The sequence below is a fragment of the Oncorhynchus clarkii genome, chromosome 3 (assembly GCF_045791955.1).
Source record: "Oncorhynchus clarkii lewisi isolate Uvic-CL-2024 chromosome 3, UVic_Ocla_1.0, whole genome shotgun sequence".
NCBI lineage: Eukaryota > Metazoa > Chordata > Actinopteri > Salmoniformes > Salmonidae > Oncorhynchus > Oncorhynchus clarkii.
This window is the reverse complement of record NC_092149.1, coordinates 70,304,860-70,509,980: the sequence shown is the minus strand read 5'-3', so window position 1 is coordinate 70,509,980 and position 205,121 is coordinate 70,304,860. Positions and strand designations below refer to the sequence as shown.

At 43.2% G+C, this 205,121-nt stretch overlaps 7 protein-coding genes across 15 annotated transcripts; 5 read left to right on the top strand and 2 right to left on the bottom strand.

The window, feature by feature from the left end:
* The first annotated feature begins 6,206 nt into the window (after positions 1-6,206).
* LOC139402988 (exportin 4) lies at positions 6,207-56,137 on the top strand. The gene is given in 22 exon segments (XM_071146792.1): positions 6,207-6,296; positions 7,899-8,004; positions 8,442-8,583; positions 8,730-8,868; positions 34,986-35,102; positions 35,251-35,404; positions 38,302-38,414; positions 41,550-41,707; positions 42,478-42,652; positions 42,778-42,954; positions 43,711-43,853; positions 43,935-44,080; positions 44,721-44,898; positions 49,378-49,537; positions 50,090-50,259; positions 50,841-51,015; positions 51,646-51,939; positions 52,341-52,521; positions 52,638-52,759; positions 52,882-53,130; positions 53,242-53,334; positions 53,440-56,137. Coding segments are annotated over 22 exon segments (3,480 nt in total). The 3' UTR covers positions 53,638-56,137.
* A 524-nt stretch (positions 56,138-56,661) lies between these two features.
* LOC139406109 (EEF1A lysine methyltransferase 1) lies at positions 56,662-60,259 on the top strand. Its single transcript, XM_071148585.1, has 4 exons — positions 56,662-57,509; positions 57,632-57,714; positions 57,820-58,109; positions 58,268-60,259. Exons 1-4 carry the CDS (start codon positions 57,363-57,365, stop codon positions 58,396-58,398), a joined length of 651 nt encoding a protein of 216 aa, XP_071004686.1. The 5' UTR covers positions 56,662-57,362; the 3' UTR covers positions 58,399-60,259.
* Positions 60,260-60,546: 287 nt separating this feature from the next.
* On the bottom strand, positions 60,547-82,431 carry LOC139402882 (intraflagellar transport 88 homolog). 6 transcript variants are annotated; one of them, XM_071146771.1, is made up of 27 exons: positions 82,313-82,418; positions 81,902-81,995; positions 81,718-81,780; positions 81,549-81,608; positions 81,026-81,079; positions 80,825-80,888; positions 78,159-78,228; positions 77,959-78,049; positions 77,745-77,849; positions 77,503-77,605; positions 77,080-77,426; positions 76,841-76,911; positions 76,656-76,742; positions 76,448-76,553; positions 76,009-76,095; positions 75,686-75,872; positions 75,451-75,559; positions 75,196-75,346; positions 69,904-70,019; positions 69,660-69,712; positions 67,853-67,918; positions 67,635-67,741; positions 67,146-67,209; positions 65,876-65,893; positions 65,614-65,661; positions 64,448-64,561; positions 60,547-61,059 (listed from the first exon to the last, which is right to left on the bottom strand). In XM_071146771.1, the coding sequence occupies exons 2-27, from the start codon at positions 81,980-81,982 to the stop codon at positions 60,938-60,940; spliced, it is 2,544 nt and encodes an 847-aa protein (XP_071002872.1). In that variant the 5' UTR covers positions 81,983-81,995; positions 82,313-82,418; the 3' UTR covers positions 60,547-60,937. The 6 variants fall into 6 exon arrangements, with proteins under 6 accessions (XP_071002872.1, XP_071002874.1, XP_071002873.1 ...); XM_071146773.1 differs by having other exon boundaries at positions 76,454-76,553; XM_071146772.1 differs by lacking the exon at positions 82,313-82,418 and having other exon boundaries at positions 81,902-82,142.
* A 281-nt stretch (positions 82,432-82,712) lies between these two features.
* LOC139402948 (crystallin, lambda 1) lies at positions 82,713-114,882 on the top strand. Of its 3 annotated transcripts, XR_011633275.1 has the most exons (9): positions 82,713-82,900; positions 84,221-84,328; positions 88,280-88,406; positions 97,526-97,687; positions 98,573-98,767; positions 102,716-102,824; positions 111,194-111,300; positions 114,007-114,251; positions 114,291-114,498. XR_011633275.1 is itself a non-coding variant. In XM_071146778.1 (8 exons), exons 1-8 carry the CDS (start codon positions 82,860-82,862, stop codon positions 114,103-114,105), a joined length of 948 nt encoding a protein of 315 aa, XP_071002879.1. In that variant the 5' UTR covers positions 82,713-82,859; the 3' UTR covers positions 114,106-114,882. The 3 variants fall into 3 exon arrangements, 2 of the variants coding, with proteins under 2 accessions (XP_071002879.1, XP_071002883.1); XM_071146778.1 differs by having other exon boundaries at positions 114,007-114,882; XM_071146782.1 differs by lacking the exons at positions 82,713-82,900; positions 84,221-84,328 and adding an exon at positions 87,846-87,980 and having other exon boundaries at positions 114,007-114,882.
* A 631-nt stretch (positions 114,883-115,513) lies between these two features.
* On the top strand, positions 115,514-119,213 carry LOC139402972 (gap junction protein beta 8). The gene is made up of 2 exons (XM_071146791.1): positions 115,514-115,723; positions 116,714-119,213. The coding sequence occupies exon 2, from the start codon at positions 116,741-116,743 to the stop codon at positions 117,557-117,559; it is 819 nt and encodes a 272-aa protein (XP_071002892.1). The 5' UTR covers positions 115,514-115,723; positions 116,714-116,740; the 3' UTR covers positions 117,560-119,213.
* Positions 119,214-119,677: 464 nt separating this feature from the next.
* LOC139402868 (gap junction alpha-3 protein-like) lies at positions 119,678-124,993 on the top strand. Its single transcript, XM_071146766.1, has 3 exons — positions 119,678-120,016; positions 121,142-121,203; positions 122,607-124,993. Exon 3 carries the CDS (start codon positions 122,642-122,644, stop codon positions 123,950-123,952), a length of 1,311 nt encoding a protein of 436 aa, XP_071002867.1. The 5' UTR covers positions 119,678-120,016; positions 121,142-121,203; positions 122,607-122,641; the 3' UTR covers positions 123,953-124,993.
* A 9,124-nt stretch (positions 124,994-134,117) lies between these two features.
* LOC139402846 (zinc finger MYM-type protein 2-like) lies at positions 134,118-179,696 on the bottom strand. 2 transcript variants are annotated; one of them, XM_071146754.1, is made up of 23 exons: positions 179,564-179,696; positions 159,692-160,579; positions 159,259-159,547; positions 159,011-159,173; positions 155,867-156,079; positions 153,551-153,707; positions 152,896-153,011; positions 152,146-152,271; positions 151,748-151,898; positions 148,233-148,405; positions 147,967-148,132; positions 147,849-147,883; positions 147,587-147,719; positions 147,348-147,469; positions 146,959-147,106; positions 146,372-146,506; positions 144,165-144,265; positions 143,703-143,865; positions 143,431-143,585; positions 137,493-137,607; positions 136,878-137,123; positions 136,590-136,728; positions 134,118-136,113 (listed from the first exon to the last, which is right to left on the bottom strand). In XM_071146754.1, exons 2-23 carry the CDS (start codon positions 160,551-160,553, stop codon positions 135,906-135,908), a joined length of 4,116 nt encoding a protein of 1,371 aa, XP_071002855.1. In that variant the 5' UTR covers positions 160,554-160,579; positions 179,564-179,696; the 3' UTR covers positions 134,118-135,905. The 2 variants fall into 2 exon arrangements, with proteins under 2 accessions (XP_071002855.1, XP_071002856.1); XM_071146755.1 differs by lacking the exon at positions 179,564-179,696 and adding an exon at positions 161,599-161,657.
* Between the last annotated feature and the right edge of the window lie 25,425 nt (positions 179,697-205,121).

Sequence of the window (205,121 nt, the reverse complement as noted above, 5' to 3'; positions counted from 1 at the left end):
AATTCCTTTGTTTTATTGAGCTCATTTTGCAAAGTTCTGAGGAAGGTGGACTGCAAGTGTGTAATCATTGCTTTGTTACAGATATGGATCTCATGATTACATACATATTTGCTAAGCAGTCACGGCTATCCATATCTCCACACAACACATACATTACACCTGCTCTAAGACTGTCATGAACAGTGACATTACTGGCGCCAAGAGCAGTGCATTTTAGCCTCCTTGACAAAAGCCCTACCTGCTAATCCACCACTTACAAACACACGCTCAGTATTATACAGTTAATACATTGGAGTGTCCACACAGTCTCCTCGGTCCATATGGAGACAGATGTGAAAACTCAATGTCAGAAACACATGTAATAGTATGACTATGTGCAATACAGAAAATACAATATATAGTTTTCTAAACACTTACAATTACCATTTTGACCTTGTAATACTGAAACACGCTATGTACAAATATACATTATATTGGTTTATATATTTTCCTTATAGTTACATGACCCAATGCTGCTTATTATTGTGATTTAATATTATTATTATTTACATTATTTCATTTATATGTACTTCTTTCCTTTTATGCAAGTGTGGGTTTGATTGCCAGTGTGTTTGGTTTGGAAAGTGACGAACTGTGTGCCTTCTAGAGGAATGTTGGTACATATCTATCCACCGCAAGATGATGATGATGATGATCAGTGTTTGTGCAGAATAACGACAGCAGCTTTCCTACTCTGCAACCAGGCTGGCCCTGTGTGTAGGAGAGTAGGGCGGAAGAGACAGACATAGTGATAGAGAACGAAAGATGTGTTTCAGAGACAAAACAAAAGCAAGGCAGGATTGGCTAATGAAAAATATATGAATGAATAGCTTTCTCTATGTTACAAGAACAGGGGGCAAATGACCAAAACGTACACTATCAGTCAAAAGTTTGGACACACCTACTCTTCTTTATTTGACTATTTTTTATATTGTAGAATAATAGTGAAGATATCAAAACTATTAAATAACTACTTTGAAGAACCATCTAGTAACCAAAAAAGTGTTTAAAAAATCAAAATATATTTCAGATTTTCAAAGTAGCCACCTTTTGCCTTGATGACAGCTTTGCACATGCTTGGCATTCTCTCAACCAGCTTCACCTGGAATGCTTTTCCAACAGTCATGAAGGAGTGCCCTCATATGCTGAGCACTTGTTGGCTGCTTATCCTTCACTCTGCGGTCCAACTCATCTCAAACCATCTCAATTGGGTTGAGGTCGGGGGATTGTGGAGGCCAGGTCATGTGATGCAGCACTCCATCACTCTCCTTATTGGTCAAATAGCCCTTACACAGCCTGGAGGTGTGTCCCACTAAGCGCAAACCAGATGGGATGGCGTATCGCTGCAGAATGCTTAAGTGAATTCTAAACACATCACTGACAGTGTCAACAGCAAGCACCATCACACCTCCTTCTCCATGCTTCAGGGTGGGAACCACATATTCAGAGATCATCTGTTCACCTACTCTGCATCTCACAAGACATTGCGGTTAGAACCAAATTTGAACTCATCAGATCAAAGGACAGATTTCCACCGGTCTAATGTCCATTGCTCGTGTTTCTTGGCCTAAGCAAGTCTCTTCTTATTATTTGTGTCCTTTAGTAGTGGTTTCTTTGCAGTAATTCGACCATGCCTAGTTAAATAAAGGTTCAATAAAATTAAATAAATGAAGGCCTGATTCACGAAGTCTCCGCTGAACAGTTGATGTGTCTGTTACTTGAACTCTCTGAAGAATTTATTTGGGCTGCAATTCCTGAGGATGTTAACTTAAATTAACTCATCCTCTGCAGCAGAGATAACTCTGGGTCTTCCTTTCCTGTGGCGGTCCTCTTGAGAGCCAGTTTCATCATAGCGCTTGATGGTTTTTGCGACTGCACTTGAAGAAACTTTCAAAGTTCTTGAAATGTTCCGTATTGACTGACCTTCGTGTCTTAAAGTAATAATGAACTGTCATTTCACTTTGCTTGTTTGAGCTGTTCTTGCAAAGCAGAGTGTGCAAAGCTGTCATCAAGGGTGGCTACTTTGAAGAATCTCAAATATAAAATATATTTACATTTGTTTAACACTTTTTTTGGTTACTACATGATTCCATATGTGTCATTTCATAGTTTTGATGTCTGCACTATCATTATAAATGTAAAAAATAGTACAAATAAAGAAAAACCCTTGATTGAAATGTGTGTCCAAACTTTTGACTGGTACTGTATGTATTATTGGTACATTTTAATGCCTCCTAATGACCATGTGTTCATTTGACCATTTGATATTATGCTTGTGTTACTTAATTGTGTTGTGTTATGCAGTGGAGCACTGCTCAATGCAGGAAATGCTTTATTTTCTCCAATATCTCTAAACTATATGCTTTTTGACAATCAGCTATTGATGCAGTCTTGTGTGTCCAACTGAATAACTGTACAACAGTATTCCATATTTGATTGTTGTACTGACTAGGAAGGATTAGGAAGTTGCAAGTTCTGCCTTATGTCAATTCCTATACATGGAGTGCACTCATATCTCAAAGATCAAATTTGTGACAAAATGGAAGTGAGGGGAATATTTTAAACAATTACAATTGTTGTTTAAATGTGTCAATAGTTTTTTTGCTCACCTGCATGACAAAATTAATTGAAATTGACATTTTTAGAACGTGCCTCATGTCTTTAGGATTGGGCTGCAAATTCACTTCATTTGATCATCGTTTTCAGCGCAAGTAGGATTGTCAATCCACGTTCACCGGGATGGACTACTCAGTGAAATAGCTTTATAGAGACTGTGCTTACCAAGTCAGTTTTCTAGTGTTTGAGTGTTTGTGTGTGAGGTGTGCCCTGGATGACGTGTGTTTTCCCTGTAACTAAGTTTTGAAAGTGATGACTGACAATCTTTGACTGATTTGAGATCTAATGTGGTGACTCATGATGTAACTTACTTGTACCTTTTTGTATTTTTACCCTTGGGAGTTTCTCATGTCTTCGATCCTCCTTAATGTATAATACAATTCTGTTACTCTTGAATATATATATTTATACAGATATACATACTTAAAAAAAATCTTTATTCTTTTGAATTTCCTCTGAGCTAATGTTCAAACATCCTTGTCTGCAGTATTATAGACAGTATAATTTGGACAACATATATATCTCCTTTTTTACATATGTATGAATTGAGAATTTGTAAAAATGCTTTCACTGTCCTCACGTGTAAAATATATGTATAAATTAAATTAACCAGTTTCTATTTGTGTTGTAATTTCTAAGCCAACAATGTTATGTCTAAATGTATAATACGATTGATTCCTGTTGGCTTTGAATATTAGGCTTAAACCATTTTTGCAGAAAATGTAGATGTGGTTAGTACACTGTGTACAGAACATTAGGAACACCTGCTCTTTTCATGACATAGACTGACCAGGTGAATCCAGGTGAAAGCAATGATTTCTTATTGATGTCACCTGTTAAATCCACTTCAATCAGTGTAGATGAATGGGATGAGACAGGTTAAAGGTTAAAGACAGGTTATTTTTCAGCCTTGAGACAATTGAGACATGGATTGTGCATGTGTGCCACTCAAAAGGGTGAATGGGCAAGAAAAAAGGACATCCAGCCAACTTGACAAACTGTGGGACGCATTGGAGTCAAAATGGTCCAGCATCCATGTGGAATGCTTTCGACACCTTTTAGAGTCCATGCCCCGACAAATTGGGTGTTCCTAATGTTTTGTACGCTCAGTGTAGATTTGAGAAAAGTGAAACACTGATCAGTTCATTTATTTTTTTACTTTTACAGGAATTGGTCTTTTATTCAAGAGTACTGAGATTAAACAACAGAGCTATATACACAAACAAGCTGTGGGTTTACAGTAGTTATAGCACATACAGTACATGATAAATACTGTGCAAAGTCACAATGTCCACATGACTCTTCTTTCAGTCCCAGGCTACTTTAAAGTGCCGATTGCATGTTGTGCAGTTTACTGCTCCTAGGGATAAAAGGGCTCAGAGTCGTTTGTCCTAGCCATGGGGATACGGAGACTAGGACTAGTTCTTCATTGGCTTTGCAGTTCTGCATTGGGGTCTACGTGAGCGGGGTGTGTGTGTGGAGTGTGACAGGGTAGAGTTCAGAAAATAGAACAATATTCAGGGTAGAGTTTAGTGTTGTTTTGGGTAGTTTCGGGTTCTTTTGGGTTTTGTAGAAGCTTGGTTGCTTGAAAAAGCACAGCCCCCTTCAATATCGACCCTTTGTGCCTACAACATCAAGGAGCCTTTCCAGACTCTGAAGTCAGGAAAACTGAGTTTGGTGTCAGCCAGACTAGTTCTGTAGGGTTGTTTGATGTAGCTGTTTTGGGTAGTTGTGCATTTTGGGGTATTTGGGTGGTAATTATGTGTTGTTTTGGGTAGTTGTTGTTGTTTTGGGTGGTAATTTAGTTTTTTGGAGGAGCATTGTGGGTAGTTGTGGGTTGTTTTGGGTAGTTTGTGTTGTTTTGGATCATTAGAATGACCCCTGAGAGTTTGAATTGGGACAGGAACATGTATACAGGGAGCTATACAAATACTGTATCAATATTCTCTCTGTCCAATATTATTTATTATTATTTTTCATACGTTGAATGAGTTGGAATTGGAATTGGTGCCAAACATTAATATCCACAGAGAACAATGAGTTGATAGGATGTATTTTTCAACTACTGATCATACTGTTCATTTCCAGCAGATAGAGACATAGACTGTGACATGCATTTTTTTCTCACCATAATATTTATTTAGAAAATACAAATGATACATTGACGAGAGTGTTCAAATATAGACCTGAGCATTATTTTATTCAGTATCAAATTATAATGAAATGCAACAAGATATTTTCACACAGAGAACACATCGAAAGTGGTATGGTATCAGTTGTAATTTTGTAATTCCATTGTGTGGGCTACCTCTGAAGGTGTTATAAAGGTTGAGCAATATTTTTTGATGAAACATGGTTTCCATTTAATCAATGGTAAGATGAGCAATACAGTCAAATATTAAAATGGGTGTTGATTACAACTTAAATCTATGCAGGTTATTCATCTTGGTTGAAAAAGGTTTATGTGTGCTAAAAATTCAGATAAATGTAATTGCAACTTTTTACCAGCAGAGGAAGTCCAGCACACAGCCTGTTCTACGCCACACAGGCATTATATTCAGGGAGAACTAGTTATCACCAACAATAATTATGTAAGAATTGATGACAATGTCAAAAATACATATATTTAGCCTACTATGAGGTATCAAATACTTATTTTACAGAAGGAAACAATGAGATAGAACAATCAGAAGTCATACAACAAATAACAGGCTGAAATCAAATGGCAACAGATGATGTTGCGTGCTCAGATTAGGACATGGGTTTATAACTGTCACACAGTTAAATAAATATGTGGTATTTGGACATAAGCCTATTGCTGTCACATGGTTGTAAAAAACGTGGCCACTTATTTTCTAATAACTTACATATCTCATTGAAATAATTTACATCATAATTTGAAGCTATAAAATCACATGTAACACAATAGATTTTCTATGATAGGCTAGTGGGGCAAGGAATTACATTTCCATAAGGGCAACATTACTTTTTTTCCATAAGCATATCGTTTGTCTCCTATGCTATGGCAAACATAACATAAACAACAGATCAGGTCCTCTGGGTTTATGATCAAACATCCAATAATTGATCATAGACCCAGAGGACCTATAATTTATGATAAGGTAAATGTATTAACATAGATCTCTGGTAAGTAATTTATACATTCTTAATAAATAGACCTAATGGGATATAGTTTAGTAGTTAAAGTTACCACCTTTATCAATATTGTACAAATAATTTTCAAGTCAAAAGTTGAGTAAAAAGCTTTCAATCAGACATTTTGAGATGAGGATTCAGATGATTTGTGTTACGTTTTTTGGTGAGATCTATGGTGGTAGGAATAGTCACTAAAAATGCAGGTGTCACATCATATCACGTTTGCAAGCGTCTTTGGCTTGTAAAAACGAAGACCCTTACGCCCAATTTTTATGGCTATCTATTTCGATTACATAACCTCCAAATAGGCACGCACCATCCTAAAACACCCTGACAAGAGAGTCTGTCCATGAAGTCATTGGCTCCGAGTACCGCTTAATCCCACAATGCAGCGCATGGCGCGTCATTGAAGAGGGACCATGATGGCGGCGGTCGGTTCACCAGAAGTGATTTCACAGCTGGAAAGCGCTGCCAAAGTTTTAATGGTGAGAAATATAATCTCATTTTTGTGTGTTTTTTGGTATATGCTTTGTTCAGGGGTTTACTGAGAGTTATGAGACGGCGAGAGATTTAGCGGGCACAGTTATTTCTCTGAGAAAGGATCGCGATGCGTGGCGCAGTGATGTCTCCATCCCGCAAAAAATATAGGATAGCCATCATCCCCCAAAAGCCACAAGCGATGTGTGACAGTGTCTTGTGACGATTTTTTTCCTAAAAACTTAACTAGTAGAACACACATGTTTACAGGGACCCACACACTTGTTTAGTTAGTTTGATACAATATGTAGTTGTATTTCTTCCACAATTGACAGTTCGGTGAGCATTCCCATTGCACGGCGTCGTTAGACACTGTTGATTCACCATGTTCCATAGCTAGTAGTTACTGACTTTTCCCTCGATTTGTGGCCAACGTGATGCATCAGTCGATTAGGGCGCTGTTTCAACTCCCTGAATAAATTATAAAGCCCAGTTTTAGTAAAATATAAGTCATATATTGGAAACAATTAGCTAACCATGTGTTGGCTAAAAGTTATTGGATCACACACTTGGTCAAGTACCATGCTTGGGGGTGGGTATAATTCCAACAGGAACGTTTCAACAGAATACTGTTCAAAAAACGTAAATAACAAGGGTGCCAACAAACAACGCATACAACGTTGTATAGCGGCCGAATAAGATACTGGGTAGGGAGTGGGCTGTTTCATTAAGTTTTCACTTCACCACGTTTATTCGGGAAAAAAATCTCTGGTAGCCTATGGACAAACATTTAAGAATAAGCAACGTGGTGAGTTGATGCCTATTCGGCAGCTAGTTAGGTGAATTGATCGTGCTACTTTGTATGCGTTGTTTGTTGGCAACATTGTACTTTACGAAGTTTTTGGAACAGGTTCCTGATGGAACTTTCCACAAATAATACCCACCCCCAAGCTTGGTGACTGAAGTGCTCTGGAGCTCGTGCCGGTTACCTTGATTCCCTCTCATTCGAAGAAATCATAACTATTTGGCCAAGTTAATTATATTCGATACGTATTTATTTATTACTACTATTATAATCAGGTCTCACTAATAGTGTTTTGTTATGTTTCTGCTCTCCGGAAATAGGCTGATGTTTATTAGACATGAGTTAATGACAAAGTGCATTGAACTCCAGTCTTTTACCCTTATGCACCTTTAAGGTGCGCTCAACTATTCCCTTATTACACCTTCCAGGTTATAATGAGTTAAAATTGAGTTTCTAAACAAATGTCAGCGCTAGTGTGTGTGTGTGTGTGGTAGGGGGAAGGGTTGGGCATGGGAAGGAGGGTTGGGGGAAGGAAGGCCCTGTTGTGCTTGTGGTCAGGACAGATAAAGGGTCTTTTTCTCCTGCTGGCTGCCGAGTCAGAGCTGCTTTTACTGCAATTAGGCTTTACCTGGAATGTGAATTTCCTGCAGAGCTGAATTTTAGCCACACTCCTTGCTGACTGCTTGTGTATGCTTAGCAGTCCATCTGTGGAAATAATTTTAATGTGGTGTGTGTGAGACTTACTGTACGTGGTGTAATAATTGACTGTACACTAATGGTGTGTGTGTGTGTGTGTGTGTTTTAGGCACCGCCGTCCATGGTCAATGCAGAACAGAGGCAGCATGCAGAGCACATATTCCTCTCCTTCAGGAAGTCTAAATCACCCTTCGCTGTCTGCAAGCACATCTTAGGTAAGAATCACTATACAAATGCTTCAAAACACTCAATGTTTGTTTGTTTGTGTGTTACTTAATGTTTGTGTTATCTGCTGTATCTCCTGAGATTAGTTAGTAGTTTCAGTTTTTTGTTTTGTGAACTCAGTAACTTATGTTTGAGTGTGCTGTGTTTTCCCACAGATACATGTGATACTGTGTGTGTGCTATGTGCATGTGTGTCCAGAGACCTGTAATTCTGTCTCTGTGATTCATTTCTCTCCCTCCACAGAGACCTGTAATTCTGTCTCTGTGATTCATTTCTCTCCCTCCACAGAGACCTGTAATTCTGTCTCTGTGATTCATTTCTCTCCCTCCACAGAGACCTGTAATTCTGTCTCTGTGATTCATTTCTCTCCCTCCACAGATACCTGTAATTCTGTCTCTCTCTCTGTGATGAATCTCTCCCTCCACAGAGACCAGTAAGGTAGACTATGTGCTGTTCCAGGCAGCCACAGCCGTCATGGAGGCGGTGGTACGGGAGTGGATCCTGCTGGAGAAGGCCAGCATCGAGTCGCTCCGAACATTCCTCCTCACCTACGTCTTACAGAGACCCAAGTAGGCCTGTGTGTGTGTGTGTGTGTGTGTGTGTGTGTGTGTGTGTGTAAGGGGGGTGTATGAGTCAGTGTAGCGGCAGCATTAATTTGATTCTCAAGTATGACGCAATCTCACCTCATGCAGTCTCTCCTCTCTCCCTCCCCCAGTCTGCAGAAGTATGTCCGGGAGCAGATCCTGCTGGCTGTAGCTGTCATAGTAAAGAGAGGTTCTCTGGACAAGTCGATCAACTGTAAAGGCATCTTCCACGAAGTCAGCCAACTCATCAGCAGCGGCAACCCCACAGTGGTAAGAAACACAGGCCTGATTCGTAAACTCATCCCCGACGCAAGCGAGACATGTATTCTTGACTCTACTATGGTTATCAAAGTCCTATCATGTAATATGTCAAACATAGAAAATATAATATCCGGTATTGTGATGTTAAATTAGTCAGTTGAAGGTGAGCCGTTTGGCATTCCATTTCTTTAATAAAATATGCCTCTTAAATAGGAAAGAACTCGACTCTAAAGTCAAGAAATAACTGAAACGTTATATTGGTAACTGTATGTTATGGAAAATACTATATAGAGACAAACAGCGAAACAACGCAACCATGGACCAAGTAGCTGACAACTCGACTAAAGTGAGTTTAGAGGCAATACTAACAGACATTTGCACTGCCAATGACCAACTGTCTAAGCAGATTAAGAAAATATCCGATGTAAAAAAAATCAAAACTGTTATGACTGGGCAAACACGGAGACAGGATTTTAATTATTTATTTCACCTTTATTTAACCAGGTAGGCAAAATAAATAAATATAAATCAGTTTAACCCTGGAGAAAATCGCACAAGAAAAGCTCCAGAAAACCGTGGATGAACAAAAATACATCATTACGAGGCTTACTGAAAGATTCAACGGGATGGAGGACTTCAGTCGCAGTTCAAATCTTAGTTTTGTAAATTTCCCAGAAAGCTGTGGAACAACCGGAATGGAAAAATTCCCGGAAAAGGTAAAACCACAACTACTGGGCCAGGAGAACTTCACATGGGCTCCCACAATCAAACAAGCACATCGAACAGGCGGGCCGAGAGGGGACATGAGCAGCAAACAAAGGGCCATCATTGCAAATTCCTTAAATATAGGAACAAAGAAAGTTCTATGACTGGCCTTCCAAGCCAAAACGTCAGGAGTCGGACCTTTGATGAATGAGGGCTATCGGATCAACGTCGACATAAGCGGAGACCTCTACATGAAATGCAGAGAATTCAACCTTTTAAAGAAAAAGCCATGAGAAAAACGAATCACTTTTTTTTCTGGTGTACCCCACTCATCTATGGGTCAAATGGAAGAAAATAAACATCACATGGAAATTAGCGAAAGAAGCTACCCGATTCCTGGATAACCTGTACAAGGAGAACGGTGGAAATGTCAATGAATGAACTCAAATTGTATTTTTCACATGCGCCGAGTACAATCGTACCATGAAATGCTTACTTACAAGCCCTTAACCAACAATGCAGTTCAAGAAATAGTACCAAAAAAAAACTAAAGTAAATCATTCAAAAAGTAACACGAAAATTACATAACAGAAACGTGACTATATACAGGGGATACCGAGTCAATGTGCGAGGGTACAGGTTAGTCGAGGAAATGTATAAAGTGACTATGCATAGATAATAAACAGCGAATGGCAGCGATGTAAATAGTCCGGATGGCCATTTGATTAGTTGTTCAGCAGTCTTATGGCTTTGGGGTAGAAGCTGTTAAGGAACCTTTTTGTCCTAAACTTGGCGCTCCGGTACCGCTTGCCGTGTAGTAGCAGAGAGAACAGTCTATGACTTGGGTGACTGGAGTCTTTGGCAATCTTCCTCTGTCACCGCCTACTATATAGGTCCTGGATGTCAGGAAGTTTGGCCCCAGTGATGTGCTGGGCCGTACACATTATCTTCTGCAGCGCCTTGCGGTCAGATGCTGAGCAGTTGCCATACCAGGCGGTGATGCAACCGGTCAGGATGCTCTCAATGGTGCAGCTGTAGAACTTTCTGGGGACCCATGCCAAATCTTAAAATCTAATTTTATTGGTCACATACACATGGTTAACAGACGTTAATGAGAGTGTAGCGAAATACTTGTGAGTGTAGAGAAATCTTTTCAGTCTCCTGAGGAGGAAAGGGTGTTGTCGTGCCCTCTTTACAACTGTCTTGATGTGTTTGGACCATGGTAGTTCATTAGTGATGTGGACACCAAGGAACTTGAAACTCTCGACCCGCTCTACTTCAACCCCGTTGATGTTAATGGGAGCCTGTTTGGCCGCCTTTGCCTGTAGTCCACGATCTCCTCCTTTGTCTTGCCAACATTGAGGGAGAGGTTGTTGTCCTGGCACCACACTGCCAGTCTCTGACCTGCTCCCTATATGCTGTCTCATCGTTGTCGGTGGTCAGGCCTAAGATCAGTTGTCGTCAGCAAACATAATGTTGGAGTCGTGCTTGGCCACAGCAGTCGTGGCCGAACAGGGAGTTACGGAGGGGACTAAGCACGCAACCCTGAGAGGCCCCAGTGTTGAGGATCAGTGTGGCAGATGTGTTGTTGCCTACCCTTACCATGTATAGACTAAAGGATAGCTTCCCAACAGACAATGTATGACAGATAGGGCACTGGACTATTGCCTGATGCCTTCACTCACACCTATTGAAAAGACAATCACAGCACCAGTCAAGCGATCTGTCTAAATGAATAACACTTTAATGACGGTTGGCTATTGAGTCTAAATGACAACCCATTAATTGGTAGGCTATAGCCACAATCTATTTGTTTTACGTAATGAACTAACAAGTGAACAAGACTACATAATGATTTCTATGATCTGGATGATTCTTTTTTTAATTGCTCCCCAGCTAATAGGCTACAAAGACCTGAGTGGGTGGGAAGAATTTAAATCGCCCACATAGGCGCTGAAATTGTAAACACAGTGCTTTTATTTTTGTTGCTCTCTTACCCTTTTTTAAAATGGATTTGACTTTTGCCCGAATTAACGCATGATAACGGGGAAATGTATATATTAATAGAAAAATGTGTTATTAATGTGGGCAACTTGATATCTTGTTGATTATATTTTTATTCTCCCATAGAAAGTACAATGAATAATGGTAATGAATTAGTTCAAGTGAACTGACAGCGTTTTAACTATTTTGCAGATATGAAACAGACAATTATAATATCAGTAAAAAAAATACAAAAATCCCACTTTATGCTACAAAAACAACTTTATACGATGTTTTAAAAATAGGTTCAATGTGACTCAACATTCCATGACGCACACTAAGGCATTGTTGGCAGAATAGATGGATGCAGTTCAATGCATGACTAATACAATTCACCATTACATTTCTTAGCAGTCCAAAATAATATTGATTTCAGGTTGTAAACCACACCTGGTCGTTTACATTGTTAACTGCCTCCCCCCATTCGAGATGCAATGTTTCAGTTACAATGAACAAATATTTTGAACAAAAACGGACAACTGTAACTAAGGCTGGGAATGTAAATACAATCAAACTAGCAAGGGCAAGCATCACAAGTCAGTCATAACGAGGCTAATAGGCTAGCGCACATGTGTCAAGGCCCGTGGGCCGAATAGGGGACACAAGCGAGTATAAATGAGTCAACAGTTGATACTTTATGAAATTACAGCCTGTGCTCGCATCGGTGAATTCAACTTCAATTGCGTTACTTTTGTGTGTCCTGTTTACAGCGAGCAGGCAAGCAGCGGAGGGAACGTGTACAGACACATTCCACATTCCTAGCTAGGCTACTAAAATGTTGCAGTCTAGCTTCGGTTTGCAAAGCTTGACAATTACTAACAGCATATTATGCACATATGCAAGCATAGCAGCAAAGACTGGACAAGTATTATTTATGTTTTAATATGATAAAATGTTATACAGCATTTACTAGTGGACATTTATAAAGGGGCATATTTTTTTCTAATAAAACAATGGCCAGTTTGGGTCCCAGTTATGCTTTTTTTTAATGTAGAAACAAATAGGCTATGTCTGGCCCGCAAATTTGTTGTGTTTTTTCAATATGGCCCGTGCACTGATTGTTTGACACCTCTGGGCTAGCGTATCTATCTATATATGTAGGTAGCTATTTATTTAGCAAGCTAAAAACACGGAGTCTAACTTTAGCTAGCTAGCAGCCGGGAGGATGTCATGTCATTGGAGGAGTGGGTGAGTGGCCAGCCTGGTCTCATAGACTTGATGTAAATGTATATCCGGGACACTCAAATTAGTATAATATGTTACGTTTGGTAAGGTTACATAAGACAGACCTAACACGGACGTTTAGCAACCAAAGGTTGCGAGTTTGAATCTCATCACAGACTTGAGCATTTTAGCTAATTAGCAACTTTTAAATTGACTACTTTTTAGCTAGTTTGCAACTACTTAGAATGTTAGCTAAATCTTCCCCTAACCTTAACCCAAACTGCTAACCCATGCTAAGGTTAGCAAATTCGTGACATTGAACGCTTTGCGAATTCCAAACATATAATACGAATTGTAATTCGTAACATCATACGAAATGGGTGATGGACATCCACAAATGAATACATAACATAATGTAACGACCCTGGGTTTATTGTTTCATTACATAACATATCATACTAAATGTAGTGTCCTGGATTTATGTACAGAATAATACAAAATGCTGAGAGGCGGTTGGAGTGAATTTGAATGACTGTTATCAACAATTAGAGTATTTTTTGTAGTTGTCAATCCAATGTATTTGGCATCGATCAAATGGGCGGGCAGGCAAGTTTCCATTCAGTTGTCAAAACTTGGGTTGTGTTAGTGTTCAAATACTGGATAGTAGAGACCAAATCACGGACGCTGGACAGAGTGGATTTCAGTTGTAACAAAAGACAGTTTTAATGAGTCAGAGATATCTTGTCCCGCAGTTTTACGTGCACGGACCTAGTTCACATAACTCGGCAAGGAGCCAGGTGAAAAAAGAGGCCTATACAATGGTTACATACATTTTTATACATAGAATAAAGTAGGTGGAGTCTTGTCGTTTCGGTCTTCTTGACTGGTCGGAGGGTTGGAGGCGGGCCTTGCTCTAGCCAGAGCGGGCCCCATTGGTGCACAGCAAAAGTTCTTTGCTCTTTGGACCGGCCAGTTAGAGGGAGATGAGATGTGTGTTTATATAAGGAAGAGGGGGTCAGTCTTATGGCTGGGTGTATGTGTTCTTACGACGGAATGTCTTTGTTTATATGAGCTATGTGTATGAATATTTATATAACAAATCCCCCTCTTCATGTCTATTAGACGTGAAAACTATAGCAGAAAGGTGGCGGTTGCAATCGTGGGTATACATAAGGTGGTGCTCCTAACCTTGTCTGGTTTGCATGGTGGGTCTGTAGGTGTAGTGCTACGTTTGGGACGGGAGTGATTGGAGGGAGTGATATCAGGAAAGGAGTTAGGGACATGTGTAGGGGTTGGTGTATGTGATGTGGCAGGGTGAAATAGTTGTTCAATTAACCATGTGAAAGTCCTAGGGTTACTCCAAATATCAGTAGGAATATCACAAATAAGGGACCAGATATCCCCAGCCTCACCCAGAGAGGGAGAAATTTCCCTCTAACTGGGCGAGGTTCCCTTCTCAGGGGAGGCGGAGTTTGATGCCGCATCACCTGAGGAAGGAGTGTCTTCATTTGGAATCGAATTTAGGCCGCTCAAATCAGCTCTGACTTCAGTCAGTGTTCTAGAAGGAATTGGGGCTGGGGTGCAATGTGTAAGGCGGTGCCAAGGTGTGCCTGATTTACCTTTGACCTGGACTGAGTGTGAAGTAACCTCCTTCACTTCGTACGGTCCAGTCCACCTGGGTTCCAGCCACTTTCTCTTGTGGACTGTAACCCACACCCCGTCACCAACCTTTACCTTCAGTAGTGGCGTGTCCCCCGGCAGCTCCCCCTTCTGGACCTTGTGAACCTGGGTAGAGAGTGCTGCAGAGAGAACCGTCAGTTTTTTCACATAATTAGACATTACAATTTGTTGTACATCAAGGGCGGGCATATGACCTCCCTCCCTTGGTGGACCATGCATCCCTCTACCAGTCATTATCCCATGAGGCACATACTTTAGCTATCTTAGCTTTTGCTTTTGGTTTGACGTTCCACCAGATTTTGGGATTGGGGCCTGTACTTAGATCCAAATCTGTGGGTTATGCCAAATCTTTCTTCCACCTGTCTCAGGTGTTTGTTAAATGTGAGCCATTTGTCAAATTTGATTTGTCTTGGGATGCCATACCTGGGTATTAGTTTGGTTTGTAGCCACTTAAAGACTGACCTAGCATCCTCCCCTTTTGTTATTATTGCCTCTACCCATTTGGAGAACCTATCTACTATGACTAGGAGATAGTTTGCCTTTAGATAAATTTTCGGGGCCCATGTCGGTGTAGTCTATACTAATATCCTGAAAACATGCATTAGGTATTACGTATGAGCCCATTGGTGTTTGATATGGTGTCTTTGGGTTGTGTCTGTCACAACCATTGCATTCGTCACAAAATAAATCATCGTCATAAAATAAGTCAGTCATATTTTTTATGTGAGGGTGCCACCAGATGTGCGAGGCCTTTTTGGAGGGTCTTTAGTTTGCCTTCGTGTGTGGGGCCATGTGTTTCTCATAAAAGTTCTGGGTCCATCAGTGTGGCCTGCTTCATGGGCATGGGCTGAGTCTGTATAGATATTCAGTCTTTCCTATTCCTCTGATGAGGACCTGCGTCAATCCGATGATTTCAGCTAATTTGGCCGATGCTGGTTGAGGGTTGATGGCTGATTGAAGGGTGACATGTGAACCGTCTGGGAGTTGCTGTTTCCTTCTTCTGCCGTGGGTGGTGGGCATTTTTATGGCCAGGGGATGGTTTTCCCAGTCATTCCCTGGAACTGCGGTTGGTTGTATGCGGGTTGCTGATGCATGGGTGTGGGTCCTGGTTGCTGATGTTCGTACTGTTGAGGTCTATTTCCACCCCTTTCCTTCCCATATGGACCTCTCGTAGAGTTCCACTGGCGTTGTTGTGGTGTGAGTGGGTATGGACACTCGTGAGTAGTGCCCTGGAGTTCTACAGTTGAAACAAACCCCTCTTTTTGGATGGCCTGGTATCCATTGCGGCTGGTATGCAAATTGTGGTTGCGGGGGATACCAAGGCCCCGGGTTGGCTGGTTGAGGACCGGCCTGCTGTTGAATCATCTGGGAGATAGTCTGGGCCACTATTTGAGAGATGTCTGTTTTGGTGCCTGTCTCCTTCGTTTCTTCCGCCACCATCTGTTTCTTAGGTTTTTCTCCTTGTTGTGCTTCCTTCAATTGGAGTTTCAGGAGTTGTACCTGGAGGGACTGCACCTGGCTCTCAGCACCCCCTCTTTCCTTGTTGTGCTGGGTCACATGGTGGTGCACATGAGTGTTGAATTGGGTCAGAGGAAGTGCAATCAACCCTACCGTTCCTCTGAGTTTGGTTTTAACATCTCCGGGACACCCGTTGACCACCATTTCCTTCCACATGCTGAGTGTGGTATCAGTGTGATCGAATGGTTCTTCGTGGACCGATCTCCATGTGGTCTTAGCCCTGTCCAGGTATGCTGCAGGTTGCTCACCTGGGTTGATTGTAAAGGAGGATAAGGTGGCATGGTTTCTTTCTGTAGGGTATGCTCTCCGTAGAACTTCCCATAATCTGGTACGGAAGTGGTCTATGGGCAGTGTTGGGGCCCGCCATCCAAGGTCAGCTGCTGTCATGAGGGCCTCCATGGTTCCGTGGTCGGTGGCTCTTGCTAGAAGTGCTTTCATGTCTCCTAGGCAGAGTTGCAGGCCTGACGTAAGTGTCTGCAGTTGAAGTAGCCACGCTGAAGCTCCTCCATGTAGGCTAGGCATCTGTCCCATCAGTGTTGTTAAATCAGTCATTTTCCAGGGCTGGTACTCCACAGTGTGTGCATCACCTGGTGTCGGTCGCAGGGGGTACTGTCCTGCCATCTCCTGCTCTCGCTCTCTTCTATCAGCAATTCTGGAGGACCGACGGAGTGTTTCGGACCCCATTGATTCGGTAACTTTGGTTACTGTTCCTCTCATTATGCCTTCCACACGGTAGGCTCCCTCTCTGTTGTTATCTTGGTTAGCTATTAGCTCCCTGAGTTCCTTAGCTCGAGCTATTGATGATTTCAGCAGCTCCTGCATCTTAGTCACGTTTGGAGCTCCCATCGGAGCTGGGGTGAGCACCATGTCAATTTCTTCTTCGTTTTCGATATCCATGTTCTGATGACAGTCCTCCCTATCCGTCTGATAGAAGTGGTTTGAATCTAATCTTGTTTGTAGGTGTCCTCTGGTTTCAGAGGTGAGAGAGTTCACAGAGGAGCATTGCGGCCTCCGTTCCTGGGGGAGGTCTCCTGCTCCTGGAATCCCAGTTTCGAACTGTTCACATACCATATGGCCAGCCGTTATCCCCAGGGTAATTTCCCCTTTTAACTCCCCTTGGTCTATTCTCAGAACTGGAGCCTGTATTGTGGGAGGTGCCCTGGGCAGGAATGGGTTGTGTGACGGGCTCCGGTGATTTTGTCCCTTTGAGTATGGCTGGGGCTGAACTGCCTCCATTGTCAATTGTGGATATAGTGAGGGAGAAACGGCCACAGGGGGAGCCGTGGGCAAGTTCTCAGGCGGAGCTTTAACATCCCCCGACGCCACAATAGCCACGCACATCATGTCTGGTGTGTTTTTGGGTAGCACCCTCCTACTCTCCTGTATGGCCCATGTACCTATCTTGAGCTCCCCCTCCGCTCTCTCTCTCTCTCTCTTGTACCTACTTTTTTGAACCTGTGTATCTTGTTTCTCTCCGCCTCACTCGCTTTTGCATGCTCTACTGCGTCCTCTAATTCTGTCTGCATATCTTGGAGTTTTCCCCCCTGTAGGTGGTCCTCCGCTAAAATAACCTGCTTGTGTCCATCTTATCCGTAATCCTTTCCACACTTTCTCCACTTTCCCATACTGTTCTTTACCTCCCGCTCTATCAATCATACTCTGATCTAAATATTCATTGAATTTTAGTTTGGGCGTGGTGGCTGCAGACATTTTATCTAGTTCGTCTGATAATGTGTATAATGCGTTATTTAGGTATATTCAATCCTTACTATGTGGTGTTTATTTCTATCGTTGTATGCTTAGATATACTGCTGTACTGGCAATGGCTTATCTCTTCTACCCCCACCCTCGCATACCAAGGGGGTTATCAGTATGTGACGCCCGCCACGTGTCTGTTTCTCCCGTATTTTATTTGAATTTGTTCAGCGATTCGTTTAGGTATTTTCTAAAAATGATTCGGCGATTTCCTTTTGGAACAATATATCAGTGAATATATGCGGTTCTGTAACAATTTTCAGAGTAATTCTAGCTCTTTAGGAAATATAGATAGAATTTCTAGACAACTAAGAGTTGTTCAGTGAATTATTTAAATACTTTCTGTAAACAATTCAGTAAATTCCTTTATGAACTTATATCAGTAAATTCGAGCGATTCTATAGCAATTGTCAGAATAATTATATATCTTTAGGAAATATGGATAGAATAGAAAAACCCAAAAATCAGTGTGTAGCTTTTAGCGTCTGTCAAACAAAGTCTGTACTAAGCTCGGCGGCTTATTTAAATACTTTCTAGAAACAATTCAGTAAGTTCCTTTATGAACTTATATCAGTAAATTCCAGCGATTCTATAGCAATTGTCAGAATAATTTTAAACTTTAGGCAATATCAACAGGAATGAAAAAAACGAAAATCAGTATTCCAGCCCGGCTGCTGTCAATCAAAATTGCACGGCCATTCGATACTAAGGTGGCTTTGTCTACCAGCACGTGTGCCTAATAGCCCAGTTACGTATCCCAACCTACTCCGCGACAAACGTTTCTTTCAATTTAATTTCCCCCATCTCCAAATCATGGAATGTCAACTCTGGTTCATATTATGTTTATTGTTTGATGTGCAACAGCCACATCATTCCCGATCTCTGTCTTGTGGAAGGCCAAACTTACATATCCTATATCTATTCGACTACACCTCTAACATAACCAATTAAACAGTTTACAACTTATTCAATAGGATCTTTTACATGCAGATTCAGTCGATCTATTAATTAACTAAATCTCTAAACACAACCAATTAAACAGTTTAGAACTTATTCAATAGGAACTTTTACGTGCATACTACACTTCTAAGCCACAACCAATTAAACAGTAAGCACTTATTTAATAGGATCTTTTACATGCATACTACACTTCTAATAATAGGCCAATTGATAAAAAATAAAAATACAAATAAAAAATAAAAACGAGCAAAACAAGATCTCCCCGATCAATGTCTTAGGTTCTTATGTAAAAATTTGGGCACCGATTCATACTCACGCCCAGTACTTTCTGATCAAAATTTGGTTTAGGCTATAATACAATATGCAGATTTCGATATAACGGGCTCTGCTCACCTTTGTATAGAGCGCTCCGATCAGATTTCCTGAGGCAAGATGAATGGCTGGGGAAGTCACTCTTCCGTCTGATTTTTTTAGCCGTGATCAGTCTCGTCCTCTCACACTAACTTATAATAGATCGAATTCAAGAACAACCAAACTCTGCTACCAATTTGTTAGTGTTCAAATACTGGAGAGTAGAGACCAAATCACGGACGCTGGACAGAGTGGATTTCAGTTGTAACAAAAGACAGTTTTAATGAGTCAGAGATATCTTGTCCCGCAGTTTTACGTGCACGGACCTAGTTCACATAACTCGGCAAGGAGCCAGGTGAAAAAAGAGGCCTATACAATGGTTACATACATTTTTATACATAGAATAAAGTAGGTGGAGTCTTGTCGTTTCGGTCTTCTTGACTGGTCGGAGGGTTGGAGGCGGGCCTTGCTCTAGCCAGAGCGGGCCCCATTGGTGCACAGCAAAAGTTCTTTGCTCTTGGGACCGGCCAGTTAGAGGGAGATGAGATGTGTGTTTATATAAGGAAGAGGGGGTCAGTCTTATGGCTGGGTGTATGTGTTCTTACGACGGAATGTCTTTGTTTATATGAGCTATGTGTATGAATATTTATATAACAGTTGGGACAAGCATGCATTGGCAAACTGCATAAGGATGAGCAGGTTACTATTCCCCATTGTTAATCAGTACAATTTTGAAGGCCAACTAGCTGAAAAAGTTTGAGAGTGTTTATCTAACGTTCCCTCATTAGATTTTTAGCTCATCTTGCTCTGCCTAATATAGGTTGTTGATCTTGTTGATGTGCATAATAGGCAGCTGAGGGAGGGATAGCCTACCTTTTCATGGTTGTTTGATCAATATGACTGTCAAGTTCCCAAATGTAAGATGACTCTTTTGGCAGGAATCCATTCAGGTGTATTTTGTGTTCGAATTATCTACATTTGCGATGTTGCTACTGCCTGTAAACACCGTTCAGGTCGTAGTGAATGATTGCAGGCCCATGTGGCAAAAAGCCTATATACAAATAACTTTTTGCCTATATTATTTGTATGTAGGCAAGTAGGTCTATATACAAATATATGAATTGTGTGTATATAGGCCTACTGTAGCTCTGATTGGCTATGCCGCAACGGTCTGTGTAGACTCCAGTACTGGGCAAGACAGATGGTTTTATTTACTGCAGTGTCTTAATTGTCCAAACGCAAGGCTGGTTTCCCACTCTATATTATCATAGAATTTTCACAAATGCCTTACTATACGTAATTCCCAAACATTCTATGAATTTATGAAAATGTGAAAATGACCATACCTAAGTGTTCGCCTTTCAGATTTTTTTTTTATAAGTGTCCTTCTTCCTGGGGGTGTATATGAACAGATTTTAATACGATTTAATGTTGCTAAATCGCTGTCAGTTCCACTTTAAAGGAATGTTGAAGAAACATGGGCAATTGCCGAGTTTATAAACGAGACAGTTTATATGCGCGAAGCCCACAATTATACACCTTATTATTTCCAGCTCTTTGTTGAACAATTACAGTATGCATACCCATTAACTTATTCCTATTTTGTTGTTATAGCCAGAATGCAAATGGATTAAATGAAAAATAATTCTCACTCATACAGTGGTGCAAAAAATGATTTAGTCAGCCACCAATTGTGCAAGTTCTCCCACTTAAAAAGATGAGGCCTGTAATTTTCATCATAGGTACACTTCAACTATGACAGACAAAATGAGGAAAAAAATCCAGAAAATCACATTGTAGGATTTGCAAATTATGGTGGAAAATTAGTATTTGGTCAATAACAAAAGTTTATCTCAATACTTTGTTATATACCCCAGAGGTCAAACGTTTTCTGTAAGTCTTCAAGGTTTTCACACACTGTTGCTGGTATTTTGGCCCATTCCTCCATGCAGATCTCCTCTAGAGCAGTGATGTTTTGGGGCTGTTGCTGGGCAACACGGACTTTCAACTCCCTCCAAAGATTTTCTATGGGGTTGAGATCTGGAGACTGGCTAGGCCACTCCAGGACCTTGAAATGCTTCTTACGAAGCCACTCCTTCGTTGCCCGGGCGGTGTGTTTGGGATCATTGTCATGCTGAAAGACCCAGCCACGTTTCATATTCAATGCCCTTGCTGAAGGTAGGCTTTGTTACTTTGGTCCCAGCTCTCTGCAGGTCATTCACTAGGTCCCCCTGTGTGGTTCTGGGATTTTTGCTCACAGTTCTTGTGATCATTTTGACCCCACGGGGTGAGATCTTGCGTGGAGCCCCAAATCGCGGGAGATTATCAGTGGTCTTGTATGTCTTCCATTTCCTAATAATTGCTCCCACAGTTGATTTCTTCAAACCAAGCTGCTTACCTATTGCAGATTCAGTCTTCCCAGCTTGGTGCAGGTCTACAATTTAGTTTCTGGTGTCCTTTGACAGCTCTTTGGTCTTGGCCATAGTGGAGTTTGGAGTGTGACTGTTTGAGGTTGTGAACAGGTGTCTTTTATACTGATAACAAGTTCAAACAGGTGCCATTAATACAGGTAACGAGTGGAGGACAAAGGAGCCTCTTAAAGAAGAAGTTACAGGTCTGTGAGAGCCAGAAATCTTGCTTGTTTGTAGGTGACCAAATACTTATTTTCCACCATAATTTGCAAATAAATTCATAAAAAATCCTACAATGTGATTTTCTGGATTTTTTTTCTCTCATTTTGTCTGTCATAGTTGAAGTGTACCTATGATGAAAATTACAGGCCTCTCATCTTTTTAAGTGGGGGAACTTGCACAATTGGTGGCTGACTAAATACTTTTTTGCCCCACTGTATACACACAATACCATATAATGACAAAGTGAAAACATGTTTTTAGAAATGTTGGCTAATTTATTTAAAATTTAAATGCAGAAATATCTATTTTAAATAAGTATTCACACCCCTGAGCTGTGAGTGTTTCTGGTTAAGTCTAAGTGCTTTCCACACTTGGATTGTACAACATTTGCCCATAATTCTTTTCAAAATTCTTCAAGCTCTGTGAAATTGGTTGTTGATAATTTCTCGACAAACATTTTCAGGTCTTTCCATAGCTTTTCAAGTAGATTTAAGTAAACATTTTAACTTGGCCACTCAGGAACGTTCACTCTCTTCTTGGTAAGCAATTCCAGTGTAGATTTGGCCTTGTGTTTTAGGATATTGTCCTGCTAAAAGGTGACTTTGTCCCCCAGTGCCTGTTGGAAAGCAGACTGAACCAGGTTTTGCTCAAGGATTTTGCCTGTACTTATCTCTATTCTGCATATTATTATTATCCTAAAAAACGAAAATAAGAAGAGCGATACTCAGTGATGTGTTGTGTTGGATTTGCCCCAAACATTACACTTTGTATTCAGGACATAAATGTTAATTTCTTTGCCACACTTTTCTTGTTGAAGTTTTACTTTAGTACCTTATTGCAAACAGGATGTTGTGGAACATTTTTATTCTGTACATACTTCCTTTTTTTCACTTTGTCATTTAGGTTAGTATTGTGGAGTAAGTACAATGTTGATCCATCCTCAGTTTTCTCCTATCACAGCAAATTAAACTCTAACTGTTTAAAAGTCACCATTGGCCTTGTGAAATCCCTGAGTGGTTTCCTTCCTCTCTGGCAACTGAGTTAAGGAAGATGCCTTTTTTTGTAGTGATTGTGTTTATTGATACACCAGCCAAAGTGTAATTAATAACTTGATCAAAGGAATATTCAATGCCTCCTTTTTGTATTTTTTACCCATCTACCAATAGCTGCCCTTTGCGGTTGAATCTGTGTTTGAAATTCACTGCTCGATTGAGGGACCTTACATATAATTGTATGTGTGGGGTACAGAGATGAGGTAGTCATTCAAAAATCATGTTAAACACTATTACTGCACACTGAGTGAGTCCATGCAACTTATTATGTGACTTGTTAAGCACATTTTTACTCCTGAACTTAATTAGATTTCCCATAACAATAGGTTTGAATACTTACTGACTCAATACATTTCAGCTTTTCATTTTTAATTGATTTGTAAACTTTTTGAAAAACATAATTCTACTTTGACATTATGGGATCTGTATGTGTGGGGTACAGAGAAGGGGTAGTCATAAAAACATGTTAAACACTTATTGCACACAGTGAGTCCATGCAACTTATTTTTTACTTGTTAAGCACATTTTTACACCTGAATGTATTTATTCTTGCCATAAGGGGTTGACTACTTATTGACTCAAGACAGTTCAGCTTTACATTTTTTATTAATTTGTAAAATTTTGAAATACATCATTCTACTTTGACATTTATGGGGTGGTGTGTGTGTGTGTGTGTGTGTGTGTAGGCCAGTGATAAAACATCTAAATGTAATCCATTTTAAATTCCGGTTGAATACTTATGTAAATGTGATCAGTTTTAATAAAATGTGCAAAAAAAAAACAAAGTTGCAACTATTTTTGATTTGTCATAATGGGTTTGAGTGTAGATTGATGAAGGGGAAAAATACATTTTAAAATACAGCTGTAATGTAACAAAATGTGGAAAAAGTCAAGGGGTGTGAATACTTTTTGAAGGCACTGTACTCTGACAGCCCAACACACAGTACACACACAACATGCACACATATGCATACTGATGCCACACACACCACATATGCTGCTACTGGTCACTTTACCCCTACCTATACAGTGTGTTCGGAAAGTATTCAGATCCCTTGACTTTTCCACATTTTGTTACATGACAGTCTTATTCTAAAATTGATTCAATTGTTTTCCCCCCTCAATCTACACTCAACCCTATTATGACATATCAAACTGTTTTATTAAAACTGATCACATTTACATAAGTATTCAGATCCTTTCCTCAATACTTTGTTGAAGCACCTTTGGCAGCGATTACAGCCTTGGGTCTTCTTGGGTATGACACTACAAGCTTGGCACACCTGTATTTGGGGAGTTTCTCCCATTCTGCTCTGCAGATCCTCTCAACCTCTGTCAGGTTGGATGGGGAGCGTCACTGCACAGCTATTTTCAGGTCTCTTCAGGGATGTTCAGTTGGGTTCAATACTGGGCGCTGGCTGGGCCACTCAAGGACGTTCAGAGACTTCTCTCGAAGCCACTCCTGCGCTGTCTTGGCTGTGTGCTTAGGGTTGTTGTCCTGTTGGAAGTTTAACCTTTGTCCCAGGCTGAGGCCCTGAGCGCTCTGGAGCAGATTTTTATCAAGGATCTCTCTGTACTTTGCTCTGTTCATCTTTCCCTCGATATTGACTAGTCTCTGCCACTGAAAAACATCCCCACAGCATGGTGCCGCCACCACCATGCTTCACCATCGGGATGGTGCCAGGTTTCCTCCATACGTGACGCTTGGAATTCAGGCCAAAGAGTTCTATCTTGGTTTCATCAGACCAGAGAATCATGTTTCTCATGATCAGAGTGCTTTAGGTGCCTTTTGGCAAACTCAGAGTGGGCTGTCATGTGCTTTTTACTGAGGGGTGGCTTCTGTCTCACCACTGTACCATAAAGGCCTGATTGGTGGAGTGCTGCAGAGATGGTTGTCCTTCTGGAAGGTTCTCCCATCTCCACAAAGGAACTCTGGAGCCCTGTCAGAGTGACCATCAGGTTCTTGGTCACCTCCCTGACCAAGGCGCTTCTCCCCCGATTGCTCAGTTTGGCCGGGCGTCCAGCTCTAGGAAGAGTCTTGGTGGTTCCAAACTTTTTCCATTTAAGAATGTAGGCTACTGTGTTCTTGGGGACCTTGAATGCTGTAGACATTTTTTTTGGTACCCTTCCCCAGATCTGTGCCTCGACACAATCCTGTCTCAGCGCTCTACGGACAATTCCTTCGGTCTCATGGCTTGGTTTTTTTCTCTGACATGCACTGTCAACTGTGGGACCTTATAGATAGGTGTGTGCCTTTCCAAATCATGTCCAATCAATTGAATTTACCACAAGTGATCTCCAAGTTGTAGAAACATCTCAAGGATGATCAATGAAAATAGGATGCACCTGAGCTCAATTTTGAGTCTCTTAGCAAAGGGTCTGAGTACTTATATTTCACATTTTTTTTCTTCAATAAATTTGTAAAAATGTCTAAACCTATTTTTGAATCGTCATTATGTGGTGTGAATACTTTCTGAATGCACTGTATGTACAGTACATAGTGACCTCAATTACCTCATACCCCTGCACATCGACTCGGTACTGGTCTGCCTGTATATGGCCATATTATTTTTACTCCCTACATAGCCATGTTATTTTTAATTTACCTGTTATTTCTATTTGTTATTCACTGTGCCAATATTTCTATATTTCGCTGTTGTCTACGAAGCATGTGACAAATAAAATTTGATGGCAAGTGTTTTTTTTTTTTCTCTCCCCAATTTCCTGATTACAATCTTGTCTCATCGCTGCAACTCCCCAATGGGCTCAGGAGAGGCGAAGGTCGAGTAATGTGTCCTCCGAAACATGACTCTCCAAGCCGTGCTTCTTAACACCCGCTCGCTTAACCCGGAAGCCAGCTGCATCAATATGTTGGAGGAAACACTATTCAAGACACGCCCGAAGTCCGCCTCCAGGCGCCCGGCCCGCCACAAGGAGTCACTAGGGTTAGGTCAATCCCTAACCCGCACAATGCTGGCCCAATTGTACTCCGTCCTGTGGGACGGCTGGTTGTGTAACAGCCTGGAATCGAACCCCTGGCTGTAGTGACCCTGAGGGGATGACCTATCACGCTGGCCAGGACTAATTATCAATATATACTTTAGAAGTGTCTCATCTATCTCAAAAGGCAGAACCAGCCCAAGACAGGGCACCTTAATAATAATCACTATATTTACTTTACAAACAGTAATTATCCTAGTTGACTGCACATAGCATGGACACATAGTACTGGCACTCACGCCACGGTGGTTGGAAATGGGTATGGGAGCTGAACACGCAGCGACCCAGATCCCTCTACTGTCGTAGATTACACATACTGAAAAAAATAGGTGTCTCATTTAGTCCTATGGAGTCATTTAGTTATATTATAGAATAAAAAAAAATTATCCTTCATAATGCACCTTACTTAAAATAGGTGGTTGACTAGAAGCGCATTTATATATACGCTACCAGTCAAAAGTTTGGACATGTACTTATTCCAGGGTTTTTCTATATTTGTACTATATGCTACATTGTAGAATAATAGTGAAGACCTCAAAACTATGAAATAACACATGGAATCATATAGTGACCAAAAAAGCGTTAAACAAATATGTTTGAGATTCTTCAAATTAGCCACCCTTTGCCTTGATGACAGCTTTGCACACTCTTGGCATTCTCTCAACCAGCTTCATGAGGTAGTCCCCTGGAATGCATTTCAATTAACAGGGGTGCCTTGTTAATTTGTGGAATTTATATTTTGATTTGTTTAACACTTGTTTGGTTACTACATGATTCCATATGTGTTATTTCATAATTTTGATGTCTTCAATATTATTCTACAATGGAGAAAATAATAAAAAAATAAGGAAAATCCCTTGCATGAGCCGGTGTCCAAACCTTTGACTGGTTGTGTGTGTTTGTATTGCATAGAGACATTAGCCAATGACCAGTAACCTGCATTAAAGGGAATGACCACTACGGAGGCACCGATAAGGCCATTCTCTCATTTGTGCACATCAAAGGGGAGGAGGTGAAAGAGGAACATGAGAGATTTATTGTTTAGTTTAGTTTTTTATGTCTTGTTAATACATGCCCACTAAGAAGCATGAGGTTTGGCCAATACTATTTTTATTGTAGCTGTTTATGTATAGTGCCCTCCACTAATATTGGCACCCTTGGTAAATATGAGCAAAATGGGCTGTGAAAAAAATGTCTTTGCTGTTTATACTCTAGGTCTTTCATTCAAAATATCAACAAAAATCAAACCTTTATTTGAAGTGAAATTATTGAAAGAAATACATGTTAAATAAATATATTTTTCTCCGAAACGTGCCACAATTATTGGCACCCCTAGAAATTCTTATGAGTAAAATCTAACTGAAGTATATTCCCAATATGAGCAAAACAGGCAGTGAATTAAAACAAATATTTATCCTCTTGGTCTTTTCATTCAAAATATTCACAAAAATCAAACCTTTTAATTAAAGTAAAATAGTTGAAAGAAAAAATACATTCTCATCATAAAACAAATATTTTTCTCATGTGTGCCACAGTTATTGGCACCCCTTCATTCAATACTTTGTGCAACCTCCCTTTGCCAAGATAACAGCTATGAGTCTTCTCTTATAATACATAATGAGGTTGGCGAACACATGGCAAGGGATCTGAGACCATTCCTCCATACAAAATCTCTCTAGATCCTTCAGATTCCGAGGTCCACACTTGTGGATTCTCATCTTCAGCTCATCCCACATGTTTTCTATGGGGTTTAGGTCAGGGGACTTTGACGGCCATGGCAAAACCATGATTCTGTAGTCAGTGAACCATTTTTGTGTTGATTTTGAGGTGTGCTTTAGAGCATTGTCCTGCTGGAAGATCCAGTTTAAGCTTCCTAGCAGAGGCAGTCAGGTTTTGATTTAATATCTGCTGGTAGTTGATGGAGCCCATGATGCCACATGTCCTAACAGCCCCACAACATCAAAGATCCACCACCATACTTCACAGTGGGGGATGAGGTACTTTTCTTTATGGCTATCTTTCGGTTTATGCCAAACCCACCTCTGGTGTTTTTTTTCTCTCCAAAAAGCTCTATTTTGGTCTCATCTGATCATAGAACCCAGTCCTATTGAAAGTTCCAGTAACGTTTGGCAAACTGTAGGTGCTTGAGTTTGTCTTTTGATGACAGCAAAGGCTTTTTTATGGCAACCCTCCCACACAACTTGGGGTTATGTAGGTGGCATCTGATCAGAGTTTTGGAGACTTTCTGACCCCAAGACCCAACAAACGTCTGCAATTCTCCAGCTGTGATCCTTGGAGATTTTTTGGCCACTCTAACCATCTTCCTCACGGTGCGTGGGGTCAATATAGACAGACGTCCTCTTTTTGTCACACATCACCACTGTGTTCTTGGGTCTTTCCCATAGTCATCCATGACATCCTGTGTGTCACCTCATACCCCAGTGAAACAGGAAGTCATGGCTTAACACTCAAGTGTTCCTAATCAATCAGGTGACCTTAACTTAAAATATGAATGGGAATATACTTGTTAGATTTTACTCAAGAATTTATATGGGTGCCAATAATTGTGGCACATGTTTCGGAGAAAAATATTTATTTCAGTCATTTTACTTCAAATAAAGGTTTGATTTTCGGTGAATATTTTGAATGAAAGACCTAGAGAATAAACAGCAAATATTTTTTTTTTCACAGCATGTTTTGCTCATATTTACCAAAGGTGCCATATTAGAGGAGGGCACTAAACAATTTATTTTAAAGATCCATCTCAATTTCACGTGTTGTGGGTAATACTTAAGAAATGAATACATTAAATGGATACTTAGGGATTTTGGCAATGCTAGCAGATACCCATAGATTTCCAGTCATTGCGTTAACGCTAGTTAGCATTGGCTCTCTAAAATTCATATGTGACACAGAGACATAAAAGTGGTATCCTCAAGTTCGTCTGACTCTGGGGAAGTAGATAAAGGGCCACATTGGCATCCAAATAAAATATAATAATCCTATTACTCATTTCCACAACTCATTTTCAAGAATTTACTTTTGTATTATAACATTTTATTTTAATTGACCGTGTTTCTGCATGTAAATGCCTATCTAGAATAATTACGGACGACAGCCTACATTTAAGCTTTAAGATCAAACTTCCTTTGACAATAACAAAGACATGGCGATTCAACACAATGTTACTTGGGACCCTGGAACTGTAAGCTAAGAACACTGACTGAACACCTCCCTCTGCAGCTGATTCCTGGACTGGCTGCCCCCAAGTGGCAACAAGAAATCCGCATCGCTGACCCTAAACACGGGGGCCCCTCGGGGTGCGTGCTTAGTCCCCTCCTGTACTCCCACCACCATTTTTAATAAACCTTTATTTAACTTGGCAAGTCAGTTAAGAACAAATTCTTATTTTCAATGACGGCCTAGGAACAGTGGGTTTAACTGCCTGTTCAGGGGCAGAACGACAGATTTGTACCTTGTCAGCTCGGGGATTTGAACTTGCAAACTTCTGGTTACTAGTCCAACGCTCTAACCACTAGGCTACCCTGCCGTCCCGTTAAGTTTTTCAAAGACATGACGGTGGTAGGCCTGATCACAGACGAAGATGAGACCGCCTATAGGGAGCAGGTTAGAGACCTGGCAATGTGGTGCCAGGACAACAACTTCTCCCTCAACATCAGCCAGACAAAGTAGCTGATCATGGACTACAGGAAATGGCGGGCCGAGCATGCCCTCATTCACATCAACGGGGCGGTAGAGGAGAGGGTTGAGAGCTTCAAGGTCCTCTGTGTCCACATCACCAAGGACCTATCATGTTCCAAACATACCAGCACAGTCGTGAAGGGGGCACAACAATGCCTCATCCCCCTCAGGAGGCTGAAAAGATTTGGTATGGGCCCACAGATCCTCAAAAAGTGATACAGCTACATCATTGAGAGCATCTTGACTGGCTGCATCACCGCATGCTATGGTAACTGCTTGGAATCCGACCGGAAGGCATTACAGAAGGTAGTGCATACAGGTCGAGCTCCCTGCTGTCCAGGACCTCTATACCAGGCGACGTCAGTGGAAAGCCCTAAAGATTGTCAGACTCCAGCCATCAAAATCTCAGGCTGTTTTTCTCTACCACACGGCAAGCAGTACCGGAGCGCGAAGTCTGGGGACCAAATGGCTCCTGAACAGCTTCCACACCCAAGCCATAAGACTGCTGAACAGTTAATCAATTGGCAGCCCTGACTATTTGCATTGACACACTTTTTATTTGCAATGGCTCTATGCACACTCACTGGACTCTACCTACAGTTGAAGTCGGAAGTTTACATACATCTTAGCCAAATACATTTTAAACTCAGTTTTCACTATTCCTGACATTTAATCCTAGTAAAAATTCCCTGTCTTAGGTCAGTTAGGATCACCACTTTATTTTAAGAATGTGAAATGTCAGAATAATAGTGGAGAGTGATTTATTTCAGCTTTAATTTTTTTCATCACATTCCCAGTGGGTAAGAAGTTTACATAAACACTCAATGAGTATTTGGTAGCTTTGCCTTTAAATTGTTTAACTAGGGTCAAATGTTTCTGGTAGCCTTCCACAAGCTTCCCACAATAAGTTGGGTGAATGTTGGCCCATTCCTCCTGACAGAGCTGGTGTAACTGAGTCAGGTTTGTAGGCCTCCTTGCTCGCACACACTTTTTCAGTTCTGCCCACAATTAGTTTCTATAGGATTGAGGTCAGGGCTTTGTGATGGCCACTCCAATAGCTTGACTTTGTTGTCCTTAGGCCATTTTGCCACAACTTTGGAAGTATGCTTGGGGTCATTGTCCATTTGGAAGACCCATTTGCGTCCAAGCTTTAACTTCTTGACTGATGTCTTGAGATGTTGCTTCAATATATCCATATAATTTTCCTCCTCATGATGCCATCTATTTTGTGAAGTGCACCAGTCCCTCCTGCAGCAAAGCACCCCCACCACATGATGCTGCCACCCCCATGCTTCACGGTTGGGATGGTGTTCTTCGGCTTGCAAGCATCCCCCCCCTTTTTCCTCCAAACATAACGATGGTCATTATGGCCAAAGAGTTCTATTTTTGTTTCATCAGACCAAAGGACATTTCTCCAAAAAGTACGATCTTTGTCCCCATGTGCAGTTGCAAACCGTAGTCTGGCTTTTTTTATGGCGGTTTTGGAGCAGTGGCTTCTTCCTTGCTGAGCGGCCTTTCAGGTTTTGTCGATATAGGACTCGATTTACTGTGGATATAGATACTTTTGTACCGGTTTCCTCCAGCATCTTCACAATGTCCTTTACTGTTGTTCTGGGATTGATTTGCACTTTTCACACCAAAGAACGCGTCTCATTTCTGAGCGGTATGACAGCTGCGTGGTCCCATGATGTTTATATTTGCGTACTATTGTTTGTACAGATGAACGTGGTACCTTCATGCATTTGGAAATTGTTCCCAAGGATGAACCAGACTTCTGGAGGTCTACAATTGTTTTTCGATTTTCCCATGATGTCAAGCAAAGAGGCACTGAGTTTAAAGGTAGGCCTTGAAATACATCCACAGATACACCTCCAATTGACTCAAATGATGTCAATTAGCCTATCAGAAGCTTCTAAAGCAATGACATCATTTTCTGGAATTTCCCAAGCTGTTTAAAGGCACAGTCAATTTAGTGTATGTTAACTTCTGACCCACTAGAATTGATACAGTGAATTATAAGTGAAATAATCTGTCTGTAAAATATTACTTGTGTCATGCACAAAGTAGATGTCCTAACCGACTTGCCAAAACAATATGTTTAACAAGAAATTTGTGGAGTGGTTTAATGACTCCCATCTAAGTGTATGTAAACTTCCGACTTCAAATGTACATTCTCACACACTACACTGACACTCTAACGCACAGACAACATTCACACACACACACACACACACACACACACACACACACACACACACACACACACACACACACACACACACACACACACACACACACATTCTTCACATACGCTGCTACTACGCTGTTTATTTTCTATCCTGATTGCCTAGTCACTTTTACTTCTACCTACATGTACCTCAACTACATTGTCACCCTGCACATTGACTCGGTACCGGTACTCCTTGTAAATAGTCTCGTTATTGTTTTTTGGTTGATATTTTTCTTAATTTTGTAATTCTGCATTGCGAAAGGGCTCGCAAGTAAGAATTTCAGTGAATTCTACACCGAGTTTACCTCGTCTCTGTGTATTGAGATATATGTTTTGGAAATAAATAAAATAGATAAATGTAGATAATAAAGTAATAATCAAGATAATAAAGTATGCACAACTGTTGTCTGGGAAGCTCTTAAAGCATATTTGAAAGGATGTATTATGTCTTACTCTTCATATAAGTAAACATGTGAAATACTAGAACAGAAAATCAACGCCTTAGATAGAAAACACAGCTTAGACATGTTGACACCCATCAACAGTTGAACACTTGAAGCTTGAATATAATTTAATCAACACCTGCTCTGCAGAGACTGCTGCCCTGAAATCCAAACAATATGTTGAGCAAGGTGAATGTGCAGGGAAAAAGCTTGGTCACAGATATGTGAACATTTTCATATTTGATCCTACGACCTTAGAAATAAATGATTGCAACTAAAGATAATCCATAGTATTTACTACATTCCTGTCAGAATGCATGTAATGCACCCAGACATGTCATATCTCTGTTGGAGATCTAAAAAAACAAAAAGGAACCCTATTACATATGCTGTGGACCTGTGACAAACTGACGCCATTTTGGGTTAATGTCTGTGCTATCACATCATTGTGTTTAGGAATGTATATCCATCCATCTCCACGACTATGTCTGTTGGGAAAGGTAAATATTGGTGACCAATATCGAATAAACTTTTGTAACCTCGGTCTAATTGCTGCCCCCAAAAATTATAGCTACAGTGCATTCAGAAAGTATTCAGACCCCTTCCCTTTTTCCACATTTTGTTTCATTACAGCCTTATTCTAAAATGTATGAAGTGTTTAATTTAATCCATATGCACAATACCCCATAATGACAAAGCAAAAACAGGTTTAGACATTTTGGCAAATGTTTAAAAAAAAAAGAGATAGCTTATTTACTTAAGTATTCAGACCCTTTTGCTATGAGATTTGAATTGAGCTCCGGTGCATCCTGTTTCCATCGATAATCCTTCAGATGTTTCTACAACTTGATTGGAGTACACCTGTGGTAAATTCAATTGATTGGACCTTATTTGGAAAGGCACACACCTGTCTCAATAAGGTCCCACAGTTGACAGTGCATGTCAGAGCAAAAACCAAGCCATGAGGTCGAAGTAATTGTCTGTAGAGCTCCGAGACAGGATTGTGTCGAGGCACAGATCTGAGGAAGGGTACCAAAAAATGTCTGCAGCATTGAAAGTCCCCAAGAACACAGTGGACCCCAAGACTTTTCCTAGAGCTGGCAGCATGGCCGAACTGAGCAATCGGGGGAAAAGCGCCTTGGTCAGAGAGGTGACCAAGAACCCGATGGTCACTCAGACACAGCTCCAGAGTTCCTCTGTGGAGATGGGAAAACCATTCCAGATGGACAATCATCTCTGCAGCACTCCACCAATCAGGCCTTTATGGTAGAGTGGCGAGACGGAAGCCACTCCTCAGTAAAAGGCACATGACAGCCTGCTTGGAGTTTGCCAAAAGGCACATAAAGGACTCTCAGACGATGAGAAGCTAGATTCTTTGGTCTGATGAAACCAAGATTGAACTCTTTGGCCTGAATGCCTAGCATCACGTCTTGAGGAAACCTGGCATCATCCCTTCGGGGGAAGCATGGTGGTGGCAGCATCATGCTTTGTGGATGTTTTTCAGCGGCAGGGACTGGGAGACTAGTAAGGATCGAGGGAAAGATGAATTGAGCAAAGTGCAGAGATCCTTAATGAAAACCTGCTTCAGAGCACTCAGGACCTCAGACTGGGGCAAATGTTCACCTTCCAACAGGACAATGACCCTAAGCACACAGCCAAGACAATGCAGGAGTGGCTTTGGGAGAAGTCTCTGAATGACCTTGAGTGGCCCAGCCAGAGCCCGGACTTGAGCCCGATGGAACATCTCTGGAGAGACCTGAAAATAGCCAACCTGACAGAACTTGAGAGGATCTGCAGAGCAGAATGGGAGAAACTCCCAAAATACAGGTGTGCCAAGCGTGTAACAATATGTTAAAAAAGTCAAGGAGTCTGAATACTTTCTGTGTGTGTGTGTGGTGAACAAGTCCACTCCCTCAAATCCAATAGTGATAGTAGATTTTCACTGTGCTTCTGGCTTTAAAGAGCAACTGCCCCTAAAATCCATAGACCATTTTCTAAATGAGAATATGAGTCAAACATTTATTCTGTCAAAATTGACTTCAAAGTGTAAATAGGATCATTTTGATCATAAAGTCAGTCTTGTCCAAAACAAAGTTTTGTGAGACTGCATCAAAATGTAAATGAAGGTTGGGTTAGTTTCAATCCTGTCCACATGCTGGCAGCACTTAAGTAATCATGAATTTGGAGTGCAGCTAGTGCAACCCAATCGTAATACCCATGGTCAATTCGGATGGGCTTTGGATATCCCTATGGGGCTAGGTTGGGGACCATAAGTAAATTACATAATGTACATGACAATATGTTAAAATTCTAATAGCTCCAAATTTCAATGACTTAAAATCCTCAAACCAACTATAAATTGTAGAAATTCATATACAAATATTGAAAGCATTTAATGAGAACTAAAAGGTGTGCAACAAGGAAAGTGTCATTTTACATTTGTATTTATTGACAGTCCCTAACCAGCCCCGGAGATATGCTATCCAAAGTAAAAATCAACTTTGCCACGGTTGCAGAAGCTTATTGGCAAAATAATTTGGCAAACTTTTCCCATCTGTGCGCACACTAGACAGCCACATAAAAAACGAGGCCAAATCAGGAAGTGTGGTTGCCCTTTAAAGATCCATGCTGTTTCCCACTTTTCCTTTGTGATTTCTGGTCTCACCAACCTGATGAGAGCTCTACTACTGGGAGAGTTCATCTGTCTCCACTAGATGGCAGTCTGTGTCTTCAGGAGGCCAGGTAGGGTTTCAGGAGGCCAGGGAGGGGTTCAAAGCCTGGCTCTCTTTTAGATCAGGCCTCTGTAGTAAGCTGGCTGCTATTCTGTCAGCTACCCTCATTGTGAAATACGGTGTGTGTGACCTGTGTGTGTATGTTTGTGCACCTGCAGCAGACGCTGGCCTGCTCCATCCTGACGGCCCTCATCAGTGAGTTCTCCAGCTCCAGTAAGACCAGTAACATCGGCCTCAACATGGAGTTCCATGGCAGCTGCAAACGCATTTTTCAGGTCAGGCCTCTTCTCTTCCTCCTGCTCCTTCTCCTCTATCCTCTGTTCCTTTCTAAGTGAACTCTATGTTATCTCTGACTTGGTAGGAGTGTGTTTGTTTGCTTGCAATGACAGTTTTGTGTATTTTTGTCCTAATGTGTGTGTTCAGGAGGATGACCTTCATCAGATCTTCATGTTGACCATGGAGGTGCTGCAGGAGTTCAGTCGCAGAGAGAACCTTAACGCTCAGATGTCCTCAGTGTTCCAGAGATACCTGGCCCTGGCCAATCAGGTCCTCAGCTGGAACTTCTTGCCGCCCAATCATATCCTTTATCTAGTCTGCAGTGTTTCCCATTGGTGGGTTAGGACCTGTGTTAACCCAGAACGGAAGTCTTACATAATTGGTCAGTTACTCAATTAAGTTCTGGGTCCATATGAGTTAAGAGAAGAGATCCTAGAACAAGGAACGAAAACGGCACTAGGAGCGGAATCGTCTCTTTGCAAGTTTGGGGCCGAATGTCCCACCGGAGGGTAGTAGTTTGGACAGAAATGTTGGTTTTGTTTGTTTTTGTCATAGGAACATTCGGGGGTCTTGGGTTCAGTGCAAAAGGTTTGGGGTGTGATATATGGTCGTACCATTGTTTTCATTTGTTGCTCTCATATTTGGCTGTGTTTGTGTTGGTGTGTTCTAAGTCTTGTGTGTGTGTGCGTGCATGTGGGCGCATATGTGTGTCATTGGCGCGTTAATCCTACTCAGACTGGCAGCCTCTCTCCCGCCTCTCTCAGTATTTAAATGGATCTGAGGTGGCGTCGCTGCCAACCAGGGTTATGTATCACTTTCAAAGAGGCCTTGTGTGTCTGTGTCTGCCCATACCAGATAGCAGCCCAATAACCAGGCCTCTTTAAGGGGGGGCAGGCAAGGGGGTCAAGGGCCGCCAGCCTCTTTAAACCCCACTGCTTGTTGAGTGTCCGTCTGAAATACCAGACACCCTCGTGTGTCTCTTTGTGTGTGTGTGTGTGTGTTTCAAGTGGCAGTTAGTCAGTGTGGGTGCTGTCTGAATGATTGTTGGAACAGAGAACAGATTTATGAAGACTCCTGGGAAGGTAAAGTGGTGTGGCTTTCTGTCCACGTGAATCAGACATGTCTCTGTGTTTTGAATGTGAGTGTGCGTGTGTGTCAAGGGGCTGCTCCTTAATTGCATGCTTGACAGCCGTAGCCTGGCTCGATCCTTCACAAACTAACCCGCGGCATGTGTGGCATCTGTCCGCGCCGCACTCCCCCTCTGGGCCATGGCGTGTGTCACCTCAGAGCCGCGCTCCCTGTGTGTTAGTACGACAGCGCGTCTCCACACTGACATTAACCCTGAGGTCGGGTTGGGGTCTTGCTCAGGCTTCAGGCCTGCCCCTCGCCTTGACCCACTGGAGACCTTGACACACATACACCCAAAAACAGTGAGTTATGCTGTCTTGGGGGCGGATGTCCTAACTCGGGCAGGAGAGGGGGGAATTATGGAGAGCAGGGTCGAGGGAGGGGGTGTGGGGCATTCCTCCAGTGTTATTTCACATGACAGGGCTGCAAGCGAGACTTAGTGGAGGATGTATCACTTAAACCCCCCCCAACTCCTTAACATAGCTTTGTACTCTTAACACGTCCACTGCCAATGTACTGTATCTACAATCTGGACAGAAAATACCTAGATGAGTTCAATATAGACTTAGAGGAGTATTTCTGTAGGGAAAAACTCATTCTGATTTTCTCTTGGCTGCGCCCATGCTCAGTCATGTGAAATCCATAGATTAGGGCCTTATGAATTTTTAAATGTACTGATTTCCTTAGTTAATAACTCTCAGCAAAATCTTTGAAATTGTTGCATGTTTTATTTATATTTTTGTTCAGTATAGAATTATATAACAAAGTCAAAAACATTTAGCTGTTAGCGACTCAAGTTGCTGTATTTTCTTTAGGTTAAAAACAACTAAGTCGTTTTGTGGTTGGAATTGAGGTATGCATTTAGTTTGAGAAATTTGACATGAGCTAGCAACTTTTGACAGATTGGTTTCGTCTGGACAAACTGTTGCTAGTAACCAAATGAATACCAATGTGTTCTGTAGAGGACAAAAAGTGATAGTTCCAGTATTTGCATAACCTTTTTATTTCTTTTTATCCCTTTTTTTCTCCCCAATTTCGTGGTATCCAATTGTTTTTTAGTAGCTACTATCTTGTCTCATCGCTACAACTCCAGTACGGGCTTGGGAGAGACGAAGGTTGAAAGTCAATTTGCATAACCTTTTGATTTGATTATAGCTTGAAGGGTTATTGAATCTGGATCAAAAACCTTGATCAAAAACCTCTTCTACTGAAGCTGATTAATGAATGTTCATATTTGAAGATTGATGGCCAGGCTGTTTAGCGTGACATGGAGTGGTAAGAAGTTGCATGATAGCTAAACATACTGGTAACCAGATGAAAATCTGCTTCAGTATATACCCCAAAATCTTTGTTTTGAATTTGGTACATGCATGGTTGTCAGTAAGGTAAGTCTCTCACACATATGAACTCCAGTGGTTGGTCCCCGGAGTTAATACCCAGTCTCCAACACTTCCCAAGAGGCTTTTCACACTCTTTTTCTCTCCCTCTACCTCTCTCTCTTCAGGTTCACTCAGAGTTCTGGTGGACCAGGGCTTTTTATAGAAGGTCATAAAGCCAAGGCTGCTGGAGGGAGTGCGGAGAGGGACACACACACACACACTCAAGCACAAAGCTGGCACCTGTCTCGTGTGTGTGTGTCTGTGTGTGTGTGTGGGGCTGTGTGTGTGTGTGTGTGGGGCTGTGGGTCCAGCCCAGTGGAATGCTTGGCCTGTGATGGGGACTGGCTTTGATCTGGCATTCCTGTGGGAGTTTCTTCACTGGGCCTCAGCATAGAGCGAGGGAGAGAAAAAGACACAGTGAAGGAAAGAGAGAGCCTTGAGTGTGAGAGAGAGGGCAACAGAGTCAGGGAGGAGAGTGGCAGACTTGATGAGAGAGAGCTAGTGGGTGAGTAACCACAAGTTTCCACGCCACTCAGACCGCAGAGAGGGAGAGCATCGCAGGCAGAGCGAGAGGGAGACAGACCAGATTCCACTGTGACTGACAGACAGGGCTCTAGTGACAGGGGCTTTTGTGTGTGTGTGTGAGCCAGAGAGTCAGCATTCCCCATGTTGGCCTTAACTTGGGGGTCACTGGGGCGCCACTACATCGCCATGTTTGAGTCCACCCAGAACGTGATGCTGAAGCCCACAGAGACCTGGAGAGAAGCCCTGCTCGACACCTGTGTCATGGACCTCTTCTTCACCGTGAGTATTTCTCTCATCTCTCTATGTAGCTAGAACATCCTTCTGTCCAGCTTGACTGATCCTTGACCATTGTCTCCTCTTGTGGTTCTTACTACGGAGAGGGAGGGTTTGAACCGTATTTTATAATGAGGCATGTGAAACGTGACATTTTATAGTGAAGCATTTATTACAAATAATCATGATATTGCAATGTAGTATTTTTCTTAGGTGACGTTTAGATATGGCAGTGAAACGTGTGTGTGTGTGTGTGTGTGTGTGTGTGTGTGAAGCTGCCGTTCTGGCTTAGTGTTGTGAGCGAGATTAAGTGTGGAAGAAATCCGTCAGCTCTCCCTCAACATCCAGGCTCTCTGTGTGCCTCTGCCGGATACTGCTCCACTCTACTCTCACCTGTGTGTTTTCAAGTCCCAGTCTCCTGCCATATACTGCTCCCTTCTCCTCCAGCCCACATCACATCACTGGAGACTTCTCTCTATTCTGCATCGCTCAGTTTCTACAACTGGCATGAGATATAATTTTGGATGAGTGAGGTTGAGAAGCCCATAGATGTTTTGAGCTGTTTGGAACCTTAATATATATTTTGTATTGTAGAATTTTTCATTTGGATGTGTGTAAACCCCTCTCCTTGCATTGAGTGGTTTGGGACCAGAACATCTCTCTTATATTGTGTCTGACCACTGAGCAGCCTAACAAGAGTTGTGGTGTTTCTTACCTCAACAATGTGGTATTTATGGTGAGTGAGATGTTTGTTAATGTAAGAGTGTGGTCTGTCTGTGTGTGCAACAGTTTGTTTTGTCCGTTCGTCTGTGTGTGTGTCTGTGTGTGCAACAGTTTGTTTTGTCTGTCTGTGTGTGTGTGCAACTGTTTTGGGGTGCTCAGCTGCTGCTTCTCAATCCTCAGCTGTGAGGGTGACGGCCCAGGGAGGGGGACGTCCAGGCACGCGCTGCCAGGGTCAGAGTTCAAAGAGAGCGATGGCAGGATTACACCCTAACCCTGGGATTAGGGGGCCCCGTTAACAGTACCCCCCCCCCCCCACACACACACACACACCCTCTTAAGGACCCTAAGGGGGTCCATCTCCCTCCTCTGTGGGTGTCAGTCTTCCTTTAAACAACTTCACTCTGGAGGCTAAGTGGTCTAAGGAATGTTGAAGGTCAGACGTCTCCCTCCAAGTACATACATCCACTCCTTTACATTATGAAGTTGAAGCTTCCAGTTAAGTGACTGAAGGAAACAGAAACAGATCTGAAAGAAATCCATGTTGGAGGTAGACTGTGAGAGCGTTCTCAGTTACACTCTGAGACAGTGGTCTAGGCCAGGGAGGATAACTTGGCTAGGGGCAGAAGATCAGGGAAATATGCCACTCTGTTCTTTTGACACCTAGTGAAATGAGTGATAAGATAACATTTTCCCTACCAGCTGTAATTTTGCCTTCTGCTGTTTTTGTTTGTGGTTTGCTTTGGTTTTGGCTTGTAATTGGGCTTGGACTGATGAGAGGGTGGCTTTAATTTGTGATTCTGTTAGTGTGTCTGTGTGCACTGCTTCTCTTGCTCAGGGTTGCGTCTGCTTTAAGTCAGAACGTCTCAGCGTCTAGTACACTAGAGCTCTGTTTGCCCAGTAAACACAATCAGGGCTGCGTCTGGAGCGCTGGACCTATGATGTTTTGACGATGGCTGATTCCACCCTGGGCGGCAGTAACTGGATCTGAATGAACGAGAGAGCGAGAAGGAGAGAGACAATCCGACGGAAGCGCTCAGTTGATGGAAAAAAACCCAGAAAGGCCTCCAATCCCCTGAGGAAACAGACACCAGGCTTTGTCTCCTGCTATAAATAGGAGACTCATTCTCTCTCCCTCATTCTCTCTGCGCAGAGGAGTGCCCAGTCTTGTTTTGATTTACCCTCTACCCCCTGCCTGTCTCTAACTATAGTCGGACTCAAGGCGATTGGCATAGCTAGCGTTGTGCGGATGTTCGTTGGTGCAGCTGTTTTTAGAGCGCGTGCGGCACACAATCTTTGGCCTTGCACTCGCTTTCTCTCCTTCTCCTCCCTCACTCTCTCCTCCCCTTCACTTCTCTCCTCCAGAGAATGACTTCACACTCTGGAGAGGGAAGCAGCAGCACTACCCAGCAGCAGTGAGGTGTTTCGGCTGCGCTTCGCTACGTTAGCATCAGAGTCCTCGGATCACCGTGGCTGACAACCAGCCACTACAGCTGGAGAAGAGGGAGAGCGAGAACAAAAGGGAGGTTGAGAGAGGGTCTCTGAGGAAGAAGGGAGAGTGGTGGGGAGAGTTCTGGAGCTGTTTGGTGGCATGCAAATGGTTGCGTTGGACTTGTGGGGCTAGCAGGGACAATAACAGTAAAAGAAACCAAGAAAAAGCAGACTGAGAGAATAGACAGTTCAGAGACAAGCGTCCACATTGCGCTGCTTGTCAGTGAAAACACATGTTGCTCCACAGTAGAGCTGAAGCCTGCTCACCACTTGGTGTCTACGCAGCCAATTCACCATGCAACCTCTGTGACAGAGAATAACAAGTCTACTCTGACTACCAATCCGTTTCTGAGAAGATCCACTCTGGGTTTGGTTGAGACTGCCTCGGAGAGATTCAGACGGGCTCTGTTATCGATTGGAATTGTTTGTGGTGACATCCAGGGTTACTGTGTCTGGGTTCGGGGACCAGCGCTTTCAGCATTGATTCTCTGTTCTTATCGCTTCAAAAGACGGTGAGTCTGTCACTTCAATTGGTCTTAAAATTCTGTCTATTGTTCTGGTCATCAGTGGCAGTCCTCAGACCCCGGTGTGATTTGACTCCCAAGTAGCTGGGAAAAGTGTCCGGGTTAACGTGAACTGAATGGAAACCGAGAGCTGTGACTGTCCTTTGTGTTCTGGTCAGGTGTTATGGGGCATGATTGGCACTGGTCAGGTTTGTGTGTTGCTTTGTCGGAGATGCACAATACATTATTTCAATATTTCAACACAGTTTCTGCTCATTTTACCTTCATGGTCTCACAACCAGCATCATTATTGTCATCATCATTAGGAACAACTATTCTGAGGAGATAGCTGTATGTCATCACTTGCTTAAAAACAACTATTTAACACAACCCTCTCCTCTTCTCCCCTCTCTACTTGTCTCCTCAGGTGCACAGAAAGATCCGTGAGGACTCAGACATGGCCCAGGACTCCCTGCAGTGCCTGGCCCAGCTGGCCTCCATGCACGGCCCCATCTTCCCTGATGAGACCGCTCAGGTCTCCTACCTGGCCCACCTGGTGGAGGGGCTTCTCAGCATGATCAATGGGTGAGTCTGGCAGGACCTTAGACTAACTGGTTGGTTTCAATAGACCCAATCCAGGGCTAGAAACACTGCTGCCCTCTGTGTGTTCAAGAAGCTCTAAAATAGTTTTGAACTTGGGCAGTTGTTTTAAGATGACACGTAGATTAATCTGTACTGCATGTTGATCATTATGGGCTGTGTGTGATTATTTGGACTGGAGGCTGGTAGAGTAATGAGTAATGTGATTTTGTGTGTAATCGACTCGTCTGTCCATTAAAGTAGTTCTTATCTGAATCAAGAGGACTCGGCTCTAATGTATAAATAAAACACATACACACTTGTGTGCTCGGAACTCGTGACTTGCTAGGCGGAGTGAGTAAGGGTCTCTCTCTCCCTCTCTCCCTTCTCCGTAATCACCTATTCCTGGAGCTTTTTTCCAGTTGCATCATCGGAAAACCATGCGGGCAGGATGGCCAATCTGCAGTGATTGAACAGCTCTGCTTGCAATTTAAATCCATCTGATGGGGGTTAGCGAGCCGCACGGTGCTAGGCAGTAGGCTAGCTACAGCAGGCAGGCCTCCAGACAGTGCTCTAACTGGGGCTGTGGAAACATGGCCCTAACCCCAAGGCAACAGGTACTGCTCAGTGCTCACACACTGGGCAGCAGAGCACAGTGTCTGGTTTAGTACCATACCTGGTTCAAAAACATTTGTGAAATACTTTCACAAACTATGTCTCATTTGGAATCAAATTGGCCAACATTCCTCTAAGGTTGTGTTTTGTTTGTGTCCCAGGATAGAGATCGAGGACTCTGAGGCAGTAGGTATCTCTAACATAATCTCCAACCTGATCAGCACGTTCCCCCGTGTCATCCTGACCGCCCTGCCCAGCGAGCTCTTCACCTCCTTCATCAACTGTCTCACCCTCCTCACCTGCTCCTTCGGACGCAGCGCCGCCCTGGAGGAAGTGGTCAGCATTACACCTCGAACATTACTGCAAGGAACATAGTTGATCCATGGAGAAAATGTTTCACGTATTGTTGTTGCATTGAAAAGGCCTATTCAATGAGTCTCTGCCTCTCTCCCCCTGCCCAGCTGGATAAGGATGACATGGTATACATGGAGGCGTATGACAAGCTGTTAGAGTCATGGCTGACCCTGGTTCAGGATGATGAACATTTCCCCCGCGGTTGCTTCGTCCAACCCGCCGTTCAGGTCTTCAACTCCTACATCCAGTGTCACCTGGCCGCCCCCGATGGCACCCGCAATCTGGTGAGAGACGCGCACACCTGTCAACCTACCCTACATTACTCATCTCATATGTTTATACTGTATTCTATACCATCTACTGCATCTTGACAATGCTGCACGGCCATCACTCATCCATATATTTATATGTACATATTCTTATTCATTCCTTTACACTTGTGTGTATAAGGTACTTGTTGTGAAATTGTTCGATTACTTGTTAGATATTACTGCACGGTCGGAACTAGCAGCACAAACATTTCGCTACACTCGCATTAACATCTGCTAACCATGTGTAGGTGACCAATAAAATTTGATTTGACCTAGACTCATATATATAATCAGTCAGTCAATTGTTATGGTTAATTGATATGTTAATGCTTGTAAACAGTCGATCCACTATGATCCACGTTCTCAAATCAAATCAAATGTATTTATATAGCCCTTTGTACATCAGCTGATATCTCAAAGTGCTGTACAGAAACCTAGCCTAAAACCCCAAACAGCAAGCAATGCAGGTGTAGAAGCACGGTGGCTAGGAAAAACTCCCTAGAAAGGCCAAAACCTAGGAAGAAACCTAGAGAGGAACCAGGCTATGTGGGGTGGCCAGTCCTCTTCTGGCTGTGCCGGGTGGAGATTATAACAGAACATGGCCAAGATGTTCAAATGTTCATAAATGACCAGCATGGTCCAATAATAATAAGACGTTTTCTCACTCCTTTGTCGCATATTCCTTCACGCTCTCTTTTTCTGTTTTTATTTTTCTCCTGTCCTCCCCAGACAGCAAACGGTGTGGCATCTCATGAGGAGGATGAGATTAACGAGTTACAGGAGGACGACAGAGAGCTGTTCTCAGACCAGCTGGCCAGCATTGGCATGTTAGGACGCATCGCAGCCAACCACTGTATCCCCCTTCTGACCAGGTATATACACACACCTCTTGCTTTTAGATGATCTCCTAGCTCTGTAAGTGACTTTCATGATTCTGACGTGTGTGTGGTCAGTCTGTTGGAGGAGCGGGTGACGCGGCTCCACGGCCAGCTCCAGAGGACCCAGCAGCACCTCATGAACTTGTCTAACCCCGGATCAGTGGACCGCAAGGTTCTGGATGACCTCTACGAAGACATCCACTGGCTCATACTGGTCTCAGGTCAGTCAGATATAAGGGATGATTGGCAATCGCCCCATGTTGGATACACGGCTCAATTCCATCAGTGGTCCCTTGTTGTTTTAGGTATGGTTTTATTATGTAACAATTATTTTAGCATTCAGTCAATTATGTTCTGTTAGCATAAAATGAAACCTCTAACTGCATTCTGGGGGGGCGTAGACTTTGTCCTTAGATCTCCTTAGTTGTTTTTAGGGACTAAATTTAGGCAGGGAGGCAGGCTGTGCTGGTGTATCGGTGCATGGCAGGAATGTTGTTTCGGGAAGGGCCAGGCCACCAGTTGTACAACTGCTGCTGTTTAGTACATTTTAGCATTCTCAGTGGCCACAGAATTCCCCTTTGGTGCCTATCTTCATTTGGAGTCATACACCCTTAGTTGGTTCTCTCCGTGTGCTTCGAGTTTTTCTATGGGATCCTAGCGGTGCTTTGCGTAACACTGGTGAAGAATGACATTGGCTGTAATGTACCAGTGGAAAGCTCCACTGTAGGAGTTTTGCTGTGATGGAAAATGTTGTCTTCCAAAAGTACCTCCCTTAATGGATTGTTTCTGGCTAGGCCCAGTCCTAGTTGTCAGTGTGTCGTTGTGAATGTTAAATATTGAATGTGTGTGGGGTGGTTCCAGGCTACGTCCTGACAGATGACCCTCAGGGTGAGACTCCTCTGATCCCAGCGGAGGTGATGGAGTATTCTATCAACCACTCTACTGAGGTGGACATCAACACCACTCTGCAGATACTGGGCTCCCCCGGGGAGAAGGCCTCCTCTATCCCAGGGTGCAACAGGACAGACTCTGTCATCAGGTAAGGGAGGGACTATGATTGGTCAAAAGTCTGTGTACAGTACAGGCTGAATGTCTGCTGATTTGCTGTTTGGCACTTAATTGCAAACACCTGGATTCCCACATCTAAATGAGATGTATGGTTTGAAAGAAATAACTAAAACCAACCGATACTCTGGCTTCTGTCAGTGGACCAGAGTTGTCCGTCGCTGCTATAAATCCATCAACAAATGGGTCTGAAATTAGTGCTGCGCGATTACTGCTTTTTGAGGTCGGTTCGATTATTAAAAATAATCATGGTTTCGGTTTTATTTAAAAAAAGGAAATGCCCTCGCTATGCATTGTGGGATGAATGCTGTAAAAACGCAGAATAAAACAATGAATAAAAGTCCCATGATGGTAGTCTGATTATCCCGTATTAAACACATACTTTTTACATTACTTTAATCAAATATTTCCATTGTTGTATAGTACATTTGTTTTATTTGATGACTTTATTATTTCATTCCAAGTCATCTCTAGAGCTGCTGCCTATGCTGTCTGACATAATCACTATTTTAGTAGTTCTTCAACATAAATAAGGCATATTTTTATGACTGCTGAATTCCAACTATCAATCACTTAGATCATGTATTTTCAGGTAGAGATAGCTTGCGATGCAACTGCTCTCTAGCCCTCTCGATCACACATTCTTCTCTCTTACGTAGCAGGCGTAAAAGAAACACAGACCGGACAAGCAGGCGCGCAATGGATTATGATCATTGTAGTTAATCACCACGTTTTCTGCGCTAAACTATGTAGACTATTGGCCTGTTGGAAACTACAACTCCCTACGACATAAATCAGATCAAGCCCGAACTGTGCTATATCTAGAGAAGCTGCACATTGTGCGCATTGAGCCCACAGAAGAAGGAAAAAACTAAAACAATTGAACCAACGTCGGTCAATTGTTTGTTTCAAAACCAAAAAATAACAGACATTTCGATCAATCTCTTAGCACTATCTAAAATGCACTGTCTCAGTCACTGATCTAATGGACAGTCTACCCTCACTGTCTGCCTCTGATCTAATGGACAGTCTACCCTCACTGTCTGTCTCTGATCTAATGGACAGCTTGGACAGTCTCTCCACACTGTCTACAGCAGCTGAGCTTTAAGCTGTGGACTTGTTCACTAAGCCCTGGTTGTAGAGCTCTGTCACGTTCACACCAGTGCTCTGTCTGTCTGGAGTGTGTCTCATAAAACCCTCTGCCCCGTGGCATGGCATCGCGGCAGCCTTTCCCTTAGATTATTTTCCAGGCAGGGCACAACGGCCCACATAACACTACACAGGCCATCTGGCATGGAAACTGTCCATAGAAACCAATCAAAGCCAAACTTTTTTTTAGATCTAGGTAGGGGGTCCTCGCCCCTACATTACAGTACAATGTTAGGGGAAATATTACGTACAGTGCGAGGCCAATGATCCACCCGTGTGTGTGTTTTTAATCACTCTGGTCCCCAGCGATGCGGGTGTGGCTCCCTGGGGGTGTGGTGCCAGTGCCGCAGAGGGGGAATGCCCTGGCACAGACCCAGCCATGCCAGCTGCTAACACACACACAGGCCGTGGGAGACACACACACAGGCCGTGGGAGACATGATGGCGTAGCGACCTAGCCAGCCTTAGAGCAGACCCCGGCGCCAGCCCTCCCGGACCAGACCACCACTCCCTAACATGTTATTCAATTAGGGCAGGGCCAGGTGCTGCTAAGACTAGGAGGGGGCTGGGGTCATAAGTGTGTGGGCTTGGGGGGTACATGCAATCATATAGGGAATTTTGGAGGTGGTTGGGGTTGTGGAAAGGGCCTCTGGATTGTTCTCTGTGGGGGTGAGGAGGCACAGGGATAGATGATTGTTCTGTGAGGGGGCACAGGGACTGAGGATTGTTCTGTGAGGAGGCACGGGGACAGAGGATTGTTCTGCGAGGGGGCACGGGGACAGCGGATGGTTCTGCGAGGGGGCACGGGGACAGAGGATGGTTCTGCGAGGTGGCACGGGGACAGAGGATGGTTCTGCGAGGGGGCACGGGGACAGAGGATTGTTCTGCGAGGGGGCACGGGGACAGAGGATTGTTCTGCGAGGGGGCACGGGGACAGAGGATTGTTCTGCGAGGGGGCACAGGGACAGAGGATTGTTCTGCGAGGGGGCACAGGGACAGAGGATTGTTCTGCGAGGGGGCACAGGGACAGAGGATTGTTCTGCGAGGGCGCATGGCATTGTTCTGTGGGGGTGAAGGTGCACAGGGACAGAGGATTGTTCTCTGTGGGGGTGAAGGAGAATGGACAGAGGATTGGAAAAACAGAGGCAGCATCAGGTTTCCTAATAACACTGTGCGACCCCGACGCTGTTAATGTCAATGGGCTTTTGTTTTCGCAAACAATGTGAAACAGTGCACTGTGGTGCTGCGTGGGCATGTACTGAGGCCCATCTCTCACATACAGAACACTAAGATGCACTAAGCCGTATGTCTCTCTGGCCTTTAGCAGAGGTGCGTGTGTCAACGTGGTCATTTGTTGTCTGAGTGACTGATTTAAACAGACACTGAATTCCCACCTTTTTGTGCTTCCCCTCATCCTGGCCATGGCTTCTTATCACTTCCCTTGTTATCGCTCTCTCCTCTTCCTCTTTTTATTCTCTATCTCCCTCTGTCCATCTTCCTCATTTTTTATTTATTTTACCTTTCACTTCTCTCTCCCTCCTTCCCTCACACCCTCTCTCCCTCCTTCCCTCACACCCTCTCTCCCTCCTTCCCTCACACCCTCTCTCCCTCCTTCCCTCACACCCTCTCTCCCTCCCACCCTCTCTCCCTCCACACCCTCTCTCCCTCCCACCCTCTCTCCCTCCCACCCTCTCTCCCTCCCACCCTCTCTCTCCCTCCCACCCTCTCTCTCCCTCCCTCCCACCCTCTCTCTCCCTCCTTCCCTCTCTCCTTCCCACCCTCTCTCTCCCTCCCACCCTCTCTCCCTCCTCCCTCCCTCCCTCTCTCCCTCCCACCCTCTCTCCCTCCCACCCTCTCTCCCTCCCACCCTCTCTCTCTCCCTCCCTCCCTCTCTCTCCCTCCCACCCACCCTCTCTCTCCCTCCCTCCCTCCCTCTCTCCCTCCCTCCCTCCCCCTCCCACCCTCTCTCCCCCTCCCTCCCTCCCACCCTCTCTCCCTCCCTCCCACCCACCCTCTCTCCCTCCCTCCCACCCTCTCTCCCTCCCTCCCCCTCCCCCTCCCCTCCCACCCTCTCTCCCTCCTTCCCTCCCACCCACCCTCCCTCCCCTCCCTCCCTCCCACCCTCCCTCCCTCCCTCCCTCCCTCCCCCCACCCTCCCACCCTCCCACCCTCCCTCCCTCCCTCCCTCCCTCCCCCTCCCACCCACCCTCCCCACCCTCCCTCCCTCCCTCCCACCCACCCTCCCTCCCTCCCACCCACCCTCCCTCCCACCCACCCTCCCTCCCACCCTCTCCCCTCCCTCCCCCTCCCACCCACCCTCCCTCCCACCCTCTCCCCTCCCTCCCACCCACCCTCCCTCCCTCCCACCCACCCTCTCCTCCCTCCCTCCCTCCCACCCTCTCCTCCCACCCACCCTCCCTCCCTCCCTCCCACCCACCCTCTCCTCCCTCCCACCCTCCCTCTCCCACCCTCCCACCCTCCCTCCCACCCTCCCTCCCTCCCTCCCTCCCTCCCACCCACCCTCCCTCCCTCCCTCCCACCCACCCACCCTCCCTCCCTCCCTCCCTCTCCCACCCTCTCCTCCCACCCTCCCACCCTCCCACCCACCCTCCCTCCCACCCTCCCACCCACCCTCCCTCCCACCCTCCCACCCACCCTCCCTCCCACCCACCCTCCCACCCACCCTCCCACCCTCCCACCCTCCCACCCACCCTCCCTCCCACTCCCACCCACCCTCCCACCCTCTCCCCCTCCTTCCCTCCCACCCTCCCTCCCACCCTCCCTCCCCCACCCACCCTCCCTCCCACCCTCCCACCCTCCCTCCCTCCCCCCACCCTCCCACCCTCCCCACCCTCCCACCCTCTCTCCCACCCTCCCACCCTCTCTCCCACCCTCCCACCCTCTCTCCCACCCTCCCACCCTCTCTCCCACCCTCCCTCCCACCCTCCCTCCCACCCTCCTCCCCCTCCCTCCCTCCCTCTCCTCCCTCCCTCCCTCCCTCCCTCCCTCCCTCCCTCCCTCCCTTCCCTCCCCCTCTCACCCTCCCTCTCTCTCCCTCCTTCCCTCCCACCCTCTCTCCCTCCCTCCCACCCTCTCTCCCCCTCCCTCCCACCCTCCCTCCCTCCCACCCTCTCTCCCTCCCACCCTCTCTCCCTCCCTCCCACCCTCCTCTCTCCACCCTCTCTCTCTCTCTCCTTCCCTCCCACCCTCTCTCTCTCTCCTCCTCTCCCTCTCTCTCTCTCTGTCCTTCCCTCCCACCCTCTCTCTCCCTCCTTCCTTCCCTCCCTCCCACCCTCTCTGCCAGGTTGTTGTCAGCGGTGTTGAGGACATCAGAGGTGGAGTCCAGGGCTACGAGGGCCAGTCTGACAGAACTGCTCAGCCCTCAGATGGGGAAGGACATTGTGTGGTTTCTCAAACGCTGGGCCAAGACTTACCTACTGGTGGACGAGAAACTCTACGAACAGGTACAACTAACACCAGACACCACTGTCTGATTTGTCTTAAAATGGCCGTCCATAATACAAAACTTCTCACTACAACCCTCTCTAAGTTCCTAAGGCCCACAGAACACTGGCATGGTAATGTCTCGGGCATGGATTTGACAGATGACTTCATAAATAGTCTTTGTGATAGTCACTGAACCCTACTGTACACTTGAGGTGACGAGGTGGCGGATACTGTACACTTGAGGTGACGAGGTGGCGGATACTGTACACTTGAGGTGACGAAGAGGTGCTACTGGACACTTGAGGTGGTGAAAATGCTAGGGATGGTCTTCCAACACTTTCATGTTTACAACACCCGTGCTCTGTCACCTTGACACCAGTGTACTCTCTGGAAGTGTGTTGTAGAAGCTGGTTCCCTGTGGATTATGGCATTGTGAGGAGGAGTGCAGTATATCACTGGACTGGACAATGGCTATTTATGGCATCTGATCTTTTAAAGTGTTGCAGTGATTTTCATATATCCCTCCACCTTTTCACACCACTTTCTCACTATTTTCATCCCTCCTTTAGATCAGTATCCCCCTGAGCATGGCATTCGGGGCGGACACGGAGGGGGCCCAGTGGATTGTGGGATACCTCCTGGAGAAGGTGATCAACAATCTGTCTGTGTGGAGCTCTGAACCTGAACTGGCCAACGACACGGTGGAGCTACTGGTCTGTCTGGTGGAGAAGAGGGAGAGGTGAGACACTGACTGACTGGCTGAGTGACTAGTCAGGTGGAGCTACTAGTCTGTCTGGTGGAGAAGAGGGAGAGGTGAGACACTGACTGACTGACTGGCTGAGTGACTGGTCAGGTGGAGCTACTAGTCTGTCTGGTGGAGAAGAGGGAGAGGTGAGACACTGACTGACTGACTGACTGACTGACTGACTGACTGACTGACTGACTGACTGGCTGACTGGCTGACTGGCTGACCGACTGGTCAGGTGGAGAAGAGGGAGAGGTGAGACACTGGCTGACTGGCTGACCGACTGGTCAGGTGGAGAAGAGGGAGAGGTGAGACACTGGCTGACTGACTGACTTGCTGACTGATCAGGTGGAGCTACTGGTCTGTCTGGTGGAGAAGAGGGAGAGGTGAGACACTGACTCAATCTGTATCCTGACTTGAAATATGCACACACAAAAATATAGATGGGATATGAGCCTAAGCGTTGGTGCTTGAAACAACGCCCCCCTGTGGTGGAATGCTAGTTTTTTAGTTTTTCATTATCTCGCCAATGATATTAAATGCCAACAAACCTTTCTCCATCCCTCCTTTCTCAGGGCCAACATTGTGGTACAGTGTGAGAACTGGTGGAACTTGGCAAAGCAGTTTGCCAGCCGCAGCCCTCCCCTAGACCTGCTGTCCAGCTCAGTACAGAGGTCCCTGATGAAGGCCCTGGTTCTGGGGGGCTTTGCACACATGGACTCAGACACCAAACAGCAGTACTGGACAGAGGTGGGGAACCCTATAGAAGCCAGAGACAACACACACACGGAATCCACCACTGAATCCCTGAATGGAACTAACTCACACACGTCCCTCAAAGGACAATACTTGACAGCTCTCAAGTGTCATCTCCCTTCAGATTTCCTTTATATAGGCTCTCTTTCCAAATGGACTTCAGCTGGTAGCACATTGTGAGATCTCAATAGTTTTTTGAGAACTGTAACTTCCCTACTGTGGTGATTCTGTTTAACCACTCTCCACATAGACTTCAGTAGTAACAAACGGTGAAGCCAAATGATTTAACCAAAACCATTAGATTTCCCTAGAGTCTATCGTGTGATAATGATCCTCATAATGATCTTGAAGGCCTTTCTATAGTAATGCAAGATGACTCCAAAGCCATTGGGAGAGATTTAAGAATGAGATAGCAGCTGTCTTGACTTCCAGCTGCTCTGACTGTAGAGGGTGTACAGTAGACCATTAGAGAAGAGTTGGGAATGAAAATAGCCCGATCTTTCTCTCTTCATCCCTTCTCTCCTTTGGGGGTTGGAGCCACGTTACTGTGAAGCACTTTGTGACAAATGTTGTTGATTGATTGGATGTGATTGATTGATCACCTCTCTGATCCTCTCCCTCCAGGTGCTGCACCCCCTCCAGCAGCGCTTCCTCAACCTGATCAACCAGGAGAACTTTCCTCAGATCTGTCAGGAGGAGAGTGTGAAGCGGGAGATCGTTGCCACCCTGGAGGCCCTGTGTGGCATCGCCGAGGCAACGCAGATCGACAACGTGGCGTCTCTCTTCAGCTTCCTCATGGACTTCCTGTCCAGCTGCATCGGCCTGATGGAGGTGTACCGCAACACACCAGAGACGGTCAACCTCATCATCGAGGTGTTCGTGGAGGTCGCCCACAAACAGATTTGCTACCTGGGAGAGGTGAGGATCACTTTAATAATAATCACACACTTTATTACAAATCCCTCTACTTATATTCTGCGTAAAGTAATTTAATCGGATAGGTTTCAAGTTTTATTAGTCGTATGTACAGGATACACATGGTGTATTCTAGACAATAAGGAATAATACAAGATAAGAATATGAATAAAGTAAGTAGCTCAGTAGAATAGAATAAACATTTTATCATAAGTATAATATAGGAAGGCACCGTTTATAGTCCAATATTTACACGTGAATAAGAGAAAGGGGGAATTGGGGGGCAAGTGTTTAAATTGTGCAGTATTAGCCATTGTAAATAAGAGTCTGGTAGCTGTGTGTGTGGGAGATTTCACTGGGAAGACGAGTCAACAGCTACCTCTTTTCCCTCTCCGCCCCCCCAGTCGAAGTCTATGAAGCTGTACGAGGTGTGCCTGACTCTGCTGCAGGTCTACTCTAAGAACAACCTGGGCAGGAAGAGGGCTGATGTGGCTGCTGAGGAGGACCAGTACCAGGACCTGCTGCTCATCATGGAGCTGCTCACCAACCTGCTCTCTAAGGAGTTCATTGACTTCTCAGACACAGGTGTGTGTCTTCATCTCCAAAATCAGTCAACGTTTATGTATGATATTTTAGGTTCCTAGTTAATTGTCGATACTTACCAAGTCCTCTCTTGTGTTTGCGTGTTGATGTTGGAATAGATGAGGTGTTCCGGGGGCAGGAGCAGGGTTCGGGAGCGACAGGTCGGTCGGTGTCGGCTGCAGACGTAGTTCTGTTTGGGGTCAACATCATTCTGCCACTCATGTCTCAGGACCTGCTCAAGGTAAGACCCAGGGCCAATTCATGTACAATGCTCCCTTCCTTGAAGTAGTTTTGAAGTAGTGATCTACATAGTCACTGCACTACAAACGGTTGTATAACTGGTTTGTCGCTGTGTGCTTCCAGTTCCCATCTCTGTGTAACCAGTACTACAAGCTCATCACGTTCATCTGTGAGATTTTTCCTGAGAAGATCCCCCAGCTACCAGAGGAGCTGTTCAAGAGTCTCATGTACTCCCTAGAGCTGGGCATGACATCCATGAGTTCAGAGGTCAGCCAGCTGTGTCTGGAGGCTCTGTCCCCCCTGGCTGAGCAGTGTGCCAAGACCCAGGAGAAAGACACGCCCCTCTTCATTGCTACACGCCACTTCCTCAAGGTGAGGCACCCCCCTCCGGGGATTTTCTCCTAACTGCAGGGTCTGCCTCATTTAATTGTGCTCAAAAAGAGGAAATGTTTTGTAATGGAACATTTCTCTCTCCCTCTCTAGTTGGTGTTTGACATGCTGGTACTGCAGAAACACAACACAGAGATCACAGTGGCAGCGGGAGAAGCTCTCTATACACTAGTGTGCCTGCATCAAGTGAGTATACTTCCCACGCACATGTATCTTAGATCACCATAGCCAATCAAGACTATGTGGACGTTGTGCCTCATATGACGACGTAATTCCCTATCCTCTCTCCAGGCGGAGTACAAGGAGCTGGTGGAGTCTCTGCTCGCCACCCAGCGAGATGCCGTCATCTACCAGCGACTGGCTGACGCCTTTAACAAGCTGACAGCCAGCAGCACGCCCCCGAGCATGGACCGCAAGCAGAAGGTGGACTTCCTCAAGAGCCTAGAGGAGTTTGTGTCCAACGTAGGTGGGCTGCTCTGTGTCAAATAACCACTAGCCCCCAAACTCCCCTCCTCCCTAGCACCTATTTCTATGTCCAACCCGCTCACAGACTATCTACCTTGACCACGCCAAACCATGAAACAGAGACTGACAGAGCTGAGGAGCTGCACTGTTAGACTGTGACATAAAGGGGGAAGGTTGAGACACTGAAGGGAGCAGGGGTGTGGACTGGACTATAGTGTCGTTTGGGCAGGTTTCCACGCCTGCTCCTCCCCTTTTTCATCAGAGGCCCCCAGCGCACACATACAGTGGGGGAGGGGGGATCAGAGAGGGATGGACTCGTCCCCTCATCCAATCATTTTTTTGAGTTTGCCAGTGGGAGGGTTGGGATGAACACAACAGGAGTAGGTGCCAATCTGTTCTGAGAACGCTATGCCTCTCCCTCTCTCCCTGCCTCTACACCCTCGCCCCCCCCCCCCCCCCCAGAGTGCCTTTGTTTTCTTGTTTGTGTCGTGTGTCGACTCCTGTGTGTCCATGTGGCCAAGCTGAGACGTGTCTTACGTACGACTGTGCCTGTCACATACCAAGAACACGGTGGAAGCACACACACACAGATCTCCATGACACCGAGAGGCTCGATCCCGCCACCTTCGGGCTGCTGAATCTGTTAAATGGGAGAGCCGATGATAAAAAAATATATAATAATAATCACTTCATGTTCATCAAGGGTGTATATATGTTTTCAAAAAAAGTATATGTTTAAAACAATGACTGAAAAGTTTTATAAGATAGATGGCAGAGAAGCTGAATTTGTATGGTTATGATGAGTTCACTTTAAGAAAGAGGGCGAATTTGAAAACATTTTATTAGATTTCTTTATCATTCTGGATTGTAGTTCTATTCTCTGCCACCCTCTGTCTCCCTAGAACCATTTCAGTCCTGACTGCCCACAGCCAAGACAGACAATTATTGGAAGCCTTAGGCCCTTAGGAAGGTTGGGCCCCTGAAGTTTAGCATACTCTCTCTAGTTATATTTTTATATGTCACAGCCACTCTTTCCACTTCAAAACACACTGGATGGAAGTTCAAGTCCCTATAACTGAAGCAATAATGAACCAAAAAAAGGAACATATAGTGCCTTCAGAAAGTCTTCAGACTCCTTGACTTTTTCCACGTTTTGTTACATTACAGCCTTATTTTAAAATGGATAAAATAAAACAATTTCCTCAGCAATCGACACACAATACCTCATAATGACAAAGCGAAAACAGTTTGGTAATTTATTAAAATCTGTAAACAGAAATACCTTATTTACATAAGTATTCAGACGCTTTGCTATGAGACTCGAAATGGAGCTCAGGTGCATCCTGTTTCCATTGATCATCCTTGATGTTTACAACTTGATTAGAGTCCACCTGTGGTGAATTCAATTGATTTGACATGATTTGGAAAGGAAACACACCTGTCTGTATAAGGTCCCACAGTTGACAGTGCATGTCAGAGAAGGCCGCCCGGCCAAACTGAGCAATCGGGGATGAAGGGCATTGGTCAGGGAGGTGAACAAGAACCCAATGGTCACTGACCACAGAGTTCCTCTGTGGAGATGGGAGAACCTTCAACTTGGAGTTTGCCAAAAGGCACCTAAAGACTCTGACCATGAGAAACCAGATTCTCTGGTCTGATGAAACCAAGATTGAACTATTTGGACTGAATGCCAAGCGTACGTCTGGAGGAAACCTGGCACCATCCCTACAGTGAAGCATAGGTGGTGGCAGCATCATGCTGTGGGGATGTTTTTCAGCGGCGGAGACTGGTCATGATCGAGGCAAAGATGAACAGAAAATATATTGAGGGATCCTTGATGAAAACCTTTTCCAGAGTGCTCAGGACCTCAGACTGGGGCGATGGTCGACCCTAAGCACACAGTCAAGACAACCCCGGAGAGTCTTCGGGACAAGTCTCTGAATGTCATTGAGTGGCCCAGCCAGAGCCGGGACTTGAACCCGATCAAACATCTCTTGAGAGACCTGAAAATAGCTGTGCAGCAACGCTCCCCATCCAACCTGACAGAGCTTGAGAAGATCTGCAGAGAAGAATGGGAGATACTCCCCAAATGCAGGTGTGCCAAGCTTGTAGCGTCATACCCAAGAAGACTTGAAGCTGTAATCGCTGCCAAAGGTGCTTCAACAAAGTACTTTAAAGGGTCTGAAAACTAATGTAAATGTGATAAACTCTTTTTTTTTTTTTTTTTGTAAATGAGAAAAAAAATCTATATACCAGTTTTTGCTTTGTCATTATGGGGTATTGTGTGTCAATTTATGGGGGAGACAATTTAATCAATTTTAGAATAAGGCTGTAATTTAACAAAATGTGGAAAAAGTCAAGGGGTCTGAATACTTTCCGAAGGCACTGTAACCACTTGTTTTAACCATGCATTTGAGACTGACTCACTGCCCTTCCTCTGTTTAGAGCACAACCCTGGTTATTTTGGAATGCCTGAATGAATTGTATTGAAATGTAAAAGTGTACATAAACGTATTATGTAAAATACTTCGTTTTTCCTTTTCTGTTTACATTGTTTTCATTTTTGTCCATCTCAATTTCCTGTTATACAGAATATGGAAAAAGTTCCATATCCCGTTTTGATCGTGGTTGTTGAAAACAAAATCCCAAATAAAAATGGTTGAAGTTAATGTAGAAATTATTTTAATGTATTTAATTAAACAAATAATTTTGACTGTGTCATTCATGCACAGTGATGGGAAGTGAGGCTTTTTTTTATGAATCTTTCATTTCGTTAATCGGCGAACGATGAACTGAACTCGAGCCATGATTCTATGGGAGCTTTCATTTTTTACAGACGCGTAAACGTGTGCTTTAAACTATGTAACGTTACATGTGTTGATTGCTAGGCATACATGTATTATTTGATACATTTCAAACGAGGTCTAGTGGCCGCAACCAGACTAGATTGTGAACGACTCTTAACGGAATACATTGCTTGACTCCCATGAGGGTGATGAGCAGTCGTTCGTGAACTACAGCCACCAAACGATTCGTTCTAGGGGTGGAGTTTGTTGAGCTGTGTCCATCTCATAACATTCAATAATCAATTAATTGCAGTCATTCTTGTAGCATGCGATCAATTATCAGTTCTAAACATGTATTTTTATTCTCTATGCTCATTATCTATTTTTCTATGAGCATAGTCGGAGCACGTCTCTGGAGCAGCTGATCCGGAGGAACGTGTATTAATCCTACTGTAGGATTATATTATACCTCGGTGTGTGACACATTGCAGCTAGCACTATCAGGTCAAACGAACGATTACAATGAACGAGTTACTCCGAAAATTGAATCACGAATCTCGAGTCAGTAAAAATAACGAATCGTTCGCTAACAGCATATCAATAGTGCGCAGCCTGACAAAATCGCGCATGTAGAATACCATATGTCCTTCCTCGGACACCGTAACTGCAGTGTATGTTATTATTTCTTGACACGTGTTGTAAGCGATTAATCAGTAGCGACAGTTAATATTTATTTTCAGAAACCAGCAACACACCACGCAAAGTTATTACACTATTTTACAGTAGGCAAATATTTCTGTCTTGCACGTTCTGGCTAACTAGCTAGCATTGCTGTTTTCAGTAGTAACTTGTTAGCGCGTAACACACTGACGCTAACTAGCCACGGTAGCAGTTCACTAGCTAGCTTTCCAGTTTGTGTTACGTGTAGGTGGTTGTCATCGACCTTCCAGCAAGTTTGAAGCCATGAGTGACAGCGACGACGATATCCCTCAGCTGTCCGCGGCCACCCTTGCTGCCCTGCAGGAGTTTTACAGCGAGGAGAGAGACGGGCTTGTGCAGAGCACAGCACCGGTGGACAAGTACTCCCTGGGGGCGGTGGAAGAGGACTGGGTATGTTGACCGTGATGATAATGCTGCTAAACTTATCAGCTGGTTTACTGGCTATTCTCCCTCCACTTCCCTCTATTGCTACATTATGGCTGTATGTACATTGCTTGATATCTGTCCACCAGCGTATGAGCCAATTCTGGTACAGTGACGAGACAGCAACACGGCTAGTTGAAGAGGTTATTCAGGAAGCTGGGAAAGGTGGCAGGTGAGAGGGATATGTACTATGCATCTACAGAGTCGGGTGTCTGCCATGGCTGGGGTGTAATTCACTACAGACTGCCCTTCTAAAGCTTGTGATGTTACGTTCCAGGATAGCCTGTCTGAGCGCACCCAGTGTGTACCAGAAGCTGAAGCAGGGGGTGGTGGAGGGCTCTGACGGTGTGTCGGCTGTGGTTCTAGAGTATGACCGCCGTTTCGCCACCTACGGCCAAGAGTTCATCTTCTATGACTACAACGAGCCCCTTGCTCTCCCAGAGGATGTGGCCCCACAGAGTTTCGACGTTGTCCTAGCTGACCCCCCCTACCTGTCTGAGGAGTGCCTCAATAAGGTCGCCCAGACTGTGAAGTACCTGGCCAAGGGCAAGGTGCTGCTCTGCACAGGTGAGCCTCACATTGCTTTGTCTGTCCTCGGGCTTGTGCCCTTCTCCATACCGCACACAACACTGAATACGGGCATTCTTACACATACCAGAATGACATGCCGCTCTTTGTAGCTTTTTAAAATCTAATAACATTTGTTTTATCTACCACTCCATCAGGAGCCATCATGGAGGAGCATGCAGAGAAGTTGATGGGTCTGAAGATATGCAGCTTCCTGCCCAAACACAACAAAAACCTGGCCAACGAGTTCCGCTGTTTCACTAACTACCCCTCAAACCTCATGTCCTGAGGCTCTACAACCCTTCATGTATGGCCTTATTGACTTTTGATGTCTGACGTCCATCAATGCCTCAGTTCTGACTTGACCAATGTCTGTGATAGTCGCAAAGAAGGCCCATCTTGTTGGGCAACTTCCATTGCCTGTCCTTTTAGACAAGGTTTCATTTTGGGGACTAATGGTATCAGACTCTGGAGATTGTTTTTAAAATGATTTCTTATCCCATAACATAATTATGAAGTGAATAATGGTATTCATATGACTTCAGTGTAAATAATATTTCATATACACAGCAAAAATAAATGTCTAAACTGTTGTAAAAATCTGTCAAGATTTCATTTGCAGGGCCTGGGAACATGCTTAGAGTATCATGTAATACCAGCAGTCGGCAGTGTCAATTAAGTATATTACTGTGTTGAAATCCTCCTGGGTTCAAAACTACTGCTGCTTACACAGCCAACCATGCATTTTCATACATATCACACAGCCCTTTTCTATTGCCTTGCTGCCCGTGGATAGTTTGTTCTTGTCATTGGAGCGGAGACTGCTCTCTTCAAACTCAAGGATGCGCAGAGCAGCAACCAGTCTTTCTCCAGCAGAGGAACATGGGTTGACCCCATGGCCACAGATACATAGCTCTATGCATGAGTAGTAGGTTTATGACAAGAATTCATCCACCTGCGCTCAGGCAAACCCCTCTTCTGTTTCAAGTGAAGATCTGTGTTATAATGCATCTGTAAAGGAATTCACGCTGCTTGCTTAGCAAGCACCACTTCCCGATTTGAACCATATCTGGCACAAACTCGGGACCTCTGCCTTGCTAGCACACCTGACCACCCTCCTGAAGCAGCTTAACTGTTGGTGCCACATGAAAATCTAGCTATTTGCTGGCGCAAGTGGGGACAACTCAGGCTGAGAAGTAAGTTTCACATCCCCATGTGCTACATTGATCCCTCAAACTCACTCAACAGCAACCCCAGCGTGAGCTGAGTGCAACTGTAGATCCGAGTCACGACACCACTGTAAAGGACCTCAAGCTGCTTTGTTGAGGACAGGGCATCCCACTGACTGGCAGGTGACATTCTGCCACTCTTAGGGTGCAAGCTGCAGAGTGATGCTTGCTAAGCAGTACCACTTCCCATAGCCGCGGGAAGTAGTTTGGGGGTGCTGCGATTTATTATTATTTTTTGCCCAATTTGTTTTCTTGATGGTACTGAAGACAATACTGTATACTGAACAAAAATATAAACGCAAAATGTAAAGTGTTGGTCCCATGTTCCATATGCACAAAAAGCTTATTTTAAATGTGCACTAATTTGTTTACATGTCTGTTAGTGAGTATTTCTCCTTTGCCAAGATAATCCATCCACCTGACAGGTGTGGCATATTAAAGAGCATGATCATTACACAAGTGCACCTTGTGCTGGGGGACAATAAAAGACCACTCTAAAATGTGGTTGTCACAACAGTGCCACAGATGTCTCAAGTTGAGGGAGCGTGCAATTGGCAAGCTGACAGCAGGAATGTCCATAGCGGTTGCCAGTTAATTGGATGTTAATTTCTCTACCATAAGCCTCCGACCTCAACCAAATTGAGATGGTTCGGGTGTAAGTCAGACTGCAGAGTGAAGGGAAAGCCACCAACAAGTGCTCATCATATGTGGGGACTCTTAAGACTGTTGGAAAAGCATTCCAGGTAAAGCTGGTTGAGAGAATGCCAAGTGTGCAAAAGGTGGCTATTTGAAGAATCAAAAATATATATTGATTTAACACTTTTTTTGGTTACTACATGATTCCATGTGTTATTTCATAGTTTGTCTTCACTATTATTCTACAATGTAGAAAATAGTACAAATAAAGAAAAACCCTTGAAAGAGTAAGTTTTCAATTTTTTTCAGGGGGTGTTGAAGCAACCTTACTTCCCGCGGCTATGCCACTTCCTCATTATTGGGCCCATACCTGGTGTGAACTTGGGACCTCTGCCTTGCTAGCACACGTGACCACACTCCTGAAGCGTCTTGCCAAGTGGGGACACCAGGCTGAGGAATAAGTTTCACACATCCCCATGTGCTACACAGCCACAATTAACAAGGGTAAAATGTATGGTGAAAAAACATTTTCTAATTTTCAAGTCAATTGAAAATAGTTCACAAGACAAATCAGAGAGATACATGTGCTTTTTTACCTCAATCAGAACACAGAATTTGCCTGTAGCAAATTACAATAAATATTACATTGCAAAAAAATATAAACATCTGTAGCCTTTAAAGTATTCATTTAAATGAAGAGCCTCTAAATTGTGTTAAAACTATATTACTATCCTGAAGGTAGCATAGAGTTAATGACAATGGACTTTCCACAAAGTTTCAAGTTGATAAACGCATCCAGACACGCATATGGGAAAATAATCATCTCAGTTTACGCCATAGGTTTGTCTGAATGTATAAGGGAGGCTCGAGTCACACTCACATAGTTTCCATTTTTTTTAGGAATACCCGACTCATTTAATCTTCAAGGAAGAGGGGAGGAGAAAAGCAGGGAACTGCAGCTGGCTACTCCGGTAGTAGGTCATCTCCCAGCTCTTCATCAGCAAACTCGTCCTCTTCATTGCGCTTCTTAGCTGCAGTCTTTGGTCTCTCCATCGGAGCCCCCAGTGGATCCACGTAGGAGGCATCTACACAGGGACATATGTGGTTACTATTCATTATTATATTGCACACATGGGACTAAGGTGTACTACACTCCCTGCAGATACTGTGTTCCACATTGACACCCACACTAGAACACCACTGTAAGTGAAAAGTACATGCTGTCGTAGCAGAACACTCAAAATATTGTAAGGGGAACACAACACCAATCCCCTGATGAGTAATGTTAGGAAAGAGAGGGAGGGTGAGTGACTTCATGAAGATACCAGAGTGCCAAGTCTAGGTCCAAAAGGCTCCAGCTACTAACCCCAAGCCTTAAGACAGCTGAACAGTTCATCAAATGGCTACCCGGACTATGCATTAACAATGCTGCTACTCGCTGTTTATTATCTATGCATAGTCACTTTTACTCTTACCTACATGTACAAATTACCTTGACTAACCTGTACTCCCGCACATTGACTCGGTACCGGTATCCCCTGTATATAACCTAGTTATTGTTACTTTAGTTTATTTAGTAAATAATTGACTCTTATTTTCGTAAAACTGAATTGTTGGTTAAGGGCATGTAAGTAAGCATTTCACGCTAAGGTCTACACCTATTTTATTCGGCACATTTGATTTGAGCTGTGTTAGTGCTGATGAAGAGGTAGAGATGGTGGTCTATGGTCCACTGCCTATAGACAGTGGATGGTATACTGCTTCTATGGTCTGTTTAGTCCGGGCCTCTGTCATGCATCATTCCACTAGAGGGAGTCCTTTAGACACCTCAGAACAGATTGGAGAGAATGATGCACTGACTGAATCACATACTTCATTTTCATTTCAACCACTTGATTTACTAAGTGCTTTGCTAAAGATGGATTTTTTTTAAACATCAATAGGTGTTGATTCACTTGATCCCTTTTTACTGCAGCGCTCTGCCCCACTTATTGCAGAACCATTGACTGACATTTATTTTTACTTTACAATTGTTTCTGCAGTTATCCCTAAGATCTTGAAAGGAGGAGATCTTTCTGACAGATATTTACCATCCAATTTCCAAATGATTTTGCCTTTCCAAAGTTTTAGAATCCCTGGCCAACTCTCAGCTTTTACATTTTTTTCACTCTATTCTTAATTGCTAGTAAAGCCCCACCTTATCTCAGCTCACTGGTCACCATAGCAGCACCCACCCGTAGCACAGGCTCCAGCAGGTATATTTCACTGGTTACCCCCAAAGCCGCCTTTCCTTCCAGTTCTCTGCTGCCAATGACTGGAACGGATTGTAAAAATCACTGAAGCTGGAGACTCATATCTCCATCACTAACTTTAAGCACCAGCTGTCAGAGCAGCTCACAGATCACTGCACATAGCCTATCTGTAAATAGCCCATCCAACTACCCCATCCCCGTACTGTTATTTTTTGCTCCTTTATTTCACCACTGTGGCCACTAACCTCCCTTATCTTACCTCATTTGTACACACTGTATATTGTGTTATTGACTGTATGTTTGTTTATTCCATGTGTAACTCTGTGTTGTTGTTTGTGTCGCACTGCTTTGCTTTATCTTGGCCAGGTCGCAGTTGTAAATTAGAACTTGTTCTCAACTGGCCTACCTGGTTAAATAAAGGTGAAAAAAATCTAATCTAAAACAGTCTGGTTTTAGACCTGCAAACAGCACAGTTTTAGATGTGTTAAAATAGTTTAGATCATAAAAATGATATCTGTTAAAACGTGTAATATTCATCTGTATGCAGACGATACTGTTATGTATGACATTGGCCCAAATGTACTCCAGGCGTTGTTAGAGATGCAATCTGACTTTGCTGCCTTACAGAAAGCCCCGGTTGGTTAAAAACTTGTACTTAATGTGGGCAAGACTAAATATATGTTGTTCTCTCATATTCGCAAAACATTTTCAGATGGACTACATATATATTTGTTGAATGGTTATCCCATCGATCGGGTTCCCGCCTACAAATATCTAGGCATTTGGATTGACAAGGATTTAACATTTAAAAAGCATACTGATGAGCTAGTTAAAAAGCAAAGGCTTATTTTAAAAAAAAGAAAAAAAATATCTTGCCTCTCCCTAAACAGCAAGAAGCAGATTGTACAGTCAACTTTCCTGCCAGTTCTTGACTATGGTGACACCATTTACCAGATTGCAGCAGCAACTACTCTTAAAGAACGACAGAATACACCGATTGTCACGTGTGTTTTTCTGTTGCTCATTAAAAAAAAATAGATTTCAGTCTTGGAGGTGTTTCCTGGCTGATTCCGCATTTGGTTAATGACGTTTGCACCCAATGAGACACTGTAGACACAGAAGCCTATTTCACTTCCTCAAAATAGCCAGAATGAATCTTAGAACTCAAGAAATCTATAATTTTAACGTTTTTGCCAAGGATGTTTTAATTGCACAATTTTACATCTAACTAAAAAGGTGTTTGGTGCAGTATTTCTTAAGTAAAAAACATGTGCAACGTGCTGTCGTCTTATGTAAACAAAGTCGGAGCTGCTGGGCCAGTCTGTCTCATTGTCTATACTATTGGCTAGAGTGCAATCACCGCAGCTGTTCATCCCATATTGGTGGGTAAATTGACAATGTCAAATCAAAACTCAACCTTCATTTTAACCATTGTGATGCATGAGTGTTCCAAACTCCGTTTTAGACGAGACTGACTTCATGACCAAATTGATCCTATTCAACGTTATAGTACATTTTTACACTAGAATAACTGTTCGACTCCTATTGATGCCACATAGGCCATTTTCAAAGGGATGATTTGCTTTTTAAAGTCAGTTGCTCTTTAAACCTTTGTATGCCATCTACCATCGTGCTATATCACAGTTGACAGTTTTAATACGCTTCACTGCATCCTGTATCAAAAGTTTGGCTGGTCCTCATTAAAGTCCCGTAGATCACTTCACTATTCCCGTTTTGTTTACAAAGCTCAACAACACAAGCTTCCGACTTACCTAACTTCACTGTTGAAGTATGAAAACATGAGTTACTAAACTCGTTCACAGGGTTGGTTAACTCGAGGTTCCTCGGGTGTCCACCGAATTAGGTAAATCTGCCTTCAGTTTTAATGGCCCTCGTTTTTTGAATAACCTGCAGAACTCCCTGCGTCTTGATTCCCTGGTGCCGCTATGGTAATTTAGGAGTCCAATGTTGAATTTGTTAAATTTTTTTATGGGACGTTCGTGTAGATTTTTCTTCCTAAGGGCACCATTGAAAATGAGACCCTGGTGCCAATGGGCTCCCCTGATGAAATAAAAGTGTAATAAAACATGATTTTCTCCACAAGGTGTTAAGACGGATCAGAGGCCTGAGATAGAGTTGTACAATTGAAGACAAAAAACCTACACTGAAAGTCTAAAACTGTTGAAAGTGGAAGGAGGGAGTATGTGTGTGTGTGTCTCACCTATGTCTCGCTGGCTGCTGGCCTCGTAGGGTTCATTGGAGCCAGGCAGTGCCCTCATCTTGGCGCTCAGCCTCTCCCCCTTGGCGCTGGTGCCATGGCTGCTGTGTCCACTGTCTGAGAACAGACACAGGATTAACCTGCTTGCTTACTGTTGGGACCAGCCCCTTCATTGCCCTGTATCTGCATGGTTCACATTTAGCAGTGATTGTTTATCCCTCTCTAACAGAGGGTAACAACGAGAGGCTGGCTAATGTGTGTTTGAGAGAAAGAAGGAGATAGAAGGAAATAGATAGGCAGAATGTGTGTGTGACAGCTCTAGGCTCAGATGTCAGGTCCGCATAGCAGTCCATAAAAGTGGGGAACAGGCAAGAGACAACCACACTCCACATCTGGCAACAAGGTAGTCATGGAAAAAAATTCCAACCATGAAAACAGGAAGAGGCCCAATTCTGTTGTTCCTCAAATCCCAGCCTTCCCCAGGGCCAACTCCCTCAAAAATGCAGTGAGATTTCCAGTGGAAAAGCAATCCCTTTTTTTGCCTCAAAACCGAAGATTTTTTTTTTTTTTAAATTGCACATACCATGAGTGTCTAGCTATACGTTTCCCTGTCAAAGAGTCAGCTCTCACCTTTTGGGCCGATCTGACCTCCCTGCACAAGAAGAGGGCAGCTTACACTCTAGATCAAAGAGTGTAAGCATGGATTTGGAAGTATCTGTGAAATGCTTTTCAACCATACTGGATCCTCAGTGAGAGTAGTCATAAGTAGATGACTGCTGAAGTAACAACAACTCCAGTTTTTAAATAACAACCACTATGTAAACATTTTTCTGTAGTCAACAGGGCCAAAAGAGGGACAACTCTTAGATGTGCATTCAAGAAGGGAGGTTTTCACTCTTTGCAATGTGTTTAGTGCAACCATTCTCTGGAGGGTGTGAATTGCAGGAAGGAGTCATTCCTGGCCATTCACTGCTAACAGAAGATTTCTGGGACACAGTGAATTGTAAAGCTAGACTGTAGAGTTTAGTCATTTGACAATAGTTTATTGAAATGGTGGCGTTTCTTTTTTCTAACAATGTAAAACCTCTCAAACAAACGTAATGTCACCCTTTTCTTCATTGACAAATTACTGTGACAAATAGCGTTCCATTCTGTAGTACAGTACATACCTCTCCCCTGGGCAAGCAGAGGACTGTGTTTAGGCTCAGGGTGAGAGACTGATCCAGAAGAAAGACGTGGAAAGAGAAAAAGGAAAGCATGCAATAAAAGAGAGTGACCAGAGAGGACAGGGATAGTTGAGGATCAAGTTAGAACAGCATAGTTAAAGAAAAATACATTTAAAATGGCAAGAGGAGAGTAAAGAGTTGTCTGTGTTAAAAGCACACGTCTGTGTGATCTGCCTCAAACACATAATAACACTGTCCTGCTCACCTGCTTTGATATCCACCTCTGAAGTGCCATAAGAGAATAAAGCGTAAATTAATTGTAAGACGAAGTGTGTGCAGACATTTGTACAGTAAATCAGTGGTTCCTAGGAACTCAGGAGTGTCGTGAAACGTTTCCTAATCTTCATTATTTTCAGAGCACTCGCTTATAAACGTAACAACATTCCACAGATCACGTTTGTATAATTTGAGGGGCCACAATCACTGGATGCTGTTATTAAAGGGCTACATACAAATTAACCACCATGAGTAAGGATCTATGAAAAGTATGAAAATATTTCAAAGAAACCCTATTTAAATCTATAAAAAACATTTGTCACCGAAAATAGATGATTTGCAGTATGCTTCCCACAGTTGTGTCAAGTTGGCTGGATGTCATTTGGGTGGTGGACCATTCTTGATACATATGGGAAACTGGTGAGGTTGAAAACCCAGCAGCGTTGCAGTTCTTTACACAAACTGGTGTGCCTGACACCTACTACCATAAGCCATTCAAAGGCACTTAAATCTTTTGTCTTACCCCTTCACCATCTGAATGGCACACAAACACAATCCATGTCTCAATTGTCTTGAGGCTTAAAAATCCTTCTTTAACCTGTCTCCTCCCCTTCATCTACACTGATTGAAGTGGATTTAACAACTTACATTAATAAGGGATCACCTGATCAGTCTATGTCATGGAAAGAGCAGGTGTTCATAATGTTTTGTACACTCAGCGTATGTGTGCATCAGAATTGTATAACCCATCAAGGTATGCCACGGTTCAAAAAAGGTTGGGAAACACTACACTATCGAATGCTGATGGATGATTGCTGTGGCTATAAGGGGAGTTGTTTGAAGCAGCTGTACTATGGTACATAATTATTTCACCAAAAATGTCAGCATGTATACTGGTCTGGATACTGTATAACTAAGCCATTACTGTTATAACATTAGCTGACAGAGCATATCAAGTCTAAGAAACGACATAATTTGCCTGGGCATGGACACAAACTTCAGATATTCTTTGGGAGGAATAGTTTGCAGTCTTCTCTTACCACATAATCCAAATAATTGTACTTGAAGGCAAACACCTAACTCTTAATGTGCTGATGACTACAACGAATATGATGCAATAATAGTTTTCCAATGGCCAAGGCAGAATCTTGTAGCAATGGAACAACTACTGGAATAAAAGTTACCTCTATTACCATTAAATAGAAGAAGTCAGAGACAGAGTGTGTTTAGGTGTAGAGGTGTTCAGGGTCATCACTCACCACTGCTGGCGCTGCCCTCTCTCCGGGTGCCTCGAGCGCTGCCCTCCCTTGCCGACTTCACCCGCTAGAGAGGAGAGAGAAATGATGTCTGTTAAAATCCAATATCCACAAAAACAACAATACAGAGTACCGCACAGACAAAGTGATTTATCTAACTAGGTTGGTTTCTATGGTGTAAACTAAGACACTTGCAGGGAGCAAAACCAGCCAGAGACACTGGAGTTGATCTGTAATGATGATGTCAGCAAAGCCTGGGCCAGTTAACAACAGAGTAGGAATTAGAGTCACTCCTTAGAAAGACGGTTCTGATCCAAGAACATCTCAGCACTGATTTAGGAGCAGATGTTTCTGATTCACAGAGAAGTCTGTATTCTCTGTCTGTTTTCCATAGGAAAGACACAATGAAGCCAACGCCTCCAGTGGCCTCAGATCGGTGCTGTTGTCACTGTCAGTAGCCTTAAACAAGAGAGTAGTGAGTAAATAGAGTACCTGTTCTCTGATCTCTTTCATCTTCTCCACCTTCTTCAGTTTGGTGGCGTAGTCCTGGACCTCTTTCATCCCCATGTCTGTGCACAGCCTCACCAGGAAACGCAGGCCTGGGGGGAAAAAAAAAACACCCAGAGTCAGTATCAGTATATATTTTTTTAAATAAACCATTACATTAGAGCAGTAATGCTGAGAGGACAAGAAGGGATCGGGTGGATTACATTCAACGTTTTCCGGGAATTTCCGATGGATGTCTTTGTAAGTCTCCAGGGCTTTCTGGTAGTTTCCTGAGGATGAAGGAACAAAGAGCAGAAATGTTCAGGTCATTGCACATGGAATAATTAATATATATTGTCATGACTCTCCTGTGAGGATCCAAAGAACAGGTTTACAATGGAACTGCCTTCCCCCAGACCCCTCTCACCCACAGAGGGAAGGAGGGATTGGTGTGGGGGTTTGATGACACCTCACACCAATAGTAAATTGTATGCAGCAGATTACTCTTTTTGGTCTTCAGTAGTGGTGATTGGAATCGATCTTTGCTCCAGAGACATTTTGCCGCCCAAAAATTCTAACGTCCAAAAGTGAACATGGACAATATTTCTAACATTCAGATGTGGGGAATGATGAGAGATGGAATATGGGAAATTAATGTCTATTTTGTGATGGCATAAAAAAAATTGTATAAAAAAAGTGATAATGAATATATTGTGACTTGAAGAGCTTTCACACTGTGTATGTCTGGTTTACATCCTTGACATTGTGTAGGAAATATCACGGATGAAGAGAACATTTTTGGTAAGATAGGAATGTGATTTTAGTTTTCTAAAGAGATCATAGTTTTGATAATACTTTGCCCAGTAAGTAGCCACGCCCGAGGGAGCTCAGAGAGTGTGTCCCTCTGTGCGAGAGTGTAAAGGATGAGTTAAGAATTAACATACCAGAAGGACTCAAGCTGCAGCTTAGGTTTCCATTGGTTACGACCCTGAAAATCAACACGTGGTGAAGACGACAAAGTAGCCTCTCTCACAATCAATGTTACGGCTGAGTAGCTATTCTAATAACTGTATCTAAGAAAGTTAATTTAAGTAGAACCATCCTGTTACTCTCTTCAAAACATAATCGAGTACACTGCTCCCATCACCCTACTGGGGATCATTGACATGGCAGATTAGCGGTCTTCAGAGGACCACTCTTCCAGGACGGGAGAAGGATCCTGTTAGTTCTGCCTAAGACTACAGGACAAGGCATTGTAGCCAGGGACAACTAAGAAGAAGGACCTCTTGTGGATAATCAGAGCCTTACACTTGAGCTCGGGAGAAGGCCCAACGGAACCCTTTTCACAAAGGCCTGGGTTCAACAGAGATACACGATGAAGGAAGACATTCAACACGTAAATACATTCATTATTGCTTACCCAAATGGGCGGTGGTTCGGGGCAAAGTATTAGGATTACTATGAGCATAGTTACAAGTCTATAAGTGTTGTCTCCCTTTCTTCTCTTTCCTCTTTTTATAAACAAGCAGTCATGTTGTCGTTAGTCCACTAGGGACCTGTTTTCATCGCATTAAGCTTCTAATCAATAACCTATACTGTGTGTGTGTCCGGTGTTATCATTTAGTTAGTTAGTAAATAAACAATTAAATCAATTTGTGTGGTATGGAATTATAAGTAAAGCTGGGATTTGTGCAGATGCAAGGAGTATGCGACGTTCAGAATTATGAGACTGATATGAGGTAATGATTAATAAATGACTGTTATCGATAGTTATATCATCTAGAGTTTAATTTTGGGAGATGGTATCTCATTAAACAACTTCTTCCGTGGTGCCCCAAAATCCTAATGAGTAAATTGTTACATGATTAATTGAATTGAGTAACAATTAAACATAGTTAGTTGAATCGATGCATAACAGCCATTAGAGTAATATAAGTAATGTCACGACACTATAAAAGGTGAGGACCAAATCATTTGGACAATAAAAATCATGCAGTCATCATTAGCCAAAAGTGAGGTGGATAAACTCACCACTTCTTCTGTAGCAGCTGGCCACCATAAGCTGCCATTTCACCTGAGTTGGCCTGAAACCACATGACAAATTATCAATACTGCAGGGGCATGATACAACATAACCGTGTCCCTAGGCTATTGGGTGGAAGTGACGGAATAGAGGCTCAAAGAACAAAAGATATTACTTGTTACACACATTATGATGTAAAACTCAAGACTCATACATATTGATATTAATGTGAGATGAGGACTAGAGACTTACTGGATTAGTGTAGCTCTCTCAAAGTACTGGATGGCCTTCTCACAGAACTGAGTGTCAATGTAGTAGGCCCCCAGCCACTCAATAACGTCAATGTTGGAGGGGAAATATCTGAAGGACTGAACAAGGGACCACATTGAGAATGTTCAGATTTAGCACAAAGTCAACTTCTTTTTGGGACACAATGGCGCTGGCATGTATAGCGTCCATTTTACAAGCTCCTGCCCAATTAGGCTATTTTGTATGTTCTTTTTTGGTACATAATGATTCAGCCATAGTTTCCAATGACCAAAAAAAGCTTCTGGACATCAGAACAGCGATCACTAACCTCGACTTGGATTAAGTGTTTTACTTCAATGACTCGACCGCACAGGACATACTACTCACCCGGCACCAGGCCCTAATCCCGACCCTCGGAAGAGGAAAAGACTACGATATAGAGTTACGTCAGGGCACCCTGATGAAACTATGGTGGTGAGTGAATAAACCGCCTCTTCTCTCTGTTCTATTGGCGAATGTACAACCACTGGAGAATAAACTAGACAAGCTCCATTCGAGACTATCCTATCAACGGGACCTGAAGAACTGTAATATCCTGTTTCACTGAGTCGTGGCTTAACGAGGACATGGTTAATATAAATCTAGCTGTTTTTTCTATGAATCGGCAGGACAGAACCACAGTGTCTCGTAAAATCAGGGGCAGGGGTGTGTGTCTCTTTGTTAACAACATGTGGTGCCGGTCTCTAATGTTAAGGAAGTCTCGAGGTTCTGCTCGCCTGAGTTAGAATACCTCATAATAAACTGTAGACCATACTCTGTAACAAAATAGTTTTCTGGATTTTTCACAGCTGTCTACTTACCACAACAAATCGATGCTGGCACTAAGACTGCATGCAGCGAGCTATATAGGGCGATAAGCCATCAAGAAAATGCTAATCCAGAGGCAGAGCTCCTAGCGGCCTGGGATTTTCACGCAGGTAAAAGTGAAATCCGTTTTGCCTCATTTCTACCAGCATGTCACCTGTGCAACTAGAGGACGGGGACAGACAAATAATAATAAACACTCTAGATCACCTTTATTCCACACACAGAGACACATACAATGCTCTCACTCACCCTCCATTTGGCTAATCTGACCATAACTCTGTCCTCCTGATTTCTGCTTACAAACAAAACCTCAAATAGGAAGTACCAGTTACACGCTCATTTCGGAAGTGGTCCGATGAAGCGGATGCCAAACTACAGGACTGTTTTGCTAGCACAGACTGGAATATGTTCTGGGACTCATCCAATGGCATTGAGGATTTTACCACACCGGCTTCATTAATAAGTGCATCGATGACATCGTCCCCACAGTGACGTATGTATATATCCCAACCAGAAGCCATGGATTACAGGCAACATCCACAAGGAGTGGGACACTAATCCGGAGGCTTACAAGAAATCCCGCTACACCCCCCCGAAGAACCATCAAGCAGGCAAAGCGTCAATACCAAGGACCGGTTCAGGGAACAGAACTGCAAAATATATATATTTTTTTCAAGGAACAGAAACAAAATCTGGAACAAAAGTGATCCATATGGTTCCGAAACAGATCTTATTTTAAAAGCATAGAAACCGGTTAATAAAATGTTACATTCCAGGCATTTTTTCTAGTCCCACAAAAAACAAAACAAAGCGCCTATGCAAAACTCGCACTCTGTCACTCAAACATATTCCAGTGTCTGCCTGCAAGATGAAAATCTTTGCCAGTGTGTGCGCGCGTTTAGGCTACCTGCCCCTCCCCAATCCAGAGCATAGGCTACTGTACTGACGTTACAATCGTGATTCAGAAGATGGGAAGAGAGATTTTTTTATTAGGTAGAGAAGAATGAATTCACTTTTTCAATGCTAGTTAAGGATACTAGATTATATGACTAGTTATCACGTTTCAAGTTTAATTTATTAACACCCTTGAGTCGACTGAAGCACCAGTGCGTCAATCTAAGTAACATAAGAAAATCCATCAAAATCTGTCAGTTTAAACTAGAGGTATGTTTTTTGTTGTTGCATTGGATACGTCTCAATCTACCGCATCCGTCAATATTGCACTTCCGCATCTGCGGTGAAAGGTGGCAGAGCTAGAGCGGTGTTTGTCAGACCATGAGACATCGGTCTTCTCACAAAAACGTCTGTAGAGTCCGAACGGTTTCACCTACAAACTATTATGTTTGGCCCCAGTTTGGCCTGCCATCCAGGACGTCTATACCGTCAGATGAAGGCCCCAAAAATTGTCAGACTCCAGCCACCCAAGCCACAGACTGTTCTATCTGCTATCGCATGGCTAGCGGTACCAACACACCAAGTCTGGAACCAACAGGACCCTGAACAGCGTCAACCCCCAAGCCATTAGACTTTTAAACAAGACTGATATAGCTAATAGCTAATCAAATTGCTTCCCGGACTACCTGCATTTACACTAACTATTGCGCTGATTACACACACACACACACACACACACACACACACACACACACACACACACACACACACACACACACACACACACACACACACACACACACACACACACACACACACACACACACACACAATTATGTTTCCTAGTCCCTTCACCCCTACCTTCACTACAGTTTGGGGTCACTTAGAAATGTCCTTGTTTTTGAAAGAAAATATTTTTTTTGTCCATTAAAATAACATCAAACTGATCAGAAATACAGTGTAGACATTGTTAATGTTGTAAATGACTATTGTAGCTGGAAACAGATTATTTTTAAATGGAATATCTACATAGGCACACAGAAGTCCATTTTCAGCAACCATCACTCCCTGTGTTCCATTGGCACGTTGTGTTAGCTAATCCAAGTTTATAATTTTAAATGGCTAATTGTTCATTAGAAAACCCTTTTGGAATTATGTTAGCACAGCTGGAAATGGTTGTTCTGATTAAAGAAGCAATAAAACTGGCCTTCTTTAGACTAGTTGAGTACCTGGAGCATCAGCATTTGTGGGTTCGATTATAGGCTCAAAATGGCCAGACAAAAAGACCTTTCATCTGAAAGTCGTCAGTCTATTCCTGAGAAATTAAGGGTATTCCATGCGAGAAATTGCCAAGAAACTGAAGATCTCATACCACACTGTGTACAACTCCCTTTACAGAACAGCGCAAACTGGCTCTAACCAGACTAGAAAGAGGAGTGGGAGGCCCCGGTGCACAACTGAGCAAGAGGACAAGTACATTAGAGTACAACATTGTTAATGTTGATAATATTGTTAATATTAATATTTTAATTGTTAATTGTTAAATGTTAATATTTTAGCTGGAAACGGCTGATTTTTAATGGAATATCTACAGAGGCCCAGTATCAGGTACTACTCCCTTCACAGAACAGCGCAAGAGTGTCTAGTTTGAGAAACAGACGCCTCACAAGTCCTCAACTGGCTGCTTCATTAAATAGTATCCGCAAAACACCAGTCTCAACGTCAACAGTGAAGAGGCGACTCCGGGATGCTGGCCTTCTAGGCAGAGTTGCAAAGAAAAGTCCATATCTCAGACTGGCGAATAAAAATAAAAGATTAAGATGGGCAAAAGAACACAGACACCGCCCCCAGGTGGTGAGGGTAGGTAACAACATCTCCACCCTGCTGATCCTCAACACTGGGGCCCCACAAGGGTGTGTTCTGAGCCCTCTCCTGTCCTCCCTGTTCACCCACGACTGCGTGGCCATGCACGCCTCCAACTCAATCATCAAGTTTGCGGACGATACTACAGTGGTAGGCTTGATTACCAACAACGACGAGACGGCCTACAGGGAGGAGGTGAGGGCCCTCGGAGTGTGGTGTCAGGAAAATAACCTCACACTCAACGTCAACAAAACAAAGGAGATGATTGTGGACTTCAGGAAACAGCAGAAGGAGCACCCCCCTATCCACATCAACGGGACAGTAGTGGAGATTGTAGTAAGTTTTAAGTTCCTCGGCGTACACATCACGGACAAACTGAATTGGTCAACCCACACAGATAGCGTTGTGAAGAAGGAGCAGCACCGCCTCTTCAACCTCAGGAGGCTGAAGAAATTTGGCTTGTCACCAAAAGCACTCACAAACTTCTACAGATGCACAATCGAGAGCATCTTGCTGGGCTGTATCACCCACCGCCTGGTACGGCAACTGCTCCGCCCACAACTGTAAGGCTCTCCAGAGGGTAGTGAGGTCTGCACAACGCATCACCGGGGGCAAAATACCTGCCCTCCAGGACACCTACACCACCTGATGTCACAGGAAGGCCATAAAGATCATCAAGGACAACAACCACCCGAGCCACTGCCTGTTCACCCCGCTATCATCCAGAAGGCGAGGTCAGTACAGGTGCATCAAAGCAGGGGCCGAGAGACTGAAAAACAGCTTCTATCTCTCCACGCCAGACTGTTAAACAGCCATCACTAACATTGAGTGGCTGCTGCATTTCGCTACACTTGCATTAACATCTGCTAACAATGTGTATGTGACAAATAAAATGTGATTTGTTTTGTACAGAGGAACTATGCCTAGAAGGCCAGCATCCCGGAGTAGCCTCTTCACTGTTGACGTTGAGACTGGTGTTTTGCGGGTACTAGTTAATGAAGCTGCCAGTTGAGGACTTGTGAGGCGTCTGTTTCTCAAACTAGACACTCTTGCGCTGTTCTTTGAAGGGAGTAGTACATAGCGTTGCTGATAATGGGCCTATGTAGATATTCCATTTAAATAAAAACAATCTGCCGTTTCCAGCTACAATAGTAATTTGTTTTCTATCTATTTCTGATCAATTTGATGTTATTTTAAAATGGACAAAGGTGTGCATTTCATTCAAAAACAAGGACATTTCTAAGTGATCCCAAAACTTTTGAACGGTAGTTTATATGTACAGTACATAGCTACCTCAATTACCTCGTACTCCTGCACATTGACTCGGTACTGGTACTACCTGTATATTGCCATGCTATTTTTACACATTTTTATTTGTTATTCACTGTGTATTTATTCCTTGTGTCACTATTTATGCATCTTATTTTTAACTGCATTGTTGGAAATGGACCCATAAGTAAGCATTTCACTAATAGTCTACGTCTGTTGCATATCAAGCACATAACAAATAAGATTTGATTTGCACTCTAACTTTGATTCAATACCATCTACTACTCACATCTACTAGTGTTTGAATCCATACAGTTAGATACATTAACACAACTGACAGAAACATAATGACACTAGGATTCTCTTGATAGATAGATCAGTGGTGTGTTGGGAATGACTGACCTCTTGGTAGTACTGGAACGCCTGAGACTTGTCTCCCTCACTGTCGTAGAGCTCTCCCAGTTTGGCCAATACCTGGGGGTCTGTGGGCGTCACAGTGATCAGTTGCATCAACCACTCTATGGCCTGGTGAGGATCCTCCAACATCTCAAAGCTGAGCTTCAGTCAAGGATCACACTTTCTAAGTTGTAGACAAGTGCTCCTATAAGAACATTGTTTTTAGGCAAAGATTAATGACTCAGTATTCTGTGAGGATACAGGCTGGCTAGCTGCCACATGACCTGGGCGCTGTTCCTCAGGATGGCGTGGAGCTTCAGGAAACAGTCCAGAGACTCCTCCAGACGCCCCAGACGCTTATAGGTAAGACCTAAGGAAAAAGGACATACTGTGAGAATAGGAAGACTACTGTACATGATTAATAACAGCAGAGTAGACAGATCCCTGAGCTCCCAACAATGATCTTGCTGAATTAAACTCTGACGGTTAAGTTTACCTAAGTTATATAGGGCCTCAGTGCAGGACGAGTCGTTCCGGAGAGCCTCCTTGTAGAACTCTGCAGCCTTCTCATAGTCCTTCTTCACAAACACTGTGTTGCCCTTGTTGATGAGCGCCGCTGGGTTGTAGCGGTCGGCTGTCATGGCCAGGTCGGCATAGCGGTCAGCCTGGTCATAGTCTTTCTCCTGATGGGGTCACAGGTCATCGCACCAAGAGAGATACGCCATACAGTTCAAGGAAGTATGCTAATGTGATTGAACAAAGGAGGATCTCCCTAATATGACTATATAATATCATTAAATCAGAAAGAGAGAGTCTTACCAGGAAGTAGAGGAAGGAGAGGTTAGTGGCTGCAGCACTCTTCACTCTGCTGTCTTTCTTCTCAAACGTCTTCAGAGTCTCCACAGCCTGTTGAAGGAACCCCATCCCTTAGCATCATTATAACATGACACGCTCAAATAGTACACACACACACACACACACCTGACAAGGACATTACACATACAAACAAAAGAGCAGACCACATACCTCGAGCTTAAGAGCCATGCAGATGGAGAAAAGGAAAACAAACAAAATGAAGGGAGTGAAGAAGAGAAAAGCTGTGGTGAAAGTAAACCGCTGAATGGAGAATCTGATACATAGGCAGACAATATAGCAGAGATGTACACACATACATACATAATGGAGTGAAAAGGAAAAAATACATATTTTCCCTCATGTGGTACAGGTGAAGACTGTTTAGACTCGGTGACACACTCACACCAACCTGGTTGAAGTCCCTCTGTCTCAGGTAGGTGATGGCTTTGTTGATTTCTAGGTCGTTGGCCAGTTCTACGTACTGGGAACTCTTCACCATGTCCACACACCTACAGAAACAACCACACAGTATTACCATTACTTGCCTTGGGGGACTCCAGCCCACATTTACCCTGTATCGCCCTCTGGTGTTCAGGTTTGGAAAAACACACCAGTCAAATCCGGCGGCGAACGTCGCCTCGATGGCTGGGGCGATGAGTTTGGCTGATGTCATGATGAATTTCTCAGCCAGGGCTTTACTGCAGTCAAGAGAACAGGTTCCAGCGGCCACAAACATGTACAGATGTGAAAACGCTGAACAGTGATGTTTTATATAATGTACAGATAAGACAGTTACCGTTCTCTCTCCATCTGGTGAAGTTTGTCGTTCTTGATGGCTTCAATAACCAGGTTGGCATGGGTGTCATCCTGAAAACAAAACTAATGTGGATGACTTGTGAAGCATAACATGCAGTAAGTGCTACTACAATAAAGCCTAAAACTTTCCATGTTCTGAAGAGTGCACACTAGAGTGCTCTGCTAAGGACTTCACTGTGCTGACTATGTTAAGTTTGAGAACAGAATAGAAGTGCTCACGTTGGGTGGGATGTACTTGTCCTCCTCGTCGATCCCCAGAGGAACACAGATGAGCTTCTGAAAGGCCTTCTTCATCCTCTCTCGGTCTCCGATGGCGTAGTAACACAGGATCAGGTTAAAGCCTGTCTTAATATTGGGGCACTCGCTCATGATGTGTTCAAAGGAGGTGATGGCGTCAGAGTACTGGCCCATGCGGATGAAGACCACACCGATGTTCTGCATGATCTTGATCCTCATCTCCTTGTGGGAGTTGGAGATCTGGTCCAGGGCCATGCGGTACAACTTGATGGCCTTGGGGTAGTTTTTCTGCTTGAAGTGGATGTTGGCCATGTTCACTTTTAATCTTCCTGGAAAGAAAGTAAAACATTGTTTTACTGTCATGTCAGTGGCTAATCTAAAATATGACATCCTTCTCCCACCCACCTGCATTACTGAACATCTTGTTCTTTACGATGACCTGGTAAGTGTTCAGAGCCTCCGCGTACATGTCATTGTTGGCGTACTGAGTTGCCAAGTTAAACAAGACCTGGAAAAGAAAAAAATATATAAACTCAAATCACATCTGACCAACATTGACCTCAAAAGATAATGTCTGTCACAAGTAGGTGAGGTCCAAGTGATGTGGACAGAGGAGTATTTCTATTGACAGTTGTTATTGTTCTCACAGAGTATGTGAGGTCCAGGTTGATGTGGTCTGCATTGCCTGACTGCTCCCTCTGTCTGACCAGCGCTCTCTCCTTCCGCCCTGCCTCTTTGGCTCTATCAAGGGACTGTAATAACAATGGTAGAAAACACAGTCAGAGGTAAAGCATCACACATCCCTAAGTGTGCGATGTCTGTAAGTTATTCAGTACAGATAAGAGGCAGGGGGAGACTGACCAACTGTAGGTCTCCATGGCCATGTGCCAGACAGCTCTCTTCTATCAGGTCGTTCACCTTCTTCTCCAGGATTTTCACCTTCTCATCCGGCCTGAAAACAAATCGTCCTAACCTTCATTATCCTACAGATTCATAGGAGAAAACCTGAGAATTGCATATTGAAATGAGGATAAGCAGCAGAAACAGAAACAAACTCTTACGTATCTTCACTTTTGCCCTCCAATGGAGGAGCCGGTCCTTTGGACTGACCCAGTGGGTCAAATGTAGACCCTGGGAATATCAGAAACATTTTTTGTAACAACCTGCGAATGAAAAGTTCTGTACTTGCTGTCTCATTTTAACAAGCCTCTTTTTTTCTGGATCAAAAAAGGGGCTTAGGTGGTGGCAATAGGAATGAGCACGGCTGGCAGTCAGCGAGGCTACATTTTAGAGGCCCTCATCTTGGCGCTGTAGAGACATTTTTGTATTTTCAAGACAATTTCTTACGGTTCTACAAATTTCTCCATGGAGCTGAGCATTTTTTGGGGAGTTTTAAAGCTAATTTCCTGCGATTCTACATATTCTGCTATGCAGCGGAGACAAAATGTTGCAGTTTAAAAGCTAGTTTTCTGCAAATCTATGCAGGATATCTATGCATTTTGCCATGGATAATGCTGTGTTATTTTACTTAAACATAACAACAAAATTAATACTGCTAAATTCATTGTTTTTGTAATTTTAAAATTCTCCCCAACTGTCTAGCTTTTATTTTTGTCGATTCTTAGTTCTCAAAGACGTCAAGGCAAACGTGGCTACTTTGAAGAATCTAAAATATATTTAGATTTGTTTAACACTTTTTTGGTTACTACATGACTCCATCCATCCATGTGTTATTTCACAGTTTTGATATCTTCACTATTATTCTACAATGTAGAAAATAGTACAAATAAAGAAAAACCTTTGAAAGAGTAGGTGTGTCCAAACTTTTGACTGGTACTGTATATACAGTTGAAGTCGGAAGTTTACATAAACTGAGTTTAAATGTATTTGTATTGTTGGCAATGACAGTAAGTCTTCACAAGGTTTTCACACACTGTTGTTGGTATTTTGGCCCATTCCTCCATGCAGATCTCCTCTAGAGCAGTGATGTTTTGGGGCTGTTGCTGGGCAACACGGACTTTCAACTCCCTCCAAAGATTTTCTATGGGGTTGAGATCTGGAGACTGGCTAGGCCACTCCAGGACATCGAACTGCTTCTTACGAAGCCAATCCTTCATTGCCCGGGCGGTGTGTTTGGGATCATTGTCATGCTGAAAGACCCAGCCACGTTTCATCTTCAATGCCCTTGCTGATGGTAGGCTTTGTTACTTTGGTCCCAGCTCTCTGCAGGTCATTCACTAGGTCCCCCCGTGGGGTTCTAGGATTTTTGCTCACCGTTCTTGTGATCATTTTGACCCCACGGGGTGAGATCTTGCGTGGAGCCCCAGATCGACGGAGATGATCAGTTGTCTTGTATGTCTTCCATTTCCTAATAATTGCTCCCACAGTTGATTTCTTCAAACCAAGCTGCTTACCTATTGCAGATTCAGTCTTCCCAGCCTGGTGCAGGTCTACAATTTTGTTTCTGGTGTCCTTTGACGGCTCTTTGGTCTTGGCCATAGTGGAGTTTGGAGTGTGACTGTTTGAGGTTGTGAACAGGTGTCTTTTATACTGATAACAAGTTCAAACAGGTGCCATTAATATAGAAAACAAGTTGAGGATAGAGGAGCCTCTTAAAAGAAGAAGTTACAGGTCTGTGAGCGCCAGAAATCTTGCTTGTTTGTAGGTGACCAAATACTTATTTTCCACCATAATTTGCAAATAAATTCATTAAAAATCCTACAATGTGATTTCCTGGATTTTTTTTCTCTCATTTTGTCTGTCATAGTTGAAGTGTACCTATGATGAAAATTACAGGCCTCTCATCTTTTTAAGTGGGAGAACTTGCACAATTGGTGGCTGACTAAATACTTTTTTGCCTCACTGTAGATACTTTTGTACCAGTTTCCTCCAGCATCTTCACAAGGTCCTTTGCTGCTGTTCTGGGATTGATTTGCACTTTTCGCACCAAAGTACGTTCATCTCTAAGAGACAGAACACGTCTCCTTCCTGGGCGGTCTGACAGCTGCGTGGTCCCATGGTGTTTATACTTGCGTACTATTGTTTGTACAGATGAACATGGTACCTTCAGGCATGTGGAAATTGCTCCTAAGGATGAACCAGACTTGTGGAGGTCTACAAATTTTTTTCTGAGGTCTTGACTGATTTCTTTTGATTTTCCCATGATGTCAAGCAAAGAGGCACTGCGTTTGAAGGTAGGCCTTGAAATTAATCCACAGGTACACCTCCAACTGACTCAAATGATGTCAATTAGCCTATCAGAAGCTTCTAAAGCCATGACATCATTTTCTGGAATTTTCCAAGCTGTTTAGAGGCACAGTCAACTTAAGTGTATGTAAACCTCTGACCCACTGGAATTGGAATTGTGATACAATAAGTTAAATAATCTGTCTGTAAACAATTGTTGGAAAAATGACTTGTGTCATGCACACAGTAGATGTCCTAACCGACTTGCCAAAACTATAGTTTGTTAACAAGAAATTTGCGGAGTGGTTGAAAAACAAGTTTTAATGACTCCAACCTAAGTGTATGTAAACTTCTGACTTCAACTGTATAAAAACATTTACAATGTTTGGACTTAGTAGACTGAAAGAAATGTTTAGGCAGCTCACCCAAGGATTACAATGGCAGAAAAATCCCTGACAATCTCTGCATACTTCAGTCTATTGAGAGTGTATGAGACCACCACAACCCTCTCCCTCCCTCCTGCCCTCCCCAGTAAGCTCACCTCTGGTCATGGCTGAAGAGTAGCCTGCTGCTCTGACTGCAGTCATAGGCCTAGCTGCTCCATCCTGTCACAACAAATGACACCCACAGTTCAGCACATACATCAGATTTCCATGTTATTGAGCATAATCTTTCGCCACATAGTACTGGGTAAGAATCCAATAGGACAACTAGAGAAACTGATCAGTATTGATGCTCTCACCTGTACAGCTCCAGTCATGGGTCTGCCCATAGATGAGGCCATGGGCATCCTAGACTGCAAGTCACAGCATTTTAATTCACACATTTTTTAAAACATCAATGAGGTCTTGAACAGATAAAACACCATCAACTGATTCAGTCAATACTATATTATCATATAGATTTTTTAGACAAGGGTTCTATTCTCCTCTCTTGAAAATGTTCACATAACTTGCTACCAAGTATGCCATGGCTGCTCTCTCACCTTCAGAAGCCTGCTCTCACAGCCAAAACTGCTCTCTACCTGAGTGTCAAATATCAAACATGCTCAAATGCAATACTCTAAGCTGTATCTTCTGAATTATCATTGGCTATGTGCCTCCTCTTCACTCTGAACAATTTGTTTGCATCTCATACTTAGAACAACAGTAACACTTACAGTAGTTCCTTCTCAACCCTACTTTATAGCCTACCCATCATTGAAACATTGATTTACAATCAACATGTAACAAGTAAACCAAATCTTACACAATCCATAGACTTACTCCAAAAGAGGTCCCCAAAGCCCGTCCTCCAATGGCAGTGCCAGGAAACTTGGCAGTCATCTTAGAAAATTAACACAAAGAATGTATAACTCGATTCAGTTGTCATTAGCACATTGCTTTAATTATGCCATATCTTGACTAACTGTCAAGACACTGTTATAACACTTACGGGGGGCCTTCTCCCATGGCTTGTCCTGACTGCTTGCTGAAAACCAGCATCATTGTCAAGCTCCTGTTAAACACAAGACATGAATTCAACAATACTATAAATAATCACAAATTCAGTATGAAACAAAAGTGAAGATGAGGTAGTACTCTAATTCAAAAGAAAACACTAGGCTTGCTATAGCTACCTCTGAATCAAATGTTGGATTGTAGTCGTTGTAGCCAGAGTACAGGTCATCTTCCTCAGCAGCAAGATGTACATGTTCCATCTCCTCTGCGATTCTGTTAGGCCCAGGAGGAGGACAACAACACAGGTTTTAGATCTGATGAATTGCATCACATTGAGTGTCTTGCTACTGCTATAGTACGCATGAGCATAGACAGAGAGACATTAGCTACAAAGAATCCGAATGTCATTGACTCACAAAGCAAACTAGCTAGCCTAGCTAGCTACATGTTGGGCAGTTCATTAGCATTACATTAGCAAAAAAAATAAAAATAGCATTACATTAGCTAATGTAACTAGCTAAGCTGCTAGCTCATTAACACTAACGTTAGCTACAAAAAAGTAAAATTACGAATGGATACTGACTACTTACGGCCAACACTTCTATGGAATGGAGCAGATGCGGTCTTCTCTAACTAGATAATATATTGATAATATATTGCTCGGACAGTAGTCATTTTTGAGTGTTCCGATCCCACAATGCAAAGCTATATGGGCGGTATTGAATTGGTTTTGAAGCCTCGATTGGTTTGAATGTACGTCAATCATAGAAGGGTTTGGTTTTGCGCAATACAATTGGATAAGGGCGCCCAATTCCGTTGCTAGGATACAGTACGTGAGGAAGCTGCGACACCCGTTTCATACAACAACAAAAAATAAAATGTTCTCAGCTTAGAATGTAAAAAGTAACGCTATAGCTAAACAAGACCATCACCACATGATTAATAAAATAATGCAAATCGGTGAATGTACATTTTCATATGATTAATTTTCTTCGCTCGTTTTATTTGTAACATTTTGGAGCACCGTACAATCATGTGACTAGTAGGGGCGTTGCAGGATTTGCAGGCAGAGTATTCTTGGAAAAACAGTTACTGTTTTCAATGTTGCAATAACTTACTGCTAATCAAAACTGCAAAATGAGTTCCTCTGAGGAGAAGACCATTACCGTTATTGGCAGGTGAGCAGAAGCCTCACATTTCACGAGCTTTTCTGTCTAAAAAATCTTGCTCCAACAACTAACGTTAGCTAGCTAACGTTTTGTGCTTATGCATGTGAACTTCGAGCTGAGTAGGGTCAGCTGATCATTAACTAAACTTCTCTAAGTAAAGAAATTAGTTCATTTTCATGACACTGAACATTTGTTGTTACATATATTGTATTCATATTTGTTGTGCATGTGTCAAGACGAGAGAATAGCCTCTGTGTTTTCTAGCCTATAACGTAACTCACTGAATTTATCATATCATATCAGGTCAGGATGTTGTGCTCGTAGCTATAGGCAAATCATGTGATGTTATCTGAATTAAAATGTATTTTTTGTCTAGATGAAAATGTAGAATCTAGTACACATAGTTTTTCCAAACGTATATGGTCATCATATGGCTATTTTGATGGTGGCGACGGTTTCTTTCAAGAACAGGCATCATTTTTATTTGCCTTTGCTTTCTTATTCTTGCCTCCTCTAGACACTGTTTCTGGACAATCCTGAAGGATGTTGAGGGCACAAAAAATGTATGCTGTCATTGTTGAACCTTACCACCCTTTTTTGGGGAATTTAAGCCAAATCGAGGATCACTCCTATTATATGATATTGTAATGAAACAGCAGGGAGCAGGTCTCGAACCCTCGACCTTCGAGCCCGAGGTCCGGCGCGCTAATCGACTGTGCAGCAAAAGCATGCTCGTGCGGCAGAGTCGATTTCCGCGCTTATAAACCCAGGGTCGTTACACTACCCCCTCCTTTCAAAGAGCGGGGCCTCGCGCTAGCTTGCGACTCTACGTCTTACAGGAACGCGCTCACCGGCCAAGCACATGCACTGCTGTGGATGCAAGGTCCGATCACTTCTGACACCAATGTAATGAAACAGCAGGGATCAGGTCTCGAACCTTCGAGCCCGAGGTCCGGCGCGCTATCGACTGTGCCGCAAAAGCATGCTCGTGCTGCAGAGTCGATTTCCGCTTATAAACCCAGGGTCGTTACAATATATATATATATATATCATGTTGTTATAATAATTTAGTCATACATTTACAATTTAGCAGGTGCTTTTATCCAAAGCAATTTACATGGGTGGCCCCAGAGGGAATCAAACCCACCACCCTGGTGTTGCAAGTGCCATGCTCTAACAACTGAGCCATACTGGTCTATTTGGTCATTAGGGATTTAATTTCTCATAAAAAGCATGCAGCCATTCCGGGGCAAACTAAATTTCCCTCTGGGGACAGAAAAGATTGATTGATTGATAAATGTTGGCTCTGTTGTTCTGTGTGTATTTCAGTGGGCTGATTGGGCGCTCCTGGGCCATGGTGTTTATAAGTGGGGGCTACAGAGTGAAGATCTATGACAACCAGCCAGGCCATGCTGCCAGGGCCATCCAGGAGGTCAGGTGAGTCCTGGAAAACAAGGCAAAACATTACCAAAAATATCTCATGACTCATACATAATATGCATGACCAAAATACCCCTCAGTCTTCTTTTGCACTCACACCGAAGACACACCAAAACAGCATGATCAGTGAATCCTTTTAACTTTACAAACCCATCAACAACCATAGAGTGTACATTGTTGAAAAAATGGACAAATTATGATTAGTTGAACATTAGGAGGTGACGCACCGCTTTAGGTGAACATGGTTCTCTCCCCTGTGGTGTTTCTATTACATGTAAAGAATTGAACTTTAACCCAGTGTATTTTGAGCTCAAGGCTCTGGAAGATGGGAAAAGGTTCTTAGTGACATTTGTAATAATAATGAATCGTGGATTGGATAATATTATTTCTACCAACTGAGGTACTCAAAGCGCTTTACATAGTAAGGGGGAAACACACTTCATCCACCACCAATACGGCGACCATTTTTCTGCCAGAATGCGCACCGCACATCAGCTATTAGGTGTAGAGGTGAGGAGTGATATATGCCAATTAGGAATGAGGGGCATGATTAAGTGGCCATGATGGAATGGGGCCAGGTTGGGAATTTAGCCATGACATTGGGGTTAACACCCCATTTTGTAGGGAGAGGACTACTAGCCTAGTCCAGATATCTCCTGTTATGATTAATTTAGAAGGGTTTCACATCCAGCATCATACAGACACTTTGAGGTTGGCCTCTAAAAATATCCCAAACAACCTGCTAGTTGAATAAATAGCTATTTGCTACCGTATAGCCTAACTGGGACATTGTATGTCTTATTTGCTTCAAGTCTCTATACCAGTACTTCCCAAAACATATGTCAAACATCTGGTGGTCCCAGAGGAGAGTGTTTGGAAACCTGTCTCTATATACCATGCTGTTTTGAAATGTATAATGAGATTTGCTCAACTGCACATTGGTTAAAATAAATAAACCTTATTGGACTGTAGGGGGCATTCTTGATCTTTTATTTTTTACAGGTAACTGCCAAAATGAAGGAAACACCACTATTAAAGCCTTGTTCACATTTGCAGTTTGAAGTGACTCAAATCCTACTTATTTGCGTATCGGGCAGCCATCATTCACTTTGAACTGGACTGAGTGTTTACAGGCAGTAACAACAGTGCGACTTTAGATCATTAGAAAGCATTCGCCAAAAGTCACAAAATGCACCTGAATGGATTTCTGCAAATATGTAAACACCACGGGAGTCCTCTTACATTTGGGAACAGTCCTATTGATCAAACAATCATGAACAGGTAGGCTCTCTCTCCCTCAGTTATGCACATAAACAACAAGATCAACAACTAACGCTAACTAGTGTGATATTAGCTCAAATCTAACGAGGGAACATTAGATAAACCCTCTTAAAACTTTTTCAGCTAGTTGGCCGTCAAAATTGCACTTATAAACGATAGGGCCTACTCGTCCTTCTACAGCTTGCCTGCCAATGCATGCTTATCCCAACCAAGCACCCAAGCTAACTAGCTAAAATTGGCTAGCTTATTAGCTAGCTACTTCCAGACACAAATGAGAGAACACCTCACTCTGACCATGTTACTCGGCCTAGCAGAGCTGTCTAGGCTGTTTACATGTTATCTGGAGATAGCTAACAAAGCAATTCACATTTCTTGCTAGCTAACCAAATGACACCTACATCTCTTGCTGTGTAGCAAAGATTTTTATAACTAACCCAAGATAGACCACAACCTGTCGTTTCCAATGGGAACAAATTAGTCATAGTGGGCAGAACTAGCAAGGAAGTGGGCAGAGCCAAGCTCAAGCTAGCAAGATCCTATTTCTAGCAAACATTTGCATATTTCCACCAGGGAATCCCTACTCTGTGAATTGTACATGTGCAATAACTCAGTTCACCTTTGCACTCCTTCTAAACAATGCAATTTAATTTGGCAAAGGGTAAAGTCTACAAAACTTTGTCGACTCTGTTCATAACAGATTCTAGTTTTGGTTACAGAAAACTGTATTGAGATCAAATGTTTCTTCACTGAGAAAATGTGCAGAATTTCGGCCAAAATCCATCTCGTTTCATCTTCTCCCACTGCCGGCCACTGGGCTTTCTCTCGCTAACATATTTGGTAGTGATTGGAAACGCCAAGTGGATGCTTCACATTTATACACCTGGTGGAATATCTCTCATTGTTCTATCTGTGTAGCCACCGAAAAACTATATGCTGGGGTGGGGGGGGGGGGGGGGGGGGGGGGGGGGGATTCAGTCACTCACCCACTCCTCCAATGACATGACATCCTCCTAACAGCTATCTAGTTAACGCTAGGCTCAATGTTTTTAGATTGCTACATAAATAGATACGCTAGCCTATTAGCCACTTGACTTGTGATCATTGTCCTTGCTAGTTTGATTGTATTGACATTCCCAGCCTTAGTTACATTTGTCAGTTTTGGTCCCAAATATTGAAACAGTGCATCTCAAATGGAGGCAGCAAACAATGTACCAGGCCAGCTGTAATTTACAACCTGATAGCAAAATAGTTTTGGCCTACCAAGAAGTTTATTGGCAAATTATGTGAATCATGCATTGAACTGCATCCATCTATTCTGCCAACAATGCCTTACTGTATGTCATGGAATGTTGAGTCAAATAGAACCTATTTTTAAAATCTCATTTAAAGTTGTTATTGTAGCATAAAGTGGGAATTTGATATTTTTGATTGATATTATGATTGTCTGTTTGTTTCATACCTGAAAAGTAGTTAAAATGATGTCAATTCTACTTTAAATATCTTAATAGGGTTTTGGGCCACCACAAGCCACCAGAACAGCTTCAATGTGCCTTGGCATAGATTCTACAAGTGTCTGGAACTCTATTGGAGGGATGCAACACCATTCTTCAACAAGAAATTCCACGATTTGGTGTTTTGTTAATGGTCTCAGACACTACTCCAGAATCTCCCATAAGTCTTCAATTGGGTTAAGACTTGGTGACTGAGACACACACACCCCCTTAAACCCCATATGCTCCTTTGAGACCTCTATTTCTAAGTCACTAACCAGGTTTCCATCCAATGTAAAGTACATGTCAGATATAAAAAATGTAATGACATAATTAAAACAGAACATTTGTTGGTAAACTTTCCAAATGTCCACAAAACAAAATATGCTAGACAAGGTGGGATCTTTTTGTCTCAGTAAAATATATTATGCGACAAATGTTGGTGGAAGCGCTTTTATGCGCAAATATTAATATAATAACCATTATATCGAAGTAAACTTGGAGTCATGCAATGACATGTTGTGTGGTCCTGCAGTTTACATGTAAATCTTTCGCCAACTGGATGGAAACCTAGCTACTGAGATCTCTTCTTCTAGTCATGGTAGCCAAAATAATGGGCAACTGGCCATTTTATACATGAACCTATGCATGATGGGATGTTAATTGTTTAATTAACTCAGAAACCACACCTGTGTGTAAGCACCTGCTAACAATATATTTTGTGTCTCATTAATTCAAGTGTTTTCTTTATTTTGAAGGTTACCTGTGTCTTGCTTTCAACAAGCTTTCACACACCACTGAAACAACACACATTTAGTTCCTCATACCACAGGCCTCACCATAGAGCTACCGGGAAGATATATTATTTACATAAAAAGGTATTAATTTAATTCACTTTGAAAAACAGATGCCTGTTCATTGATCACTATTCAAAGCCCGAGAAACCATAGCATAGGGAATAGTTGCATTTGGTATTGGCTGGAAAACCAAGCTGTCAACATTCAGTCTCACAGTATATTCATTATGTACTAAGGTGGCACTTCATATTCCACAGGTCACTGAGTTTTCTGTGTAGTTATGGGTTATTGAAAAAGCTTTGGGGATTTATGTGTGTATGTGTGCACACTTGCTTGCGTGTATGTTTGTTAACCCCTTCTCCCCCTCTCTGCTGGCCTAGGAAACAGCTTGAAGATCTGCAGGAAGAGTGCATGCTGAGGGGGGATCGAAGTGCCTCAGAGCAGCTAGCCCTACTGAGCAGCCACAATGACCTCTGCCAGGCACTAGAGGGAGCCTTCTTCGTCCAGGTACATTAGAATGACTGGAATGAGTATCATCTACGAGAAAAATATCAATAACATTTACCTAGGGTGCACAGGGCCGTAGCCAGGGATTCTTTTGGGGTGGGGGGTTTAAGAAAGTAACATCTAATTTACTGCATTTCTATTCAATTTAAAAACTCTAAAATGCCATTTGGAGAACAGCAAAAACAAGCAAAAATGACCCTAGCCATTATCACATTTGTTGCTGTAGCTTCATTCACCTCAGTCGATCTACAAACACATAGCCTATTAGCAATACAATTAGCCGCTACACATTTACTCACATTAACTCCGAGCCAGGATTAAAACTATAATTTAATACGTACAGAGGGATCTGTTAGCAGAAAAACGATTTTATTAACAAAAGGTAAACAAATATGTTTGCTTTACCAAACTTTTTGTTGTTGTTGCTGTTTTACAGCTAATTTCCTGCAATTCTAAACATTTTGCCATTGGGTGGGGATCATTCTTTGCAGTTTTAAAAGCTAATTTCCTGCAATTCTACACAATTTTCCATGACTTATGCCATCTTAATATGTGCCCAGTCGGTAATTTGGCCATGACTACTACGAGTTCAGATAACTAACTAGACTAATTTACCAATCTAAAACATTTGAACTTACATGGGCTAATTGAGTGACTGTCAGTGAGTGACATATAACAAGAGGAAATCTGCTGATGCACATCCACGTTTCGAAATTGCACCTTGTGTATTACCTTTCTAACTCTTAGTAGTAAGTTGAGAGCCCAACTGAGTTCTCCCAAAATGTTTATATGTATACAGTACCGTTCAAAAGTTTGGGGTCACTTAGAAATGTCCTTGTTTTTGAAGGAAAGCGAATATTTTGTCCATTAAAATAACATCAAATTGATCAGAAATACAATATAGACATTGTTAATGTTGTAAATGACTATTGTAGCTGGAAATGGCAGATTGTCAAAACCCTCTAAAGAAGCAGTACAACTGGCCTTCTTTAGACTAGTTGAGTATCTGGAGAATCAGCATTTGTGGGTTCGATTACAGGCTCAAAATGGCCAGAAACAAAGACCTTTCTTCTGAAAGTCGTCAGTCTATTCTTGTTCTGAGAAATGAAGGCGAGAAATTGCCAAGAAACTGAAGATCTCGTACCACGCTGTGTACAACTCCCTTCACAGAACAGCGCAAACTGGCTCTAACCAGAATAGAAAGGAGTGGAAGGCCCCGGTGCACAACTGAGCAAGAGGACAGTACATTGGAGTGCCTAGTTTGAGAAACAGATGCCTCACAAGTCCTCAACTGCTTCATTAAATAGTACACGCAAAACACCAATTTCAACGTCAACAGTGAAGAGGCGACTCCGGGATGCTGGCCGTCTAGGCAGAGTTGCAAAGAAAAAGCCATATCTCAGACTGGCCAATAAAAATAAATGATTAAAATGGGCAAAAGAACACAGACACTGGACAGAGGAAGATTGGAAAAAGTGTCATGAACAGACAAATCTAAGTTTGAGGTGTTCGGATCATAAAGAAGATGCTGGAGGAGTGACGCCATCTGTCAATCATGGTGGAGGCATTGTAATGTTCTGGGGGTGCTTTGGTGGTGGTAAAGTGGGAGATTTGTACAGGGTAAAAGGGATCTTGAAGAAGGAAGGCTATCACTCCATTTTGTAACGTCATGCCATACCCTGTGGATGGTGCGTAATTGGAGCCAATTTCCTCCTACAACAGGATAATGGCCCAAAGCACAGCTCCAAACTCCCTGCCTGGATGGCAGGGAGCTTGGCCCCAGTGATGCACTCGGCCGTACACACTACCCTCTGTAACGCCTTGCCGTCGGATGTCAAGCAGTTGCCATACCAAGCGGTGATGCAGCCAGTCAAGATGCTCTTAAAGGTGCAGCTGTATAACTTTTTGAGGATCAGAGGGGCCCATTCCGAATCTTTTCAGTCTCCTGAGGGGGAAGAGGTGTTGTCGTGCCTTCTTCACAACTGTGTTGGTGTGTATGGACCATGATAATGGCGCTTAATTGGAGCCAATTTCCTCCTACAACAGGATAATGGCCCAAAGCACAGCTCCAAACTATGCAAGAACTATTTAAGGAAGAAGCAGTCAGCTGGTATTCTGTCTATAATGGAGTGGCCAGCACAGTCACCGGATCTCAACCCTATTGAGCTGTTGTGGGAGAAGCTTGACCGTATGGTACATAAGAAGTGCCCATCAATCCAACTTGTGGGAGGTGCTTCAGGAAGCATGGGGTGAAATCTCTTCAGATTACCTCAACAAATTGACAACTAGAATGCCAAAGGTCTGCAAGGCTGCAATTGCTGCAAATGGAGGATTCTTTGACGAAAGCAAAGTTTGAAGGACACAATTATTGTTTCAATTTAAAATTATTATATATAACCTTGTTAACATCTTGACTGTATTTCCTATTCATTTTGCAAGTCATTTCATGTATGTTTTCATGGAAAACAAGGACATTTCTAAGTGACCCCAAACTTTTGAACGGTAGTGTGTTATTTTTCTTAATTAAAAAAAATGACAGAGGCCCTGAGGGTGAATCTCAATAGTCTATAACAAAAGACAGGCGACACTTAAGACACCAAGGAGGTTTGCCCAACTCTTCACCAGATTTGCCCATCCCCTCCCAAGAAAGGTTGGCTTTCAGAGCTTTCCTGTAATGGAAAGTGTAGGAGGATGTGGTATGGGAGAGACAATGGGAGAAGCCACATGACAGTTGAATTCCTTACAGTGTGGTTAACCATCTCATCAGTCATCTGGTCTTAGTCCCGCTTTACACACGCTCACAAACACACCACGCGAGCCAGGAAGTGTGGTCTTTTAGCCAAATACAGGAGTCACATTCCATCCGACACACCAGTATAGACAACACTGTCTCTCTTTGAGGGGAAGCTAGGCCTGCTCAGTGGGCACATGGGAGATAGGTATATGGTATTACACAGGTTTAATCATTACAGTGTATCGATTCAAATCATCATGTAATACTGTGGCGGAGAACAAAAGAAGGTGTTTTAGAGAGTTACAGGGAAATGCTGCTGGGAAATATTCAAAGTATCTTTTCCTGGTTCAGATACATTTCCTTACCGACTGCAGTTCACTCAGTGTTTCCCTAGTTTCTTTGTTTTGTTTTTGGAAACACTGTCAAATCAAATGTATTTGTCACATGCTTCGTAAAGAACAGGTGTAGTTAAACAATGAAATGCTTACTTATGGGCCCTTCCCATTAATGCAGAGAGAAAAAAAATGGAAAAATAATAAGACAAGAAATAAATACACAGTGAGGAATAAATACACACTGAGTAATGATAACTTGGTTATATACACAGGGTACCAGTACTGAGTTGATGTGCAGGGGTATGAAGTCATTCAGGTAGATATGTACATATAGGTAGGGAGGAAGTGACTAGGCAAGATAACAGATAAGAAACAGTACCAGCAGCTTATGTGATGAGTCAAAAGAGTTGGTGTAAAAAGGGTCAATGCAGATAGTTAAATAGTAAAGCAATAGCTACCCGGACTAACTATTTATCAGTTTTTATGGCTTGGGGATAAAAGCTGTTCAGGGTTCTGTTGATTCCAGACTTGGTACACCGGTACCGCTTGCTGTTCGGTGGCAGACAGAACACTCTATGACTTGAGTCTTCAACTATTTTTAGGGCTTTCCTCTGACACTGCCTGGTATAGAGGTCCTGGATGGCAGGGAGCTTGACCCCAGTGATGCACTCGACCGTACACACTACCCTCTGTAACGCCTTGCCGTCGGATGCCAAGCAGTTGCCATACCAAGCGGTGATGCAGCTAGTCAAGATGCTCTTAAAGGTGCAGCTGTAGAACTATTTGAGGATCAGAGGGGCCTATTCCGAATCTTTTCACTCTCCTGAGGGGGAAGAGGTGTTGTCGTGCCTTCTTCACAACTGTGTTGGTGTGTATGGACCATGATAATTCCTTAGAGATGGGGACACAGTGGAACTAGAAGCTCTCGACCTGCTCCTCTACAGCCCCGTCGATGTGGATCGGGCCATGCTCGACTCCATGTCCTGTAATCTACAACCAGCTCCTTTGTCTTGTTGAGGGAGTGGTTGTTGCCCTGGTACCACACTGCCAGTTCACTGACCACCTCCCTACCTCCCTACACCTCCCTCCCTACAGTCTCATTGTCATCGGTGATCAGGCCAACCTCTGTCGTGTTGTCAGCAAACTTAATGATGGTATTGGAGCCGTGCTTGGCCATGCAGTCATGGTTGAACAAGGAGTACAGGAGGGGACTAAGCACGCACCCCTGAGAGGCCCCTGTGTTGAGGGTCAGCGTCACGGATGTGGTGTTGCCTACCCTCAGCACAAGTCCAGGATCCAATTCCAGAGGGAGGTGTTAAGTCGCAGGGTACTGAGCTTAGTGATGAGCTTGAAGGACACAATGGTGTTGAATGCTGAGCTATAGTCAATGAACAGCATTCTCACGTAGGTGTTCCTCTTGCTCAGGTGGGAGAGGGCAGTGTGGAGTGCAATATCAATTGCGTCATCTGTGGATCTGTTGGAGTGGGTCCAGGGTATCTGGGATGATGGTGTTGATGTGAGCTATGACCAGCCTTTCAAGGCTACGGGGCGATAGTCTTTTTTTTATGTTAATTTTTAATTTAACCTTTATTTAACCAGGTAAGCTAGTTGAGAACAAGTTCTCATTTACATCTGGGACCTGGCCAAGATAAAGCAAAGCAGTGCGACACAAACAACAACAGAGTTACACATGGAATAAACAAGTGTACAGTCAACACAATAGAAGAAAAAAGAGAGTCTATATACAGTGTGTGCAAATGGCGTGAGGAGGTAAGGCAATAAATAGGCCATAGTAGCAAATTAACACTGGAGTCATAGATGAGCAGATGATGTGCAAGTATAAATACTGGTGTGCAAAAGAGCAGAAAAGTAAATAAAAACAATATGGGGTTGAGGTAGATAGATTGAGTGGGCTATTTACAGATGGGTTATGTACAGCTGCAGCGATCGGTTAGCTGCTCAGATAGCTTATGTTTAAAGTTAGTGAGGGAAATATAATTCTCCAGCTTCAGCGATTTTTGCAATTCGTTCCAGTCATTGGCAGCAGAGAACTGGAAGGAAAGGCGGCCAAAGGAGGTTTTGGCTTTGGGGATGACCAGTGAGATACACCTGCTGGAGCGCGTGCTACGGATGGGTGTTGTTATCGTGATCAGTGAGCTGAGATAAGGCAGAGCTTTACCTAGCAAAGACTTATAGATGACCTGGAGCCAGTGGGTCTGGCGATCAATATGTAGCGAGGGCCAGCCGACTAGAGCATACAGGTCGCAGTGGTGGGTGGTATTGGACTTTGCTGACAAAACGGATGGTCCTGTGATAGACTGCATCCAGTTTGCTGAGTAGAGTATTGGAAGCTATTTTGTAAATGACATCTCCGAAGTCACGGATTGTTAGGATAGTCAGTTTTACGAGGGTATGTTTGGCGGCATGTGTGAAGGAGGCTTTGTTGCGAAATTTTGGATTGGAGATGTTTAATATGAGTCTGGAATGAGAGTTTACAGTCTAGCCAGACACCTAGGTATTTGTAGTTGTCCACATATTCTAAGTCAGAACTGTCCAGAGTAGTGATGGTAGGCGGGTGCGGGCTGCGAACGGTTGAAAAGCATTCATTTGGTTTTACTAGAGTTTAAGAGCAGTTGAAGGCCACGGAAGGAGTGTTGTATGGCATTGAAGCTCATTTGGAGGTTAGTTAACACAGTGTCCAAAGAAGGGCCAGAAGTATACAGAATGGTGTCGTCTGCGTAGAGGTGGATCAGGGAATCAATCACCAGCAGCAAGAGCGATATAGTGATATATACAGAGAAAAAAAGTCGACCCGAGAATTGAACCCTGTGGCACCCCCATAGAGACTGCCAGAGGTCCGGACAACAGGCCCTCCGATTTGACACACTGATCTCTCTGATGTCTGAGAAGTAGTTGGTGAACCAGGCGAGGCAGTCATTTGAGAAACCAAGGCTGTTGAGTCTGCCGATAAGAATACGGTGATTGACAGAGTCAAAAGCCTTGGCCAGGTCGATGATGACGACTGCACAGTACTGTCTTTTATCAATGGCGGTTATTATATCGTTTAGTACCTTGAGCGTGGCTGAGGTGCACCCGTGTCCAGCTCGGAAAACGGATTGCACAGCGGAGAAGGTACGGTGGGATTCGAAATGGTCAGTGATCTGTTTACTAGCTTTCGAAAACTTTAGAAAGGCAGGGCAGGATGCATATAGGACTATAACAGGATGACCGCAGCAGCTTTCCAATCTTTAGGGATCTCGGATGATACGAAAGAGAGGTTGAACAGACTGGTAATAGGGGTTGCAACAATGGCGGCCGATAATTTTAGAAAGAGAGGGTCCAGATTGTCTAACCCAGCTGATTTGTACGGTTCCAGGTTTTGCAGCTCTTTCAGAACATCTGCTTTCTGGATTTGGGTGAACGAGAAGCTGGGGAGGCTTGGGCAAGTAGCTGCGGGGGTGTGGAGCTGTTGGCCCGGAGTTGGGGTAGCCAGGTAGAAAGCATGGCCAGCCGTAGAAATTCTCAATTATCGTGGATTTATCGGTGGAAAAGCATGCATTTAGACAGGTTACCTTTTCGTTCTTGGGCACAGGGACTATGGTGGTCTGCTTGAAATATGCAGGTATTACAGACTAGGTCAGGGAGAGGTTGAAAATGTCAGTGAAGAGTACTCGTCCTGTTAATCCGTCACGGCCATGTGAATGTTAACCTGTATAAAGGTCTTACTCACATCGGCTATGGAGAATGAGATTACACTGTCGTCCGGAAACAGTTGGTGCTCTCATGCGTCACTATTTTTCATTTATGCTAAACTCATTCTGAATCAATAGGCTTTATAATTGTTTTCCCACATAAGACTTATGACTTATGTCCAGAATATCTTCTCCTTTTAGGCAAAATGTGTCCCACCTCAGTTGGTAATTGTTGATTTTTGTCTCCTTATGTGAGCGAGCGTCACAAGTTTAATCTGGTGACGTGCAACTTTGTCATGAAGTTAATATTTATTCTACTGTTAGTTACAGTAACTGTTGCAAGGGTGACTGACAGACACACCTTACCGCCACCTTACATTATTGACCCACAACACATCCCTGCATCCAATGTCCTCTCAAATATTTTTCGGCAATGAGCAAATTTCAGGTCTGCAGAGCACAAACTTGAATGTTGTGAAAATAAATTCTGTGCAACTTCCAGCATGCGTTTACTGTGAACACTGAGGCTGTAGCTGCTTTAAGTTAGTTTCAGACAGTGGTCAAGTAGGCTACTGTGCCTATTTGATCATCATGTAGACCTACCAGAGTGGCCTATCATAAAAAACAATGGAGAAAATACATCCCATTACATTTTAACATGGAAATAGCTGTTCTATCATTCAGTCTACAGTAGCAGCCATGTGTGGTGTTCAGTGTAGGCCTACATTCCATGAGACTTTAAAATAAAACATGTTGGCTTGACATGAACCTGTTTATGAACTTGTCCTTCAGACAAGGAAAAGGTTGTGTTGTTGTATACAAGAAACCACTTTCCAAAATAAAATGCATTATTATTCCCATATCATTTTTACTGAGACTCAGATAAATTACTCCCCTCTGCCTATTGGCAACTTAGCTTATTCCAAATACAACACTAAAAAGCTCTTACCCAACTCTCTTTCAAAGATGTGTAGAAATGTACACGTTTTGTGCTCTTGTAGGAAGCATTGCACTCCTCAATGATCTATAACTGGGCTAATAACTCACTAACTAGCAAAGGTTATGAACAAATGTGCTCACGTGGCGTCATGCAGCTCTCACTTTGATCTCAAAACAAGCGCATCTACTCACTACCGCTCATGCTGTTAACACAGTACAGTTCAAAGTAAATGGCACAGATCCATTTATGGCAATGGTCTATTTACATATAGGCCTACTGCAGCTCTGATTGGTAATGCCACACCGGTCTGTGTGGAGTATGGGCTGAGTCGTGTGTGTCAATGCATAGAATCCTACTCTGATCCATCCAGCCTAGAACAAAATCTCTTGCATATAAGTTTGGAATACTAAGTCTTGAATAGTTTGTTTTGTTTTGGTATGTTGCATTGAAAGTGGATAATATTGCATTGATTCGATCACAGTTCCCACAGTAAAGGGAAACGTTGATAGTGTCAACAAAGGGTGAAAACTCTTATATAAAGTTGAATCTCGTGCTTCTCTGCGCGGGCTGATATTTTTCTGCATGGCAGTCCTGGGGGAGTTTAGAGGGAACATTACCTGCAGCCATTATGTAGTTAATCTAACCTGGTTAGTTTAGTTAGGTGAAAGAGCATCGTGGGGAGGGAGCATCATGGCCTTCAATACGCTTGTCTGTGCATATTGGTGAGTGATGAATTAAACAGAATAAAGCAAAAGCAGTGTTCTGTATTAATTTATAAGAAGCAATGATATTATCATGTCAAATGTGTTTGTTTCAGTGTGGTTTCTATGGTTATAATGTTTGTATTGAAACACTAGTCAGCAATACACAACATTCTCGTGACCGGGGATCATGAGAGTACTGAGGGAGGTATTTCCTAAACCACCCTTCCTTCCATCATTGGAGTTGTGACATTTCCCTTACTGTTAAAATAAAGGGGAAATAATTTAAAGGCACGACCCCATGTTTGAAGGTTTTCAAGGGAAAACAATATTTGCTTTCAGTCTTAACAAATAGGCAGTCTTATAGGAAGATGTCATGACATGTCTTATGTGTTCAAGACATGACATCTCATATCATGTGCCATAGTGTAGTTAACGACAGAGCTGGGAAAGAAGTTGTTTTCCCCTTTTAATTTACCCAAATAAAAATGGTGTGAAATAGAACAATGCAATTTTCCCAGCAGAAAATGTTTCATTTGAAAGTACACCATGTTTGTTCTTATCAGTGTTTACAGTGTATTTCTGTATGTCCTAATATTTGTTCATAATTTTGCACTGAGTGTCCCTGTTCCCACTGCGATGACCTTAAATCTGTTAAATGTATTAACTTTCCTGTCACATTTTCTCTGCTTAACAAACGTGTGTGTCTGTGTACAGGAGTGTGTGTTTGAGGAGATCGAGGCCAAGCGGAGTGTCTTCCAGGTGGTGGAGAGTCATGTGGGAGAGGGGGTGATCCTCAGTAGCTCCACCTCCTGCCTGTTGCCTAGCAACATCTTCTCCCAGGTCCAGAACCGAAAGCGCTGCATTATATCTCACCCGGTCAGTACTGCGCTACCACAAACACCAAGGCTGTGTCCAATATGGCACCCTATACAGGGCACTACTTTTGGCCAAAACCCTGCACAGCATAGGGAACAGGATGCCATTTCAAATTTGCACAAGCTCTCTTTCTCCCTGTCCGAGCCAGAACTTTTTATGTTTGCACAAGGGAATGACCCATCCATTCCAGTTGTGGCATTTGTAACCTTCACGTTCTAACCCTTCTGTTACAACACTACATTTTATTGCACTCCAGTCCTTGTCTAGTCTTCCCCCAGTCTCCTAACAACTGGCTAACCACAGAAATTCCACCCTTATCATCACCTTGACGCTGAAACACAAACACGTGCAGTCCTTCTATGGCCGGAGAGAGACGAGTTCACCTTTACCTGGGAAAGTGAGCGTACGTGCATGTGTAGCCTAATCCCCCAATGGTTTTACCTCCTATCAGAGAGGCCTTCACAGAGGACAATGTGTGAGATAATCCCTGCTCATCGATAGCCCCTGTGTGTTTAATGGCTTACAGAGTAATGCGGTCCAACACATTAGCTTCCTCCCCCTTGTCTCCTCTCCCTCATCTGCACTGATGTAAGGGAGCTGTACTAGTCTTTGTCCACCGTATTTTTTTATACATTTTTAATCATCTGGATTTATTTGCCCCTCCCCAAATGTAAGCAAGGTTTGACATTATTATGTTTTAGTCAAATCTGTTTGGGCATCTTGCAGTCAATTTGCAGTCTACAAATTATTTGTAATAATTATGTTTCGGCCCGCAGCTGAATCTAGTTGATGATCCCTGGAATAGAGGAAATTACGAGATGGTCTATTGATATGGAGACGTTCTCTCTGTTGTTGTTTTGAGCTGACGAGTTTCGCCCCCTACAGGTGAACCCGCCCTACTACGTGCGTCTGGTGGAGCTGGTGCCACACCCAGAGACGTTGGCGGGGGTGATGGACACTACCCACGCCCTGATGACTGCCGTAGGCCAGGCTCCCGTCAGGCTGAAGAAAGAGATTGACGGCTTCGCCCTAAACCGTGTGCAGTACGCCATCATCGCCGAGTCCTGGAGGCTGGTCAAGGTGGGAGGCAGACTGAATACTGTGCAACATACCCTCCTCTCTTATCACTGTATTGGTCTCTTCAGTAGTTTAGAACCAAGGGATTATGTATCATGAGTGGAGGTGGATTTGGCTGATGTTGACACTGGCCCTCAGACCTAGCAGCTTTGAACTTTGGATCCTTAATACCGGTAGTTCTGCTGATGGTCGTATTTAAATAGGAGTGGAGGGGAAAGTGTCTGTCAGCTGCCTTCAGGTCTCCATGCTGTCTATCTAAAACTGTAACAATGGGGCTAAATTGACCTCCAGCTCTACATACCACCACACGGATGGAAGATGTGAAGGGATGAATCCTTCCTGGAGACACAGGCACTCAACTTAATTGATTGATTGATTTCATTGGGAGATGTGTTTGAGTTACATGTGCACATCTCAAGTCGAGATTCGTCCCGATGTGTTTTATATCCTAGTGCTTGTTTAAAGAGCTGAACTCGTAGGGCTGGTTTCAGATCTGAGATTAAGCCTAGTCCTGGACTAAAAACAAGCTCAATGGAGAATATCTATTGAAAGTGCTTTTTAGTCCAGGAATAAGATGAATCCCCATCACTTAATCACTCTGGTTTAACAGGCCTACTGTATGGAGAGCCAACAATGTCCCTTTGATTTTCTATTTACAATCCCACCCCGATAGACTATTGAACAGGTCATATCACTGTACCACCCTGATACTGAGGCTAATGCCTTGAATGGTACACCACTGTATTCTGCCCTGCTGCACTGTTCATCACTTCAGACATGAATTGTCTCAGCCACATGGCAGCAGGGAGGATAATGTGTAAGAAATCCCATCACTCATCCCAGTGTTGACAGAGAAAAGGGCTAATGGCAACAATCTAGAGCTTACGTCAATCAGAGAGCTCTATTATCTCAAGACAGAAGATCAACCACAGTCCCTCTGTCTTTGTCAGCACACAAATATAATGGAGCATTTACAATCCCCTGATTACAAAATGTTTTTTTTTCTGTCTTCTTGGGGGGGGGGGGGGGTAGATTTACAATAGACTCCCCACATTCAGCTGCCTGACACAGTACGCTTTGTCTCTGCAGTACAGTTACAGTACACCTGTATCAGATGCTCCCGGACCGGTCTGAACTGGTCTCCCAGACCCATCCAGCCCTCACGGCTCGGGTACTGCTATTATGTAAAAAAAACAGTAGCTATCCAGGACAAGAGAAGCACTTACAGCAGGAGCTGCTTTTGCCACAATAGCAGGCTAGGAATCAGCCAAAATATACATGTTTACAAAAACCACAGCTGTTTGTATGTAACCTTTACACTCAGTACAGTTAACGAGGGGTCATGGATTATGTTTATGTCTTGGTATGCAATAGCCTACCAACCTCCTCTCATTTTCACTCAAATGGACTGTGTGGGTAGAGTGAGCCAAGAGTGAGAAAGCTGTGGAAACTGTCTTAATAGGTGGGTGTGGGGACAGTAAGGGGAAGATGTGTCCTTGTGAAAAGCCTGGCCATTGACGGGACAGAACTAGAGACCGTTTCAAGGTGACCAGTCAGTCAGTCAGTCACCCTGCTTGCCTTAATCTCTACTCTGTCAACACAGGCACCGACACCATGACTGTTTTTCCACTGGCTGGCCTGGACAGATGATAAGAAAACGAGAGAGCAGAGTGGTTGTGTGTGTATGAGGATGTGACGGGTGCCTAGTTTTGGTAAGGCTGTGGTTGAGTTGAGAGTTGCACAGATTGAAGATGAAGCCTTTGAGGGCAGCGATGTCTGCAGGCTTCAGCCATCACCTGGTTCAACAAACTTTCTCCATTCCTGTTGGCCTCCTGTAATCTCCTCGTGGTTATTACAGTAGCGTCTTTGTAAAGTGAAGTATTTATTGATGTGAACCCTGGACTGTATGATGTGAACAGTGAATTGTAAGATATTCCATGAGGTGACAGTGTCACTTCCCTATCCTGGTCATCCATATCAGCAGAAAGAGAGCTAAGGTTTCCCAATAATATCATTTCCACATTCTTAAGGGAAGTGAAAGCACAAATCATTGCAGATGTATGTTACAAAAAGCAAAGATCGGAATCACATGGTAAGGAGTGCTGAAGTCACTTTGTCAGGTCACTGTCACTCATTTGGCGACTCCAATTAGCATTGATCTTCGTGACCGTTAAGAGTCAATGGACCCCTACCCCAGAGGACAATTCTTCTACTTCCATGGTCTTCCTTGACCTGAAGCATACAACAACAGGGTTTACATCCCGGTTGAATGCACACAGACCATCAGAACAGGCCAACATACTCCATTCAGTTTGGATGTGCATTAGTGTGTAACACTGAAGTTTCTTTAAAGAGTTACCCAGATGGGTTAAGTGAGCCTTCAGAGTGAAACATCACATCTCTCGTGAGCTCAGTCAGTCCACTCAACAAAGCGGTGTGGTCACGCTCCAATGGAAATCCAATGAAGTCTGTTACTGAGAATGCCAATGTTGTTTTTAGTTCAGAGAAACAGTGCAGGGAACTGAGCGTCTTCACCTTGCATCCATTCCCCACGCCCTATACATCCTATCTATGTGTAGATATTTACGTCGTACTTCCTTCTGGTTAAGGCTGGTTGCCATGTAGGTGCACCAGATTACCTACTCTGCATTAGGCCTAAGAGCATGTCCTCTAGCTAGTGATTTATATGGGGTAATGTTTAGTATCCCAGTATTGACTGAACATGACTGGCAGTTAAAGAAGTTGTATGGAACCTTTGTGGAGGAATAGTGCTATACTTAAGCAGTATGCCCTGACGAGGTGTGGTATATGGCCAATATACCATGGCTAAAGGGCTGTTCTTAAGCATGATGCAACGCAGAGTAAAGCCAGCATCAACTCAGCCTTTACCTAAATACACACACCTCATGCATGACAATGTAAGCTCACTGAGTGCGGCTCACTGTGATGTCACAGTTTGGGAATCTGGTCTATTCTGCATGGTTTGTCCTCTCATTTCGTCATAAGCACTCAGACAGAGGAAGTTGGAAACTTGTTATACTGTACTGTTAACACCAAGGGGTTGGGCTACCTGGTAACTAATAGGAAATGATATGGCATCTATAGAAATGTACTAGTCACATAGCCTACGTAGAATAATTATACTTAGGTGGTAACTACCTAGTATCTAGAGGTGCCCTCCCCAAAGAAAAATTCTTAATATGTTATAATTTTATCTTGTAAGTAGATAGGTCTACCTGGTCATTGCTGTAAAATTTTCAGAAAGCTGAGTGTTATGGTCTTATGTAGGCTTAATAATGGAGAGTTCAAGTGAAGTGTCGCTAATATTACATAGACAGACACACAGAACATGGCCTTTGAGTCCAAGCCAGCGTGGGAAAGCGGAGTGGCTGAGAAGACAGCCGGTAGCTCCCGGTGATTACAGCAGAGGAAAGGCCCCTTTTCACAGCTGCCCCCCCCCCCCCCTGGACGCCGTCTCGCGATGCCAAGATAACGGGCCCGTTGTTGGCCCGCAGGAAGCGAACAAAGACGACCCTGTCCCCGTTCCCCTCTACTCTCTAGATCTGTGTGCAAGCTTTGATTTCACCCTGGTTAGCCAACAGGTATCTGTTGAGCAGTAATCTGAGTGGAGAACAGCAGGCCCTGTCCCAGGCCTGGCACTGCCCTCACAGCCTCCTCTGTACCCTCCCATTATCCTGGGACACCGAATGGGATGATTGGGGAAACCCAATCTGGTGGGAGTAGCCTTAATGCCGCTCTACTCTGGTGAGATGAAATAAGAAGGGTCTTCTAGTCTACTGCTCCCTCAGCGCTCATGACAGACTGACAAGTCGTTGGTGGGCAAGTGGGCAGGTAGAGCACTTCAGTGGGGGGAGGGGGGGGGGGGGGGGGGGGGGGGGGGGGTCTTGAGTCTTTTGTTGAATCTGAGTTCATTGCTTCCTCTCGTTTCAGGACGGTGTCATTTCAGTCAAGGACATTGACCTGGTGATGTCAGAGGGGCTGGGAATGCGTTACGCTTTTATTGGTCCCATGGAAACCATGCACCTCAACGCACCTGAAGGTCAGTTCCTCCTTTTGATTAACACAAAGAGAGAACGCCCCCAAAGAATAAATATTTATGTACTGTCCTCTTTGTCCTGTGTGATTGTGACAAATTAACAATGTACGATGGTCAGATGGTTGTGTGAAGGGCAGAGTTTATGACCAGACCATGATATTAGGATTCAGAGGTTGCTCTGCCAGACCCTGAACAGCTGATAAAAGGAGGGGGAACTGTGGCTACCATCACATGTCTCAGTACCCTTATACCATATAATTTCACCACCAATCCAAGATGGCGTAGCAGTCAGGCGTCTTCGTCTTGTCCCTTGTATATCTTTTTATATATTTTTTCTTTGCATAGATTTTTTAAATATTTTTCTTACCTTCAACATACTCTCCTGCAACCCGCCTCACCCAATGTGGTATGGATCTGCTATTTTCTTTACTTTAGAACCGGAACCCTCAACAGAAGCTAGCCAGCTAACTAACTACTATCTAGTAACTACTAGCTAGCCACTGCTAGCGGTCATCAGCTAACCTTTATCCCGGACAACTACTGCCAGTCTGCACAGTGCGATTCAACCCAGAGCATATCGGACTTCTTCTTCTCCATATCTCCAGATTCCTACCGCAAGCTCTGAACCTTTTCACCTGGATCATCGCAGCTAGCCAGCTGCTATCTGAGTGTTTACTCCTGGCTAACGTTTCTGTCCCGAAGCAAGCACCAATTAGCCTGGAGCTAGCCTATGCTAGCTAGGCCCATCTCCCGGCTAGCTGAAGAGGTCCATCGGCCAATTTCTTGGGCTACTATACCTATTTTGCCAATTGGCCTGGACCCTTTTACTACACAGAGCCCTTCTGATCCATCACGACTGGTCTGCCGACGTAACCGCTCCGTCGCGATGTCCCTCTAAGGCCCTTCTGCTAGCCCTGGCCCGCTAACTGTCTGAATCGCCGTGCCTCCAGCTCGCCTAGCTACTCACTAGACCCTACGATCACTCGGCTACGCATGCCTCTCCCTAATGTCAATATGCCCTGCCCATTGCTGTTTTGGTTAGTGATTATTGTTTTATTACACTGTAGAGCCTCCAGCCCTGCTCAATATGCCTTAGCTAACCCATTTGTTCCACCTCCCACACATGCAGTGACCTCACCTGGTTTACATGGTGTCTCTAGAGACAATACCTCTCTCATTGCCACTCAATGCCTAGGTTTACCTCCACTGTATTCACATCCTACCGTACCTTTTGTCTGTACATTATGCCTTGAATCTATTCTATCACGTCCAGAAAACTTGCTCCTTTTACTCTCTGTTCCGAATGTACTAGACGACCAATTCTTATAGCCGTTAGCCGTACCCTTATCCTACTGTTCCTCTGGTGATGTAGTGGTTAATCCAAGCCTTGGTTTCATGCACGTTAACACTAGAAGCCTCCTCCCTAAGTTTGTTTTATTCACTGCTTTAGCACACTCTGCCAACCCAGATATCCTAGCCGTGTCTGAATCCTGGCTTAGGAAGGCCAACAAAAAACCTTACATTTCCATCCCTTACTAACATTTTCCGACAAGATAGAACTGCCAAAGGGGGCGGAGTTGCAATCTACTGTAGAGATAGCCTGCAGAGTTCTGTCTTACTATCCAGGTCTGTGCCCAAACAATTTGAGCTTCTCCTTTTAAAAATTCACCTTTCCAGAAACAAGTCTCTCACCGTTGGCGCTTGCTATAGACCACCTTCTGCCCCCAGCTGTGCGCTGGACACCATATGTGAATTGATTTTCCCCCATCTATCTTCAGAGCTCGTGCTGTTAGGTGACCTAAACTAGGTGACCTAAACTGGGACATGCTTAACACCCCGGCAGTCCAACAATCTAAGCTTGATGCCCTCAATCTCACACAAGTTATCAATGAACACACCAGTTACAACCCCAAATCTGTAAACACGGGCACCCTCAAAGATATTATCCTAACCAACCTGCCCTCCAAATACACCTCTGCTGTCTTCAACCAGGATCTCAGCGATCATTGCCTGCATCCGTAATGGGTCTGCGGTCAAACGACCCCCCCTCATCACTGTCAAACGCTCCCTAAAACACTTCAGCAAGCAGGCCTTTATAATCGACCTGGCCTGGGTATCCTGGAAGGATATTGACCTCATTCCGTCAGTAGAGGATGCCTGGTTATTCTTTAAAAGTGCTTTCCTCACCATCTTAAATAAGGTCACTCCAGACCTGACTGCCCTGGACCAGCACAAAAACATCCTGTGGCGTACTGCATAAGCATCGAATAGCCCCCGCGATATGCAACTTTTCAGGGAAGTTAGGAACCAATGTACACAGGCAGTTAGGAAAGCAAAGGCTAGCTTTTTCAAACAGAAATTTGCATCCTGTAGCACAAACTCCAAAAAGTTCTGGGACACTGTAAAGTCCATGGAGAATAAGAGCACCTCCTCCCACCTGCCCACTGCACTGAGGCTAGGAAACACTGTCACCATCGATAAATCCACGCTATGCAATCTGGTTTCCGAGCTGGTCATGGGTGCACCTCAACCACGCTCAAGGTCCTAAACGATATCATAACCGCCATTGATAGACAATACTGTGCAGCTGTATTCATCGACCTGGCCAAAGGCTTTCGACTTTGTCAATCACCACATTCTTAACGGCAGACTCAACAGCCTTGGTTTCTCAAATGACTGCCTTGCCTGGTTCACCAACTACTTCTCAGACAGAGCTCAGTGTGTCAAATCGGAGGGCCTGTTGTCCGGACCTCTGGCAGTCTCTATGGGGTTCAATTCTCGGGCCGACTCTTTTCTCTGTATACATCAATGATGTCGCTCTTGCTGCTGGGGATTCTCTGATCCACCTCTACGCAGATGACACCATTCTGTATACTTCTGGCCCTTCTTTGGACACTGTGTTAACTAACCTCCAGACAAGCTTCAATGCCATACAACTCTCCTTCCGTGGCCTCCAACTGCTCTTAAATGCAAGTAAAAGTAAATGCCGATCGCTGCCCACACCTGCCTGCCCGTCCAGCATCACTACTCTGGATGGTTCTGACTTAGAATATGTGGACAACTACAAATACCTAGGTGTCTGGTGAGACTGTAAACTCTCGTTCCAGACTCACATTAAGCATCTCCAATTTAAAATCTAGAATCGGCTTCCTATTTCGAAACAAAGCATCCTTCACTCATGATGCCAAACACACCCTCGTAAAACTGACTATCCTGCCGATCCTTGCCTTTGACGATGTCATTTACAAACTAGCCTCCAACACTCTACTCAACAAATTGGATGCAGTCTATCACAGTGCCATCAATGTTGTCACCAAAGCCCCATATACTACCCACCACTGCGACCTGTATGCTCTCGTTGGCTGGCCCTCGCTTCATACTCGTCCAAACCCCACTGGCTCCAGGTCATCTAAGTCTTTGCTAGGTAAAGCCCAGCCTTATCTCAGCTCACTGGTCACCATAGCAGCACCCACCCGTATCACACGCTCCAGCAGGTATTTTTCACTGGTCACCCCCAAAGCCAATTCCTTCTTTGGCTGCCTTTCCTTCCAGTTCTCTGCTGCCAATGACTGGAACGAATTGCAAAAATCACTAAAGCTGGAGACTCATATCTCCCTCACTAGCTTTAGAGCAGCTCACAGATCATTGCACCTGTACATACCCCATCTGTAAATAGCCCAACCAACTACCTCATCCCCATACTGTTCTTTAAAAAAAATGTTTTGCTCCTTTGCAGTATCTCTACTTGTACATTATTATTTTTTTTTTTTTTTTATTTTTTTTTTATTTATTTTTTTTACCTTTATTTAACCAGGCAAGTCAGTTAAGAACAAATTCTTATTTTCATTCATCTTCTGCACATCTATCACTCGTGTTTAACTGCTATATTGTAATTATTTCACCACTATGGCCTATTTATTGCCTTACCTCCCTTATCTTACCTCATTTGCACACACTGCATATAGACTTTTTCTATTGTGTTATTGACTGTATGTTTGTTTATTCCATGTGTAACTCTGTGTTGTTTGTGTCGCACTTTCATTTATCTTGGCCAGGTCGCAGTTGTAAATGAGAACTTGTTCTCAACTAGGCTACCTGGTTAAATAAAGGTGAAATAAAAATAAATAAATAAAAATATATTGGTGGATGACGTGGGTGTGTGTTTTAGAGAGAGAGAGTGGGTGGTTGCGTGTGTGTGTGTGTGTGTGTGTGTGTGCGTGCGCCCACAAGTGATTCTCTGAGAGTCTGAAACATCAAGTAGATGGAGAATATGAAAGGGCATTGTGAACACTAGAAGTTGACCCTGCTCTAGCAGCACCACCGTGATCAGAGAGAGAGAGAGAACACGGTTGACAGAACAGAGAGAACACAGTTGACAGAACAGAGAGAACACGGTTGACAGGAGAGAGAGAGAACACTTTGACAGGAGAGAGAGAGAACGCGTTTGACAGGAGAGAGAGAACACTTTGACAGAACAGAGAGAACGCGTTTGACAGAAGAGAGAGAACACTTTGACAGAACAGAGAGAACACGGTTGACAGAACAGAGAGAACACGGTTGACAGGAGAGAGAACGCGTTTGACAGGAGAGAGAGAACACTTTGACAGAACAGAGAGAACGCGTTTGACAGAAGAGAGAGAACACTTTGACAGAACAGAGAGAACACGGTTGACAGGAGAGAGAGAGAGAACATGGTTGACAGGAGAGAGAGAGAACACGGTTGACAGAACAGAGAGAACACGGTTGACAGAACAGAGAGAACACGGTTGACAGAACAGAGAGAACATGGTTGACAGGAGAGAGAGAGAACACGGTTGACAGAACAGAGAGAACACGGTTGACAGGAGAGAGAGAGAACACTTTGACAGAACAGAGAGAACACGGTTGACAGGAGAGAGAGAGAACGCGTTTGACAGGAGAGAGAGAGAACGCGTTTGACAGAAGAGAGAGAGAACGCGTTTGACAGAAGAGAGAGAGAACGCGTTTGACAGAAGAGAGAGAGAACGCGTTTGACAGAAGAGAGAGAGAGAACGCGTTTGACAGAAGCGAGAGAGAGAACGCGTTTGACAGAAGCGAGAGAGAGAACGCGTTTGACAGAAGCGAGAGAGAGAACGCGTTTGACAGAAGAGAGAGAACGCGTTTGACAGAAGAGAGAGAACGCGTTTGACAGAAGAGAGAGAACGCGTTTGACAGAAGAGAGAGAACGCGTTTGACAGAAGAGAGAGAACGCGTTTGACAGAAGAGAGAGAACACGTTTGACAGAAGAGAGAGAACGCGTTTGACAGAACAGAGAGAACGCGTTTGACAGAAGAGAGAGAACACTTTGACAGAACAGAGAGAACACGGTTGACAGGAGAGAGAGAGAGAACATGGTTGACAGGAGAGAGAGAGAACACGGTTGACAGAACAGAGAGAACATGGTTGACAGGAGAGAGAGAGAACACGGTTGACAGAGAGAGAGAACACGGTTGACAGGAGAGAGAGAGAACACTTTGACAGAACAGAGAGAACACGGTTGACAGGAGAGAGAGAGAACGCGTTTGACAGGAGAGAGAGAGAACGCGTTTGACAGAAGAGAGAGAACGCGTTTGACAGAAGAGAGAGAACGCGTTTGACAGAACCGAGAGAGAGAACGCGTTTGACAGAAGAGAGAGAACGCGTTTGACAGAAGAGAGAGAACGCGTTTGACAGAAGAGAGAGAACGCGTTTGACAGAAGAGAGAGAACGCGGTTGACAGAAGAGAGAGAACGCGGTTGACAGGAGAGAGAGAGAACGCGTTTGACAGGAGAGAGAGAGAACGCGTTTGACAGAAGAGAGAGAACGCGTTTGACAGAAGAGAGAGAACGCGTTTGACAGAACCGAGAGAGAGAACGCGTTTGACAGAAGAGAGAGAACGCGTTTGACAGAAGAGAGAGAACGCGTTTGACAGAAGAGAGAGAACGCGTTTGACAGAAGAGAGAGAACGCGGTTGACAGAAGAGAGAGAACGCGGTTGACAGAAGAGAGAGAACGCGGTTGACAGAAGAGAGAGAACGCGGTTGACAGAAGAGAGAGAACGCGGTTGACAGAAGAGAGAGAACGCGGTTGACAGAAGAGAGAGAACGCGGTTGACAGAAGAGAGAGAACGCGGTTGACAGAAGAGAGAGAACGCGGTTGACAGAAGAGAGAGAACGCGGTTGACAGAAGAGAGAGAACGCGGTTGACAGAAGAGAGAGAACGCGGTTGACAGAAGAGAGAGAACGCGGTTGACAGAAGAGACAGAGAACGCGGTTGACAGAAGAGAGAGAACGCGGTTGACAGAAGAGAGAGAACGCGGTTGACAGAAGAGAGAGAACGCGGTTGACAGAAGAGAGAGAACGCGGTTGACAGAAGAGAGAGAACGCGGTTGACAGAAGAGAGAGAACGCGGTTGACAGAAGAGAGAGAACACGGTTGACAGAACAGAGAGAACACGGTTGACAGAACAGAGAGAATGCATTTGACAGAAGAGAGAGAGAGAATGCATTTGACAGGAGAGAGAGAGAACGCGTTTGACAGGAGAGAGAACGCGTTGACAGAAGAGTGAGAACTCGTTGACAGAGAGAGAGCGCGTTGACAGAAGAGCGAGAGAGAGCGTGTTGACAGAGAGGGAGCGTGTTGACAGAAGAGAGAGAGCGTGTTGACAGAAGAGAGAGAGCGTGTTGACAGAAGAGAGAGAGCGTGTTGACAGAAAGAGAGGGAGCGTGTTGACAGAAGAGAGAGAGAGAGCGTGTTGACAGAAGAGAGAGAGAGAGCGCGTTGACAGAAAGAGAGAGAGCGCGTTGACAGAAAGAGAGAGAGCGCGTTGACAGAAGATCGAGAGAGAGAGCGTGTTGACAGAAAGAGAGAGAGCGTGTTGACAAAACTAAGCTGTCTTTTGATCAACACAAATGAAGGAACTGCCTCACACCAGTCATCTAAAACCACTGTCACCAGGGGAGAATACATGTTGTACAGTACTCACACATTCTACTTGACCTGTTTTGATCTCTTAATAATCATTTTATACCAGTCCTCTGGTGTTAGTCCATGGTCATATTCCCAAGTGGCAAAATAACAGAGGCCTAAATAAAAGTCACCAATTAAAATAGTAAAATATTACTTGAGTAAAAGTCTAAATGTGTTTGGTTTTAAATATACTTAAGTATCAAAAGTAAATTGAATTGCTAAAATATACTTAAGTATCAAAGTAAAAGTATAAATAATTTCAAGTTCCTTATATTAAGCAAACCAGACGGAACCATTTTCTTGTTTTAAAATGTATGGATTGCCAGGGTCACACTCCAACACTGATATTATTTACAAAAGATGCAATTGTGTTTAGTGAGACCGTCAGAACAGAGGCAGTAGGGATGACCACGTGTTCTCTTGATAAGTGCATGAATTTCACAGTTTTCCTGTTCTGTTAAGCATTAAAAATGTATGGTGTAAAAAGTACAATATTTTCTTTAGGAATGTAGTGAAGTAAAAGTTGTTAAAAATATAACTAATAAAGTACAGATACTACTTAAGTAGTACTTTAAATTATTTTTTACTTAAGTACATTACACTAGTGGAAGTAGAGGAGAGAAAGAGTCTTTGAAAACAGCCTGTCAGGTGAGGTCTCTCCCACCAAAAACAAAACTCTGTGAGAGAGCTTAGTTGGATGTAGCTGCCAGTTATCACACTGAAGTGTTAGCTTTAGTCTGTCCCTGTAATGTTCATGTACACATTCAGTGTTCAACTTGGAAGTAAGAAACAAATTAACAAGCTTTTTACACCTAAGAAAGAAGTTGACTAGATTTAATGCTTAAACCCACTTACTAAATTCATTCAAAAACACTGAACAAAAATATAAATGCAACATGTAAAGTGCTGGTCCCATGTTTCATGACCTGAAATAAAAGATCCCAGAAATGTTTCATACTCTCAAAAAGCTTATCTCTCATTGTGTGCACAAATTTGTTCACATCCCTGTGCATTTCTCCTTTGCCAAGATAATCCATCCATCTGACAGGTGTGGCACATCAAGAAACTGATTAAACAGCATGATCATTACACAGGGGCACCTTGTGCTGGGGACAATAAGGCCACACTAAAATGTGCAGTTTTGTCACACAACATGAATTGATTTAAATTGACTGATTTCCTTATGAACTGTAACTCAGTAACATCTTTGAAATGGTAGCATGTTGTGTTTTATATTTTTGTTCAGTGTAGAATACAACTAGGCCTAAATGACTTTGAGCACTTTCGTTCTTGGTCATGGTGAGATGATACAAATCTGTTTTGTTACTCTATACTGAACCAAATACAATAAGATCTGCCCTTTGCCTTAAAGTCTACCCATTCCTCTCTATCCGGTCCACTCCCCCAGGTCTGGAGGACTATCTCCAGCGCTACAGAGAGGGCATGAAGAGGGTTCTGAACACCTTTGGACCTGTTCCCGAATTCTCTGGGGAGGCAGCCGAGCGCATCAACAAAGTAAGCTTATGTGTTTATGTGTTGTACTGTTTGTACCAACGCCTCTATATTCTAGGACTAGGTGTCTTCAGATTTTGCTCATCAAGTACAAGAAGGTATGAAAAACTGGGTTAGGTCAATGAGGGCAATGAAACATTAAGTCCGGCGAGCATTCAAAAGTTTCCCCTTCTAGTACCATACCCTGTTAACTAGACGTTACTCAATCATATGCAGTCAGGCTGTTCAAACATCATTCTCCACACTCCAATGGAAGCCGTCATGTGAGAACACCCTGGCCCTAAGCGTAAACTATTTCACAAGCATAAAATATTTTATATTGGACCGATTTTTAAATGCATAGTGTAACCAAGGACATATTTCACTAGGATAACACCAAAATGAAATCCTAGCAGTTAAAACTATACTGAACAAAAATATAAACGCAACATTTAAGTGTTGGTTCCATTTTTCATGAGCTGAAATAAAAGATCCCAGAAACGTTCCATAAGCACGAAAAGCTTATTTCTCTCAAATGTTGTGCACAAATATGTTTTACACCCCAGTTAGTAAGCATTTCTCCTTTTCCAAGATTTATTTATTTATTTTTATTTCACCTTTATTTCACCAGGTAGGCTAGTTGAGAACAAGTTCTCATTTGCAACTGCGACCTGGCCAAGATAAAGCAAAGCAGGTCGACACATACAACAACACAGAGTTACACATGGAATAAACAAACATACAATCAATAATACAGTAAAAAAATCTATATACAGCATGTGCAAATGAGGTAGGATAAGAGAGGTAAGGCAATAAATAGGCCATGGTGACGAAGTAATTACAATATAGCAATTAAACACTGGAATGGTAGGATGTGCAGAAGATGAATGTGCAAGTAGAGATACTGGGGTGCAAAGGAGCAAGATAAATAAATAAATACAGTATGGGGATGAGGTAGATTGAATGGGCTAATTTACAGATGCAGTGATCTGTGAGCTGCTCTGCCAGCTGGTACTTAAAGCTAGTGAGGGAGGTAAGAGTCTCCAGCTTTAGTGATTTTTGCAGTTCATTCCAGTTATTGGCAGCAGAGAACTGGAAGGAAAGGCGGCAAAGGAAGAATTGGCTTTGGGGGTGACCAGTGAGATATACCTGCTGGAGCGCGTGCTACGGGTGGGTGCTGCTATGGTGACCAGTGAGCTGAGATAAGGCAGGGATTTACCTAGCAGAGACTTGTAGATGACCTGGAGCCAGTGGGTTTGGCGAAGAGTATGAAGCAAGGGCCAGCCAACGAGAGTGTACAGGTCGCAGTGGTGGGTAGTATATGGGGCTTTGGTGACAAAACAGATGGCACTGTGATAGACTGCATCCAATTGGTTGAGTAGAGTGTTGGAGGCTACTTTGTAAATGACATTGCCGAAGTCGAGGATCGGTAGGATGGTCAGTTTTACGAGGGTATGTTTGGCAGCATGAGTGAAGGATGCGTTGTTGCAAAATAGGAAACCGATTCTAGATTTAATTTTGGATTGGAGACGTTTAATGTGAGTCTGGAAGGAGAGTTTACAGTCTAACCAGACACCAAGGTATTTGTAGTTGTCCACATATTCTAAGTCAGAACCGTCCAGAGTAGTGATGCTGGATGGGCGGGCAGGTGCGGGCAGCAATCGGTTGAAGAGCATGCATTTAGTTTTACTTGCATTTAAGAGCAGTTGGAGGCCACGGAAGGAGAGTTGTATGGCATTGAAGCTCATCTGGAGGTTAGTTAACACAGTGTCCAAAGAAGGGGCCAGAGGTATACAGAATGGTGTCGTCTGCGTAGAGGTGGATCAGAGAATCACCAGCAGCAAGAGCGACATCATTGATGTATACAGAGAAGAGAGTCGGCCCGAGAATTGAACCCTGTGGCACCCCCATAGAGACTGCCAGAGGTCCGGACAACAGGCCCTCCGATTTGATAAGATAATCCAACCACCTGATAGGTGTGGCATATCAAGAAACTGATTAAACAGCATGATCATTACACAGGTGCACCTTGTCCTGGGGACAATAAAAGGCCAATCTAAAATGTGCAGTTTTGTCACGCAACACAATGCCACAGATATCTCAAGTTGAGGGAGTGTGCAATTGGCATGATGACTGCAGAGCTGTTGCCAGATAATTGAATGTTAATTTCTCTACCATAAGCCATCTCCAACATCACTTTAGAGAATTTGGCAGTACCTCCAACCGGCCTCACAAGCGCAGACCATGTGTAACCACGCCAACCCAGGACTTCCACATCTGTCTTCTTCACCTGCGGGATCGTCTGAGACCAACCACCCGGACAGCTGATGAAACTGTGGGTTTGCACTGAAGAATTTCTGCACAAACTGTCAGAAACCGTCTCAGGGAAGCTCATCTGCGTGTTCGCCACCCTTATCAGATGTGTTGCGCTGCATGAGACAAATGGTGGTCACACCAGATACTGACTGGTTTTCTGATCCACGCCCCTACCTTTTTTAAAGGTATCTGTGACCAATAGATGCATATCTGTATTCCCAGTCATGTGAAATCCATAGATTAGGGCCTAATAAATTGATTTCAATTGACTGATTTCCTTGTAACTCAGTAAAACCTTTTTAAATTGTTGCATTTTATTTTTGATCAATGTACAATTCAGAGAAGAAACAATGCATTCTCTCTACTCATCTTATTTCCCTTTCCCTCCCTTCTTCCTCTGATGTGTCCCTCCAGGAGATGTGTGAGCTGATCCCAGCTGACCAGCAGCACCTGTCTGCCAGGAGAGAGAGAAGGGACCAGCTTCTCATGGGCCTGGCCAAGCTCAAGAAGTGACCCCAGGACTATCACCACCACTGATGAACAGGGTGGGCTGAGGTCTGGGACTCTGCTGTCCATCACTCAGCCAAAGAGCATGGTGATGAGGATGATCTGATCTCTCAGTAGTGCCTACACTGGGGATGTTACTGAATGCTGTAGCCCTGAGTCCTCACACACAATCAACCATTCTGGGATGGTACTATAGCCCTCACACACAATAAAGCAATCTAGGGATTGATTCCCATGCCATCTCAGAAATCTAACCACCACATGTTTTATGCAATCAACACGTTGATCAGACAAGGGAATTATTGGTTTGGTCATACCACACTGGCTTCTTGAATTATGAATATGAAATGTTAATGTCAAAACCTTATGGGAGATTTCTTTATTAAAATGTTGAATTTCTCAAGAATGTTAAGATATTGTAATTTTTCAACAAACAGTATTATGTACTATATCTGGTATTTTCCTATGGTCTCCCAAAATAGCATCATCGCTAGATAGATCTTAAGTCAGCATGAGGTCATGCCTACTTTGTGGTAATCTTGATTTCACAGAGGAAATATCCATCATCACTTGAATGTACTGACTGTCTCATGACGACTTAGGCCTTGACCATGACTCTCAGTTCAGTTACATTACACAAGAGTCATTGGAGGAAGGCCTCTTCTGTAGAGGGGAGTTTTGTTAAGATTCGCAACGCTCAGTCTGAACATTAACACGAGTCCCTTGCTGTATTGGAAACATAAGGACATTTCATATCGTAAATAATAATAAAACAAAGTTACATTGATACACACCTTTTAATAGGGTTAGGGTTCCCACACGGACATATTTCCATGTTACAGCGCTTGTTTACGGGAGACGCTGGACTGTGCTAATAGCTATCTGCGTCTCTGAACACCTGTGTGTAAATGGAAGACCGACGCCACACACGTCACTGAAACGTGCTGCAACTATGCTAAACCCGGTTAACACAGTGTACACTAAGTGTGTATTTTGCATTTGTGAAATTATTTTGATGTGATATGAAAGTAAAGGGATTTATGTTTCTAGAACCATACTGCAATTGAGAATCTAGTCACGTGTATATGGAGTATTTAGCTGTTATCTTCCAGGGCCAATTCGCCCTTTAAACAACATGAAAAGTCCTTGGACTACGGAGTAACGTTAGGCTATTTTAGTCTAATATTGGGCTAATGATGACTGCGTGCTTTATAGCTCGTACAGTAAATTAAGACCGAATTCAAGTGTATCTCTCTGAATTGTCTATAAACAGTCAATGTGAAAAGGATGTGATTGTGTTTGATTCAAATAATCAAATCAGTGTATTTCAGTGAAATCAGGTAAAACTACACACTCCTGAACTGATGAGCCAATGGGGTTGATGAGCGCTCTTTTTCTTCGTCCCGCCCCCTAGCAGGTAGATTGTCCTCGAGTGAAGATCGTAAAAACTCAGGTACATCTCATCAGAGCGCAGACTTCACAGTCGGACCTACTTCCAAACAACTAAATATTCCCCTCGGCTTCGTTTGGATTTGCTCTCTCCGTCTTTGGTGTTTCTTTGAACGACGGCATTAAAGTGCACCGAAAAGTACAATTAATGGACGTTTACTGAAATTCCGAGGAGGTGAGTGCTGTGATTTGTGAATCCGATATTTTGTGGATCATACTCACCTGTCTTATTCGTCTTTATGTAATGATACAGCCACTGGTGATTGTTTTTTTTTTGTTGTTGCTGCTGATGTTTAGGATTTTATTAAAGAAATTATTGTTGCTTATTTTTTTCCCCAATATACATGTTACAATTAACAGATTAGAAACTCGACAGGGAAACCTAACGATATATGATTAATTGGCAAATTGTTATGGACAGTTTACATTTTGAATTTTAATAAAATGCAGGGAAACTCATCACTAATAATGCTGTCTTAGTAACTAGCAGCAGCCAAGTTTAGTAAGTGTATGTATAAGCAACCACGTACGAGGTGTAATATATGTCCAATGACTTCTACACACGACTCAACGCTGAGTGGCTGGATACAGCCCTTTGCCGTGGTAAATTGGAGATATACCAACAAAAAAAACCGAGGTGCCTTATTGCGATTATAAACGGGTTGCCAACGTAATTAGAAAATTACAAAATGTTTTTATATGTTCTGATATACCACGGCTGTCAGCCAATCAGCATTCAGGGCTCGAACCACCCAGTTTATCATGTATAATAAACAAATGCTAATTTATTGATTTGTCTTAACTTTCTTGTGTACTGTTTGATTATTTATTGTTTACTACACTTTTATCCATCAGTATAGCCTCATTTGATAGCCAGTGTTGTGTAAAAGTAATTACTTGAATGAAAACACTTAATCTTATTATATAGTTTGATTAAATTGTATTGGAAAGAAACACCACCTAGTGTTCAATTGAATACTTAATGTTTAGACATTTTTGGTTAGGTTTTTCAAATGTCTAATTGTGAGACAAAAGGAAACGACAGTAATGTAGGTCTACTGGTCTCCTTCTCAGTGTGCTGTTTGGGTTTCTGAAAATGAAACCTTTTTCAAGTTCACTAAGAACTGACATTAATTTGTACCGTTTCCATTATTGTGTTCTCCAGGTGGTCTAAGCCAAAGCTGCTGTAGAGATGAGTTGGGGGGCTCTGTACGCCCAGCTGGGCGGGGTGAACAAACACTCCACCAGCCTGGGGAAGATCTGGCTGTCTGTCCTATTCATCTTCCGTATCACCATCCTGGTACTGGCTGCAGAGAGCGTGTGGGGAGACGAGCAGTCTGACTTCACCTGCAACACCCAGCAGCCCGGCTGTAAGAACGTCTGCTACGACCACTTCTTCCCAGTGTCACACATCCGTCTCTGGTGCCTGCAGCTGATCTTCGTGTCCACACCGGCCCTGCTGGTGGCCATGCACGTGACTTACAGGAAGCGTGGGGACAAGAAGCACATCATCGCGACGGCCTTGCACAGTGGTGGTGATGACAAGACCAGGCAGGTGGACCTAGAGGCCCTGAAGAGTCGTCGTCTGCCCATCACGGGGCCTCTGTGGTGGACGTACACCTGCAGCCTGTTCTTCCGCCTGATTTTTGAGGCTGGCTTTATGTACGCCCTCTACTTTGTTTACGATGGCTTTGCGATGCCTCGTCTGGTGAAGTGTGAGCAGTGGCCCTGCCCAAACAAGGTGGACTGCTTCATCTCCCGACCCACGGAGAAGACCATCTTCACCATCTTCATGGTGGCTTCGTCTGCCATCTGCATGGTTCTCAACGTGACCGAGCTGGCCTACCTCATCGTCAAGGCCCTGATGAGGTGCTCCACCAGGATGTCCAAGAAGAGCCGTGCCTACGCTCACCCCGATCACATAACCACGAACAAGTCCCTACTACAGAATAAAAAGAACGAGATGCTGCTGTCCTCTCTTACAGATTCCTCCAGCACCAAGACCGTGTGAGCCCAGCATAGTGTCCATGTTCTTCCCCATTTAGACTACAGAGAACTAGGGAGTAGAAACCTATCAGTGTTTTGTTACCATGAGAAGAGAACATGTGAGGACATACCTGTAGCAGCTGAGAGGACTGGCCTAACCCTGAGTCTGCTTTTCTAGAGCAGATTCCCAATTCCAGTCCTCCAGTACCCCCAACAGCAGATGTTTTTGTTGTAGCCCTGGATGAACATGCCTGATTCAACTCATTGAGCGATTGCTAATTAGTTGACAAGTTTAATCAGATGTGCTTGTCCAATGTGTATTGTTGGGGGTACTCGAGGACTGGCGTTGGGGAACACTGTCGTAGAGGATATTTATCTTTCTGTGCCTTCCACTATGACTGACCTATGGGGTAATGTTTTAGCATTTTTTTTTAATGTATTTTTTTATTTGATTTATCTTGGTGCTTGTGTGTTTGAGCTACATGTGTGTTTGGGAGGTTGAACAGCAGTGACAAATGGGTCTAGATCGCCACCTTCTGGTTTACAATGAGCTTGCAGGAGTTTGTTTTATTGTGGAGCGCAACCAGAATTGGTTTATGTTACTACTTCAGCTTTGTGGGAAACTTTACCAAAGCAGAAACTCACAAGTGTGCAGTATAGCTCCAAGTTCTATTTGAGGCTCATACCGGTGAAGGAAATGTATTGAGTACCAAAGCAATTTTAAAACAGTGCCTTTGTCTATTAGCGGTGTCAAACAGTATGATGTAGATGCTGTATATTGAGCATTTACATTTAAGTAATTTAGCAGATGCTCTTATCCAGATAAACATACAGTAGTGAATGCATACCTTTTCACATTTGTTCGTACCGGTCCCCCATAAGCCTGACGTTGTAAGTGCCACGCTCTACCAACTGAGCCACACCGAGCACAATGTTTTTAGGTAGCATGGCTGATACACTTGAACATTCTGGACAGATTTCCTGGACCCAAATGAAGCCTATTCCTGTACTTAAAAAGCATGCTCAATGGGGAATATCCATTGGAAGTGCTTCTTGGTCCAGGAGTAGGCTTAAGCTGGGTACTGGAAACGGACCCTCTGAGCATTATGCCAACTGAGTCCGACATATAGCCTATTGTTGTCAAGACTGATTGTAAACGTGGCTACAGAGCCTATCATCTTTCAGCTTGTTCCTTATTTTAGGCACTGAACATATCACTGCACCTCTTTCAATGTGAGTTAGCGGGCTGATCTACAGGCAAAACTGGCCTAATGTGCTTTGTTCAAAAATGCATGTAGAAGTTGGACCATAACTTGTATCACTGTAGTGACAATTTGACTGTTACCTGTGAAAAGGTAAGGACAGTTTTAGTAATGAGATGCATCACACACATATGTGAAAGCACTTTGTGGGCTTACTTCCTCTCACAATCTTTACAGTTGTATGGGGGCTTTTTGGATGTTTATTTACATTGACTGTTTGGAGAAAATGCTAAATTCAGTAGTACAAATCGTTCGGGAACATTTTTGAAAGCCTCAACATTGTCACTTGCTTCTTTACAGCAGCTAGAGCCTAGCTATTAATGTACAGATTTCTAAACTGCATGTTTTTGATGTTTGTATTTTTTAGATCTGCACTCTGACCCTGAGTCTTGACTTTTAATTAAAAAAAACAAATGATACTGTCTGTTCACTTATTGCTTTCACAGTTAATGTTGTAATACCAATGTTATCAACCTCCAGCCACTGGGATGCGCTTCTCTGGACAACCAAGAGAGGGCGGGAGGTTACGTGGGTTTTGCGGTGGGTGACTGGATTTGCAGTGTAACTTTTGATAGCCATGTATCACAAGTAAATTGTATTCTTGTGAGGTGTAGAATCATACATTCCTAACTCACAATTGTATCTGTCAGGCCTATGTTCTCTTCAGCATTCCAAATTAACTATTTCTCACAGATGGGCTACCTTGTCAGAAATTGCCAACTTCCGTCACTAAAGACCAAAGGTCAGATGTAAAACTATGAAAGCAGAACAGATTTTTCCCGGATGGTAACATGCACCCCCAGACTGCATAGACTATTTGAAGCTTGATGTTTTATAGGGGCGTGGCGTGCATCGGTCCAGGGTGATGACTTACTGAATTCACTCATGCATGGTCACACAATGTGACAGTCGCGATGGCTGGGAATGGGAGTGAGCTGCGCTTCGCGGAAACCCATCTTCAAGTTCAATTCGTCTCGAAAAACTAACTTTTCTTGCTCAAATTTGGCGGCGAATCCACGTGTGAAGTTTGTGAATGAATAACTTGGCCTGGCTGCGTTTAAAAGAGTTTGGTAAACTGGCAGAGGTGCCAGGATTTGGTGAAGAGGGGAGGGTACCAACTTCCCTGGAAGGTCTGTAGGCTATCCGACGCACTCAAAATATGGCACCAATGGCAGATGGATATTGCTTTCCATATTTAAATTGGGCATCTCCTGTCTAAGGTATGATTGAAATGAGGTGCGAGTATCTTTCCTGGCCCTCGTACTGATGTGATGCTGGTTACTGGTAACTCGTATCAATGGACATTTTATTTAATGAACATTTAAATGTTGAGTATTTAATTATTAGAAATTACAGTAGTGACCTATTATAATCGGTCAAACAATACGATAACAAAGGTATATGGGAGCTAAAAAATAAACCCAGTGGACACAAAGCCTATCTGGCACCCTCTGTATTGTCGATTTGTGAGGCAGCACACTTTGTAGGTTACTGTTGGCTACCTGAACTTGATCGAGTTAATTATTATGACTTATTTAATGGTCTTCAAAACCTTCATAAATCATCTGATATTCAACCTATTCGATTTGTATTATAAGATGGGATATTTTCTGGACTGATAACGTGATTAAACAAAACAAATGTTGAGACAAAGAACATACAACATTCCAACCTTATCAGATAGGCTATTCTAATACTGTAGTCCTTATAATAGTAATAATGATAATACAAATTATAATATAAATAAACATTAAACAAATAACTTTTAAAGCATTTCGATTTTTGTATGTGTATTTTTTACTGTTTCATACGGTCATGTATTTATCCAATATTTAGGTGCGCGTTTCTTTTCGATCAAAGTATTTCTCTTGATTAGCATTTACAATTCTGATGAGACAAGCATTCATTTGGGGTATGTCACGTTTAATATGTTTATAATGTTAACACGTTTAATATATATTTCATATGTATTTGCCGTGAAGAAAAAAAAGAATCCCACATTATTTTCATCAGGATGCAAACTATGCGGTGGGATGCTGATATAGAGAGAGAAATAGGTTGAAACATCTCTCAAGTCTTGAGATTAACATTTCTTTGCATATCAATTCTGTGTCAAAATGCCTTGTTTTTCCAATCTAATTAATATCTTAATTTATGACGCCAATTAATATTTATGAATCAGGGCATGGTCATTTTCACTTCAATAATAGTTTAAAAAAATAACAGTAAACCAAAAAAATACCTATCACGTGTGTCAGTCTGCTTAAAGATAAGGGAATAAACTTTTGATGTAAATAAACCAATTAACATATTCATCCATTAATTTATATATTTTTTCTTTACAGGTGTCATATTTATTCTGAACCCTAGTCGATGGATTTATTACCCTCAATACAAGAACATTTGAGTAAGTTCCAACCATTTTATGTTTCTGCTTGTGTTTTGCTTTTGGTGTGAATAGTAGATTGATAGGCCTCTACTGGCAAATTCATGTGCACAAAGCTAACCAAGCACTATACATAGAAAAAATAGTATTTTATTTGTCACATGCGCGGAATACAACAGGTGTAGTAGACCTTACAGTGAAATGCTTACTTACAAGCCCTTAACCAACAATGCAGTTTTAAGAAAATACCTACAAAAAAAGTCTGAGTATTTGTCTTCATTCTCCTGTATTCAACAGTGTTTTTTTGTGACTAGGGCTAGCAAATGTTGTGCAATGTCTTAGTTTCAAACGTATATTCAGAGGTTAGTTAAAATCATTCTCATAGCTTGTTTTTGAGGATCACATATGGGGAAAGTGTAATCTGATTATTCCGTTTGGTTTTAATTTATGCAGTATGACAGTATACATTGTTAAATAGTTAATAGCTTAGTCAATATATGTAATTATGAATTTGGTGTCTTTGCATTTATTGGCTGCAATTTCTTATATAATTGACCATTAAATTGCCATTTAAAATAGCACACATTTTTTTTACAAGTGTGTTACAGATGTATTAGATTTAGCTAATGAATTATTAGCATGTTAAAAGAGGCCTATAGCTGTCCCTGTTCTCAATGAAAATGTAATTCTGTACATCACAGGATATAAAGGCCTATTAGATGTTGAAGATTGTATGTTATATCGTTGGACTTGACACCTAAGGCTCTGTTGGATCTGTAACAGTGGGAGTCGTGTGTGTCAGGGCCAACACACCGCAGTCCAACCTCTGCTCACTGCTGTTTTTGACCATTATAATGTTGATCTCAGCAAATGCCTGCTGGGTAGTGGAGCGAGCAGGTGAGAGACAGAGAAAGAGAGAGGGAGTGCGTGTGTGTATGTGTGACAGTGACCGAGAGAAAGTTTTAGAGAGAGAACAGGAGAGTGAAAGAGTGTTAGCATAAATGTCAGGTTCATAGTTATTGCTAAATAGAGAAATAGGGGGCTTCACAAAATTCTGTGGCATTACAGAACATTTCTATACCGTTCACTTGCTTTGACCGATTGTTCGATTCAAATAATTGATTTAGCAGTTAACGCCAATGACTTCTTCAAGGCCATTTTATGGAATTAATTTTAATAAGCGCTTAATGTGTTGTGCCGATGTGAAGTGTGATTAACCCTTTGTATGTTTGTGGGTGACGCGACCATTGCTTGCTCTCTCTAGGTTTGTAGTGTTTCTCTGTCCTTTATCCCCCTGCAGTTTATGCTGGATTATTCATGCTTTATGTTACATGGTATCACTTTAACAGGTAACTGACAATCTCTTTCCCCCCTCTCTGTCTTTTCATCCCGTCATCCTTCTCTCCTCCCTCTGTTCACTCCAGACTGTACTTTCTCCCTAGGGTATAAATCTTGAAGCATGGGTGACTGGAGCTTTCTGGGGCGTCTGTTGGAGAATGCACAGGAACACTCAACAGTAATCGGCAAGGTCTGGCTGACTGTCCTCTTCATCTTTAGGATCCTGGTGCTGGGAGCGGCAGCCGAGGACGTGTGGGGCGACGAGCAGTCTGACTTCACCTGCAACACACAGCAGCCTGGGTGTGAGAACGTCTGCTATGATGAGGCTTTCCCCATCTCGCACATCCGCTTCTGGGTGCTGCAGATCATCTTTGTGTCCACGCCCACCCTCATCTACCTGGGTCACGTACTGCACATCGTCCGCATGGAGGAGAAGCGGAAAGAGAAGGAGGAGGAGCTGCGAAAGGCCAACAGACTCCAGGAGGAAAAGGAACTCCTTTACAATGAAGGAGGGGATGCAGGGGGAGGGGGAGGTGGTAAAAAGGAGAAGCCACCTATCAGGGATGAGCATGGCAAGATCCGCATTAGGGGTGCCCTGCTGCGCACCTATGTGTTCAACATCATATTCAAGACCCTTTTTGAAGTGGGGTTCATTTTAGGTCAGTATTTACTTTATGGCTTCCAGCTGAGGCCACTATACAAGTGTGCACGGTGGCCCTGCCCCAACACTGTGGACTGCTTCATATCTAGGCCCACTGAAAAGACCATTTTCATCATATTTATGCTTGTGGTGGCTTGCGTGTCTCTTTTGCTGAATTTGTTAGAGATCTATCACCTTGGGTGGAAGAAAGTTAAACAGGGAATGGCCACCCCTGATCATGTGTTGTTGCCCCGCTCTGATGGTGTGGGGCCGGAGTCCATAACTTCTGCCCCCAGAACTGCTCTTCCCAACCTCAGCTACCCACCGACGTACACGGACGTGACAGCTGGGAGTGGTGCGTTCCTGCGGCCCAAGGTAGAGGCCTCCCCGGCAGAGTTCAAGATGGACCCCCTGCAGGAGGGGCCCTCGTCCTCCTACTACATGAGCAGCAACAACAACCAAAGGCTGACCACGCAGCAGAACTGGGCCAACCTGGCCACCGAGCAGCAGACTCGGGAGATGAAGGCCACATCACCCTCCTCCTCCCCTTCCTCCGCCCCCTCCTCTGATAGTAAGCATCAGCCTTGTAATGCTGCTCCCCCCACCACCAGCCCCAGCTCCAGCTCCAGTGGGGGCAGTTTGAGTGGGGGGGATGTTGATCAGGAGGAAGGCCACGTCACCACCACAGTGGAAATGCATGAGCCCCCCGTCATGGTCACAGACCCTCGCCGGCTCAGCAGGGCCAGCAAGAGCAGCAGCATCAGAGCCAGGCCCAACGACTTGGCAGTATAGTCAGTCCCCCTAAATACACCTCCAACCTTCCAAAGCCCTCCCAACCACCCCAATGATTTTTCTATAAAAAAAATGATTTAAAAAAATAAATAATAATAATTGGAGGCAATGTGAGGCAAGGGTCTGGAGTTGTTGCCAAATATATATATTAACAGCAGTTAATATCAGTGCAATTGGTGAGTTGTAGCATATGCATTATGATACAAAAAAAATGTGCAGTGTGATTGTGCAATGTGCGTTAAAATGGTCTCACAGGCCAAAGGCTTCAATATACTGGACATCAGGGGACTTTAGGGTTCTCATTCCACTTTAAAATGGCCAAGTAACTTTTTTGTTTGAATTCGGTTTCAATGGCCTAGTATGTGTCAATGTGCTCTTGTCAACAGTGGTTGTTGTTGTTGTGTTTATTTGATGAACATAAAAGCCTATTTATTCCAATTAGGAATGATACTGTACATTCATCAAGTCGTTGAGTTCGATTGGCAAATTGCTGAGAACCAATTTCGAATAAAACTGTAATGTGGAACAAGTACAGGGTGTTTTGAGACTAGTTGTTTGTTTAGTATATTTTCTCTTTTGCTGTTATACAAGTTGAACCTTTCTTAAAGATCCAAGGCAGCCGTTTTTATCTCAATATCAAATTATTTCTGGATAACAACCTGTGATTTTCTTTCGATTAAAACGGTGAAGAAAAAAAAAGAGCTTCTTAGCAAAGAGCAAATCCTCCAAGCAAGAATGTTCTTAAGACGGTCTGGGAGTGGTCTGAGTGGGGAGGGGAAAACTGAAAACTAGCTGTTATTGGCAGAGAGATTTGCAACGCTCTATCTTATTGGTCTCTTAACTATATCACCAGGCAGGTAAAAACTCCCTCCCACCAAAACAGGCAGAAACTTCAGGCAGTCTTTTCAAACAGCTCAACACTAAAGGGCATTATGATCGTGTTCACAACTTCACTGTATTATTCCAACCTCATAGTTTGTAAATAGAAACCACAGGAAAATCAAATTTTTAATAGCACTAGGCTTTTAAAATACTTTATTTTTAAACAATTGTTTTGGCGTATCATAGAAAGTCCATTGCAAGACAAACTAAATCAGCAGCAGGTATGCTCTCATCCTTTCTTTAGGGTTAAGTATACTGTACAATGTCAGCAATGACACAGATATGGGGATAATAACATTTGCTTGTTCATTATAGAACTTTTATCTTGTACTTTATGACACTGCCTGAATTTCACAGTCTAAATTACTTTTAGAATATTCAGGAAATAGCTTAGCTATCAGTGTTTGGAAATACATTTTTTGTATTATGTGTTTGAAGAGTAATGGTGGAATCTGTAAATGCAAAACTACAACTCACTGATTCACTAACAGGTCTACAGGTGCATTTCTTTGTCTTAGTTTTACCCAGGATCCACTTACTGAACACATAAGTTACACAAAAACTATAAGAAAATGATGGGTCAAAACTAGGAGTTGAATATATTCTTGTAGTCCACAGCTGTTATTACTGTAAGTTCCATAGTTCCAGACCCTGCTCCTACATTTCATTATCGAATGCAGAAATTAAGTAAATTAACGTAAACATTTTTTGCCTGAAATTAGAAAGCATACTGACATATGCACAATGAAAAGTTGACATCCAATTTTCAAGATGTTGAAAACAAAATAAACCCAAATGCTTTAAATTAAGAGGGAAAATAAACCAATTACAGGATATTTAAGTATCCCACATCTTGCAAATGTGAAGAAACTAGATTAACAACAGCATCTAAAAAGCTGACATGTTGAAGATTTCCAAATAGTTTGTCCAGATGTTTAGTTCAATCAAAAGTAACAAAGCTTTTTGATTTGACTGGAAAGATTTGTTTCTCTATACACTACCAGTCAAAGGTTTGGACACACCTGCTCATTCCAGGGGTTTTCTTTATTTGGACTATTTTCTACATTATAGAATAACAGTGATGACATCACAACTATGAAATGACACACATGGAATCATGTAGTAACCAAAAAAGTGTTATACAAATCAAAATATATTTTATATTTGAGATTCTTCAAAGTAGCCACCCTTTGCCTTGATGACAGCTTTGCACACTCTTGGCATTCTCTCAACCTGCTTCAATTTTCAGATAACCTTGTTAAAAAGTTAATTTGTGGAATTTCTTTCCTTCTTATAGCGTTTGAGCCAATCAGTTGTGTTGTGACAAGGTAGGGTTGGTATACAGAATATAGCCCTATTTGGTAAAAGACCAAGTCCTTATTATGGCAAGAACAGCTAAAATAAGCAAAGAGAAACGACAGTCAGTCAATCTGAAAAATGTCAAGAACTTTGAATGTTTCTTCAAGTGCAGTCGCAAAAACAATCTAGCGCTATAATGAAACTGGCTCTCATGAGGACCGCCACAGGAAAGGAATACCCAGAGTTACCTCTGCTGCAAAGGATAGTGTTACCAGCTTCAGAAATTGGCAATTAACTGCACCTCAGATTGCAGCCCAAATAAATGCTTCACAGACACATCTCAACATCAACTGTTCAGAGACTTTGTGAATCAGGCCTTCATGGTCAAATTGCTGCAAAGAAACCAATACTAAAGGACACCAATAATAAGAAGAGATTTGCTTGGGCCAAGAAACACGAGCAATGGACATTAGACCAGTGGAAATCTGTCCTTTGGTCTGATGAGTCCAAAGTTGAGATTTTTGGTTCCAACCGCCGTGTCTTTGTGAGACGCAGGAGGAGATGATCTCCGCATCTGTGGTTCCCCCTGTGAAGCATGGAGGAGGATGAGGTGTGATGGTGTGGGGGTGCTTTGCTGGTGACACTGTCATTGATTTATTTAGAATTCAAGGCACACTTAAGCAGCATGTCTACCACAGCATTCTGAAGCGATACGCCATGCCATCTGGTTTGCGCTTAGTGGGACTATCATTTGTTTTTCAACAGGACAATGACCCCAAACACACCTCCAGGCTGTGTAAGGTCTAATTGACCAAGAAGGGAGAATGATGGAGTGCTGCATCAGATGAGCTGACCTCCACAATGACCAGCTCTCAACCAAATTGAGATGGTTTGGGATGAGTTGGACTGCAGAGTGAAGGAAAAGCAGCCAACAAGTGCTTCAAGACGGTTGGAAAAGCATTCCAGAGAGAATGCCAAGAGTGTACAAAGCTGTCATCAAGGCAAAGGGTGGCTACTTTGAAAAATATAAAATATATTTTGATTTGTTTAACACTTTTTTGGTTACATGATTTCATATGTGTTATTTCATAGTTTTGATGTCTTCACTATTATTCTACAATGTAGAAAATAGTAAAAATAAAGAAAAACCCTTGAATGAGTAGGTGTGTCCAAACTTTTGACTGGTACTGTGTGTGTGTGTATATATATATATATATATATATATATACACACACAATTTCACGTTTTAATCATTGCATCTTCATGTTGAGGGTAACTCACTCTCATACATCACGTGATACTTTGTTGTTTCTCAAAAGGGTTGTTCTTTTTTTTAACATAATTTAATTATAATGGAATCTAATTTCTTAACTGTAGTCAGTTTGTGACAACCAAAACAGTTATTTGGTACAAAACACACAAAGGCAATGATGTTGCAAGTGTCATAATGCCAGGATGAAAAGTGAATTCCCATTAAATTTTTTTGTGTTTCAGTTAACATCTTGATAGAACCTCAACCATTTCTACTACACCTGTTGTAAGCAATGGCATGCACAGTCTTCTGTCTAGTTAGTATAAATGTAATATTTCACTCTGTAGATTACCTGAACCATCTTGAATAACTGAAAAACTATGCAAGTCAATGCACGACATGAACACATATATGTATTTCCTACATATTTCTTATACCTTCAAATGACCATATGTTAATAGTTTATAGTTAGAGAAGGATCTGAAATAAACACAATAACAAACAATGCAAATTAAAAACCATAATTACAACTGTTGTGAGACTACCAGAGGAGACTATGTAATGTTTTGCTTATAACAGTGTTTTACTCTTATTGGAACAATCCATTTTTCCCCCAATGTATGTTACCTTTTCATTGAAACTATTTCAATGTACCAAACCACAAACAAATCAGTGTTATTGCATTTTGGTTCTTAAAGTTTACATTTTAGTAAAAAGATCAAAGATTTGCACATTAAGACAAAACATGCTGTTCTATGAATCATATATCTATCTATAGGAGAGAGAAGTAAAGACACCGGACTGCCAATGTTTAGAATCCTTAAAAGAAAATGTCTTAACCGTTAAACACAGCGGCTCTTTGCGTTAAAGACATTATTTCAAAAATGACATCAAATGTGAATAGAGGATACATCTATAAGTTAACTCATGGTCTGAGATGATTGCAGAAAGTTTGGGTTTTCAAATATAGAAAAAAAGTGGGCTGTGAGTATTTTCTGTGTGCTCACTCAGTGCTTTCACTGTGTTTTCTTCTCACAACATTCATGTGGCTCTGTAGTTAGCTTGTAATACAATGTCACACTAACGTTGAGAGAATGTCAGCTGGGTAGCTGGCCCTTCCTCTCTTCTACACACATCAATGTGTGTATTGTTTTGAGTTGCCCGCAAGCCCCTCATCCAATAGGATAACATACAGTAGTTTTCTTCAAACTCTTGATGTGTGTCATGCAGAGCGTGATTTCTCTGGCCAGTCAGGGAGTAGGAACCATCTCCTGTATGCTCAGAACAGCAGCCTGTTTCAATTCTGTCTTAAGAGAAGTGCCTTGTGTATGACATTTTGTAAGAACAAGTTGATGTAAATGTTAATTTACCTCAAACGTTTACAAAACTGTTATTAAATAAACTTTTTGTACCATATTTCTGGAGTATGTGGTGGTCAATAAAATTGAGCCAGTATGTGGACCTTCTGTACTTGAGTATACATTTGCAACACACACACACACACACACACACACACACACACACACACACACACACACACACACACACACACACACACACACACACACACACACACACACACACACACACACACACACACACACACACACACGCGTGTACCTCCATGAGTACACTACACGACCACAAGTATGTGGATACCTGCTCGTCAAACATCTCATTCCAAAATCATGGGCATTAATATGGAGTTGGTCCCCACTTTGGTGCTATAACAGCCTCCACTGTGCGGACTTACTTCCATTCAGCCACAAGAGCATTAGTGAGGTTGGCCACTGATGTTGGGCGATTAGGCCTGGTTCACAGTCAGCGTTCCAATTCATCCCAAAGGTGTTCAGTGAAGTTCTTCCACACCGATCTTGACAAACCATTTCTGTATGGACCTCGCTTTGTGCACAGGGGCATTGTCATTCTGAAACAAGAACTTCCCAAAACTGTTGCCACAAAGTTGGAAGTACAAAATCATCTAGAATGTATGCTGTCGGACTGTTATTCCTCATCCACCAAACTTTACAGTTGGCATTATGCATTCGGGCAGGTAGCGTTCTCCTGGCGTCTGCCAATCCCAGATTCGTCCGTCGGACTCCCAGATGGTGAAGCGTGATTCATCACTCCAGAGAACACATTTCCAATGCTTCAGAGTCCAATGGTGGTGAGCTTTACACCACTCCAGCCAACACTTGGCATTGCGCATGGTGATCATAGGCATGTGTGCGGCTGCTCGGCCATGGAAACCCATTTCATGAAACTCCCAACTAACTGTTCTTGTGCTGACGTTGCTTCCAGAGGCAGTTTGGAACTCGGTAGCGAGTGTTGCAACTGAGGACAGGTGATTTTTACATGCTACATGCTTCAGCATTCTGCGGTCCCGTTCTGTGGCCTACCACTTCACGGTTGAGCCGATGTTGCTCCTAGACGTTTCCACTTCACAATAACAGCACTTACAGTTGACCGGGGAAGCTCTATTCTAGCAGGACAAAAAAGGACTTTTGTATATATAGTGTATATCATATCTTGGGGATGCTGGGGTGGATTTTGTACAAGAACTCACGTTCATTGACCTACACAACCCTTAAACTTATCGCTCCCTCTCTTCACATTCCAAGAGGGGATGTGAGAATGTGATAGTGAGCTGGAAGGGAGGAGTGACACATCCCTCCCCACAGTGCTGACTACCCTGCGTACACACATCCACGCGTATAACTAAAGTTAGACCAGCGTGTCAGTCTCACACGTTGGAGACAAACATTTATCACAAACCCATTTAGCACTGCCACACAGACCCAGAAACAATTTACAACACCCTGCTGTACAAGATGCCAGTGAGCCAACTTCCAAACATTAAACATCCAGGAAAGTTAATATGAGTTTGAGAGGTGGCATATAACAAGCAGGATAAAATCTGAGTCAATCAACAGTATTATAGTAAACTGCAACCTAAGAAAACAGGGAAATTGAAACACTTTCTCAGGGTCTACGTCAAGGTAGCCAGCTAGCTTATGAATAAGAATAGAAACATCCATGTGGGAACCCCATAAGTGTCAAAAATATCTATATTGGGCACTCACAGGAGTCAGTGTGTGATTTGTAATCTTCCTAAAAGAACAATGACCAGGCTGAGGGGTCTAGTGTACTAGAAGGGCTTAGAGTAGCACCTGGATCAGGAGCACCGAACACATGAGAATGAGGAAGGAATGACCCTTCACGCTGTTCCTGGAACTCAGGGGTACAAATTACATGGACACCTGTTTTGTACTTGTGGACATGTTTAAGAGTTGAGAAGAACAGTGGCTAGCAGCAGATGGGAAATTTAGGGAGATTGACAATGGAAAAAGAAATGTGAGTAGGTCCCGTAGAAGGAGGAGAGTGATGGGGAATATTGAGTGCATAGATCAGGGCCAACCAGACAGGCAGAGAGACAGGCGATAGGTGCAGGGTTACAGGGCCCAGTGGCAAGGACTGTTGGTAGATTGCTGGTGGGTTGGCAGGGGGATGCAGTGTGAAGGCTGCTCTGCATACAGCCAGGCAGGGCCGGATTACTGGACAGGGATGCAGGGCCCCCCTGGAGGTCGGGGGCCCCCCAGATAGCAGATGAACATGTCATAAGCAGCGGCAAAATGTGTAGAATTCCAGGAAATTAGCTTTAAAACTGCAACATTTTCTTTCATCCTCATGGCAAAATGTGAAGAATATCATGAGATGAGCTGTATTTTAAGGGGGACCTGGAGGTATTTGCCCCGGGGTCCCAACTGCAGTTGTCCAGCCCTGCAGCCAGGGCCAAGGGCCTAAAACAGACAGCAGTTATTTATAGCCTTTAATCACCTAACAAATTCACACTGGCCCCAGAGTCCGAATACCTCAGTAAGCCAGTCAGTCAGTACACCCGTTGTTTATTTCACTAGTGCCCTGAATGTTTTTATTGGACCTAGTATAGCCTTCACACAGACATCATCTTCTAATACAAGGCCTCACAATTCAGTGACAGGGGGTGCGTGGGTATGCATGTGTGCATGTGTGAGAATGAGTGATATACAGTGATGTTAATTAAACCTACAGAAAAGACATTGAAACATTTGGAACAGTGTGGCGGCTGTGGCCGAATAGTACATTCCATTTTTTATTCTGTCAAATCAGCAAGCTAATTGAAATTTGATTAAAGAATCGTATCCACATTGAAATAGAGTGAATTGAAAATGGAATTGACCCTAACCCTGGTATTGAGTACTTCATGTCCTGTGATTTTCCTACAGTGTGGCCAAACAGTGCATCCAATAGGGAGCCTGTGTTTTGACTGTCCATGAGAAGGAGGAGCTTGTCATGAGAAAGTGAGGTATGGGTCACGTTCCCCTGCTCAGACATTGCATGCATCAACCAATGGTTGCGTGCCACGTCATTGACTGTGACATCGACTGACAGATTGCTATAACATATGTGGTTAGTTTATATGTTAAATACTTATCTAGGCATTGTAAGATCTGCCAGGTGTCAGCAACGCCTGGGCAGAGGAACACGCCCAAAGCTGACAGTACATCCCAGCAACAGGAATGTGGGGACACTGGGTTGAAAAGATGGAGGCTAGTCTCAACAGAGACACCTATAGGCAAAGCCAGGGCCCAGTTTTTCAAAAATGATCTATCGGATAGGATTAAATGCATATAAATATAATGAATAGAACAGACAAATCAGTGAATGGGGACTTCCGTTCTCTTCATTCGATTACTATGGATTTAATCCTATCCAATAAGCGAAATCCGGATAGATAGCTTTAGAAAAACTCCCTGTTAGAGCGAGAGAGCTGTGTTTGTGTTTGTCAGAGGGTTACACCCACTGCTTCCAGATGTCCCCCAAATAAAGATAGGTCATTCTAAATGTAACTTATTCCACCCCCAACAACCCTTTGTTGAGAGCCAGCCTTTAATGCCAGCTTCTCAAGGTTACAGGGCTTTGTGATGAAGGTGGACACTGTCCTGTCCATCAAAGATAATGAGAAGGACAAACTAAACCCTCCATAATTTACACAGGGAGCAAAGAAGGCTGAGAAATCAGCTACTGTCAGATACACCATTGAGTATTGACAATGAGAACCAAAAGCTCAACAAGATGTCATGTGTTTAAATGTAATACTTATCTTTCTCCCTGGGCTTTTAAAAATATTTCTTCACTGGGGTCTGAGCCATGTGTTGGGAGCACAAAACGTTAGAAATGCAGTTGTCATCCACCCCCCCCTCCCACTCCCACCCCCACCCCCACCCATGGTCTGGTGCAGGTGTACGCTCTGCACCCCCCTCCACTCTGTTGTTTTATAATTAAATGGCGACATTAGTTCATATCATGTGATTCGAAAAGAATTCATCACACATTAGAGGCCTTAATCACCACCTATAGTCTGCCCGTCGCCTGGGGCGCAGGGTTCACCACATGACCCTGCTGAGCGCAGCTCTTCCTTTGTGCCCCCTGAAAGAACCGGGGATTGAGCCCAAACAAAAAAAAATACACTAGGGTGAAAAATGTTTTTACACCTGATCCGCTCTCTCAGGGCTGGCTGTGAGCGCGCAGGGCCGTTTCAGCTTTAGATCAATGGGACAAGTTATTGGAGTCTGGCCAACTCTAACCGATAGAATATAAAGAAAAAAGCTGACACTTCCCAACAACAACAAAAATGACAAAAAAAGACAAAACAAAAAAAAGAAATGAATGATTTATCATACATTTTTCATAAATGCGCATGATGAAATTGTCTGTCTTTTTAAAACACCTTAAGTTTTATGCTTGACCTTTTAAAAGATATCTAGATACATTTTACACTGATAATGCTTAGGCCTACACTCTGGTGGGGCTACAGCGGTCTATGACATACTAGTGGGGTGGCTTTTAAGGTCTTACATCAGTCACACACACAGGGGAAACACTGCAGCATCTTTCAGACACCCTGTCGTGGGGCTCAGCATAGCAGTGCTCAGGTGTGGAATGATGGGTATTATTTTAACACAGCCTTTTGCTGTGATGTTAATAAATCAAGAGTTTAGGCACCATACGGGCCTCTATGCATGGGTCAATGGCACATGTGTGCGCTCATGGCAATAGCGCCCCCCATTGGGAACATATATTCAATACCATTGTTCAGAATACTTTTCAAAACAATATGAACACTGAACAGGAATAAGAATAACATGTTTTAGAAATCTATGGACAATTCTGAGTCGACCCCAATCACTTTACATCTAACAATGAGTAATTTACTAGAATGTCATCCTCAAGATGATACTGTATGGCAAGACATTAACATTTCAATCCAGTGAGAAAATAGGAATGGAACACCAAGCTTTTCATGGAAAATCCTTACTGAACTTGAAACTTTTCATCATCGTTTCCTGTCATGTGATCCCCCCGCCTCTTCTCCTGAGCAAGTCTCAATAATCTAACATGGCTTCCATTAACTGGCTCCTCCTCAGGTGTTGCTTTTAGACTATTGAGATGCACCCCCAGAGTTGTCGACATGCAACACCCCTTTATGACTTCTGTCTGCCACCTAACAGAAATGGGCCTTCGTCAGTAGCCTGTGTTTGCCTGTCACCTTGGTACCCAGGAAACGAGTTGCCCCCACTACAGGTGAGGGCCCCTGTGTTAACGCCACAGACAGAGCCAGTGAGGTCTCACTCACATGGACACATCACACAGCTTCACAACCGTGCACATAAGAGATATATAAGCAATGTAAAACATCTAAGAAATTAAATTATTTATTTTTATCAATTTGGCAGATCAGCCCACACACTGAATTAACCTGGCATGAAGTTACACACACGTTCAGTACAAACAGGCACATTCACATTAGGCTTTGGAGCCAGCCGGCTAGTCACAGAACCAATTGTGACTCCTTTCCTTGACAGGCTCCATCCAGACATTCTCCAGCCTTGAAGCGTAGTCCACAGACAGTACATGGAAGGCAAGGTAGGTGCCATTCAAAGAAAAATCTAAATCAAACAAAATCCTATTCAGAAGTCAACGTAAAAACGAGGTATTTGCTTGTAATTTATTGATAGAAAATAATACAAATAAAATGTAAAAGGGTAACAGTAATAAAAAACATAAATAAGTTAAGGAGATGCAGAGCTTTCTAGTGTAATTTGGATGCCTGGAGATGGAGTACATTTGGAAAACGTCACCAGGCATGTCTATAATGTGCTAATCCTGAAAGAGATCTGTCCACCCTAGTTACATCACAAACAGTTGCCATGTTAACAGAATATAACTCATTAGCTGGGAGTAATACAACACCCATTATCAAGTGCTACGTTTACAACTAAATAATCAACATCAAATAGCTTCAATGAGACAAAACAAAATACACTGGGATTAAAACAGACAAAATATGTAGTCTTTAGGCAGTATACCATCTCCTTCATACTTGTACCGGAAACTTGGTCATGTAGATGGGATACAGCTTTTGTCAAATTTGCTAACCTTAACCATTTTCATAACCTTAACCTAATTCTCCTAACATGCTACGTTGATTCTCCTAACCGGCGGCGTAATTTCCCTTAAACCTGTTACGAAAAGTAAATTTGATAAAAGCTGTCTCCCCTCTAGACAAAACCCTGCAGATCTTCTGAAGCCCCAGACAATACCCCTGCAGCTACCCCTACCTCCACCCTCAGAACAAAGAAACGGGAAAGACAGAGACACAGGAGAGCTCCAGGCTGCAGCAGGTTTAATTAATCAACTAATTAATGCTCTTAACGGAGGAGAGAAAAATGGCACACGCATCACAATGGAACACGCATCCCATCCCGGCGTACAAAGAACAAACATACAATAGAACCAAGACCAATCAATCAACCGCAATAAATAAATGTCTTATCTTTAAAAGGCTTCTGGGGGTCAAAGCTGAGGAGGATTCAGTGGGATGGATTCTGGTGGATGTCTATCTGTCTCTTCCCATCCCCTACTTAACTTTCAGAAATATTTACACAGCATAGCAGCCCAATCTGGGCTTAGTAAGTAATGCTACATCACGAGAATGGACTTCCCCTACGGAAGGAAGAGCAGCAGTTCATGGGGAATTTGCTTTTCACACGACACACTCCCAATATCGCCCCTAGCTACTTGCAGACCGAGTCCCCTTCCTTGGCCCTTCAGGGAAACACTTTCCTCCGATCAGCTCTGGGCGTGTGCAGCATAGAAATAGAATGAATAGAACGGACTTGGAACCTCTAACCCTAACAATTTGACTGGTTAACACCACCAGCCCACCGATTAAGCCATTATTAACTTAAATGGGTACGCCCGTTCTATACATTCTATTTCTACGATGTGTAGTTCCTTCTCACCTGACATCCACTGTACACTCACAGCTGGCCTGAGATCGGTGAGTAATGGTGGAGTAATGGTGTAAAAGATAGAGAATGCAGCAACCCAGTTGTAATGTTGTTGAGGATGGGACTGGATGGAAGAAAAGAGGACCCTAATCCTCCTCTTCTCTGAGATGGAGAAGAAGAGTGGACTCTATTTCCCACCTCCCTCCTCCTCCTCTTCTAGATGGCGCTCTCTGTAGATGTCTTTGACCAGGAGGAGAGGTGTGAGGATGCTCTCCAGGACACTGCGGTCCAGAGGAGTAGAGGAGAACCACAGGGAGCTGTCACTGTCACTGCTGCAGCCCGATGCCTCGGGCTGCACATAGAACACATCCATACGCTGCCTCAACAACCCCGGGCTGCAGAGAGAGGAATGACCACATTAACCACAAATGAAATTATAGCTACGGAGCTACATTTGGGCCAATACATTTGTTGCAGAATGACGTTGATTGGGATGAAGCTTGTCCTAGAGGCAGAACTGAGCGATTTCCACTAGATGGGCCAGCTGCAAAGTCAAAATTGGCTATATTGTAAAAATTCATATAAACAAAAATGAGCTTTTTGGTCTTAATTTAAGTCTAAGTTAATTTAAGGTTAGGATTAGCAGTGTGGTTAAGGTTAGGTTTAAATTCAGATTTTATGACTTTGTGGCTGTACCAGTTAGTGACCACTCTGCAGACCTGCCTCCAGAACAAGATTCCTGACGAAAAACACTAACCTGCATATTTTCTGTGCAGTGGTCCCTGACATTCAACACATAAATGACCACAATGTAGTAAGGTAAATTGACCACTTGAGAAAGTCGAGGTCATAGAAGAGAAAAGGGACACACCACTTGGAACGGTAGAGCTCGTAGAGTCTGCCCTCGTGCTTCTTGACTGGACAGTGGCTGGAGCTTCCTGAGCCGTCATCTGGCTCGTAGGCCGGGTCACTGTCCTCTTTACGTTTCTTCTTCCTGGACCCTGTTTGTACTACTCACAGACACAAACAGGCAGGGAGGATTAACAACATGACAGGAGCCCTGGCACAAAAATAGGCACATCTAAAGAAATGCTGATAAAAAGATGCACTTGACCACAACAGTGTGTGTGTGTAAGTGTGTCTTAGTGGTCAGACTCACAGGGGTGTTCCTGTGAGGAGATGGAGGGGACTCGGATGCAGACAGTGGTTTCCTGTGTGGCTGGGTCTGTGTGGTCTGGCCCGTAGACGTTACTAAAGGAAAGGCACAGATGCTGCTCCACGGTGCGCAGGCCAAAGTACTTGGTGTTGAGATAGACCAGGGAGCGCAGCAATGCTGCAGGACTCTGCTCCCCCAGCAGCTTACAGCTCCACAGGCACTGCTCCTCCACACAGCCCCACCGAGCGCCTGGGGGTATAGACAGACCGATAACTGTTAACAACACTGATCATAATACAGTCCCTCTGGACAAAACATTAACACAAACACTGATCCACACAAAAGCTGTTACAAATGAATGTGGTTTTAGACTGATCATGTCTACAGTGTCCTCATATCATAAATATAGTGCAATCACTATTGTTTCAGAATGTGAACAGCAAAAATAGTTCTAATCATTGGACACTGCGGGTAGGTCTACTACGGAGTTGCAGTTAAAAACAAACACTTCCAGGTCTAAAACCTTACCGTAAAGAGCATAGATGGAGTGTGTGCTGAAGATAATTCAGTTGATAGACGTGAATTGAGCAGTGATAAAGTGTAAGTGTATTTATTTACCATCTGGCATCACGCTGGGCTGCCAATCTTTGAGGACCTTGTTGAGTTCCTCTCCAAACGGCTCGAAACACGGGTCACTGAACAGTTCATCTTTCCTGCCTTTGGCCTGCAGATGCTACAGACAAACAAACAGAGAATAACTGGACTAGGGGAAAATCTTGTGGAAAGCCAAACTTAGACCTGGTTATGAGATTGTGAAGAATATAGATGGTGTCCTCATATTATAAATAGTCAACACCATGTTTCAGGATGTGAACAGCAAAAGTTCTAATCATTTGACACGTCTTAAAAAATATGAAAGGAGAGTAGTGAGAAATAGAGGTGTCTCTTCCAAATAAAGCAACGCTTGTCTGATGAGAATGAGAACCCGCATGCCACATCGCCATGGTTACACTGTAAATGCATCATTCAGAACCAAGGCCTCTTCCATCAATCATAACTGCAGCCCTATGAAACTGTGACATCATCAGCCAGTCAGACTGACTCCCAGTCCCAACCCTGCATCTCGTCACAAACACCTAGCGCTGCCGGTGGCTACAACAGCCCTCTCCTTTCATGACTGCAGAGAGAGAGAGATATAGGGGGGCCTGGAGCCATTCTGATCCCTTGCAACTATTCAGTCAATGAATATGAATTAAGAGACAATATCTCTTTCATCATTACTCAATGCCTAGGTTTACCTCCACTGTATTCACATCCAACCATACCTTTGTCTGTACACTATAACTTGAATCTATTTTATCGCCATCAGAAACCTACTCCTTTTACTCTTTGTTCCGGACGTCCTAGACATCCAATTCTCATGGCTTTTAGCCGTACCCTTATCCTACTCCTCCTCTGTTCCTCTGGCGATGTAGTGGAGAGTCCAGGCTCTGCAGTGCCTAGCTCCACTCCTATTCCCCAGGTGCTCTCTTTTGATGACTTCTGTAACCGTAAAAGCCTTGGTTTCATGCATGTTAACATTAGAAGCCTCCTCCCTAAGTTAGTTTTATTCACTGCTTTAGCACACTCTGCCAACCCGGATGTCTTAGCCGTGTCTGAATCCTGGCTTGGGAAGACCACCAATAACTCTGAAATCTCCATCCCTAACTACAACATTTTCAGACAAGATAGAACGGCCAAAGGGGGCGGTGTTGCAATCTACTGCAGAGATAGCCTGCAGAGTTCTGTCCTTCTATCCAGGTCTGTACCCAAACAATTTGAACTTCTACTTTTAAAAATCCACCTCTCTAAAAACAAGTCTCTCACCATTGCCGCCTGCTATAGACCACCCTCTGCCCCCAGCTGTGCTCTGGATACCATATGTGAACTGATTTCCCCCCCATCTATCTTCAGAGCGTGCTGCTAGGTGACCTAAACTGTGACATGCTTAACACCCCGGCCATCCTACAATCTAAGATTGATGCCCTTAATCTCACACAAATTATCAATGAACCTACCAGGTACAACCCCAAAGCCGTAAACACAGGCTCCCTCATCCTAACCAACTTGCCCTCTAAATACACCTCTGCTGTTTTCAACCAAGATTTCAGCGATCACTGCCTGATTGCCTGCATCCGTAATGGGTCAGCGGTCAAACGACCTCCACTCATCACAATCAAACGCTCCTTGAAACACTTCAGCGAGCAGGCTTTTCTAATCGACCTGGCCCGGGTATCCTGGAAGGATATCGACCTCATCCCGTCAGTAGAGGATGCCTGGTTATTTATTTTGAAATGCCTTCCTTGTGGGCCTCCCGGGTGGCGCAGTGGTTAAGGGCACTGTACTGCAGCGCTAGCTGTGCCACCAGAGACTCTGGGATCACGCCCAGGCTCTGTCGTAACCAGCCGCGACCGGGAGGTCCGTGGGGCGACGCACAATTGGCCTAGCGTCGTCCGGGTTAGGGAGGGTTTGGCCGGTAGGGATATCCTTGTCTCATCGCGCACCAGCGACTCCTGTGGCGGGCCGGGCGCAGTGCGCGCTAACCAAGGTTGCCAGGTGCACGGTGTTTCCCTTGGTTCTCTCCAGACCTGACTGCCCCTTAACCAACACAAAAACATCCTGTGGCGTTCTGCATTAGCATCGAACAGCAACTTTTTAGGGAAGTTAGAAACCAATATACACAGGCAGTTAGAAAAGCCAAGGCTAGCTTTTTCAAGCAGAAATTTGCTTCCTGCAACACAAACTCAAAAAAGTTCTGGGACATTGTAAAGTCCATGGAGAATAAGTCCGTGGAGCTGCCCACTGCACTGAGGATAGGAAACTCTGTCACCGCCGATAAATCCACTATAATTGAGAGGTCAACAGCACTGCACCCCCCACAGCAACTCGCCCAAGCCTTCCCCATTTCTCCTTCTCCCAAATCCAGTTAGCTGATGTTCTGAAAGAGCTGCTAAATCTGGACCCCACAAATCAGCCAGGCTAGACAATCTGGACCCTTTCTTTCTAAAAAATGATCTGCCGAAATTGTTGCAACCCCTATTACTAGCCTGTTCAACCTCTCTTTTGTGTTGTCTGAGATTCCCAAAGATTGGAAAGCAGCTGCGGTCATCCCCCTCTTCAAAGGGGGGGACACTCTTGACCCAAACTGCTACAGACCTATATCTATCCTACCCTGCCTTCAAAACCCTGTCTTCAAAAGCCAAATTAACAAACAGATCACCAACCATTTCGAATCCCACCGTACCTTCTCTGCTATGCAATCTGATTTCAGAGCTGGTCATGGGTGCACCTCAGCCACGCTCAAGGTTCTAAGCGATATCTTAACCGCCATCGATAAGAAACAATACTGTGCAGCCATATTCACTGACCTGGCCAAGGCATTCGACTCTGTCAATCACCACATCCTCATCGGCAGACTCAACAGCCTTGGTTTCTCAAATGATTGCCTCGCCTGGTTCACCAACTACTTATCAGTCAGAGCTCAGTGTGTCAAATTGGAGGGCCTGTTGTCCGGGTCTCTGGCAGTCTCTATGGGGGTGCCACAGGGTTCAATTCTTGGGCCGACTCTCTTCTCTGTATATATCAATGATGTCGCACTTGCTGCTGGTGAGTCTCTGATCCACCTCTACGCAGACGACACCATTCTGTATACTCCTGACCCTTCTTTGGACACTGTGTTAACAACCCTCCAGACGAGCTTCAATGCCATTCAACTCTCCTTCCGTGGCCTCCAACTGCTCTTAAATACAAGTAAAACTAAATGCATGCTCATCAACCGATCGTTGCCTGCACCTGCCCGCCCGTCTAGCATCACTACGACGGTTCTGGTTAGACTGTAAACTCTCCTTCCAGACTCACATAAAACATCTCCAATCCAAAGTTAAATCTAGAATTGGCTTCCTATTTCGCAATCAAGCATCCTTCACTCATGCTGCCAAACATACCCTCGTAAAACTGACCATCTTACCGATCCTCGACTTTGGCGATGTCATTTACAAAATAGCCTCCAACACCCTACTCAACAAATTGGATGCAGTCTATCACAGTGCCATCCGTTTTGTCACCAAAGCCCCATATACTACCCACCACTGCGACCTGTACGCTCTTGTTGGCTGGCCCTTGCTTCATACTCGTCGCCAAACCCACTGGCTCCAGGTCATCTACAAGACTCTGCTAGCTAAAGTCCCGCCTTATCTCTGCTCGCTGGTCACCATAGCTGCACCCACCCGTAGCACGCGTTCCAGCAGGTACAGTGCCTTGCGAAAGTATTCGGCCCCCTTGAACTTTGCGACCTTTTGCCACATTTCAGGCTTCAAACATAAAGATATAAAACTGTATTTTTTTGTGAAGAATCAACAACAAGTGGGACACAATCATGAAGTGGAACGACATTTATTGGATATTTCAAACTTTTTTAACAAATCAAAAACTGAAAAATTGGGCGTGCAAAATTATTCAGCCCCTTTACTTTCAGTGCAGCAAAATCTCTCCAGAAGTTCAGTGAGGATCTCTGAATGATCCAATGTTGACCTAAATGACTAATGAGGATAAATACAATCCACCTGTGTGTAATCAAGTCTCCGTATAAATGCACCTGCACTGTGATAGTCTCAGAGGTCCGTTAAAAGCGCAGAGAGCATCATGAAGAACAAGGAACACACCAGGCAGGTCCGAGATACTGTTGTGAAGAAGTTTAAAGCCGGATTTGGATACAAAAAGATTTCCCAAGCTTTAAACATCCCAAGGAGCACTGTGCAAGCGATAATATTGAAATGGAAGGAGTATCAGACCACTGCAAATCTACCAAGACCTGGCCGTCCCTCTAAACTTTCAGCTCATACAAGGAGAAGACTGATCAGAGATGCAGCCAAGAGGCCCATGATCACTCTGGATGAACTGCAGAGATCTACAGCTGAGGTGGGAGACTCTGTCCATAGGACAACAATCAGTCGTATATTGCACAAATCTGGCCTTTATGGAAGAGTGGCAAGAAGAAAGCCATTTCTTAAAGATATCCATAAAAAGTGTTGTTTAAAGTTTGCCACAAGCCACCTGGGAGACACACCAAACATGTGGAAGAAGGTGCTCTGGTCAGATGAAACCAAAATTGAACTTTTTGGCAACAATGCAAAACGTTATGTTTGGCGTAAAAGCAACACAGCTGAACACACCATCCCCACTGTCAAACATGGTGGTGGCAGCATCATGGTTTGGGCCTGCTTTTCTTCAGCAGGGACAGGGAAGATGGTTAAAATTGATGGGAAGATGGATGGAGCCAAATACAGGACCATTCTGGAAGAAAACCTGATGGAGTCTGCAAAAGACCTGAGACTGGGACGGAGATTTGTCTTCCAACAAGACAATGATCCAAAACATAAAGCAAAATCTACAATGGAATGGTTCAAAAATAAACATATACAGGTGTTAGAGTGGCCAAGTCAAAGTCCAGACCTGAATTCAATCGAGAATCTGTGGAAAGAACTGAAAACTGCTGTTCACAAATGCTCTCCATCCAACCTCACTGAGCTCGAGCTGTTTTGCAAGGAGGAATGGGGAAAAAATTCAGTCTCTCGATGTGCAAAACTGATAGAGACATACCCCAAGCGACTTACAGCTGTAATCGCAGCAAAAGGTGGCGCTACAAAGTATTAACTTAAGGGGGCTGAATAATTTTGCACGCCCAATTTTTCAGTTTTTGATTTGTTAAAAAAGTTTGAAATATCCAATAAATGTCGTTCCACTTCATGATTGTGTCCCACTTGTTGTTGATTCCCACTTGTTCGTTGAATACTTTCGCAAGGCACTGTATATCTCACTTGTCACCCCCAAAGCCAATTCGTCCTTAGGCCGCCTCTCGTTCCAGTTCTCTGCTGCCAATGACTGGAACGAACTACAAAAATCTCTGAAACTAGAAACACTTATCTCCCTCACTAGCTTTAAGCACCAGCTGTCAGAGCAGCTCACAGATCACTGTACCTGTACATAGCCCATCTATAAATAGCCCAAACAACTACCTCTTCCCCTACTGTATTTATTTATTTTGCTCCTTTGCACCCCAGTATTTCTACTTTGCACACTCATCTACTGTCAAATCTACCATTCCAGTGTTTTAATTGCTATATTGTATTTACTTCGCCACCATGGCCTATTTATTGCATTTACCTCCATTATCTCACCTCATTTGCTCACATTGTACATAGACTTATTTTTCTACTGTATTATTGACTGTATGTTTGTTTTACTCCATGTGTAACTGTGTTGTTATACGTGTCGAACTGCTTTGCTTTATCTTGGCCAGGTCGCAGTTGTAAATGAGAACTTGTTCTCAACTTGCCTACCTGGTTAAATAAAGGTGGAGAAGAAAAAATAAATAAAATGTATAGTAGTATCTGTGAGTAGTATCTGTCAGATCTGTGAACACTGTTTGATGGGGAAGGAGCAAAGGGCTGAAAACTGAAATGGAACCAGGCTACAGAAGGTGACCGAGGAGGGGAAACTAAACAGGGAGGTGACTGACCTGCTGGATGCCCAGGCAGAGGTAGAGGATGCTGTCAGGGGCGTAGCGCTCTCCGTTGGGCCGCCGTACCTCGCGGACGAATCGGGACAAGGCCAGGCTGAGCTCTGACGCTTTTAGAGAGAGCAGGTTACTCTTCGACCAGGCCGGTGGAGATTCTGAGGACAAATAATTATAATCTCTTACCAATTTAATTATATAGCACCTTTCATACAGAATGTCCAGTGGTTCCAAGTGCTGTACGATAATAGTTTCTGTGGGCGGAGCTTACTCACCCTGCTTGAGCCTGTCTTTCCCTTTTGTGTCACCTGATTGGTCAGTCGAGGACAGCGCCCACCGTTTCCAGGCGTTGACCCCGTAGTGAGACCTCAGGGGTAGCGAGCGCCTCTCTGTCATAGGGGGAGAGGGGTCTCCCTCTACAGCTCGCCTCTTATGTCCCTGAAACAAGCACACAGCCCTATGAATGAGACTTGTAATGTCTCGTTGGAAGCCTTCGTGTGGGAGATCTTATCCACTCCACCATTTTATATGTTTATCTTCATAAGAACATCATTCATGGTTTATTATTTCATGTTCTCGTGAAAAATAACAATCACAGAGTTTATTTTCAACTGCAGTCCCTGGGCAGGTTGTGAACAGCAATAGAGTTCTAATCGTTGGGCACACTTCTGCTTCCAACTGGAGCGAAATGAAAGGTTAGGTAGATGAAAGGGGTCAGGGTGGTTAGAGTAGTGTACCTGTCTCCTGGCTCTGGGTACCTCATCCTTCTCCTCAGCCAGGAGAGGGGGTAGGTTGAACCCCATATCCACGTCCAGGCTCTCGAGTGTAGGAAAAGGGTCTGGGGTTAAAACAGGACAGACAGACAGGACAAACGGACACAGGTAAGGGATGAGCCAATTCAAAGCCCACCAGACTGGAGTTTGACAGAGGTAGGCAGAGCTAAAGTGAGCCGGACTGAGCTGAACCAATCTGGACCGAACTGTGCTGTGCCAAAGCAAGCCAGACAGATGGAGAGGGAGGTGAATGAGTGAATTAGCAATGGCCTTTACCAGAAGGGGTGTGGGTGAATTGAATCATCAAACAGCTGTTGCTACATAACTACCTTCTCTCTAATGAACACGTAGTCCAGAGCTGCTGGTCACGGGCTCAGTTAGCCAGGTTCTTAGTTGTATTATTATTGTATTCCTATATTACGTAGTTTTTTAAATTGTATTCCTGTATTAGCTAGGTTCTCTATTGTATTATTATTGTCTTCCTGTATTAGCTAGGGTCTTTTTTGTATTATTGTATTCCTGTATCAGCTAGGTTCTTTATTGTATTCCTGTATTAGCTAGCTTCTCTATTGTATTATTTGATTCCTGTATTAGCTAGGTTCTCTATTGTATTATTATTGTATTCCTGTATCAGCTAGGTTCTTTATTGTATTCCTGTATTAGCTAGGTTCTTTATTGTATTCCTGTATTAGCTAGGTTCCTTATTGTATTATTGTAGTCCTGTATTAGCTAGATTATTTATTGTATTATTGTATTCCTGTATTAGCTAGATTATTTATTGTATTATTATTGTATTCCTGTATTAACTAGGTTCCTTATTGTATTATTTTAGTCCTGTGTTAGCTAGATTATTTATTGTATTATTATTGTATTCCTGTATTAGCTAGATTATTTATTGTATTATTGTAGTCCTGTATTGTATTCCTGTATTAGCTAGCTTCTCTATTGTATTATTTGATTCCTGTATTAGCTAGGTTCTCTATTGTATTATTATTGTATTCCTGTATCAGCTAGGTTCTTTATTGTATTCCTGTATTAGCTAGGTTCCTTATTGTATTATTGTAGTCCTGTATTAGCTAGGTTCTTTATTGTATTATTGTATTCCTGTATTAGCTAGATTATTTATTGTATTATTATTGTATTCCTGTATTAGCTAGGTTCTTCATTGTATTCCTGTATTAGCTAGGTTCCTTATTGTATTATTGTATTCCTGTATTAGCTAGGTTCTTTATTGTATTATTGTATTCCTGTATTCGCTAGATTATTTATTGTATTATTGTAGTCCTGTATTAGCTAGATTATTTATTGTATTATTATTGTATTCCTGTATTAGCTAGGTTCTTTATTGTATTCCTGTATTAGCTAGGTTCCTTATTGTATTATTGTAGTCCTGTATTAGCTAGATTATTTATTGTATTATTATTGTATTCCTGTATTAGCTATATTATTTATTGTATTCCTGTATTAGCTAGATTAGTTATTTTATTATTATTGTATTCCTGTATTAGCTAGGTTCTTTATTGTATTCCTGTATTAGCTCGGTTCTTTATTGTATTCCTGTATTAGCTAGGTTCCTTATTGTATTATTGTAGTCCTGTATTAGCTCGGTTCTTCATTGTATTCCTGTATTAGCTAGGTTCTTTATTCTAGTCCTGTATTAGCTAGGTTCTTCATTGTATTCCTGTATTAGCTAGATTCTTTATTCTAGTCCTGTATTAGCTAGGTTCTTTATTCTAGTCCTGTATTAGCTAGGTTCTTTATTCTAGTCCTGTATTAGCTAGGTTCCTTATTGTATTATTTTATTCCTGTATTGGCTAGATTATTTATTGTATTATTATTGTACTCCTGTATTAGCTAGATTATTTATTGTATCCATGTATTAGCAATGTTCTTTATTATAATATTATTGTATTATCTAGGTATTTTAATGTAATTCTACACCTGGCCTTCTGAATGCACTTCTGATTATAAATATACCTAAATAAATCCCTTTGTCTGATATGCTATAATATTTTAAAAAACACCCATGTCACATGGTGATATTGTTTAGCACCTCTCCACTGTACTGAGAGACAGAGAGCAGTCAAATAATATCATTTTCCACAATAGAGGACAGGACTAGAAAGTGTCTCACAGTGTCATGGTGGTCAAATGCTGCTCAGTAGTCGTACCTTGAGGAAAGTCGTTCTCCAGGTCCAGATCTGGTTCATACTTCTCCTCAGCCTCCGATTCAGAGCTGCTGTTACTGGAGCTGCTGCTGCTGGACCTGGCCTCTCCTTCTCCTCGCTCCCTCTTCACATTCACATCTGAAACAGTCACACAACATATCAATCAACATTTCATCTGTGGCAGCTTGCAGTGATGAGGCAGAGAAGTGCATCCCATTCAGCTAGACAAAGATGCATACCGGTAGCCATGGATAAAGAAGCGCCATGGTTTGTTTCATGTCCTCATATAACAAAATACCAATCACAGAGTTTCAGGATGTGAACAGCAATAAAGTTCTAATCATTGGACACGCTTAAAAGTATTTGAGTCACGCTTGATTTAGTTTTGAGTTTGCACTTTTGGAACTGTGGATGTGAAGTCCTTTGTAGCTAGGTTGGTAGAGCATGGTGCTTGTAACGCCAGGTTAGTTGATTTGATTCCTGGGACCACCCATAAGCAAAATGTGTTCACGCATGATTCTAAGTCGCAGAGTTTGCTAAATGGAATATATTAAGTCGGTACCCGGCTTTCTTTCTGTGTGTGTGTGTACCTGGCTTCTGGTCCTCTGCAATCATCTCAGCCATGGAGAGGTCAGCCTCATGGGGGTCAGTGGGGACTTTGGCCTTCAGCTTGTTGATGGTCTGGACAATCTGCTCTGTGCCCTGCAGTGTGGTGGGCAGGAACACTGGCACTGGAACCTGGGGTAGGAGGGAGAGACAGGGACCACTGACTGGTTAGGGACTGTTTTTGTGTTAAATACTGGAAAGACTCATTCGAGAGTAAATATCTACTCCACCTTATCCATGGTTGTCCTCATATTTACAAGATGTGAACAGCAAAAGAGTTCTAATCATCGGACACACTTCTGCATAAAATTATTCCGGATTTGCACTTTTGGGACTATTCCATTGGTTCCATGGAGCCCAGGGTGTTTCTTACCGGGACAGGTAGTGTGATGGGAATGGGTGTGATCTGAGCGTAGAGGTTCATGGGGACTGGGATGAACACAGGTACAGGGATGGGCACGGGAATGTACTCCCTCTTCACCCAGTCATCCTCATCTGGAGACAGACACACAGATCAAAAGGTCAAACCAAGGACATACTACTTCGTGAGAGACATAATGTGCCGCACAGTTTGACCTTCGATTTCCCAAACAGTAATATTGAGGTGTCTACCTGTCTGTAGGAGCTTGCTCTGCATGTGTGGTTTGCAGTAGGTGGCCTTGGTCATAGTGAGAGGCTTGCAGAGTACAGCTTTATTCTTCACATCCTTTAGGATCCCTCCACCGGTGTACGGCTGACTCAACATCTAGGAGATAACAGATGATACAAGGATAACAGATGATACTTGTTAAAGAAGGACAATAATATTCCTTACCTTACAGTCAGCTGTGCTGTAACGATTATAGGGTTGTAACATTAAGTACTTTTTCCTCACCGCAATGTTGGTTGCCTCAGTTTGTATTCCAAATCCTGTCAATAGAAAACATGGTTCAGTAAGTCAACCACACAGATGCACTTGTTTTCAAAAAGTCTAAATGCACACAAATTAGTACCAAGTCTGGTGTTCTCTGGGCCCTTCTGCGTTGCCAGGTTTGGTTCATTCTGCTGGCAGTAAAAGCGGAGGAGACACTGCTGGTCACAGAAGTGCTTCATCTCTGCTCTCCACTGCACCGACTCAGTCAGGTTCCCTTGTACCTTACAGCAGTCACAGCGTGCCGCCTGGTGGACATAACAGGAAACACATAAATCACCTCCTGGATGCACAATTTTGAGAAATATGATTTTTCATAGTGAGACTGATTTAGGTACGCGTTCTGACCTTGTAGTACCACTCGTGGAACTTCTTGGCGCAGGTTTCACTGCAGAAGTCCCTGGACACCCCAGCCAACTGCCTGGTCACTCCTCTCTTACACAGCTGAGTGCAGTAGTTACAGGTGACACACTTCAGACCCAGCCGCTTGGCAAAGTCCTGCTTGAAAAGCAGCTTACAACCTGAGGGGCAATAGGGACAACAACGTTTAGAGGTTATACGATGTCAATGCTCAAGTGACAAACACACTTTATACACTCATGTGTTGTCTGGGTAAAGTAGGGCTGGGCAATACGGCCTAAAAAAAAATGTCAAACTTCTGGGCAATTCACGATATATATATACATTTAAAAGAAAAAAATTCTCTAAATAAGCTTTGTTATACAATTAAAGGTCAAATCCACTGCATTAAAAACAGTCAGCAATAATCTAATGAATTCAGGTCTTGTGAAGTTATATCTAGGCTGAATATAAGTCTTCCACAACCATAAGACCCACTCATTTTTTATTTAACCGTTATTTAACTAGGCAAGTCAGTTAAGAACAAATTCTTATTTTCAATGACGGCCTAGGAACAGTGGGTTAACTGCCTTGTTCAGGGGCAGAAGACAGATTTGTACTAATAATGTAATTATTTTATCAAAATAGATCAACCTGCTTTTTTTGCAATAATCACTGATCTGGCTTTCAAGTCTGTCCATTAAAATACAATTGTTATTTCAAATTTAACCAGAACCATGCATAATGCACATTCACTTCTGGCAGGCATTAAGCTATAGAAAATTAACCCAGATCTTAAACAATCTCTCAAGCACAAGCTCGCATGCTAGTGAGTAGCCATCTAATCTTTATATTTCAAGTTTAGCCAACTTGGATCTGTTTGCTAGCTAACAGGGTAGTACAGTTGAATGGTTATGAACACACCCTTCTGTTCGTCTCCAACTGTAAGCATGTCCACTTTGTTCAGATGTTGAAATCTAGTGGCCTGCCTTATTTCTCAGAATGAGATTGAGTGACAATTCTATATACAGTGGGGCAAAAAAGTATTTAGTCAGCCACCAATTGTGCATGTTCTCCCACTTAAAAAGATGAGAGAGGCCTGTAATTTTCATCATAGGTACACTTCAACTATGACAGACAAAATGAGAGAAAGAAAATCCAGAAAATCACATTGTAGGATTTTTAATGAATTTATTTGCAAATTATGGTGGAAAATAAGTATTTGGTCAATAACAGAAGTTTATCTCAATACTTTGTTATATACCCTTTGTTGGCAATGACAGAGGTCAAACGTTTTCTGTAAGTCTTCACAAGGTTTTCACACACTGTTGCTGGTATTTTGGCCCATTCCTCCATGCAGATCTCCTCTAGAGCAGTGATGTTTTTGGGCTGTTGCTGGTTAACACAGACTTTCAACTCCCTCCAAAGATTTTCTATGGGGTTGAGACCTGGAGACTGGCTAGGCCATTCCAGGACCTTGAAATGCTTCTTACGAAGCCACTCCTTTGTTGCCTGGGCGGTGTGTTTGGGATCATTGTCATGCTGAAAGACCCAGCCACGTTTCATCTTCAATGCCTTTGCTGATGGAAGGAGGGTTTCACTCAAAATCTCACGATACATGGCCCCATTCATTCTTTCCTTTATACGGATCAGTCGTCCTGGTCCCTTTGCAGAAAAACAGCCCCAAAGCATGATGTTTTCACCCCCATGCTTCACAGTAGGTATGGTGTTCTTTGGATGCAACTCAGCATTCCTTGTCCTCCAAACATGACGAGTTGAGTTTTTACCAAAAAGTTATATTTTGGTTTCATCTGACCATATGACATTCTCCCAATCTTCTTCTGGATCATCCAAATGCTCTCTAGCAAACTTTAGACGGGGCTGGACATGTACTGGCTTAAGCAGGGGGACACGTCTGGCACTGCAGGATTTGAGTCCCTGGCAGCGTAGTGTGTTACTGATGGTAGGCTTTGTTACTTTGGTCCCAGCTCTCTGCAGGTCATTCACTAGGTCCCCCTGTGTGGTTCTGGGAATTTTGCTCACCGTTCTTGTGATCATTTTGATCCCACGGGGTGAGATCTTGCGTGGAGCCCCAGATCAAGGGAGATTATCAGTGGTCTTGTATGTCTTCCATTTCCTAATAATTGCTCCCACAGTTGATTTCTTCAAACCAAGTTGCTTACCTATTGCAGATTCAGTCTTCCCAGCCTGGTGCAGGTCTACAATTTAGTTTCTGGTGTCCTTTGACAGCTCTTTGGTCATGGCCATAGTGGAGTTTGGAGTGTTACTGTTTGAGGTTGTGAACAGGTGGCTTTTATACTGATAACAAGTTCAAACAGGTGCCATTAATACAGGTAACAAGTGGAGGACAGAGGAGCCTCTTAAAGAAGAAGTTACAGGTCTGTGAGAGCCAGAAATCTTGCTTGTTTGTAGGTGACCAAATACTTATTTTCCACCATAATTTGCAAATAAATTCATTAAAAATCCTACAATGTGATTTTCTGGATTTTTTTTCCTCATTTTGTCTGTCATAGTTGACGTGTACCTATGATGAAAATTACAAGCATCTCTCATCTTTTCAAGTGGGTGAACTTTCACAATTGGTGGCTGACTAAATACTTTTTTGCCCCACTGTATGATTGTGTTTTATGCTTATTGCAAATTTGTAAAACACAGACTAGACAGCTAGTATAACAGTCTTCGGCTAAAATGCTGCTAGCAGTACTTGGTACCACAATGCCACGCGCGACAACCTTAGCATTCCTTTTCCAGAGTCAATGTTCATTGATACTCCCATTAGTACTGTCTGCTCTGCGCTCAATTTGAATCATTAGAAAGGTTAACTTCTCCTCTATTACAGTAAAATAATGTCTCAATGTGTTTCAGTCTCCATATGACCGATTTTGTTGGACCAAAAACTCAAATACAAATAGCGAGTTGAAACCGTTTGTCAGAGAGGAAGAAGTGATCGCTCATCTTTGTTGATGTGAGTGGCAGGAGGAAGGGCTTGGTGTGTTTGTGTAAACTGAAGGAAGAGGCAATGCGAGATGTTTCACTCTTGCTAAAATCTTTCCAAAATAAGCCCAATGCGTTTTTATGGTCTAATTTTGGACCTAATCTTGTCGCTTGCCTTCCCGCCTTTGGGACGACTGCCATTGTTAGGACAGAAGCATGTGCATCTCATCATTATATACAGATCTCTGGTGTAAATGGGAAGGTGCGTGCAGCACAGAAGGAGAGAAGGAGACGAGCGGACATAAAACGAAAAATACAACAAAACTTGATTCTTGCAATATAGGCATTTGGGACATCACGCAAAAAAACATAAATGAGAATGATTCGAATTCCTTCGACCTATTGCCCAGCACTAGGCTAAAGTGCCCAGGCTAGTGGCAGAACATGTCAGGGACATGGATAAATATGGGATGAGGACAAGTATTATTCACTCTGGGTTCTCTCACTCTCCCAATCAAAACAGACTAGCTGACAAGGACACAGGTTAGGGAGTGAGGGCATTGTCAGACCTTCGCTGCAGAAGGGCCTCTTGACCCCAGAAAACTTGACCGTCTCGTGGAGCGTCTTCTCCTCCTGGCAGTACTCGCAGAAGGTGACGATGCAGTGCAGCTTCTTGTAGTCCTCACAACATATCTTACTGCAGAACTGGTACACTTTATCCTGGGGGGAAAAATACATACCCACACAATGTTAAATGCTCCTGCATATTTAATTGAGGCTTGACCACTTGATATATATCCTGGACACAGAGGGAGAGGTTGAGCATGTACACTCACAGACTTCAACAGAAAAGGTGTATAAATAACTTTAATGCTCAATTTTCTGAAAAATGTTTAAAAAAATAAAACTAAAAATATAATATAATTGTGTTATATAAACCAAGTTCATGACCACAAAGTGAATGTACCTCCCACTCCAGGGTTTCAGGCTTCAGGCTGAATGCTCCTCGACAGTAATTACATTTGAGCTGGATGTTGTGGTTCGTTGTAGACAGGGGAGTCTGTCCATTGGTTACTGTTTGAATGTTTGCATTCTGAAGAGAGAGAAAGAAACATTTCCTTAAGCTGCAGGAAACTAGATAAGGTAACCAGAAAGTGAGGGACTTCTTAATTGTTTAGTTGCACTGCACTGCACTTTCTTATTTTTATTTACTCCTTTTTCTCCCCAATTTCGTGGTATCCAACTGGTAGTCTTGTCCTATCGCTGCAACTCCCGTACGGACTTGGGAGAGGCGAAGTTCGAGAGCCATGCATCCCCCAAAACACAACCCCGCTTGACACAATGCCTGCTTAACCCGGAAGCCATCCACACCAATGTGTCAGAGGAAACAGCATTACAACTGGAGAACGTGTCAGCGTACATTGCGCCCGGCCCAAAACAGTAGTCACTAGTGCGCAATGGGACAAGAACATCCCTCCCGGCCAAACCCTCCCCTAACCCAGATGGCGCTGGGCCAATATGGACTCCAAACAGGATCTCTGTGGCATAGCTTGTACTGCAATGCAGTGCCTTAGACCACTGCGCCACTCGGGAGGCTAGACATGTTCTTTCTAACGTGAAACCTAACTGTCAATAGGCTTTTATAATTCTTATTCAAATGTTTTGTCCTGGTTAACAAGGTGATATTTAAAAAAGAAAGAAAGGAGTTGGTACATACCTGAAACTTGGTGACACACGTTGAGCTGCAGAAGTTTAGGACATTCCCCTCAAGCAGCGTGGCCTGGTACTGAGGTAACGATGTCTTCTTACAGAAGTGGCATGTGGGCTCCGAGTCTGTAAAGGAACAAAAACACCCCTTGACACATAACCACAGTATGATCAAATGTAGGTACTGTAAGTACCAGCACCTTTATAATTGTACTTGCTGTACTGCACCCACACGCCAACGCATATGTACACAGAAGAAAATGATACAACTTCAACTACCAAATTTACCACATTCCACACATCAAAGAAACCACACCAACAGTCAGTGTGAATGACGTAAGATGTGGGCTCACTGGAGAGTGAGAGTGGCTGTGCACTAATATGTGGCAGGTAGCCTAGCGGTTAAGAGCGTTGGGCCAGCAACTGAAAAGTTGCTGGTTCAAATCCCTGAGCAGACTAGGTGAAAAATCAGTCAATGTTCCTTTGAGCAAGGCACTTAACCCTAAATGCTCCTGTAAATCGATCTGGATAAGAGTGTTTGCTAAATGACTAAAATGTAAATGTGTGAGACAGGGTTAAATTCAGAAAGTTCAACTATAATCCAAGTAAAACGTGAAAATTGAGGACAGTGATGCACTGATGGTGAGGTATAAACAACTACTAACCGAGGACAGTGGTAGCGGTGCTGGCGATCTTGGTCTTGTTCATGCAGGCTGTGGAGCAGTATGGTTCCATGGTGCCGCTGGCCCCGATGCAGTGAGTGACTTCACTAGACCTGACCATGGCACTACAGCCAGTACACATTGTCATCTTAGAGTGGGGCTAGAGGAATAAGGGAATACAAATACATTGCCTTCAGAAAGTATTCATACCCCTTGAATTTTTCCAGTTTTTGTTGTGCTCCAGCCTGAATTTTAAATGGATTAAATTGGAGATGTTGTGGTCACTGGCCTATATACAATACCCCATAATGTCAAAGTGTAATATTTTGGGGGGAAATGTTCAGAAATGAATAAAAAATGAAAAGCTGAAATGTCTTGAGTCAATAAGTATTCAACCCTTTTGTTATGGCATGCCTAAATACATTCAGAAGTAATAATTAACTTAACAAGCCACATAATAAATTGCATCGACTCAAATAATAGTGTTAAACATGATTTTTGACATACAGATAATTGTAAGGTCACTCAGTCGAGCAGTGAATTTCAAACACAGATTCACAAATATAGAATATTCCTTTGAGCATGGTGAAGTTATTCATTACACTTTGGATGATGCATCAATACACCCAGTCACTAAAAAGTGGCAGGTGTCCTTCCTAACTTAGTTGCTGGATAGGAAGGAAACCGCTCAAGGAATTCACCATGAGGCCAATTGTGACTTTAAAACAGTTAGAGTATAATGGCTGTGATAGGAGAAAACTGAGGATGGACCAACAACATCGTAGTTACGCCACGAAACTGACCTAATTGCTAGAATGAATGAAGGAAGCCTGTACAGAATAAAAAATATTCCAAAACATACATCCTGTTTGCAACAAGGCACTAAAGTAATACTGCAAGAAAATGTGGCAAAGCAATTCACTTTTTGTCCTGAATACAAAGCGTTATGTTTGGGGCAAATCCAATATGACACATTACTGAGTACCACTCTCCATATTTCCAAGCGTAGTGGTGACTGCATCATCTTATGGGTATGCTTGTCATCGTTTAGGACTGGGTAGATTTTCAGGATAAAAAATAAAAGGAATGAAGCTCAGCACAGGCAAAATCCTAGAGGAAAACCTTGTTCAGTCTGCTTTCCACCAGACACTGGGAGATTAATTAACCTTTCAGCAGGACAATAAACTAAAACACAATGTCAAATCTACACTGGAGTTGCTTACCACGAAGACAGTGAATGTTCCTGAGTGGCCGAGTTAGAGTTGACTCTTAAATCTACTTTAAAATATATGTCAAAACCTGAAAATGGTTGTCGAGCAATGATCAACAACCAATTTGACAGAGCTTGAAGAATTTTGAAAAGAATAATGGGCAAATGTTGCACAATCCAGGTTTTGAAAGGTTTTAAGGAACTTACCCAGAAAGACTCACAGCTGTAATCACCGCCAAAGGTGCTCCTAAATGTATTGACTCAGGGGTGTGAATACTTATGTAAATGAGATATTTCTGTATTTCATCTTCAATACATTTTCAAAAAAATATTAAGCATGTTTTCACTTTGTCATTATGGGGTATTGTGTGTAGATGGATAACACATATATATATATACACTACTGTTCAAAAGTTTGGGGTCACTTAGAAATGTCCTTATTTTTGAAAGAAAAGCTTTTTTTTTTGTCCATTAAAATAACATCAAAATTGATTAGAAATACAGTGTAGACATTGTTAATGTTGTAAATGACTATTGTAACTGGAAACGGTGATTTTTTATGGAATATCTACAAAGGCATACAGAGGCCCATTATCAGCAACCATCACTCCTGTGTTCCATTGGCACGTTGTGTTAGCTAATCCAAGTTGATAATTTTAAAAGGCTAATTGATCATTTGAAAACCCTTTTGCAATTATGTTAGCACAGCTGAAAACTGTTGTCCTGATAAAAGAAGCAATAAAACTGGCCATCTTTAGGCTATTTGAGTATCTGAATCATCAGCATTTCTAAAGTTCTGACTCTGTTATGTTCTTGTAGTCCCTGACATATTCTATCTATTACCTGCTTGTAATCCCTGATACAGTTCTGACTGGCTGTTACCTGCTTGTAATTCCTGATACAGTTCTGACTGTGTTACCTGCTTGCAATCCCTGTTTCACTTCTGACTGTATGTTACCTGCTTGTAATCCCTGATACACTTCTGACTGTCTGTTATGTGCTTCTAATCCCTGGTACATTCTAGTGGTTACCTGTTTGTAATCCAGCATACAGTTCTGACTGGCTGTTACCTGCTTGTAATCCCGCATACAGTTCTGACTGGCTGTTACCTGTTTGTAATCCTGCATACAGTTCTGGCAGCAGAAGCGTTTCTGCTTGCCGTCAATGATGAGAAAGTGGTTAGCAGTGGCGCGGCTGGGCAGGTATTCACCACACTGCTCACAGCAGTTCACGATGAGCCCGTTGGCCATGCGGTAACGGTTGAAACAGGCATCGCTGCATATTTTATGGGTGACCGTCTTGAAGCTCACCTCATGGCGGATCTGATATGAGGAAAAGGAATAGAAAGAATGATTTATAATAACGTGTGAAAATTCAATCATATTGAATGACTACACAGGCAATGGTGAGATCGGTGTGAGATTCTAGCTGGTGGCTGGCTGATGTTGTTGTGGTTGTTTATAAACTGTTCCATGGTCAGATGGGAACCACCCTCCATTTTGATGCCAACTGTTTTCCATGCAGTAACCATGGACACCAGGCTCAAGGCTTGGACTACACAGTGGATGAGAAACTGTGCCGTCGGCAGCCATGTTGGAGGGAGAGTGAGTGGAATATACTCTGTCCAAATGGACCCCTACCCACTTCTTTTGATCTAAGACATTGATGGGCCCCCTTTTTTAGGCCTATGGATCAATTTCCACCCCTACAAAAAAATTGTATTTTTTATTTTTAGGAATTCAGTCAGTGTCTCAACTTACTGTTGAGAGTTAGAATAGTAGAATACACAAGGTACAATTTCAACATTTAGTTGTGAATCAGTCGTTTTTCTTAAGGGTGTGCCAAATGGTAAGGCCATTTGGCCTTCAAGAGGTGCCTAATCTGCCAGCCTACCAAGGCCATCTGCTAGGGCACCAATGCCATCTGCTAGGGCACCAAGGCATCTGCCAGGGCACCAAGGCCATCTGCTAGGGCACCAAGGCCATCTGCTAGGGCACCAATGCCATCTGCTAGGGCACCAATGCCATCTGCCAGGGCACCAAGGCCATCTGCCAGGGCACCAAGGCCATCTGCTACGGCACCAAGACCATCTGCTAGGGCACCAAGGCCAACTGCTAGGGCACCAAGGCCATCTACTAGGGCACCAAGGCCATCTGCTAAGGCACCAAGGCCATCTGCTAGGGCACCAAGGCCATCTGCTAGGGTACCAAGGCCATTAACCAAAATAGCCAATTCAATTGATTTGAAAACCACAAGCTGTTTAGAAAAACAAAAAAAAGTGCATGTAAATGTACATAAATAATTTGCCTACATGTCAAAGTCTAGTGTGTATTGGCTACAGTTTGTAATGTCCAGACCTCTGCTGACAGGAGGGAGGTGCCAGACTTTAATGCGACTTTTAATTACATATACACTGAACAAAAATATAAACTCAACATGGACTACAGGAAAAGGAGGACCAAGCACGTCCCCATTCTCATCAACGGGGCTGTAGTGGAGTAGATTGAGAGCTTTAAGTTCCTTGGTGTCCACATCACCAACAAACTATCATGGTCCAAACACACCAAGACAGTTGTGAAGAGGGCACAACAATGCCTATTCCCCCTCAGGAGACTGAAAAGATTTGGCATGGGTCCTCAGATCCTCAAAAAGTTCTACAGCTGAACCAAGGCCATCTGGTTGCATCACCGCCTGGTATGACAACTGCTCGGCCTCGGACCGCAAGGCACTACAGGGGGTAATGCATACAGCCCAGTACATCACTGGGGCCAAGTTTCCTGCCATCCAGGACCTCTATACCAGGCGGTGTCAGAGGAAGGCCCTAAAAATTGTTTCTTAAAAGCTTCTACCCCCAAGCCATAAGACTCCTGAACAGCTAATCAAATGGCTACCTGGACTATTAGCATTGTCCCGCCCCATTTTTACGCTGCTGCTACTCTCTGTTTATTATCCATGCATAGTCACTTTACCACTACAATTTACCATAATTACCTCAACTAACCTGTGCACATTGACTCTGTACCGGTACCCCCTGTATATAGCCTCACTACTGTTATTTTATTGTTGCTCCTTAATTATTAGTTATTTTTCTTGTTTTTTATTTAGTTATTTTTTTTACTTCAGTTTATTTTAGTAAATACTTTCTTAGCACTTTTTTTTTTAAACTGCATTGTTGGTTTAGGGCTTGTAAGTAAGCATATAACTGTAAGGTTGCATTCGGCGCCATTGACAAATAAAATGTGTTTTGATTTGAAGTGTTGGTCCCATGTTTCATGAGTTGAAATAAAAGATCCCAGAAATGTTCCATGCATTTTAAAAGCTTATTTTTTCTTAAATGCGGTGTACAAATTTGTTTACATCCCTGTTAGTGAGCATTTCTCATTTGCCAATATAATCCATCCAGCTGACAGGTGTAGCATATCAAGAAGCTGATTAAACAGAATGCTCATTACACAGGTGCACCTTGTGCAGGGGACAATAAAAGGTCAGTCTAAAATGTGCAGTTTTGTCACACAACACAATGCCACAGATGTTTGACTGCAGTTCGGCACCGTAACCGACTCAGTGGGCAAATGCTCACCTTCGATGGCCACTGGCACACTGGGTCAAAAGGGCACTGCACATGCAATCCGTTAGAACATTTTAAAGAGGGGAGTTCTAATATGCAACAACTAGCATTGGTTGCTAATATGACTAGGATTGTGCCTTCAGCTACAGGACAATGAAAGAAAGTTCATATAAAATAATTGCCTCCTCGGATATGGTCTGATTTTGGCTGGGCTACTTTGAAGCAAGGTAAGACATACCTTATAATATATATAATAACATTTCAGATTTCAAAAAATTAAGTATATGTTTTCTAAATGTTTTATTCTTCTCCCAGACAATTGGTTGGTGCCAATTATACATATATATTTTTTACATCGGCCAAAAGCCAGCTGTTACCGGCCAACAAAAACCCTGCTGCGAGCCACTGCGGCCCCTAATAATGAGTTCAGGTTTTTTGTGACCCCCGCCCCCATCAAATTTGACCATCCCTAATCTAAGTAATCATGGTCAAATTCCCGGCCCGGGGACCCCATTCATTTTGTTAGTCAGTCTCACTCAGATATCATATTAACTCTAAAGTCTCTCTGTCAAGAGAGGGGCTGCTAAAATGTTTTGCTCGCAATGTGGTGGGGGGGTACGCAGATTTTCTGTGGCCCCCACTCCCATCAAAGTTGCCCATCCCTGGTATAGTGTGTTGCACTGACCTCAGTGAGCTTTCCGCACACAGTGCACTTGGTTTTGAGAGAGGACTTGGGTGGGTTCTGTTTGTTCTCGTAGGCTCCCAGACAGCCTGTACTGCAGAACTCCTGGAACGACTCACTGGAGTCCACCTGTGCCACTATCGTGCCCTTCATTGTAGTGATGTCCCTGGAAGACACACGTTAACACACACACACTAGAAATAAAGTAGAACATTTGATATATCAACACACACAGCGACACTTCTTCTTACTTTTTGCACATGGTGCAGCTCTTCTTGGGGGTGGGTTTGTGTGAGAAGGCAGAGAGGCAGGTGGTGGAACAGAACAGGTGAGTGGATCCTTTCCGCTGGTAGGCCGTCTGGCCTTTCTTCAGAGGCTTCTTACAATTGGCGCAGGTCACCTTGACAGTGCGAGGGGGGTTCTGGGAGCCAGAGGGGGAGGGGCCGGGCGGTTTGGGCAGAGAGGCGGTTGGCGACGGAGAGTCCACCCCTGTCTGTTTCTGGTTCCGTGGAAACGAGGCCGACTGGGATATCCACGAATCTGTGGAGAGAAAAAACACAAACAAACAAAGTTTAGCAGACCTGAAGAAACAACGTAACAGGTGCAATGTGAAAAGAAGCTGTAAGCCAGCATAGAATGGTTCAGCACAATAGTGTTAAAACCATATGCCTTTGTGTTTACTACCAGGCCTCTGGTGGGTTCCTGTGTCTCCGTTCTGTACAGGCTGACTAGTGGTGGAGGTGTTGCTGACCCTGCCAGGGTTGAAAGTGGCCGGGAGCCTGGTAGTGCTGATGGAGCTCCGGGCCTCAGGGTTCAGACTGAAGGTGCTGCTAATCTGCAAGCCCTTCTCCGCTACACCCGAACCCCCAACCCCCACCCCGCCTTGCAGCGATGTCACACTGGTGATCATCAGATTCATGTCCCTCTCAGGCTCTGCCACTGGCTCGGCTGCTGTAGCTGCCGTGGCGACGGCAGAGGGCCCCAGCGTTGTGACGTTGCCAATCTTTATCTCAGAGTCCGGCTCCGTGCTGCTCAGGATACCGCCGCTGTATGAAGAGGGGCCTCCGGCTTTGGCCAGTAAAGAAGAGCCTCTGTGCCCGGGATCCTCCTCATCGTCAATGACGATGGGCTCTGTGGATGGTGCAGATGAGGTGGCAGGTGGACTGTTTTTTTTTAAGGGGGCTGCTGCTGCTGTGGCGGTTGTCATGTTTACCGTTGCCGTGGTTTCGGTTTCTGAGGGGCGGGGCTCAGTGCAGTCTGCGGGGGTGCCAGCATGGGAAGGGGGAGTAGCAGAGGGGGTGGGGGGCTGTTTCCCTGAGGGAGATGGGGCCTCTTCCACCAGCACCACATCATCATCATTGTCATTGTTCTCCGGAACCCTGGAGGGTTCCTCTGTTACCGTGGTGACGGGAGCCTGGGATCCAGTGGGGGGTGTGGTTTTCTCTGAGGAGCGAGTGGTGTCTGTGTCCATGGGTTCCTCTTCTGGGGCTTGGGTTGTGCTCCCCTCTACTACCCCAGGCTTGGGCTCCAATTCCCCATCCATCATTTAGGCTGCTACCACCTGTCCTGCACCTACACAAACACAGCACACGTTATTAGGACTAAGCTACCATAAGCCTAGTCCATGATAAACATGTTGAGTGCAGGTATCCCAGGTACAAGCTGTATATATGTGAAGAAATAGGAACACTGCCAACCTCTGTTTAGGCTACCTGGTTGATTACAAAATAATCATTAACGAGCTCAGGTAAAACCCGGGTAATATTTGTGTGCATATTTGTGTTTTCGGTTATTGTCCTGCTGAAAGGTGAATTTGTCTCCCAGTGTCTGGTGGAAAGCAAACGGGACCAGGTTTTCCTCTAGGATTTTGCCTGTGCTTAGCTCTATTCTCCCTAGTCCTTGCCGATGACAAGCATACCCATATCACGATGCAGCCACCACCATGCCTGAAAATATCAAGAGTGGTAGTCTGTGATGGGTTGTGTTGGATTTGCTTCAAACATAACGCTTTGTATTCAGGACATAAAGGACATTTTTCTCGGTTTTACTTTAGTGACTTTAAAAATATAGATTTTTATTCTGTACAGGCTTCCTTCTTTTCACTCTGTCAATTAGGTTAGTATTGTGGAGTAACTACAATGTTGTTGATCCATCCTCGGTTTTCTCCTATCACAGCCATTAAACTCTGTAACTATTTAAAAATCACCATTGGCCTCAATGTGAAATCCCTGAGCGGTTTTCTTCCTCTCCGGCAACTGAGTTAGGAAGGACGCCTGCATCTTTGTAGTGACTGGGTGTATTGATACACCATCCAAAGTGTAATTAATAACTTCACCATGCTCAAAGGTATATTCAATGTTTGTTTTTCCCCCATCTACCAATAGATTCCCTTCTTTGCAAGGCATTGGAAAACCTCCCTGGTCTTTGTGCTTGAATCTGTGCTTGAAATTCACTGCTCGACTGAGGGGCCTTAATTGTATGTGTGGGATATAGAAATTAGGCAGTCATTAAAAAATAAAGTTAAGGGGGGCTCCAGAGTGGGGCAGCAGTCTAAGGCACTACATTGCAGTGCTAGAAGTGTCACTACAGACCCGGGTTCGATCCTGGGCTGTATCACAACTGGCTGTGATCGGGAGTCCCATAGGGTGGAGCACAATTGGCTGGCTTCCGGGTTAAGCAGGCAGGTGTTAAGAAGCGCGGTTCGGCGGGTCATGTTTCAGGGGGCATATGACTCAACCTTCGCCTCCCAAACCCGTTGGGGAGATGCAGCGATGAGACGAGATCAAAATTGGGGAGAAGAAGAGGGTAAAACACAAAAAAAGATATATATAATTGTTAAACATTATTATTGCAGAGTGAATCCATGCAACTTATTACGTGACTTTAGCAAATGTTTACTCCTGAATTTATTTAGGCTTGCCAAAACAAAGGTGTTGAATATTTATTGACCCCCCACAAAGTAAAATATTGCACTGACATTTCAGCTTTTCATTTTTCATTAATTTGTAAACATTTCTAAAAACATAATTCCACTGACATTATGGGGTATTGTATGTAGGCCAGTGAGAAGGAAAAAAATCTCATTTTATATTCCGGCTGTAACACAACCAAATGTGGAAAAACTCAAGGGGTGTGAATACTTTCTGAAGGCACCGAGTAAATCACTGCTTTACCAGTACTAACGTGGCTACACTGTTTTCATGTTACAAAACACGAAGCTCTCTCTAAAACTGCAAGTTGTCTCCAGAGTAATAAACATAGCTATCAAAGGGAATGTGTGCTTGCTGGCCAATGTGACACAAAATACTGCAAAGTAATATAAAAACTACAGTTCAGGTAAAGTTGTAAGGACAAAACATAATTATGTTTTAATTAGCAAGCTAGCTTGCTATCGATTATGAGAGATTGGGTGTATATTAGAGGTCGACCGATTAATCGGAATGGCCGATTAATTAGGGCCGATTTCAAGTTTTCATAACAATCGGAAATCGGTATTTTTGGGCGCCATTTTTTTTTTTTTTTACACCTTTATTTAATCTTTATTTAACTAGGCAAGTCAGTTAAGAACACATTCTTATTTTCAATGACGGCCTAGGAACGGTAGGTTAACTGCCTTATTCAGGGGCAGAAAGACAGATTTTCACCTTGTCAGCTCGAGGGATACAATCTTGCAACCTTACAGTTAACTAGTCCAACGCAATAACGACCTGCCTCTCTCTCGTTGCACTCCACAAGGAGACTGCCTGTTACGCAAATGCAGTAAGCCAAGGTAAGTTGCTAGCTAGCATTAAAGTTATCTTATAAAAAACAATCCATCATAATCACTAGTTAACTACACATGGTTGATGATATTACTAGATATTATCTAGCGTGTCCTGTGTTGCTTATAATCTGACTGAGCATACAAGCATACTAGTATCTAAGTTTCTGACTGAGCGGTGGTAGGCAGAAGCAGGCGCGTAAACATTAATTCAAACAGAGCTTTCGTGCGTTTTGCCAGCAGCTCTTCGATGTGCGTCAAGCATTGCGCTGTTTATCGACTCCCGAGATGAGGCTGGTTTGACCGAAGTGAAATGGTTGGCTAGTTAGCGCACGCTAATAGTGTTTCAAACTTCACTCGCTCTGAGCCTTGGGGTGGTTGTTTCCCTTGCTCTGCATGGGTAATGCTGTTTCGATGTGGTGGCTGTTGTCGTTGTGTTGCTGGTTCGAGCCCAGGGAGGAGCGAGGAGAGGGACGGAAGCTATACTGTCACACTGGCAATACTAAAGTGCCTATAAGAACATCCAATAGTCAAAGGTTAATGAAATACAAATGGTATAGAGGGAAATAGTCCTATAATAACTACAACCTAAAACTTCTTACCTGGGAATATTGAAGACTCATGTTAAAAGGAACCACCAGCTTTCATATGTTCTCATGTTCTGAGCAAGAAACTGAAACGTTAGCTTTCTTACATAGCACATATTGCACTTTTACGTTCTTCTCCAACTTTTTGTTTTTCATTATTTAAACCAAATTGAACATGTTTCATTATCTACTTGAGGCTAAATTGATTTTATTGATGTATTATATTAAGTTAAAATAAGTGTTAATTCAGTATTGTTGTAATTGTCATTATTACAAATACAACTTTTTAAAAATATATATATATATACTTTTTTTTAATCAGTATCGGCTTTTTTGGTCCTCCAATAATCGGTATCGGCGTTGAAAAATCATAATCGGTCGACCTCTAGTGTATATAGCTGGTGAAATTAGTTAATCCCGCAATGTTGCACTTCTGTGTTTAGAAGAATAACATTCCAACAGCCACCAAAATGTAAGAACTAATATTGTTGCTGCCTATGTGCCATTTTATCTTAGGCTACCCATCCCCAACCCCCCTCTGCTATGCAGGGCCACAGAAGTGAAACCATGGGGCGGCAAGTAGCCTAGTGGTTTGAGTGTTGGGCCAGTAACCGAAAGGTGGCTAAATCGAATCCCTGAGCTGACAAGGTAAAAGTCTGTTGTTCTGCCCCTGAACAAGGCAGTTAACCCACTGTTCTTAGGCCGTCATTGTAAATAACAATTTGTTCTTAACTGACTTGCCTAGTTAAATAAAGTTAAAATGGCCAGACACCTTCCTCTCCACAGAGAATGCTTGAGTATGTCATTGTCAAGCTCATAGAACTTAGGTTATACATTGATCCATGACTGACAGACTGTGACTTTTCACTAACTCCACCTTTGTGTCTGTGTTTCAGGAGTCAACAGCCTCACTGAAGTTTGTCCAGAGTGCAGGCCTGCCACTGAAAATAACATCATAGCTCACACACGCCCAGAAGAGAGGATTCTCTCTCCCAAAAAATGCAAATCAGGTCATTGTGCATGATTGCCCAACCCTGCTAAAATCCATACACCACCAAGGTCAGGTAAAGTAGAGTCAGAACAACAACAAGACTGGACAATCATGGGTGGCTTGACCCAGGTGTTTATGTGCACAGTGGGTAATGTATGGACCAGACTATATGTGTATCATGTGTCTTACAGGACTGAGTCCTCCCGGGCTGTGTGATGCAGACCTAGGACAGGGGCTGAGCAAGCAGCAATATTGTAATACTGACCAAGTGAGGATGTGGATTAAATTGATTTGGAAAAATATCACTGAATGGTACCACGTTTTGTTCTGTTTATCATTCAATGCCTGTTCTAATAATGTTTACATAACCAACTAAAATCATGCAAGCTAACAGGCGGGCCACAAACATACCAAATAATGCCACAGTATAACAGTGGTGCGCAGAACGGCATCACGGAACACACAACTCGTCGATCCTTGTCAAGTATGGGCTATTGCAGCAGACGACCATACCGGGTTCCACTCCTATCAGCTAAAAACAAGGAGAAGCGGCTTCACCAACACTGGACAATAGACGAGTGGAAAAACATTGCCGGAGCCGACGAATCCCGGTTCCTGTTGCATCATGCTGACAGCAGAGTCAGGATTTGGCGTAAGCAGCATGAGTCCATGGACCCATCCTGCCTGTTGTCAACGGTAAAGGCTGGTGGTGGTGGTGTACTGGTGTGGGTACCAATTAAGCAATGAATGAACGCCATAGCGTATCTGCACATTGTTGCTGACCAAACCCAATAGAGCATCTTTGGGATGAGATGGAACGGGCTGTTCTCAGCATGCTGCCATCGCAACTTTGTGATGCCATCGCATCAGCATGGACCAACATCCCTGTGGAACATTTCCAACACCTTATAGAATCCATGTCCAAAGAATTCAGGGGGTTCCAACCAGGTACTAGATGGGTGTACCTAATAAACTATATATATTTTTTGAACGCCTTAATGCAAGGGGCGCTGCTGCTTTGTAACCAATTATCCACAGTTGCTAACAGTTACCGGTAGTTAGCTAGCTTTTTTAGTCCAGGGAGTAGCTAGGTTAGCTAACCTCTAGCTTTGCTGGTAAAACTCCAGTATTACTGCTAAACTCTGTATTCATCCTTGATCATTAAATTCCGTTGCAGACGAGGAAAGAGGAGAGTGGATTGTCATTCACCATGTCGTAGCTAACGTTACCATTAACAGTTTAACAGTGCTGTGCTCCATAGCTAAGCTTCCCTGAGCCTGGCTGTTGGGTTTGTTTACAAATCACGGAGTGCGGGCTGTGTCAGAGACCGCATGGGCTGTGCACATGTTGCAAGGTGGAGATGTGTACGCCCGATTAATCAATATTTATAAGGAGCCATATGTCTGTCCGTGTTCCGAGGGTGGAACTAAATTAGCATTTCTGCACTAGGAAAGGAATTAGGTCGAAATAGTGGCAGCAACTTCCTCTGAAGGGGGCCTTTAAAAAAAGGTTGGTTTTTCATTCCACCTCTAAAAAAAACTATATCGGTAGATATATCGGTAACTTTAGCCTCCCTAAAAATCAGTATGGGTCCCAAAAATCCCATATCGGTCGCACTTCAGTCTCAACTGTCTCTCTCCTCGCCCCTTGTCCACCTTTACCAACTCTGTTGCCAAGAGATGCAGCACCTTTGGTTACTGACCCGTAATGGTCAGGAGAATACCATGGAGGTTGGTTTCACTCTGTAGACATTAGGGTCACGTTCAGTACGAGGCACTAGGCGCCAAACCTGGAGGAGAAATGCAGCACTACCTGGCTACACTCATTCTCCAGTTTGGGTCCATGTACAGAGTATACCAAATATTAGGAAAAACCTTCCTAATACTGAGTTTCACACGGCCCTTTTGCCCTCACAACAGCCTCCATTCGTTGGGGCATGGACTCCACAAGGTGTCAAACGTTCCATTGGGATCCTGGCTCATGTTGACTCCAATGCTTCCCACAGTTGTTTCAAGTTGGCTGGAAGTCCTTTGGGTGGTGGACCAGTCTTGATACACATGGGAAATTGTTGCAGTTCTTGACAAAGACCGATGTGCCTGGGGGCCTCCCGGGTGGCGCAGTTATTAAGGGCGCTTAATACCCTGGGTTCGCGCCCAGGTTCTGTCGTAACCGGCCGCGACCGGGAGGTCCGTGGGGCGACGCACAATTGGCCTAGCGTCGTCCAGGTTAGGGAGGGTTTGGCCGGAAGGGAAATCCTTGTCTCATCGCGCACCAGCGACTCCTGTGGCGGGCCGGGCGCAATGGCACGGTGTTTCCTACGACACATTGGTGCGGCTGGCTTTCGTGTTGGATGGCGCAGTGTTAAGAAGCAGTGCGGCTTGGTTGGGTTGTGTATCGGAGGACGCATGACTTTCAACCTTCGTCTCTCCCGAGCCCGTACGGGAGTTGTAGCGATGAGACAAGATAGTAGCTATTTAAAACAATTGGATACCACGAAATTGGGGAGAAAAAGGGGTAAAAAAAAACATTTAAAAAAAAACGGTGTGCTTGGCCACCCTTCAAAGACACTTACATGTTTTGTATCTGTGCCATTCAGAGGGTGAATGGGCAAGACATAATCCATCTCTCAATTGTCTCATGGCTTAAAAATCCTTCTTTAACTCGTCTCCTCCCCTTCATCTACACTGATTGAAGTGGATTTAACAAGTGACATCAATAAGGAATCATAGCGTTCACCTGGATTCCTCTGGTCAGTCTATGTCATGGAAAAAGCAGGCTTTCTTAATGTTTTGTATACGCAGTGCATAATCCAGTCCACTAAATAAATTATGATTGTAGACTGCAACTGATTGTAGTTGCAACGGCAGGGCTCGATATTAACTAGAGGTCAACCGATTAATTAGGGCCGATTTCAAGTTTTCATAACAATCGGAAATCGGTATTTTTGGACACGGATTTGGCCAATTTTGTATTTATTTTTTTACACCTTTATTTAACTAGGCAAGTCAGTTGAGAACACATTCTTATTTACAAAGCCGGCCTAGGAACGGTGGGTTAACTGCCTTGTTCAGGGGAAGAACGACAGATTTTTACCTTGTCAGCTCCGGGATTCAATCTTGCAACCTAGTCCAACGCTCTAACAACCTGCCTCTCATTGCACTCCACGAGGAGCCTGCCTGTTACGCGAATGCAGTAAGAAGCCAAGGTAAGTTGCTAGCTAGCATTAAACTTATCTTATAAAAAACAATCAATCAATCAATCATAATCCCTAGTTAACTACACATGGTTGATTATATTACTAGCGTGTCCTGCGTTGCATATAATCGATGCAACGCAGGGGGGTGATTTAACAACAGCGCATTTGCGAAAAAAGCACCATTGTTGACTGTACCTAACCATTAACACCAATGCCTTTCTTAAAATCAATACACAGAAGTATATATTTTTAAACCTGCATATTTAGCAAAAAGAAATACAGGTTAGCAGGCAATATTAACCAGGTGAGATTGTGTCACTTCTCTTGCGTTCATTGCACGCAGAGTCAGGGTATATGCAACAGTTTGCGCAGCCTGGCTCGTTGCAAACTAATTTGCCAGAATTTTACGTAATTATGACATAACATTGTATAACCTTCAATGTAAACAGCAATATTTAGACTGAGGGATGCCACCCGTTAGATAAAATACCTAACGGTTCAGTATTTCACTGAAATAATAAACGTTTTCTTTTCGAAATGATAGTTTCCGGATTCAACCATATTAATGACCTAGGCTCGTATTTCTGTGTGTTTTGCATTATTTAAAGCAAATTTAACGTTTCATTATTTATTTGAGTATTGGCTTTTTTTGGTCCTCCAATAATCGGTATAGGTGTTGAAAAATCATAATCGGTCGACCTCTAATATTAACACTTGTCCGCTTGCCTGGGGCAAGTAAAAACAAATGTTGGACACCAGACTTAAGTTGTCTGAATGAACAAGAAAAAAATTCATGCAAAAAAAAATCACAATATCAAACAAATAGGCTACTCCGATCATAATTGGATCAGAATTTATGCAATGTTTTGCTCACTGTTCTCTCAATATCTGCAGAGCACATCGGAGTATAATTATTATAGGCCTACAGTCTTTCAATCATGCAGTCGCGAGATGTGTTTGAGATCAAAGTGAGCCACGTTGGCACATTTGTTGATAATAATTACTAGCGAGTTATTTGCCCAGTTTGAGCACATTTTTGGTCAATGAAAATCTTAGAAAAGTCCTGAAAATCTTAGAAGAGTCGCGGTGTGTGCATCACACACACTTGGTGTGTGCCAGCGGGCAGTTACCAGAGGAGAGTATTTGTGGTCAAGTATTTTTGTTCCAGTTGCCAGGACCATAAATACAAATTCCATCTAGACACCATTGCCCTAGAGCACACAAAAAAAACATACCTCAGCCTAAACATCAGCGCCACAAGTAACTTCCACAAAGCTATGAACTAGCTGAGAGACAAGGCAAGAAGGGCCTTCTATGCCATCAAAAGGAACATCAAATTTGACATACCAATTAGGATCTGGCTAAAAATACTTGAATCAGTTATAGAACCCATTGCCCTTTATGATTGTGAGGTCTGGGGTCTGCTCACCAACCAAGAATTCACGAAATGGGACAAACACCAAATTGAGACTGCATGCAGAATTCTGCAAAAATATCCTCAGTGTACAACAAACACCAAATAATGCATGCAGAGCAAAATTAGGCCGATACCCGCTACTTATCAAAATCCAGAAAAGAGACGTTAAATTCTACAACCACCTAAAAGGAAGCAATTTCCAAATATTCCATAACAAAGCCATCCACTGCAGAGAGATGAACATGGAGAAGAGTCCCCTAAGCAAGCTGGTCCTGGGGCTCTGTTCACAAACATAAACAGACCCCACAGAGCCCCAGGACAGCAACACAATTAGACCCAACCAAATCATGAGAAAACAAAATGAGAATTACTTGACACATTGGAAAGAATTAACAAAAAAAACAGAGCAAACTAGAATGCTATTTGGCCCCTAAACAGAGTACACAGTGGCAGAATACCTGACCATTGTGACTGACCCAAATTTAAGGAAAACTTTGACTATGTACAGACTCGGTGAGCATAGCCTTGCTATTGAGAAAGGCCGCCGTAGGCAGACCTGGCTTTCAAGAGAAGACAGGCTATGTGCACACTGCCCATAAAATGAGGTGGAAACTGAGCTGCACTTCCTAACCTCCTGCCAAATGCATGACCATATTAGAGACACATATTTCCCTCAGATTACACAATCCACAAAGAATTTGAAAACAAACCAAATTTTGATAAACTCCCATATTTACTGGGTAAAATACCAGTATGCCATCACAGCAGCAATATGTGTGACCTGTTGCCACAAGAAAACAGCAACCAGTAAATTGCAGTAAAATGTTGTAAATTACAACATTGTAAATACAACCCATAATAATTTTCCCCTTGAACACCGTTACAACACTGTATATAGACATAATATGATATTTGAAATGTCTTTATTCTTTTGGAACGTCTGTGAGTGTAATGTTTACTGTTCATTTTTACTGTTTATTTCACTTTTGTTCATTATCTACTTCACTTGCTTTGGCAATGTTAACATATGTTTCCCATGCCAATAAAGCCCTTGAATTGAATTGCGAGAGAAAGAGAGACATTGCGCAGCAGGAAAAACAATGATATACAACCGACTAACTAGACAGCAAATTCAAAACATAGTGTAGTTTGGCTGGTTATCTTGTTAACTATTTAGCTATTAACAGGCTTTAAGGTCATTGTCATGTCTGATGTAGAGGTCGACCGATTAAATCGGAATGGCCGATTAATTAGGGCCGATTTCAAGTTTTCATAACAATCGGAAATCAGTAATTTTGGACGCCGATTTTGCCGATTTTTCTTTATTTCATCTTTATTTAACTAGGCAAGTCAGTTAAGAACACATTCTTATTTTCAATGACGGCCTAGGAATGGTGGGTTAACTGCCTTGTTCAGGGGCAGAACGACAGAGTTTTACCTTGTCAGCTCAGGGATTCAATCTTGCAACCTTACGGTTAACTAGTCCAACGCTCTAACCACCTGCCAAGGTATGTTGCTAGCTAGCATTAGACTTATCTTATAAAAAACAATCAATCAATCATAATCACTAGTTATAACTACACATGGTTGATGATATTACTAGTTTATCTAGCGTGTCCTGCGTTGCATATAATCGATGCAGTGCGAAAATGGACTGTCGTTGCTCCAACGTGTACCTAACCATAAACACCAATGCCGTTCTTAAAATCAATACACAGAAGTATATATTTTTAAACCTGCATATTTAGCTAAAAGAAATCCAGGTTAGCAGGTAATATTAACCAGGTGAAATTGTGTCACTTCTCTTGCGTTCATTGCACGCAGAGTCAGGGTATATGCAACAGTTTGGGCAGCCTGGATCATTGCGAACTAATTTGCCAGAATTTTACGTAATTATGACATAACATTGAAGGTTGTGCAATGTAACAGGAATATTTAGACTGATGGATGCCACCCGTTAGATAAAATACGGAACGGTTCCGTATTTCACCGAAATAATAAACGTCTTGTTTTTCGAGATGAGTTTCCAGATTCGACCATATTAATGACCTAAGGCTCACATTTCTGTGTGTTATTATGTTATAATGAAGTCTATGATTTGATAGAGCAGTCTGACTGAGCGATGGTAGGAACCAGCAGGCTCATAAGCATTCAAACAGCACCTTTGTGCGTTTTGCCAGCAGCTCTGCTGTTTAGCCTATCCACTCCCGAGATTAGGCTGGTGTAACGATGTGATGTGAAATGGCTAGCTAGTTAGCGAGGTGCACGCTAATAGCGTTTCAAACGCCACTCTCTCTGAGACTTGGAGTAGTTGTTCCCCTTGCTCTGCCTGGGTAAAGCTGCTTCGAGGTTGGTTGTTGCCGTTGTGTTCCTGATTTGAGCCCAGGTAGGAGCGAGGAGAGGTACGGAAGCTATACTGTTACACTGGCAATACTAAAGTGCCTATAAGAACATCCAATAGTCAAAGGTATATGAAATACAAATGGTATAGAGAGAAATAGTCCTATAATAACTACAACCTAAAACTTCTTACCTGGGAATATTGAAGACTCATGTTAAAAGGAACCACCAGCTTTCATATGTTCTCATGTTCTGAGCAAGGAACTTAAACGTTAGCTTTCTTACATGGCACATATTGCACTTTTACTTTCTTCTCCAACACTTTGTTTTTGCATTATTTAAACCAAATTGAACGTTTCATTATTTATTTGAGGTGAAATTGATTTTATTGATGTATTATATTAAGTTAAATTAAGTGTTCATTCAGTATTGTTGTAATTGTCATTATTACAAATACATTTTTAAAAACGTTGGCCGATTAATCGTTATCGGCTATTTTTGTCCTCCAATAATCGGTATCGGCGGGGAAAAATGATAATCGGTCGACCTCTAGTCTGATGTCCTAAAATATCTTTCTACCGCACTCCTGTATGTGCAAATGGACAACATGCAGTTGATGAAACCAATACTGGATACTAGTCCGGTTGTAAAACAGTCTGGCAAGTGCTCAAAATTGGCTAGGATTCTCCTCTCTTCAATACTGGCCATGTATTTCTGACAAAGTTTTTTAAAAATACACTGCTCAAAAAAATAAAGGGAACACTAAAATAACACATCCTAGATCTGAATGGATGAAATATTCTTATTAAATACTTTTTTCTTTACATAGTTGAATGTGCTGACAACAAAATCACACAAAAATGATCAATGGAAATCAAATTTATCAACCCATGGAGGTCTGGATTAGGAGTCACACTCAAAATTAAAGTGGAAAACCACACTACAGGCTGATTCAACTTTGATGTAATGTCCTTAAAACAAGTAAAAATGAGGCTCAGTAGTGTGTGTGGCCTCCACGTGCCTGTATGACCTCCCTACAACGCCTGGGCATGCTCCTGATGAGGTGGCGAATGGTCTCCTGAGGGATCTCCTCCCAGACCTGGACTAAAGCATCCGCCAACTCCTGGACAGTCTGTGGCATTGGTGGATGGAGCGAGACATGATGTCCCAGATGTGCTCAATTGGATTTAGGTCTGGGGAACGGGCGGGCCATTCCATAGCATCAATGCCTTCCTCTTGCAGGAACTGCTGACACACTCCAGCCACATGAGGTCTAGCATTGTCTTGCATTAGGAGGAACCCAGGGCCAACCACACCAGCATATGGTCTCACAAGGGGTTTGAGGATCCCATCTCGGTACCTAATGGCAGTCAGGCTACCTCTGGCAAGCACATGGAGGGCTGTGCGGCCCCCCAAAGAAATGCCACCCCGCACCATGACTGACCCACTGCCAAATCGGTCATGCTGGAGGATGTTGCAGGCAGCAGAACGTTCTCCACGGCGTCTCCAGACTGTCACGTCTGTCACATGTGCTCAGTGTGAACCTGCTTTCATCTGTGAAAAGCACAGGGCGCCAGTGGCAAATTTTCTCTGGCAAATGCCAAACGTCCTGCACGGTGTTGGGCTGTAAGCACAACCCCACCTGTGGACGTCGGGCCCTCATACCACCCTCATGGAGTCTGTTTCTGACCGTTTGAGCAGACACATGCACATTTGTGGCCTGCTGGAGGTCATTTTGCAGGGCTCTGGCAGTGCTCCTCCTTGCACAAAGGCGGAGGTAGCGGCCCTGCTGCTGGGTTGTTGCCCTCCTACGGCCTCCTCCACGTCTCCTGATGTACTGGCCTGTCTCCTGGTAGCGCCTCCATGCTCTGGACACTACGCTGACAGACACAGCAAACCTTCTTGCCACAGCTCGCATTGATGTGCCATCCTGGATGAGCTGCACTACCTGAGCCACTTGTGTGGGTTGTAGACTCCGTCTCATGCTACCACTAGAGTGAAAGCACCACCAGCATTCAAAAGTGACCAAAACATCAGCCAGGAAGCATAGGAACTGAGAAGTGGTCTGTGGTCCCACCTGCAGAACCACACCTTTATTTGGGGTGTCTTGCTAAATGCCTATAATTTACACCTGTTGTCTATTCCATTTGCACAACAGCATGTGAAATGTATTGTCAACCAGTGTTGCTTCCTAAGTGGACAGTTTGATTTCACAGAAGTGTGATTGACTTGGAGTTACATTGTGTGGTTTAAGTGTTCCCTTTATTTTTTTGAGCAGTGTATTATTATTTATTATTATTATTATTTATTATTATTATTATTTGAATAGCCTGATTGACAAGTAACTCCTATGCTGTCAAGATCTCCCCTGAACATGGAATATTTTCACTTTACAAATAGATAAACATCTTAATTAGCTACCTTGCCAACCTTATTCATTTGATCCCTGGTTCATTGAATGAGGGAATGATTTAATAAAAACATTAAAAGTATTTGGTTGTAATTGTAACGTTGCAGGGTGGTCAACACTCCTAGAGAGTCCAGGAGAGCTACTGGGTTTGCAGGCTTTTGCTCCAGCCCTGCTCGAACACACCACATTGTTAAAAAATATTTAAAAAATCAGCTGCTCAACAGGACCTTGATAAGCTGACTCTGATGTGTTTGAGCAAGGATGGATCAAAAGCCTGCACACCCAGTAGCTCTCCAGATGGAGGGTTGACGGACCACATGTGTTTTGTTCAGTAGCCTATCAGTGTAATATTTTACTTTGTGGGGGGTTAAGTACCTTGCTCAAGGCCATAACGGCAGGAGAAATAATACATAATACAGAGACCAGTAGCCTTTCATTGTGTCAATAACAGTGATAATAATGAAGGTTATTTTCTGAAGTGGTTCCTTGCATCATACACACAATTTTCAGTCAAATTTTTGGCCCATGGTGTTAGGGACCATTTTTTTTGTTGGAGAAGTGACTTGAGCTTTCGGACAAGTAAAAACATCAGTCCTACTTACCCGAGGAACAAGTGGCTAAAAAAGTCAAAAGTCAAACCATGAATGGTCAATGTTATACAGCCTTTTATGATTGCGATTGACACCCCCAAAGACCAAAGCTGAACACAACTGAATGGCCATTCTGTTATGACAACATAAACTCGGCAAAAAAACAAAATGTCCTCTCACTGTCAACAGCATTTATTTTCAGCAAACTTAACATGTATAAATATTTGTATGAACATAACAAGATTCAACAACTGAGACATAAACTGAACAAGTTCCACAGAGAAGTGACTAGCAGAAATTGAATAACTTGTCCCTGAACAAAGGGGGGATCAAAATAAAAAGTAACAGTCAGTATCTGGTGTGGCCACCAGCTGCATTAAGTACTGCAGAGCATTTCCTCTTCATGGACTGCACCAGATTTGCCAATTCTTGCTGTGAGATGTTACCCCACTCTTCCACCAAGGCACTTGCAAGTTCCTGGACATTTCTGGGGGAATGGCCCTAGCCCACACCCTCCGATCCAACAGGTCCCAGACGTGCTCAATGGGATTGTGATTCGGGCTCTTCGCTGGCCACTGACATTCCTGTCTTGCAGTAAATCACGGACAGAACGAGCAGTATGGCTGGTGGCATTGTCATGCTGGAGGGTCATGTCATGATGAGCCTGCAGGAAGGGTACCACATGAGGGAGGAGGATGTCTTCCCTGTAACGCACAGCGTAGAGATTGCCTGCAATGACAACAAGCTTAGTCCGATGATGCCACACCGCCCAAGACCATGACGGACCCTCAGCCTCCAAATCGATCCCGTTCCAGAGTACAGGCCTCGGTGTAACGCTCATTCCTTTGACAATAAACGTGAATCCCTGTCCCACCCCTGGTGAGACAAAACCTTGACTCGTCAGTGAAGAGCACTTTTTGCCAGTCCTGTCTGGTCCAGCGACGGTGGGTTTGTGCCCATAGGTGACGTTGTTGCCGGTGATGTCTGGTGAGGACCTGCCTTACAACAGGCTTACAAGCCCTCAGTCCAGCCTCTCTCAGCCTATTGCGGACAGTCGTTCCTGGTGTAACTCGGGCAGTTGTTGTTGCCATCCTGTACCTGTCCCGCAGGTGTGATGCTCGGATGTGCCGATCCTGTCTGCCACTGCGAGGACGATCAGCTGTCCATCCTGTCTCCCTGTAGCTCTGTCTTAGGCGTCTCACAGTACGGACATTACAATTTATTGCCCTGGCCACATCTGCAGTTCTCATGCCTCCTTGCAGCATGCCTGAGGCACGTTCACGCAGCTGAGCAGGAAACCCTGTGCTTCTTTCTTTTGGTGTTTTTCAGAGTCAGTAGAAAGGCTTCTTTAGTGTTCTAGGTTTTCATAACTGTGACCTCAATTGCCTACCGTCTGTAAGCTGTTAGTGTCTTAACGACCGTTCCACAGGTACATGTTTATTAATTGTTTATGGTTCATTGAACAAGCATGCGAAACAGTGTTTAAACCCTTTATAATGAAGATCTGTGAAGCTATTTGGATTTTTACAAATTATCTTTGAAAGACGGGGTCCTGAAAAAGGGAGGTTTCTTTTTTGAGTTTAGTAAACATCCGTGTTTTCGCTGCAGTCATTTAGCTGTGGTACTAAGCCACCCCAAAGAAAATATAGAATATGATAAAATATTTATACCGTGGCGCACTTTGAAGATGCTGGAACAGTCTACATTTACTTTTCCTCTGCAAACAAAATGAGTAATGAATCAAAAAATCATACAACCCCATAGTAGGATAGTTGATCTATTTGCCTAGTCGGCTTGTTGTGTGTTCTGTGCGAGATAAATATTCCTCTCGAGATTACGAGAATCAAATATAGGCTTCAAAAATAGGCTACATTTATTTAGTAGGCCACTCAAACTTTTACCAGCAGTAGCGGTTTACACTTTATATGGCCTGCGTTTGGTCTAATGAACGAAAGCCTGAACTAATGTAATAAACAACTGATAATTAACTGAATTATCAAAAACTTTGTGCAGGGTGTGTATTTATCTACCCCGTTAATGTCTTTCCAAACGGGGGATTTTACTCACGCAGCATGTTTCAACGATGGTGTTGCAGTCTATTACCTATTCATAACCTTTATTTTTATTTCTCCAGGTTAGGCCTATGTTAGCCATTTTTGTGTGAGCTAGGCAATCCAGGGAAAGTGAATTTGGCAATGTGTCGTATTCCCATGTGGGGAGAGGGAACATAAGCTCTGCGAATGGACAAATTAGAAATGTTTTAGCACCACACAAATAGGGGACAGTTCCCGGCTCCACATCTCAATGCGTGCATGGCTGGTAGCCTGCTGACCAAACCGTACGCGCGTGTGCGCCATCACGTGCAAGTTGATTTTGTTCACCCACAGCAGAAACAATCAGGACACGCAGGTTGAAATATCAAAACAAACTCTGAACCAATTATATTAATTTGGGGACAGGTCAAAAAGCATTAAACATTTATGGCAATTTAGCTAGCTAGATTGCTGTTGCTAGCTAATTTGTCCTGGGATATAAACATTGGGTTGTTATTTGACCTGAAATGCACAAGGTCCTGTACTCCGACAATTAATCTGCAGATTAATCTGCCTCGCACAGAATAGAATTCGCATCACAAAGTGTATTATCTTGATTTAAAATGTCATTATTCTAAACTGCTAACCAACCCAAGGGTTGAAAGAATGTTTTAATTCCACCCGCCAGCTGATTTTTTGTGGCTCACCCATGGGTATCTGACCCAATGCAGGACTCTACTAATGATTAGCCCAACAGGGTAAATGCAGATAGGCAATCCCATGCTTCAGCCTATTTATTTATAGCCATTATGCTGATTCAGTTGGGTTACAGGTTATCATGCTTATTGCTAATAGCATACCTGATAATATGGACCAGGTCCTTTTAAAAAGTTACCAATTGGGGGCTAAATCAAGTAGCCTAGTTGAATCTAATGTGACACGTTGACAAAAATCCCATTTAATTCCACTCAGGAAATAAGAGCTGTAATAAGTTGTTACCTTTCCATTTGATAAATTCAATTCCAAGATGTGTTTGATTGCATGCTTGATGAAATCAGAAGTTCTGACCAATCTCTCTGCTGTAATTCTTCTTCTCACACTTATGTGACAGAAAATGCAACAGGGAAATGAAGTGGGGTGGTTTTCAAGATCCCTAATCGGTTTATTCATGTTTTGAAAAAAGGCTTCTACAAACGCCATATAGGACAGTGGGGGTTCTACTCCACATCCTTAAAAAGCCAATCTGCCAGCTATGCTCAATACTTTTGCAATAGTGGTTGAAGGGGGGTGGACAGGTGTTAAATAGTATCCATATGGTTGTTGTGGGTTCTATACATTAAAAGTAACAACATGCATTATTCATATCAAAATGGCAAAAATAAATAGCAAAACAACCCATATGTTGATATGTGCTAGAACCAAGTCACTGATACTGATACAGCAAGGAGCAAATAGACTCCAGACTGCAGTGCAGCACTGTGAATGTGGTCTTCATTCATGTGTCTACTTCCTGCAAAGAGCTTGGACAGGCAACGTTCCGCCAACAAGACTTATCAGATGATGCCTCTACCCTCATAATAGAGGTGTGGTTAGAGACATTCGGGATTCGAACTGAACACTGAAGCACTGCATTAGACAGACTGTTCACAGGCCACAGTGTCATACATTATCTGCAAACGGGCAACACAGCATACAGCATACAGCTAAAACGGCAACATTTCCATTAAATCATGGGGAGTGACTTAGGTATGATGTAATTACGACAAGCACATGCCCATGCCATCATCATACCCTGGGTGGTCCCTGGTACTCTTATCATTTTGTCATATTATATAAGCGCAAGCCACTGTTAATGACTGATGCATGATGCACAGTGAAGCAGCTACCAGACACCTGAATATGCCATATTACAAACTATTCTATTCCTGCTGCTAAACTGCGAATGCAACTCAAATCATTTATATAATTTATTGCCATCAAGACCCATGTTTGGGGCTACTAATAGCTGATGCTCCCTAATGATGTGACTCAGTACATGAAAAAGCCTACCACATTTGGCCCAAAGCTCTCCCTCTCTCCCCATCAGGCCGTGCCCTTGACTACACAAGCCGGGTAAAACCTCTGTTCAATCGCGAGGACCACAGCTCCTCCGGCTCCACTCAAGACAACCGGATAACGATGTCAACCCGCCATGCTATCATTTTTATTCAGATAACTTAGAGCAAATGTTCCAAAACTTTAGGTGGACAATAGACCGATGACAAATAATTAATTGATACCCGATAAGCTGCTCTGACGAACAGAGGAGCGGGGGAGATGGGGTCTGTGGGCTAACTTGAGGACCACAAAACGTGGTTCAGTTCCGTTCCCACCCCTGCTGCCCCGGCCTTCCACGGAATGGATTAGCGCCGAACTTGGTGTCGAGCCAAAGAGACTGCGCCATTATTATTACAGAAAAAATATCACAAGTTATTCGCGATCCATGTGATGTTTAGTCGCATAAGCAAAGTATTATTCACGTTTCTACAGTACCACTCAACCCTGCTTCAAATGTCAATGTGATGATAGGCTAACGTTACATAGCTAGCTAGAAGAAGAAAAAACCCACCGTGCTCAGACGCTAACACACATTACTATTCAGTGGACATGACTTGTTTTCACAACACAGTCTGAAAACCAAAACAAATGTATTGTTTTTGTGATACCTGTGTAACGTAAAGGTTTAATTGGAAAGTTGCCCCAGAGACTATCCGGGGCAATCACAGAAAATACACGTTCAGTTGCCACCCGAAAGGGGGCGCTATACTGTTACATATCTAGAAACTGCCCTGTTTGTATCAATATAATAGTTGACAGACCTAAAAACATATGTACTCTCTGTATGGACCTTTTTATAACACTGATACAAACCCGAGGGGGTAATTAAACATTTTCAACAAGGCAAGGGCAAAAATGTGCCCCCCTTTCGTCAGTAAGCAGCACTGCCTCACGTCCGCCATTAGAGAGCGAGCGAAACAATACGAGAGAGCGGAGGCAATATAACTAGTACCCTGCCACGGCAGAGAGGGGGAGGAAATCTCAAGCGGGGTAACAAATGTACTGCTAAATCGTCACAAATGCCGACTTTATAGCATAGCAGGAGACCCAAGGGAGCCCGTGGACATATAGCTAGTTGCTGAAACTTTGACTAACTAACCGTAACATTTGAATAAAAAGTATCTGAAATTCTTACCCGAGTAGAGCTTGAAACGATAAAGCGCCACTTTTGTGCCTTGACATAAATCGGGGAACGCATGCGCCTCAATGTAAAGACCAAAGATGGTGGATAAATGAAGATATCCCATAAAGGCCGTTTACAATTGAGAAAAATTGCCACAGTTCCGGTCTACTTAAGGGGTGGCTCTCCTATAGGCACCAATGCAATAGCAGCTGGGTCTGGTCTACTTAGGTAATTGACTGTATATGAACCAGAAAAAAGGAACCTATGAAATGTCTCGATTTCTCTTCCGTCTCTGGTAAAGACGTTCTAGTCAGCGCGTGGGAGGATACTGCCAACGGGATCCTTCTCGCTTCTCATCGTCGCGCAAGCGCACAATGTTCAATCAGAAGTGGTGCGGTTGACAATTAAATTGGTCTAGAATAATGAATCTACCTGAAACTCATATACAAATACCTGCACGTTACCATAAACCACCCGGATAATGAATGTGGCAATGATTACGAATTTTACTTTGCCACCTGGCTTGTTTACGTTTGGACCGCAATCGAGGTCGCATTGACCGCATTAGTGAGATCCAATCAGCATTCAGTCCGGTCACGGTTGCGTTCAGGTCTAACACACGTCTACCTACCGGTGGTTCAATGCATTACATCATACTTTTCCAATAGGAGAATACGATGTATAACATTTTTCATTTATTTAACCTTTATTTAATTAGGCAAGTCAGTTTAGAACAAATTCTCATTTACAACGACGGCCATTAATAAAATACATGTTTAAACGGTCGAAAATAACGTGAAACACCACCCTTGAAATGTTGTAGCATAAGGGGAGATATGAAAAATCGAGTCATATGCTCTTGAACATCTGGTTGCTAAAAAAAATCCTATGAATTTGTTCAAAACACATTGGTCAGTGTGTCTGTGCTCACTGAGCTGTACGGTAGACAAAACAATGTTCTCTACAACAAATTCAGAACCGCCTTTTGTTAGGCCATCATTGTAAATAAGAATTTGGTCTTAACTGACATGCCTAGTTGAATAAAGGTTAAATAAAATTAAAATAAAAACCGTCTTGCAACGCAGTTGGACCATCCTCACATGCTGAGAGAGAGAGAGCACGGGCACCTTTCATAAAAAGTACACAGGACTAGAGGGCGTCTAAAATGTTTGAATCAGGTGTGTTTACTTTAGTTAAAATGTGGTCCTGAGTCAAGTATGGGCTAATAAAAAATACTAACCTACATCTGCAAACTTACCGAATTAAGACAACTCAAGGACACTGCATTCATGTTGATTATGCTATAACGGTGATATCTGCTCATGTGCTGAATAAACCTTATTAATAACGTGAACAAAAAAAACTGTCCCTAGACTTGTACTGTGTGATATTTGATCCACATCCCTTTATTGGTCTAACTCCGCCTATCGGTGAATTTAGGCTATTACAGTGATTGTGTGTGTGTGTGTGTGTGCACTGACATATTAGGCTATACATTATTCTTGAAGTCAGGACTGTTGATGCTTCTAGTATATATATGTGTGTGTGTGTGTGTGTGTGTGTTTGTGAATCACATGTGCATGGGTAACCTTCCTGTGACCTGACAACTAGTATAAGCATTGGTAATGCCTAGCCTTTAGCTCAGCATCGAAACCCAACCTTTTAGCGCTGACCTGATTTGACCCCAGTTGGTCACACAAACGCATCCTAAATGAGTGCTTATTATACAATTATGACACTTTATAGTCAATATGCCATTAATAGACATACATTATCAATAGAGATTTGATAGACCTATTAAAAAATACTCGCTATGTCACGTTCTGACCTTAGGTCCTTGTTTTGTCTTTGTTATAGTATGGTCAGGGCGTGAGTTGGGGTGGGCAGTCTATGTTTGTTTTTCTATGTTGGTTTTTGAGTTTGGCCTGGTATGGTTCTCAATCAGAGGCAGGTGTCGTTAGTTGTCTCTGATTGAGAATCATACTTAGGTAGCCTTTTTCCACCTGTGTTTCGTGGGTGTTTATTTTCTGTTTTGTGGTTCATCACTAGACAGGACTGTTTCGTTTGTTCGTTCTTCCTAATTGTTATTTTATTTTGTGTTCAGTTTTGATTATATTAAAAATCATGAACACTTACCACGCTGCACCTTGGTCCTCACTTTATTCCACCGACGATGGCTGTTACACTCTACATGGGTGTATGGTGTATATCGAATGCATTTCAGTTCTTTACTCTTCTCTTTACTCTTCATGGATTTAAAAGCATTGGATTGGTGTAAGAATGAGCCAGAGGGAGTTTCCACCATAATTCTTAGTCCATTTCTTTTTTATCCATGAGGGGGAGTGAACAAGTGCACAAGAAGGGGAGAGATTGGACCAGTGCACTCTGGGTCTTACAATTGTCACTCAATTCACTCCAGCCATTTTGTTCTTCCCCAATGGACTCTCCGCACATGATGTTAACTTAAGGATCCGCTCCTCCTTATCAATTTTAGCCAAAAATGACATACCCAAATCTAACTGCTGTAGCTCAGGGCCTGAAGCAAGGATATGCATATTCTTGGTACAATTTGTAAATGAAACATTTTGAAGTTTGTGGAAATGTGAAAGGAATGAAGGAGGATATAACACAATAGATCTGGTAAAATATAATACAAAGAAAAAATACAACCGTTCTTTTGTATTTTTTGTACCATCATCTTTCAAATGCAAGAGAAAGACCATAATGTATTATTCCAGCCCAGGTGCAATTTAGATTCTGGCCACTAGATGGCAGCAGTGTATGTGCAACGGTTTTTAGACTGATCTAATGAAACATTGCATTTCTGTTCAAAATTTTGTATCAAGACTGTCCAAATGTGCCTAATTTGTTTATTAATAACTCTTCATGTTCAAAATTGGGCACTCTCGAAAACAATAGCATGGTATTCTTTCACCGTAATAGCACCTGTAAATTGGATAGTGCAATTAGATTAACAAGAATTGAAGCTTTCTGCCAGTATCAGATATGTCTATGTCCTGGGAAATTCTCTTGTTACTTACAACCTCATGCAAATCGCATTAGCCTACGTTAGCTCAACCGTCCCGTGGAAGGGACACCTATCCCGAAGAAGTGATGTTAATATAAAGGATCGTCCAGGGGCCTGTACAGGACATTGAACCGGTACAAAACATTCAGATAGAAATATATTGTGTAGGAAAGATGATTTTGTGTCATTAGAATAGGATATAGAATCCTGTGTCAACTCTATACATTACGTTTCTATCAGCAACAATCTGATTGTACGTGTCACCTTAGTGAATTAAAGTAGAAGAAGTACCCTGCTCAGCATTCAGATGACACTTGATTAGACAGGATGGATTTAACATTATTAGGGGGTACATTGATAAACTAGTCACCAATATACAACAAGTGCATGGCTTCCTATGGCACTACTCTTATCTGCTTTCATGCCTACCATACAGTATGGCGTTGGGTGAGATTTCATCCAGATATACCAACTGTGTGAATAATGGTATAAGCTTTCCTTTGTGTGAGGGAAACCAAAACTAGTCTTCTCATGTTTAGGGACTTTCTTATTGGTGACTTGACATTCAGGATATAAAGGAAAACATTCTTTTCCTGTTTGTCTGACAGTTTGACTATACCTTTTATCTCTTCAAAACACCTTCAATCCCCATTGCATTTAGTCATTTAACAATAATACAAAAATGAAATGATTTTATATGGAAACATATGTACACTTTATTTATCATAGGCACAGACATAGCCTCAAGGTGTCCGGTGTATCAGACTGCAGCAGGGTCAGGAGAGGAACACACACACACACACACACACACACACACACACACACACAGAAGAGTGAAAATAATTATCAATGAACCGGCAGATATCATAGACAGAAATAAAACCTGAGTATTTTCTTGAACTAGGCCTACAGTGTTCAGTATTATGCATGGGTTATAAATGTCATATGCACATGCTTGTAAAAAGGCACTGTTTGAAATTAAATTTAACTGAATGTATCGACAGACGATGTCTGGAAAATGTTGACAGGCCAGTAATGTAATCAACTTACATAAGGACATATCTTCAGAATAAACTACAGACATGGGTAGGTATCATTGGTGAATTTCCCCCTGTTTCAATTCAATGCCACAATTTCAACAGAAGTTGACAAAAATTGGGAAATTAATTCAATAATGTGGCTAAGGCAGAAGGAATCCTCACAAATGAATTCCTACATCTTATAAAACAAGGATGGCAATTCCTTCATATTACATTAGATTATCATTAATAAATGTTTATCCCATTTCTGTTGTATGTCAACAATGGCATGTTGTTGCCAGGATGTGTTCTGCATTATCATCATCGTAACAAGTGATCTGGATGTCTATTTTGACCAGGTAGTTAAGTCATGCATTCTTGAACGCTCTCATGTAATTAAAGTAGTTTAGGTTATAGAATCTGGTGTGGCAAATGTGTCTAAAACAACAACCATTATTCAAACGTATGACACCTGACATGTCTACGTACAGAGTACAGACCATAAAATATAGACAACTCCAGAAAGGCAAAATGCAAAAACTCTAAATGGTATATATGTTTTGTAATTGTATAATTGGGCAAAGCATTAGCTTGGTCCAAAGAATCCGACACTAACTCAATCTAATTTTATTCTTCACATGCTTCGTAAACAACAGGTGTGGAAAATAGAGAAATAATAGAAAAGTAAAACATGTAATAACAAAAGTAATACAATACACAAATAAGTAACGATAACTTGGCTATATATACACACAAGGGCTACCAGTACCGAGGCGATGTGCAGGGGTACGAGGTAATTGAGGTAGATAAAGAACATTTGGGTAGTATTCAAACCCCTTCACCTTTTCCACATTTTGTTATGTTACAGGCTTATTCTGAAAGGGATTTGAAAAATGAAAAGTCCTCCTGAATCTACACACAATACACCTTAATGACAAAGTGAAAACAGGTTTTTCAAAATTTGTGCAAATTTATCAAAAATGAAAACAGAAATACCATATTTACATAAGTATTCAGACCCTTTGCTATGAGACTCGAAATTGAGCTCAGGTGCATCCTGTTTCCATTGATCAACCTTGAGATGTTTATACATCTGATGATCGGCTATGAAAAGCCAACTGACATTTACTCCTGAGGTGCTGACTTGCTGCAGCCTCGACAACTACTCTGATAATTATTATTTGACCATGCTGGTCATTTATGAACATCTTGGCCATGTTCTGTTATAATCTCCACCCGGCACAGCCAGAAGAGGACTGGCCACCCCTCATAGCCTGGTTCCTCTCTAGGTTTCTTCCTAGGTTTTGGCCTTTCTAGGGAGTTTTTCCTAGCCGCCGTGCTTCTACACCTGCATTGCTTGTTGTTTGGGGTTTTAGGCTGGGTTTCTGTACAGCACTTTGAGATATCAGCTGATGTAAGAAGGGCTATATAAATACATTTGATTTGATTTGATATACAACTTGATTGGAGTCCACCTGTGGTAAATTAAATTGATTGGACATGATTTGCAAAAGGCACATGTACCTGTCTATATAAGGTCCCAGGGTTGACAGTGCAAAAACAAAATCATGAGGTCGAAGGAATTGTCCGTAGAGCCCCGAGACAGGATTGTGTCGAAGTACAGATCTGGGGAAGGGTACCAAAACATTTCTGCAGCTTTGAAGGTCCCCAAGAACACAGTGGCCTCCATCATTCTTAAATAGAATACGTTTGGAATCGCCAAGACTCTTTCTAGAGCTGGCTGCCTGGCCAAACTGAGCAATCGGGGGAGAAGGGCCTTGGTCAGACCAAGAACCCGATGGTCACTCTTTACAGAGTTCCAGAGTTCCTCTGTGGAAATGGGAGAACCTTCCAGGAGGACAACTGTCTCTGCAGCACTCAGGCCTTTATGGTAGAGATGGAAGACACATGACAGCCCACTTGGAGTTTGCCAAAAGGTACCTAAAGGACTCTCAGACCAAGAAACAAGAATCTCTGGTTTATTGAAACCAAGATTGAACTCTTTGGCCTGAATGCCAAGTGTCACATCTGGAGGAAACCAGGCACCGCTCATCACCTGATCAATACCGCCCCTACGGTGAAGCATGGTGGTGGCAGCATCACGCTGTGGGGATGTTTTTCAGCGGCAGGGACTGTGAGACTAGTCAAGATGGTCCTGGTTGGGAGACCAATACGGTTGTAAGTGGTGTTGGAGGGCCAGTAGGAGGCACCCTTTCCTTTGGTCTCAAAAAATATCCCAATGCCCCAGGGCAGTGATTGGGGACATTGCCCTGTGCAGGGTGCTGTCTTTCGGATGGGACGTTAAACGGGTGTCCTGACTCTATGTGGTCACTAAAGATCCCATGGCACTTATCGTAACAGTAGGGGTATTAACCCCGGTGTCCTGGCTAAATTTCCAATACATCATACCATCACGGTTACCTAATCATCCCCAGTTTACAATTGCCCCCTCCTTTCCCCTGTAACTATTCCCCAGGCTGTGGCTGTGTTCTCAGTCAATTTACCTGGTAAAATAAGGGTTAAATAAAAAATTTAAAATCAACAAAAGATTGAGCAACAACCCTAAACACACAGCCAAGGCAACATAGGAGTGGCTTCGGGACATGTCCCTGAATGTCCTTGAGTGGCACAGCCAGAGCCCGGACTTGAACATCTCTGGAGAGACCTAAAAATGGCAGTGCAGCGAGGCTCCCATCCAACCTGACAGAGCATGAAAGGATCTGCAGAAAATAATGGGAGAAACCACCCAAATACAGGTGTGCCAAGCTTATAGCGTCATACCCAAGAAAACTCGAGGCTGTAATCGCTACCAAAGGTGCTTCAACAAGTAAAGGGTCTGAATAGTTATGTAAATGTGATATTTCCACATTTGACATACACCACTAGTACCCACCCATACATTTGCTAACATTTCTAAGATCCTATTTTTGCTTTGTCATTATGGGGTATTGTCACGTTCGTTATAAGGATCGGACCAAGGCGCAGCGTGAATAGAGTTCCACATGTTTTAAATAAAACCGAAACTCAGCAAAACAAAACAAACAAGCACAAACAAAACGTGAAGCTACTAGTGTGCACACAAGCACCTAATTGTAGACAAGATCCCACAACAGAAAGTGGGAAACAGGGCTGTCTAAATATGATCCCCAATCAGAGACAACAATAAACAGCTGTCTTTGATTGGGAACCATATCAGGCCAACAAGTAAATACAAAACCCCTAGACCTACAACAACCCTAGACATACAAAACCATAGACATACACCACTAGAGTACCCACCCTAGTCACACCCTGACCTAACCAAAATATATAGAAAACAGAGATATCTAAGGTCAGGGCGTGACAGGTATTGTGTGTAGATTGATGAGGGGAAAAACATATTTAATCCATTTTGAATAAGGCTGTAATGTAACAAAATGTGGAAAAAGTAAAGGGGTCTGAATACTTTCCAAATCCACTGTATGTACAGTACCAGTCAATTTCAGTGTTTTCTATATTTTTACTATTTTCTACATTATAGAATAATAGTGAAGACATCAAAACTATGAAATAACACATATGGAATCATGTAGTAACCAAAAAAGTGTTAAAGAAATATTTGAGATTCTTCAAAGTAGCCACCCTTATGTTTTGATGACAACTTTGCACACTCTTGGCATTCTCTCAACCAGCTTCATGAGGTAGTCACCTGGAATGCATTTCAATTAACATGTGTGCCTTGTTAATTTGTGGAATTTCTTTCTTTCTTGTGTTTGAGCCAATCAGTTCTGTTGTGACAAGGTAGGGGTGGTATACAGAAGATTGCCCTATTTGGTAAAAGACCAAGTCCTTACTATGGCAAGGACAGTTCAAATGAGTAAAGAGAAACATCAGTTCATCATTACTTTAAGACATGAAGGTCAGTCAATACGGAAAAGTTCAAGAGGTTTTAACTTTTCTTCAAGTGCAGTCGAAAAACCATCAAGCGCTATGATGAAACTGGTTCTCATGAGGACCGCCACAGGAAAGGAAGACCCAGAGATATCTCTGCTACAGAGAATAAGTTCATTGGAGTAACCATCCTCAGAAATTGCAGCTCAAATAAATGCTTCACAGCGTTCAAGTAACAGACACATCTCAACATCAACTGTTCAGAAGAGACTGCATGAATCAGGCCTTCATGGTCGAATTGCTGCAAAGAAACCACTACTAAAGGACACCAATAAGAAGAAGAGAGACTTGCTTGGGCCAAGAAACACGAGCAATGGACATTAGACCGGTGGAAATCTGTCCTTTGGTCTGATGAGTCCAATTTTGAGATTTTTGGTTTCAACCGCATTGTCCTTGTGAGACACAGAGTAGGTGAACAGATTATCTCTGCATGTGTGGTTCCCATCATGAAGCATGGAGGAGGTGTGATGGTGTGGGGGTGCTTTGCTGGTGACACTATCAGTGATTTATTTAGAATAAGGCACACTTAACCAGCATGCCTACCACAGCATTCTGCAGCGAAATGCCATTCCCATCTGATTTGTGCTTAATGGGACCATCATTTGTTTTTAACAGGACAATGACCCAATGGACAATGACTACCAGGCTGTGTAAGGGTTATTTGACCAAGAAGGAGAGTGATGGAGTGCTCCATCAGATGAACTGGCCTCCACCATTATTCGACCTCAACCCAATTGAGATGGTTTGGGATGAGTTGGACCCGCAGAGTGAAGGAAAAGCAGCAAACAAGGGCTCCATATATTTTGTATTTTTTTATTCAACCTTTATTTATCTAGGCAAGTCAATTAAGAACAAATCTTATTTACAATGAGGGCCTACACAGTGTCACACTCTGACCATTATTTGCATTGTTTGTTTCTATGTTTTGTTTGGTCAGGGTGTGATATGAGTGGGCATTCTGTTGTATGTCTAGTTTGTCTATTTCTATGTGTTTTGGCCTGATATGGTTCTCAATCAGTGGCAGGTGTTTGTCTTTGTCTCTGATTGGGAACCATATTTACAGTGCCTTGCGAAAGTATTCGGCCCCCTTGAACTTTGCGACCTTTTGCCACATTTCAGGCTTCAAACATAAAGATATAATTTTGCACGCCCAATTTTTCAGTTTTTGATTTGTTAAAAAAGTTTGAATTATCCAATAAATGTCGTTCCACTTCATGATTGTGTCCCACTTGTTGTTGATTCTTCACAAAAAAAATACATTTTTACATCTTTATGTTTGAAGCCTGAAATGTGGCAAAAGGTCGCAAAGTTCAAGGGGGCCGAATACTTTCGCAAGGCACTGTAGGTAGCCTGTTTTGTATTGTGGTTCGTGGGTTATTGTCTATGTGATGTTGCATGTTAGCACTCTGGTTCTATAGCGGTCACGTTCGTCTGGTTAGTTAGTTAGTTAGTTAGTTCGTTTATTTGTTTGTTTTAGTGTATTTAGTGTTTTTTCCCATCTTCATTAAATCATGCATTCACACCACGCTGCGCTTTGGTCCGCTTCTTATGATGATCGTGACAGAATAACCGACCTACAATGGACCAAGCAGCGAGGTAACGGCCAGCAGCAGCAGCGGCAAAGAATGCAGGACTCATGGACTTGGGAGGAGATTCTAGACGGCGAAGGATCCTGGGCACAGCCAGGGGAATATCGCCGCCCCATAGCAGAGGCGCCGGTATGAGGAGGCAGCACGGCAGCGCGGCTGGAAGCCCGAGAGGCAGCCCCGAAAATGTATTGGGGTTGGGGTGGCACAGGGAGAGTGTGGCAGAGTCAGGAGTCAGACCTGAGCCAACTCCCTCTGCTTACCGTAAGGAGCAAATGATGGAACCAGAGCCGGTCAGGGCGGTATTGAAGGTGAGCGAAGCAGAGACAGTGAAGGAGTTAATGGGGAGATTGGAGGAGAGAGTTATGAGGGAGGTGCTGTGTTGGTGCCTGAGGCACGACATCCGCCCGACGGAGCATGTCGGGATTTGAGGTCACCTGGGTCAGCTCTCCATACTCGTCCTGAGGTGCGTGCCAGCCAGGCACCGTGTTACGCGGTGGAGCGCACGGTGTCCCCAGTACGCGTGCTTAGCCCGGTGCGCTACATCCCAGCTCCCCGCATCTGCCGGGCTAGGGTGAGGATCCAGCCAGGGCGGATGGTGCCAGCCCTGCTCTCAAGATTTCCAGTGCGCCTTCACGGTCCGGTCTATCCGGTGCCACCTCCACGCACCAGCTCTCCGGTGGCAGCCCCCTGCACCAGGCTGTCTCTCTGTCTCATCCCTACAGGTGCTCCTGCCTGTCCAGCGCCGCCAGAGCCTTCCTCCTGCCCAGCGCCGCCAGAGTCTCCCGTCTGTCCTGAGCCGCCAGAGTCTCCCGTCTGTCCTGAGCCGCCAGAGTCTCCCGTCTGTCCTGAGCCGCCAGAGTCTCCCGTCTGTCCTGAGCTGCCAGTCTCCCGTCTGTCCTGAGCCGTCAGAGCCGCAAGTCTGTCCTGTGCCGTCAGTCTGTCCTGAGCCGTGAGAGCCGCCAGTCTGTCCTGAGCCGTCAGAGCCGCCAGTCTGTCCTGAGCCGTCAGTCTGTCCTGAGCCGTGAGAGCCGCCAGTCTGTCCTGAGCCGTCAGAGCCGCCAGTCTGTCCTGGGCCGTCAGAACCGCCAGTCTGTCCTGAGCCGTCAGTTAGCCAGGACCTGCCAGAGATGTCAGCCAGCCAGGACCTGCCAGAGACATCATCCAGCCAGGACCTGCCAGAGACGTCAGCCAGCCAGGACCTGCCAGAGACGTCAGCCAGCCAGGACCTGCCAGAGACGTCAGCCAGCCAGGACCAGCCAGAGACGTCAGCCAGCCAGGAGCTGCCAGAGCCGTCAGCCAGCCAGGAGCTGCCAGAGCCGTCAGCCAGCCAGGAGCTGCCAGAGCCGTCAGCCAGCCAGGAGCTGCCAGAGGCGTCAGCCAGCCAGGACCTGCCAGAGCCGTCAATCAGTCCGGAGCTGCCCCTCAGTCCAGAGGGGCTCCTCAGTCCAGTGGGGCCTTAAATTAGGGTCTTAGACTCTAGGTCGGAGGTGAGGGTTGTCACTCTAAAGAGGCCCTTGAAGAGGGCAATGACTATGGTGGAGTGGGGTCCACGTCCCGCGCCAGAGCCGCCACCTCGGCCAGATGCCCACCCAGACCCTCCCCTATAGGTTTAGATTTTGCGGCCGGAGTCCGCACCTTAGGGGGGGCGGGGATACTGTCACACTCTGACCATTATTTGCGTTGTTTGTTTCTATGTTTTGTTTGGTCAGAGTGTGATATGAGTGGGCATTCTGTTGTATGTCTAGTTTGTCTATTTCTATGTGTTTTGCACTGTTATGGTTCTCAATCAGTGGCAGGTGTTTGTCGTTGTCTCTGATTGGGAACCATATTTAGGTAGCCTGTTTTGTATTGTGGTTCGTGGGTTATTGTCTATGTGATGTTGCATGTTAGCACTCTGTTTCTATAGCGGTCACGTTCGTCTGGTTAGTTTGTTTGTTTGTTTTAGTGTATTTTGTGATTTTTCCCGTCTTCATTAAATCATGCATTCACACCACGCTGCGCTTTGGTCCGCTTCTTACGACGATCGTGACACACAGGCCAAACCCGGACGATGCTGGGCCAATTGTGCACCGCCCTGTGGGACTCCCAATCACGGCCAGGTGTGATACAGTCTGTAATCAAACCAGGGTGTCTGCAGTGATGCCTCAAGCACTGAGATGCAGTGCCTTAGACCGCTGCGCCACTCGGAAGCCCCCCGAGTGGGAACTCCTTATGTGGGAACTCTCAAGACTCTTTCAAGCATTCCACATGAAGCTGGTTGAGAGAATGCCAACAGTGAGCAAAGCTGTCATCAACGTAAAGGGTGGCTACTTTGAAGAACCTCAAATATAAAATATATTTAGATTTTTTAAACACTTTTTTGGTTACTACATGATTCCATATGCGTTATGTCATATTTTTGTAGAAAATAGGCAAAATAAAGAAAAACACTTGAATGAGTAGGTGTGTCCAAACTTTTGACTGGTACTGTATATATAACTAGGAATAAAGAGACAAATAGTAAATAGTAGCAGTTTTGTGATGAGTCAAAAAACTGAGTGCAAAAAGGTAAATGCAGATAGTTAAATAGTTAACCAAATAGCTACCCGGACTAACTATTTAGCAGTATTATGGTTTGGGGGTATGAGCTGTTCAGGGTCCTGTTGCTTCAAGACTTGATGCATTGGTATTACTTTCCATGCAGTAGCAGAGAGAACAGTCTATGACTTTGGTGGCTGGAGTCTTTGGCAATTTTTAGGGCCTTCCTCAGACACCGCCTGGTATAGAGGTCCTGGCTTTGCGGAAGAATATCAAGCAGTTGCCATACCAAGTGATGATGCAGCCAGTCAAGATGCTCTCAATGGTGCAGCTGTAGAACCTTCTGGAGGATCTGAGAGCCATGCCAAATATTTTCAGCCTCCTGAGGGGGAAGAGCCATTGTCATGCCCTCTTCACAACTGTGTTGGTGTTTTTGGACGACGATAGAGCCTTAGTGATGTGGAAACAGAAGAACTTGAAACTCACAACCCGCTCCACTACAGCCCCGTCAATGTGAATGGAGGCGTGCTCGGCCCTCTGTTTCCTGTAGTTCACGATCAGCTCCTTTGTCTTGCTGATGTTGAAGGAAAGGTTGTTGTCCTGGCACTCTGACCGCCCTTTAGGCGCTCTCATCGTCGTCGGTGATCAGCCCTACCACTGTCGTGTCATTGGCAAACTTAATGATGGTGTTGGAGTAGTGCACGGTCACACAGTTGTGGGTGAACAGAGTTGTGGGTGAACCTACCTTCAAACTCAGTGACTCATTGCTTGACATCATGGGAAAATCGAAAGAAATCAGCCAAGACCTCAGAAAAAAAATTGTAGACTTTCACAAGTCTGGTTCATCCTTGGGAGCAATTTCCAAACGCCTGAAGGTACCACGTTCATCTGTACAAACAATAGTAAGTAAGGATAAACACCCTATAGAACCACGTAGCCGGCATACCGCCTGTTCCTTCTGCTCCTGCTACGCCCTCTGGTGTTCATCCGGTGTCTTCTTCACCTGCAGTTACTCCCCCTGTAAATCAAATCAAATTTCAAATCAAATGTATTTATATAGCCCTTCGTACATCAGCTGATATCTCAAAGTGCTGTACAGAAACCCAGCCTAAAACCCCAAACAGCAAGCAATGCAGGTGTAGAAGCATGGTGGCTAGGAAAAACTCCCTAGAAAGGCCAAAACCTAGGAAGAAACCTAGAGAGGAACCAGGCTATGTGGGGTGGCCAGTCCTCTTCTGGCTGTGCCGGGTGGAGATTATAACAGAACATGGTCAAGATGTTCAAATGTTCATAAATGACCAGCATGGTCGAATAATAATAAGGCAGAACAGTTGAAACTGGAGCAGCAGCACAGTCAGGTGGACTGGGGACAGCAAGGAGTCATCATGTACACTCTCTCTCTCCCTCTCTGTGTGATCGTGTAGTTGGAGACAGGTGTGCTGGAGTCAGAGCAGATCCCTACCAGCTGCAATTCGTTCCATAATCAAGAACTCTACAAATACTCAGTCCTGCCACTTCCACTCTGCCAGATCGTAATCTCTGCTCAGGCAGTTTATGATTCTAGCCATTTATGATTATACAAGATCCTGTTACTCTGCTGTGCCTGTTTCTCTGCCTGACACCGTTTATCCTCTCATTGCAGTTACTGCGCTGTCTCTGGCTCCTGTCTCCACCACTACCTTGGATTCCCCTCAGGACTTGTTTACCCTGTTCTACTCAGCTAACTCCAAACCCAGTCTATTCCAGAACCCCCAGACCTGTCTTCTGTTCCTCCAGCATATCACTTTCTAGCTCCTGCATTCAGTAAGCACCACACCCCATCTCTGCCGCCTCATTGGCCGTATGACTGTGCTATCGAGCTTCAGCCTGGAGCTCCTCTCCCTAGTAGCTTGTTGTATAACCTCTCTCGCCCCGAGCAAGAAGCCATGGAAGAATACGCCCAGGACTACCTGGCTGTCGGACATATCAGGCATTCTCTCTCTCTGGTGGCAGCTGGGTTTTTCTTTGTCAACAAGAAGGATGGGTCACTGAGGCCATGCATAGACTTCCGTGGGTTGATTAGTATCACTGTCAGGAACAAGCATCCCTTGCCACGTATCAGTGCTGCTCTTGCCCCCCTCCATGGTTCCACAGTGTTTACTAAACTCGACCTCCGGAATGACTACCACCTTGTCGGCATCAGAGAAGGGGACGAGTGGAAAACGGCGTTTAACACACCACTTGGACATTAAGTATTTGGTTATGCCTTTTGGTCTCACTAACGCCCCTGCTGTTTTTCAGAGTCTGGTTAATGATGTCCTGAGGGATGTCATTGGGCGTTTTGTCTATGTGGATGACATTCTTATTTTTTCGAAGGACCTTGAGGCTCACAAGCAACACGTTCTCCAAAGACTATTGGAGAATAACCTATTTGTTAAGGCCTAGAAATGTGAGTTTCATGTTTCCTCTGTGTCCTTCTTGGGTTACATTATTCCTCAAGGACAGCTACGAACGGACCCTGCCAAGGTTAGGGCAGTCACAGAGTGGCCTGTGCCCGCATATATGAAGCAGTTACAGCGTTTCCCGTGGTTTGACAGTTTAAAAAAAAAAAGATTAATCCGTGACTACAGTCGTTTGGCAGCTCCTCTCACCACTCACCTCCACTCCATTCCACTGGTCCCCTGAGGCAGAGGCAGCGTTCTGGGAACTCAAGCTCCACTTCACTTCTGCTCCACCCTTACTCAGCCAGACCCAGAACTCCAGTTTGTCCTCGAGGTGGATGCTTCCGACACCGGGGTAGGTGCGGTCCTGTCTCAACGTTCTCCCTCGGATCAGAATCTCCATCCTTGTGCATTCTTGTCCCGCAAGCTCTCGCCTGCAGAGAGAAATTTTGACATAGGTAACCGGGAACTCCTGGCTGTTAAGCTGGCTCTTGAGGAGTGGCGTCACTGGTTACAGGATTCGGTCCTTCCCTTCATTGCGTGGACAGATCACAAAAATCTAGCCTACATCCAGACCCCCAAATGTCTGAACTCTCGGCAGGCCAGGTGAGCATTGTTTTTTGGAAGATTCAACTTTACACTCCCTTATCTCCCTGGATCTAAGAATACCAAGCCTGATGCCCTCTCCCGTCAGTTCACCGCAGACAACACAAGTTCCAAGCTAGAAACCATTATGCCATCCTCCTGCATCGTTGCTGCTCTTTCCTGGGAAATTGAGCCCCGTGTTTGTCAGGCTCTTCTGAACCAGCCTGATCCTAGAAACGATCCTTGTAAGGCTCTGTTTGTGCCAGATTCAGTTCGTTCTGATGTTCTTCAATGGGGCCATTCTACTCACCTCACCTGTCACGAACCGGACTGTTGCGTTCCTGCATCAGCGATTTTGTGGCCCACCATGTAGAAAGACGCTCGGGAATTCATCTCAGCCTGCTCGGTCTGTGCTCAGAACAAAACCTACATCTGGTCTGCTTCGTCCTCTTCCCATACCCAGTCGCCACTGGTCACACATAGCTTTGGACTTCGTCCCTGGGCTTCCCCCATCGAATGGTAACTCAGTCATCCTCACCATTATTATTGACCGATTTTCCAAAGCTCACTTCATTCCCCTCCAAGCTTCCTTCCTCCCGGGAGACTGCAGACCTGCTGGAATCCCATGTTTGGTGGCTGCATGGCATCCCTAGTGACATTGTTTCTGACAGAGGACCCCAGTTTACATCCCAGGTATGGAGAGCCTTCTTCACAGCTCTGGGCCTTAATGTCAGCCTTTCATTTGGATATCACCCCCAGACCAACGGCCAGACTGAGTGGGCCAACCAGGAATTGGAAACTGCAATACACTGTGTGACTTCTGCTATTCCTTCCTCCTGGAGTGCCCAGCTACCCTGGGTGGAATATACCCACAACACCCTCATCAGGAATGTCTTCCTTTGAGTGTGCTCTCGGTTACCAACCTCGCTTGTTCCCTGCCCAAGAGGCCGAAGTAGCGGTGCCCTCCGTCGGTTGCTTCAGCCCTAGTCTACACTCCAGGCCAAAAGGTATGGCTTTCATCTAAGGACTTGCCCATGAAAGTGGTTACCACTTATCCTCTCATTGCAGTTACCGCTCTGTCTCTGGCTCCTGTCTCCTGTTCCACATCTCATCACCCAACTACCTTGAGCTGGATATTACTCACCACCACTACCTTGGATTCCCCTCAGGACCTGTTCACCCTGTTCTACTCAGCTAACTCCAACCTCAGTCTCCACATCTGTTTTTTCTGCAACTCATCTGAGCCTCCCCGGATCTGCACTCCTTATCTCTCTGTGTAACAATAAATATTTTGGTTCATTCATCCCTGTTTCCTCATCTGAGTCTGCTCTTGGGTTCCCCTGTGTTGCTCCGCATAACACTGCTCAGGAAGGAGACGCGTTCTGTCTCCTAGAGATGAACGTACTTTGGTGCAAAAAGTGCAAATCAATCCCAGAACAACCGCAAAGGACCTTGTGAAGATGCTGGAGTACACAGGTACAAAAGTATCTATAGCCACAGTAAAACGAGTCCTATATTGACATAACCTGAAAGGCCGCTCAGCAAGGAAGAAGCCACTGCTCCAAAACCATCATAAAAAAGCCAGACTACAGTTTGCAATTGCACATGGGGACAAAGATCGTACTTTTTGGAGAAATGTCCCCTGGTCTGATGAAACAAAAATAGAACTGTTTGGCCATAATGACCATCGTTATGTTTGGAGGAAAAAGGGGAGGCTTGCAAGGCGAAGAACACCATCCCAAACGTGAAGCAGGGGTGGCAGCATCATGTTGTGGGGGTGCTTTGCTGCAGGAGGGACTGGTGCACTTCACGAAATAGATGGCATCATGAGGAAAATGATGTGGATATATTGAAACAACATCTCAAGACATCAGTCAGGAAGTTAAAGCTTGGTCACAAATGGGTCTTCCAAATGGACAATGACCCCAAGCATACTTCCAAAGTTGTGGCAAAATGGCTTAAGGACAACAAAGTCAAGGTATTGGAGTGGCCATCACAAAGCCCTGAACTCAACCCTATAGACAATTTGTGTGCAGAACTGAAAAAGTGTGTGTGAGCAAGGAGGCCTACAAACCTGACTCAGTTACACCAGCTCTGTCAGGAGGAATGGGCCAAAATTCACCCAACTTATTGTGGGAAGCTTGTGGAAGGCTAACTGAAACGTTTGATCCAAGTTAAACAAAATACTAATTGAGTGTATGTAAACTTCTGACCCACTGGGAATGTAATGAAATAAATAAAAGCTGAAATAAATCATTTCACATTCTTAAAATAAAATAAAGTGGTGATCCTAACTGACCTAAGACAGGGAATTTTTACTAGGATTAAATGTCAGAAATTGTGAAAAACTGAGTTTAAATGTATTTGGCTAAGGTGTATGTAAACTTCCGACTTCAACTGTAGGTGTTCCTTTTGTCCAAGTGGGAAAGGGCAGTGTGGAGTGTGATATAGACTGTGTCATCTGTGGATCTGTTGGTGCAGTGTGTGAATTGGAGTGGGTCCTGGGTGTCTGGGATGATGGTGTTGATGTGAGCCATGACCAGCCTTTCAAAGCATTTCATGGCTACAGTTGTTAGTACTACGGGGCGATAGTAATTTAGAGTAGTTACCTGGGCGGTCTAGGGCACAGGTAGTATGGTGGTCTCCTTGAAACATGTAGTAGGTATTACAGACTGGGTCAGGGAGAGGATGAAAATGTCAGTGACTTGCCAGTTGGTCAGCGCATGCTCAGAGTACACGTCCTGGTAATCGGTCTGGCCCTGCAACCTGTTTCAAGGTCTTACTCACATCGGCTACAGAGTGATCACACAGTCGTACGGAATAGCTGGTGTTTTCACACATGGTTCAGTGTTGCTTGCCTCGAAGCGAGCGTAGACGGCATTTAGCTCATCTGGTAGGCTTGCATTACTAGGCAGCTCACAGCTGGGTTTCCCTTTGTAATCTGTAATAGTTGATGGCATCTCCCTGCCTGTGATGCTATCAAGAGCACCCAGCTTCCACAAACAAAACATCAGGCTATTGTCCCATTACACACACACACATACGAATCATACACACAGACATAGACATGATTGGATAGGGTTGAGATGTGTTGTTTCTGTTCTTGTCCTTTTATCCTCTGCCACAGAAACAGTGTGTGGATGCTGAATGTCCAACAACTTTATCTGAAGGTAGCCTGGAGTGTGGCTCAAACTGTTCTTCATGTTTTGTGAGTATGCATGCAGCTACACAGTGCACAAAACATTAGGAACACCTTCCTAATATTGAGTTGCAACCCCTTTTACCTTCAGAACAGAATCAATTCATCGAGGGCATGGACTTCACAAGGTGTCGAAAGTGTTTCACAGGGATACTGGCCCATGGTGACTCCAATGCTTTCCACAGTTATGCACCAGGCTACTGGTCATTTTTGATACACACTGGAAACGGTTGAGTGTGAACAACAAAGCAGCGTTGCAGTTATTGACCCTGCTCAAAGCACTTATATTTTTGTGTCTTACCCATTCACCCTCTGAATGCCACACATACACAATCCATGTCTCAATTGTCTCGAGGGATCATAGCTTTCACGTGGATTCACCTAGTCAGTTTACGTTATGTAAACTCAGTGTTTGTGTGTTTTATCTCCCATTCTGTGCTTGGGATCCACACAACTTGTGAACTCTGAACTCACTGTAGCTGAACATGGTATGCACAGACGAGAAGCTTCACCTGGGGAGAGAGGAGTCCATTAATAAAATGTTATTTATATAGCCCTTATAACAACTTGTCAGTCTTTTACAGTAACTTGGACTAGAGCCCCTCTCACCATGGCTATGAGTTAGGCTGTGTGTGTATATATGTATGTATGTGTACCTTGGCTGTAGGTGACTCTGCCAGGCAAATTAACAGTTTGTTGATGCCTGATGCACTGGGCTGAATGAGTAGATGAAGTGACTGTCCTGTGGGGTGTAATTGAAAGAGGAAAAGATCAGTGACATGAATCAATCAACTAACTATGAGGTAGAACAAACAAAAAAATAAACTGTTCTCCAGACCTCCAGTACTCCTGATAGAGTGAGACTCACCAGGAAGATGGGCAGCTGGAACATGTCGTTCAGCATCATGGCATGAACACTGTAGTGCCTGCACAGCCTGGCTGTGATCTCACCTCAGGAAGTTAGCAAGGAAAAGTAAGAGCAAGATACCAGAGCCTGGAAGGAGAAAGGAAGGAGAGGGAGACCGAGATTATGATGAAAAGCTTTTCCCCAAACAAGTGCAGCAATCCAAATGTACTGCATCTGTATAATTGTTTAAAGTATTAAAGGGACAGATCACTTTTTTGAAGGTTTAGCTTATTTTCAACTTGCCTAGGGTATTGTGGAAGTCTGGAAGTCTATGGGTATCTGCTAGCATCCTACTAGATACCCATAGACTTCCAGTCATAGTGCTAATGCTAGTTAGCATTGGCTCACAAAACTACCTCTTAACTTCCTTCATACTGGACACAGATACATAAAAATCGTATCCACGAGTTCATCTGACTCTGGGGAAGTAGATAAAGGGCCTCATTGCCAAAATCCTGAAGTATCCCTTTAAATTTCAAAACTGTTGTTTTCCATAATTGTTATTGGTACAATTCTAAATCCCTGTTGGAACATCAAGTAAGCTGTATGAATATTCTCAGAACTGAAATAACATTTGAAAGTTTAGATCAAGTAACAATTTATTAACCAAGCAAATATAGTATCTTACATATACAGTACACAATGAGCACCAGGGGGCAACAAAAGGCAGATAATAAGAAATACATATTGAAGAAAAAACACTATTAATGATGTCCATGTCTTTAGACAGTAAATAGTGGGGTGTGTAACAACAATTAAGTCAGCCTTAATGTTGAACTTAAACAGCTGTTGTGAAATCAATATGGTTAAGACAGTAGTGAATAAATATTAATATAAAAAGTGTAAATGTTAATATTAGACAAGCAATAAAACAATTACATGGAACGCTAGAGCCTTATGATCTACATATTTAGCAGGAAAGACAGGTACAATAGGAATAGGTTTTGTGTGATTCTCTGAAACTCCACACGTAGAACAAAGGAACCAATTCCAATTGGCAAAATCACATTTACAATAGCAACTTTCGGTCAAAGACGTGGATTGGAGAACCAAAAGCGTCCTGAAATTGGATGGGAAGTCAACCAACATTATAGTAAAAGTTACTATTGACCATAAATGATTGTGGGGCGATAGCCTCCACAATATAGTATGCATTGATTGAGGGTGTGTTCGTAATTTACGATTTCAGAGCACTCTCCCTTGAGTGTGCCAGAGCGCACAATAACCCACGATTTTTTCATTGTTACAACTGTTGAATAACTGATGAACTTACGAACACGCAACACCCTTCGAATTTGACAGTTGTCAGTAAAGGTGGGCAAAAAACGGAATTAAATTGTTGCTAGCAACACAGTTACAGTCACTAACGCTCTAGATAACTAGCTCTGCTAGGGCGAGTTAAATGGTCAGTGAGTTCGCTCATTTGTGTCTGGAAGTAGCTAGCAAGCTAACCAACTTTAGCAAGCTAACCAACTGCCGTTGTGAGACAGCTCTCACGTGCTCATTTCTTTACAATAACTACCAGCAAACGATGTGCTACCGTTTTTGTAGCATCTGTACAAATTCTAACACCAGATCGGTTGTCATAAGAAATGTATGCAAACAAATCTAGGCTACTGTAGATAGATAGCTATATGGTGGTATTCAAGCTGTTAATCAATAAATGCAAAGTCACTTGTTAAATCCACTTCAATCAGTGTAGAGGAAGGGGAGGAGACCAGTTAAAATTATTTTTAAGCCTGGAGACAATTGGAGACATGGATTATGCATGTGTGCCATTCAGAGGGTGAATGGGCAAGACAAAGGATTTGTGCCTTTGAACAGAGTATGGTAGTAGGTGCCAGGCGCACCGTTTTAAGTGTTTCAAGAACTGCAAGGCTGCTGGGTTTTTCTCAAATTGTCCACCACCCAAAGGACATCCAGCCAACTTGACACAACTGTGGGAAGCATTGGAGTCAACATGGGCTAGCATCCCTGTGAAACAATTGACACCTTGTAGAGTCCATGCCCTGACGAATTGAGGCTGTTCTGAGGGCAAAAGGGGGTGCAACTCAATATTAGGAAGGTGTTCCTAATGTTTTTTACACTTAGTGTAAGTGAGAAGTAGACATTGGTTTGAAGCCAAACCCATCAGCCATAACTCACGCTGCTTCGGGATTCTCCACACTTCTTTCAAAGAGTTTACTTGAATACTGCCAATGACTGGAATGAACTGCAAAAGTCACTGAAGCTGGAGACTTATATCTCCCTCACTAACTATAAGCATCAGCTGTCAGGGCAGCTTACTGATCACTGCACCTGTACACAGCCCATCTGTAAATAGCCCACCCAACTACCTCATCCCCATATTGTTATTTGTTTGCTCTTTTGCACCCCAGTATCTCTACTTACACATCATCATCTGCACATCAATCACTCCAGTGTTAATGCTAAATTGAAATTATTTCGCCACTATGGCCTATTTATTGCCTTACCTCCCTAATCTTACTACATTTGCACACACTGTATATAGTTTTTCTATTGTGTTATTGACTGTACATTTGTTTATCCCATGTGTAACTCTGTTGTTTTTGTCGCACTGCCTTGCTTTATCTTGGCCAGGTCGCAGTTGTAAATGAGAAATTGTTCTCAACTGGCCTACCTGGTTAAATAAAGGTGAAATATATCTTCTTCTTTTAAAAAAAAATACTCCCAGTCACTTTGGGAGAAGGGTGGAAAATCGGAAATGCAGCCATAAGTGGGCCCTTTGCTATGATCTGAAAGTGTCACTGACTTTGCCCGGTGCAATAGGTGGACAGATTTTTCCCTTTCAGAACCTTCCAATGGTCCTAAAGCGCGCACTCTGCCCACTTGGCAAGCCTAATCTACATCACCTTTTGACTAAAGCAACTCACCAGGACTGAGATGGCTCACTGGGTCATGGAGCTGTGGGAATCTGGCTTAGTAATGAAAATGAATGTCAGCTCTAGATGCAAATATCCACAAAAACTAGCATGATTGAAAGGAATGATAAAAACAGTGATTGGAGAACCAAAAGCGTCCTGAAATTGGATGGGAAGTCAACCAACATTATAGTAAAAGTTACTATTGACCATAAATGATTGTGGGGCGATAGCCTCCACAATATAGTATGCATTGATTGAGGGTGTGTTCGTAATTTACGATTTCAGAGCACTCTCCCTTGAGTGTGCCAGAGCGCACAATAACCCACGATTTTTTCATTGTTACAACTGTTGAATAACTGATGAACTTACGAACACGCAACACCCTTCGAATTTGACAGTTGTCAGTAAAGGTGGGCAAAAAACGGAATTAAATTGTTGCTAGCAACACAGTTACAGTCACTAACGCTCTAGATAACTAGCTCTGCTAGGGCGAGTTAAATGGTCAGTGAGTTCGCTCATTTGTGTCTGGAAGTAGCTAGCAAGCTAACCAACTTTAGCAAGCTAACCAACTGCCGTTGTGAGACAGCTCTCACGTGCTCATTTCTTTACAATAACTACCAGCAAACGATGTGCTACCGTTTTTGTAGCATCTGTACAAATTCTAACACCAGATCGGTTGTCATAAGAAATGTATGCAAACAAATCTAGGCTACTGTAGATAGATAGCTATATGGTGGTATTCAAGCTGTTAATCAATAAATGCAAAGTCACTTGTTAAATCCACTTCAATCAGTGTAGAGGAAGGGGAGGAGACCAGTTAAAATTATTTTTAAGCCTGGAGACAATTGGAGACATGGATTATGCATGTGTGCCATTCAGAGGGTGAATGGGCAAGACAAAGGATTTGTGCCTTTGAACAGAGTATGGTAGTAGGTGCCAGGCGCACCGTTTTAAGTGTTTCAAGAACTGCAAGGCTGCTGGGTTTTTCTCAAATTGTCCACCACCCAAAGGACATCCAGCCAACTTGACACAACTGTGGGAAGCATTGGAGTCAACATGGGCTAGCATCCCTGTGAAACAATTGACACCTTGTAGAGTCCATGCCCTGACGAATTGAGGCTGTTCTGAGGGCAAAAGGGGGTGCAACTCAATATTAGGAAGGTGTTCCTAATGTTTTTTACACTTAGTGTAAGTGAGAAGTAGACATTGGTTTGAAGCCAAACCCATCAGCCATAACTCACGCTGCTTCGGGATTCTCCACACTTCTTTCAAAGAGTTTACTTGAATACTGCCAATGACTGGAATGAACTGCAAAAGTCACTGAAGCTGGAGACTTATATCTCCCTCACTAACTATAAGCATCAGCTGTCAGGGCAGCTTACTGATCACTGCACCTGTACACAGCCCATCTGTAAATAGCCCACCCAACTACCTCATCCCCATATTGTTATTTGTTTGCTCTTTTGCACCCCAGTATCTCTACTTACACATCATCATCTGCACATCAATCACTCCAGTGTTAATGCTAAATTGAAATTATTTCGCCACTATGGCCTATTTATTGCCTTACCTCCCTAATCTTACTACATTTGCACACACTGTATATAGTTTTTCTATTGTGTTATTGACTGTACATTTGTTTATCCCATGTGTAACTCTGTTGTTTTTGTCGCACTGCCTTGCTTTATCTTGGCCAGGTCGCAGTTGTAAATGAGAAATTGTTCTCAACTGGCCTACCTGGTTAAATAAAGGTGAAATATATCTTCTTCTTTTAAAAAAAAATACTCCCAGTCACTTTGGGAGAAGGGTGGAAAATCGGAAATGCAGCCATAAGTGGGCCCTTTGCTATGATCTGAAAGTGTCACTGACTTTGCCCGGTGCAATAGGTGGACAGATTTTTCCCTTTCAGAACCTTCCAATGGTCCTAAAGCGCGCACTCTGCCCACTTGGCAAGCCTAATCTACATCACCTTTTGACTAAAGCAACTCACCAGGACTGAGATGGCTCACTGGGTCATGGAGCTGTGGGAATCTGGCTTAGTAATGAAAATGAATGTCAGCTCTAGATGCAAATATCCACAAAAACTAGCATGATTGAAAGGAATGATAAAAACAGTGTTTTTAAAAAATATATAAAAACAACTACTGATACACCAGTAGCTAGGAATACTAGCTATCGTTAATAACATAAGTAAAATATCCATGATAATAAATTCAACCATGCTTCAAAATGCATGGATGTAGATAGTGTATGCATGTAGGCCATGCAGTGGAGGCTGCTGAGGGGAAGACGGCTCATAATAATAGTCGGACGGAGTGAATGGAATGGCCAACACATGGAAACCATATGTTTGATGTATTTGATACCATTTCACTGATTCCGCTTCAGCCATTACGACGAGCCCGACCTCCCCAATTAAGGTGCCACCAACTTCCTGTGATGCCATGTATTTATAATCCATTAAAAGTCACACAAATTTCAAATGGAATAACCCGCTAAATTCACAAATTTGCTGGTCAGTTGTTAAACTCAAAACCTAACCTACACATATACATTAGCTACACATACAATGGTACAGGCAAGAATACACAAAACATTTTGTACATCTGGATCCAGATCCATTTGGTGAAGTATACCATTAGTGTGATCTAAAAGGTAAAGTTATCAGTTTAACGGTCTAGGTTTGCACAACTTTCATCTACAAAGTTCAAAAAACTATTCACTGTAATTGGTACATGTAATCTATTAATGTTGAACATATATTTAGTGCTCATGCATAATATTTCACTATGTAGCCTAGATGCTACAGATAGGCCCACTAGTAGATTTGTTTCTCTCAATAGATTAGAGTAAAGCAATACTATTTTCAATTATATTTGATCATTTCTATGACTCCAAGTATTGATTCTCAATTTATTTTGCTAGGAAGTTAAAGTTAGCTAGCGCTAGTTGGCTGTACCTGCGCCAAAAGGTCCAGTATTTTTTATTCTCTACCTTGTTCTCCAACTTATTTTTAGATGGGGAGCCAACATGTTCTCAGCACTTACTTCCATGACTGAACAAAACTCGTTTTCTCATGTCTCTCTCCTGTCCCTCTGCAGCAGACATGGTGAGCAATATGTTTGAAACATCAAATCGCAATAAAATCAAAGTATCGAATCGTAGTCCTTATAGAATCGTGAGAATCGCAATATATATACACATGTGTATATATATATATATATATATATATATAGTATTGGCACCAAAGTATTGTGATAAAATCGTATTGTTAGGTCCCTAGCAATTCCCAGGCCTAACGGATACGTAGGTAGAAAAAAGTAGGTTGTGACATTATAAAAATGCTACATAATTATAATTATTGCTTTACAATGTCAGATCAGAGAGAGCAAAGATGGTCAGATTAAATCAAAAGTGTTGAAACTAGTTCAAAGAAATCATAAGTACAGATAAACAGGAAGATCTTCTGGAAGTCCCAACGGCACCTTTGG

What these genes read in the sequence shown, in the direction of transcription:
- LOC139406109 (XM_071148585.1), top strand. Translation starts at nt 57,363, where the DNA reads ATGAGTGACAGCGACGACGATATCCCTCAGCTGTCCGCGGCCACCCTT. An exon ending in GAAGCTGGGAAAGGTGGCAG is followed by an intron (nt 57,715 to 57,819) that starts GTGAGAGGGATA and finishes GTTACGTTCCAG; the next exon opens with GATAGCCTGTCTGAGCGCAC. An exon ending in CAAGGTGCTGCTCTGCACAG is followed by an intron (nt 58,110 to 58,267) that starts GTGAGCCTCACA and finishes CCACTCCATCAG; the next exon opens with GAGCCATCATGGAGGAGCAT.
- LOC139402882 (XM_071146771.1), bottom strand. Translation starts at nt 81,982, where the DNA reads ATGGAACATGTACATCTTGCTGCTGAGGAAGATGACCTGTACTCTGGC. An exon ending in CGTTCCAGTACTACCAAGAG is followed by an intron (nt 70,020 to 75,195) that starts GTCAGTCATTCC and finishes TCCCTTGTTCAG; the next exon opens with TCCTTCAGATATTTCCCCTC. An exon ending in TGAAAGAGATCAGAGAACAG is followed by an intron (nt 67,210 to 67,634) that starts GTACTCTATTTA and finishes TCTCCTCTCTAG; the next exon opens with CGGGTGAAGTCGGCAAGGGA.
- LOC139402948 (XM_071146778.1), top strand. Translation starts at nt 82,860, where the DNA reads ATGAGTTCCTCTGAGGAGAAGACCATTACCGTTATTGGCAG. An exon ending in AGGGCCATCCAGGAGGTCAG is followed by an intron (nt 84,329 to 88,279) that starts GTGAGTCCTGGA and finishes CTGCTGGCCTAG; the next exon opens with GAAACAGCTTGAAGATCTGC. An exon ending in AGGGAGCCTTCTTCGTCCAG is followed by an intron (nt 88,407 to 97,525) that starts GTACATTAGAAT and finishes GTCTGTGTACAG; the next exon opens with GAGTGTGTGTTTGAGGAGAT.
- LOC139402972 (XM_071146791.1), top strand. Translation starts at nt 116,741, where the DNA reads ATGAGTTGGGGGGCTCTGTACGCCCAGCTGGGCGGGGTGAACAAACAC.
- LOC139402868 (XM_071146766.1), top strand. Translation starts at nt 122,642, where the DNA reads ATGGGTGACTGGAGCTTTCTGGGGCGTCTGTTGGAGAATGCACAGGAA.
- LOC139402846 (XM_071146754.1), bottom strand. Translation starts at nt 160,553, where the DNA reads ATGATGGATGGGGAATTGGAGCCCAAGCCTGGGGTAGTAGAGGGGAGC. An exon ending in TCTGCCTGGGCATCCAGCAG is followed by an intron (nt 137,608 to 143,430) that starts GTCAGTCACCTC and finishes GTTTGTCTGTAG; the next exon opens with CATCTGCAGGCCAAAGGCAG. An exon ending in CTCCTCACAGGAACACCCCT is followed by an intron (nt 136,729 to 136,877) that starts GTGAGTCTGACC and finishes GTCTGTGAGTAG; the next exon opens with TACAAACAGGGTCCAGGAAG.